The 288,358-nt window shown below is 42.9% G+C and overlaps 6 protein-coding genes across 12 annotated transcripts; 2 read left to right on the top strand and 4 right to left on the bottom strand.

Moving 5' to 3' along the window:
• Positions 1 to 33,397: 33,397 nt before the first annotated feature.
• MRPS31 (mitochondrial ribosomal protein S31) lies at positions 33,398 to 64,592 on the bottom strand. Of its 2 annotated transcripts, none has more exons than XM_050950091.1 (7): positions 64,442 to 64,592; positions 60,795 to 61,094; positions 59,422 to 59,580; positions 50,621 to 50,767; positions 47,326 to 47,402; positions 42,122 to 42,265; positions 33,398 to 34,132 (listed from the first exon to the last, which is right to left on the bottom strand). In XM_050950091.1, exons 1-7 carry the CDS (start codon positions 64,540 to 64,542, stop codon positions 33,867 to 33,869), a joined length of 1,194 nt encoding a protein of 397 aa, XP_050806048.1. In that variant the 5' UTR covers positions 64,543 to 64,592; the 3' UTR covers positions 33,398 to 33,866. The 2 variants fall into 2 exon arrangements, with proteins under 2 accessions (XP_050806048.1, XP_050806058.1); XM_050950101.1 differs by lacking the exon at positions 64,442 to 64,592 and adding an exon at positions 63,965 to 64,159.
• A 16,030-nt stretch (positions 64,593 to 80,622) lies between these two features.
• Positions 80,623 to 98,150, top strand: SLC25A15 (solute carrier family 25 member 15). Of its 3 annotated transcripts, none has more exons than XM_050951095.1 (7): positions 80,623 to 80,710; positions 83,961 to 84,089; positions 85,979 to 86,237; positions 92,549 to 92,686; positions 93,537 to 93,706; positions 95,852 to 96,010; positions 96,933 to 98,150. In XM_050951095.1, exons 2-7 carry the CDS (start codon positions 84,035 to 84,037, stop codon positions 97,055 to 97,057), a joined length of 906 nt encoding a protein of 301 aa, XP_050807052.1. In that variant the 5' UTR covers positions 80,623 to 80,710; positions 83,961 to 84,034; the 3' UTR covers positions 97,058 to 98,150. The 3 variants fall into 3 exon arrangements, with proteins under 3 accessions (XP_050807052.1, XP_050807054.1, XP_050807051.1); XM_050951097.1 differs by lacking the exon at positions 80,623 to 80,710 and adding an exon at positions 80,717 to 81,018; XM_050951094.1 differs by lacking the exon at positions 80,623 to 80,710 and adding an exon at positions 80,717 to 81,494.
• Positions 98,151 to 103,901: 5,751 nt separating this feature from the next.
• On the bottom strand, positions 103,902 to 153,766 carry LOC127049034 (phosphatidylinositol 3,4,5-trisphosphate 3-phosphatase TPTE2-like). 2 transcript variants are annotated; one of them, XM_050949273.1, is made up of 19 exons: positions 153,450 to 153,766; positions 150,034 to 150,108; positions 132,582 to 132,659; positions 130,811 to 130,858; positions 128,230 to 128,391; positions 125,962 to 126,081; positions 121,866 to 121,965; positions 118,608 to 118,671; positions 117,588 to 117,652; positions 116,873 to 116,933; positions 115,690 to 115,771; positions 115,509 to 115,597; positions 113,733 to 113,794; positions 112,261 to 112,341; positions 108,656 to 108,761; positions 107,722 to 107,819; positions 107,150 to 107,245; positions 106,434 to 106,504; positions 103,902 to 104,150 (listed from the first exon to the last, which is right to left on the bottom strand). In XM_050949273.1, the coding sequence occupies exons 2-19, from the start codon at positions 150,084 to 150,086 to the stop codon at positions 104,048 to 104,050; spliced, it is 1,539 nt and encodes a 512-aa protein (XP_050805230.1). In that variant the 5' UTR covers positions 150,087 to 150,108; positions 153,450 to 153,766; the 3' UTR covers positions 103,902 to 104,047. The 2 variants fall into 2 exon arrangements, with proteins under 2 accessions (XP_050805230.1, XP_050805239.1); XM_050949282.1 differs by lacking the exons at positions 150,034 to 150,108; positions 153,450 to 153,766 and adding an exon at positions 138,117 to 138,270.
• A 2,687-nt stretch (positions 153,767 to 156,453) lies between these two features.
• On the top strand, positions 156,454 to 188,765 carry LOC127049601 (fibrinogen-like protein 1). Its single transcript, XM_050950626.1, has 8 exons — positions 156,454 to 156,551; positions 172,472 to 172,556; positions 177,637 to 177,847; positions 178,802 to 178,961; positions 181,927 to 182,024; positions 183,076 to 183,164; positions 187,161 to 187,351; positions 187,956 to 188,765. The coding sequence occupies exons 1-8, from the start codon at positions 156,526 to 156,528 to the stop codon at positions 188,134 to 188,136; spliced, it is 1,041 nt and encodes a 346-aa protein (XP_050806583.1). The 5' UTR covers positions 156,454 to 156,525; the 3' UTR covers positions 188,137 to 188,765.
• A 16,298-nt stretch (positions 188,766 to 205,063) lies between these two features.
• Positions 205,064 to 243,610, bottom strand: THSD1 (thrombospondin type 1 domain containing 1). Of its 2 annotated transcripts, XM_050948202.1 has the most exons (7): positions 243,503 to 243,610; positions 239,545 to 239,860; positions 233,315 to 233,453; positions 232,568 to 232,715; positions 222,297 to 223,176; positions 214,715 to 214,873; positions 205,064 to 209,147 (listed from the first exon to the last, which is right to left on the bottom strand). In XM_050948202.1, the coding sequence occupies exons 4-7, from the start codon at positions 232,613 to 232,615 to the stop codon at positions 207,751 to 207,753; spliced, it is 2,484 nt and encodes an 827-aa protein (XP_050804159.1). In that variant the 5' UTR covers positions 232,616 to 232,715; positions 233,315 to 233,453; positions 239,545 to 239,860; positions 243,503 to 243,610; the 3' UTR covers positions 205,064 to 207,750. The 2 variants fall into 2 exon arrangements, with proteins under 2 accessions (XP_050804159.1, XP_050804148.1); XM_050948191.1 differs by lacking the exon at positions 232,568 to 232,715 and having other exon boundaries at positions 222,297 to 223,259.
• A 14,410-nt stretch (positions 243,611 to 258,020) lies between these two features.
• VPS36 (vacuolar protein sorting 36 homolog) lies at positions 258,021 to 287,535 on the bottom strand. 2 transcript variants are annotated; one of them, XM_050950275.1, is made up of 14 exons: positions 287,340 to 287,535; positions 286,395 to 286,463; positions 278,870 to 278,940; positions 276,295 to 276,409; positions 275,575 to 275,664; positions 273,613 to 273,699; positions 269,627 to 269,659; positions 269,432 to 269,509; positions 268,763 to 268,897; positions 267,642 to 267,671; positions 264,751 to 264,815; positions 263,724 to 263,808; positions 260,542 to 260,618; positions 258,021 to 260,459 (listed from the first exon to the last, which is right to left on the bottom strand). In XM_050950275.1, the coding sequence occupies exons 1-14, from the start codon at positions 287,433 to 287,435 to the stop codon at positions 260,366 to 260,368; spliced, it is 1,125 nt and encodes a 374-aa protein (XP_050806232.1). In that variant the 5' UTR covers positions 287,436 to 287,535; the 3' UTR covers positions 258,021 to 260,365. The 2 variants fall into 2 exon arrangements, with proteins under 2 accessions (XP_050806232.1, XP_050806228.1); XM_050950271.1 differs by having other exon boundaries at positions 267,606 to 267,671; positions 287,340 to 287,534.
• Positions 287,536 to 288,358: the final 823 nt, after the last annotated feature.

Below are 288,358 nucleotides of genomic sequence, written 5' to 3'. Positions count from 1 at the left end.
CAGATAAATAAGGATTATATTCAATGGAAAGCACTGTATACAGTGCATAACTCCTTTTTGTATATGTATTTTAAAAAGAGTTATTTTAATAAAAGACAGAAAATAGAGACAATGCCTGGTATCATAAGTGTTGCGGTGCTACAGAAGGGATTCATTTCTGGAGGAGGGCCAGGTGCATTTTGCACTGCTCTCCCTCTTTTCCCCTCCTCCCCCCCCTGCCCTCAAGTTTCTGTCAGAGAGAGTAGCTTCAGTTTGTGATCAAGGATCTATGGGAGCCTGGGCAGCAGAGATGCGGATTCAATGCTTACCCGTCTGTTTAAATGACCCAGCCAGTGCCATCTACTTTGGCTTCTCCCCTGGCTGACTGAAGACCTCTTAACAGTGCAAGGTTTGCAGATGTCCTCTGTCACTACAACTTCCATTCAGATTACCTTTTCACAGGCGCGGGCCCTGGGTTTTAGTTATACTAGCAGGAGCCAGTGTAATCCAGGGCTGAAATCAGCCCTTTATGTACAATACATGAGCAGAACATCAAAACAAAGCATTTATGTCGCTTAGGAAATGTGTAATACATTATTCCCTTCACCCATCCCCAAGACTGTGAGGTGGCTAGGTATAAGCTATGCTATGTTGTCAGTCTGAGCCAGAGGTGCTGGAACAATTTTCATAGTGGGAGTGCTGAGAACCATTGAACCAAACTGTAACCCTATATATAATGGAATTATGGAAACTACTTCAACCCAAGGGTGCTACAGCATCCCCCGCACCCTTAATTCCAGCACCTATGGCCTCTGAGCCATCAGTGTTGAAGTGGTCTGAACACTGAAGTTTGACTTAAGTGGGAGTATTGTGGAAGTAAAACAAGCAGAGTTTGGCCCATTAAGACTAATATTTGGTTTAATTTTAAAAAATGTGTTTATTATTTACATCAGCACCTAGAAGTCCCAGCTGAGATCAGGTCACTGCATTAGACACTGTACAAATACATAGGAAACAACAGTCCCTGCACCAAAAGGCATGGAACTTAGACATGAAGGACAAAAAATTCTGCTCTCTGTTACACTGGTGTAAATCCAGAATGAATCTGTTAAAGACAGTGACACTACTCTGGATTTACACCAGTATAACTGCAATCTGAATTACCTGGCCCACTGACATTTCCTGAATACTAAATTAGTAGTAGCTGCAGAACGTGCTTGAAATGTTTGGGGACAGGTATCACTATAACCTAGAGCTAGGGAAATAATGCAAAAAAAAAAAAAGTTTGGCAAATATTTGTTGATGAATTCACCTTAGCAATGTTCATAACTTATTTGTATTCCGTTTCTGCAAACAATTCAAACAAGTTTTACAGGCAAAAAAAATTTATGGGAAGAAAATTTCAAAGTTGCACCTTTGAATACCCACAGGAACCAAATGTTAAGCTCACACATATAGGTAGGTATTCATACCAGTCAGAGATGAGAAACAATAACATGACTGATTGTGACTAACACAACTCAGATTTCCACTATACATAAACAATTATTTGAGTAAAAAAACTAAAAGGATATTCATTGAATGAACTCATATGATGAATATATTTGAGGAAATCACAATCTGCTCATATGCATGTAATGAGCAGAAAAAGAAGGTAAATCAACCAAATAAATTGCCATAAATTATTCTCTCAGCTCTACTATAAACCTTTATAATCTGAATTCGGTATCAAACATTTTAAAAATATATGAAAAAAATGCTAAAAATACATAACAATTACATATGTTGTTTACTATGAACCAATAAAATAAACAACAAAAGTAATGCGTGCATGGTTATATCCCTTTTTAATGTGTCATGTGCAATCATTGACTCAGTGTAAAAGCAGGAGGTAAGAGTTTATCAGGTTTCAGTTTTGACAGAATCATACAGTCCACCCATATGCAAAGGCCAATCTGCCCAGAAGTAAACATACTATGAATAGTGTGTGTATTTTCCAGGGTATCATGTTTCTGTTTTGTCGTATATATGAGCCATTATAATATTCTCTCACATATTACATTCAACATTTTAAGTGAATTCATCATTTGTTTTTTCCCTGATACATTGCTGGAGGAAAAATTGACTTGCATCACATGATAGCATTTGTATATTAAATAATTGTATGTTTAAGCAATAAACTAAAAACAGGACATTTGACAGTTACACTATAATCCAGGGGTCCTAGTTACTTTTATCCTGAGGAGACTTCATGATTTAATCCAATGCAGTGCTTGATAATTAGTTTTTACTTTATCTCTTTACTTCATTGAAAAAAACGGTTTTCTTCATATCTGTTTGAAGAAGAATTTTATACCCAAAGTCAACACAGAGGCCTGTGATGTAATACAGGTTCTCTTTTCAAAAATTGACCAGGGTTAGGTTGCCTTAATTACATCACTCAGAGATGTGGATCTTTATAGCTCTAAGCCCTCAGTGATGTAGCTGAGTCAACTTAACTTTTAGTGTGGACCGGCCTTAGTTTTAGCAGTACTCACTCTGCTAGTAGTCCCACTGAATTTGGCCCTTAGGCTTAATTGCTTTCTACTTTCATTCATATGCATTACATCGGGGGATTTTCTTCATATAATTTTGAAATAATGAAATAAATATTAAAAAGAACCCACTGACATGCACAGCAGTATCTGTTTATGATGCCCCGTTTGAAGGAGTCTGTGAAGCAGGGGCAACAGATTTTGCCTAAAAGTGCGGGGACCACAAGGCCTTGCCCCTTTCTGGCCCTGCCCCTATCCCCCCTTCCCTCTGAGACCCTGCCCCCTGCCAAGCTGCAAGCCAGATCCTGGCTGGGGAACCCAGGCCCCTCCATCTCCCCAGGGTGGGGAGGCCCAAGAGCACCCCCAACCTATATCCCTGCCCCCTGGCTCCCCGCCAAGGGCAGGTGGAGTATCTGCAGCCCCCCACAGCTGCCCACACGGCTCTTACTTCGACCTGGCTCCAGCTTCCAGCCTCGCCTGGGGGCAGGACCTTGGGGACCGAAGAGCCTCCTGGACAGCTGTGGGGAGCCACAGACCCTCCATCTGCCCTGGGCGAGGGGCCAGGGGTGGGGTCATGGGCTGGGACTGTTCTGGGGCCCCCCCCTCACCCCAGGCAGGTGGAGGGTCTGCGTCTCCCCACAGCTCCCTGGGCCACTCTTACCTGGGCCAGGCTCCAGGCTCCAGCTCCTGGCCTGGTCAGGGGCGGGGAAGGGCCTCGGGGACGAACAGAAGGGGCAGGGAGGTGGGCTCAGTCAAAAAGTGGACAGGACAGGCCTGTCCACTTTCAAGAAGTGGGAGGGTCATGGCCCCTGGGACCCTCCCTTCTGCTCCCCCCATCTTGGCACCCCTGCTGTGAGGTTAGATTCAGGAGGAAGACCTAGACATTACAACACTGAGCATTGCAGCACCCAACTTTTATGTGTACTACTGCCTAGTGAAATTCACCACCCCAAGTTAGGCATCAGGCTCCCAATACAATGCATGGAGAGAGTTAGGCGCCTAAGAATGGGATTCACAGAAAGCATCATGCTGAGCTGCCTAAGCGAGCCAGTAGCAAATGCTGAGGAGACAGTTGTGGCCTAAGCCTTGTCCTTCAAAGGGAATTAAGCACCTAACTCTGGACTAGAGGGAGGTGCCTCCCTCCACTTAGGGTGACCAGACAGCAAGTGTAAAAATCGGGACAGGGGGTGGAGGGGTAATAGGAGCCTATATAAAAAAAAGACCCAAAAATCGGGCGTGTCCCTATAAAATTGGGACACCTGGTCACCCTACTGCCACTTGGAATTTATAGCCATGGATCCTATCCTAAAGTTAGGCACCTAAAACAGTTCAGCCCTTTCTTAAGAAAAACCAAGGAGGAGGCATGGGCCAGCTTCAACAGGAGAGCTTGAGAGAAACCTGTCCCAGAATAGCCTATAGCCCAGCGTGAGGGAGGAGACCTGGGTTTAAATCCTTGCTCCACATCAGGAAGAATGGGGATTTGACATCAGGTCTCCCACATCCTGGGTGAGTGCTCTTATCACTGAGCTATTGGGCATAAAGGGAGCATACAACTACTCCCTTCCTCAGCTGTGTTCTATGTGAGGCCTGAACTGGTAGGCAGTCTCATAGGCAGCCTGCAGGTGGGATAGGCAAGAAGACACCTAGTTTGTGCATTCTGCCGGGCCTTAGGCATGAGTTAGGCACCAAACTATTCAGTGATGTCAGGATGTAGGCAGATGCATGCATGCTCAGCAGCAGATATTTAGAGAACTTTATCAGTAAAATCTTAGGCACCTGCAGGGTCAGTATCAGGTAGGGTGACCAGATCACAGGGATGAAATATCGGGACGCGGGGGGCGGAGCAAAAAAAAAAAAAAAACAGTTTCACAGGGGCCGCCCCACGGGATCACGCTGCCCTCCCCGCGGAGCCTCCTGCCCCCCGACTGGCTCCTCACCCCTGCCCTCCAGCTGCCCACCCAGGCCCTGCCCACTCCGTGCTGCCCCCGGACTCACTGTGCTGCCCTGCAGGCTGTAGGGCTGGAGCAGCCTCTGCGCTGCACTGCAGCGCTCCCAGCCCCAGCTGGCCATGGCCCGTGTGCCCAGGCTGCTGCACCGGGGCATCTCCTCCCCAGGCCCGGCTTGGGGTCCAATGGGGCAGTGAGGGGACGGGGTGGCGGCGGGGATTTGGGGAGGGATCCAATGGGGGAAGGAGGGGATGGAGTCAGGGCGGAGGGGGCGAGAGCCCCTCTGGGCTCCGCCTGTGAGCTGGAGCGGAGGGCAAAATTGTTTGTCCAATGTCCCGACCGAACATTGGTCAGGACGTGAGACAAACAACCAAATATCGGGACAGTCCTGATAAAATTGGGACGTCTGGTCATCCTAGCAGCTGAGCAGTGGTTTTGTGAATACCAGTGGCACCTAAATGTTGGCCTTAGGTGCCTAAAGAGGTAGTTAGGCACCTACATTTCACTTGTGAATCTGGCCCTGAGTGCCTCTCCACTGACTTACCTGGCAGTAGTGTCCTGACATTAGGCCTGCATCAAGGTTTTCCACTAACTTGCATTAGGAACACATCCCATATAAGGGCCTGTCTACATGGAAACTTAGTGTGTGGCAAGCTGTGGGGGTAAATTATAGCACACTAGCTGGCTGTTTGGACCCTGCTATTGTGCACTAAAATTTCCAGCAGCAGTACATCAGAGTGTGCTACAAAACATTTTGTGCATAGTAGCAGTGTCCACATAGCCACTTAGTGCATGGCAAGCTAGTGTGCTGTAGATTTATATCCCAGCTTGCCATGCACTAAATCTCCATGTAGACAAGCCCTAAGTCTGTGAAAAAAAGAGTAAATGTTTTATGTTTATCAAGAGATTATGACTGGAATTTATCTTTTAAAATTATATTAAAGGAAAATTAACAGCAGCCCTATAAAGAATATATTGACATAAGGTTTTGGGTCTCTCGTGGGATGAAGTAAAAGCAAAAGTGTGGTGGTGTTTCACAGCCTGGAGGAGGGAGGTGGGAATCACCAAACTGGCTTGGGGAGACCTGGGGCAAACGAAGGGATCGGTATTGATGGAGAAAGTTTCAGATCCATTCAACCACACACAGTGCAAAAGTGCTGCTGGATCTGAGATAATGCAGCTGGTCACTCCTTGAAAAACCACCCACCTTCCCTCTCTGTCCCCATGGTGGCCACTAATGGAGCTGTCTGCGAAAGCAGTGCACGTATTCAGACTGAAGGCTCAGGCAGCAGCCAGCCTACTCAAGTTTCTCTTCTGTTCTCCAAGGGCCCTCAGTTCAGCTGTGGGTTGCACTAATGGATTCCCTTCATCTGTAGCTTTCTGCAGAGTGGCAGAATGGGAAGGATCAGAACTAGCAGGGAAGGGGAAACAGGAGAAGGGGTAGGAAGGGGAAAAGTGAGCAAAAAGATAAAGAGGTGGCAAAGGATTAAAAGAATTCACAGACAGGAAAAGATGCCAAAAAGGAGGGAAAAAAGAGCAGACAGAAAAGTGAGAGAGAAAATGGATGGAAAAAAGATGGCTGCAACTATGCCGGAATCTGAGGAGTGCCCATTTGTCAACCCATCCACATTCCAGACCCATGGCAGCTTTTCCACCTTACCTGGGACCTTGGCATGGGCGGCACATGAATCCTCCATTTGGGGAAGCTGTGCACTCCCGGAGTGCAGCCCCACCCCGAGGCCCGCCCCCGCTCAGCCTCCTCCCCCCAAATCCCCACCCATGCTCCACCCCCCACACATTCGGCCTTCTCTCTGAGGTCCCCCGCCCACCACTTGCACCTCTTTGCCCCCTAGCCAGCTGGCCACTCACACGCACCTCTTCACCCTCTTCCACAAGGCCTCCATGTGGGCAGAGTGGAGCTGGGAAGAGGTGGAGCCTCAGGGGGAAGAGGAGGAATGGAAGCGAGGCCTCAGGGCAGAGCACAGACAGGGCCACGGGGCCGGGGCACCCACCCTTTCGGCGGCAGCATGCTCCAAAGGTGGTGGGCCGGCTGTTTGGGGAGGCTTAGCCTCCCTTGGCCTCTTATACCCACTGCTTATGGACCTTGGGAAGACTCCTATGCTGGAGCAATGTGGACAGTGGCAGATTAACATATGTGCCAATGGGGCCCATGCCCAAGGGCCCTAGCCAATTTGGACCTCCCCCACAGAAGCACCAGAACCTGGGTAGAAGTGGAGGGGCCACCAGCATTGGAACTGTGGCCCCACCTCTTCCCCTAGAGCCCCACCCCCTGGCCAGGACAGAAGCCAGAGCTGGGCCATGGTAAGAGCAACCTAGGGAGCTCGGGCCGCTGTGGGGAGCCCTAGACCCTCCACCTGCCCTAGGTGGGGGTCAGGGAGCCTGAGAGCAGCCCCCGGCCATGTCTCCACCCCCCGGGGCACTCCGCTGCCAGTGGGACCCAGGGGCAGGGGCTCTGGTCTGACCTCATGCCCCCTTCTCAGGACCTGCAGACATGCTTTGCAGGGAGAGGTGGCCCTGCCCTGGCCTGGGAGGTGGCAGGGAGCCCTGGGAAGGTCACAGGCAGTGAGGAGCCGGGCAGAGAGGGCTCCTCTAGTGCAGCTCCAACTGCTACTGGCTGGGCCTCAGCTACTGCCGCACTCCACCTGGGCTCGCTCTGTGCCTGAGCCCAGTTCCCACTGCGAGGCTGCCCGTGCCAGGTCCCTCCTGCTCCCAAGGACAGGCTCCCACCGCTGGCACCTGGGCTTGGTGCCCAAGGCAGCAACCACATGCGGCAATGCTCCTCCTGTCACCTCTGGCCCGAGGCTTGCAGTTTGGCAGGGGTAATGCCCCCCCCCAAAAAAACTACACCCATGCTGCTGCCGCTCTGTGCCTGACTGAGGCTATTATGCCCATGTTAAAAAGTGGGCGGGCCTGGTCCTCTCAGTTCTGGCACCCCTGGGCACCCAGGGTGTGCAGGGCCCAAATGGTCTGTGTGCCCAGGGCTCCAATAAATCTTAATCCACCTCTGAATGTGGAGGCAGTGTCCTGCAGGATTCTGGAGTCAGGGCAAGGTTGGGTAGGGCAGTGGACAACCTACTGTTGCCAGTATTGTCTTCTACTGGCTCCATGAATTTCTATGTGGGAGTTGATGCTGCTTTGAGTTGAGCTGCTGCAAAGGAGACCCAGCTAATTGCAGTGCTTTTGCAGGAGCAGCCATGCTAAGGAGGGTGGATGGAGCCAGCAAAGCTACACAAATGACTCATCCTGTATTTCCTTTCTTCTCAAATCCTCAATACCCAAGACTCTTCCCATCTCAGGAGATAATTGCCCTGAAACTGCATCAGTTTAATTTCACAGTGTTTCCTGGCCACTGTCCCCATCGTCCTACTGATTTCTCTGAGGGAGAGGACAATGTAGCATATAACCTATAAGAACTTTGTATATCTGATGATGATGCTGGTGACAAATGAAGGATCCCAGTGGGTGGTAAACCCAGTTGCACTGTGGATTAAAGATTTAAGATGAGCAGCCCTGAAAGAAGCCGTTTACAACAAAAAGAAAAATATTAGAAAATATCATGCAGTCTGGGTCTAATTCATAGAAAGAGATCTTGGGACTTGATCCAAAGTCCACTAAAGTTGATGTGAATCTTTTCATCATCTTTAAAGAGCTATGGCTCAGGTATGTAACAATAAAGCAATATGCTTCAACTGATACAATACACGCAGTATCTATTTCATGGGCCAAAAGCACAGCTGGTGTAACTAGATGCAGTTCCCTATCCTTCAGTGGAGTAGCCAGCTCTAGGATGGCTCAGATTTATAGTCTTCCCATCAGCTGTGACAGCCTCTCTAACACACCTGAGCAGATTAATAAATTATCTGTTCTGGAGTAACCTTCAGTAGTTATTATGCTTCCCCAGAAAGTTTCATTTTGTTTCTGGTTCCTTACTTACCAGTGAAGCAAAGGTCCCAACATTCTAGCCAAAACGGCCTCTGATAATGACACAATTAATGGCTTTGTTTTATATTTACAAATAAAGAATCTGATGCAAAACTACAGATAGAGGAATAATTAAATCACAGTGCACTAGAAAAAATAACAATGCTTAATGCTTTCCGCTTTAACAGCATTTTTCATCCAATGATCTACAAACACATTGTAAACACCAAAGCATAACCATCCTTGTGAGGTACGAAGAGATGATTATATACATTTTATAATTTATATTCTTTTTCATACCTCACAGGGTGTGGGGAGAGGATAGTGTATGAAATGCAGTAACTGTTCAACAGTGCATAGCAATAATATTACCCAACGGTTAGGTACAGGAAGTAAAGAAGAATACCACATACATTTGAAAATGTAAGAGGTAAGTTAGGCAGCCAGGATGTAGTTTTATCTGAGTTGGAATTTGACCCAGTCACTAGGGTTAACATTCTCTTTTGAAAAGTGCCATGGGATCTACAGAGTAGTTTTTAAGTCTATTGCTATTGTGTTCTCTCTTCGTAGGTGAAAGTCCCATTGACATCTATGCCAGTTTCACCCAGGAAGTGAGAGCTAACTATCAGAGCAGAAACCCCTTGTGCTGACATGAGAGAAGAAATCTGTACTCGGTTCACAGCTCCAAATTTCTACTTTTTTGGTGGAACAGAAATGAGAATTGTAACAGCCTTTTAATGCAATTCCTTTAGGGAATGTTATCAGCCCTTTAATGATTCAGATTTGTTTTGATTAGAATTAAAAATATACTATATTTTTTCATAGTCTGTCTTAGCTTAAATATACATCTGCCTTGACTGTTTCTGGATAATTTTGGTATCAATGAGATTTTTTTAAACATCAAATTAAACAAAAAGCAAAATCTGCCTGCTTCAAAATATTGCAAAGATAATTTTTCTAGCATTTTTTTTAAACCAAGTCAATTTTTTTAAACAGGTCATCAAATTTGAGTGGTAACCATTGTGTATTATTTAACCCAATTGCTGAATAACTCTGACCCATTTTTAAGCACCTACTGCAACAATAAAATTGCTACACAAGCTTTAAAAGAATAAACCTCAATCAGCTTGTCATCACATAACTTTCATAACACCTTTAGGGAGCAGAAACAAACGGTTAAATGGAAAGTTAGCTGACTCATTTCATGAGTAGCTGGTGTTAGTACTAGCAGCTTGGAAGTTAACAGATAAAAATGTTATCTAGTAAACTGTAAGATACTTTTAACAATTAGTGTACATAGTTATGTACAAATTAAGTTTAGTTAACTCTATCCTAAATTTGTATGCAATTTGTATTAGATAATACCATTCTGATAGCCTAATTGAGGTAAATTAATACCTAGAAAAAAGAGTGAGAGCGCCTTTTATTTTCATATCTTTTACAGAACAATTTTAGTAAATTCAGAACTCAGTTACTCTTGCCTTCATCAGTGGAGTTACTCCACTGCCATAACACAGAGCAGAATTTCTCCTAGAGAGTCTGGATTCATTTCTTTATTTCTATTCCTGTTAAAAGCAGAGGCCATGCCATTTTATTTTACACGTACAATTCAGTTTCACAGTTAAAAAGGATTCAGGTCTCTTCACATAGATTTCGGTTTGCTCTAACCAGGCAATTCATATGTGTCACCTGAAGTATCAGATTTCAGCGGTTATCCCTCGATTTGTTATTCTTGATTTGTTCGTAGTAAAATCATGTCCGCATTTGTGGGGTTGAAGAATTCTGTCAAATGCCACAAAGGGGAGCCATGGCTTTCCACAGCCAAATTAAAATAAGCAATAAGTCTAGTCACAATGCTACAAAGCCTCTCTAAGGAGAGCCACAGAAACAATTTAAATTAGTCACTGCTCTATACTGCCTAATTATGAGTATCAAAGTGAGAAGCATGTTAACACTTAGTGTGCTAGGTTTTTTGTTGCACCCACAACTTGTGTAACCATTATCCCCAGTGCAGAATGGATATCAAATGCTACAAAAACAGAAAGCTAGCATTTTCCCCACATGATTCCTGTGTAAATCACTACCAAGGTGCAGGACAACAGCAAATCAGGCCGTCTCTCTTCAAAATGTGAATTAGAGAGAAATGCAAGGTGTGAGGGGAAGTGCACCTATACCCGTTTGGTCTTACTTTTGGTGGATCTGGAAATAAAAAAGTCCAGAGGAAAACCATCATGTGAATTTATTTTTTGTATATAGGACTACCCTGTAAGTTTGATTCTGCCTGCAGTTGCCCCAGGGTACACCAGAAATAATTCCAACGATTTAAAGGCATTACACCAGTGTAAAACTGGTGTAAGGAAGGAGATACTCAGGCCCTACATTGTCAGTGAAGCATAACCCCAACCACTATTCTGGCTTTTGCAAAGCCAGATCTTCCCATTGCTATATCAGCCAGTGCACACATGCACAATTGTTGTGACCTTACCTTCACATCTGCGCACTTGCTTTTCATTCATGTTTGTCTGTTGCAGGGGAATGATAGCTCAGTGGTTTGAGCACTGGCCTGCTAAACGCAGGGTTGTGAGACCAATTCCTGAGGGGGCAATTTGGGGATTTAGTTAGAGATTGGTCCTGCTTTGAGCAGGGGGTTAGACTAGATGACTTCCTGAGGTCCCCTCCAACCCTGATAGCCTATGATTCTGCACTGTAAGAAACAATGCAATACAGTCAGGAATTTGTTTTTTCATAACTTAGCATATCATTGTAGAAGCTAATGCAAAGGCACTATCTAGGATTGCCAACTCTCTAATTGCACAAATTGCTCTGCTCCTGTTCACTCCATCCTCCCTCCCTCTGTTGCTCACTCTCCCCCACCCTCACTCACTCACTCATTTTCACCAGGCTGGGGCTGGGCAGGAGGGGGTGAGGGCATCAACTGGGGGTGCAGTCTCTGGGGTGGAGCCAGAGATGAGGCATTTCAGGTGCAGGAGGGGGCTCGGGGTGAGGCTGAGGGGTTCCAAGTGTGGGAGGGGGCTCCATGCTGAGGCAGAAGGTTGGGGTGTGGGAGGCCTACAGGCTCTGGGATGGGGCCAGAAATGGGTTCAGGGTGCAGGAGGATCCAGGCTGTGGTAGGGAGTTGGGGTGCAGGGGGACTGAGGGCTTCAGCTGGGGTGTGGGCTCTGGGAATGAGGGGTTTGGGGTGTATGAGGGGGCTCCAGGCTGGAGCCAAGGGGTTCAGAATGCAGGAGGGGGTTCTGAACTGGGGCAAGGGGTTGGGTGCAGGAGGGGGTTCAGGGTGCAGGCTCTGGGAAGGCATTTGGGTGCAAGAGGGGGCTTGAGGCAAGGGGTTGAGGCACAGGCGTGAGTTCGGGGTGCAGGGTCTGGGAGGGAGTTTGGATGTGGGAGGGGGCTTGGAGCTGGGGCAGGGGTTTGGGACACAGGAGGAGTTTCAGGGTGCAGGCTCCAGGCAGTGCTAACCTCAGAAGGCTCCCCGGACGTGGCGACATGTCCCTCAGCAGCTAGGTGGAGGCACGGCCAGGCAGCTCTGCATACTGCCTCCCCCTGCAGGTGTTTCCTCCGCAGCTCCCATTGGTCACAGTTCCTGGCCAATGGCAGCTGCAGAGCTATCACTCAGGGCAGGGTGGGGACAGCGCACAGAGCCCCCGTGGCCTTTCCTCTACCTAGGAGCCAAGGGACATGTCGCCACTTCTGGGGAGCCATGTGGAGCCAGGTAGGGAGCCTGCCCGCCCCACGCCAACTGGCCTTTTAATGGCCCAATCAGCTGTGCTGATCCGAGCTGCCAGGGTCCCTTTTCGACCAGGTGTTTCAGTTGAAAACTGGACGCCCAGCAACCCTAGCAGTATCTGAATGCGCAAAACTGTCATGAGCCAACCAGAGCCTCATCATGAGCAGACCGTCATGAATCACGTGATGCATGTCTGACAAAGCAGAAGTGGGAGTTTGTACCTAGAACCTACATAACTCTTTTCATCTTCCAAGGCCTGTCTGAGTAATCCTCACATTACACCTGTGAGGTAGAAGTCAACATTCTTATCCCCATTTTAACAGGTGGGGAAGTTGAGGCAGCTCCGCTGCGACCTTCCCAAAGCCATGGAAGGAGTCAACATTAGAACTCAGGAGTTTCTGGCTCCCACTCATGTTCACATCTGTAGATCACACCTTTCTCTCACTGCAGACACAGACTGATGCTAAGTGGTAAATGAAAGAGCATTACCAGTTAGTGATTCCTTGGAAAGCATGCAGTTAATAGAATTTTACAATTAATAGAGATGTGATCAGCATGGCCAGCCCAGTAGCCTATTGTTAGTGCTCTGCACTGATAACTGAGAGAGAAGGTAGGTATGCCTTGTGTTATGCATTGCTCCCCTCCCCACCAGCAATTAGGGAGCAGCACTGATTGGCTTTGAAAGGAGTCCATTCTAATCTTCCTCATCTAGAAGACTCTAGTCTCAGGGGTAGCAGTGATTAAAGCAGGGGGATGTGAGTTCTATCAGGTCTCTGTGAGGAACATAGAGGATCCCAAAGAGCAGGTAGGGATGTTCACATCATGTCTGTGTTTATCATGCTCAGTTATTTATAAGCATAACTCCTTGCCCCTGGGTCAGTTGTCAGCAGCAGCTACTGAAGCTGAAATTTTTGAGTCTATGAGCCTCTCCTGCCTGAGCCAAAAGATCCCTCTCTGTTAGCTGAGGCTGTCAAAAGCTCATCAGCCTCTCTAGGTGCTCCAGCCCCCACTAGAGAGGGACAGAGCATGACACCACATGGGTGCAGTTTACATACATTAAAAAATATAGGCCACAACCTCACAAGCTGTTTGCTACGTGCAGTGAATGTAGTTTTGGAACATGTTGTCAAATGTAATGCTAACATCTGAGACAAAGCAGAAAGGTTCAGTTCCAAGCAGTGAGCTCCATACTTTTCAGTATTCAGAGCCTACGGTTGCCAATCCTCCACGATTAGCCTGGGGTCTCCAGGAATTAAAGATTAATCTTTAATTAAAGATTATGACATGCAAAGAAACCTCCAGGAATATGTCCAACCAAAATTGGCAACCTTATCAGAGCCCCCTAGAGAGGCCAGGTACTTTGCCTACCCAAAGTACCTTGCACTAATGGCTATTGCCCTCTTATTTAGTGTCATTCCTGAAAGTGTTGCTGCCGGCACATCTGGAATTAACATGACAGTGCTGGAGCCAATTAGCCACTGCCCAGAAGGAATGTCACTTTCCCACGGCAGCGCTTCTCTGACAGATATCCTAAAGTCCCCCTTCCTCACCCCAAAGATTCTATGTTTAGAGGTTGTAACTGTAGAATGGATACATGCACATGAAACTAATGCAGACCAGTCAAATTCAACAACCTAGTTCTTTGTTCCACTCACACCCCAGATCAGTCAAATTCATCAGTTTAGGGTTGGTTCTCGTCAGTATATTCTCCTTTTTTGTACACTCAGGCCACGTCCAGACTAGGAATTAAAATCGATTTTAGATACGCAACTTCAGCTACGTGAATAACGTAGCTGAAGTCGAATTTCTAAAATCGAGGTACTCACCAGTCTGGACGGCGCGGCATCGATGTCCGCGGCTCTCCGCGTCGATTCCGGAACTCCGTTCGGATTGATGGAGTTCCGGAATCGATGTAAGCGCGCTCGGGGATCGATACACCGCGTCCAGACTAGACGCGATATATCGATCCCCGAGCAATCGATTTTAACCCGCCGATGCCGCGGGTTAGTCTGGACGAGGGCTCAGTAAATATGACCCATGTGTCATGATGTATTATTAGTTTTAGACCTTCTGCTGGAAGTATTCTTCTCCATTACCCATGTGTCCCCAAATCTGACACCAGCTCTGGGTAGAAGAGACTTTTTTTCCCCCAGAAGACACTTGCCACTAAAAATAAATAACCATGAATAATCAATGTGTGAATTTCCCTTGCTGGTGTGGTTTCCATCAGATGGCTAGCTAATATTCACTGTTCCAAGATCTGACCGCTGGCATCATAGCTCGTATTAGCAGGTATTGACACAGATTTGGGGGGGTAGTTTTGACATTCTCTATTTGGCATACATTAACCCCTCCCCCATCCTCTGGTGTTTGTAATGAAGTGGAAGCCAATATGGCTGCCATTGGCTCCACTCAAAACAGGGTTGGAAGGGAATAGCAACGTTTGCTAAATGGAGAAGCCAAAACTGGCAAGAAAAAAACCCCTCCATTTTCCAAGATGGATTTAGCCTTCTTTACTCACTGGGAGCTTTGCCTGGTCATGAGTGAGACTGGTGTATTGAATATGGCTTTATCAGGAACAATGGAAGTAATAATAATAATAATAATAAAAATCACATTTGACAATGTCCTTTTATAACAGCCAATGGGCCACATTTCTCTCAGTTGCAGCTGGGTAAACCCATTTAATTCAGTTTAGCTCAGTATATTTACAGTATAACCAAGTAAATACCATCCTTACTTACAAACACGAGTACCATGCCTGGGCTGTTTTTATGGTTTCAGTAGACCCCAACATAATTATTCATGGGGACCCCATCTCCTCAACTTCTCCTTTCTTCTCTCCCCACATCCTCTTTGCTCTTCTGATTTTGGTTGTGAAAAAGTGGAAAGTAAATTGTGGTTTTTTCCACCAAGGCTGGAAAAGGAGAGTAGCAGATTTTCCCTTCCCCTTTCTCTCAGGGTAGAGAAGGCTTGGTTAAGAGGTCTCACTATTTTCCCAGAGTTAGACAGTAGAGACAACACTGGTCTTCACTCTGCTAGCTCTGCCAACTGCACCTAACATGAGGCACAGTGAGCTGGGTGTCAAGGCTCTCAAACCCGATTCAGCCAGATACCTAAGTATGTACCTAAGTAAACCCAAGAATAACCCCCTTAACTACTTACCTGCTTCATATTAGGCACATACTTATGTGCCTTTGTCATAACTTATGTCCCAGATTTGGACCTTAGCGTCCAAAATATGGGGGTTAGCATGAAAACCTCCAAGCTTAGTTACCAGCTTGGACCTGGTAAAGCTGCCACCACCCAAAAAATTAGAGTGTTTTGGGGCACTCTGGTCCCCCCAAAAACCTTCCCTGGGGACCCCAAGACCCAAATTCCTTGAGTCTCACAACAAAGGGAAATAAACCATTTCCCTTCCCTTCTCCCTTCCAGGTATTCCCTCCCTGGGTTCCTGGAGAGATAAACAGAAGCAAACTCCGTGAATCTAAACAGAGGGATTCCACCCTCCCCGTTTCCAGCCTTGGAAAACAGAAGTACCGAGAGCTAATCTCTCTTCCCCTCCTCACCCAGAGGGAATGCAAAGTCAGGCTAGTAAATCTAACACACACAGATTTCCCCCTGACTTCTTCCTCCCACCAATTCCCTGGTGAGCACAGATTCAATTCCCTGGAGTTCCCCACTAAAGAAAAACTCCAACAGGTCTTAAAAAGAAAGCTTTATGTAAAAAGAAAGAAAGAATACATAAAAATGGTCTCTCTGTATTAAGGTGACAAATACAGGGTCAATTGCTTAAAAGGAATATGAATAAACAGCCTTATTCAAAAAGAATACAATTCAAAACACTCCAGCAACTATACACATGTAACTACAAAAAAACACACTTATCTTTTTGTACTTACAACTGGGAAACAGAAGATTAGAAAGCAGGAAATAGAGAAATCCTTCCCATAGCCGAGAGGGTGATAGGCACAAGACAAAGGACTCAGACACAAACTTCCCTCCACCCAGATTTGAAAAAGTCTTGTTTCCTGATTGGTCCTCTGGTCAGGTGTTTCAGGTTACTTCTTTCCAGGTGAAAGAGACATTAACCCTTAGCTATCTGTTTATGAAACGCCTCCCAAATTGCAGACAGTGGGGAAGCTCACTGGTGGCGATTTCCTCCAAGAACTTTAAAATAAACAGATTAATATGACACATGCACCTTTACATATACCACTAAGTATATAACTAACAGACTTCTACATTTTAAGAACACTTTTTAACTACTGGATTCTGGGAAACTCTCACGGGAGAGTGCATCCGCTACTTTGTTAGAAGCTCCTGAGATGTGCTGAATTTCAAAATCAAAATCTTGGAGAGCTAAACTCCAACAAAGAAGTTTCTTGTTGTTCCCCTTGGCAGTATGAAGCCACTTTAGTGCAGCATGGTCAGTTTGTAGCTGGATCCGCCGTCCCCAAACATATGGGCGTAGCTTTTCCAGTGCGTACACAATGGCATATCATTCCTTTTCACTGACTGACCAGTGACTTTCCCTCTCAGACAGTTTCTTGCTGAGAAACACGACAGGATGGAAGTTGTGATCCGTTGCTTCCTGCATGAGAACTGCTCCTATACCACGCTCAGATGCATCCGTGGTTACTAGGAATGGCTTGTCAAAATCCGGGGCCCTGAGCACAGGGTCAGACATGAGCATTGCCTTAAGTTGGGTAAAGGCCTTTTGACACTCATCAGTCCACTTAACTGCATTTGGCTGGGTCTTTTTGGTCAAGTCGGTTAGTGGGGCAGCGATTTGGCTGTAGTGTGGTACAAATCACCTGTAGCATCCGGCCAAGCCTAAGAAGGATTGGACCTGCTTCTTGGACCTTGGGACAGGCCACTTTTGGATAGCATCCACCTTGGCCTGTAGGGGGTTTATGGTTCCTCGACCCACCTGGTGTCCCAGGTAAGTCACTCTGTTTTGGCCTATTTGACACTTTTTGGCCTTAACAGTTAGTCCGGCCTGCCTGATGCGCTCAAAGACCTTTTCCAGGTGTAGTAGGTGTTCGGGCCAGGAGTCTGAAAAAATGGCCACATCATCGAGGTAGGCAACTGCATATTCTCCCAGTCCTGCTAGTAGACCATCTACCAGCCTCTGGAAGGTGGCGGGTGCATTTCGAAGCCCGAAAGGAAGGACATTGAATTCATACACCCCCGCATGGGTGACGAATGCTGACCTTTCCTTGGCAGGTTCATCTAGCGGAACTTGCCAGTACCCCTTGGTTAAGTCTATTGTAGAGATGAACTGGGCATGTCCCAACTTCTCCAATAGCTCATCGGTGCGTGGCATTGGATAGTTGTCCGGACGAGTTACCGCATTTAGCTTACGGTATTCCACGCAAAAGCGTATTTCCCCATCTGGTTTGGGTACCAGAACCACTGGAGATGCCCATGCACTGGTAGATGAGCGGATTATACCCATCTGTAGCATGTTCTGGATCTCCCGTTCTATAGCAGCTTGGGCATGAGGAGACACCCGGTAGGGTGGGGTTCTAATGGGGTGAGCATTACCTGTGTCAATGGAGTGGTATGCCCGTTCAGTCCGTCCTGGGGTGGCTGAGAACAATGGGGCGAAGCTAGTGCACAGCTCCTTGATTTGTCGCCGCTGCAGACGTTCCAGGGTGGTTGAGAGGTTCACCTCTTCCACGCCACCATCTTTTTTCTCGTCGTAGTAGACACCGTCAGGCCACTCAGTATCATCTTCCTGGACTGTAAACTGACAAATCTGTAAGTCTCTGGAATAGAAAGGCTTGAGAGAATTAACATGGTACACTCTGGGCTTTAGTGAGGAATTGGGAAATGCTATGAGGTAATTCACAGTTCCCAGGCGCTCTTGGACCGTGAATGGCCCTTCCCATGATGCTTCCATTTTATGGGCCTGTTGCGCCTTCAAGACCATAACCTGGTCTCCTACCTTGAAGGAACGTTCTCTGGCATGTCTGTCATACCAGGCCTTTTGCTCTTCCTGAGCATCCTTTAGGTTTTCTTTAGCAAGGGCTAAAGAGTGTCGGAGGGTACTTTGTAGGCTGCTTACAAAGTCCAGAATGTTAGTTCCTGGAGAAGGCGTAAACCCCTCCCATTGCTGCTTCACCAACTGTAATGGCCCCTTAACCTCGTGGCCATACACAAGCTCAAATGGTGAAAACCCTAAACTGGGATGTGCACAGCCCTGTAGGCAAACAGCAACTGCTGCAACACTAAGTCCCAATTATTGGAGTGTTCGTTGATGAATTTACATATCATGGCCCCCAAAGTTCCATTAAACCTTTCCACTAGGCCATTGGTTTGATGGTGGTATGGGGTGGCAACCAAGTGGTTCACCCCATGAGTTTCCCACAGTTCTTTCATGGTCCCTGCCAGGAAATTAGATCCTGAATCTGTAAGGATGTCGGGGAGGGCCAACCTACCCTGGCAAAAATGTCTGTTAGGGCCAGGCACACAGTGTTAGCCCTGGTGTTGCCTAGAGCTACTGCTTCCGGCCATCGGGTAGCAAAGTCCACGAAAGTCAGTACGTACTGCTTTCCTCTGGGTGTCTTTTTTGGGAAAGGACCCAGAATATCCACAGCTACTCGCTGAAATGGGACCTCAATTATGGGGAGTGGCTGGAGAGGGGCCTTGACCTGGTCTTGAGGCTTTCCCACTCTTTGGCATACCTCACAAGACCGGACATACTTGGCAACGGCCTTGCCCATCCCCTCCCAGTGGAAGGACTTCCCCAACCGGTCCTTGGTTCTGTTAACCCCAGCATGGCCACTGGGATGATCATGGGCTAAGCTTAAGAGCTTCCCCCGGTACTTAGTTGGAACCACCAACTGTTTTTGCGGCAGCCATTCTTCCCGGTGTCCACCAGAAAGAATTTCCTTGTATAAAAGTCCTTGGTCTGTAACAAACTGGGATCGATTAGAAGAGCTGAGAGGCGGTGGGGTGCTCCGTGCCGCCGCCCAAGCTTTCTGAAGGCTGTCATCTGCTTCCTGCTCAGTCTGGAACTGTTCTCTTGAGGCTGGGGTGACCAGTTCTTCCTCAGACTGTGGACTTGGGCTTGGTCCCTCTGGAAGCGATGTAGGTGATGGGGTTGTTTCCGTTGCTGGTGAACCGCTCTCCGCTGGTGCACCTGAGGGTATTTCAGGCTCTGGCTGAGCCTTTTGGGTATGGCTGTATGTTGCTTCTGCCAGTTCTGGCTCGCTGGCGCCCTGTGGCGTTGAGTTTGAAAATGTGGTTGCACTTGCTGGTGCTGGTTGCTGTTCCATTTCCGGGCCTGGGACTGGAGGCGCTGTGGCTGTTTCAGTGGTTGGCATGGAATCCGGGTCCACTACCTCTGTCTGGGTCTCTGGTAACACAGACGGGGCGTCTGTGGACGGCTCAGGAACAGGAATGGGTCTGGAAGCTTGCCTGGTTTGGCTACGTGTAACCATTCCCACTCTCTTGGCCCGCTTCACCTGGTTGGCCAAGTCTTCCCCCAGTAGCATGGGGATGGGATAATTGTCATAGACTGCAAAAGTCCACATTCCTGACCAGCCTTTGTACTGGACAGGCAGTTGAGCTGTAGGCAAGTCTACAGCTTGTGACATGAAGGGGTAAATTGTCACTTGGGCCTTTGGGTTGATGAATTTGGGGTCTACGAAGGATTGGTGGATAGCTGACACTTGTGCCCCTGTGTCTCTCCATGCAGTAACCTTCTTTCCGCCCACTCTCAAATTTTCACTTCGCTCCAAGGGTATTTGAGAGGCATCTGGGCCTGGGGATCTTTTGGGTGATGGCGGTGTAATGAACTGCACTCGGATGGCGTTCTTTGGACAGTTGGCCTTGATATGTCCCAGTTCATTACACTTAAAGCATCTTCCATCTGATGGGTCACTGGGTCGAGGTGAGTTACTGGAGACTGGTGAGGTGGAAGAATAGTGTGTCTGTGGCTTTACTTGGGTTGTAGGTGGGGTTTTTGGCTGCCCTCGGTTGTAGGGTTTATGGTCGGTGTGCCCTCTGGGGTATTCGTTCCCCTTGACAGTAGCTTTCTTGCTTTCTGCCACTTCCATTCATCTGGCTCCAATCTCCCCCGCCTCGGTGAGATTTTTGGGTTTTCCATCTTGTATGTACCGTGTTATGTCCTCAGGAACACCATCCAAGAACTGCTCCATTTGTATGAGGAGGTGCAGTTCTTCCAAGGATTTAACATTGTGTCCTGATATCCAGGCCTCATAATTTTTCCCAACGTAGTAGGCGTGTTTGGGAAATGACACATCTGGTTTCCACTTTTGGGTTCTGAAACGCCGACGGGCATGATCCGGGGTTATCCCCATTCTGTATCTGGCCTTTGTTTGAAAAAGTTTATAGTCGTTCATGTGCTCCTTAGGCATTTCAGCTGCCACCTCTGCTAAAGGTCCACTGAGCTGTGGCCTCAATTCTACCATGTACTGGTCTTCAGAGATGCGGTACCCAAGACAGGCTCTTTCAAAATTTTCCAAGAAGGCCTCGGTGTCATCACCTGCCTTGTAGGTGGGAAATTTCCTGGGATGTGGAACCATAATTGGTGAAGGATTGTTAGGATTGGCTGGAGCCTGTTGCTTAGCCTTTTCTAATTCCATGGCCTGTTGGTGGGCTTCCCTCTGGAGTTCCATCTCTTTTTGTTGTTTTTCCATGTCTCTGCGGTGGGCCACCTCTTCTTCTTCTAGTTTTCTGTGGTGGGCTGCATTTTTGGCTTCTTGTTCTCTTTTATGGGCTGCCTGTTTGATCTGTTCTTCTCTTTCTTTCAGCTCCACCTCTTTTTCTCTTTATTCCAGTTGTCGCCTGTGTTCTGCTTCTTTGCTTTGTTCTTTGGCCTCCATTTTTGCCTTAGAAGTCATGGTTCCTGTTTTCTTGTGTTGGGGTGCCCTCCGGTGTTTATTGTCTGAACTGCAGGCTCTGTTGCCTCCTGGGGTCTGCCTAGCAACAGTGCCTTTTTCCCTTTCTTCCTCTAGCTAATCTTTTAAATGTAAAGTAAACCAGAAAAACCACTTTATTTGCATGTGTATAGTGCTGGTAATTGCCTCCTAATGGGAGTGCTGTTGTGTCACAAAAGACCCTTTTGTCACAGCTTAATGGTTCCTTGCTTAATATGCAAGCCAGAAACTGCAAGACAGAGCAGAGAAAAAAAAAATTCTCTCTGGTTCCCTTTAAAACCAAACTGTTTCTCTCTGCTTAAAAGCCCCTAGCAGAGAAAAGAAAAATATAATATTCCTACTGGCTTCTGGATTCTATCTTTCCCACAAACACTGCCACCATGTCATAACCTATGTCCCAGATTTGGACCTTAGCGTCCAAAATATGGGGGTTAGCATGAAAACCTCCAAGCTTAGTTACCAGCTTGGACCTGGTAAAGCTGTCACCACCCAAAAAAATAGAGTGTTTTGGGACACTCTGGTCCCCCCAAAAACCTTCCCTGGGGACCCCAAGACCCAAATTCCTTGAGTCTCACAACAAAGAGGAATAAACCATCTCCCTTCCCTTCTCCCTTCCAGGTATTCCCTCCCTGGGTTCCTGGAGAGATAAACAGAAGCAAACTCCGTGAATCTAAACAGAGGGATTCCACCCTCCCCGTTTCCAGCCTTGGAAAACAGAAGTATCGAGAGCTAATCTCTCTTCCCCCCCCTCACCCAGAGGGAATGCAAAGTCAGGCTAGTAAATCTAACACACACAGATTTCCCCCTGACTTCTTCCTCCCACCAATTCCCTGGTGAGCACAGACTCAATTCCCTGGAGTTCCCCACTAAAGAAAAACTCCAACAGGTCTTAAAAAGAAAGCTTTATGTAAAAAGAAAGAAAGAATACATAAAAATGGTCTCTCTGTATTAAGGTGACAAATACAGGGTCAATTGCTTAAAAGGAATATGAATAAACAGCCTTATTCAAAAAGAATACAATTCAAAACACTCCAGCAACTATACACATGTAACTACAAAAAAACAAACCTATCTTTTTGTACTTACAACTGGGAAACAGAAGATTAGAAAGCAGGAAATAGAGAAATCCTTCCCATAGCCGAGAGGGAGATAGGCACAAGACAAAGGACTCAGACACAAACTTCCCTCCACCCAGATTTGAAAAAGTCTTGTTTCCTGATTGGTCCTCTGGTCAGGTGTTTCAGGTTACTTCTTTCCAGGTGAAAGAGACATTAACCCTTAGCTATCTGTTTATGACAGCCTTGTTGAATCAGGGCCTCATCGAGAAGCAGATTTCAAAGTCCTATGGTACATTTGGGCTTGTCACAATCACTTCCATATGCTTCCTGGGTTTTGTGGATCACAAAAGCTGGCTTTGCAGCTATTTCATGGAAAACACTGAATTGTGTCTAAACGGGCAGCTCTCGGTTGATATAATTTATTTTCATTCCTATTTTTATTTGCATGAACACTAAACTTTTGTTTCTTTAGAGTTAATCTGCTTCTGGTGTTTATTCCTCACCAGGTGTCATAAATCTCTGTCATCTAATCATTTCCACAGCAACCAATTGGGATGTCACACTGGGGTGTGACTCTCAGAGGAGGACTGAGGAGTAGGAACAAATACACTTAATAAAGAGAAAAACTGCAAGGAGAACTGGAATGGAGAACACCAGATTCAAACAGGGCCCAACTCTGCTCCTATTAAAGTGGTGGGACTTCTATAATTAACTTCAATGGGAGCAGGAGAAGGCCCACAGATTGCTGAAAGAATGTTTGGTGTTTTTTTCCTTAATCAAATTATTTTAAAATACCAAAGCAGTGGTGGTAATGCAGGTCAGAGCTCTGTGCCCACTCCATTTGAACGGAATAATTGAATAAACAGATCTGTTTTGGGGACATATTCGGGGAGAGGGGAAGGAGAAAATGAATTGTTACCAACATAAACTAATTGAGACATGAGAATGAGCACATTTTAAACCCCAGAATAATGTTACGGTCTAATTTAAACTTGAAAAAAAATCTTTATTTTGTTAAAATTCAGGGTCAGGCGTTTAGAAGCCGCAGCAGCTTGAGGAGACTGATGTAACAGTGGAGGCGGACTGAAGCTCTCTGTTTATTCGCAGTGCTGGGAAGCAGGACAGAAAAGCTCAAGGCAAGCTTCCCTACCACATTCCAAAAGCAAACTGCATGCCTGACCTGAAGTGATCAGCCCCTGGGGAACAGGCGGGTAACTGAGACTTAGTGCTCAGTCATTCATGGGCTTCTTTCTGTAAAGCTGCCAGCCAAGTCAAAATTGTATGTGTGTCAATATGTGTGTGTGTGGTTTAATGATGCAGGCTAGTGTTAACTGTGGGCTAAGCTTCACCCATCAAACCCCATTTCATTTGCTCCCCTGTGCCAAATTTAAACATGCCATTCCAGCAGGGAAAGGTCTGCTCACTACAACACAGCACTAGCTAGTCATCCTGCTGGAAAATATTTTGAAGTCTAGCAAGGAATTCAAATTTGTCTTGAACTACTTCTCTGTTCATTTAACAGACAAAAGTTTTTGCTTCTGTCAGTCCTACAGAATCTATGCTACACATAAACGCATTTGCTTTTGCAGCAAAGCTAAACTCATTGGTTTTGGCATTTGAATTTCGTTTGTCCTGAAGATTTCGTTTGTGCTTTCCCTCCTGCCTTCTTACCTTTAATCTTTTGTGTAGGAAATGAAAAAATCAGTCTAGGCATGTACTTAAAAATGCCCAAAACCTTAGAACTTCTCATTTCAGGCTGCCAAAATGTTAATCTAGATATTTGAGCTTCAGTTTTAATAAGTGCTATTATCAGTCACACTGCAGAAAAACTGGCTCAACTGACAGTTATGCTGAAACTGAACCTGCATATTATAATTGCAGAGAAAACTAGTCGCAGTTTGGAAACCAGTATTTCCCTCTTCAACATATTTTCTTGTCAGATCTACAGTTGCACGTTGTCATAGACAAGCAGGCCAAAGCAGATACTATGGGGATGAGCTCCTTAAAAGATGCCATTATTATTATTATTTTGCTTTTTTTTATTGCCAAAGACAAGCTTCACGTTGTACAAGACATGAAAGAAGGCACGGTCCCCTGCATAAAGAATCGTTACAGCCTAAAGGCCCAATCCTGCAATCCTTTACATCTGATTAGGCCTTACTCAAAATGGGATTTCATCCTGGGGCTAACTGCCATCAATGGAAGGTCCCACTGATTTCAGTAATGCAGAAGAACATAAGTCTTTCAGCAGGATTACTCATCTGAGTGAGAATTTGCAGTACGAGGTCCAAGATGCACAGGCCACACACATCAGAGACCCCAGGAAACCAAGAGAGTGGTTTTGGCATGGATCTCTTTTGAAAAAAAAAAAAAAAAAAAGGGGGTGGGTGAAAGCATTTTGATTGCTTCTCTTTTACATCTAAAAAGATATGGCCCTAAAAATCTCAGTATACACAAGACTCAGGCAAGATTTCTCCTAAGTAGGGACAGGTCACCAAAGGGTCTCCCAGTGTAACCCTCGAAGTAGAACCTATATGGAAATTGCTTTTAAACATCCACTGAATTGCTTATTAAAAAGCAGGGCAGGTTTTCAGAGCTGGAAGACATGGAAGTATAAAATTAAACTTGAGTAGGATCACTGCCTTTTATGGAGCTGCAGGAAACCCTTCTCATCTCTGTTACATCCTGGTAAAGTTAACAATTTTTATTGGCTTCAGGAAGGCCCAATTGCATCATACCATAGAACTCACATCTCCAATATTCCATCAACCAGCAAAAAACATGCAATTAGTTTGTTCTAAATTTTGTTGATAATTCTTTTATCTCCTAAAACTATTTGGTTAGTAAATCATGTGTACTGTAATGACAGAAGAACTGATTAAACTGGAGCCCCTGTGCTGCTTAATCCAAACAACCCATTCACGAGTCTGGCAGCACTTTCTGCTTCTGGAGCAATAGGAAGTTCTAAACTAGTTGACACCAGTAGGAGCAGATAGTGCCACAATCAGGGTCTGGATACTTACTGATCCACATCATTGCCAGTCTGATTTAGCAATGCCAGATTTAGGTCTCTAGGTCATATGACTATCCCAAAGCATTCCCTCCCCCCCTTTTTTTAATCTCACGATACCATTTAACAGTGTGGTATCGTCTAATAAAATATCTTACACTCTCTAGATAGGGCAATACCTCTTTTCATTCTTAATAAATGCTTAAAATGTTCATCTTCCTACTTGGAAGCTAATAAGGAAATATCCACTTTAACAGCTGATGGTGAGCAGTTACACGCATCGTCCCATTGACTTCGGTGAGTAACCAAACATATTCCTTAGGTGGTGAGCATTGCAATCTAGCCCTTAAACATAGGATTGTTTTCTTGTTTTTACAAGAAAACACCCCAAACCCTGTTTACTCAGTGGCTAAAGGAAAGCATTAACATAATAATGTTTTACAGTCAAGTGCCCATACAGGATGTCCCTCTGCCCACGGGATCCCAAATGTTGTACTGAGAGACAAGCACATAGATCCAAAAGCAGAATTTGGCCCTTTGCATAAAGTCTCTTTGCAAAATAATAATAATGATGCTGATGAAGCACAACTACCAGTGGGGTGGAACAAGACAGCTGTGTAACAATGCAAAGCAATACTGCATGAGTTTCAGCAAGAAGCAAAGAATACCATCTCCTAGTATTTCAAGCTGTGGTCTGCCAAGCACTTGCCCCAGAGAGCTCTTCTTGGTTGCCCACAGAGTGAACTGATACAAGGAGAAGGATTGACAGGAGATATAGTCCCCGTAAGAGGTTCCCTCTCTTACAAAGTAACCTGTAGGTTTTTGTTTTTGTTTTTTTTAAAGGGGATGGGGGGTGGAGAAGGTTAGAAAACTACAAGGAGAATGGAATTATCCACTTTGGAACTGTCAAGGAAAATGGGGCATCTTTTTATGATGACTGTCCTAAAGTAAGTGCAAGAGCAGTGGTGGTGTAGGAAATAGATTAATGTTCTTATACCTCTTCTCCCCCTGTCTAACACACCACTGTATCTGATACTACTTACAAAAAAAATACATGATTTCCTCCCATCCCCCTTCTTGTGACACACTGGCCTAGAATGTTAACTACATTAAATGAATCATCTTTCTTCTGCTCTCGTTCTCACTGCTTTCGAACACCAAGGTCAGTTACGGACTGCAGCACTGAACATCTCAGTCCACCCACACACTGTAAGGCGCTCAGATCTGTGGTTGACATCTCAGCTCAGCATGGCAGGTGCTGGGGAAACAGCAGAAGAAAAGGGGGTGGGAAAGTACATGTACTTTTTTTCAAATATGGCCGTAAAATATGGGGGGTATGAAATGCTGGAAGGGTAGAGAACTATTTTGCCTCTACCCTACGACACGTAGCTAGATTGCACTGTTCAGATGCAACCCTTCCTCTGCAGAGATGAATCTAAAAGGCATTGTGCCTCAACAAGCCTGCCAGAGCTCCCATGCATGCAGAGGGAAGTGTGCCTACTCCATCACAGAGGATATAGCATGTGTTCCCACCACCAGTGGGCAGTGATGTGTGAACTTGCCTCTTCCCTGCCCATTTAGTGGGGTGCAAGGAAAGAGGTAGGACTCTTGCATCTTCCATCCCACTCCAGCCAGTGACTGGAGACAGCATGGCCCAGAGTTGGAGATGAGGTGAGGGATTTCTATTGCTAGGGAAACTTACTGGGCCAAAGGCTTGGCTACAGCCACAATGCAAAGAGCACAAATCAGTACAAAGTTCCTCTTTGCACTCCCCTGCTCCTGCTCTCTACAGGCCTGACTTCCTGAGTCAAAAGTCACAGGAAATGGAAAATGCCCATAGTGTTCTGCATGGCAAAGGGCTGATCAGAACAGGCCTCTTTTCCTCCAGCCATTTTTTGTTTTCCTGTTGCTATGCTAGTAACAGGGAAGGAGAATGGTCTAAGAGCCCCTAGGCTGGCTCTACAATTTTAAGAATTACCCTCGCACTGGATGATTTTCCCTAGACCTGCTGTAAGGCCAAATTACTCTACCAGCACAATGCAAAGCAGCTGTACCCTATGAGAAGCTGAGATCCAATGTCTTTAAATGATAAGATTGTAGATTTTAATAACAGCTGTACATACCCAGGCATCAGTCTTGCAAACCCTAACTCAGGCAGCAATCTGCAAGATCCACAGGAAGGGGGCCCCTGATTTGGAGGAGGAAGCTCAAACCATAGAAGGGAACTGAGATGTCAGCATAGGTGTTTAGCTTTTGTTTTGTTTTTTCCCTGAACACCCATTCTACTGCAGAATAATCTGACAGTAGCTCTGCATCCACACTGTAAAGTTATTGATAATTCTACTGTATCATAAATGAGTTATCAATGTAAATTTCCAACGTTCCAACTAAAAGACCTTCTGTGGTCCTGATGGGTATGGGAGCTTTGCCTTTTGCTCGCATGGATCTGAATCAAATAATGGGGGAACACCTGATCAGTTTATTTTTCTTCCTTTATTCCCCCACTTTTATTTGGCAGAATGGAAATTCCCAAAATCTTGACCATCATTCCAGCTTGTTCCTAGAGTTCCAAACTGCCAAGCTGTGAAAAAGTGAACAAAAATCCCATGATGTGGTTGGGGTTTCTAGGCACTAGCACAATACAAGACGGGAGCTTCTGTTCTAGGTAGTGTGCAGACATATGGCAACAGATACATTCTTCTGGGCAGGACCTACAATCTCAATCGAGAAGACAGAGCCAGGGTGGGAAAAAGGAAGGCTCATCATCCCTGTTCCACAGATGGGGAATTGTGCCTCAAAGGGATTGTAGTGGGGTGGTCACCACACTCCAGCTCTGAAGCGTTAAAGCAGTCCTGGAGAGCGCCGCTGCTGGGAAAAGGTAGGCTGATGGGGAAAGCAGCCACAGCTGTGGCCAGCTTAATCAGGGCCCAGCTGGCTCTTATAAGAGGGCAGTGGGCCAGAAGCCAAAGACACTAAGTTCATGGAGAGAGAAGGACCTGGCTGCCTGGGAAGCTGAGAAGGGTATCTAGGATGGAGCAGTGCTGGGAATGAGCAGAGAGAGCTGGGTCACTCTGGCCTAGCACAGCCCCAGGCATAGTTAAGGGCCCACAAAAGAGTACCAGGGCTGCAGAAGGGCAGCCCAGATATAGGTAGAGGCAGCTGGTCCAACCCCTGCTTGCCGATGATGAGTGGTTTATAGACCGCAGTCTGGTCCAGGGAGCAGGGGCTATATGATGACTGGCAGTAGCTACTGAGGCAAGGGGACGATAGAGGGTTGGGTGCTCCCCTGCGTGGGAAGACCTAGAGACTGCAGGGGTACTGCAGAGGGCAGAACCCTGAGAGAAAGGGCACCAGGGTCCGGGAGGGACACGGGGGCCAGCGGCAGGTGAGACACGCGCCTGCAGAGGGTATTCTGAGCTTGAAGAGTTAATTCCCAGGACGACCAGCAAGAGGCGCCATGCCAGTAAATTATCACCCTGCCACAGGGATTAAGGGATTTGCTCAAGGAGACCCAGGAAGTCTGAATTAGTGCCAAGACCTGTACTAAGATCTTGCAAGTAAAATATTTTTGACACATCTCTACGATGGATAAAGCTACTATAGTGGGATATCCTATCAGACTGCTTGGTTTTGTTCAGTTTTTTAGCTCTTTCGAGTGCAATATTTTAACATTTTGTTTCAGAGAAGATGGGGATAAATTCATCCCCAATTTCAGCATTAATTGAATTGTATGAGATGCATTTGTCTCGTGTGTTAAAATGTGCCACCAGTTACAAAAAGGATACTGCTCACATTTTAGTGCGTGATTTCAAATCTCTTCCATTATTCCTTTTCTTGATATGCCACTTCTCCACAGGAAATAAATCCCAGAACACAAATCAAAGCCATTGTTTCTCTCTAATAGTTTTTGTTTTAAACTGCAGGGGGAACAATACACCTATCTTACATCTGATAAAATAAATCTACACTGACATCTTGTGGTGAGAGGATTATGAAATTTAAGAGCCCTATAGCCACTTACAACAGCACATCATGTCTTTCCTATGTACCTGCTCACAAAAATCCAACACTTATGGGCGAGGGGATGGGGATGAAAATACTCCAAGGGCCAGATTTTCAGGGATGCTAAGGACCCACAATTCCCGTTGAAGTCAATGGGAGCTGCAGCAACTATGAAAAATCAGGCCTTTAATTCTCATTGAATACCATTTTGTGCCTGAAAGATGTCAGGGAAGAAGTTTTATAATTATAATCAAACCATATAAATCTGGACTTTCTGCTCTGGAATCATCGTTGGAAGTATGTCACAATCCCACATTTGCAAATTTCATGATACTTTAAAGCTTCTAATAATCAAAGAACAAGCTTCAAAAGAAGAGCTATTTTCATACTGGGACTTGATTATCTCTGCAATCAGTGAAGCAAAAGAGATTTCAATAGCACTCCAGAACACCACTAATGTCATCTTCATCTGAAATTGCACGATTTAAAAACAAAAGAAGTTTGCAGTTTGAGAAAGCATTCAACGTTTTTTCCTCCCTGTTTTCTCAATTATTTCAGCTCCTCCTATTGTTCAGAAGGAGTACAACAGGCCACCATCTCTTTTTCCGTGCTTATTTGGAAGCCTGGTGGGAATTCAGCTGAAGACATTGCCTACATCAGAACAACCACCTTTGTAGTTGCATGAGTGCAAGCCCCTGCAGTAGACACAATGCACTCCAGTGCAGCAGGGTATTCTGTTCTATATAGATTCTTATAACATGCTCATCATTGTAGTATCCGAGCACTTACGCTACACTTTGTATAAACTGTGCCTACATTAGGGGTTTGTAGGGGTGCCTGAAAACGCAGTGTAGGAATTGCTCCTCAAGTTCTCTGCTGGTGTCGGCCTGGAGATCAAATGTCTGGTTTCTTAACACGATAGAACAAATCATTTTGTTCAAGTTTGGTTTCAAGTAAACCATCAGTGTTGTAACTGGAGGTCAAATAGGCTTTCAAAATAGAAGGCATCTTCCCACCACCAGCTTTAAGAAACTAAAATAAATGCACTACACTGGCACAGTTCACACACTTGGTATTTACATACTGCTCCTGTTCTACCATGCTGATACAGTAAATAGTTAATCCATCCATGGGATTTTATCACATGTTCTGTCATCCTTTCATTATAACTAGGGATCATTACTGAGAAATCTTTAACATGATATGTCTGAAGTGCCAAAGCAGGCACATGGTCAGATTCAAGGGTGATATTAACGGATACACAACCTTGGAAGCAGGTGTAATTTACACACTAAGTGGGGTGGTGTGAAGAAAGCAACAAATCGGAAGATGTGAGGAGTTTAAGATGAAGCAGAGGGAGGCATGTGAGATCTCAGATTTAGGATTCTCCTCTTGCTGATCAGAATGTTTCGGCTTTTCTGTTACATTTCAAGATGCGATACCAGAAAAAACAAACATGAAAGTTCAGGCAGAAAGTCAAAACTATAAATAGAAGTGAAATAATTCAAATGATTACAATTAATGTCTAATTAAACAGCCCACACTGTGCTAAAACACTCCCAAAGAATGACGTTAAGAGTTTGGGTGTAAACAATTCTTTTGAAGGCAAGCTATCCAAATCTGGTGTTCTGTGCTGATCTGGTGTAGGCCTGGAGAGAATCAGAGGATTTTCTGAAAATGCCATTGCTGAACAGAGCTTTTCACACGTTACTAGATTTCTCAATATCCCCCAGGTAAGCATTAATGGAGCCTATTAATGATTGACTTGGAAAATACAATTACAACTCTGCTCTGTGACTTATGCCATTATCCCTCCATGTATTGCTTTGCAATGGCACAGCCATCCCCACTGGTTTTAAAATATGTCCCCCTCCATTAGATGTCCCATCTTCAGCAGCCCAGGAGGCAAGAATCTCAACCTGGAATTTTTAGATGGCTAAAATCACTGCCATCACTGCTCTAGGTCAGTTTGCTGCATTACTAATGTTTCTGTAAGTGACAAGTGCAGTCTACACACAAAATAGAATTGGCAGATGCACAAGTGCCAGATGGTTCAAAACTCTTATGGTAGCATTAGAGATGACTAAAAAATAGAACATTAGTGATCCATTAACAAGACCTCAGTTTCATACATTAAAAAAAGAAAATTTCACACTATGGCAAATAATTAATGGTATTCTACTTTCCACATAGAGCCTACAGACTTGTGAAATCTATTCAGAAATAAATCTATACACCATTTAATCACTGAAAAAAAAAATCATGACTATCTCTCACCCACAAACTAATACATTGTTTAAAGATTATTGCTGTGATGGGACCAATAGAGTCAATATAAAAAGGTGGTTTTATCCAAGTATGAGGACTAACATTTCAAGCTCTGTATTTTAAGTTGCAAAAGAGTTTTTATGTCTGTAAGTTAAGAATCTGGGAGCATCGATTGTGAACACTCCATTGGGTACGAGAGGTAGCTCCACATACAGACACTCAAAAGCATCACCACTGGCACTATCCTGATTTCCTCTGAACATTCCCAATCAGGCTTACATATACCTAGACCAACACCTTCCAACCTAGTTTCCTACAGTTAGATTACAAAACTGTATTTAAACCTCTTAAATAGCCGCAGCTTGATTTTCAAAGGTGCTGAAACCCTGCAGCTCCCACTGAGAGTTCCTCAAAGTGCTACGCTCCTATTATATCTTTTCTAAGAGACAACATTTGTCTAGTTCCCATAACGTAACACCTGGTGATTAAGTACTCTCATACACAACTGAACCATCTAACCCCTCAGAATTAAAATTGACTATGAAAATTTCCTGCCTTCCATATTAAAATGCAGGTCAAGATAGAAATAATTTCTTCTGGTTTGAGTCTAAGTGAAATAAAAGCTACTGTAGCTGCAGTCACTTTGTCAAGTTTTTTTGGGAAAAATCCAATATGAATTATTTAAGCAGTAATACGTTTTCTTTTTAGCCTCTCTCATAGAACAGCTCCATGCATCACTGGCTAGGTGAAAGTCTGCAAGGTACAGTAGTTGTAAACCTGAAACACACCTGGGCACTGAGCTGAAAATTAAACAAACCTACCACCAAAGATACTTTTGTTATAGCTACCGCTTGGTCTCGCTGCAAGAGCGGGAAGTCTCTGAAGATTTCTGCAGAACTAGAACCTCTCTTCTCTCACTACTCCTATTTAAAAGCCACTTCCCTTCAAAAGAGAGCCAGCATGCAGAAAAAGTAAGAAAAAAAGAAACCAGGCTTACCTATACCCTACAAGATAACAGGATGTCAAATAAAATTCTGATTTCAAAGGCAGATGTGATCAGACTCTTTCATTTGCACTTTTGTGACTGAGTAAAAACAAAAAAGAAGTGATTAGGCACAAGGTAATTTGATTTGCACAATGACAAAGCTGATGTTTTGCCTCCATTGCATGATTTATTGCTTCCTGTATCATGGCTTTCAGGAGTAATAAGTATCTGAAATATCAGCCAACAGACTATATGGAGAACAAGTTAGGACCTCCAGTTCCAACAGCTCCTACAGTGATGTGGGGGAGAGGCGCGAAAGAGTGCATTATCAGACTGTAAATATGCTAGAAAAGCAGACAAATGTAGCCTAGACAGTATCAAATAGAGCCTGGGTTAAAGGCAGAATAAAGGATAATAGAAGGCCACATGAAGGGCAAGAAATACATAAAACATGCTTAACAGATTTGGAGCACTGTGCAAATGTGGATCATCTAAGAGAAAACACGGAACTTATTTCATGAACATCTGAGCACCACAGAATATAGTACAAAAGAGCCGAAGACAGTTATAAAACAAGAAAGTAATAGAACGCTATGCCTCTTGATAGGATCTGAACCTCCCATTTCTAACCCTGCAGTGCAGGAGATAAAGAGAACTTAATCTAGATACTGGAGTAGGATTGAATATTGCCTGCTCTGATCCAGTCTGGGTTGTGGGGATTAAATTACATGTTCCAGGGCATTTCTGTGGCAGGCTGATGAAAAAAAAAATCAGTGAGAGGTGTTTGAAGCTGCTCAGGTTTGGAATTTTAGAAGTAACTGTGATAAAAGGCAGAGTGCAGGAGTGGCTGTTTGACAATGTGTGACATGTACATTACCATTATGTATGTAAAATATTTTAATATAATAAAGTGCTGCAGAGAGCAGAAGGGAGGGAATTCTGGAGAGGAAAGAAGATTAAAAAAACCAAAACCACTTCTTGATGGTAAACCAGGTTAGGCCACGGAACACAGTCTCTCAAGGGAAATAGTGGAATCACCCACCAGCAATTAGCATATTTAAAAATAAACCACACAAAATATTAATATTCAACAGGGAACAATCCTGAATTGGCAGGGAGGTGGAGTCGACGACATTACTGGCCTTTTTTCATCTCTAGATTCTGCGACCGTACAGCAGAAACCAGTAAAATAAAGACCATTCTGAGAAAGCTACTTACTGGTTATTTTGCATAGGCTTAAAATGAATTAAATGGTGAATCAGGGAATTTGTACTGCAGAATTAATTACATTTTTGCTATGTACAGTCTATGAGCTGCAGACCATTCCCTCCATTTTGTGTATACAAACTAACAGAAGAGTGGCAAATTTTAGCTTTTTTTTTTTTTTTTTTTTTTTAAGTTCATACAATTACATCTTTCAAATCAGGTGTTTACAATGTTTTACTATGCACTGACACAATGGGGTTTTTTTTAAATGATCACTTGTTACTTTGACAGACTCTTCTTTTCAAGACTAAGGTCTGTTTCTTTCTCATGATCATCAATCTCCTTAAGAAGTTCCTCCTTTTCCTGGAAGTAATCCCGGAACCATTCAATATGCTCAGCTTTTTGTTTAACACTTAGATATGGGTTCTTGGAAAGCCCGCAGGTCACTAGTTCCATGAAGTGGCGAATAGGTCCTTGCTTGGGAAAATCTTCTAGGTATTTATCCAGAAAGATATGTTCATGAAATTCAACATCATCTTCAATACCTAGAACGTGAATTGCAAAACACTTATATCATCATAATTTCAGTTTGTCTTGTGCGTGTTCATGAAGTTTTGCATGTAAACTCCTTCTAGTTGGTAGAATTAATAGTTCAGTGCTGGACCTCCCCCACCCCCCCAAAAAAAACCCACCCTGCAGTGGAATGGAAGGGAACTGTGGTGAGGTCCAACACACACTTTGACCCCTGTCCTCCCCAAATAAGAGATTTCAGTGCACAGATGTCATGCCAACATCCACAACTCTATTTTCATTTTGTGTTTCTCTTTAAGAGGGCAATTTTTACCTATAATTCATATTTGGTAATGCCATTGACGCCTGACTCTGAAATCCATTTCCTTACCAAAAAACCCTGTTTTCTTCAACTACATGCAAATGCTGGTTTGTTATGGGCTATGAACGCTGGGCCGCTAGCAATATTTTAAGGTAGTACAAACTGAACAAGCCTACCTTTGAAAGTATTTGTTATTTGAATGAGTTCCATGCTTATACACCTTTACCTCGATAGAACACTGTCCTCAGGAGCCAAAAAATCTTACCGCGTTATAGGTGAAATCGCATTATATCAAATTTGCTTTGACCCACCAGAGTGCGCAGCCCAGCCCCGCCCCCACCCCAGCTGAGTGCTGCTTTACCACATTATATCCGAATTCATGTTATATCGGTAGCGTTATATTAAGGTAGAGGTGTATGTTCATTATATTTCATAATTTTAGGTATTTTACTATTAAATTTGAAACAGGGAATGTTTTTAAACACTTCTTTTAACCCATTCTAGACTTTTGCAATCATAAAAATACAAATAGATCGAGGTACACACAATTGTAAGATTTTGCAAGTTTTGTCAGATGTTACCTTTCGCAGTGATGAATGCAAAAATATTACATTAAAAAGCATTTCATCTCACAGCTAGGTGGCATAGTGGTTTGTTACAGACCTTTCACCAAAAATGCCTCAAGATCAATCAAGTAGTGATTTCAGGCCTCTTTCTAGTGGATTTCAATGTTTTTTGCTCTGTATTTTAACACTGGTGTTCAAAGGACACACAAATCAAAGGGTAAGACAGGGGAAGGCAACCTATGGCACGGGTGCCGAAGGCGGCACACGAGCTGATTTTCAGTGGCACTCACACTGCCTGGGTTTGGCCACTGGTCGGGGAGGCTCTGCATTTTAATTTAATTTTAAATGAAGCTTCTTAAACATTTTAAAAACCTTATTTACTTTACATACAACAATGGTTTAGTTATATATTATAGACTTATAGAAAGAGACCTTCTAAAAACATTAAAATGTATTACTGCCACGCGACACCTTAAATTAGAGTGAATAAATGAAGACTCAGCACAGCACTTCTGAAAGGTTGCTGACCCCTAATGTAAAATCTTGAGGTCTACAAACTCAAATATGTATAGAAAAACGGGATTGTCTCAGAAATACCATGAGATTTGGCCATTTTAACAATCCAGAAATCAAGACAGACGAGGGTCTGTGACTGCACAGAGATTTTTTTCCCCTCTTCAGCTGATAAAAGAACCTGTCACTAATTAATGTAATTATTTGATAAGGTATAAAATTAACTACCATGAATGCTGTAATACATTTGTAAAGACTACAGAACAGTAAAATGTTTGTTTCTAGATGAACAAGATAGTTAAAAAAAAAAAAAAAAAAAAAAAGGAAAGTCAAGTTCATTGGTCTTAAGTTAAAGATCTAGTAGATACTTGCCTACATCCCAAACCCAACAATTTGATAAAATTAAGCCCAAAATGTTTATGCCAATGATCACTACCGTAGTAACAGAGACACTGGCAGAGTTATTTGTGGAAGCTTGCATATCACTTATTATGAGTGTTATTAATCCTTCACATAGCTGTGAATAAGCATTACAGTTTCCCACACTATAAGAGAACATTTAAAAGTATTTAAGTGATTCAAATACACCTAACCCTTTTACAAGCCAAACCCCTTAGAACTAGAGTGACCTATCATGAAAAAACATCTCTGTACATTAGCACATTAGTTTGGTGCATGTCATCTTAGTAGAACATAATATTGAAGACTGGAATTTGTACTACTCTTTTTAGGCTTACATTCATTCTCTCTTATATTTGTAGTAAAGAAAACTCTCTTTGCATTATCGGAAAGGATTGACTATATTGCAGGTAAATACTTCCAGGTAATAAAACTGGAATGAATGTACAATTATTTAAATACTAACCAGGATATGACATATTTGGCAATAACCTTAATCATCAAAATGAAAGTGAGATAATAAAGACAGACATATTAGTGCAAGGATTAATGGCATGTCAGCTTCTTCCAAACCTCTAGCAGCCCAGTACTGTAGCATGGAAGTATTTCTCAACTTGTACACCATACTCGCAAAGTTACCATAGTTTCTTTCCTGTTTTTCCTTCAGACACTGCAATTCCTAAAAAAAGCTGGAAAAGGATGTCTATTTTCCCCACACTGCATCATCAGTAATATGTGCAGTGTTTATCAATACCAGCTACCCATCCCCTTTATCTCCCTTGTCCTTGAAAGAGAAACCAGATGTTTCCCTCTTCCCAGAAGCTAACGTTTTCTTCACTGATCATATTGGCTTTAAAAGGCATATTTCCGCTGGGCTTGGAAACTCAAATCCACTTTGTGAATACTAGGAATCCTCCAATTATAACAGCAATGGGTTCCAATTCTCCTTTTCTCCCCCAGTATTTTGTGGTTTCCTGAATCAGGAAATCCTGATAGTTATTGTTCGCGATTCTAGGGTCCCCCTTAAAATATTCTTGTAATCTGTTGGTCATAAAAGTCTAAGAGAAATTGACCGATTTGCTATTAAAAGAATCTGAACAATGCAATAGTGAAATAGGAAGGCAGTGACTATTATTATTTTTATTATGTATTTGTATTATTGTAGTGTCTATAAGCCCTAGTCATGGGAGAGGACCCCACTGTGCTAAGTGCTATATAAACACAAAACTTAGGGTACGTCTACACTACAGGATTATTCCGATTTTACATAAACCGGTTTTGCAAAACAGATTGTACGAAGTTGAGTGCACGCAGCCACACAAAGCACAATAATTCGGCGGTGTGCGTCCATGTACCGAGGCTAGCGTCAATTTCTGGAGCGTTGCACTGTGGGTAGCTATCCCGTAACTATCCCATAGTTCCCGCAGTCTCCCCCGCCCATTGGAATTCTGGGTTGATATCCCAATGCATGATGGTGCAAAAACAGTGTTGCGGGTGATTCTGGGTAAATGTCGTCAGTCATTCCTTCCTGCGTGAAAGCAACGGCAGACAATCATTTCGCGCCCTTTTTCCCTGGATTGCCCTGGCAGACGCCATAGCATGGCAACCATGGAGTCCGTTTTGCCTTTTGTCACTGTATGTGTACTGGATGCTGCTGACAGAGGCAGTACTTTAGTGCTACACAGCAGCATTCATTTGCCTTTGCAAGGTAGCAGAGTCAGTTACCATCCCTATTGTACCATCTGCCATGCCATTATAAATTGGCGATGAGATGACGGTTATCAGTCGTTCTGTACCGTTTGCTGCTGTCATGGGTGCTCCTGGCTGGCCTTTGCTGAGGTCGGCCGGGGGCGCAAAGACAAAAATGGGAATGACTCCCCGGGTCATTCCCTCTTTTATGTTTTATCTAAACAGAGAGTCAGTCCTGCCTAGAATATGGGGCAAGTGTACTAGAGAACCAGTGTACCAGAGAGCACAGCTGCTCCATGTCAGATCCCACAGAAATGATGAGTTGCATGCCATTCTAGGGGGTGCCCCTGCTACAATCTCACCCGTTGCTTCCCTCCTCCCCCAACCCTCCTGGGCTACAGTTGCAATGTCCCCCCATTTGTGTGATGAATTAATAAAGAATGCAGGAATCAGAAACACTGACTTTTTAATGAGATAAAATGAGGGGGAGGCAGCCTCAAGCTGCTATGATAGTCCAGGCAGTACAGAATCTTTTCTTTAGATATGAAAAGGGGGGGAGGGGCTGATTGAGCTCAGCCTCCAGATGCTATGATGAAGACGGTTACCAGCTGTTCTGTACCATCTGCTGGGAATGACCGAGAGTCACTCCTACTTTTACCCAGGCGCCCCCGGCCGACCTCACCGAGGCCAGGCAGGAGCACTCACAGGATGATGAGGACAGCTATCAGTCATTTTGTACTGTACTATCTGCCACCGGGGAGGGGAGGGGAGAGGATGCTGCTGTTCAGTGCCGCAGCACCGTGTCTACCAGCAGCATGCAACAGACATATGGTGACACTGAAAAAAGTAAAGAAATGATTTTTTTCCCTTTTCTTTCACGGGGGGGAATGGGGGGGTTAATTGACGAGATATACCCTGAACCACCCCGGACAATGTGTTTGACCCTACAGGCATTGGGAGCTCAGCCAAGAATGCAAATGCTTTTTGGAGACTGCGGGGATTGTGGGATAACTGGAGTCCTCAGTACCCCCTCCTTCCCTCCATGAGCGTTCATTTGACTCTTTGGCTTTCCGTTACGCTTGTCACACAGCACTGTGCTGTGGCCTCTGTCTATCATAGCCTGGAGATTTTTTCAAATGCTTTGTCATTTTGTCTTCTGTAACAGAGCTGTGATAGAACAGATTTGTCTCCCCATACAGCGATCAGATCCAGTATCTCCCGTACGGTCCATGCTGGAGCTCTTTTTGGATTTGGGACTGCATCGCCAACCATGCTGTTCAGAGCTCCACGCTGGGCAAACAGGAAATGCAATTCAAAAGTTCGCTGGGCTTTTCCTGTCTACTTGGCTAGTGCATCCGAGTTCAGATTGCTTTCCAGAGCCATCATAATGGTGCACTGTGGGATACCACCTGGAGGCCAATATCGTCGATTTGCGGCCACACTAACCCTACTCCGACACGGCAATACCGATTTCAGCGCTACTCCTCTCCTCGGGGAGGAGTACATAAACTAGTTTAAAGAGCCCTTTATATTGATATAAAGGGCCTCGTTGTGTGGACGGGTGCAGGGTTAAATCGGTTTAACGCTGCTAAATTCGGATTAAACATGTAGTGTAGACCAGGCCAAAATGTTCTCATTGTAAGTCCTCTGTGTTCTATACACTAAAAAAGTAGCTTTCTACAGAAGTTTAAGGGTACTTTTGGTAGGGTTATATAGTCACTAGTTCCAAGTATAGATATTAAACCTGATCAGAGTTTTGGAAATGGGCAAATAAGTTTTTCAGATCTTAAAAATGCTGGCCAACATTTTTTGCCCTTTTCTACCTTTTTTTAAATTAAATAATTTCTATATCTCTCTAGTAGTAGTGCTCCTTCCTAACCCCAAAACATGAACTCTTGCAATTTGGGAAGGAAGTAGAAGAAATATGTGATAGCTTCACAGTTTGGCATTTAGTTGAGCCAAAACCATTTAAGAGAATTACTGAAACAGCTAATATATGACTGGTGGAATTTCTGCATATAAAAGCTGCCAGATGCCATTACATGTTTGCAAAGATTTCCTTTAACCCTATCACTACAACAGTGGCAACCCCTGACGCACCAATGATCCAGAAGAATTGGTTCTTCAAAATGAGGCACTTATATATGGGAGAGAACCAAGATGTGTTTTGCCCTATTTACCCAGTGAGTTATTCAGAAGTCATGTGATCAAGGTACGGACGTACAGCTCAAGCCATTTTAAAAAGGGACATGGATGCTTCAGAAGGATGTCTGAAAAAGTAATTGCATACTTTTTCTTTCCTATCTATATTTTATTTAAAAGTTTAAGAACTGGGGTACCACTATAATGCTCCAAGTTAAACATCTGTTCCCACAACAGATACAGTCCTAAGCAAAATTAAAGTGTATAACCACAGGCTTATGATATATAAAAAGAAAACCTCTATTTCTAGGTGATGGAAGGTAATGCTACTGAAGAGACAGGGATACAAAATCTAGAATTAGAACTGGTAATGAGTGCCACTTTTCTGTAATTCTGTTAGAATTACAACAAATTTGGCACAACTTAATGAGTTTCCCCAAGCCTTCTATTTCACTTTGATGAACCTGATGTGATTAATGACCTGTAAACAGAGTTGGCGCTTTGATAGGATGGAATTTAATGGCCTGATTTTTGCACCCCGACCTATGATAAATTTTGGAGCTCTCTGTTGGCATTTTCCACATGACTAATTTTTGTGGACAAATCAATAAAGATTCTTGCTTAACTATATGTGAAGACTCCTTGCTAATTCACTACCCCCAGACAGCAGGGTTCCAGCCACATTACAACACTAGAAATGCCACTGGCTACAGTGATATAAGATTGCAAAAACACGACTTGCATATATTTGGATTAGTGCACAACAGAACGGATCGATTCTCATGGAAGCAATGATTAAATTCTAAGAAACCACCAAAACAGGATGAGAACATTAAGAAACAGCTCAACCACATTATGCAATTTATAACTCTACACAGAATGGCAGATTTTCAAGGAGTATCGCCTCCAGAAACCGACCTGTTATGTGTTATGCCTTTAATGATTTAAGACCACTGCCAAACTTTCTGCAGCTATTAAAACCCTATCTAAAGAATGTTCACACACTTTCCGTATATCTGCATTTCCTCTTCCATGAGGTTCTTTATATGTTTGTTGTTTACTGATACTGTTGTTGATACTTCTATAAAAAAAGGAGAGGGTTACTTATGTACTGTATAATTTATGTCCAGCCAGTAAGACTGTTGGAATAGCTCAATTTTGTGACTTTGATTTTGCTTATGAAATGGACAAGCCTAAGGGAACAATCGGCCTGTAATATTCAGTAAATTGTTGTATGCAGTGTTGCTGTAGCCATGTCAGTTCCAGGATATTAGAGTGACAATGTGGGTGAGGCAATGTATCTTGGTGAGAGAGACAAGCTTTTTGAGCACCAAAGATCTCTTCCTCAGGTCTGGAAGAGGGACTTTAGTGTGTCACAGCTAAATACAAGACTGAACAGATAGTTTAGTGTAAGTATTCAGTACATAATCTAAGGGACCATTCAAGATGAAGTGGCCAGTTTATACCCCTGTAGTAACAGGAGAAGAAGGGGAGTTAGTGGGATACAGATTGTTGTAACAAGCCATGAATCCAGTGCTTTATTAAGACCATGGTTTTTAATGTCTCCTTTGAGGATGAGGACTGGGAGGTGAGATAGAGCGATCGCTTTGTGAAAAATGTTCACCCACAGGTGATAGTGTGTTTTTGTCTTAATATTTTACTATGGAAGTGCATTGGATGATGTACACCGCATGTGTTAGGCATGTGTAGGATCCCTGGATCTTGAAAGCTGTGTTGTGGGAGGTGATGAACATTGTAGCTGTGGAGATATCCATAATTTCACTAGACACTAAAAACCATGATCTTACTAAAGACACTGGCTTTATGGCTTATTATATCAACCTGTAACCCAAATGCCATAGTAAGTAGTAGTATCTTATGTAGCTGGGTGACCTCTTGGGGTTTTCATCTGGGGTAAACACCAATGAAAGCATTTAAACTATATCAAAATGCAAATGATTTGTGGGGTTAGTTTCCTTTTTATATTTGATTTGTTAGCTTTAGAGTGGCTATATAAGTAGCAGAAACTCTCTAGCTACAAAATCCTACTAAGAACCAGTGAGCTTGGTTGGATTTAAGCAATTTCAAGCCACAGCCCTAGACCTGTTCAGTGATCACAATTTCATCATGCTTCTTCCCCCAACTCATTTTAATATTTAAACTGTTTTCCTTAAAGTTTTGATTAGGATCTAATAGCAAAATTTCCAGGATGTCTTCATCTGAGGCTTCACTAATTTAGGACAGCTTAAAGTTGCTTACTTGAGCAAAAACATTAGTAAACTATTGTATGTGGAGGCATACCTGAAATACATTATTAAAACTCTGAAGTATTAGTGTTGGTGCTCTAATTCTCTACAAATATAAAGAGACCACAAAAGCTACAGTACACTTACCCGCCTCATTATTAATAGGGAACTCCCACAGTTTTCCCTCTTTTGTCCACTGGATCATCTCTTCAAACCCATTCCGAGGTGGCTTTTGATTTACTGCTGCAATCTGATTAGCAAGTTCCAGATCCCAGAGTGAAGGTGAAGACTCTAAATAAGAAAAAAAAGATACCCCAGACCTGTAAGTTTGCCAGAGAATTATTGACTTAAGCATATTTTGTTTAAGATTATCAAACTTAATGAAGGCTGGTCCTTTCACACATATATTATTTTAAGTTGTACCAATTAATACCATATTTCATGGTGTGCTTTTGCAATGAAAGCCCACTGAATTCTCAAAGGACTATTAAACTAGCCTACTGATCTGTCAAAATTGCAGCTAAGTTATTTCAACCCCTTTCCCAAATGTTAAGAATAGGAATTAACTTTTTCCATTGTGTGACAGTTGCTGTTTTTGACACTTTTTGGCTGCTTTTTGTTAGTCACAAGTTTTTATATTTAACTCGTCAAATTCTGAACTTGGTCTATGTACTCTTTATTAAAGACAAGAGGACCTTGTTTACTCTAAAGGATTTCCTGGTATTTCATGATTATGCTCTCATTCAGCAAGGCAGCCCACATCTGCAAATGTTCCCAATTGTTTACTATGAACCTCGCCCATCTTGTTTGGTGGCCCAGCTTTTCTACCAGTTGAGATTTTTGGATGCCAGAGGTCAATAATCTAGCATAGAAAACTGAGAAATCCTGACTTCCCATTTATCTCACTACCTTAAATGTTGTCCCCTTTCATAGAATATACCATAAATAATCTCAAAACTCACATCTTTCATTATGCCCACAATAAATGAGACTGTCATCATTAATATTAAATGATAAAAAATATATTAGCTATACTCAAGGACATGCACATGACTGATCTGAGTAACTTCTATCACTATAATGCTCATTCTCCCACACCCTGTCCCCTCCGTGTTCGTCATCCCTCAGTCAGTCATCACATCACGCTATCTAAGATTACATTGTAAACTCTGAGACCGGGACTATGGCCTAAATTTTCAGAAGCGACTAGAGTTTTTGGGTGTCCAACTTGACATGATTTAAAGAGGTCTGACTCTTTCAGATGTCTCATGCTGGACACCCAAAATCACTGGTCACTTTTGAAAAATTAGGCCCACGTCTTTCTACCTCAACAGTGAAGTGCTGTAAAATAGTGTGTGTGTCTGTGTGTGTGTGTGTGTGTGTGTGTGTGTGTGTGTGTGTGTGTGTGTACATATATTTTGAGAGAAAATTTAACACACATACATAAATATATATTAAATACTATATGCAAATTTTATAGATTATATATAAAAATTATAATTTTGCATTTTCTCAGGCACTCTTAAAAGATCAATTTTGAAGCAGTTACTTCTTCAGACAGTTTACTTTGCTTTCATAAGTGCTAAAAAAAACTCCATTCATCTTTTCCATTAAACAATCCTTTCTAAAATATTCTAGTATTCCCTCGATAGCTCACTCAGCCCACCAACATCCTTGGAATTCGGCCAAAGCATTATATGTTATGAGTCCTATTCATTTAGTCATCTCTTGGCTTCATGTCTAACATTTACATAATCTGCAGCAGGCCAATTCAGTGCTCATCTCACCCAGCTTTTTTACTCATTGAGACATTCCTTCTTGCTTAATTTCTTTTCATTCTCAGGCACATAAAACAAGCCATTGCCCATCTACAACAGATGACGGTCCACTACCTGAGAGCGAGAAGATGCATGGTATTTGGAAGCAGAGACCAGGTCAAACTGCCTTACAATAATTTTCTAACCGTGAAGACTTCTTTTTCAAAAAATGTGTCCCAATTTAATAATGGTTTGTCTAATTAACTTTGGTTTCAGTGGAAAAATTATCCCTTTCCATTGAAAAGCCTCCCTTGCGATAAGTTTCCATTTTTATGTTTGTCTTTGCAAGAAAGAAAGCTGGAGTTTCCTAAAATGAAAGCTTAAGTCTTCAGAAGTCACATCGTTTACGGGTCACAGCCATTCTGACAGTTACTATTTCAAACGTTAGTAGTTTAAAACTAATGAACTAATCTTTGGTCTTGTGGACCACATCAACTAATTGAATCCAGTAAACTAACTTCTCTTTCTTTCCCTTGCTACAAAAATGACAGACACACACAGACTTTCACTCTTGAGAACATTTCTATTTTGAGGGTGGTAAATTAGAAAACCCTTGCTCAAATTAATTCATACTTGGCAGAAAAATCCTGCCTCAGCCATACCCATCAGTTAACCATTTTCATGTAAATATTCTTTTGTTTGGAGATGTTAGAAGGATACTCAAAAAAGATGTAATGAAAATCGAGTTACAACATTAATTATAAAGGAATCATTGCTTCTACTTTATCCTTTAAGTAATTATATTCTGATAATTTTCTACTAATTAATCTTCTTTAAAAGAATGACCCAGAGTTTAAGTTTACAAGCATGGTGTGTCTGCTGGATGCAAAACAACCTTATGTTTACCTTTATGGAACAGAAAACAGCAGAGTGTAAAATGCTCCTCTCTCTACAGATTTAACAACCTTCCCTTGATTTTCCACTTAATATTCAGAATTTCAAAATAAATATTCAACACAAAACAAGGAACTTGCATTCATAGTGGGTTTAAACAACATTTTAGTTCAATATCTGCACTAATATGAACTAACAAGAAAACAAGGGGAAATAACTTAAGAAATCAAGTATCTTATTGGTATTTCCTGCTATTAAGGAAAAAAACTTTTGCAATGAGAGTTTTAGTCAGTACAGTTGTATAATATGGCTTCTGGCTTGAAATCTATTGTAGCTTTCCTCAACACTATTGGGAATTAAACAAGGAAATGCTGTTAAAAACTGAAATAGGCATCCTTGTTGATATCTTATGACAAATCCCATAAAGTTCACTTGCTTTCTTCAAGTTTTACTTGTGCTAAGGTCTATTTATAAATTAGGGACTATATAAATAGTATATGGGTCTTTAAATAGTATGAATAACATTTGCAGTTCTGCTTTTTATAGGGCTGTGTACAAGCTAGTTCAAAGGGTTACTTATAAAAACCAACTATAAACACCAGTCATTATGCCTGAACATGCTTGATTCAACCCAAAATTTAGCCATCTGAATCTGTATTTTTGGAAGGGTAATTTAAAAGAATATATATAACTCAGAATGTGCAACATAGTAAAAATGGGCTGATTTTTAAAAACCTAATAATCTAACATATACACTAATTTGATTCCTAAAGAAGATAATTGCAGTATTCTGTTAAACAGTGCTCACGTTCCATCCCAAAGGTGACTGCATTGAGTAAAATCAGCAGCTGCTTGACAATATGGAACACTCTTGGGAAGCCCTATGTCTGAAAAAGATTTGGGGATACTGGTGGATTATCAGCTGAACATAAGCTTCTAGTGTGATGTTGGGGCCAGAAAGAGCTAATACAATCCTGGGGTACATAAACAGTAGAATCTCAAGTAGGAGCAGAGAGGTTATTTTATCTCTGTATTGGACATGGGTGCTGCTGCTTGAATATTGGTGTCCACAATTCAAGAAGAATGTTGATAAATTGGAAGAGGGTTCAGAGAATAGTCACAAGAAGGATTAAAGTATTAGACAACATGCTTTCTAGTGACAGACTAAAGAGTTCAATCTGTCCAGCTGAACAAACAGAAGGTGAAGGAGTGACTAAGTATCTATATGGGGAACAAATATTTAATAATGGACTCTTCAATCTAGCAGAGAAAGGTATAACATGATCCAATGACTGGAAACTGAAACTGGACAAATTCAGACTGAAAATATGGTGTAAACTGTTAGAGTAACTAATCATTTGAACCATTTACCCTGAGTGATGGTGAATCCACCATGATTGACAGTTTTTAAATCAAGACTGGATGTTTTTCTAAATTATCTAGGAATTATTTGGGGGCAGTTCTACATATGGACTGTGATATACATGAGATCAGACTAGATGATCACAGTGGTCCCTTTTGGCCTTAGAATCTATGAAACGGCACTGACATTTTAGTACAAGAAATAAATAAGCTATACAATTGAAACTGCAGGGAGAAATTAATGGAGACAAAATTACCCAAACTAGAAGCTGGCCAAAGCAGTTGAACTAACATTCTTCTTATCAAAAAAAAACAAAACAAAAAAAAAAAAAAACCTAAAAACAAAATCACAAACCCTAAAATGGGCTCTTTACTGATCCACAGAGAAGAATGCCATCTACTGAATCACCAACACTATTTCTACAGCCTCTAGTTTTAATTTTATTATAACACTTCACAATGCAACAGTGCCTTTTTCCCCAAAGGAATTCAGAGTATTTTATAAAAATCAGTTAATTCTAATTCATTGCCTACAAGGCATTACTGTACCCATTTATAGAAAGGGAAACTTAGAGACAACTTTAGTGATTTGACCATAGTCACATAGTATGACAGTGGGGAAAGCCAGGCCTCAGCTTTAACCCCTAAACCATACACCCACTCTGGCTTTCATTTTTTTGAAGGCTATCCCATCCACGCACCAGTCAGGCCTGACCCTGCATAGCTAGTGAGATCTGTTGATGTAATAGAGTGGTACAGCTAAAGGGTTTTCTGTTGTTTTTATTTAAATAAGATTTCTGTATGTGTCTGAAGTTCATGCAAGTGAGGGATTATCTATACCAGGTAAAACTAGGCATAGTTTATCCAGGAAGTCACAGTAAGGTTCTCAGAGTTCTGACAGTACACTTCAATCCTATCCAATTTCCCCTGTGCCTGTAGTCTCAAGCCTCTTCCGAGCAAGATCTAGTGCAATGGTTTTGCAATACGGACAAATGCCCACTAAGAACTAGGGTAAACCAAGTATACATTTCTACTGTGAAAATGTTGGTGTTTCTTCCATGAGCACTAAAAATTTCCCTGCAACAGTGGCAATGGGTCAGCTTTACCACATAACTGTTAGTGTACATTAGTCTTGATACAGGATCAAAAACTATTATCCCATAACACTGTGTAGAAGTCTTGCCTGCCAATGACCAGATTTAGACCACACATTAATTTACGACCAGGTCTGAAACCAGCAAGCTAGTAGGCAACCCCTCTCTTTCACGAAACAGAGAACTACTCTATTTTTTGAAGAATTTCCTCCATTTGGGTTTTTATTGTTGCTTTTCCACTAACCTGCTTCAGGTGTCCCTTCTGTAACAGTGGGAGAAACAGGGAAAATGTTAAGCCTCCTTCCTAGGTGAAGCCCTCTTCTATAAACAAAGATGACAAATGATATTTGATATTTCACAGCACAGCCAGTTTAAAATTAGGTTTACAAAACACAGAATATGCTCATTAAACTCTAGAGCGAAAGTCAACCATCCCCTGGAAACAAAAAATACCAACATATTTACCATTATACTAAATCTTTAGACTTAGTAACCAAAAGATAAATCATTGCATTTGAGTTACTGCTGTATAATGCAATTAATGAAGCACTGGAGCCAGATTCCCACCACACTTTCCAGTGAGGTAATTAGCATAATTGCCATTATTTTACATTTGATTTATTCCTATTTAGAAACCTTCATAAAGTCAAATGCTATGAGTCCATGGTACCTTAGTAACAGATAGTTCTTAGAAAGTGCATTCCTGGGTGTTTTTTATGCTTTTGTTCTACTACACAAAATATTTCACAATTCAGGAAAAAAAGACAGATAAATCAAACTAACCCTGATTTATGAAGTAAACAGCCTTTTTGGAAAATTATGTATCCACCCTTTCCTCTCTGCCACATGACTAACACTCAAACTGTTGTGATAAGCTATAGTCTAAACAGTCTGTCATTTCTGGGCTCTCTTCTGGACAGTAAAATATATTTGGATTTTTTTTGCACAATAGCAACTTCACACTTTATAGGATTCTTTATTTAAAAAAAAGAAAGATATTCAACAAGCAAACATCTTTAATAAGAGCAGACAAACTAATATTTGGAGTATAAATTAAAAACTCAAACAGCTGGTCTTCTCCCCTCAACCAGTCAAAGTGAATTTTCAGATAAATACAAAAACAAACAAGAAAATAAGTTTATTGTAATTTAGAACAAATGATTCCTTTAAACATTTAACCTTTCCTGTTTGGGTACATTTCTAATGAAATTCTAGTGTTCTTCATTTGTGTTATTACATATTCATTGTTGCCCGAGCAACACTTGCCTTTCCTGCCCTTAAATTTCATCCCTCTGCTTTCCAGCAGATTTCTGAAGGCCACAACTACTATGGCAAACCTGATCTTGTCATATTACATATTATTAACGTAGGTACTCTGGATCTATTTCAGAAAGAGACTAATATAATTACACAGTCTCAGAAGAATGTGGAATTTAAACAGATTTGGAATTACATTTTCCTGTCCATTCATAACTTCCAATAATGTTAGTAGCAGATGTAGGCAGGATTTGGAACAAAACACTTAGTATAAAGTTACTAGTTCAAGTTACTATAAAGCAGCATCACCCATTAATTACAGCGTATTTTTGACTGTTAGAATTTTATAGCCCCAGGAAAAAATCTGAACTTTGAGACTGGTAGTTGAAATCTGCATAATGAACAGTTAATATAACTACACCAAGACTTTTACACTAAACATAACCTCATTACCTAAGAGAGTCAGCGAACTCTCATATAATTGGTGACAGGAAGGGAATCTTTTCAAATGCATTGCAAAACACATTTTACTTTCCTTTTATTAAAATATTGTAAGGTGTTTGATCAATTCTATGTCAGCTGTTTTTATTGTCTATATTCTAAGTTGCTTTTTGTTTACATTACTTATTTACCTGTTGCAATAATTTTTTCCAAACAAAGTCAAACACTATGGAGATCCACTCTAGTACCGTCACTGTCACACTGTATCATACTGAAAAGACTTTCAGTCTCTACCAGCCTAGGATGAATTCATATCCTCAGCCTAAAGGTAACAGGCTACTGAACCATTCAAAAATTCACAAAGCATTTAGTTATTCTGCTCCTTACATTGGCATCATTTACAGCTTCCCAAGAACACTGAAAACCTTGGGACAAAAGGTTTCCATACAAGTCAGTGAGGGCTCATTCTCTTCCCTTGTTCAGTTCCCTGTTCTCCAGTCTCAGCCTTGTCTATCCCCTCTCCATGACTTGCTGCATTTGAGGGGTTGAGAAGTGGAGCCATTATGTACTGTTCCCAGCTATGAGAAACTCTGCCTTCAACATACTTTTCTAATGGCTACATAAGACAATTGCTGAAATGTTTCTAAGTAATATTATTTTTTCTGATTTTGGCATTTACAGATATTTCTGATGATATAACCGTGAATATTGCTCCTTTGGGTTTTTACACTATGATCTACATAGCTTAAGAATTCACATGCTCCCGTTTGTTCCTCATTTAAAATCATAATTTTCTGATATACTGAAAAAAATCTGTTTCAGCCAAGGAATGCAAGGATATTGTACAGCTACTGACCCAGGAATGCTTATTTCTCAGTTATGCAAATCCTGCCTTCCAAATTTCCCACATATATGCCAATAAACATGGTTCTCTCAACTTCTAACTCCACTTAAAGTCAGATTTAGTTACTTTTAAAAGGAAATAATCTAATTGGGAATAGAAATGTGGGGAGAATATCCTAAGACAAGTGACTGTGAGGATGCCACGTAGACTGTGTGTTTTAGGGACAGAATACAGGATGAGACACCAGCTAATTACAGTATAACAAAGTAAGGGTGCTCTCTTAACGGCGTAAAAATAACCAGGGTTAATTTAAAAAATAGCAAAAGGTGTTGCCATTTTCAGGGAGAATTCTCAAGTAACCATTTTAAATCATTAGTTCCAATTTTCATGCCTGAGGCGACAGAAAACTCAAGAAATGACTCAGGTGCGAAGTTCCTATTTTCCTTAGCAAGAAGAATAAAAACTCAATTGGTGAAACATTTCTACACAGATCATTTTTCAAAGTTTTCCTTCAAATGACAGTAGCACTTTAAAGTTTTTTCCCCACCCCATCACATGATAGAGAATGAGATGCATAAATATTGTGCATAAGTGCTACATTCAAAAACCACTCAAACAGTGAAGTCAAAAAGTAGATTATATACAAGCATCAAACATTTGCAACAATCAGGTTTAATACTAAAAAACTGCCTTTACTTTGATCAGCTTATTACAATTAACTATGTTCTTACACTAATCTACTTTAATACTATGTTTGGAAAAAACAACTACTTATAAAATAGTGTGTTAGAAACACATTTTATTTTGTTTTCTACAGTATCCTGTATGTAGAGTCAGAGCATTTTTGTGGAAAATACAGAAACTCATGGAGAACTCTTTAGCTTTGAAGCTTTGGAGTATAGTTGGTGTTTCTTTATTACTAGAATTTAAAAACTTAACTGGTCAATATTTTATTGTGGGAAGGAGCACAAAGCAAAAACATGCAAGTAGAGAGTACCTTTTACTTCCAGCAAATTCAGACAGGACACCACTTTGAAACATGTCACCTTGCCCATCATCATCATCAAATGAAATCTGACTGGATGGCCTGGATACACCACGGGTGAGACGGCGTTTCCCAATCTTCATGTCTGCAATAACGTTGCTGACATCAAAAAGACAAGTAGAGCAATGAAAATTCCACAGTATGAAAAGGTAGCAAGCTTAGTTACATGCTTTAATAAGGCAAATTATTCCCAATTGTTTTCATAAGCCTATATTGGACAAACTATATGAAAGAACTAGACAACAGCCCCACAAAACATCCGTTGACATTCTGAAGTCATGGAATATGCAAGTCTTATTTTTTTAGAAAAAAGAAAATCCCACTTACCAGTTATTTTCTAAATTTAACAAAAAATTTCAATTTAGCAAACATATGCCAGTTACTGCACTCCTTGAAGAGAAAATCCAATGATGAACATTCTTTGAATTGCAAATTGAAATATTTTTAGTTCGTTTCATGCTGCCATATACTATGTTCAGAGAACGCATTAGACACTAATGCAAACATGTGCCGCAAACAGGGGAGTTTCAAAGATCATAGCTACAGATCCTGTGCTTGGAGATAAGAGGGATTTAGCGTGAGGAACACTGGTTCACCTTCTATGTGGAAAAGGGGCTGTATAGTTTGGATGGCTTCCATCTCTGCAGCAAGGGAACCAATTTTCTAGGGGAATGGCTGGCCAGAGTAGTCAGAAGGGTATTAAAATAACAAAAAAAGTAGAGAGTGAAAAATGGAAACTAATGAGTAGCCATTTAACAGAATATCAAGATGTTGAGAACAAAGTTAATCAATCAATGCACCAAGGAATGTGAAGAAAAGAAATTATTTAATTGCCTATACACCCAGGATAATAAACAAAAGGAATTGGAATTGTTCATCTATAAGCAAAACTTCCATCTAGTTGGTATTGCTGAAACCTAGTGGATAGATTTGCACTATTGGAATGTTAAAAAAAATCAATGGATAAAACCGATTTAGGAAGGATCGAGTGGGCAAAAGGGATGGAGGAAAGCACTCTATGTCAAAAATGGCATTACCTGTTTCTGAGTCATTGACAGAAGAAAACCATCTTGATCTATTAAGAAATGAAAAACAAGATGGGATACTACTCTGTATCTGCTACAGACCACCAAATCACACCAGAGAACAGGACAACCATCTCCTTACGCTCCTATCTACAATGTGAGGGGAAAAATGCACTATCCTGGGGGAGTTCAATCTGAGCAACTTACACTGGAGGTCTCACGCTTCAACTACTAAAAAGTCCTCAGAATTTCTAAATATTTCAGATGACAATTTCTTAACTCAAGAAGTGTTAAATTGAACACAGGGGCATTCTATATTAGATATCACCTTGACAAACAGGAACTGATAGCAGAACTAAAAACTAGTGGTAGCTTAAGTACAAGTGATCATAACTTTATCATAATTTACGTGCAAACAGAATAAAGTCCGTGCAAGTAACAGTTGGTATATACTTGGTGCTTTAAAAGGGCCAGTTTCAAAAAGCTGAAAATAGCTACGAGCCAAATCAGTTGAGAGGAAGACTTTAAACAGAAAAATGTAAATGGTTATTGGGAATTATTTAAGAACATTTTACTAAGTGTCAAAATAGACACATTCCACAAATGAGAAAAAAGGCCAAACTGGTCCAAAACCAACCTGATTTAGTGAAGAAGTGAAAGTAGCTATAAAAAAATAATAAACAGCTATAACAAATGTAAGAAAGGTGAAATTGATGATCATAAATATGAATCATATGGAAATGGTAGAATTGTCAATGATAATTAAAGTCTATGATTTAGTCACAGGTATTTTTAGTAAAAGTTATGGATAGATCCCAGGCAATAAACAAAAAGTCACGTCCCATGACCTGTCCATGACTTGTACTATAAATACCCTTAACTAAATTTTAGGTGCTGGGGGGCAGGGCGCACACTGGTGAATGCTGCTGCTCTGTGGAGGGTGCTCCAGCGGCCACGGCTGCTGCTCCTGACCTGGGGGCGGGAGGAGAGAGAGACACTCCAGGTGGGGGCCAACCCGGGGCCCCGTCAGTGCTACTGCCGCTCCGGGTGAGGGGCTACCCGAGCAGGTATGGGCAGCCATGGGGTCAGCAGCACCAGCCGCTGCAAAAGCCATGCAGGTCCCGGAAAGTCACGGAATCCGTGACTTCTGGGACCTCCTTGAAAGACTCCCAGCCTTAAAGATAATCCAGAAAAGGCAGAAGTTGTGTATTTGAGAAAAAGGCAGACAATGTAGTTATGTCACGATGACTGAATACTTTCCATTCCAACAGTAGCTATGGCGGATGTGAAACAACAGCTATTAAATGTTAGATATTTTTAGATCAACAGGTTCAAATATTTTAAAATCTCTGATGCAAGTTAACTGACTGAGGAGCTCTCTGGTCTGTTTATGTTAATTTTCCAGTAACTTTTGGAACACTAGGAAAGTTCTAGATAAAGGTAAGGTAACACTGTGCCAGTATTTAAAAAGAGTAAATAGGATGAACCAGGTAATTATAGGTCTGTCAGCCTGAAATAGATCCTCGCCAAAATACTGGAAGGACTGATAATGGACTCGATGAATCTAGAATCATAGGAAGGTAATATAAATAATGCCATTCAACAAGGGTTTATGGAAAATAGATCTTGTCAAATTAACTTGATTTCTCTTTTTTATATGAGATTACAAGTTTGGGTGAAAAAGAAAGTGTCAACAGAATACACTTAGACATCCTCTTGGTACTGCACGTTTTGATTAAGAAACTAGAAGTTTGAAATCCACCCACCTTCCCATGCTAATGGTTAAGATTTGTAAGAGCATCTGAACTTTTAATGAAAGGTTCAGCAAGTAGTAGTTTGCATTGATCACAGATTTGTCTATCGCTTGGAGTTAGGGAGCTCCAGTCAGGTCTTTGGTTTAGGAAGGTCTGGCAGGCCTTGGCCAGATGATGTCCTAATGGAAGGTGGGAAAACTAATGACTGTTCTGGGCTGCTGTTTTCCCCCCTTCAATATTGTCAGGGCGTGAGAGCTAAAGGCAACACCTTATTAATTATTATTTTGATAAAAGTTGGAGAATCTTGGCCATATATGTGTGTCAATTCTCACTGGTTACTACCCTCAACAAGGATTGTAGTTATAGTGACAGAACTCTTTAGATAAAACTCTTTAGATATAAAGTTGGGTCTATGCCTTTAGGGAGAAGGTCTCTTAAAAGCCAAAAGTCATTATAAGATTTTGGGACAGTGCAAGTGAGAAGGATAAAAATCGGTTAAACTACAGGGCATGGGTTTTAAGAGATAAAAGTCTCTTTTCAAGGGAACAGGTGTGGTATTAAAAGAACAGAAACAAATTAGGTCAGAAAGAAAGCTTTGTATACCTAAATGCAATATATATATTCCCACTGTTGCGATGCTTGAAGAGTATCGTAAAGTATATATTTAAATACTCTTTTGGATGTTTTAAATCAGAGGAGTTCTTCAAAATGACTACTTACAACAAAAAGATGCCCTAAAATGTTCAGAATCTTGTTTTTTTTTTTTGAGGTTAATTTTAAATCTGACATTAACAAAAGAAGTTCCTCTGGATCTCTCTTATTTTAGTAATTATTTTCTGTTAATGTTATTCTTGGCATTCATGAGCTAGAGATGATCCAGAGACTTCACAAGTTTTCTGAGGGTCTGACTAGCATCATGCAGTCTGCCCTTGCCAGAAGCAAAGTCATAGACTGCCCAGCCCAACTGTTTTACTTGGCAACCATGCTAAAACGATAGAATGTTGTTATACTACATAGCGATCACACTCCCTCTGATTAGTTCTCTTTGAGGGTCTGCACAACTGGTCAAACTTTCTTCTGGCTATGCTGGGAATCTAATACACACAGTCCACAGTGTCATAATTTTGGATGGCTAGAGTCCTAATGTTGTGTCACTGGTGCGTGAAAAGTGTGCACATACGTTTTCATAATAGTTTTTAAAACAAGTGATTGCATGGTATTATGCCAATCATGTTGTTCATCTTACACATATTTTCTCTAACACATTGAGAAAGAAACAAGAAATTAACCAAAAACAAAACCAGAAAGATATTTAGGGCCTGACTTCTTTCCACAACAAGGAATGTCAGATTTCCAACTGAAACTTCATCCCCCATTCAACCCACTGTGTGTAAGTACTGCCGATATATCTGAACAGGAATGATCTTGTGCACTACATGGGTTAAAAAAGAACAAGAGAAGGAGAATTCAGGATGCATTTTAGCTTTAGTTCGGAATTCCTTTCCTTCTGTTCATTTAATTCTAACGTTCAATATTGCTGAATTTATTTTCCTATGGTGGTGTTGTAATTTCCATTATGCAAAACTTCTTCCGACACTAAAAAAAATAAAATCCTGTATCATTAACTTTTCCCCTCTTCTAGTGAACATGCTGTCCTCAATATGTCTATAAAACAAACTGACGGGAGAAGACTGTACAACAGTGACATCCAGAGGGCAGACTGTATGAAAAGCACAATAAGCGCTCAGACTTCTTGGCTATAATTATCTTTATCATCATTTTATATTGCCTCATAAATCTGAATATTCTGATTTATAGTAATAACGTTATATTGTACAGTTCTTACGCTTGTGCAGGTATTTCAGTTACTTAAATCCATTTCCGAGAGTTTTACATAATATATCTACTGTCTCAGACCAGTGGTCCATTTAGTCCATTATCCTGTCTCAGAAGCGAACAGTACTTGATGCTTCGAAGAATGGTAATCCAGCCATGATGCACCTAGTCAATTGTACAACGGAGAATATGTGGGACAGGGGAGGAAAACCACGTCTTCCCACTCCATAAAGAAAATAATGAGTTCTCTTACACAGTGGCAAGCAGGGCTGAAAAAATCCACTTATGAATGAGTACAGCGCTTTCACTGGCCAGTGTGGGAACCTCAGCTCTCAATTTCTGCAGGATTCAAACTTTCATTTAAAAAAACTGTTTCAAACCCTTTTACTTAGACTGCAAAGTCTCTGAGCCAGAAACTAACTTTTCATCCGGTATATACAGTATCTAGCACATTGAGGCCTGCTCTCTCTAGTTGCCACTGCAAAAGTAGTAATATAAATAATAATAATGATTATTGTGAAGTTAACCTTACAAATGTGAATGAAATGCTCACTAATACAGCAGTGTCTTCCAAATCACAGACTGTTCTGGCGTCTGATAATTCTTAGTTAAACTAAGCAGAAGCAGACTGTAATTAACTAGATTCTAGTTAGTCTTCACTGCTTCTATTCTGAACCTGTAAGAGGGAGTGAAACTGGTAAATTCATGTTGCTGCTGCTACTTGGGAAAGCTATGAGCAGCAGAATAGCAAGCTCTGGAACTATTACTTGGGAACAGCAGGTATTCTAAAAACCCACAGAATGGTACAGTAGAGTAGAACTACTACTCCTCACAGCTCCTGGAAGGAAGAGCAAACACCCTACCCACTTAGGGAAGCCAGAGGGCCTTGAATGAGGAGTAAAGACCAAGTTCCCTCTCCTTTTCACTGGGTGGAGGGTAGTACAGTCTGTATGCTAAACACAGAACCTCCTCACACCCCAAACAGGGACCAAGGAACAAGCATCCTTCCCAGCAGCTTGTAGCAAGGAATGCTGGGCTTCTCACCAGGGCATTGCCCAAAGTCTTACTTGTGGGGCCTCTTTCAAATCTGTCACTGGCTAGCAGGTGTCTGGTAAATTTAATCAATCCCTAGTTGCAAGCAATTAATCCATTCAAATCCAGCCACAAACTTTGCCTCAACATCCAGCAGCAATGAATTCCATGTGTTCACTATACAAAATAGGAAAAAATACTGCGAATATATTATTGCCCTTATAATAAGACTGAGAATATATTATTGCCCTTATATAAATCCATGGTACGCCCACATCTCGATTACTGTGTACAGATGTGGTCTCCTCACCTCAAAAAAGATATTCTAGCACTAGAAAAGGTTCAGAAAAGGGCAACTAAAATGATGAGGGGTTTGGAGAGGATCCCATACGAGGAAAGATTAAAGAGGCTAGGCCTCTTCAGCTTGGAAAAGAAGAGACTAAGGGGGGATATGATAGAGGTATATAAAATCATTAGTGATGTGGAGAAAGTGGATAAGGAAAAGTTATTTACTTATTCCCATAATACAAGAACTAGGGGTCACCAAATGAAATTAATAGGTAGCAGGTTTAAAACAAATAAAAGGAAGTTCTTCTTCACACAGTGCACAGTCAACTTGTCAAACTCCTTACCTGAGGGAGTTGTGAAGGCTGGGACTATAACATTGTTTAAAAGGGAACTGGATAAATTCATGGTGGCTAAGTCCATAAATGGCTATTAGCCAGGAAGGGTAAAGAATGGTGTCCCTAGCCTCTGTTCACCAGAGGATGGAGATGGATGGCAGGAGAGAGATTACTTGATCATTGCCTGTTAGCTTCACTCCCTCTGGGGCACCTGGCATTGGCCACTGTCAATAGACAGATACTGGGCTAGATGGACCTTTGGTCTGACCCGGTACGGCCGTTCTTATGTTCTTATTGCCCTGTTTGTTCATCTTAACGTGGAGTATTTCCTTTAGCCTTTCCTTAAGGCTATACAAGAACTAAATGGAGAAAATGATCTGTTTTTACACAGCTCAGTTAAGTTTCCTCTAACTCTTTCACCTAGATCAATGGTTTTCAAGCTATGGTCCATGGACTCGGGGGGGTCCAGAGACTATGACGAAGATTTCCCAAAGGGTCTGCACCTAAGTTTGCTCTAAGCTGCGCAGCTGCCTATTAAACCCAGCACAGAGGCGCAGGGTTGCACCAGGGAGAGGTGCCTCTCCCCCGACAGAGGCAGCTCTTCCCGCCGGCCCCAGCACGGACCTGCCCCGACTTGCTGCGGTCAGGGGAAAGGTGACCCTCCCGCAGCCCTGGCATGGACCTGCTACAGCTGGAGGAGAGGCATCTCTCCCCACCCCAGCCCAGGTGCTGCTGCAGGGGGTCCTATCACCCCAAACCCTTTATCCCCTGCCTCACCCCAGAGCCCAAACCCCCAGCCAGAGCCCTCAAGCCCCTCACCCCCAAACTCTCTGCCCCAGCACCACCCCGGAGCCCTCAAACCCCCCACCCCGCCCCCGAATCCTCTGCTCCAGCCCTGAGCCCCACTCACACACTCCAAACCCCTCGGCCCCATCCCCACCCCATGAATTTTGTTATATGCATCAATATGGAGGTGATGTCATGCACATAACAAAATTCATTCTGTACATGTGTGGGGAAAAATGAGAGAGAACACTGGTCCACATCTGCATTGGAAATTTTTTAGGGGTCTGCAAATGAAAAAAGGTTGAAAACCACTGACCTAAATAATCCAAAGGGATGCAATACCCACAGCATCTCTAACCACTTCTATCAACCCTCTCTGAATGTTTTATATTTCTGTTGAGAGTAGAAGACTTAAACTGAACATATTACTCCAGGGAAATGTATACCATTGTGCATTATCTAGTGTCTTCTTAGTTTCCACCATCACTTTTTTTAAAAGCACACACGCTTCTAAGCATCTGAAGAGAGAACTTCATTTACCTGTCCACAATAACCCCCTAGCTCTCTTGATTGAGAATTACAAATTCATCCACCTGTATGGGAAGGTTACATAGTTTCTCTCTTTCCCAAAGACACTCTCTCAAGAATATGCATTACCTTATATTTAATGAAGTTAACATTCATCTACCATTTTGCTTCCCACCATTTGGTTTATTTGTAACCATCTAGATTGTCACAATCCTCCTTAGTTTTCGCTGATGGAAATGGCATATACCAGCAGCAAACATTAACAGTGCTGGCTACTTTCTCTGCTACTCATCGGTATATTTACTGAACACAAAAGGCCCTATAACTAATCCTTATAAAACCCCACAAATAACTTCTCATTCGTCTTATAAATCCACATTTCCTATCACTTTACCAGTTAATTCATTATCTGAATTTGCCCCAAATCTAGCTATTTTCATGTGACATATTAAAAATAAATCTATTAGCTACTTGTAGTTTGTTACTGCCAACCTGCATAATCACAGGCTTCTACATTCTCAGTTGCTGAAGATCCAGTTTTCTGCTTTATATTCAGCATTTTCTGAGCTGTTACGTTGAAAGTAGCATAAGTCAGCAGCCTGTCTTTAGTTATCACCAAACAGAAGGGCAGTATACACAATTCAGTTTCTAAATAAGTGCTGTTTGCCTGCCGGAAGCCACATTAGAAAAAAAAAAGAACTGTGCCAAGGGATGAGTTTATTGGGCTGCCTCGAAATTTTTTAAGGGTAGGGTGGAACTTAAAATAGAGGTTGCTTTACTTAGTGCAGCTTTCAAACACAGCCATTAAAATTTACCAGTCCACATAGATGGATTTTCAGACTTTCTATCTCTGTGATGGTTGATGAAGATGCAAAAAATAAATCCAATGATACTTCGACAGACCGACGGACCAACCAAGGGAAAGCAGGCACTAGAATTTTGAAAGGCTGTTCTAGAGGAAGGATGCAAGCTGGATGGCTTGAAAGTTACAGAAGGAATTTAGTACAAAGATTAACCGCACTTCAGTTATTAGCTTTTTAAAGAAGGATAACATACTCAAGCATATCTTTTTAGAGCAGTTTTTCTGATATAAAGTCCTCAATCACCTTACATTTGACAGTGTAATATTAGCGGCTTCAGCACTATTGGGAAATATTCAATCTACAGACCTTATGTTAGTTGTTTCCCCTTTTTTCTGTGCATCAGTGGCTTCTTCATGCTTCCTTAGTTGTGCAAGTAAATCTGATACTGTCTGTTTCCTGTCGAAAGGTAAGGAAGATGCAACAGCAGAAGCAGCTTCCACCAATTCTGGATTGAGAGGCTTGCTCCTGTAAGAGACAACAGAGGTAAAAAACAAAAATCAAGGTCTTATGAGTCACAATTTCACAAGCCATTTTTTATTGTAACTGGTTATTTTATGTCTTAATGAGTTAAAGGTAATAGTTATATACTATCAAAGAAGAGGCCCAAGTTTGTCTCTTGATGCACAAAACTGCCAGAGGTTGGGTGGCACTGCAGAGTTGGTGTTCTTAAATCATGGTAGGGATAACCTAATGTCACTGAACCACCATCGGAAAAAAAAAAAAAACACGCTTTGCTCAATTTCCTAAACAGAGTAGTTATAATGCCGCGGCAGCGCTTTAATGTTGCCAGAGAAGACATGCCTTAAGTCTCTCTCACTCATTCGCATTAAGGCAGGAGATCAGCTCCACCCCCTTAATGTCTCTCCACGGATGCACGCAAGCAGGCCCAGCCTCCCTCTTCCCCTCCCACAGTGATCTGCTGCCAGCTGCTCCCAGCAGACACGCCCAGGCTGCCGTGGAAGGGGCATGTGTTCTTCACAGATTTCTTGGCTCCCCCATTTTTCTACAGGGGAGACAAGAAATCTGCAGAAGGTATGAATTCTGTGCCCCCCGCAGGGTACAGAATTCCCACAAGAGTATATATTTCTGTAAGTAGGCCCTTATTCAGATAAAAGATTTTCTCAGACTGTAACTAAACAACTGAGTTTATCTGCATATTTACATTTTTAATAAGTTAGCTGTATATGATCAATTGTGTACAAAGAGAGGCAATTAAAAAGAGAATTACTTTTTCCTTTTCCCAGATTTTATTTTCTCATAACTGAGTAATGACATTTCAAAGGGAAAATTCCCTCACTCCCCTTAAATTAATTGTCTGTGGACAGCTAGTAATATTTCATTTTGAGGCTTCAATTCCAGGAATACAAGTATGTAGCAAATATCCATGCTTAGTGCAACTATTCCATTTGTTATTGCTTTTTGCAGGGTACAGTTGTGCCATTACCAAAAGGATTGTTCCCACAGAGGATTCTTTTCTATACAAAGAAAAAGACATTTTATGTAACTATTTTGTCCTAAGTGACAAGGAGTCCTGTGGCACCTTACAGACTAACAGACATACTGGAGCATAAGCTTTCGTGGGCAAATACCCACTTTATCAGACGCATGCTAGTATTTTGTCCGAGATTAACAGAGTCCACTTCAAAGAAGAAACACGAACTGTGCATATTGCATTTTACCTCTTAGCTTTACTGTCTGCTGTAGCTTTCTGAAACATGCTACTTGCACTCTCCATACTTTCTGGCTGGTCCTTGGTTTGCTCCTTGGTCTTCAGTGTTTTTAGTATCTGGAACGTCTTCTTTGAACTTAATTCTACTTTCATTTCACTAATAATGTTCAACAAATTCTTCTTTGCATTTCCTGGTGTTGCCTTCTCCTGATTCTCTGAAGCCTTCTCAGCACTACTGTCTGTAGAAGTGGCAGATTCATCTTCCTTGTTGTAGAATCCAGTGCTAGTGCTAAAGCACTTCTGTGTTTTACTAGACAAGATAGGAAGGGAAAAGGTATAAATTACACAGAACTGCTTTGTTAATCATAACTGACTGGGCCTAATTTTGCACAAACTGAACTGGGTAACTTGAATATACAATTGTACTCTGAAGGCAGGTCTAATAAACCATTTATTCTTTATGGTTTCTGCAATATAACGTAAACAGCTTTTCTCCATGAATGAACTGAATCAAAAGGCAACAAGTAACTCTCTGCACTAAACAGTATGCTGAGATGCTGGAATCCCCACAAGAGTTTGATAACTATGACGAACTGTGGGCTTCATTTTGGGCTGAGGTATACACCATGACCTTGTGCCTTTGTTAAAGCTACTGGAAAACCAGGTAACTTCAGAACCTCACCAGAAAAATCAGTGACTAAGGTCTGACACGTAAACACGTTAGAACTCTAGGAAAACAAAAGACGATTACAAATGCCACACATATCTATTAGAATATTTTTCACACTCACTCAACATTTTCAGTCTCAGCATTTTGACATATTAAGCAGAGTAACCACAACAACGGTACAAAGTAAGTCTTCATGGACTGCTTAAAAGCACCTACATATATTCCAAACATTAGTATACTACAAAGAAAATTAAACAGGCATAAACCAACATTATCAGTGAAAAAAAGCATGCTGTGAATAAAAAAAACTATGTAACACTTCACAACCCCGTTAATTAAGGAGGCTGCGGAAAGCCTTCTGACTTACATCAAGCAGACTTTGCTATTATCCACTACAATTCAGTCTCTCCATAATTTTTCCCCAAAAAGCATCTTTTCCCATCAGCTCATTTTACATTACTTATTGGAAGTAATTACTTGCTCCCTGCATGAAGCATTAGGAGCAGTTTAGAAATGAACATGGGAAAGCTGTAGCCACTTACAATAACTACTATATTATATACTTTGCATTACCAGTTCTTCAAAATACCCTCCAAACATTCAGAACTGTACAGAAAGAGGATATCCTTCCATTATTAGGCTACCTTGTTGTGTAGTTTATTCAAGATGGAAAACAGGCAGTTCTGAAGTAAAACAAGATATAGATATAGATATAGATATAGATATAGATATAGATATAGATATAGATATAGATATAGATATAGACACACACACACACACACACACACACAGAGAGAGTATAATTCTTATTGGAAGTGATTAAATGTTTCCAGTGCCCTGTAAAATATACTGGTTTCCAAACCATGCTCATTTTTATCCAATGCTTTGGGCATACGTCTGTACCAACAGACAGCATTGCTTTATTGCTCCCACGCACACACACTTTAAGTGCTAATGAGACCACAACTATATATAGCAGTTTGGAGTTACAAGTTAGAAGAAGAGACATGATACCTTTTTACTTTTGTATATGATAAGCTACATCACAATGGACACCAACGGTGGATGGATGCTAATAATGTGCAGCCCCGTTCTCTGGCAGCACTACCAGCTCATTGAGCAGTCTACTGCCTTGGATGAGAAGACCTACCACAAATGACACTGAGGAGTGGGAAAGAAAATGACATGAAGTGACCAGCTGCCCTTGAAAACACTTCATGACATCTCTACTATCATACTGGTACTTAAGTAGTGTTTTAAATCCTAAACTGCTTCCAGAGCAATAGGGACTAAACCAGAGAGAAGCACTAGGAGAGTCCACTCCAGGACTGATACTGGTATAAATACAGAGGTATAAATTCACAGCTTACCATATACCTGTATAACTTCTGGTTTAGAATAAGCTTTTAGTCTTGCTGTATCTCAGTTCCCCATCTGTAAAAATTAGGATACTAGTACTTTCCCCACCATTGTGAGGACAAATACCTTAAAGATTGTGGGGTTATAGTTGAAAAACAACACTGCACATGAGCTCCCATTGTGATGCTGCAGCAGAAAGAGCCAATATGTTCTTCAGCTGTAGAAAGAGGGAAGCAGCAAGTAGAAGCAGGGAGGTGATTTTACCTCTGTACATGGCATGCTGTTGCTGGAATACTGTGGACAGTTCTGGTGTCCACATTTTAAAAACAATGTGAAAAAAGAGAGGGTGAAGAAAAGAGCCATAGAAGTGATTCACAGGACTTACAGTGAGATACAGAGAGCTCAGTCTGTTCAGCTTATCAAAAAGAAGACTGTGAAGTGACTTGATTACAGTGTTTCAGCACTTTCAGAGGGAGAAAATACTGGGTTCAAGACTCTTTAATCTAATGAAGAAAAGCATTTAAAAAATGGCAGGAAGCTGAAGTCAGGCAAACTCAAATTAGAAATAAAGCAAAATTTTTTGGAAATGGAGGAGGAGGAGGAGTAACCACTGAAACAAACTACTAAGGCGGCGGTAGGCAACCTATGGCACTCACACTGCCCGGGGCCTGGCCACCAGTCGGGGGGGGGGGGGGGGGAAAGAGGGGGCTTTGCATTTTAATTTAATTTTAAATGAAGCTTCTTAAACACTTTTAAAACCTTATTTATTTTACATACAATAGTTTAGTTATATATTTTAGACTTATAGAAAGAGACCTTCTCAACACATTAAAATGTATTACTGCCATATAAAACCTTAAATTATAGTGAATAAATGAAGATTTGGTACACCACTTCTGAAAGGTTGCCAACCCCTGTACTAAGGGAAGGGGCTCATTCAGTCTCTTGGTGTCTCCAAGCTAAGACTGGATGCCTTTCTGGGAGAGATCCTTTAGGCACACATAAGCTGTTGGGATCAAGACAGAGGTAACAATGAAATGTAAAGGCTTATGGTATATAGGCAATCAGACTAGATGATCCAATGGTCCCTTCTGGACTTCACTTGAAACCCAGGTCAGAAAATTAGTTAAAAGTAGCCTCAGAAAACACACCAGCCCGGTTGCTGCTCTGTAAAAAAGCCACACGAAGACCCGCCTACTCCCACTGCATCCCACTGAGGTCAATGGAGTAGGCCTGGGCTAAATGTCAGCGACACTGATGTCACCGCACTAGTCGGGCCACCCCCAGCAAACAGCGGCACATTCCCCGGAGCGCTGGGAGGCCGAACAAGAACATTCTTTGCTGGCGCTTGTTAAAGGCCGCGGGCCAGGCTCTCGGGCGGGGCGTGTCCCTGCACCACTGGCCGCGGCAAATCCCCGCCAATTCAGCCACCCCCCGAAAGGCGCAGCTCGGGGTTCCCGGCCGGGTGCCGCCGGCACAGACCGAACCGCGTTTCAGGCGGGTCCGTCCCACTGGAGCGCGGGCCGGCGGCCTCTCGGGCCCGCTACCGGCAAGTCTCGGCACCCGGAGCGGCCCGACGGACACGCGCTCAGGGACCCGCCCCACGCAGGGCAGCGCGGGGAGCTCACCTGCCTGGTCCCCGGCCCTGGGCGCCCCGGGGGTAGGAAAGGAGGCGGCAGCGGCAGGCGCCGCTTCTGCGGCTCCCGACGGCAGAGACGCGGCTCCACATCTCGGCAGCCCAGAGTCTAGAGAGCGGTCGGCGTGTCCGCTCCTCTAACCGGCCCCCCTCCTGGCATAGGTCCCTTCCTCAACTTTCCGTCTGGAAACAATAGTCAAAGGAACTGGTTCCGAGATCGAGTCCCATAGGGGAGGCCTGGCCTCGTGTTACGCAAGCGGGAGCTAGCTGGTGCCTAGGGCCGGCAGAGTGAAAGGGGCACGTTTCCAGGGGTGTGTATTTAAATAACAGCGCTTTGTGTTGTGGGCCAGAAGCTTCCCCAGGGGGAGGAGAGGTCAGCTGGTCCTGTGGCCAGAGGATTGGGTGTGAGGAGAACTGGATTCAATTCCTGGCACTACCACAGGTTTCCTGTGTGACCTTGGGCAAGTCACTGTTCACAGGCAGTTGGCAAACTGACAACAAGGACACAAGCACTAGCAATGTGCAGATGACACACTGTTCTACCTCGAGAGATTCAAAAATCTTGAAGGGTTGGATTTGGGGGTGGGGGGGCAAGTTAAAGATTAAATTTTGTCTGTGGTTTGCCTTTGGAACTTGTGTGTCAATTACTGTGGGCCCAGGGCAGTGCTGTTCAGATTTGGCCTGGCTGCCTCTCCATCATGTTAGGGCCCAGTAGGGGGTTAGTCTAGCCCTGACTGTGGTGACTTATCTAGATCTTTCTGTGACACGTTGATGAGTCAGCATCCACCCTTTGGGAAACACTGGTATAAAAGATCCCACTTTCAATGATATTCAGTTTATATTTTTTCTTTAATATACCACTACTCCTAATTACAGCTCCTTTTAGTACTCTGAATAGCTTTGTTCCCTTCATTGTGTTTACTTTTTTCTAAATTGCTGTTGATAATTATTATGCCCTCCATTTTAGGCTTCATTTCAAATTATCTACATTGGGTTCTTTTAATCTTTACTCTTAATTCAGTCCTCCAGCCCCGTAATCAATATTGGTATTAGAGATGACAGACCTGGAAAAGTATTTCTCCTGAGCCCTACACTGCCAAGTTTTATCAAAACCAGCCGAATATTATGGTTGCTTGTTCCCCAGGATTCTTCAAAATCAGGATCCTCTCTAAGCAGGGCATTTGCAGGGTCAGCTCCAGGCCGCAGCGCGCCAAGCGTGTGCTTGGGGCGGCATGCCGCGGGGGGCACTCTGCCGGTTGCCGGGAGGGTGGCAAGCGGCTCTGGTCGACCTCCCGCAGGCGTGCCTGCGGAGGGTCTGCTGGTCCCATGGCTCCGGTGGAGCATCTGCAGGCACGCCTGCAGGAGGTCCACTGGAGCGGCAGGAACAGCGGACCCTCCGCAGGGATGCCTGCAGGAGGTCCATCGGAGCTGCGGGACCGGTGAGCAGCAGAGCACCCCCCGTGGCGTGTCGCCGTGCTTGGGGCAGCGAAATGGCTAGAGCCAGCCCTGGGCATTTGCATGGCTGCCCGCACCCCTGCTGGGATGCAGCAAACACAGACAGGTGCCTGCTGCTCAAAGATAAAAATTTTATTACAATCATGTCAAAAAAAAAAAAAGTGACCGGTACAGAGTTTAAGCATAGATGTTTCTGATTATCAGGGAATAACATACAGATTATCAAGGGTGCAAAGTTTGGTTTAAGATCAACCGGCATAAGGAATACATAATCTGTAATATCTCTGATTGGGGGTAAAAGGTTGATGGGTCAAAGTACAGACTTTGAGATATGAGGGTATGAAGTTCATAAAGTGACTATGTTCAGGTGTGGAGTATAATGATTGGATATGATGATGATGATGGATTGACCCTCATTTGGTGAGATGTAATGTTCAGGGAGTTTATGGTTCCAGTTCATATGATCCAACGGAGAAAGTGTCTTGGTTCCTTTCTCCTAGTTACTACCTTATACAGCACCACTTGTGGTGCCACTAGCTGTCGGGAGTAGGAACAGGTTCCAGGGCTTCCACTTCTCCATGTCCCTCTCTCTCTCTTCCCTATTCACTTCTCTCTTTCTTTCCCTGTCTTTCACACACAAGCATATACCATGAAATGAGGGAGCTGGAAAGGATGGGGAACAGTGAAAAGAAAGAGTGAGTAGTAGAAATAATCAATGTGGGTTATGAAATGGATAAGGAAGGAGACTGAGCGAGAGTAAGTAAATGAAGGAACAGATGGAATGAGGACATGTGAGAGAATGCACTCACATAGCCTGATTCTTATCTCATTTACTCCACTTTTACACTGGTGTCCAAAAACTCTCACAGTTCAATTGTGTGTCTCACAACATTTGGTGTTTTTTTGAAAGTCCTGGACCCTTGAGTCATGTGAACACACTAGAATCTCAGCTTTCATTTAAAAAAAATAGTAAGTTTCTAGCCCTCACGGTGGCAAACATAAACTTGAGAACCCTAAAGGCTAAAAAGCCTGAAGGCATATAAAAAAGAACTCCTGATATATTATTTTTAAAATCTCAATTTTTATGACAAATCTTACAGTTTTGTGGGGACCTGACTCCTGATTTGTGGATGCTTGGGATGGGAACTATTATGTGTCTGTTTTCTGCAATGGTGTTACTGGTTTAACAGTGGAATGTAAGAGATTCAGACATTAGGTATTAAATTTAAGCTTGGGAGTTATTCATTCCACACACAGAAAAAAAAATGGAACAAATGTTGCTTATGTCTTGACTGATGTGTTTTGAACGCGCTAAGACCTTTATGAAAATTTAAGCTCTGTATTACACCCCATCTACACCAATAACCTGAACTTTGCTCTTTCCTAGCATCTTCTTTTACACTTTCTAACTGTCATTCTCCTTTTTTCCTGATTTTCAGAATTTGAATATGTGTCTGAAGCTTTTAATAATTAATATCACTAAAACTTAGCTTTACAGTTTTTATTTTTATTGATTTTATTTTATTTTGCATTCACTGCGGCAGGATACAAAGAGTTGAACTTATTAAAAAATCCATTTTTAAAATATTTTCTCTTACAATATTCCCTCCTCAGTCAATGGCAAAACTCCCATTGACTTCAGTAAGAGCAGAGACAAGACCTCAGTTGTAACATTAGTCTCTGATTTCTCATGTCATTTTGTCTTGAACATCAAAACAAAACAAAAACAGTAAGAGGACCCAAAAATTGCCACCATGACTAAACAGCAGATTAAAAGAGGCAGTTAAAGGCAAAAAGACATCTTTTAAAATTTGGAGTTCAAATCCTATTGAGGAAAATAGGCACATAAATTCTGACAAGTCAAGTGTGAAAGTATAATTAGGCAGGCCAAAAAAGAATTGGAAAACCCATTAGCAAACAATACAAAAACTAATAGTAAAACATTTTTTAAGCCTGCCAAACAGTCAGTGGGGCCACTGGAAGATCAGGGTGCTAATGGAGCACTCAAGTAAGACAAGGCTATTGTGGAGATGCTAAATGAATTCTTTGCATCAGTCTTCAATGCAGAGGCTGTGGGGGAAATTCACTCACCTGAGCCATTCTTTTTAGGTGATAAATCTGAGGACCTGTCTCAGACTGAGGCATCATTAGAAGAAGTTTTGGAACAAATTGATAAATTAAACAATAATAAGTCACCGGGACCCACAGGCACTGACTCCGTGGGTGCTCCGTGGCTGGAGCACCCATGGGAAAAAATTGGTGGGTGCAGCAGCCAAGCTCCCCTCCTTGCCACCATGCCCCACCTCACCTCTTCCTCCTCCACCTAGCACACCACATCCCCGCTTCTCCGCCTACCTCCCAGCACTTGCCACTGCAAAATAGCTGTTTTGCGGTGTAACAAGTTCCAGGAGGGAGTAGGGAGGAGCGGGAACGCAGTGCGCTCAAGGGAGGAGGCAGGGAAGAGGCAGGGCTAGGGCGGGGATTTGGGGAAAGGGTTGGAATAGGGGCAAGGAGGGGGTGGAGACTTTGGGGCAGGGGTTGGAATGGGGGCAGGGCTGGGCCAGGGGCAGAAGGGGTCAAGCACTCACTGGCGCCAGCAGAAGTCAGTGCCTATGCCAGAACCAGATGGTATTCACCCAAGAATTCTAAAGGAACTCAAATATGAAATTGCAGAACTACTAACTCTGGTATGTTACTTATCACTTAAAGCTGCCTCTGTCCCAAATGACTGGTGGATAGCTAATGTAATGCCAACTTTTTTAAAAAGCTCCAGAGACAATCCTGGCAATTACAGGCCGGTAAGGCTAACTTCAGTACCAGGCAAATTGGTTGAAACTATAATAAAGAACAGAATTATCAGACACATAGGTGAACACTATTTGTTGGAGAAGAGTCAACATAGCTTTTATAAAGGAAAATCATGCCTCGCCAATCTATTAGAATTCTTCGCAGGGGACAACAAGCATGTGGAGAAGGGTGATCCAGTTTATAAAGTGAATTTGGATTTTCAGAAAGACTAGGACTGTAAGGGGAGAGATACGATAGAGATCTATAAAATCATGGACAGCATGGAAAAAGTCAATAGGGATGTGTTATTTACCCCCCCTTACATAACACAAGAACCTTGGGTTACCTGATGAAATTAATAGGCAGCAGGTTTAAAACAAACGTAAAGAAGTACTTCTTCAGCCAATGCATAATCAACCTGTGGCATTCCAGCAACAGCATTCCCAAGGAATGTTGTGAAGGCCATAACTGGGTTTAATAAAATTAGATAAGCTCATGGAGGCTAGGTCCATTAATGGCTATTAGCCAAGCTGGTCAGGGATGCAACCCCATGGCCTGGTCTGCCCCATGTCCCTAACCCTTTAACTGTCAGAAGCTGGGACAGGACGAAAGGGAATGGATCACTCAATAATTGCCCTGTTCTTTTCATTCCCTCTGAAGTATCTGGCACTGGCCTCTGTCAGAAGACAGGATATGGGACTAGGTAGACTATTGATCTGAACCGATATGGCCATTCTTATGTTTGTATACAAGTGTATGGACTGAGCAAAGCATTATGCACAATAATGCAGCTGTTTCTTAAACTCTGCACTGCATATTTTTCTGATCTTTGGTCTAAATCAAGTCTCAATCAAAAACTGTAAAAAAGTTAAATTACAAGTAAATAAGCCTTTATTTTCTGAATTTTCACACGGTTTCATCATGCCTGCTGGAATTATATCCCATGATGTGCCAATTCGCTCCTGTAAGGTATTTAAGGGCTCTCAATTCCCAAAGCTTTTAATGGAAGTCGAGGGTACTCAACACTCTGAAGGGTAAGCTTCTTTTCTGGTTTCTCCCATATGGCACATATCCCTGAAGAATGTTATTTTAAATATGTATTAATTAAACTCATGTGTCCAGTCAGATGTTTCTCATTATTTCTGTCATCCAATGGCGCCGTTAAAATGAGTCAGTTTTAGAGACATTTCCTGTCACAAGAAGGGGAGGGCACACCTAGGCTGATTTGGTAATAGTTAAACGTACGTTAGTAGCCCACAGTGCTGACTGATGTCTTTGTCAGTTTGAATTTCCAAAACATTGTTTTTGCAGACATTAGTAAATATGGGGGCAAAGTGAAAAGCTTAAAATATCTGGGATTATACCACTGTATACTTTAAAAAGCAACTGGTAGATACTAGCATGCACCAAATAGTTATATTTTTGGAAGAACAATGCAAAATATAATATGAAAACAAATGATTGTGAGAAGCCAGAGAAAGATTATCATTTTTACCATTCCCATTAAGGTACAGACTGATCTGGATTAAACCTAAACAAATTTACTCTCATTCTCATCCCAGTTTTAGACAGGCACTGGAAAAGCAGAACACTTCACCATCCATGGTTTATTGTAATTGAAATAGCGAGATGCTTTCTTAGTTGGCACATAGACTCTGTTATTTCCACAATAAAAAAAATATTCAAAATAGAAATCTGAAAGGGATATAAACCCTCATGTTTCAAGGCATAAATCAATCTAATAAAGAGAGTTAAAAGAAACTTCCACTATGGGCAGATTATTCCATATATACCCACTTCGGATTTCTTGCAGTTTCCTCCAGAGCACGTGGTACTGACTACCCTTGGTATAGGATACGGGGCTAGATGGAGCACTGATCTGATCTAGTATGGCATTTTCTGTGGGGTGTAGAATTGCAGTAAAACCTACCTGCAGTCATACACTATGGAAACACTGTAATTCTTTTGAAGCATAAATTTTACATCCAAGTTTAAATGTTGTTTGGGTTGAGATTCTGTTCTGTACCTCCTAGAAGGGCATCTTGGAAGGTGCAGGGCAAAATAGAGAGCAAAAAGGTGGCTTCAGGTCACCATTGTGCCTTCCGGATGGGTGGCTCCCATATATTGGAGTATTCCATAGCTATTCTAATTTACACCAGTCGCCACACTGTCTCCCAGAGCAGCCCAGAATCCTAAGGATTAATGCACCTTCTCTCCTCTTCCTGGGACTGCATATGGAGTGTGTCACAGCATGTTATACCAATAGAATAAAAACCAGCAGGATCTTATTAAGAGGGGTAAGGCAAAGATGCCATATTTATTGTAAATATAATAATAAAGCAAAAGATAAAAGTAAACAACATAGTTTAACTACTTACTTCTATCACTACTTATTCCCTATACACACACACACACACACACACACACACATTCATTCACACAATCATTTATTTAAATTCTGTATAGGTGTTATAGTTACCAGCCTAGAAGTTGCTCATGCCAAGTTACTGGCCAGGTATCTTAGTCATAAGGATGGACCCGAGTCTGTGTCAGATGCACCTGATGCTCCTGGAGGTTGGCAGCAGAACTAGAGACTCAAAGTCCTCAGTCTTTAGAGTCCATTCTTATAGGAATTAATTCCTATGTTAGTCTATGGGAACTGTTTCATCCTGCTGTTGCCGACTCAATCAGCAGATGGCACATTCCTGGTGGCTCCACACTATCCAAAGTTTGTGTTTTTCATCCTTCCAGGTGTTGGTGTGGATCCCATTTTACCCTCCGGGGGCTGTCTGGTGGTCCACTTGACACATTCTTTGGCCAATGGATACTCTCTTTCTAGGCGGGCTCCTCCCTAACCATTTATGTACATCAAGCATTCATTAACATACATTTCATATCTTAACCATATATTAATTTACTGTCTCCTCCACTTTCGGAGTGTGTGCTAATTTATTTTAGACTCCTGGCCCTTTAATCACAGAGGGTGGGGGTCTGTTCCTAGGAGCCGTTGCTGTTACAATGAAGTGAAAGTCACTTAGGGGCTTATAACATTTTTTTACATTGTATCAATTACAGCTTCAGGCTCACAGCAGGGGTGGTAGCATAGTGTTCACTTCAAGAACAAATAATTAACTTGTTGGTAAGTTTTACATAGTAATAGAGTATCTTTCACAGGACAAAAAGAACGAGTACTTGTGGCACCTTAGAGACTAACAAATTTATTTGAGCATATGGACAGGACAGACACAATGTTCACTTTTGTCACAGAGGGCAGGACAAGAGGCAATGGGTTCAATCATATCAGATTTAGATTAAAGCTCAGGAAAACCTTCCTAATTTGTAAAACCAGTAGGACAATGGAACAGACTGCCTAGGGAAGTTTTTGAAACCTCAGTGAAGGAGATTCCACAAGATGCTGGGTAGCCATCTGTCCTGGATAGTTTTAACACAACAAATCCTGCATTAGGTGGTTAGACTAGATTACCTGTGTGGTCTCTTCTAACCCTGTGGTTCTATGATTCTAAGATATTACTCTTTTAAAGGACAGGCTGGATGGAGTCTAAAGCCTACAGCCTGAGGATAATCAAGGAGTACCGGCCCTACCTGGAGTCTGGGCCATATAACAGAAAATGGAGCAGAGAGAGAGAGAGAGCTCCTTGTTGTAAGGATTCTTGAACTGAAGACTGATTAAAAGGAGATGGTATTTTTGTTAATGTGTGTCAGTTTCTTCTTGCCTCATGACAGTTAAATCTGAAATCTGTTGTTCCACTGGGGGAAAATGAAGATGGGGCATAGCTCTAGTGTCACAAGGGGGGGCATGCAGAGATTGTTCACCCATTCACAGTCTGATGACCCTATTTTTCCTGTAAGACTCTGCGGACAACTAAAGACCTACCAGGTTTACAGCATAGGCAGAGGTGAAAGTGGGCCGGTACACAGCCGACCATACCAGCAGAGGGCAGCTTCCCAAGGCCAGGGATTAAAAGGGCCCAGAGCTCCCCGCAGCAGCCGGAGTCCCAGGCCCTTTAAATCGCTGCCAGAGCCCCACTGCCAGAGCCCTCGGATAGCAGCCAGGAGCACCAAGGCTCCAGTGGTGATTTAAAGGGACTGGGGCTCCCAGCCACCACTACTGCAGTGATTTAAAGGCCTTGCCCCCTGCTGAGGACTCTGGCCCTGCGTATCAGTAAGTCTTTTAAATTACTTTACTCCTGATCATAGGTAACAAAAAAAAATGGAAACTAACTGAGAGGGGAAGCATATTTTTATTCAAAATTGTTGGGAAAAAGCTGTTTTTGTTAAAGATTGATCATTTTCAATTAAGGGCTAAGGCTTTCCATCCACTTCTCTGGACCCTTTCAGGGAGACTTCCACTGAAGACAGAGTTGATATTTTTCAAGTTTTTAAAAAATACAATCCCACGCCTTTTTAATTGTCTAAACCTTTTAGGCATCATACATTATTAAGAAACAAGAAAAGAGCATAAGCTCCATGGTTTTATAGTTTCCAGGTCACCTTTAACATGCGTTATTTGCATCTCAGAGAGGAGAACGCAAATAACGTCATTAGCTACATAGTGGCAGCACTGACGTTACAGTATTGCACTACACAAATACATTAACTAACAGCAAACAATTCACTATTCTGTTTCAAGGACAGTATATTTGATTTCTAAATCTTTTGTACATGGTCCAAGCATCTGCAGAGCACACCTTATGGGCTACTCAAAGAATGTGACCTCTGTGTATTAACATATAATGTATATCCTGCAGTAATCAAGGCATGGTGTTAACATTTGACACAAGACACTCTGTGACTGCAGACAGCCTATAGTTTAATTCTAAGTCACGAGCTTCATGAGCAGCAGAGGCTAGATAATTTTCAGTCAACTCATTTTTCCAACAGCACCACCATCCTTCAGCAAGTCAGAGGGAAACAATCCAAAATAGTTTCTCCTACTTTAAGGACTAAAATCACTTAATTAACAAAGTGTTTAATTGAATTGTTTATATTCTGTTCTGTTTTTCATTAACAGTTTTGATATTTGGAGGAATACTCACATTATTTTAAAGGAATGTTAAGGTAACAATCATATTTAAAATTGTCGATAACTATGTTATCAAAGCCTTAGAATAGATTAACACTGAAGAACAAATAAATGTCTACTTTTCTTTCTGGCATTTATGATGCTTATTTAGTATACTTCACTCTGCTTGGGCAACAAAATTAGCATTGGTCAGTTTTACTTTTTGGACATGATTGTGGCCGTAAGCCACCATATGTGGAGATGTTTGTGCATGCATGAATGCAAGCACACACCTGGGCAGCTTAGGAGGGGCTGCAGGCATGTGGAATCTCCCAGAAGCATTGACCTGTTCAGGTAAAATGGCTCATGATGTATTGTAGAAGTGCAAACTTGTTCGGCTGCTGCTCTTCCATCTCTCTGCAAGGTATAGGATGCCAACGTGATGTGTTCATTCTGAAGCCTAATGATGTCAGTACAGACATCAGTCTTGTTAATTATTTCACTTCTAATTAAAAGAAAGATAATCACATTATGAATTTTTGCACAATCTATTGGGAGTGACATTTGAATTTAATATCTCATAGTGATGTCAAGAGTGTGTGCAGCATAGGTTACAGATAGAACTAGAGTTATGGACAGAGCTTGGGATAGTAATTTCCCCCCACCCCTTTTTTTTCCCTAATCTGACACTTGGTTAGTAGACCCAAAATCTAACAAACAGCTAGAAGAAAACCACTTGATTTTATTTGACTCCATTGCCTCTATAACTGAGGCATAAGACAGCTCCTGATCCACATAGCTTGGTCATTTCAAGGTGACTAAAACAGGGAAAACAAGAGTTACATTTTTTGAATTAAAAAGGCAGAAAAAAATTATTTTTGCTTGACAAAGACCTTTCAGCCCTTCTTTATGCCTCACATACATGCAAAAATGGGCACAAACCCATCCTCCCCCCACACCCCCTTGTTTGGCTTAGTGACCCAGAGAATGTGTTAAATATCATTAGCCCTTATTGAGATAACAAGAGAGCTGCAAGAATAACAAGAGCATGCAGGCAGCAATCCAGCAACAGAGTGGGGGTTATCCAGTTTATTGTACTCACTGAGGATACCTCTCCGGGGGAGGGAACTCAAGTTATTAGGAAGAGACAGGTAATAGTTATGGGGGATTTGATCATTAGAAACATAGATAGCTGGGTTTGCAATGACCGGGAGAACCACATGTTGACTTGCCCGCCTGGTGTGAAGGCTGTAGATCTCTTGAGACATCTAGATAGACTTATGTGTAGTGCTGGGGAGGAGCTGGTGGTCATGGTACATGTAGGTACCAGTGATATAGGGAAGGATAGGAGAAAGGCCAAATTTAGGCTGCTAGGTAAGAGATTGAAGTCCTTGACTTCCATGGTAGCATTCTCTGAAATGCTTCCAGTTCCACGCGCAAGGCCAGTTAAGACAGGCAGAACTGCAGGGTCTCAATGCATGGATGAGACAATGATGTAGGGAGGAGGAGGAGTTTAGATATATTAGGAACTGGGGAAACTTTTAGGAAAGGTGGAGCCTATACAGGAAGAATGGGCTCCACCGAAACCAAAATGGAACGAGATTGCTGGCACTTTAAATGAAAAAGGTTGTAGAGCAGTTTTTAAACTAAAGGCTGGGGGAAAGCCGGTAAGTGCAAAGGAGAACGTGGTTCGGACAGAGACATCCCTTAGGGGAGGATCTAATAATGGAGATTCTCTATGTTCTAGTAAGGATGAAAGTATGGAAGATGATAAAATACAGGTAGGATCTGATCAGAAACAGTCAAATGAAAAAAAGCCCCACTCAATTACATATGTAATGGCAGACAGCTTTAAAAGTGACACGGTACAAAGGATGAATATAAACAAACAAATAACACAGGTATGTAGGGACAAAATTAGAAAGGCCAAGGCATATAACGAGATCAAGCTAGTTAGGGACATAAAAGGAAACAAGAAAACATTCTACAAATACATTAGAAGCAAGAGGAAGACCAAGGACAGAGTAGGCCTGTTACTCAATGAGGAGGGAAAGACAATAACAGAAAATGTGGAAATGGCAGAGGTACTTAATGACTTATTTGTTTCAGTTTTAGCCAAGAAGGTTGGTGGCGATTGGATGTCTAACATAGTAAATGCCAGTGAAAATGAGGTAGTATTAGAGTCTAAAATAGGGAAAGAACAAGTCAAAAATTACTTAGACAAGTTAGATGTCTTCAAACCACCAGGTCTGATGAAATGCATCCTAGAATATTCAAGGAGCTGACTGAGGAGATATCCGAGCCATTATCAATTATCTTTGAAAAGTCACAGAAGACGGGAGACATTCCAGAAGACTGGAAAAGGGCAAATATAGCGCCCATCTATAAAAAGGGAAATAAGGACAATCCAGGGAATTACAGACCAGTCAGCTTAACTTCTGTACCTGGAAAGATAATGGAGCAAATAATTACGCAATCCATTTGCAAATGGGAAATACAACCCAGATGGAGCTACTATAAGTGGGTGCATAATTGGTTGCAAAATAGTTCTCAGAGAGTAGTTATCAGTGGTTCACAGTCATGCTGGAAGGGCATAATGAGTGGGGTCCCGCAGCAGCCCAACACTGTAACATTTAATTTAAAAAATGGGGACTACACAAAAATGAGGAAGTTAGTTAAGCAGAAATTAAAAGGTACAGTGCCAAAAGTGAAATCCCTGCAAGGCACATGGAAACTTTTAAAAGACACCATTATAGAGGCTCAATTTAAATGTATGCCCCACATTAAAAAACATAGTAAGAGATCCAAAAAAGTGCCACCATGGTTAAACAAAGTAAAAGAATCCGTGAGAGACAAAAAAGCATCCTTTAAAAAGTGGAAGTTAAATCCTAGTGAGGAAAATAGAAAGGAGCATAAACTCTGGCAAATGAAGTGTAAAATATAATTAGGAAGGCCAAAAAAGAATGTGGAGAACGGCTAGCCAAAGACTCAAAGTAATAGCAAAAAAAAAAAAGTACATCAGAAGGAGAAACTTGCTAAACAACCAGTGGGGCAACTGGACAATCGATATGCTAAACGAGCACTCAAGGACAATAAGGCCATTGCAGAGAATCTAAATGAATTCTCTGCATCGGTCTTCATGGCTGAGAATGTGAGGGAGATTCTCAAACCTGAGCCATTCTTTTTAGGTGACAAATCTGAGGAATTGTCCCAGATTGAGATGTTATTAAAGGAGGTTTTGGAACAAATTGATAAACTAAACAGTAATAAGTCACCAGGAACAGATGGTACTCACCCCAGAGTTCTGAAGGAACTCAAATTTCAGTGAAATTTCAGAACTACTAACTGTAGTTTGTAACCTATAATTTAAATCAGCGTCTGTACCAAATGACTGGAGAATAGCTAATGTGATGCCAATTTTTAAAAACAGAGGTGATCCTAGCAATTACAGGCCAGTAAACCTGATTTCAGTATCGGGCAAACTGGTTGAAACTATAATAAAGAATAAAATTGTCAGACGCATAGATGAACATAATTTGTTGGGGAAGAGTCAACATGGTTTTTGTAAAGGGAAATCATGCCTCACCAATCTACTAGAATTATTTGATCAACAAGCATGTGGACAAGGCGGATCCAGTGGATATAGTGTACTTAGATTTTCAGAAAGCCTTTGACAAGGTCCCACAACAAAGGCTCTTAAGTAAAGTAAGCTGTCATGGGATAAGGGGGAAGGTCCTCTCATGGATTGGTAACTGGTTAAAAGATAGGAAACAAAGGGTAGGAATAAATGGTCAGTTTTCAGAATGGAGAGAGGTAAATAGTAATGTCCCCCAGGACTCTGTACTGGGACCAGTCCTATTCAACATATTAATAAATGATCTGGAAAAGGAGTAAACAGTGAGGTGGCAAAATCTGCAGATGATACAAAACTACTCAAGATAGTTAAGTCCCAGGCAGACTGCAAAGAGCTACAAAATGATCTCACAAAACCGGGTGACTGGGGCAACAAAATGATAGATGAAATTCATTCTTGATAAATGCAAAGTAATGCATATTGGAAACCATAATCCCAACTATACATATAAAATGATGGGGTTTAAATTAGCTGTTACAACTCAAGAAAAAGATCTTGGAGTCATTGTGGATAGTTCTCTGAAAACATTTACTCAATGTGCAGCGGCAGTCAAAAAAGCAAACAGAATGTTGGGAATCATTAAGAAAGGGATAGATAATAAAACAGAAAATATATTGCCTCTGTATAAATCCATGGTACGTCCACATCTTGAATACTGCGTGCAGATGTGGTCACCCCATTTCCAAAAAGATGTATTGGAATTGGAAAAGGTTCAGAAAAGGGCAACAAAAGTTATTAGGGGTATCGAACGGCTGCCATGTGAGGAGAGATTAATGACTGGGACTTTTCAGGTAGGAAAAGAGACAGCTAAGGGGGATATGATTGAGGTCTAGAACACCATGACTGGTGAGGAGAAAGTAATTAAGGAAGTGTTATTTACTCCTTCTCATAACACAAGAACTAAGGGTCACCACATGAAATTAATAGGCAGCAGGTTTAAAACAAACAAAAGTAAGTATATTTTCACACAACACACAGAGCCCCACTGACTTCAGAGGGTGTCCCTACCGGTATAATTGAAGGATCAGGCTATTGAAGTTCTGTTGTGATCCATCTGTAAGTACATTTGTAATTTATTATCAAAGGGTATGTAATTTTCTGACTAAATGCCTCTATGAAGTAAAACTACATCTCACTGATAGCAGGGGTCCTGAGCCGTGCCCTGCCGGCCCTCCTCCAGCAACAGCAGGGGTCCCAGGCCGCGTACCGCCACCCCGCCCCAGAGCACCTGCAGCACCCCTCAGCCGCCCTCTGCCCTACACCACCCAAGATTTACTCAGGGGCATATAATACAAGTCATGGAGAGGTCACAGGCTGTGATTTTTTGTTTATTGCCCGTAATTTAAGATTCCTTAGCAAGAAAGTGGACTCTGTGCAGAGTACAGGGAACAATTTCCAGATTAGGTAAAACAAGTGCAGGCTTCTTGCCATATGGCAGCAGGGAGATCCTGGCTGCTGTGGTGTTCAGACTGCTTATTTGGTCTACCTCTGTCACCAGTTGCTGCTCTGAGAAAAAGACCATTGCTCCAGTCCTGCTTTTGGATCAGTGCAGGCAGACCCCTGCCCCTGTGCAGAGCTCCACTGACTTTTGGCTCTGGGGATCCAGCCTGTTTGTGACAGCACCTTTGATATTCTCTCATTATTTCCAAGACGCTTGAGTGCTCATAAAAGTGAGCTGACTATAGCAAGTCCTTTGCCCTTTTAACAAGTAAAGAAACATCCCACTAGCCCACTCTCTCTTTCCTCCTATATCCATCACATACATCCCATCCTCCCCACCAAACCCCTCCCTTGCTTCCCTGCAATGCTCTGAACCCTCATGATACATCCATCTCACTTTCCCCATAACATAGCCACCCTGCCTCCATCCCAATACTCCCCCACCATCCCTACAACAGTCACCTACCATCCCCCAACAGCCCTGTGTTCCCCAGGGCCACCCAGAGGATTCAGGGGACCTGAGGCAAAGCAATTTCAGGGGCCCCTTCCATAAAAAAAAGTTGCAATATTATAGAATACTATATTGTCATGGGGGCCCCTGTGGGGCCCAGGGCAAATTGCCCCACTTGCCCCTCCCTCCCAGGCTGCCCTGGTGCCCCCCTCCGTCCCAATAATCCACTGCTCACGCCAATGCCCCATCTATCTCCCGAAAACTCCCTATTCCCCACCAGTGCTCCATCCATTCCCTCAATGCCTCCCACTCCCCAACCCTCACTCTCCCGAAGGCCTAACCTGTCCCAATAATTCCCCACTCTCTCTGCTATGCCCCACTCTCCTCCCCAACAGCTCCTGCTCTCTGCAACACTGCACCCGCCCCTCTGACAGCCCCAACTCTCACCATAATACCCCACCTACCCCAATAGCTCTCTGATCTATCCAACACACCTGTCCCCCAGACAGCCCCCGCTCTTCCAGCAACACCCCACCCATCCTCGAAAGCTCCCCAACTCTTCCCAACCCCCACCCATCCCCCCACAGCCCTCCACTCTCCCCAACCCTCACCCATCCCCTCACAGCCCCCACTCACCCCATCCGTCCCAAAGCCCCAGCTCTCCCCGCCCCCCGACAGTCCCCACACATCCTGCAACACCCCACACCTTCCTGACAGCCCCCCGCCCTCCCCAACCCCCACCCGTCCCCCCAGAGCCCCTGCTCTCCCCAACCTCCTACAAACCCTCGCTCTCCCCAACCCCCACCCATCCCTCCAGATGCCCTGCTCTCCCCAACCTCCTACAAACCCCCGCTCTCCCCAACCCCCACCCGTCCCCCCACAGTCCTTGCTTTCCCCAACCCCGTCCCATCCCCCCACAACCCCCCATTCTCCCCAACCCCCAAAAGCCCCTCACCCGTGCCCCGCTGTCCCCAACCCGGAAACCCCCGCTCTCCCCACAGCCCCACTCTCGGGACACACACACCCCCCCCGCGCGCGGGCGCGCTCCGCCCCTCCGCTTTCTCCCTCCCAGTCACCGCCCCGATGAGTCCCGCTTCCCTGGCCGGGGGCGGGGCCGCGGCGCTCCGAGCCGGGCTGGCCCCCGCCTCCCGCGGCCCGGCCATATAGCGGCGGAGGGGCCGGGCCGGGCGGCTGGGGCCGCGTGCTGGGTGAGTGGCCGGGCCTGGGGAGCGGAGCCGGCTCCTCCTTTGCGCACGGTCTGCTGCGGGGCCGGGGCCTGACTGAGTAACCCCTGTGCGCGTCCCCGGCGGCGCTCAGCGCCCTCCCTGCTGGGGCCCGCGGGCGCCGCACCGCACCGCACAGCGGCGGGCTGGTGCCTGGAGCCGGCGCTGCTCCAGCCTGCGTGAGCCGCACCTGAGCAGCCATCCCGGTGCCGCTGCAGCGCGGAGCCCGAGACGCGGCCCGTCACGCGGTGAGAGAGACGCGAGGAATAACCTTTGCAGCCTTTCTAATGAGCTGCCAGCCCGGGAGCGAGGGTCATGCCACGCCGCCAGGCGCCCGCTCTGCCTGCGAAGCTCCGTCCTAGAAGCGATGTCCCGTACAGGCCATGGCATCGGTGGCAGTGACCTGTGCCAGTGAAGCTGATTCAACCCCGTTAGAGCTGGGCGATTACTTACTGGACAAATTTGGCCCCTTCTGTTTGTGACTTGTCCACAAAACAGCTGGCTTCTCAAAGCAATTCCTTGCTCAGAACTGCCCGGCTCCCACCAGTAGTGCTTGGTCTGTAACTTGCAAGCAGATCGTTGTGTGTATTAGAAATTGGAGGTGTTTCAATTGAGTGTATAGGTCTGAACGCCGACTTTGAGAGTGGCTTGTGCTTCTGATGTAAATAGTGGTGATTACAATTACCTCGTTTGCTTTCAGAGTGTATTCTGCAGCATTTGCTTAGAAATGTGTTCAGGCTACAATCTTCATGGAAGATAGAGATGTGCACACAACTAGCAAAAGCTTGTTTTAAAAAAAAAGCTGCTCTAAGTCCCCATGTAGACAGTGCTAGGTCAATGGAAGAATTCTTCTGTTCACCTAGCTACTGCCTCTTGAGGAGGTGGGTTAACAACGCTGTCTGGAGACCTCCTGTCACTGTAATAAATGTTTACTCTCATGTGCTACAGTGGCACAGCTGACCTGGGTAGCATTTTAAATGGAGACATAGCCTAACATTCTGCCACCTTCCATTGAGACCACAAGCTCTGAAAGTACTTTCCTCCCTTTGTTTTATTAATGTGCGTCAGTTGAATTTTTTTTTAATTAAGGTAGTGTAGGAAAGGTTATCACAGTCTCTGTAAACTAACCTCTTCTACCTAAATTGAAACAGTGAGACAGCTTCGGGTTTACGCTGCTTCTCTTCTCAAAGCTTGCATTCTGACAATGGGAAAAAAAAAGTTCATTCTTATTGGGGTGAAGAATGAGCCACAGCCAAGAAATGGCACCTTTATGGCCCTTGTATTCAAATTCTACTTTGGCCATTGGCCTACTGTGTCCTTGACAAGTCAAAAGTCATGCCCTATCTTCCGGGTCTCTGAAGTGGGGTCTTGTGGCTTAATCATTCAGTATTTGGAGAGTCCTTTGAGACCCTTGGATGGAAGACCCTCAGTTCTAGGCAATAGAATTGTTAAATGTTAATTTCCTGAAGATCTTACCTAGATTTTTCTTTGGATTTGCAGTATGAATGAGTGATTGTTATTGTAACAATCTTTTGGTGATTTTTAGGGCACCAGTCAGTTATTACTGCAAATTCAGAGAAATGTATAAGATTATAAATGGTATCAATAAACCAGGGTGGTCAATTATTTTTTTGTCAGGGCCCAAATTTCTTGATCAAGGTATAGCGAAGGTCCAGACTCCAGAGAAATGTGGGGGGGGGGGGGCGGAGGGGCGGGAGAGTAAAAAGATTTCAGGGTCTGTTCAAAAGTGTCTGGTAGTCTGGATTTGGCCTGCAGTCTGCCTATTGACTACCTCTGCAATAAATGGTGTGTTCGATTTAATTATGTAATGTTAAATCTCACGCTATGGCTGGGTACTTATAACTCTTTTCTTTGAAAAACTCTTCCTTGTTTGCCTTTACTTTCCCAGTTTGTGATAAATCTCATCAGCAGGATGGAATGGAAATGAGCATATATTCAGTTTGTGGCTTGGTATGGTTTCCTTTACATTTAGTTCAGTGTAGCAATAATGCAAGTTCCACTGCAGTGAGAGACTCACTGCTTCATGCTGATTCCCTTCATTCAGAGACTTTTTTTGATTTTTTTTTTTCTTTTGCTCTTCTTCTAGATCAAAGGGACTAGATCACAAAGTGCTTTGAGGACAGTAATGACATTAATTTCAGGATAATTAAGTGCAACAATCTTGGAGCCTTTTTATCTTGAAATAACTAGCTAGTTAACTATGCTAATGAGAATAGTACCTTTCAGATCTTTAAATATAATTCAGAAATACTCTATGTACTTGTAATGGCTGATTTTTTTTTCCATCCAACTATATTCAGCCTAGTACAAGCCAGATCCTTCTAAAATGGAAAGAATCAGCACTTTCATAAGTGTAGATTTCTGTTCGGCACACAATCTGTCAGCTGTCAAAATAATAAACAGGCATGTAGGAACAGACCTTTCAAAATGTTTCTTATAAACCCATGTCTGTCCATCACAGAACTTTAGAAAGGATGCGGTACAACTGTTCTTACACTTCCTTGTCCAAATTTATCCCTCTCTGCACGTTGTTGCTTTCCCCCTCATTTCTTTATCAGCTAGCCCCCACAAAACACTTTGGATGAAATATTTATACAGTCATATTAGGAGTGTTTTAATTCTTCTGTAGATCTCCCTTTTACTTGGAAAAAAAATTAACATAAGGAAGAGAATACTCTGCTAGTACAACTGCTCACTCTCCTTGTATCTCATTTTTAAAAAGTACAATGCTGAATATATGATTGGCAGTATCGCTACCCCTGGATGTAGATCTCTGAATTTCAAACTAGATTACGTCTTTATTTAGTTTTCTAACTTGGTTCTGTTGCCCAAAATAATCTTTTCCCCTCATGAAACAGCCTTTGAATTGACCTGCAGATTTATTTTAATGAGTGGTGTTTTATTTGAAAACATTGCCCTTGTAGGGTATTTATTGTGCCAAACACTTTCCTGAGACACAAACCAAATAAAATCCACATTGGCTAGCATCCTGTAAATTAAATCTGCGGCTTCCATTAAAAAAACTTGTATTGGGAACACAAGGCAACCAAACCTCTTTCCAGATATTTCCTCCGTATTCCTGTCCTTTGTGATACTGATATCTGAGGTATTTATATGGCTTTCACTCTAGTATCTGAGCTCTTCACAATCTTTAGTGCAGTTATCTTAATGCATTTCTCTGAACTAGGAAGGTACCATTCTTATTTGTAAAATAGGGAAGTGAGGCACAGAGGGACTAGGTAATGTGCCCGAGGTCAAGCTGAAAATCTTTTTGGTAGAGCAGGGAATTGAACCTGGGTTTCTAAGTACCAGGCTAGGGCCCTAACCATTGGACCATCCTTTCTCTGCCAGAGCTCTTGATTTAAGAGAAGATGAATAGAAGTGGCTATATGGGCATAGTGGGTGGTCTGCTGAAAGTAGTTAACCTGCATATTTCAGCTAAACAGTAGTTCTAATGTTTTTTCTTTTCCATATTAGGCATACATATCAGGACACCTTACCTCTCACTGGAGATTTCTTATTCCATAGCAACCAATAAGCAAGTGTGAAATATGAGGACAAATCCTGCCATTCAAGCTGCCATCGATCTCACAGCAGGTGCAGCAGGTAATACTGGAGAAAACTCTCAGAAACTTTGAAAATAGAATCTGATACTTTACGAGCACAAGCTTGTTTTTAAGTCTCCTCACAAGTGTGAAGACATAAATCTGATTTAGCAATCAACAGTCATTTAGCAATGATGGTGATTTGTCATATTGGCACTGTTAATAATTGAAAAATCTGTACAAGAGGCACATCTTCCACATTTGAAAAAAGATGCTGAGATGAAGGAGGGAACTAACTGACCTAGCCCAGTGTTGCAAACATCTGATAGGTTAATATCACTCCACTGAAACCAATGCCAACAAGTAAATAGGTAACTTCCTTCAGACTAATGATTTTCTAAGAGTAGGTTTGAGTACATCTAATGTGTATTTTCATGCTCACATGAGTTTCAAAATGTCAGTCACAAGTAAAGTTTTGTAATAAAGGCAAACACCATGTGTAAGCAAAGTGATCGAGATAATGCTTCAGTCCTAGAAACTCTCTCTAACTGAAAGGGGCAGAAAGCTTTCTAAAGGGTTATCTCTTTAATCAACATTCAGAAAGTCTCTTTGGAAGATGAGGAAACATTATGGTATTCTGAACAATGTAACATCAGGTCAGCAGTTCACTCAAGTTGTTCTTCCAGTTAGCCACAAATGAAAATATCCGTTTCTCGTATCACCTCAAACATGGTTGGTAAGGACGAAACATCGGGAGAAATAAATTAACTTTAAGTTGTGTTATACAAAAAGGATGGAAAATACATATCTATGTACAGTGCCTAACAGTGCTGCTGGTGCTCTGCTAATAACAAATTCAGCACATTAGCCATCTAATCCAGGGTTTCTCAAACAGGGGTTGCCACTTGTGTAGGGAAAACCCCTGGCGGGCCAGGCCGCTGTGTTTACCTGCCCCGTCCGCAGGTCCGTCCACCCTCAACTCACAGTTCCTCAGGTTTAGATTCCCAATGCTATTTCCTATTTTCACTTCTCTCCAGGGAAGCCTTCTCCCTGGCCTCTTCCAGCAGTCATCAGCCACGCCACTTCAAGACAACACTCCTGGCTCCCTCTCAGTGAGGAGCCACCCCCAGTTTCTCTCCAGACTCTTCACTGCTCTTTCCCTACCCTCACCCTAGACTGCCTCAAGGGGCTTCAGTAGAGCCCATCACAGGCACCTGCCCCAGCTCTCTCAACAGGGAGCCACATCTGCCCCAGCCAGCTTCTGCTGTCCTTAGTTAATTCCTCCCCTAGTGAGTGCAGGAAGTGTCATGTCCTGCTTCCAAGCCTAGTTAGCTGTGTAGCCTGCAATCACCTTATCTGGGAGGAAAATGAAGCAGTGTGGGAGCTCAGATTGGAGTTCCTCTGGCTCACCCTATGATACAGGAGCAGCAGTAGTGTAATACAAACTGGCTCCACTCAGAGTGTGGGTTAGTACTAATGAGAATCACCCCTTCAAAACAAAATGTACCTTCTCCCTGCCTCAAACAACTAATGGTGCTGGATTCACACATTCTGCTTTAGTTTCTTGCATAGTCTCTTCGCATCATTCAGATCTGCTCATCCTTCATCTGATGAGGTGACTGCCTAACACACAGAGAATGTTATTTCCACTGGTAACTCTTATTTCACCATCTATTCAATATAAGAATTGATGGCCTTCTGTTATGAACGAGTGTCTAAATGTACTAAATCAGGCATTGATCTTTTTTCATTTGGTACTTCTGTAACTTAAAAAAATGTTGCAAGAGCCAATGTCGTGGGTGTCACCAAAGTTGATTGAGTTGAGCCTAATTATGCCAGTGGTGAATTTGTCCCTCTCTGCATATTGCATGGTTTTGTTTTGTATCCCACAAAACAGGCTCTCACATGATCAGTAAGGGGCTGTTGAATGTTGATACTCTATTTCCTCAGGTGGGACTGCGTGTGTGCTAACCGGCCAGCCCTTTGATACAGCTAAGGTGAAGATGCAGACATTTCCCAGCATGTATAAAGGACTCCTTGAATGTATTGTGAAGACATATAAACAAGTTGGATTGCGAGGCTTCTATAAAGGGACCACTCCAGCACTTATAGCTAACATAGCAGAAAACTCAGTTCTGTTCATGTGCTATGGGTTTTGCCAGCAGATTGTGAGGCGAGTTGTTGGAGTAGACAGGAAAGCAAAACTGAGGTTAGTAACAGAAATTGTAATCTCCAGAATATTGTAAATATGAATGTGCTATATTTTAAAATGAAGTGCAGTCTCTTTGCCATTATACAGGGTACCATTTTGCCACTGCAAGTGCAACTTTATTCTACAAGACCTTGTCTTGGCAGTTGTGGTATATTTTTCATAAGAACAGATGACTGGTCTTTATGGGGTCATGTCCATTGACAAAAAACCCAGATTGTGGGAAATGTGTTAGTTCTTTCAAACACCATGAATTGTTTTGGGAGGGAGAAGGGAATTCCGTAAGCATCTTTCTTAAATCCCATGCTGTAGTATTTGTGAAGGAAAGGGGCTGAAACTACTGAAGCATTAGCGGCTGTAACTCACGCATCACTAAGAGAGGCTGCATCTTCATCATCAGTGCACTGCTCCGTGGATAGATATCAATGATGGCTCGGGTGGTTTGTGAGATGACTGAGCACATCCTTCCCTCCAGAGCAATGATTATGCTGAATAGCATTCACTTATTCGCTGTAACTCAGTGTTCCATCTTCACTAATTTGCCATCAGGAAGAGGTAGTGAGAGCTCTTGGTTATGATTCTGCAAACTGTCTCCCCTTTCATACTTACAAGTTCTTGAAAGTAAAATGTGAAAAATCAGTGTTTTATGTGTGGGTAAATGGTACTTTTCTTTCTTGTCAAGTTTTAGGAGATGAACCCTGACACTTGTGGATCAAATTTTGGTTTAAGGATATGAGAACATGCTTAGCTTCAGGCAGTTAAGACAAATTTTATTAGCTGCATTCCACCTGTATATACTTAAAATTACCAGAATGAGAAGATGAAGGAAATTTACTACTTTTTAGCCCCTACTGATATAGTGTATTTAAATATTCTAGTCTTACCCCATATCTCATCTCTGAACACCAGGTCAGTTTTCTCTAGGTAATAGTCAGCATCAGTTTAGTATATAACTAGTCAGATTGGATTTTGACATCACTAAAGAGAACACACTATGAAGAAATTATGGGTTAATTGGAGAATAGATGAATATGTAATATCTGATGGGGCAGGTGACTAGAGCACATGATACTAAAGCCAAGTGCCTCCAACAAAGTGCATTTATCAATCAGCTTTTATTTCCTGGAGTGTTGTACTTAATACAGAATGGTACTATTAACTTTAGTGGTTGTGGCTGGGTATTTTTGAGGGGGAAAGAATGAGATTTTAGTACTGAGCAATATAGTGATACCAAAAAATGGTACAGGTTCAAACTCTCATCAGCCAGACATCTCCTTGAATTTTGCTTTTTTTCACATTTATAAGATGCCCCTATTAGTATTATCTAGTTGCATTTACAGCCCAATCATAATACATTAGTTAATGCGGTCTTTAATAATGTAATCCAAATAATGCACACCTCTGCCTTGCCAAACAAACTCAATTTGATAGCCTCTTGCAAAAAGCCTGGTTAAACGGAGGCCTTGCAGCATGCCCTGCAGATCAGCAAATCTTCTGTTGGACCAATGTGAAGGGATTGAATTCCAGACTTAAGGGCCATCAACCAAGTTTACTTGGCCCCCAGACGTACAATTCAAGAGGCTGTCCGCTTTAGTTTTCCAGCAGTCAATCCATATTTCCCTCTTCAGTCCAAGAGGGAATGAGTAAGAGTAATGAACTGAGGTTAACTTGTGGCTTCTTACCCTCTGATCAGGTTCATATACCCTCCTACACATGTATTTTGTGGTCTGAGTTTCCCAAAATAAACTAATCTGCATCTAATTTAACTTAATTTTTAAAAGTAGCTTTTTACACACAGATGCACTTTAATTTACAGGGCTTATCTAGCCTGTGTGGCTAGATGAGCACCATTTAGCTTTTTGAGACATGGTTATAGTTGGATATCACAGCAGCAAAAGGAAAAATGTTTTTCCAGTTGAAAGTACATGTGCCAAAGAGGTCTGTTTTGGGGTTTGTTAGGAATGGAAGGGGATAAGGATTTTTAGTCTTAAGTATTCCTAAGTCCCCTCAACAAAGTACCTACGTGTCAAATTCCCTCAGTGATAAATGTTTGCTAAATTATGATCCTAAAATATATATTTGATTTAAACTAAAGAATGATTAACTGCAGACTGAAAGTTAGACACACATGCTCCCAATTTCATCTGTTTGCTATACTAACTTACAACTTGCAGAAGAGACTCTTCCTCCAAATGTGTCTCTTGTTTGCACATGTATGTAAATACACTATTTGTTTCCTGACTTTTCCTAATATACCATGTACAATACCTGAAACATTAATTGAAAGGTCCTGTACACTGGGTTCATTGCCTCTGATTCCTATGTAAGTAGCTAGTAAAATACACACCTCTACCTCGATATAATGCTGTCCTTGAGAGCCAAAAAAAATCTTACCGTGTTATAGGTGAAACCGTGTTATATTGAACTTGCTTTGATCCACTGGAGTGCACAGCCCTGTCCACCCAAAGCACTGATTTACTGTGTCATATCCAAATTCGTGTTATATTGAGGTAGCGGTGTACTAAGAAGGACTTCTCTGCATTTGGTATTTTTGCCTCAATATAGCTAGAGCTGTGCTAGCCCTCGCTATTGACAGTGATACAACACAACTTTGCATTATTTCGGACTTGTCGCATCTCCCTTTTTGAAGATCTCGGATCACTTTCCAAACACTAATGCGTTAAGCTTTGCAACCTCTGTGTGAGGTAGGCATTGTCCCTAGTCTGAGATAACAAAACTGAGATGAAGTTATTAGTCCCTTGCTGCAGGAAGTCTTTGGCAGAGCCAACACTAGAAAGATCTGCTGATTCTCGCTCTTCTGCTATGACTATTAAATCACCTTTTCTTTGCAGGAGACATAAACCCTAATGTGATATCTTTTCAAGAGTGAAGTTAGAGTCAGAAAACTGAGTTATGGTTTCCATAGTAAAAGCCACACTGCATATTTAAAGAAAGTCAATCATGCAAAAATTAGGAACTGCTAAATTTTTAAGTTGCTTGTGCAGACTTAATTTAGGTCCTGTGAACCATAAAGCTGAGAGAGTCTTTAATTACATGATTACATACTTCCCAGCCCCCCAGGATGCCTGCCTCATTCAGTGCACAGGAAGTATGATGTTCAGAGTGAGCAGCTATTCATTATTTTGTTTTATCCTCACTGTTCAGTCTATGGCCCACTGCCTTATTTATTGCATCTACTCAAACTCTGCTCTGAAAACAGAAGGTTCTCAGGGACATTTCTATTGTCCTCTACCCAAAATGTTATTGAAGCACTCACATACTGTTTGTTTAATCTTCACAACCCCCTGTGTGGCAAGAGGATAGTGTTATCCTCATGTCACTGGTGGGGAGCTGAGGCACACAGGTATGGTCAAAAATATCATCTAGTTTTGGGTTCCCAGTTTGAATCACCTAGGATGTGATTTTTTTTTCAAAGTATCTAGCATTATAATAATCAGAGCTCAGCTCCTCTTGACCTTGGTTGCAGCTGAGTGCTCAGCACTTCTGGAAGTCAGACCCAGAAAATGAGGAACACACAACTAGTGACCACTTAAGTGTCTTGCCCATCATCACACATACGAACTTAGTGACAGAGCCAAGGATAGAAGCCAGTTCTCCAGAGTCATATTGAACTGCCTTAACCATGAGATCATCCCTTCTCTTCTTGCAATCTCCTGGCTCTTTAACCACACACCTTCCTACTTCTGCAGCAAATGAAGTAGGGGTCCTATATCAAACAGCCTCCTTCACTTGACAGCCCGGAGTCATCTCCAGAATAGGATGATCCTGTGCATTGAATGAGGCAGGAAGCCTCGGGGCGGGGGGTGGGGAGCATGTAATTAGACTCTCATTAAAATTTAAAATTCCTTGATAAAATTGTAAGCCTTTCATTCTATAGGTTGACTGTGGGATGCAAAGCAAGATACTAGGGGTTAAGTCACTATACTCCAAAGCTGGAAAAATCTCTCATTGAAGTGAATTTTGAGCCAAAACTGTTTACTTTTGCAGTGAACTTGCTTCCTTAAATAATTCTCAGTTCTGCCATATACTCCCATCTTAACATTAAATGAAATGATAAATACACTTGAATCTAGCACTTTGGTTTTAAAGAGATTTTTGTAGCATGTTGTTAATGCTCAGTACTAGCCCTAATGGAAACACTTACTTTTCAGAGCCTAGTTTCTTAAACAGATGCCAAAATTAAATGGAAGTAAGACTCCTCAGTATATTTAAAAATCTCATGGTCTATTTAATTTCCCAACAAAGCACTTCTGCTCTCTTCATAGATTCAGAAAAAACTGCATCAATGCATATTTAGAAAACAGAAAAATTCTGCTTAGGCAGCACTCTGATACTTACTACATAATTTAAGATACACTCGATAAGAGCAACATTAATATAGTCAAATTATACTCCCTCTTCCACTTTCCTAGGATCAAATGTTTTTCCATTTCTGGTTAGAGTACAAAGTAACCAATGCTCCAGCTGTGTTCAGTCAACGGGCTCATGGAGTGTCTAATAAAAGCCATAGATGACAAATTATGAAGACACTGGCTTTCACAGTGTTTAAAAGTATTTGTGAAGAACCTAGATATAATGAACAGAGGTCCCAGCCTTTTAAATAGCTTCAAAATTACAATTTGTCATTATGAGACAGATGGATTTAGAGTCAGGGAAAACATGGAACTTTCAGATTTCTAAAGAATGTGTGAGGATTTTGCTATTTTTAAAGATCAAAATAAAATCCTTGCAGTAATGCACAGAAAACAAGAGGTGGTAAACCCCTACTCCAGCACCTTCATGCCAGGTAAAAGGACCAGAATGGCATAAAAGGGCCCCAGAACCAACAGTTGTAATGACAGGAGGATTTCTCCCAGGGCAGGGATTGTGGGAGACAGTTGCAAGATTGCCTTCAGAGGATCCCATTGCAAATCCTTGTGTAGGAGCATGTTGGGGACAGCCAGCCTGTGGAGGTTGCTGTAATTTACAGGCTGCAGGGAATCTGGGATTGTTACTCCAGGGCAGGGGTAGGCAACCTGCGGCACGCAAGCTGATGTTTTTGGTGGCACTCAAGCTATCTGGGTGCTGGCCTCCAGTCCGGGGGCTCTGCTTTTTAATTTAAGTTTTAAATGAAGATTCTTAAACATTTTAAAAACCTTATTTACTTTACATGTCTGACAAAGTGGGTATTCACCCACAAAAGCTTATGCTCCAATACATCTGTTAGTCTTTAAGGTGCCACAGGACTCTTTGTTGCTTTTTACAGATCCAGACTAACACTGCTACCCCTCTGGTACTTGACAACAATAGTTCATGTATTATAGACTTATAAAAAGAGACCTTCTAAAAATGTTTAAATGTATTACTAGCATGTGAAACCTTAAATTAGAGTGAATAAATGAAGACTCGGCACACCAATTCTGAAAGGTTGCCGACCCCTGCTTCAGGGGATTCTCCAGCTCTGGGAGCATCTTAAGATTGGGGGCGGGAGGTGGGGGAGCGGGACATAAAGGTGGCTGAAAGCCATCAAAAGTCTATCCCCCATGCCCACACCCTGTCTGAGTTCTGTACTGCACCCCATTAGAGGCTCAGCCATGGTCTTGAAATTGGGTACAATTTGCTATGTCACTCATCTAAACTCTGGAAGGAGGGAAGAGTACCTTAGATCATCCTGCTCATTTTGCTCCACCACAGAACTTCCACTTGACAACACTGCAGTCTGAGGCTCTGTAGTCACATAATTTTAAACAAAAAAACAGTTACTCACCTTTCCGTGATACTGTTCTTTGCGCTGTGTTGCACATGTCCATTCCACTGCATGTGCTACAATTGTTAGAGCAGGAGCTGTTCTCTGAGCACATGATCCTTTGCTGATCACTAGGACATGTTGGTGCCAGGTATCTTTATAAAGGCACTGGTAAATAAACTGGTAAAGAAGCTGTGGCCTTGTGATACCATGAGTTAACAAAGCCATACAGTCTTGAATGTGAAATTACCAAAATTCACTTCAGGTTTTATTTGTTTCATTTAATTGGTTGTGCTTTTTTGTCAGTGAAATGGGAAAGATGATGATATACTTACATTTATATAGCTGTTGAAGGAGAAGAACTTATTTGAGTTGTACATGAAGATGGCTGGAGCTAGGTGTTAAGTTGGTCACCTTGTAAAAGATTGCTTTTCCTTTTTTGCGCTCTTGTTCAGTTTTTCTTTATTTGATAATGCTTTCAGGAAATAGGTGGGTGCTCTTGCAGCAGGCTACCATGTGACTGAAGAGCAGTGCCCCAGTATCATCTGTAGTTTCTTTGTTACAGTGATCTGCAGAATGCAGCTGCAGGCTCTTTTGCTTCTGCATTTGCTGCCTTGGTCCTATGTCCCACAGAGCTGGTGAAGTGTCGGTTGCAGACCATGCATGAAATGCAGTTATCTGGAAAGATAATACAAGGACACAAGTAAGTATGTAACTTGCTCAACACCACTGAAATCGGTTGATGTTATGCCTATTTTAAAAGTACAAGCTAGACCTTAAGTGTGCTAGGATGGACTGTGCTATTAGTTGCACAAAGGGTGTGCTACTGATTGTCAAAATACCCTAAGTTAGTATTGCCCAGGAATGTATGTCTTCACTGCAGAGTTAACGCAGGCTGTTACTCAAGTGTTTCCCTTAACTCCCCTACTTCCTTCCCTCCCCATGTCCACACAAACAGCCCCCTGACCTGAGTTTAGTGGTGTTTTCTAGCTTATTCATCTGGGTCTGTAGGCTAAAACCCAAGTGAGGCTTTCACTCAGGCTAGTAACCTGCTCGCTTTCCAATGCGGATATGTGCTAAGTCACTTGAGTGGCAATAGTCCTCCACTCCATTCCCGCAATTCCGTGTGTGGTGCTCAGGGGGGACAGAGAAGTTCTCCCACAATTCACTGGGAAAGAATCAGAGCAGCTCAGCTTACTGCAGCACAAAACCATTGGATATGCCCCCAGAAGTACTAGCCCCACAGAATGCAACCAGAACTGCCAGAACCAGGGTAGGGCCTTGTAGTGTGGCTGCTCACACTTGGGTGCCAATCACCTGGGTTAACCCTGTGGTGAAGACATACCCTTAATTGCTATCCCTGCTCCTGTCTGAGGTCTGGAAAAAAACACATGATTGGAGCCAGGAATTCCTCAGTTCTAATTCTTGCCTTGCAATTGATTCATTATTTGGCCTCTATTTCCCCATCTGTAAAATGGAGGCAATGTTTAAGGATGTTGCAGATCAATATGTGCAAAGTTCTAAGTATTGTTGTTTGTTTCAACCCCTCTCAGCACAGTTTGGTCAGTAGTGAAAAGTGTTATTCAAAAGGATGGCCCACTCGGGTTCTACCATGGTCTGTCAAGCACTTTACTTCGGGAAGTCCCAGGTTATTTCTTCTTCTTTGGAGGCTATGAACTGAGTCGGACATTTTTTGCAGCGGAGAGACCAAAAGATCAACTAGGTATGTGCCAGCTTGTGGGTATGTGGAAAAGGTAGTCTCGCACTACAGAAAGTGACATACTGCTACTCTCAAAATCTCTCGTGCGGTGCTTATTATACCTTATGCACTTGCTGTATATCTGCAGCCAAAAAATTGTGGTCCTTTTAGAATAGCAGTGTGGGAGCAAAACCAACACTATTCCTGTTTGAGTGGTAAAGAACTGCTTAAGCCAATCATTTTCAGATTTGACATGCATGATCTTGTTTTTGTACACGTATTTAACTGACGTATGAGTTACCTGATCAGGAGAGGATAATTGTACAAAAACTGTTGAATGTTCAAACACTCCATGGTGCACCACCTAGGGCCACCCAGAGGATTCAGGGAACCTGGGGCAAAGTGGGGGAGCTGCGGTGCTTGTACTCACCCGGCGGCGGTCCAGGTCTTCGGCAATTCGGTGGCGGGGGGCCCTTCAGTCGCTCTCCGTCTTCGGCTGCACTGAAGGGCTCCCCCCCGTTGAAATGTTGCCGAAGACCCAGACTGCCACTGGGACAGGGCTCATGGGGCCCCTGGGGCAAATTGCCCCACTTCTTCCCCCCCATCCCCCCCGGCGGTCCTGGCACCACTGAACTGTTTATTGCAGCCAAGTTGTTCACTAGTTGTGCATCTTTTAAGGGATTTGAAATGCTCCCTTTGCACAGTGTTCAGAGCATGTGTCAGATTTCTCTCTCTCTCTCACACACACCCACCTACACCACTGCATTAAAAGAACATTAATGTTGCAAAGTCAAGCACTCAAAAGTTAGGAAATGACATAATTGTCTGTGCAACAGTACATTTGGTTTCCAGAAAAAAAAATCAGCTTGAGGTAGACACTGGGTATTTAAAACTTTAGCCCAAACAGTTTGGCAAATTATAAGCAACTGAAAACAGAGTTTTATCATGGAAAATGTTGGGCAACCTCAATAATAGGCAGTTCTACCAGTCCTAGTTATAGTATGTAAGGGCCATCTGGTGGTTTAGGATTCAGATGTTAGTATTGCAGAATGTGAAATGTAATTTTTGGTATCATTCCAGTATCAACACAAACTTTTGGAAGTCTTGCATTCCTTGTTTTGGACAAATGCTCTTTCCATGCTCTGAAGTGTCAGCCTCTGTTTGCCAGAAGCTGGGAATGGATGACAGAGGATGGATCACTTGATGATTACCTGTTCTGTTCATTCCCTCTGGGGCACCTGGCACTGGCCACTGTTGGAGGACAGGATACTGAGCTAGTTGGACCTTTGGTCTGACCCAGTATGGCCGTTCTTACGTTTTAACTTTATATGCACTTTCAAAGAGGGATATTGAAGATAGGAAACCATTGGGTGTCTCTGGCTATTAAAATGCAAGATACAGGCCTTTGAAGGGACTTGGCATCAGTAGTTTGCTTTTTTTTAATAGTTAAAAGTGCTTGCTTTTTCTGGCCACTATTGTTATCAAATTTTCATAAAATCTGATCAGGAAAGTAAAATGTGGTTGCATTCTGAAAACTGACTGGGTTTGTAACACTGCAGTCTCACTCAATAGAGACTCCCCTGTGTGTGTTAAGAGTCATAACTGCTGGCTTTACTCAAGAAATTTTTACAACCTTTTCACTTGTGCTAGCGCTGCAGAGCCAATCCAGCAATGGCAGCAGGAGTGAGAGGTTTTGTCTTAAGTATTAATTAAATTCTGACACACTTTTTTTTTTTTTTTTGGTAATGGCCTGAACCAGACATTCCAGGGTGAACTTCAAGGCCTGGCAGGCAAGTTGCACTTCTGAACTAATATTTAAATTTAGAAGGAATTGAGAGAGCATAACGGTATCTCTTTCCCTATGTTACAAAATATTTTACAGAAACCTGCTTTCCTAAGCCAGACTTTGTTGAAGGTTTGTCTGCACAGTAAAAATTTTAAACTCTTATTCTAAATGTGCTTGTGGAAGTAGGAGGCTAGACTCTCTAGAAATCCACAGCCACTTTGATTAATCTTATACCTATGATACAGTGCAAGCTTATCGCACAGAAAAACTGCCACCTCCTCAAACTCTGTGCATTCCTTGTTTTCACATTACTCTAAAATAGAACACCATCAGATTTGGGGGGTAGTCTGCACAGTGTATAAAAGCTCATTTCATGTTTTTAGGGCCTATTCCTTTGATGGTGAGTGGTGGTTTTGGAGGCATCTGCTTGTGGATTGCTGTTTATCCTGTGGACTGTGTCAAATCTAGAATTCAGGTTCTTTCCATGTCTGGAAAACAGGCAGGCTTCATGGGAACTTTCGCAAATATTTTGCGAAATGAAGGTAAGCATGCCCAATACAAACTGAACCTGAAGGCTGATACGTGAAAACTTTTTACTTCAATATGGAAAATCTATTCTGAAACCTAGTCTAAGTTATGGGAAATTAATTACACTACTTACTTTTTTGTAGACCACAAATTACTATTCTTGTGAAATTCTCCCATCGCCACCTTTTAAAGACCCGCAAAATGATGCTACTAAAAAATCTTGATGCTAACAATAATACAGAAACTAGTTTCAGGCTTAATGCATCTACTACACTTAGTTGTACTTCAGAGGGCAATCACTTAGTACTTACTGTAGTATCTTACCTGTTAAAGACAGATGAGTAAATGCACCTACTGTTCTGCAATGGCTAACTTGTAATTTAAACATTGAAACTCCAAGCAGGTACCAGAAATAGATTCACCACAATCTGTTTGAAGAATTTATAGGAAACAGTAACTTATACATTTATAAAAGATGCTCACTTGACTAAGAAAGTAGAAATTGCCCTACTGGATCAGATCCAAGGTCCCGGATAGTATATCTGACAGTGGCTAGCACCAGATGCTTCAGAGGAAGGTATTAGAACCTCGCAGCAGGAAGATGTGGGGCCAGGTGTCCCCCACATTAAGGCTTTTCTGAATCTAATAGTCAGATGGCCTGAAGCCCAAGGTTTAATATCCCTTTCAAAATTTTATTACAACGTCTCTGGATATTTATCCATATAGATGTCCAGTCTCTTCTTGAATCTTGAGTCGTTGACTTCAACAACTTCCTGTCTCAGTGAGTTCTACCCTCTGCTTCCTGATTCTTCTAATTAGTATCATTATTTTAAGTTCCTCTGCATGACTTCTAGAGAGTAGAGCACCAGAACTATTGCCGGTTAGTCTTAAAGTTTAACATGCACATTTCTAATCAGTTCATGTTTCATTTTGTAGGAGTATTTGCCTTGTATTCTGGACTAAAGCCTACTTTGATTCGTGCATTCCCAGCCAATGGTGCACTCTTCCTTGCCTACGAGTACAGTCGCAAGATGATGATGGAACAGGTTGACATGTACTGACATCTTCCAGCGGCAGGTTTAGGCCAACCTTTTTAAAAAGAACTGTAAGACTTGAATGGGTACAAAATAAATAGCATGACATCAGAGGAACTCAATTTAGGATTTTAAAAAAATCTTTTTAAAGTAAATGGGTTTTGTAAACTTTGTGGTTTTTACAGGTTTTTTTTAAGGGAGGATGGAGACATGTTAACGTTCTTTCCACCTATTGTGCTGCTCAAAAGATTTAATTATGTTGCCCTGATGGAAGCGGTACTCAGTGTAAAGGGTAGTGATCTTAGAGTTAATCTCAAATTTTAAAAATCTAGTTCTGGAACAGCCATGGTATAAGAAATCTGAATTTCCCTTTTTCATGGTTAGCAAACACAACTGGCTCAAGGCCACATGGCACTGGTGCATTAGTAAAGTCGTGCTACTCTTCTTATCATCAATTTTAGGGCTTGTCTACACAGGGAGTGACTCTTGAATAGTTTCATCTGTGGATGCTCTTATTCTGGAATAAATCTCATTCCAAATTATTTTAATCCACTTTAGACAGCCTATCAGGAATAGTTAATCTGCTATAAATTCATACCGTATGTTATTTTGGATTCACTTTCATGTGTATGTGAGCCCTTGGAAAGAGTATTCAATGGAAACAGCAAGCTTCTTGCATTTTATAGCTGTTTCACCTCTTTGTAAGAGATTGTTCAAATACTTCAAAAAACAGTAGTCTAATACAAGGGAAGGTAGAAGAGGGAGGTTAAGTTTCCTAAAGTATTTAGTTTAAGCAATGCATGGCTAGTACTTGCACTATTTTAATGTGTTAAAGTTGTACAAATTTGCCATCAATAGTTTCGCCAATAATGTGAAAACATTAAAGTAACTGGAGCAGAATGAGTCTTGCAATCCTAATACCTCATTTCTCTCTTCCCCCACCTCTGCCTTCTTCCCTGCCCCCCCCCCCCCCCAAAAAAACCAAAAAACTTTCCTTTCTGTTTTAACTGCTGTCTCGAGGTAGCCTCCCTTCTATAGGTTTGCAAGCACAGTATGTCTGGTACTAGCTACCATCTTTGGTGCTTTTAGGAAAGGATCTACTTGTAGATGAATCACTATTAGACATGTACCCCCGGAAGACCTCCAGGGGTAATCAGCTCACTTAGATATTTGCCTAGTTTTACAACAGGCTACATAGAAAGCACTAGTGAAGTCAGTACCAACTAAAATTTCATACAGTGACTTGTTTATACTGCTCTATAGACTATACACTGAAATGGAAGTACAATATTTATATTCCAATTGATTTTTTATATTATATGGTAAAAAGGAGAAAGTCAGCAATTTTTCAGTAACAGTGACTGAAATTTTTGTATTTTTATGTCTGATTTTGTAAGCAAGTAGTTTTAAAGAGGTGAAAGGTGGGGAAACACAACAAATCAGACTCCTGAAAGGCGTACAGTAGTCTGGAAAGGTTGAGAGCCACTGGTTTAATATACACATCACCACCCTGCTGGCAACCTATTGGGCCTACATACTGTGGAGTGCAGGAGAGGGTTTAGGGCAGGGGGTTCAGGTTCCAGCCCAGCACTGCTTACCTCGAGTGGCTCTGGGATGGCAGCAGCGTGCAGCGGGGCTAAGGCAGGGTCCCTGCCTTTCCTGGCCCTGCACCACTCCCAGAAGTAGCCAGCAGGTCCAGGAGTGGCTCCTGGGAGTGGGGTGGGGTGGGGCAGGTGGCTCTGCCACACACTGCCTTTGCCTGTGGGTATCACCCCTGAGGCTCCCTTTGGCCTGCTCCATACTTTGATCACAATGATGGTTGGAGGAATGGTAATACTTCAGTCATCATAATCCAAAAGGAGCAAGATTTGGGGCCAGATGCAGTGGGTTAGGGACAGAAGTAGATACCCTTAAATATTTGCTACCATTCTGGAAGTCAGATTCTTTGAGGCTATGGCATTTAAAATAGCTGCCTGGCAGCTTTTGTGTTTACCAAATAGGAATGCTTTAGCTGCCTTGTCATTGGAGCATTTTTAAAATGCTCATGGCCACTCATATTTTCGCTAGAGTGTGGGTAGCTATAGCCCAGGGGTGGGCTAACTACAGCCTGCTGGCCAAATCCAGCCCACAAGCCACTTTAAGCTGGTCTGTGAGCTGTACCACATGGCTTGGCCCTGCTCTGGTCAAGGGGGCCGCCCCACTGTAGCTCCTATGTGCTCCAATGGGAGCTGCAGGGGCTGTGCCTGTGAATGGGCCAGTGTGTGGAGCTGCCTGGCCATGCCTCCTAATAGGAGGCAGAGAAGGGACATGCCACTGCTTCCAGGAGCCATTTGAGGTAAGCACTGCTCAGAGCCTACCCCCCCCGACCTGAGTCTCCCCCGACCTCCTCCTCCTCCTCCAGCCCTGAACTCCCCCCACACACTCTCCAAACCCAATCCCAGCCCAGAGCATCCTCCTTCACCCCAAACCTCTCATCCTGAGAGCCTGCACACCTCCAAACCCCTCAATCCCAACTCAAAGCATCTTCCTACACCCCAAACTCTTCATTCCAAGCCCTACCCCAGAGCCTGCACCCCCTCCCACACCAACCCCAATTTTGTGAGCATTCATGGCCCACCATACAATTTCTATTCCCTGATGTGGCCCTTAGGCTATAACGGGGTGGGCAACCTTTTTAGCCCATCTTGGTGATACTGCTTCTTCTTAGTGGGGGATGTGTTTAGCAGTGCAAGGCATTCCTTCCTCTCAGTTGGTCCTAGTCACAGTTCAGGCAAGTCTTCCCTTTGCACCCTCTCACAGGAAAGAGCACCATGAGAATTAAAAGTGAAGCTTTTTTTTTTTAAAAAACACCATTATGCCCTGCTCTATCAAAAGATAATTCAGGCTATTTGGAGTCACTGTTAATCTCTTGTATAGTACATGTAGGAATAATGGCAAACCATAAAAATGGTATACAGGTTACAAGATTTGACATCTTTTACATCTTAATTTGAAAAAAATAGTAACTAGTGCAAGTCAAGTGCTGAAAGCTGGGTTGGTAGAGCCTAGGTTAGTTGTATAGCAGATGGAAGAGTGAAAATAAGACTTAATTCAGTGTCAGTACGGGCTTATGGCTTGTAGTTTTGCTTTTTTTAAAAGTAGTGCTTCTGTATTAGACCAACTGAAAACATGCTTTGAAATAGCTTAGGGTCAACTTCAGGAAGTTAACTGTAGTAAAAGTTTTTGAAAATCCTGATTCTGCTATAGCCTGGGCTTGATTTACATCAAGTATTGCAAATACAGCTGAAGCAAGGTTTTAAAAACTTACTACAATCAAGTTACTGAAGTTGACTAAGCTATTTCAAAGCATGTTTTCAGTTGGCTTAATACAAAATCAAAGTGTGAACTACTCACTACCAATGACATTTGGCAGTATGAATACTGCAGCAGTTTCAACTGTGTACCTGTATTTATTCATATGTAATTCCTTTGGTCTTCATCTTCCTCAATATTCCCGCAGTAGTGTTGCCAACTATTCCTGAAAATGTTGATTTATTTTACAAATGCTCATACTGGAGACCTGAAGTTACTTATGTAGTCGGTGAAACTAAAATATACTTAGAGCCATGTGTCTAATCCATACAGCTCAAATCAAATTTAGTGACAAATCCTTAGTCTACCTGTGCTGTGGGTTTCTAGTGAATAATTGAGAAAATGTTTTCTAGGATAAATTTAAGTAGAGGCAAAGACTTGTGAATTTTCCTAGCTCTTCTACAATTCAGTTAAGGCAAAAAACCTTAAACTAAGCATGAGCACTGCACAGCAGTTTAATGTGGGTGAACAGGAGAGAATGTACTGGCTGATAAGGACAGTCATACCAAGAAGGTAGTTGTCCCCTTCTTACAAATAGTCCTTGTGCTGCTGGCACTAGGGACAAAGTTTGATCTCCATTGAAAAGTGAATTACAAGTTTGTCAATGGTCAAGCAGAGTTTGAGTTACCATCCATGGATGAACACCACTTACAGTAGGCTTTAAAATATTAAGAGCAGAGATTAGTAAAATATACTGCAGGTAAGGTAAATTTCAGTTACAGCAGTTTCACTTTAAGTGGCCAACAGGTGTTTTAGTTCTATTTAATTGTTTTCAGGAGAAGAACCTATTACAAAAATCAGTTTCTCTTTGCTGGGTAGGAAAGATTCAGAATCAGTTGGCTATTCTGCAGGGTAGTTTAAGCTGTGAGTGAAGCCAGCTTCTGAAGCTTTGGTAAAGTGAATAACTACTCTTTGCTTGTAATAGTGACAGACTGCTACCCTTCCCTCCTCTCCCCCACTACACACACTCCTTTTTCAAAGTATCTCTAACATTAATTGTATAAACATTTTGGGTTTCAGGCATGGATGGGGGGCACTTTAAGTGTGTCTTCCCAGTGGTGGTGATCTTTGACAATAGTTCTTGCTACTTCCATCTTAAGTATTAAAAGCTGCTTTTCAAATTGAAAAAAATATGATCTACTCTTTTGCCCAACAGTAGTTGCCTATCCTAAGTGTTGCTTACCTGGACTCTAGCCAAGCCAGAGTAAATTGTCAAAACATTTAAATAGCCAGTATCCTAAGCTTCCTGTAGCACCCATCACTGCAGCCTGATTTGAGAGCTCATCTAATCCTCAACTTTGAGATTTAACTAGACACAGCATCACTGAGCACTGGGTGCATCCGACTGCCAGGTCAGGTTTGTTCACTTTGCAAGTAAAGGTGGTTTATTGCAACTGCCAGCATTGGTAGTCAGATTGGAAGTCAGGTAGGTTTGTCTCTTGCAGGCTAGCTTTTCCACTTGCCCCTGAGACACTTCAGTGTATTTGTCCAGGCAGAAGGGCTGTGCCCTTCAAATTAAGTGATTGGATCTCTATATGGGTTCTGCAGTGTTACAGGAGTCTGAAAAACACCACTACCATTCACAATGACATGTGAAACTGATTTATTCTAGTCACTGTTTAAAGTAGAACTGCCCTGCAAGACAAACAGACCTACATCCTTAGTACAGATCTGCCACCAACCCACCACCTAGTACATTATGATTTTAACTTCATGACATACTAAGGCCTATGAGGTTTTATAGTTGTTGGTGTTTAGAGACCTTCTGAAAGTGTTTCCCTTTCTCAAAAAAACCTGTCACAATTTAACATGTGGAAGCTACAGCTACCTCATTTCCCACAAAATCCAACTAGTGCCTAAATGTGACTTGAGTTATAAATGTGAATAAAGTGTTTTGAAGTTAATTGCAGTGTGGTGAGTTATTGTTCAAGTGTACAGGAAAGTATTGGAGAACACCAATGATTCTTTTTACTCCTACATGTAGCTAGGACCAATCATTCTGGCTGGCACTATGCCTAGAACAGAGTTTAGCATAGGCTGTAATCACAAAATCAGAATAGATGAGAATCCATTTCCCTGGCTAGTAAATGTCAGACTACCAAGAATCTAAACCACATTAGTTCTAGAGTTTGTTATGAAAGCAGATTTATCCCCTAAATAGCTGTAATGTCCAGTGTTTGTGCACTAAGTATCCCAGTGAAGGCCCCTGCCTTGAACTTGTAGGCCTTCCATAAACCTTGTCTTTCCAACACTTACCAAATGTTTCATCTTCTCCTCCCCTGGGCACTTCAGTGGTTAGGTTGAGAGAAGTGGCCCTTGTTTAGTCTAATTAGCTAGATTTCACACCTCTCCTTCCAAAAGCTCTGCAGCTGGAGTCACATTATCAAAGACTGCTGCCATGCAAAAAGATCAGCAATACCTTTAAGTCTTAACTTCCATTCATGTATTATAAATGGCACATGGTTAAAAAATGCATCACCTACAAGGCCCATATTGCTGTGGCACAACTGAGATACAATAAGCATTGTGAAAACCAGTATTCAGCCTGAAGGCTTATTACCTCAGAGAACATAAAGCTGACACTCAAATGAAGTGAGAACTGATGCAGTAATCTTTGTAGAGGCACACAAGCAGCTCTTGAGCAGGGGAATGAGACTTCATTTAATTAGCTAAAAATGAAAGCAGGGAGTGTCAAACTTGAAAAGGATGGAAACTTTTTGAACCTTTCAAACCCCAAAACCCAAACATCAGAAACAGGTAAGTTACTGTCCAAGAGAGTTTGGACATCCCACCATGTCAGAGGGGAAGTGAGAAGTGTTTAAAAGAGCTTGGTCTCAATAGTTACATTTAACTAGCACAGCCAGAGTTGATTTATTCCTTGTCATATCTAACTTGTCTTTGGCCTGCCAGCTCCAGGGCCTGTGCCAGAAAGACCACCACTCTCTGGGGATTGACTTGGCTTGAGACACTTCAGATTTCATTTTTCCTATCAGCACACATTGCAGTAATTGCTAGCTCATTATTTGGTGGGAAAGAATGAATGTATTTGAGATCCAGTGTCCCCCACTCCGCCTTCAGTTGTGAGGGCCCTTTTGTTCATTTTGTCATGTGTTCTAGTTAAAACCCTAGAGAGATCAGTTCAACAGCTTTGGGTTTTCCTTTATTACAAAGGCTGTTTTCCAGCCAGCTGTAGGGGATAACATTCATGTTTTTGCAGGGTTCCTTAGCTATCAGGATAACACTGAGGGGTGAGGGTGGGTGGGTGTGTGTAAGTAAAAGGCTGGATGATGTTTGTAAAGAAGTAGGCATGCATAGGGTAGTGTATAGTTTGAACTCTGGCTTTTGTTTAACTCAAATGTTGATACTGTAAAAAAGATTGCAAATGTAGAATGTGCTCAGATCAAGAAATTAGTTTTGGTATTATGCATAGTACAAATGTGTTTAACACATTAAATTCTTCAGATAATGCCACACTAAGAAACTATACATGACAGTGCATACAAGAGGTATTTTTCCTTGTTTCAACTTTTAATTGATATACTGTATCTCCATACAAATACACCAAGAATTACATGACAGACTCTCAGAAGATGCCACCATATTGGTGAAGACCAAACATGATTCTTTGAGAGAACACTTTTTAAACAAAAGCTGACATGGTTCTCATCATGGTTCTACAAAGTTCAACTCCACAGCAAATGTCTCCCTGTAGATTTTCCACATCTTGGATTTATGAGGGTTATCCAACTCACTTCTAGGAAGGTAAAGCCTGGAAAATAGAATTGTCATCTGTTTAGTTATTCTACAAACATGCTGCCCTCTTATGTATGGTATGAAAGCAGGCTTGAAAAGGAAGTGAAACATGAGCGCTAAGAATGTGTTCCATGTTTTGAATATTTTTGGTTTACTTCCAACCAACTGAAGAGTTGGCTAACCATTTTGACAACCATGATGAGCTCAAAAACCAAGTTCAGCTATAAAGTGAACTATAGTCACCTTGTTTAAATAGAAATTTTTATATCTGCTTTATGGCTAGTGCTTCATGGGGATAAAGTGGTACCAATTTTAAGTTCAGAGCCAAAAATTTTGCTGCAGTACTTTGCTTTTTAGTGATCACCAAAAAGCAATGAATACAATAAAATTTAACTCCCAACATCAGCTGCAGATACATGATTTATCCCAAATTTGGAAGAGCTCTGTGGGACAGTGACTTTAGGATATTTGAGGATTTGAATCTCATTTAAAAGAGCACAAGTCTCTTACCTCACCCATGCAGTGTTAAATCCAAACTAAGTCTTCAGCTCTGTTTCTGCAGCCATGATGTTTAGCTTTTGATTTAAATCAAGCCATGAAAGGGATTTAAAAATCCTTTTATCATAAGGATGTGTGATCCTGGTTATCAACTCTTTTCATAGCTGATAATCCCTCAAGGACAGAGGCTTCCTTCCCACTGTTGTGTTTCACTAAACACTTTACTGAAGAGTGCCAAACAAGCATTTGTTTAGCTGGACAGCTGACATTACACTGCAAGTGCAATCTACTGCCAGAAATCCCTGATTAGTGACAGCATTAAGATTTAAATCATACACAGGCATTTTCACACTACTGTACTAGAAGGAAAGAGTGTGCCTTCCCCAGCCAAGAGAAAGGTCTTCTGGTAGGTGTCTAAATCATCAAGTACTTCAGGTAGCTCAAGACACAACTGGAGGAGCATACCAACTCCTCAGTGGGTTTTATGGCATCTTCAATGTACAGACAATACAAAGCACAGATTTAGGGCCACTGTCCATGAAATATTTACGTTGTCTTTTCTTACCATTACACATTTCAGCTCACTTCACTCTTGGCAAAAGAGGAGGAAAAAAGGGAGCACCATTATTAAATACTTCAAAATCTGTTAACAGTAATGTATTGCCTATTGAGGGTACTGCCTAGTGCAGCTATTATTCTGAGCATATCTGTCATGTTTAAGAATCACTAGTGCATATGTGGCCCAGATGCAAGTGCTGATGGTCATCAGCTTCCGCATGCAGGGAATGGTGCCAAGACAGTCTTCTCCAAAGCCTTCACTCCCAAGTTTGCAAATGTGGTGGCAAATTGTAAGTTGACCTTATGCCTCTGATTGTGCTCGCTAGAGACCCTGCCTAAGTTTGGAGCCTTAGCATGCTCTTGGCAAATGTTCTATATACTGATGCTATACAAGTATGAAGACAAGGTTCCCACTCTATCACATGAGATGATTAAGCAAAGCACCAACAAAATGAGTTACAATTTAAGTTTTATTTTAGGCAACTAAACATTCAGCTTCAATACTTAGTCATGTGGAATGCTACAAAGATCAGTTTCCTGGATTTGCATGAGACTTAGACTACACTATTTAGGGTAAGGATCTCTTCAGCTCTGTATAATGCATCTTGCATTATGCAAACACATGCAGAGAGTTTGTTCCCAAGTCATGGTTTAAAGCCAAACACTACAAGTTTCCAACTTATCGCATTACTACCTACCAAAGGGTTAAACTCCAAGGCAGCAGTCCCCAGACTTTTGAAGGTCACCCCCCAGCCTTAACCATCTGCAGCCCCTGCCCTCTGGGGCTGGGAGCAGGGCCACAGCTGGGGGAGGGAGGAGGAGAGAAGGGCACATGGCCAAGGGTAAGGGGACTGGGAGCAGGACCAAGGCCAATAGCTGGGCTGCAGTGGGGGCCAATAGTTGGGCCCATGACCAGGTGTGGTTCCACTCTTGCCTCGCCCCTGGACTGGGGACATAGCCACAGCTGAGATTTGGGGACAGCACAGAGCTGGGGACAAGACTGGAGGGTGCTCCTTCCTTGCCTTCTGTGGATGCTGGCCCAGGCCCTGATGTGTTCTCCTTCCTCCACACTCCCTAGGAGGCACACCCCAGTTTGGGATCCTCTGCTTGAAGGTTTTGAAGTAGATGTTGCATTTTTCCAGATGTTTAAGATTCTCTTTAAATCTATTAAGATTTGCTCACACACCGAAAGTTTAGTATTATGGACCTGCCACTCTGGTTGTCCTATTGTAATACATCTTACCTGTTATTTTCTATGAAAGAGGTGTTGAACCAGAAGAAAAATGGGCAGTCATCATAGCCTTTCGGAAGATCCTAAAGATAAACACAATTTTGCTTAAGACATTTCTTATATATTTGCCTCTAAAAAAGTTTAGTACAACACAGATTGTTCCTTCGCAGAACAGGCAGGAACTAATAGTTTAAGAATCACACAACTCTGAAAACTTGATGAGGGGCTGCTGCTGCCCACATCAAAACAGTGTCACATGATTGATGTTAGCTGGATTTTTACAGTAGGGTCAATGAAAGAGGATGCAAGTTTGTGTGTCACCTTCATTACACCAAAGAAGAAAGCAACAAAATGAGACAGCCAAAGTTACAACAACAGGAATTGCCTATGTGCCCCTTGGCCTTGAGTAAAAATTAGGAGCTACAGTACCGTCTGAGGTTACTTTGTCTGAAGTTGCTTTATGTGTCACAGCACAAGGTCATGGAGAGAGAAAAGCGAAGCAGTCATGCAAGTGCTGAACATTTGCACTCAAAACATTTGCAAGTACTTGCTATGAAGTGTCTACCTTCATAAGAGGAAATACTTTTTAATCAAAGCTAAACTTGTCCTACACAGTGGGTTTTCACATGGATGCCAATGATGTAGGATACGTATGCATCTATTGGTATTGTACATCTCAAAGTTGGAAGTGTACCAGAAGAATGCAGTCTTTATTCCACAATACTTACACTTCGTGATTCAAATCGGACTTTCACATCACCGCATATAACAGGACAGTTTTCCAAGCCAATTACTGCAAAGTCATTTTCAGCATCAAAAAATAACTGAAGAAAAACAGAACTGTTTGGAATAACTGTTTTCAAACTGAAAATAAAATGCACACAATCTAGTAGTGCTAATTAAGTGTTCCACTACTAAGTTACAGTGGCTCAGATGACAATACCCAATTACTTATTAAAGGTTCTACAGTGAAAAATAAGGAAAATTATTGACTGTTGCCAAGGTACTCAGTTTTACTAACTGATCTAGAGTTTGACCTTTAGATTCCTGGGAAATCCACATTCCTTTTGTCCTGTGAAAAACTTGAGCTTCAAGTCACATGAAGATGTGCAGGAAATAAGACTGAAGTGTTCTATTCCTTGTATTGATAAATTCCCTTATCAGAAAGGGAGAAATTTCTTACATCCAATATTTTCCCACAAAAACCAACAGATGTAACAATTTAGTAAAATGTGCTCAAGTTCAGTATTGTGAAGACATTTTAGACAGACACCTCTGTTAGAGCCATTAGAGTTCTTACCCTACAGTTTTCTTGAGTGGCACAAACACAATGGAATACAATTTTCTTTTTCACAATTATCTGTACTTTAAGATCACTTCCATTGCCTTTTCCAACTCCTAGAAGGAATCAAAGCTATATTATACCAGGGTTTTCCTCTTTAAATTATAGAGCTGGAACAAAAAAGCAGTTAAATGGAACAGGATACATCAACCTTATGCACTGTTATGATAATAAATGCACTCTTTAGTGTGCAAGTAGTTTATGTGGAACTTTCAGGAAGACAGTAGAAAAAACGCAACCAAAATAAGTCTTCCTTAGTAGGCATAAGAGAATCATGCTTTGAAAAGTATCTAAAATGAATCTGTTGAAGGATCCCCAACAAACAACTCCTCTAGCCACAGAATAGCCATGGAGCAGCAACAGCAGCAATGTAAGGTGCCCCATGGGTGGGCAGCTGAACTTTAGTCCTTGGCTTCTCTGCAAAGACTGTTCAGATATCAGACTCAGAAGCACGCCTGAAAGCATTTGATCCATGCCAGATATATCAGTCACTTATTGTTGAAGAATTCTAGTCCCTGAATGCATGCACCTCACAGTCCCCCTCCCCATTCTAATGCCAGTTGGAGGGAATAAGCCATCACTGAAAAAAGAGTCAGGCAGAAAGAACCCATTTAAAAGGGGGCACAGTCACAGAAGGTGTTCATTTCGCCTGCAACTAAGTTCCAAAGAACTTGAGTTTACATTTATATAGAATTCATTATGTTTTACCTGGCTTCTAAGGAACAGCAAAGTTTGGTTTTTTTAACCTTATTCTAGTAATTCTGACCCCAGTAAGGTGTCAGTAGTGCACTCAATATATAGCTGTATGAATACAGAGTTGAAACAGTGACTTGGAAACATTCCAAAACTAGAAAAAGACTAAAGTGTCCACATAATTTGTATTCCTTCTTACCATTAATAGAGTAGATTTTGATGTTCTTTATTTTGAGCTGTCTCTCCGGTGGGAGTTTCAAGTTATACTTGTTCTTCAGGATCTCATAATACCCAACATACCTACTCTGCAATGCAAAATAAAGCTGCCTATGTTAAATATGGTCCTCATCACATTTGGTGCTGTCATAAACAGATAAGAAAAGTTAATAGCACAGAAGTACTTTATATCTGACTGTAAAGGGTTAACAAGTTCAGTAAGCCTGGCTGTCACCTGACCAGAGGACAGGATACTTTCAAATCTTGAGGGAGGGAAGTTTGTGTGTGCTGTTAGTTTTGGTTGTTCACTCTGGGGGCTCAGAGGGACCAGATGTGCAACCAAGTTTCTCTCCAATCTCCCTGACACAGGTTCTTATAGATTCAGAATAGTGAGTACTAGATAGATAAAGCGAGTTAGGCTTATGGTTGTTTTCTTTATTTGCAAATGTGTGTTTGGTTGGAAGGAGTTCAAATTGGTATTTTGCTAAAGAGATTTTAATTTGTACTTGTATACTTAGGCTGGGAGGGTGTTCCCAGTGTCTATAGCTGAAAGACCCTGTACCTATTCCATCTTAAATTTACAAAGATAAACAAGAAAAGCTTTTAATTAAAGAAGGAAAACGGTAAAAATTAAGAACCTAATTGTTTTTTTATTCTGGTGAGATCCCAGGGGACTGGGTTTGGATTCACTAGGGAATTGGTGGGGAGAAAGGAGGGAAGAGGGAGAGAGAGGCTGATTTCTCTCTGGCAGGATTACTTTCTCTCAGGAAGAAATCGGGAGGGGAACAGAGAAGGAGGGGGGGAGGTGCATTTTCCTCTCTGTTTCAGGATTCAAGGGGTTTGAATCACAGTGATCTTCCAGGGTAACCCAGGGAGGGGAAGTCTGGGAGAGGCAACGATGAAGGAAAGGGTTTACTTTCCTTGTGTCAAGATCCAGAGGGACTGGGTCTTGGGGGTCCCCGGGCAAGGTTTTGGGGGGACCAGAGTGTACCAGGCACTGGAATTCCTGGTTGGTGGCAGCGCTACAGGTTCTAAGCTGATAATTGAGCTTAGAGGAATTCATGCTGGTACCCCATCTTTTGGACGCTAAGGTTCAGAGTGAGGAATTGTACCATGACAGGTGCATATAGACTGTTGCTTTCAGTGACCAATAGTTTGCCACTTCTCACTTGAGCTACCGGACAGAAATTTACACAATTTTAATCCCATTTTTGCCATAGTTTTGCTCTGCGTGGCCTTGGGGAAGTAACAGTCTGTGTCACTTTCCCCGCTACTCCCATCCATAAAATGGGATTAACACTTGTCCAACAGAAGCCTTGTTAAGGAAGTGTTGAGTAGTTGGTGAGCAGTCTTCTGATTGAGAAGAGGGCACTTTCTGAGATCTGAGTTTGAAACAGCAGCTTACTGTCTTGCCCTTCTAGAAGGCCCTTATCAATTTCACCTCACTTTTTGCCTGACTCAAAGCAAATGAAGTTGACAAAGTCCTTCCTTCTAGGTGGGAAGCTGGAAGGCAAAAAACTTCCATTTCCTTTCTTCCAAAATGGTATTTTTCCTTGAAATCTCTTCCTACTTTTTTTTTTTAAAGTGCTGTTTTGACTTTGTTCTGTTCAGCAAAAAATAAAATTCAAGAACAATTTTTGCAGAATGTTGTTTTCCAGCTAGCTCTAGTTCTGAGCATCATTTGTTCAACACATGGTTAACATTAAGTGCTAGGTATTGAACTTTTATTTAAGTCTCTCTCTGCCTCTTCTCTCCCCCTCAACCCGCTGCCAAGCACATATGTTGGAACTACAGAAGGGAAGTTTCCCCAAAGGGGAGGGTCAACTAGTAGAGGGAAATAATTAAATTCCTAAAAAGCACATTATTCAGACATATGGCATAGAAGTTTGAAAGTTCTCAACTGAACTGCATTCTTGTTTCCTTCTGTGGGCCACCTCTTCTTCTTGTTTCCTTCTGTGAGCTGCCTCTTCTTCTTGTTGTTTTCTTTTGTGGGCTGCCTCTTCCTTGGCTAGTTCTGCATTAATTAGTTCTATCCGTTTCTTATGTTCATTTTCTTTGTCTATGGCTTGTTGCCATGCTCGCTCCTGCCTTAGGCTTTCCTTGGAACTCATGTTTTTTGCTTTCTTGTGCTGAGGCGCCCTCTGGTGTTTATTGTTTGAGCTGCAGCTTCTCTGTTGCCTCCTGGGGTCTGCCTAGCAACAATTCCTTTTTCCCTTTCTTCCTCTAGCTAATCTTTTAAATGTAAAGTAAACCAGAAAAACCATTTTATTTGCATGTGTATTGCTGGATACTTGTCACACAATAGCACTCCCATTGTGAGACAAAAGACCTGTAATAGTCCCTTAATGGTTCCTTGCTTAATATGCAAGCCAAAACTGCAAGAGAGCAGAGAAAAAAAAAGTTTCTCTCTGGTTCTTTTTAAAACCAAACCATTCCTCTCTGCTTAAAAGCCCCTAGCAGAGAAAAGAAAAATATAATATTCCTACTGGCTTCTGGATTCTATCTATCTTTCTCACCGCTGCCACCATGTCATAACCTATTCCCAGATTTGGACCTTAGCGTCCAAAATATGGGGGTTAGCATGAAAACCTCCAAGCTTAGTTACCAGTTTGGACCTGGTAAAGCTGCCACCACCCAAAAAATTAGAGTGTTTTGGGGCACTCTGGTCCCCCCAAAACCCTTCCCTGGGGACCCCAAGACCCAAATTCCTTGAGTCTCACAACAAAGGGGAATAAACCATTTCCCTTCCCTTCTCCCTTCCAGGTGTTCCCTCCCTGGGTTCCTGGAGAGATATACAGAAGCAAGCTCCGTGAATCTAAACAGAGAGATTCCACTCTCCCTATTTCCAGTCCTGGAAACACAAGTACTTCCCTCATCACCCAGAGGGTATGCAAAGTCAGGCTAGTAAATCTAACACACAGATTTCCCCCTGACTTCTTCCTCCCACCAATTCCCTGGTGAGCAGACTCAATTCCCTGGAGTTCCCCACTAAAGAAAACTCCAACAGGTCTTAAAAAGAAAGCTTTATGTAAAAAGAAAGAAAAATACATAAAAATGGTCTCTCTGTATTAAGGTGACAAATACAGGGACAATTGCTTAAAAGAAATATGAACAAACAGCCTTATCCACAAAGAATACAATTTAACACATGCCAGCAACTACACACATGTAAATACAAAAAAACCAAACCTATGGTCTATCTTTGTACTTACAACTTGGAAACAGAAGATTAGAAAAGCAGGAGGCAGAAAAATCCTCTCATAGCCGAGAGAGTACAGGCAGAAGACAAAGAACAAAGGACTCCCACACAAACTTCCCTCCACCCAGATTTGAAAAAAAGTCTTGTTTCCTGATTGGTCCTTTGGTCAGGTGTTTCAGATTACTCCTTTTCAGGTAAAAGAACATTAACCCTTAGCTATCTGTTTATGACAATGGCATAGAAGTTTGAAAGTTCTCAACTGAACTGCAGAAAATACTTGAATTCTGGTTCTTCCATCCATTACATTTAAACAATTACAGTGGATTTGTGCATGCTTTTTTGGTCTAACTCACCCTCCACAATCATCTCACCTTTGTTTAGGCTCTTACCTGGGATGGTGTTTCAACTCCTTGAAATTTGGAACTTGTACTTTTATCAGTTCTCCTCTCTCCAAAATAGTCCAAGCTCTCCTACATACAAAGTCAGTTTCAAATGAAGCAACAGGACAAATTTTTCAGCTGGCTCACAGTGAAGGTTGTGCTATTATATAATTATAATGGGAAACTAAAACCAAAAAGTATCCGATGTGAACAGCGGTAAGAGGTTTGAAAGAGTTCAAGCCAATGCTGGAGAGCAGCTGCTTTGGAAGCTAGAGTGAGTCAGTACAGTACTAGAAACACAAGGACTAGTCAATCCCTATTGTGATAGAGAATGCTTCAAGATGGACAAGAATTTGCTAGTCAGAAAAATGACAGTATTTAAGTGGTTTTACTAAAGCACCCATCAGAAGTTTAGAAAACCTAGACCTTGTTAGAAACTCCTTTTTACTCCCAATCTGTCTCCATCACCCTCAAATAAAAACCCTGCACTCCAGAAAAATACCACAGATGTGATTCCAGGGACCAAGATCATTCAGCACACAATTTTGGGAAGAAAAAAATAACACCCCACAATTTGCAAGTATCAGGGGGGAGCTGTGTTAGTCTGTATCCACAAAAACAAGGAGTCCCGTGGCACCTTAAAGACTAACATTTATTTGGGCATAAGCTTTTATGGGTAAAACCCACCATTTCTACCCACGAAAGCTTATGCCCAAATAAATGTGCTAGTCTTTAAGGGGCCACTGGACCCCACAATTTGGGGACATTCAAGCTAATATTGGAGCAAAGTCTGTAAAACTACCAAGTAGAAGAGGAGCTTAACCCAGTACATAAATTGAGGATTCTCATACAGATGCAGGCGATTCATACATATAGCATTTTTGCTATCCAAGCAGTAGGGCTATAAATCCAGCTACGTTGCATTACAGCAGCAGATGACCTGCTTTTAATTATGAGAATTGCCACTCTTAGGAGGTACAGTTCATCTTCAAGAATGGCAAGCTCAAAAGGGAGGTGTGCTTCCACCCTCCACACAAGTGCATGATAATAGGGATACGTGGGTCATTTTAAGATTTGATACTAAACTGAGGAGGTCCTGCTTTAGAGTAAGATAAGCAGCTTAAATTCCTAGTTATTGTTTTAAAGTGAGAGGGTTTTTAAGTCATTTTTTTGACAGCTTAATCAAATGCTTCCATGGCTGGTGGTATCTCAGCATAATCTGGTCAGTCTCTTCCCATTCTTCCTGGCTGCCATTTTCCATCCCATCAAATTATGAACATTTAACTGTATGAACCACCACCACATTTGGCAAAGCCTTTTAAAAGTGGCTTATGCTCTCCATGGAGAATGAGAGATGTGTTTTGTAAAGGGCCTCTCCCTAGTCAATACACATTGTCTACTCGGAGGAGGTCTCATCTTTCTGGGGTCCAACAAGTTTTTAAGTGAATCTCAAATGGCTAATATTGATTTTTTTCTCATACCTTTGCACTCTCAAACTGGTCACTGTCAATGAGCCAAGTACAAACCATTGTTCCAGTCCTGCCTATTAGAAAGGCAAAACAAAAAACATACAGGTATATCACAGTATTTTGAGACATTATACATGAGTCAACATGCAAGATGAAAATTTAAACTCTAAACAGAGGCCACATACATACAGAGTAGAAACTAAAGTACAATCTTAGACAGGATTCAACAACACTTATTTTAATTTAGATGTGCTTTCACAAACCTGTAGAAACTGCTTTGTATTTTCCTAGTTCCTCTAATGATTCCTTTGAGATTGTCCCCCAATAATTCCTCTCTGCAGCTTTACCACAAACTACAGCAAGATGGTCAGTACTTTTCAGACCCGTGTTTAAATCTGAGATGGTGCCAAAAATACCTCAAAACCCCAGGATTACACAGTCATTCTATTGTGTTACTGAAGGTTACTTCTGCACATGGATTTCCTGACAAAGGGAGAACCGCCACATGAAGCAGGCACACATCAAAACATTGAAGCCAACATTTTCAAAAGCAGATGTCAGATTTTCAGAGTGCCAAGCACCCAGGAGCTCACTGATTTCAATGAAAGCTGTTAGGTGCTCAGTTATTTTTGACAAGTTTGGGCAACTAAGAGGTTAAAATTAGGCACATGCTTTTGAACAATTTTAGCCTAAAGTTGTACGAGAGAAATTCAAGTGCAGGATGCCAATAGACAGAGACTTTCAGTATGCAAACTTATTAAAACAGTTGATGTAGGAAGCAAGTGGTTAGCAGCAGACTGGGGACTGATACAGAGGGAAAATCAGAGTTCTATACCTAGTGACTCTAAACTGCAGCAAGCCTCTCTGCTTCACTCATCCCTTCTGAAAGAAGTTTGTGATCATAAGGCTCACAACACAAAGTTTTCCAAAAAAAGTGACTTAAGCAATTAGGGCACTTTTGAAAACAGGATTTGCATGCTGCCACATCTCCTGGCTTGAAGTGGATTCCGTTATATCCAGCATTTACAGTTTGGTTTAATGGCTCTCAGCATCCCCACTATACAAATTATTCCAGCACTCCTGACTGGTAGTAAAGGCATATTTAGGCCTCACAGAAGCCTGCTTTGGATTTTAAGAGCCTGGCCTGAAACAGTTCTGCTTATGCTGCTAAATGTTATGTTTAGCAAACTGCAGAATCATTTGTGAGAAGAAAAGAAAGTAACCAGAAAGCTGGCGGGGGGGGGGGAGGGGGAAATCTAGTGTGAACCAACAAAACCTGTATTGATGAGGGAGGAGTGGTAACATGGAAATGAGAAACTAACACATAGGATAACATAACAAGAGTTATAAGTAAGTTTATGTTACAAAGGCAGGTTGAAGCTGTATTGTCCAGCACTAGAAGTGACTGATGAGAGATTGATTACTTACAAGTGGGAAGCTCATTAGGACAATCACTTGAGTGTTTTGCTTTAATATATTTGTTAGAGGCATCCATTGAGTAAGTGAATCTCAATCCAACATTAAGTACTTTTGAAAACTTCATCCATTGTAAAAGGTTTTAACCACCTCTGATGAAAGGTATATGAAGTGCAAAGTAGTTATTAACATGCCTGTTATTTGACTGGATAGAGATCTGAACTATCCCACGATCAAATTACACTTGCATCAGATTCTGAAATTTTGGCAGGTAAGACATGAATGCATTTTAAAAGTTTAAGTGTCACAGCATTTTAACTATGATAATCCTATATTTTCCAATCCCTTCTTTGGTACATTACTTGTTCTTACCTTTGCCTCCTTTACAGTGAATTGCTATGATATTCTTTTCATCCTTTTTCATCCACTCACGCACATTGGCAGTAAATTTCAGCATGTCCCTAGATAAAAGCATATTAATTACAGCGTGGTCAGAGCTTGTTTTATTCTTAGTATTGTTGTTTGGCTGCAGAACCCCTAGCATATGACTTACTCTAGGCTGGGAACATTGTGGTCATCAATAAAGACTCTCTCCACCCTGTAATGGAAGTACACAGGATCATAACCTTTTTCACCTACAAAAAAACCCAAACGTTTCAGATTAACACTAGTTCAGAGTTTGGTAAATAAAAAAATTGTGCCAATAGAGGTAATTGAAGTCATGATATTTTCTCTGCCTATGTTTTGAAGATGATGTAATCGCAGCTCAGACTATGTGCTCAAGTCTGACAGTGCTACTAAATGAACAGATTCACAATTCAATTTAAGCAGATCTGGATCCAGGGCCACAGAGGATTCAGGGGGCCTGGGACAAAGCAATTTTGGGGGCCCCTTCCATAAAAAAGTTGCAATACTATAGAATACTATATTCTCATGGGACCCCCTGCGGGGTCTGGGGCAAATTGCCCCACTGGGCCACCCTGTCTGGATCAGGCCACCTTTGAAGGCCAGCTTCCTATTTTGTGTCTGCAATTTTGCACCCTCAGTTCATTGTGGGCCCAAAGGATACCCACCAACTGCCATCAGTTGCAACAGTGATTTGTGGAGGTAATAAGTGGGAGGCCAGTTTTCAAAGTCATGACCCTTTGAGCTTGATCTTCTCTATTTTTAAACTGGTTGACTCAATCAATGTTGGTTCTCATGATCTGACTGTCCATAACCCCCCTCTGGCCAAGTGGCTAGCCAATAAGGTTGAGGGTTATTTCCATGAGGGTTTTTTTTAAAATGCAATCCTGTTTATTATGCATTCTTTGCAAAAGTCCTGTTTCCCTGAATACAGGAGGAACAGACAATGGAAGGCAGTTGCCTCTCTCAATTCCAAGCCTGCCATTCTAGCCAGCACTCTGCTCAAAATGCTCACAGCCACCCAACCTGTTTTTTGTTACTGTCTCCTAGTTTCATGCTTTTTGGCTGCTTCTGACTCAGTGCTGTAAACTGAGACAAGCCCTCAGATACATAGCACCAGCAGTTAGTCACCAGCTGCCACTTTCATTGGCAGTCCCTAATGGGATGGTTTTCCATTGCTTTGGCTATCCCTAAATGAAGGGGCATTTAATTGTTCCCTCATTTAGCCTGAATGAAAGACAGCTATTCAGCCAGTCAGCTTCGATGATATCTGTGATGCACTTTGTGAGAAACACCCAAACTCCAGCATAACAATAGCTACACATACTTACTGCAAAGATTATAGATTGTATAGTGGTCTTTATGTTTTGTATCCAAGAATCTTGCAACTTCCTTAAGGAAATAAGACATAAGAAATAACCATTTATTAACTCCTAACATCTGCTCTATTAGTCTTCATTTTCACTGCCACTTAAACATTATACTGCCCTTACTGGAGAAGCTGGCTATATTCACAATAGACCATAAGAAAAGAAGAAATGAGTAGTTCAGGTTCTCATCTAGATACTAAGCCAGTCTACCACCAGTTTTTATACAGTTATAGTTCCTAAAATGATTTAATAAAGTTTAAGTGATCATTTAGTCATTCTGTATTTGACAAAGAAAACGGCCTCTTTTATAAATCATCATCATTTAACACAGCCTGTGCAGCAAAAAAGTGACCTTCCCAGGAAGGCTTTAAATGGATAATGAAAGTGAGGGTAATCTCAGGACATTTATGGAGCAAATCATGCAGCTAGAGGACAACCCCTAGGACAGGATGGACAGACTGCACCCTTGATTTTTATGCTCATGTGATCTAGATGTAAGCCCACTAAGTACTAGCCTCAGACCTCAAGTTGGTTTCCTGGAGGCCATCAGAGGCTAGTTTAGTCACTCTCAATCTGATCCATATTCAACCTAGCAAAAAGGGATTGAAAGTGGAACACAAATTCAGTGCTGTTAAGTTTTGAAGTCACATGCATGAGGGATTTTAGGAGATTTTACCTTTATAGGATTCCTATAGAAAGACTGCTTCCCAGAGGATGGAAATGACATTGCAATAATACGATCTATGGAGGAAACGTTTATATGTTAATCCACAAGAATTGGAAATAATCAGCGGAGGATGAATCTGAAAGTAGTACTATGCACTATTAAAGACAAAAAGCGTAGCTTTGAGAGTGAAAGCACCATTAATTTTATGAACAATTAGTTACAGGCCAACCCACAAACAATAGTCATACTGTGAATCACCAGCAGTAGCCCAGATTTTAAGTTTGAATTTTTAATTACAAAGAAGTACATTTTCTGCCCTTACTTTATGATATTTATCAAACAAACAAACAGCCCTGCAATAATAAATATTCCACCTAGAGGAAATACTAGTTCTCAATCAGCATTCTCTACACAGCAAGACCTGCTTAAGACAGATTAGTTTTGTACCTTTTCCCCCAGAAAGCTGGTACTTACAGGATGTCTTCAAATTAGTTATTTAATTTTGTTTTCTGGCAGTTCAAAAAAATTTTTAAGTTTTGGTTCAAATCAACCAAGTGAGGACATTTCAGCAAAATCAAAGAAATTGGAAAGAACTGTTTGGGCTGGAACAAGATGGTTTGGGCATTTTTAAAACAAAAAAGTATCAGATTAAGGGATAGATTCACACAAACTAAGTGGGGGCAGGATGGTGATTCTGGCTTGTGGTCAGGGCACTCTCCTAGGATGTGGGTGACCCAGGTTCGAGTCCTTGCTCCACAGCAGGTCTCCCACATCCCAGGAGAGCACCCTAGTTATATAAGAGGTGTAAGGGGGGGCACCACAACCACCTCTTCAGTTTTTGTAAAAACAGCACCCAAACCCCTTGTGCATCTAGCCCTAAGAACTGAAGTTTCCATTTTCTTCCCTTCAACCAAAACAAACTTATGAACAGCGTTGCCCCAAATATGCTTTGGGTGAAGAGCCTCAGCTGAAAAATTTCAGGAAGCTCTAACTTTGGAGTAACCAAGAGTTCTCTAAAATTGTACAAACCAGTAACATAAGTAAGGTCCAGGTCAAAGCCATCTTTTGTATAGCGCCTTTTGTTTTCTGAGACCTGTCAGTCAAAAAGACAAACAAATGAGTTAGAAAGGAGAGTCAAGGGAACCATAAAGATTAGTGAGTGTCTAGAAGGGCGAGTACTGAAGTAGTCCAGATGGTTACCGTTTCTCCTTGTAACTAAGTGAGTGGCAGAGCCTCAATCTTCCCCTCTCCACTTCAGGTGGAAGTTTACATAGTTAGGCTATATACACAATGTATAGCAAGGGTTCTCAAACTGGGGGTTGGAACCCCTCAGGGGGTCATGAGATTATTACATGGTGGCGTCACAGGCTGCCAGCCTCCACCCCAAACCCTGCTTTGCCTCCAGCATTTATAATGGTGTATATATAAAGGGGGAGGGGGTTGCACTCAGAAGCTTGCTGAGTGAAAGGGGTCACTAGTACAGTAGTTTGGGAAACACTGCGGTAGAGCTTATGCTGGCTGTCAACATAACTCCCTAGTGTAGAGGCAGCATACATCAACAGGAGTTTCTGCTGGTGTAGGACCACCACCTCTCCAAAGGCCATTAGCTATGCCACCAAAAACATTTCTGTTGGCCTAGTTGTGTCTACACTGGGGATTTTGTCAGTATGTCTATGTCACTAGGGCGTATCCCCACTCCCAGCCCCCGACTAACAGACTACACTAATAAGTATCGAGTGTAGACCAAGCTTAAAACTAGCAAGTGGCTCACACTAGGTAACTCAGCAGCAGCATGAAACTGCCTTTTTGGTCATGTTTTGTACCCAGGAATTATTTCAATACAGTAATCAGTAGCCAGCAATAGCTGTACTGGAACTGACCTTATCAAGGCCTTACTCTAGTTAGAATCTGAATATCAGGCTTGAAAGGGACCTCAGGAGGTCATCTAGTCCAACCCCTTGCTCAAAGCAGGACCTATCCCCAATTTCCGCCCCCCCCCCGATCCCTAAATGGCCTTCAAGGACTGAGCTCACAACCCTGGGTTTAGCAGGCCAATGCTCAAACAACTGAGCTATCCCTAATTAGTGGACAATGTACGACAGGACTTGTCCACATGGATCACAGTTGTAGGCTGCATCATATTGCTGAATTGTTAAAAGTAGCATTTAACCCATGCAGTGATGAGCTGCCAAAACAAAAAACAACCACCACCACCGGTTCCCTCCTCCTCACCTCATGAGGGGGTCATGGCTCCCCCCCATCCCCTGGGACTCCTGCCCCATCCATCCCCCCCCCCATGTTCCTTGATGCCACCTCCCCAGACCCCTGTCCCATTCACCCCCCTTCCCTGTCTCCTGACTGCCCCCTGCTGCCCCATCCAATCCCTCCTCTCATTCCTAATGGCCCCCCAGGACCCCTGCCCCCATTCAATCCCCCTGTTCCCTGCCCTCTGACCACCCTGACCCCTATCCACCCACCCCCAAACTCCCCTGCCCTCTTCCAACACCCCCTCCCTGCTCCCTTACTGTGCTGGAGGCTGCTCCGGCTGGGACCGGGGCACACCGACCAGGACCGAAGCTGGGGCGGGGGCCATAGGTGGGCCACACAGCCGGGGCTGGAGCACATCACTGGAGCCAGGCTGGGACTGAGCAACACCACCTGGCCGGGGCCAGAGCGCGCCGCCGGAGCCAGGCCAGGACTGAGCTGTGCTGCCTGACAGGAGCCAGGGCTGGGGTGCCTGGCCGGAGCTGGGGCGCGCAGCCAGGGCCATAGCTGGGCCACACCACCCAGCTGGGACCGAAGCCGGAGCACACCACTGGAGCTCTCCTCGCTCTCCCCTTCCCCCCCACACACCTGCGCAAAGCTGCCCTTCTCAGCCCTCCCACATATGGGGCGGAGGCAGAGGTGAACTGGGGCTGGAGGCAGGCCAGGGAGCTGCTGGAGTTTTACAGGTTGTTAAATTTAAAAGCCCCTTTGGAACCAGTTGTCTTGCATGTAACAATCGGTTCTGAAAGGGCTTCTTAATTTAAGAACTGGCTCCAGCTCACCACTGCACCCATGATACAATTCTCCACTAGGAGGGGGTGGGTGGGAGAATCAGCTTTTTTGCAGCTTCACTAGTTGCTAAAATCAGGGCTACTCATGTGCAAGTGAGGCCTTCGGGGAGAAACTAGTCCGATCACAAGGGTTACTCTTATCTTATGAAAGGATGCCAGGGAATCCTTTGAACTCCTAGTGGGATGCAATATAGCTCAACTGCATTTTAACATTTTAAGTGAGGTAAGGGACAGATCACACAAACACACACACCCACCCACCCCGGCCTCCTTTAAGGTCCTGCAGTCCCCCCTCCCCCGATTAACAAGTTGATGCCTCAGGGTAAACTCTAGCTATATAAATATCTTGGAAATTTCTCAATTAGTCTACATTTGAGAAGCAGGATGCCAATGGAATATTGATTTTGTTCCCTAAAACCCCAACTTGTGTGCACTTCAAATTGACCCTACATTAATAGTCTGGGGGAGGGGAGAAGAGAAGGAATAGTTTACCAAATACTTTGAATAAAAAGCTATGTCTAAACATGATGAAATGGAGTTTTAATATCAGATGCTACCAGGAAGCTAAAACTTGAAGGCAGTTTCTACTCTGTTTATATCTGCAGAAGATGCATTACAATAAAAGCTTTTGCCTCTGATTTTAGTTGTAGCCATTCATTTCTAGATTCACAGGATACAGCAGATTTTTCTTCTTTCTGAACTGCCATGCAAATTTGCTCAATATAAAATAAAGTCAAGCCAGAAAATGGAGGGACAGAATTGGCTGTTTGCATCAGGTAGTCATGGCATCACAGCAGTGCCACCACACTGCTGCAGTGGGACAATGGTGTTTTAGAAGATGTGACCCTATATTGGGAGTGGAAACACTGCCAGGTGCAGAAATGGTTCTCAACTACCCAACGCCCTAACTCAATACCTGTTCCTAGCAAATCACTAGAACAGATTGCCTTAGTGGAGGAGGCAGAATCCCATTACTAGTCTGCTGGCCTGCAGTTCTGACTGTTTTAGAATGAGAACTGTGCCGTGTTAGGCATGAGGGGAGGGAAATCGGAGTGCAGAATAAACTAAGACAGAAACACATTAAAGGGAGGGAAGCAGAAGGAGATGGGAACAAAGTTAAAATCCTTATTACTACCCTTCACTGATGAAGTCATTTACTGCTTTAAGAATATAAGGAGAGTTTGAAAACTATAATAGCACATTTGGACAAGCTGCTGTGAAGCTAACTTACCATCCTCCTGGTCACCTTTTCTAGTTGTTTCTTTTGTGAGGCCAGGCGAAATATTCTTATCAGAATGATAATTCTCAAAGCTCGAAGGACGATAACCATTCTAGCAAAGAGAGGATGATGTTAGCTTTTGAATGGAATAAATCTGGACAGAAGATGTAAATTATGTTTTGCCAGAAACAGACTGAAATTTTCTTTTGTTCCAAATGAAGATAAAAGCCAACGCTATTTTTGAAAAAAGATTAAAAAATTGTTTTGGGGCAACACATTTTGATTTGATAACTTCAAGGTATTTTGATTTCAACCTTCCTTTCCTTTTAAACAAAAGAATTGGAATTTTCTATTCCAGAAATTGTTAAAACAGGATATTTAAATAGTCAAAATGCTTTTCTGTGCCCCCACCCAGTGAAACTGTCAAAGTACAAAATGTTGCAAAATCATGTTACAACAAAACTGCATTTTTCTGATGGCAAACTGTTTAACTGCAAGTTTTCTGACTGGCCTTACAATGAAGCCAGCCAGGAATTCACCTATGGAGAAAGTTTTCATTGCTTCACTGCTGGTATAGTGATGCCAGCAAGTATAGTCTCACCCTATCTATCCCCATAGCAATAGTAAGATCCACAATATTAGGCAAGCCACAACATTCCAGATCTCCCTGTTTCCCAGTTTGTATACCAGGGTGTACAAGGTCACAGTACTCATTTGAGTATGTTAATGGCTCTTGGTATTGAAAAGACAAAACACCAAATGTGCACCTCTGGCTCCTTACTCCATATATGTGTAATGTTTTATGCAAAAAGTTTAGGAAAGTGGAGCAGTTCTAGAATCCCAAATGTACTCACTCATCCATTTGAGGGAAAGAGGATAATGGACATTCTCAGAAGGAAGTCATAAGAGAATTTTCTGCTGACAAGTGGTTTTAGGAAAGCATGTTACTGTTTAGAAGGCATACTTCAACGTATGCCCACTCTGCAATCATGACAGCCCATGTAGCTGTACCTAAAGCTAGCCTTTATTGAGGAGCTTGCTAAAAAAAACAGCATCTTAGCCACAATAGCATAGGCTAGGCACCCAGGTATGTACCTGGGGTCCCAGGCAGGATTGTAGTCAGGTCCTTAGCCCAGGCCACTGCCTGTACTACAATGCAATTTTTAGTGGGCTAGTTCAGTCAAGGCTAACTTGGGTGTGCTGACATGCTGCAATCACACCTCCCGATTGCTGTGTAGACATACCCTAAATGCCATCCCAGAAAATGCCCTGTCCTACATGTGATGAGATTACCTAGAGCACAATCAAAGTACACAGTTGTGTGAAGGACACAAGACTGCTCTATTAATTTATGATTGTCCAATTACAGTAAGGGATGTGCTCTATTTGACTATATGGAGTAGAGTCAATATGGGCTGTTGGGAAAAACCAGCAGGAAATAAGAGTGGCTAGAGATAAGGGACCTGGAGGAGTGAGAAAGGGAACAGAGAACATTTCAGATTATTAAGAGAAGGACTATTAACTGGAAGAGTCTACCTCTCTTGGCTCCAACCTAGCCAAGACTTTTTTGGCCAGGGCTGGGAGCCTAAAAAACATCAGGACAGCATGGAGCCTTATCTGCAGGAAAAAAGTTTTGCTGGGATAGCTATGTCAGCAAACCCTCTAGAGTAGATGAGGTTGATATCAGGATAGAATGGCTTTTGCTGGAATAGCTTAAGGTCTTCTATGCCAGCATAAGCTACATCTACACTAGGGCTTAGAGTGGCATAGTTATGTCTATTAAAAACCTCATTCTTAACTGACATAGCTATGTCAGAAACACAAGGTGGGTGAGGTACTCTCTTTTACTGGGCCACCTTCTGCTGGCGAGAGCTTTGTGGCTCAAAAGCTTCTCTCACCACCAGAAAGTGGTCCTGTCAAGATATTACCTCACCTACTTTGTCTTGCTCAGATGATGGGACCAACACAGCTATAGCTAACTGACATAGCTATATGAAGTGTAAGTTTTAAGTACTGACCAGCACTAAACAGGTAAAGAGTCTTTCTGGAAGTGGGAGGGTCAGTTGTCAAGGGCTGCTGGGAGAAACAGGTTAACAGAAAGGTTCTGCAGAGAGCCTGAAAATAGGCCTACCTGATTAACATGGGGGATTTGAGGTGGGGGAGGGAGAGAAATAGTAAGCTCTAGGGAGACTGGTACGGATGGTTTTATTGTTTTAAAATCCTTATTCTTACACTATGTGGTGTTCCTACTGCTAAAACAATACCTTGTTTTAGAAAAAGCTGCATGGTCACTCTGTATATACCACTGGTCACAGCTCCCGAAGGTCAGAACTGCAGATAATGAACCTATGTTGGGCCTGCTGAAGTAATCACTGTTAGTACATAGGGGTCTGTAACCCAAGGTCCTGGTCTTAGGTTGTTTACAGTACAGAGCCCATGGTGGTGTAACTATACTAGTATAGCCCCCAGTGGACAAGGAAAAGAACTTCATAGGCTCTGTAGTGTGTAGACATAGCCTATGGCAGAATAGCGCACTCGTGTGGATGCAACATACACCAATGTTTTTTCTGCCACTGCAGGAACATCTCCCCAAAACAATGACATTAGCTATGCCAACAGAAGTATTTTGTCAGCAGTGCTGCATATACACTGGGTTTTCTCCCCCCTCTGGAATAGCTACATGCCTGACTAATGTAGCCATGTTTTAAGTCTAGGGGAAACACTGCAGCTAGCTCTGTAATCATGAGACTTGTTTGGAGACCATAGGTTGAGATTTTCATAGCCATCCAAGGGATTTGGACACCATTTCTCAAAATTAACAGGAAGTAGGCATTCAATTTCCTTAAGGGAAATTTAAGGAGTCGGAAGGTAAACAGTTTACATAGCCTGTGAAAGTTTTTGAAATTTCAGAATTTTTCTTGTTTCACCACATTGCAAAAATTTCGAAAGCACTCAGTTGTCTCAAAGAGACTCCTATTCCATTATAGCCAATGGCCCAATGGTTAGAGCACTCATCTGTGATGTGGGGAACCCATGTTCAAGTCCCTGCTCTGCCTGAGCAGAAGACTTGAATCTGCATTTCCCATATCAGAGGCAAATCCCTTAACTACCAAATTCATTTCTCTGGCCCAATGAGTATTTACTGTATACAAAGCAGAATAGCTCCAACAGGACAGTGAGAAACATTTTCTTCCCCTTTCCCACTGAACCCAAGAAACCTTCCCAACAAATGATTAGTTGAAACTGACCCTCTCACAAGTATGATTTCCACAAATCGTTAGACAACTTTTCAACAAAAATCCCTTGCCAGCTATAGCTGGAAGTGCTGCTTTTTGATGCTGAAGTTTTCAAATCTGCCAGGTATAATCACATCACACATTCTAATGACTCTTAAAAACTAAAGTAAAAAGAAACAGGAGTTAATCCTGCCTCCCATCAGTTATAAACTGGAAACCTTACTTATGTTTACAACACTAGTTCTGATTTCTGCAGTTTACTTTTAAGACAAGTTTTGCTGAGTAAGGCTGTGTCTACACTTACAGTGCCTGTACTTGACACATTGCTGTCTGTGTAGCCACATGCCATGGTGAAAGGCTCCACTGCCTCATCACTACCAGAGCCTTTCACCACTACCGAGCATTTAAAAAAATAGTGTAGACTTGGAAGGCACTGACTGGTTATGTGGAGTATATATCCTGAAGGTCCAGGTATTCAGGGCACTCTACTCACATAAGCTGTGCTTCAGTCTACACTGCTATACACACACACACTGCATGCCCATCCAACGTATGTACTCCACATGCCACTGTAAGGGTAAGTGTAGTGTGTTAAAAATGATTCTCTAGTATTATGCAACACCTGTTATCTCCAAAGCACTGACTCCCAGAAAACAAAGCTTTACAGAATCCACAACAAAATTTCACTGTAAAAAAGCCTGGGAAGAGATCAGATAATTGGTTTATAAAATGTTATACCCATTCAGGTGTTCAGGGTTCTTCCCCAATACTCCCTTCAAAAAGCAGAAGGGCTAGACACTAGCAAGTTTTAGAAGAATTTAGAGAGAAATGTGAACATTCTCTTCTCTAAGCCATTAAATCACACTTCTTACCTTGGGATCTTGTCTGCACCACTGAAGTCAGAGAAGGAATATACCATATTAATTAACAGGGTGCCCACAACAATCACTGCATCTAAAATGTTCAGTTTTGACTTGAAATAATTGCTGAAGCTGAAATACAAAAGAAGGGAAGCAGAGAAAATTAGAGGGCAGGGGGAGAATATCTAAAAGTACTATGAGAAGTGTATTAGAGTGTATATTCCATGTTGCTACAAAGCATTGCTCGTGGATGAGTTGGTCCTCGATAGCCTGTTTGTTACTCTATTAGAAGTAAAATAGACTTAGCAATCCTTTAAAAACCTGACTTCACTTATCAAGTCACACAGACCAGTTTAAAAGGAAGATTGAAGAGAATTCCCTCCTTGATTCAAATCCCAATTTAGAACACTCTTGCTAGGAAGCCTACCAAAACTAGCCAGCCCACATACCATACTGCAGCAGCATACCCAGGCCATGTCTACATCTAAAATTTTGCAGCGCTGGTTGTTACAGCTGTATTAGTACAGCTGTATAGGGCCAGCGCTGCAGAGTGGCCACACTTACAGCAACCAGCGCTGCAAGTGGTGTTAGATGTGGCCACACTGCAGCGCTGTTGGGCGGCTTCAAGGGAGGTTCGGGGAACGCGAGAGCAAACCGCGGCGAAGCTGGTCTCCTTTCCCGGTTTGCTCTCTCGTTCCCCGAACAAGCAGGTCTCCTTCCCTGCGGTTTGCTGGGTGGTTCCGGGAACGCGAGAGCAAACCGGGAAAGGAGACCAGCTTCGCCGCGGTTTGCTCTCGCGTTCCCCGAACAAGCAGGTCTCCTTCCCTGCGGTTTGCAGGGTGGTTCCGGGAACGCGAGAGCAAACCGGGAAAGGAGACCAGCTTCGCCGCGGTTTGCTCTCGCGTTCCCCGAACAAGCAGGTCTCCTTCCCTGCGGTTTGCAGGGTGGTTCCGGGAACGCGAGAGCAAACCGGGAAAGGAGACCAGCTTCGCCGCGGTTTGCTCTCGCGTTCCCCGAACAAGCAGGTCTCCTTCCCTGCGGTTTGCAGGGTGGTTCCGGGAAACGCAAGAGCAAACCGCGGCGAAGCTGGTCTCCTTTCCCGGTTTGCTCTCGCGTTCCCGGAACCACCCAGCAAACCTCAGGGAAGGAGACCTGCTTGCTCGGGGTTCGGGGAACGCGAGAGCAAACCGGGGAAGGAGACCAGCTTGATTACCAGAGGCTTCCTCAGGTATGCTGGGATACCTGCTTATTCCACGAAGGTCAAGAAAAGCGCTGGTAAGTGTCTATATTTGATTACCAGCGCTGGATCCTCTACACCCGAGACAAAACGGGAGTACGGCCAGCGCTGCAAACAGGGAGTTGCAGCGCTGGTGGTGCCCTGCAGATGTGTACACCTCCTAAGTTGCAGCGCTGTAACTCCCTCACCAGCGCTGCAACTTTCTGATGTAGACAAGCCCCCAGTGGTACAAATGCAATACTTTAAATCTCTTCTGGACAGCCACAGCAGTTTGTAAAAGCAGCAAAGAGTCCTGTGGCCCCTTACAGACAGATGTATTGAAGCATGAGCTTTCATGGGTGAATACCCACGCATGTCTACATGCATCCAATGAAGAGGGTATTCACCCACAAAAGCTCATGTTCCAATACATTTGTTAGTCTATAAGGGGCCACAGGACTCTTTGCTGCTTTTACAGATCCAGACTAACAGCTACCCCTCTGATATTTGACTGCAGTTTGTATTTCTGTCCATTTAGGACTATCTTCTGTTATCCTCATGCACAGTTGCACCAGAGTAATGTCTTTACTCTAATGGGCCTATTTAAGAACTCTGGTACTACAGGATTTTGCTCTCTACACAGACTGAATTTATTATTTTACTGCAGTAGCACCTAGAAGACCTAGTCATTGGGTTATGCTCCATTGTGCTACTAACTGTGCAAACAGAACAAGGTCCCAGCCCCAGACAGCTTAAATTCATGCTGAGTATTCATGAACAGTGCTTCCCAGTTACCTGTACAAACCAATTAAGAGTGCTAGTTATTGCACATAATGAATGAATTGCCAGTGTCAGGGACCAGCACCGGGAATGTCACAGGACTGATTCTGGTCTCACACTGAGTCAGGCGTAACTGCACTGGTTGTTACCCCAGTGTAAGTGAATTCAGTGTCAGACCTCACATAGCCACTGCGCAGATTCTTTAGAAGTCAGTGCACATTTTTAAAGTGTCCCTATACAAAGATGTCTTGCTGAACTTTCAGGCCGTTGGGCATTATTCTTACCCCTCCACAAACACTCGCAGGAGAACATCCACGAGAAAGAAGAGCGCTATTGCCAAGGAAATGCCTTCCAGGGTCTCTCTTATGCTCTTTTCCTTGTCACTAATAGCTAGGTCCACAATCACAAGAGTGATGTCCACAAAGATGAGTACAACACCAAATATTCTACAAGACAAAAAAGTCAGCACTCAAGAAAGTACAAAAGTATTATACTCATTGCTTGATGTGCACAAAGTCACAGTTGCTCACAATTTTAAAACTGAAAGCCACTTTTGTAAACATGTCTAGTATTTCCTTATTTTATGCTTGTTCTGAACTCATGTTTCCCAGATTTGTTTTAATAACTTTCCCTCTTAAAAACAAACAGGGATACATGTTCACTAAACCTGTTGGGAATGCAGCACCCTCTGAAAGCTGCACACAAGGCCGGCTCCAGGCACCAGCCAAGCAAGCTCATGCTTAGGGCAGCAGATTCTATGAAGTGACATTCCATCCAATCTTAAGGCAGCACAGCTGCTTTTTTGTTTTGTTTGCAGCTCCAGCCACCCTGTAAGGGGCAGCAGCAGCACAGAGGAGGGGAACGCCCTGCTGGGAGCAGGCTGCGCACTCTGTCTGCCCCAGCTGGTGTCAGGTCTGCAGCAAGCCCAGCAGGGCAGCCTGCGTCCTTCCCTCCCCACTGACCGGAGCAGCATGGAGCCATTCCAGCAGGCAGCGTGGCGGTGAGGCTGCATGGCATGTGCCCCACTGAAGCCCTGGCCACCCTCCTTTCTCTCCCCCCCCACTCCCTTCCCCTCCCTCCCACTAGTTGGGGCACATCTGCAGTGCAGGGAGTCCCCCTGCACCCTGGCTCTGGTTGCCCCGCAGGCTTTTTTCCCCTCCCTGCTTTGCTGCTCCAGCTGCCCCTTTTTTTGCTTGGGGCAGCAGAAAAGCCAGAGCCAGCCCTGGCTGCACAAGCCTTCATTCACACTATAGCTGCCAAGCAGGGCTGGCTTTAGGCACCACGGGGCCCCGATTCGAAGGAGATGCCACTGAAGTCCTGCCGCTGTCTTTGGCAGCAGTTGAGCTGCTGCTGCGGAGGAAAGTCTCTCTGCTGAAATGCCACCGAAGACAGCAGCAACAATTAAGCTGCTGCCAAAGACAGTGGTGGGACTTCCGTGGCAGCTCCTTTGGGACAAGGTGGGGCCCTCTTAGGGACATGGAGCTCGATTCCAGGGAATTGGCTGAATCTCCCTAAAGCCGGCCCTGCTGCCAAGAGCATGGTCAGCCACTCTGTGGCAATTTAACCCATGCCAGGATGTAAGGATAACCTCTGGGACAACTCTAGCCAGTGGTGTTAGGCTAAGAGCCAAGAGAACCACAAGTTCTGTGCACAGCAACTTCAAAGCTGCTTCATATTCATATCAATATGTCAGCTTTAAACATGTATTCTATAAAGACTGCTCAAAAACAGTCATAAAATGCACCACCTTCTCTCCCAACCAGGCTGAGTAATGTCCTTGTAGTAATGACAAGAGTTGCTGTAACAGTATATTTTTCTTACATCAATACAGTTTATCTGCTAGAAACAAGCAGAGCCACTATCATGTGGCTGGCTAGCTCCCCAAGGACCACCTCTAGACCAGGTGATTAATTGGGAGCCTCTGCACCAGGGGTGGGCAAACTTTTTGGCCTGAGGGCCACATTGGGGTTGCAAAACTTTATGGAGGGCTGGGTAGGGAAGGCTGTGCCTCCTGAAACAGTCTATCTGCCCCCCCTCCCACTTCCCACCTCCTTGTTGCCCCCCTCAGAACTCCTGACTCACCTAACCCCCCTGCTCCTTGTCCCCTGAATGTCCCCTCCCAGGACCTCCTGCCCCTAACTGCCCCCTGGGACCTCACCCCCTATCCAACTCCCCCACTCCCTGTCCCCTGACTGCCCCAACCCCTATTCACATCCCCACCCCAACAGGCCCCCTAGGACTCCCATGCCTATCCAATCCCCCCCTTCCAAGATTCCCTGTCCCTTATCCAACCCCCTGGCCCCCTTACCATGCCCTTCAGAGCAGCATGTCTGGCAGCTGTGCTGCTCAGCCAGAGCCAGCCCTGCTGCCCAGAGCACTGCCTGCACAGCAGTATGGCTGCAGGAGAGGGGACAGTGGGGGAGGGCTGGGGGCTAGCCTCCCAAGTCAAGAGATCAAGGGCTGGGCAGGATGGTCTCACGGGCCTGATGTGGCCCACAGGCTGTAGTCTGCCCACCTCTGCTCTACACCATACCAAGACCACAAAATAGAATGTTATTTTGCTTACATTTCAGTCATCTACAGGGATACCTAGAATTGTCTCTACAAATCCCAAAAAGATCTGAAGAAGTTGCTGTGCATTACATTTCCCCTCACAATGCAAAGGGAGTTTGCTCTATAAAAGCTCCTCAATGCATTCTGTAGAGTCAAGTTTGGTTTTTTTTGGTGTTCCTCTGAAGAGGAGATACTTTGGAAGTTACTATTCTATAGCAAACTGACCAGACAGTTTTAAATATGTTCTACTTTATTTATATCTCCTTTCAATATCCATGGCTACATACAGGTTATGTATTTATCCACACATACCTGAATCCAAATGACATCACAAATGGAGAAATCTTTTTCTTAATAGTACTGTTAAAAATGGAACAGAGTCAAAGATCAGTGACTATCAGATGCAGTGGTAGACTTCAGTATTAAGAGTTACATTTATTAAGATTTGTTATTGCAAACTTGCCTGCACCTTTGCTGAATTTTAAGAGCTTCCTGGAGAATGAGTATGAAAATATCTGTACATATGATAGCATAGACTCCTAGATAAACATGTAATCTTTGCATCTGAAAGTGGTGGTTTTTTTTTGTTTTTTTTTTTGTTTTACACACACACACACACACACACACACACACAAACAAGCTTATGCTCAAATAAATCTGTCTTTAAGGTACCACCGGACTCCTCACTTATGAAATATGTCATCTGGTGACAAGTAATGGTGTCAAAGAGGATGACCTCTTGCACCATAAAACTTGAGTGTGTGAACACACTTAGGAATGCAACATCACCCTTCTATTTTTCTTTAACATTCTATATGCTTTCAAGCTAGGTTTTGAAAGATGTATATTACACATTCGTGATTGATATTCAGAATTCCTACAGAATTTTTGATAGAAGCCTTTAATTGCTGATTGTAAAATTACAGATCATAAGTTGTAAATTGAGCTAAAGATGCTACTAAGGTCATCCCATGTACACACTGAGATGAAGAGACAGCAACTGATTTGAATCTAGCCAAACTGCAGCTTAAAAGCAGCATCTTCTACCTTTAGTGCCACTGTACAAAGATAACATGGCATTCAGCTCAACTTATTCAAATGATATATTTATTTGTTTGGAGATGAACATGAGCATGTAACTTAATCTGACTAAAAGAATGTGAAAATTAGTAAGCAATTGTAGTTTTCCTGCCCCCATAACTCAGTAAAACTAAGGTCCTGATTCTCCATTGCATTACTCTGGTTTTATGAACTGACTTACACAGGAAACATCAGACTTGCTACTTCTTCTACAAAGTCACTAAAGAAATGCAGTTTAAATTAATTTGGGATCCATTTATGTCATAATTAAAATAGACTTTTCACTTTCCTGAATTTCCACATTGGACAAAGCTACTAGCTGAATAAGCTTTGCTTTGTTCTTTCCACTGTACACTCTCCAAGACTGAATGCGGAATCTGTCAAGATCAGAGTATTTTATGTTTGCAATACACACTTTTGCAACTCTAGAGTCATTAATATTGTAAATCTCAGACTTGGTTTGTCAGTAGGTATTTGTACTTTGTATTTCAGACCAATTAGTTTGCCAGAAATACTCATATTTCTTTATAAAGGTGAACTGAGCCAGTCAAATTACATGCTTTATAAAAAGCAAGATTGAGAGCAAATACCTAACTAAGTCTTCTGAATCTAGGACATTAGGTTCTCTTGCAAACAGGGCCAGCTCCAGGCACCAGTCCGGCAAGCAGGTGCTTGGGGTGGCCAACGGAGCGAGGTGGCATGTCTGGCTCTTTGGCAGTGGGTCCCTCACTCCCTCTCGGAGCGAAGGACCAGCTGCCAAATTGCCGCCAAAGACTGAAGTGGCAGTGGTAGAGCTGCAGATCACAACCATAGCTTCCCCTCTCCTTTCTTTTTGCTGTTTGGGGCATTAAAAACCCTGGAGCCTGCTCTGCTTACTAAGCAATGACCTACTGAGCTCCTTTTCAACATTTCAGCAAACCATGCTTCCTTCTCAATTTTGGCTTGGGAAACTGCACTGGACAGTTTATTTTGCCCAGCAAAGATTAGAACAACTTTATCTTACCGGGAGCAAGTGTCTGGTTCATTATCCTTAACGCAACCATCATCAATCTTTACACTGGCCTCCCCTGTCTTTTGAAAGCTGTCAAAAAAAAACAAGAAGTCAGACTAGGTCTTAGGATAGTATCAGAGGGTAGCCGTGTTAGTCTGGATCTGTAAAAGCAGATTTGACACCATCAGCTCAGGATTGAACAAAGACTGTGAATGGCTTGCCAATTACAGAACCAGTTTCTCCTCTCTTGGTTTTCACACCTCAACTGCTAGAACAGGGCCTCATCCTCCCTGATTGAACTGACCTCGTTATCTCTAGCTTGCTTGCTAGCACACATATATATACCTGCCCCTGGATATTTCCATTACATGCATCTGAGGAAGTGGGTATTCACCCACGAAAGCTCATGCTCCAAAACCTCTGTTAGTCTATAAGGTGCCACAGGATTCTTTGCTGGTCTTAGGATAGCTGCCCCCTTGAAATAAAGCATGTTCAGCTCCTGTGCGCTAGGAGTGCTCCACTCAGGTCAAGTAAGAAGCTGGGACACCACCAGGGGTTCTTAAACTGGGGGTCATGAGGTTATCACATGGAGGTCATGAGCTGTCAGCCTCCACCCCAAAGCCCTGCTTGCCTCCAGCATTTATAATAGTGTAAAATATTTTTTAAAAAGTTATTTAGGAGGGGGTCACACTCAGGCTTGCTGTGTGAAAGGGGTCACCAACAGAAAGGTTTGAGAACCACTTGGTTAGAGTGTACGCAAGACTCAGCAAGGAAGGGGCAATGCTCCAGAAGCAGGAAGTTTCCTGGGAGATGTTCTGGGTGGAGAGGCAGCCTTTAAAAGTAGTGCTCAGAGAAGGGCTGCCCAGAGGATTCAGGGGGCCTGGGGCAAAGCAGGGGAGTGGACATAAAAAAAGGCACCACTTGCTGCAGCATTTGTACTCACCACTCTGAGTCTTCGGCAGCAGGTCCTTTACTTGCTCCGGGTCTTCGGCAGCACCGAAGAACTTGCCGAACTGCCGAAGACCCGGGAAGGGATTCTCAACTGGGGCCCCTGCAGGGCCCAGGGCAAATTGCCCCACTTTCCCACTCCCTCCCCTGGGCAGCTGTGGCTCAGAGCACAGAAGAATCCTGCCATAAGTCCTGAAGCAGGAACAACTGAGAAAGGCAAAGGGGAAATCCCCTGGGATCGGTAGGCCAGGGAGGGCTGAGGATTTTTTTTTTAATAATACGACTACCTTAAAAACAAAGACCAAGTGTAGCAGTTGGTCTTGTGTGCTGGGACAAGACAGCACCTTACAGACACTTTTTCCCCAAAACAAGGATATTAGCACTACACCTGCTTGAGTGCTGCTCACAGCAACAGATAAAAAGGGGCTGGCATCAGCATTTGGTGAGGCCTTGCCTCTTCACTGAGCATTGCTTCTAGCAAAGGGACTTTACTAGGCTAAGTTAAAAGTTTAGTACATGGGGCTAAGACATTAGAGGCAGAGTTTTTCTACCCTGAAATAGTCTTTCAGATAGAATAGTGAAGGACCCTATGAAACATGCATTAAGAGATCAAAATATTCTCCCTCCTCCCCACTGAATATTTCAATTTTAATCTGGAAGTTTGATGATATGAAGTCTCAGGGAAGGTCACTAGAGACTGAGATGCCATCTAGTAGCCCATTCACTTGGCAGTATTTCAAGTCTATTCCCTAGCATATACATATCATAGGGAAGAACTGAAGGGCTGTGCAGACCAGGCTAACTTATGAACCCTAGAAGTGAGGTCTACTGCTTCTGTTTTGATCTGAGGAATCTTGCACTGTTACTATTGTATAATTTGACCCCACATCTCTGTAATATTAAGTCTACTGTAAAAGCAGCTTCAACTAAAGAGTGCAGGAAACTACTCCATCCAAACTCATTCAGCTGTGCCTACATTTTAATAAGACAAGCCTACATACCTCTACAAGTCACAATGACTTAACGGCATAGACTCTGGCCTTGTCTGCAGGAGAAACTCTTACTGGTTTAACGTTAACTAAACCAATTTAAGAATTGAGGTTAAACCAGTTTGACTCTCAGGTAGGCAAAGCCTTAACCCCGAATTTCCACGTTCCTGTCAGTTTAAGGCTGACCCTTATGTACCATGTGTGTTGCTTTTTATTTTAAGTGCATGAGACAGGTTATATCCTCAGCCCAGGAGTATTACAGAAGCAATCTACTCAACCTGCAGAGGTACATGTTAATATGTTCATTGGAAAGTACCCTCAGAGGAGCAGTGCTATGAAGATTTCCCTGTGTCAGCAGAAAACGGTGACCATGATGCTAGGTCTCAAAAGAGTGTATGGAGTTACTCAAGGATGACAGAATTCTAGTGTACAATCCATGAACATAATTAGGCATCTAAGTCCAGTGGTCAGGTGCCACTGCAATCCCCAGGCACCTAAATTCAATTACTGTCTACATTTTTATAGTAGATATTCACTAGGCATCTAGGTTACTGCTGCTGGGTGACTGCACTGCTGCCTACTGGTAGGCACCTGGATGCCTATCTCCTACATAAGCCCAAGGGCAAATAATGAACTAGGGAAAATAGGTCTCAAATAATGAACTAGGGAAAATATGCTCAGAGGCTGCCTGCTGGATCTGTCCCCTCAGGAAAGTTTACACAAAACAGCTGGGGGGTGAGAGAAGAGAGAAGCCTAGGAGATAAGGTACTCATGTGGGAGGTGGGAGTCCCTCAGTTCAAACCCTTCAATCCCTTTCCCCTTCAGGTGTGGAACAGGATCTGCCATCTCACAGGTGAGTGCCCTAACCACTAGGTCAGAGTAATTCTAGCTTGTGGTCCAGTTAATATTTAAAGTAGAACAACTTCAACAGGAGAGATTGAGACCCACTTCAAAATAGTTTATAGCTTACTGAGTAGGGCACTCACCTGAGAGGTGGCCGATCCCTGTTCCAATCCCTTCTCCCCCTTAAGGGGCTGGGACTTGACCTATGGTCTTCCAGATCCTGGTGAGTACCCTAACCCCTGGACTACAGGTTAAAAGGGAGGACTGATTCCTCCTTCCCTTCCCACCCTGCCCCAGCCCAGCTGTTTTACATGAATTTACTTGAGGTGCTTGATCCTCTACATGGTCTCTGAACACACCTGCCTGAATACAACTTAGGCACCTGAACACCTACATCTCTCTGCTTGTGATTCACAAACCCAGGGTAAGTCTGAGTTGCAAGGAGGCCCTTATCTCTGAGAGGGGCAGGACTTAGGATACAACCTGTCACAGTACTGGCAACAACAAGTGATCAAAAGTCATGAGTCAGACCCCCAAAATCATGAGATTTTAAAAAGATCATAGTGTTTTTTAGGTCAGTCTCTTGATTTTTTAACTCCCTCAGCCCATCCCCAGGGTGTGTGCATGTGACAGTTAGTGGTACCCACTCTCCGACATGTACTGGATAAGGTGATTTTGGCCCCTGCTGCAGGAGCTCTCACCCCCACATATGCCCCTCCCCCACCCACCAGTTAATCTTGTCTCCCAGTCCATTAGTTCTGTCCTCACCCAACCCCCACTCAATTCAGCCCCTGCCAGTGCAGTCCCCCAGTCCCATTTTCCCTCACTGCACTCAATGCACCCTCCCAGCACTCACCCCATCTGCTCAGAATCCACCATCAATACAGCCTCACCACCCCATCAACCCTCACCCCCCTCACTTCAGCCCTCCAGTACCCTTCAGGCCAGCATACAGCACTCCCAGACTCAGGGCCACCCAGGGGTGGGGCAATTTGCTCCAGGCCCTGCAAGCCTTGGCCCAGCAGGTCTTCAGCAGCAGTCCAGGTCTTCAGCAGCATTTTGGCAGCAGGGGGCCCTTCAGTGCTGCCAAAGATGTGGAGCAATCGAAGGCCCCCCCCCCACTGCTCAAATGCTGCCAAAGACCCAGACCACTGCTGGGTGAATACAAGGGCCACAACCCCCCCACTTTGCCCCAGGTCCCCTGAATCCTCTGGGTGGCCCTTCCCAGACTCACCTCTGCTGCTCTTAGGTCTCTAGCTGTCAGCCTGCCATCTGGGCAGCGCGTGGACAGATTACTAAGTAAAATTAAGCCTCACTGATGATCTTGGGATAGAACTCTCAAATGCCATGGCTGGGGAAAAAAGTTTGACATTTGAAAGTTAATTGCAAGATCAAGAGTGAGGCTTAATTTTACTTTGTAACTGTCTGATAAATTTGCATGGAGTTGACCTGCCTCATCTCCCACTGGATAGCTTAGGTGGCTCCCCATCCAGCATGCTGGCTTTGTGAATTGCATTCTCAGGTGCCTCTCTCCCTGCAGCGCTGTGTACAGGAGCTTAGGTGGCTAAATCAAGCTTTGTGGATCCCAATATTCTTCCTGTAATTTTCTAGGTGCCTAAAATGTAGGCATTGCAATATTGAGTGTCATGACACCTAAGTCTCTTTGGGGATCCCACCCCAAGAGAACCACTGTGGGGAGAACAGTGAAGATAGATATTTCCACTTGCAAAGAAAGAGGCATCTACAATACTGAAGGAACCAACTGCGTACACAAGATACAAATAATGCTGACCCAGTACAATGGTAAGAGATACATTGTAGTAAAGATTTCAAACGTCCATCAGCCATGAAACCACTTAAAGTTAAAGTTCTTGTATATCAGTACATGCCAGGGACTAAGGGCCAAGGGTCTTGTAAATCATAACTCCATTGACTACAAAAGAATGAGGAGTTATTTTGGTAACTTCAACTTATTTTATCCTGGTATGTTTCTTTCACAGCCCTCCCCCAAGAAAAGTACATGCTGCCCTGTAATGCCAGACCACACTTTGGTCCACTCCCCTGCTAATCCCAGAGTTGTTCCAAAAGGCCCTAAACAGGAGTTAGGCAGAGAAAACAGAGGGCTCATTCTTATTCAGACTGCTTTATCTTGACCAACTCTGTTCCTCCCCTCCACTGGTCCCCACAAGTGGAGCTGGAGGTGGGAGGAGACTCACTACATGAATAGATCTGTTTTATGTTTATACCATGTCTCTGCAATTTCTTACCCAAAATGCAGGTATAAACCACTATTTGATACAATCTTATTTCTTTTAAAAAGGATTCACACCAGAGTGCCCTCCCAGGCCCCACAAGAGGGGCAGCTAATAAGACTAGAGTTGGTGCAGTAATTTGCTGCAAAGACAACATCTCTACCCTTTTATTTAATTGCTGCCCCAATGCCTAAGGAACAGGCTGCTCTGAAAAGCTTAGAATTGAGTGTTTAGAAGAAATGAGAACTCAGATCAGATCCTGATGTACTAAAATTTCAGCCAGATATTGTGTTTAGACAATGGTAAGTGTCTACAAGTAATTTTGGAACTAAGCATGTTAAAGTGACGGCCAGACCTAGTAAGAAAGTGTTATCAATTTTTTTGGTGAAATTTCACAAGCATTTTCAGCCAGATCCAGAAAGGTCACTACAACATCCAAGATGTTTTCTAACGTATCACTATTTTAATACTTTACATAGAAATTAGTGTTATGGAGCAATTAAGTGATAACTCACCTATACATCATTGCAGCAGCTCATGTTACTTAAAAACACTTGATTATTAATGCCTCACAAAAAAGGGAAGCCACCATTAATCTTCAGAAGAAGCATTCCAAAAACTCCAAAAAGTGAATTCAAATAAATCTATTTTGCTTACTGGAGAATATGTATTTGCAAGCAATCCAGGAACCAGTTTAGAACAGTTTTAGTACTGAGTACATGCTCAGAAAGCGCAGGCACTGCCTGGATACAAAACCATTCCAGCTAGTCAAAATACCTAGTTCTTACTACAGGAAGGAATTGTGGAGAGTGCATGAGCAATTGCATCAGAAAAATTGTAGCACAGAAACGTTTCTGTGCAGAACAGGATACCAAACAGGAAAAGAAGAGACAGGAAGAGCACTAATCAAACATGTGCTAGAGTAGCACTTTTTAACCTTCCTAAAGATTTCTGAATGGTTCATTTTATTACTTTCTTCTGAACAGAAACTTTTAATAAGACAGACACAAAGACAGAATAGCCTTAACATTTAATGTCCAAATCAGGAAATTCAAAGGTTAAGAAATGCATAACTTTGTGCAGAACCCAGTTCTGCCATTGTATAGTAGAATCATGCAATTGTGAATCTGATTAATTCTACATTTTTGTATAGTTAGCTGGCATATCAGAGTGCTTTGTGGCAGCATTGCCTGGAATGCAGCAGTTCAAAATATATTTGCCTCAACACATTGTGTGTTTATACACTACAAATATTAACATGATGGGCTTTTAAGTGTTTGCTATTAATTCATTAGCATTAGGGCACTCAGACTCCTAGACTCTAGGACTGGAAGGGACCTCAAGAGGTCATCGAGTCTAGTCCCCTGCCCTCATGGCAGGACCAAATACTGTCTAGACCATCCCTAAAAGACATTTATCTAACCTACTCTTAAATATCTCCAGAGATGGAGATTCCACAACTTCCCTAGGCAATCTATTCCAGTGTTTAACTACCCTGACAGTTAGAAACTTTTTCCTAATGTCCAACCTAAATCTCCCTTGCTGCAGTTTAAGCCCATTGCTTCTTGTTCTATCATTGGAGGCTAAGGTGAACAAGTTTTCTCCCTCCTCCTGATGACACCCTTTTAGATATCTGAAAACTGCTATCATGTCCCCTCTCAGTCTTCTCTTTTCCAAACTAAACAAACCCAATTCCTTCAGCCTTCCTTCATAGGTCATGTTCTCAAGACCTTTGATCATTCTTGTTCTTATCTGGACCCTCTCCAATTTCTCCACATCTTTCTTGAAATGCTGTGCCCAGAACTGGACACAATACTCCAGTTGAGGCCTAACCAGCGCAGAGTAGAGCAGAAGAATGACTTCTCGTGTCTTGTTTACAACACACCTGTTAATGCATCCCAGAATCACATTTGCTTTTTTTGGCAACAGTATCACACTGTTGACTCATATTAAGCTTGTGGTCTACTATGACCCCTAGATCTCTTTCTGCCATACTCCTTCCTAGACAGTCTCTTCCCATTCTGTATGTGTGAAACTGATTGTTCCTTCCTAAGTGGAGCACTTTGCATTTGTCTTTATTGAACTTCATCCTGTTCACCTCAGACCATTTCTTCAATTTGTCCAGATCATTTTGAATTTTGACCCTGTCCTCCAAAGCAGTTGCAATCCCTCCCAGTTTGGTATCATCCGCAAACATAATAAGCGTACTTTCTATGCCAACATCTAAGTCATTGATGAAGATATTGAACAGAGCCGGTCCCAAAACAGACCCCTGCGGAACCCACTTGTTATACCTTTCCAGCAGGATTGGGAGCCATTAATAACTACTCTGAGTACGGTTATCCAGCCAGTTATGCACCCACCTTATAGTAGCCCCATCTAAATTGTACTTTCCTAGTTTATCTAGGAGAATATCATGCGAGACTGTATCAAATGCCTTACTAAAGTCTAGGTATATCACATCCACCGCTTTTCCCTTATCCACAAGGCTCGTTATCCTATCAAAGAATGCTATCAGATTAGTTTGACACGATTTGTTCTTTACAAATCCATGCTGGCTATTCCCTATCACCTTACCACCTTCCAAGTGTTTGCAGACGATTTCTTTAATTACCTGCTCCATCATCTTCCCTGGCACAGAAGTTAAACTAACTGGTCTGTAGTTTCCTGGGTCGTTTTTATTTCCCTTTTTATAGATGGGCACTATAGTTGCCCTTTTCCAGTCTTCTGGAATCTCCCGTCTCCAATGACTTTCCAAAGATAATAGCTAGAGGCTCAGATACCTCCTCTATTAACTCCTTGAGTATTCTAGGATGCATTTCATCAGGCCCTGGTGACTTGCAGGCATCTAACTTCCCTAAGTGATTTTTTTACTTGCTCTTTTTTTATTTTATCTTCTAAACCTACCCTCTTCCCGTAAGCATTCACTATATTAGACATTCCTTCAGACTTCTCAGTGAAGACCGAAACAAAGAAGTCATTAAGCATCTCTGCCATTTCCAAGTCTCCCGTTACTGTTTCCCCCTCCTCACTGAGCAGTGGGCCTACCCTGCCCTTGGTCTTCCTCTTGCTTCTAATGTATTGATAAAAAAAGTCTTCTTGTTTCCCTTTATTCCCATAGCTAGTTTGAGCTCATTTTGTGCCTTTGCCTTCCTAATCTTGCCTCTGCATTCCTGTGTTATTTGCCTATATTTGTCCTTTAATCCAACAGAGTTTCCATTTTTTATATGATGCCTTTTTATTTTGTAGGTTACGCAAGATCTCGTGGTTAAGCCATGGTGGTCTTTTGCCACATTTTCTATCTTTCCTAACCATCAGAATAGCTTGCTTTTGGGCCCTTAATAGCGTCCCTTTGAAAAACTGCCAACTCTCCTCAGTTGTTTTTCCCCTCAGTCTCGATTCCCATGGGACCTTACCTATCACTACCTTCAACTGACTTGGATCTGGGCCCCCTAGCCAGTAAGGATTATCTGTTTTGTTTAAGCAGTTTTTCCAATGCCCATGATTTTATTACAAGTCTAGCAGTTTCTGGTATTGTTCTCAAAGCCCCAGCTCCTGCATCATGTCATTAAACAATAGTCTCAACATTCATTTTAAGAAGTTTGTAGCCCTCACGGTTGTGAAGACTGAAGACGTGAACCTCAATGATAAAAGGCAAAGGCAAAAAAGACCGATTTATCTAGAAGTTATCATTTAAGTCTTATTTATGATTTTTGAGACAAAGTGGTTCCAATAGATTTTTCACCAACTTCTGTTGGTGAGAGCCTTTGAGCTTACACAGAGCTCTTCAGGTCATGATTGTTGGACTTTTAGTACCTCAACATGAAATGGGAGGATTTGTAGAGAAGGGCAGCTTATAAGCAAGGACGGCAAATATGAGTAGCCCAATGCGCAGCAAAGCACAGGATGGAGTAAGAGCTACAGGGTTAGCAATACTGTTTAAGTTATTGCTATTTTCCCCATTAATAAAATTGCAGTAAAATATACATGAGAGCTGACAATCAGAAGACATTTAATTACAGTCAAAAATGTCTCTGGCTATCATACAATTTAGTATCCAATCAGGAATAGGTAATTTAGTCTTATTGGGGGGAAGGTGTTAAATTGTTTAGAGTTTTCCATTTATGAAAATTTGTGCTGTTAAATTAAAGTTGGTATAGGGGCAGTTTGTACTCTGTTGTAGAAAGTTTGATTCATGTCTTGTGCCTATACACAAGCATATGGCATATGCTTAAATACCACAGCAAACTATGGACAAAATTTTAAAAAATATTGTCTTATACTGTGACAAGATACCTGAGGTAGGCCATTAATCTTGCTACATGCCCTATTTATGTAGGTCCCAAATCAAGTCACTTAAGTATAGGGTTGCCAACTTTCTAATGCCAGAAAACCATATGCCCTTGCCCGGCCAACTGCCTGGTCCTTTCCCCAAAGCCCTGCCTGCCTCATTCTATCCCCTGCTCTCTGCCACCCTTTCCTCTCATGCTCATTTTCACTGCAGGGCTCAAATAGGCATATTTACTGCTTTGACAGATGTATTATGCTAAGTTCAGGTTTTATTTGTTACAGGATGCTAGAGCTGGCAGCAAAATAATCAAAAGGTATACTTTAAGAAAAAAGGAAGTGGGAAGGAAAAGAACAATGAAAAACCTAGTGAAACTTCATTTTTTTAAGCAGCTTCATGTTTTTTGTTCACTAAAGTTATTGTATTTTTGTATGTGGAATCAGGACCACACATCATCACAGCTGCAATGGGTCCATTAAAGGCCCACTCCCAAAGCCCAAATGCAAATTCATACAGCACAACCGTAGAAATGCACCTGTCTGGATACCTATAAAAAAGTCTGTAGAACAGAGGTCAGCAACTTTTGGCATGTGGCCCACCAGGGTAATCTGCTGGTGGGCCATGAGGCATTTTGTTTATGGTGACCATCTGCAGGCACGGCCACCCACAGCTCTCAGTTCACTTCATAACAAGTTTTTAAAAGAGAAGGGAATACACACATTTCATATCAATGTGTGCGCAAGCCAGCAAAAGGAATAAAAGTTAGAGTTAGGCTGCAAATTTTATTCACAGGTATACACACATGCAGCAATACATGCACCTCCCTATACAAAGGTACAGTCTCTTACACGCATACAACGCATGTGTGCACACACTTGAACATAAGAACAGCCGAACTGGGTCAGACCAAAGGTCCATCTAGCCCAGTATCCTGTCTACTGACAGTGGCCAATGACAGGTGCCCCAGAGGGAGTAAACCAATGATCAAGTGATCTCTCTCCTGCCATCCATCTCCATCCTCTGATGAACAGAGGCTAGGGTCACCATTCCTTACCCATCCTGGCTAATAGCCATTTATGGACTTAACCTCCATGAATGTATACAGTTCTCTTTTAAACACTGTTTTAGTCCTAGCCTTCACAACCTCCTCAGGCAAGGAATTCCACAAGTTGACTGTGCTGTGTGAAGAACTTCATTCTATGTGTTTGAAGCCTGCTGCCTATTAGTTTCATTTGGTGACCCCTAGTTCTTGTATTATGGGAATAAGTAAATAACTTTTCCTTATCCACTTTCTCCACATCACTCATGATTTTATATACCTCTATCATATCCCCACTTAGTCTGTTCTTTTCCAAGCTGAAGAGTCCTAGCCTCTTTAATCTCTCCTCATATGGGAGGCGCTCCAAACCCCTAATCATTTTAGTTGCCCTTTTCTGAACCTTTTCCAGTGCCAGTATATCTTTTTTGATATGAGGAACCACATCTGTACACAGTATTCGAGATGTGGGTGTACCATGGATTTATACAAGGGCAATAATATATTCTCAGTCTTATTCTCTATCCCCTTTTTAATGATTCCTAATATCCTGTTTGCTTTTTTGACTGCCTCTGAACATTGCATGGATATCTTCAGAGAACTATCCACGATGACTCCATCATATTGTGTGTATAGTTGGGGTTATTTTTTCCAATGTGCATTACTGTACATTTATCCACATTAAATTTCATTTGCCACAACAATCAGTTGTGACATCTTTTTGAAGTTCTTCACAATCTGCTTTGGTCTTAACTACCTTGAGCAGTTAAGTATCATTTGCAAACTTTGCCACCTCACTGTTTACTCCTTTCTCCACAACATTTATGAATAAATTGAATAGGATTGGTCTGAGGACTGACCCTTGGGGAACACCACTAGTTACCCCTCTCCATTCTGAGAATATACCATTAATTCCTACCCTTTGTTCCCTGTCTTTTAACCAGTTCTCAATTCATGAAAGGACCTTCCCTTTTACCCCATGACAGCTTCATTTACATAAGAGCCTTTGGTGAGGGACCTTGTCAAAGGCTTTCTGGAAATCTAAGTACACTATGTCCACTGGATCCCCTTGTCCACATGTTTGTTGACCCCTTCAAAGAACTCTAATAGATTAGTAAGACACTATTTCCCTTTATAGAAACCATGTTGACTATTGCTCAGTTTGTTTTTCTATGTGTCTGACAATTTTATTCTTAACTATTGTTTCGACTAGTTTGCCCAGTACCGACATTAGACTTACTGGTCTGTAATTGCCGGGATCACCTCTAGAACCCTTTTTAAATATTGGCGTTACTTTAGCTAACTTCCAGTGATTGGGTACCGAAGCCGATTTAAAGGACAGGTTACAAATCTTAGTTAATAGTTCCGCAACTTCACATTTGAGTTCTTTCAGAATTCTTGGGTGAATGCCATCTGGTCCTGGTGACTTGTTAATGTTGAGCTTATCAATTAATTCCAAAACCTCCTCTAGTGACACTTCAATCTATGACAGTTCCTCAGATTTGTCACCTACAAAAGCCGGCTCAGGTTTGGGGATCTCCCTAACATCTTCAGCCGTGAAGACTGAAGCAGAGAATCCATTTTGTTTCTCTGCAATGACTATCATCTTTAAGCGCTCCTTTTGTATCTTGATCATCAAGGGGCCCCACTGGTTGTTTAGCAGGCTTCTTGCTTCTGATGTACTTAAAAAAACATTGTTATTACCTTTGGAGTTTTTGGCTAGCCATTCTTCAAACTCCTCTTCGGCTTTTCTTATTACACTCAATTTGGCAGTGTTTATGCTCCTTTCTATTTGCCTCACTAGGATTTGACTTCCACTTTTTAAAGTAAGTCTTGATCTCTCACTGCTTCTTTTACATGGTTAAGCCAAGCCATAGTGGGTCTTTTTTAGTTTTTACTGTGTTTCTTAACTTGCCAACACAGACACTTTCAGGGGCTGCCTAAATCCTCCCTTCCTGGCTGGGTGAGGGTGGACTGGCGGGGAAAAGTTGGGGGATGGGAAGGGAAAGAGGCCAAGGGCAAGAGCAGGGTGGGACGTGTGGGGGCAGTGAAGCAGAGGAGGGGTGTGGGGGGCAGATGGGGATGCAGGGTGAGGCAGAAGGCTACAAGTGCATGAGGATGTGGGGGAACAGGGGTGTATAGGGACATAATGGGAGTGCAGCAGTGTATGGAGGTGAATGGGATAGGGGGGATAGCAGCTCTGGAAGGTGGAAAGGATGGGTGGGAGAGCACTGCAAGGGGTACAGGGCTGGGATGGGACAGGGAGGTATGTAGTGATGTGGTGCGATGCAATGACAGGGGTAGAGGTGCATCCCCATTCACAGCATTTGGAGATGGGGATATACATACCTCCAACTCCTGGGTACCTGCAATCAGGGCTGGCGCTTGCATTTAGGCAGCCTAGGCAACCACCTAGGGCACCAGGATTATTGGTGGGTGGCATTTTGCTGGAGGGGGCGGCAGGTGGCTCCGGTGGACCTGCCGCAGTCGTGGCTGCAGAGGGTCCGCGGCTCCGGTGGAGCTGCCGTAGTTGTGCCTGCGGACCGTTGGCTGCTCGCACAGCTCCGGTGGACCTCCCGCAGGCACGACTGCAGCAGCTCACCGGAGCTGCGGGGGCAGCAAAATGGCCATGCGCCTAGGGCACTCAAACCCCTAGTGCCAGTCCTGCCTGCAATGGGGCAACAGCCCATGGTTCTCAGCAGGATATGTGCCACAGCTCGAGCCCAGCCACAAGAGGAGAGAGGGCCAGGCAGCAGTGGAGAGGTGCGTGCCACACAACCCCTCCACAGCTGCCTGCTTAGTGCTCACAGTGCCAGTTACTCCCCTGGCCTGACCCAGCCAATGAGCTGCACTCATGGGCAGGGCAGCATGCAGACCTCCCCACTGGTAGCCCCTAAGGCTAGGAGCCAGACATGCCAGCTGCTTCTGGACTCAGGAGCCACACAGCACTAGCAGGGAGCCTGCCAGCCCCGCTGCGGTGCCGCAAACCAGACATTCAACAGCCCAGTCAGCAGTGCTGACCAGAGCTGTCAGAATTCCTTTTTAACCAAAGTATCTGGTTTGACCAGGACATCAAGTCACCCTACTTAAGCATATGCATAGCCCAAGATGCACAAAGGCACTTAGGTGCCTAAGCCCCAGACATAGGCACCTAAATTCAAGTTTTGGATCCACAAAACTCCTGCTGAACCCTGTAGATCCATAAACTTGCACAGCACCTAGTTTTGCAGTAAAAATCCCTCAGGAACCCATGTTTCTGCCTCTGAGCACGTGCCCAGCTGCTCACTCTAGGCATCCAGATGCCCAACTCTCAAACCAACCCAGGAGAATACAGGCATTCACCTGCCTAACTCCTGTGCAGAGCCCAATCTGGTAGGTGTGCTCAGGAGCTTGCATAGACTGGCATGTTTTCCCTGTGATCACCATCTTCACAACATTTCACCAAAGTGAGAAGGAGGCTACATGTGGTCTCTGCCAAAAGCTATTAACACAGGTTGTCATGGTATTGTGGGATGTATGGACAGATGCTATTTCACGAGTTATGTAAAATAGCATGTTCCAGAGCTGATGGAGGTGAAACTAGTCACCTGGGGCAGGGTGGTTCTCAGAGCTAACTCAGTCAAGAGTGAGAACAATTGACATCTTTCCATCCAGCCCAGCCAAGGGTTTAGAGTCTAAATGAGGTGCGGGCTTAGGCCTCTCTTGGGCTCATTTGTGCTTTATAAAGACCTTGAAAGACGGAACCATCAGGATGAACTGAAGGCAATAATCAGGGTGTTTTGTTAGATAAGAGTCGAACTGCATAAATAGATACCATCTTGTACCCTTTTCTCCATTACAAAGACAACATTCTGCCAACGTGAGCATCTCATGAACAGAGTGACCAGATAGCAAGTGTGAAAAATTAGGACACTTTCAGTGTGGGGAAGGAATATAGTTGCTTATATCAGGATGTCTGGTCATCCTACACATGAAAGATGGAATCTAGCTCTCTCGACTGGAGAAGTGCTGTATGGATTGACACTGGGTAAGAAATACCTTATTAGACTGGAAAGGAAGGGACCTGTGAATAAGTATAGGCTCTAGAGTGCATTTTATGTTTGTCTTATCAATCATATGTTTCCAGTCCTTACACTTGCTTCTATTTCAATCTTTATCTTAAGCTTTTTCAGAAACTTCTGTTTAGTTTTACTATAAACACAATTAAGTGCTGCATGCTAAGGACATCATTGAACTGAGGTGATGCTAGTGAATGAGGGGCACTGCTTCCACAGAGGTAGCCAATCTGTGTTCATTGCAAGGGTCCAGAAGTTGAGGGACTGGGCGCTCAAGTGGGATGTAAAAACAGGTTGGAGGGATCTGTGCCTAGAGCCAAAGCAGAACACTGCTGGTTAACTATTGCCATAGAGTCACTCTGCTAGGCCCCAAAGGACTCACTGAAGGAGCTAAGTGCTGGGACACGCAAGTTGCTAGCTTGCAGACGGAAAGAGCAAGCCCTGCAGAGCCCAGAGTGGGGCACTGGTGTTGCTGGCAGCTGGTAGTGTTGAGCAAGTTTCCCCCTGAGGGCACAGCCAAGACTCCTCTGCAGTAAGCAGGAGGTAGCACTTCATCCTGAACCCCATGGGTAGCCCCAAAAAGAGTTAAAGTGCTCTAACCACTGAGCTATGGGATATTCTGATGTGGGAGCCCCACATCTCTCCTGTTGAAGCTCTTCAATAATGGATAAATAATGAAAGTGACTGAGCAGAGGGCCTGGACCCAGGGTCTCCCACATCCCAGGCAGCTGCCCCAACCACTGGATTGAGGAGTCATTGCCACATCCTCCTGCCCAGCAACTATTTCAACATACTAACACCTTCAACAGGAGAGAGGCTGAGGGATCCTCACAGCAGAATATCCCACACATTAGTGGTTAGAGCACAGTCCTGAGAGGTGGGAGACCCCCATTCAAGTCTTCTTCCCCCCTCTGGCAGAGAGGCTGGACTGAACCTGAGTCTCCCACATCCCAGATGGGTGCCCTAAGCACTGGGCTAAAAGTTATAATGTGGACAGTGGCAGCTGCACCTCCTCCCTGCTCCAAATCCACCGTTCTGTGTGCAGCCAGGCAAGAACCCAACTCATTCCCACAAGAAATGCCCTCCAGGGAGTTGGTTCCTGTTCATGGATCCCTAAGCAGAGATAGGCCTCTATCTCAAGAGAGGCAGGGCTTAACACACCCCTCAGCCACATTTCCCCATTGGCTAGCTTAGGCGGCTCCCTGCCTAGCAGGCTAGCTGTTGTGGATCATGTTCTAAGACTATATACACCACATTGTATAAAGCGGGGTGGGCAAACTACAGCCCGCGGGCCACATCTGGCTCATGGGATTGCCACCCCCCCCCCCATGGTGCCACAGGCCTGCACCACTCTCGGAAGCGGCCTGGGGGGGCACACAGAGGGCTCCATGTGCATTGCCCTTTCCTCCAGGCACTGCCCCCCACAGCTCCCATTGGCCGAGAATGGGGAACCTTGGCCAATGGGAGCTTCGGGGGAGGTACCTGGAGGCACAGCAAGGACAGCACACACAGAGCCCTCCACGCCTCCTCCCCCAGAGGCTGCAGCACTTCCTGGAGCAGTGCAGGGACAGGGCAGGCACGCAGGGAACCTGCCACGGCCCCGGTGTGTGCCACTGCCACCTCGGATCCACTTTAGGTAAGCGGCACCAGGCCAGAGCTCAAACCTCTCCCGCCCCCCAACTCCCTTCCCTAAGCCCCCTGCCTGCACCTCACACCCCTCCTGCACCCCAGTGCCCTGCCCTGAGCCCCATCCTGCAGTCTGCACCCTTCCTGTACCTCAACCCCCTTCCCTGAGCCCCCTCATACACCCTGCACCCTGGCTTTGAGCCTCTTCCTACACACTGCACCACCCCCCTACACCCCGAATTCCCTCCTGCACCCCAATCCCCTGCCCCAGTCCTGCATACAATTTCCCCACTCAGATGTGGCCCTTGGCCCAAAAAGTTTGCCCACCCCTGGTATAGGGAGCCTAGGTGCCTAACTCAGCTTTGTGGATTGCAGTGCTGTTCTTGTCCTTTTCTAGGCACCTAAAAGTTGCAACAGTCAAGTCTTTGTGGATCCCATCCAAGCTTAATGCTTTGCTAAAGTCAGGGCTATAGTGCCACAGATACGCACAAGAGCATGTAATCTTGCCATGTCTTCACAAGTGAAGCAGAAGCAACCTTTTCATTGGTTCCACAATGGGCCTTGTTCTAGCCTAGAGCAATTTTTAAAAGTGCAAGTAGAACTGGCTGCTTCTGAAAAGCTGCCTTTCCAGTTTTGTTTGAACTCCATCAGGGATAGGAACATCTTTGGGAATGGAAGGGTAAGGAGCAAGACCATCTCCAACGTACTGAAGCATGGAAATTCAGAGTTAAGCTTGCTGCCCATCCTAATTTACTAGGCAGTAAATTAGAAATTCCAGATCAACTGCTATCATAGCTTTAGTAAATGGCATCAGTGTTACTGGATAAGAGTTTAGTCTTTCATGTACAATAGACTTAATTCCCCTCAAAGGAAGATGTAGTTAATTTCTCTGTAATTTTTTAGTTCAGTAGTCTGACAAATGCAAGAAAGCCATCAAGATGGAATAAGATCACCATGCCTGCCACAGACTAGATATACTATATCCTTCCCAACAGAATCTTAGTATACCTATATGAAGACCCTTCAGTTCTGATTCTTAAATGTTTCTTTATGTACTTATATACCACTTATAATATAGTCCTGCCATGAATACAGGGGACTGGACTAGATGACCTCTCGAAGTCCCTTCCAGTTCTGATTCTACATGTTATATAAAATTGGCAATTTTAAGTATGTTCTCCCTAAACTTGCCACTCTACTCCTCATGAAACACACACTTTGTATAGTAAAATTATATACTGTACATATAATGGCAGCAGCCTCCCTTTAAGTGCAGAGATTTCAACTAAAAACTCATTTCCACTTGGAAGTGCTTACATACTATATTGATGAGCATTAAGGAAATCCTAAAATGGACAGACAAGAGGTTATACACTGTACTTAAGTTCTGTAATTACTACTGGCTAGGTTTCTGATGGACTACTCACCCATCAGCTTCTGGCAGGTCTGACCCTTGTTCATATCTCACAGTTGTCGTCATTTTGCTCTTTCCAGTTCTGTTGCTCTTAAAGAGAATGCATCTAGAAAAAGGAAACAGGTTATTCCTTCAAAACATTTCACATTACTGTATTACTTGCACTAGCATCCATTATAGGAGTTTCACAGACAAGTTTAATCTAAACATTCAGAAAAATCTTCTACTTCATTCCTGAAGTTACATAGATTTATATCCCTAAGTCAGAAAGCACTAAGCATGAGTACTTCTACTGATGTGCTTAGAGAGTTAACCACATGCACAAGTACCTTGCAGAACTGGGGTCTAGTACAGCAGAATAAGGGTCAGCAACCTCTGGCATGCGGCTCGAGCCAGTTTGTTTACCTGCTGCATCCACAGGTAAGACCAATCATGGCTCCAGGCCAATGGGAGCAGCGGCGTGGGCCGAGGGATGTACTGGCCCCATTGGCCTGGAGCAGCGAACTGTGGCCAGTGGGAGTCGCAATCGGCCAAACCTACGGACATGGCAGGTAAACAAACTGGCCCAGCCCACCAGGGAATGGAAGTTTTTCTAACTCTGAAGTGTTTGTAACTGAACATTATGGTTCTTTGAAAAGTTCAAAAGTGAACATTGACTTTGAAACTTTACTATGCAGAAGAAAAATGAAACAAGCACAGGAACAATTTCCTTGCCTTGTCACCTAAAAAAAACTTCCTTTTAGTAGTTTACATTTAACACAGTACTGTAATGTATTTGCTTTTTTGGTTGTCTCTGTGCTGCCTGATTGTGTACTGTACTTTGGGTTCCAAATGAGATGTGGTTGACCAGTCAGTTCATAACTCTGATGTTTGTAACCAAGGTTCTGCTGTATACTAAAGTTAAGTAATTTTTAGAGCTTTCTATCAGGCTTGTATCTATCCCAAATGGCAGATGTTTTATCTATCTTCTCCTTTAAACCATATAATGCGTGGAAAAAAACAGTACAGACTTAAGTGTTTCTCATCTAAAAGTGACCCAGAAATCGTAAAAAATAAGTTCAAATACATTCCAGAAGCACCCAATTTATATTAGAATTTCTGGTTTACTCCTTAAATCCATCATGGACTACCCAAGTACAACTTAAACACGGTCTCTAGTTTTCTTATCATTAATGATGTTAATATCCATGAAGTGTGTAGCTTCTTCAGGGATGTTTAAAGCAATATTAAATTGAGCATTTGTATTTCAAGAGAATAGAGGTGTAGTTTCAAACTGGACCACTGAGGACTTCTGCCCATATCCATAAAGGGACTTAACCATTCTGATGCTGAGCATCATGGCCCCTAGCTTTTAGGTGCCGGGACGGATGACACCAATCACAGGAACAACACTGATCCACAAAGCCTGAGTTAGGCACTTAGTTTCCTATACAATGAATGGGGGGAGAGGTGGCAGAGACTGATCCACAAAGCTAGGTGGGGAGCCACCTAAACTAGCCAATGCAAGACACCAATGAGAGGGGCATGTGTTAAGCCACACCCCTCTCAGAGAGACAGGCGCCAGGGGAAGACACACATGCAGAGCCTGAAACAGCAACAGCAGGACACCTCCCTTATAATCTTGAGCCTAGTGCATAGGGGGACTCACCCACCATATGGGAGACCCCCCTGGTTAAGTTCCCTCTCCTCCTGAGGGGAAGGGATTAGACCAGGCACCTGCCACCTCTCAGGTGACTGCCCAAACTTCTGGGACACAGTCACTCATTTTCACTGGCCTAATGAAATATTGTTCAGTTACTTAATTACAGTGGAACAGCTTCAGCAGGAGAGCTAGTGAGGACCCCATATCAGAATCTCCCATAGTCTGGGTGAGTACCCTATGCACTAGGCCAAAAGTTAAAAAGGAAGGTCCTTCTCCTCCTCTTTCCTCCCACCACCAGCTGTTTTGTGTGAACTTCCTTGAGGGGGCTGATCTGGTAAGTGACCTCTGAGCACACCTACTAGATCAGGCCCTATACATGACTTAGAGGGCTGTACACCTACCTTCCCCAGTTCACAAATCGCTCAAGGATTCAGGCTGGACATCCAGATGCCTATCATTAGGCAGCAGCAGGCATGCTCAGGCAGGAGACAGGTGCCTAAAGCAAGACTGCAGTATACCTAGCCAGAGGTAAAAATATAAGCACCTACACAAGCAGCTGAGTGGGAGTTTTGTGGATCACAGTGGGGCCTAAAAATGGGTTAGGCTCCTAAGCACCTTCCTGGATTGCACCCTTTTGTCACTGACTTCAGACCACACAGCACACTTTTGGCAAATGAGAACAGATGGGGACAGGCAACCTAGTCTTGGAAGAAAAAGGAGTGAGATCCAGGAGTTAATGAGGGCATAGGAACACATGAAGATTAGTAGCTACTTAAACACACCTGGGGCACTTTCTCCCCCCCCCCCCCACCTTCATTGGGCAGACAGAGAAGCTCAATGCAAAAGGGGTGCAGAGCAAATCCAGGTTGGCAAGATCTCCGTATAGAAAGGAGAGTCCATTTTAGGAAGTTTAAGCAGCACCAGGCAACACTGCTAGGATGATTTTAGTCTGCTTGAACTACAGCTCTGTTTAGCTTCTTAAGCAAGTATGTGTGTCCTCTCAGCCCTCCCTTCCACTGACTGCAGTGCAATGTAGTCTCTTTCCTAGACTGTAATGGAAGATCATGACAGTTGGGTAGGCTAACAATGCTGTGTCTTTTACCTGACATTAGCAAGGGAGATGCAGTGTCAACATGAGAGATCCTAGCTGGCTCTTCCCTCATGCAAAGAGCATTCTGATTTGGTTGTCAGCCAGTGAGTCCGCCACATCAGCCATTTATTGAAGTGAGCTTTGTGTTACTTCACAGAACTGGCCCAACCAGGAGCCTAACGCTTGGGTAATGCATCAGCAGAAGCGCGGGGAAGTTAGGCACCCTGGAGGCTGCTTAGGGGTTACTTCTCCGTTCCTCCCACAGGAACGAGAGGGAAGATGTCAACGGAGATTTTAAATGATCAGTATATTCCCCGGATTCTCACTATACCAGGGGCCTACTCCATCCCGAGCAGGACTGAAAGGAGCCCCGAGGCTGCCCTGCACAGCTCCCGACCAGCCTGCAGCCCCAGAGCAGCTGTTTGTGTTTGTTACGCCACAGCTGTTTGCCTGGAACACTAGACAAGCCAAGAGAGCGGAGACTGGAAAAAGTGATGCGCGTTTCGCCACACACACAGATCCCGCGGCAGGCACATCTGCAGAGCTCTAATTCCCGCAGTGGCAGATTGAGTCAGGAACCACCCACGAGGAAATCGCTTTGATTTTCTCCATCAGGCGGCCTCACCCCTCCCCCCAATCCCGCTGGGTGCCAGGTGTAGGGGGCTCGAAGCCCCTCTCCCGCACATCTCCCCCTTACCTAAGCTCTGCACGCGGGGCTCTGCGCTGCTGGCTCCCGGGGTGACTCAGGCGAGAAACCCGACCCCCCACTCCCCCGCAGCCAGAGAGCTGGGAAGTCTCGTGACCGGCTCAAAGTTTAGCTCAGGCACAAGCTCCTCTCCGCGCTCTGCAGACTCAGCAGGGAGGGTTTGTTTTTAAACGTCCTACGCTTTATGTTAAAGAAAAAAAGTCCCTCGCTACAATAGTTCCCGTTCCAGCTCCCTTCGATGCAGCTCAGCAACAGCTGATTCCCGCTCCCGGCTTTATTGCATTACGGCGGGGAGCAGGCGGCGCTGATTGAACCTTGTGCTGCTGGGGGGAAGCCGCCCACTCCAGCTCCACACCTGTTTCGCATCAGCGCTGCTCACGCCGTGCCTGCTGCGGCTCAGCAAACTGCTGGCGGGTTTCAAGCCCAGGCAGGAGCTGAGCGGCCACTCGGGCAGTACTGAAGTCTCCTGTGAAGGGACTACCATGGCCACGTGGCAACAGGCAGGTCCCTCACCACTAATAGCAGAATAAGGAGTGGTTCGTGCATGGCATTTGTCATGCCTGGGTCTCAGAGTGCTTAATACAGTGCCAATGCCTGCGGAGTGTCCCTTCCCATCTTAATGTTGTCACTGTTTATTTATAACAACAATTCCAGGCTCTGGCAGGCCCCTGCTCCTACAAACATTCATGAAACCTTATTTACACAAGTAGCCCTCTGAAGTCTTTTCAATGTAAAGGCTCTTTTTGAAGGATTATAGCCACCTGGATAAAACTGTGTACAGGATATGCATAAACGTTAGCCGGTGAGGGCCTATGTTAAGGGCTAGCAATGGTAAGGGCCCGGAAATGCCAAGCCTGGAATAGGATGACCAGACAGCAAATGTGAAAAATCAGGAAAGGGGGCGAGGGATAATAGGAGTCTATATAAGAAAAAGACTCAAAAGTGGGACATCTGGTCACCCTAGCCTGGAAATCACTATTGCTTAAGGACCTGTTCCAGCTCCTGCTGACCTTAATGAGAGTGAACATGTCAGGAAAACTAAGCACATGGTTGCCTGCAGGATCTTGTCCTAAGTCTGTAATGATTGCAATAAATGCACACCTATCACATTCAGGCTGGGGCCTTCTTCTAAACTATTGGCTTATTATAGGATTAGTTAATTAATATGGCACAGCACTTTGAAAATATACAGTGCTCTATAAGGCCTCAGTCCTGTAATGTGATGTACGCAGGCAGACCCCTCCACCTGCATGAAGTCCTACTGAAGTCAGTGCGGCTTGTGGGCAGACAGGGGTCCACCCACATGCAGAACATTGCAAAATAGGGATCCACGTGCCAAGGATCTAGCTTCTTTTATGGTTCCTGTCACCTTGCCATCTAAGATGATTTTGGATCACTTTGGATGCATTATTACAAGTTATCATCTAAGCCCTTCGTTACTAATACATGTCAGTAAAAATGCTGTAATCTTCTCTCTAATTTGTTTCTGTAAATCTATGCACTGTATAAATCTGCTCTTTGGCCATCCGAGTGCACTTTATGTCCAGTTTGTGGTGTTTTTCTATATAGGCCTCGATCCTGCAAAGCCTTGTGTAGATACTTAGGGGTGGGCTACACTGAAAACTTACATTGACACAGCTATATGAGGGGTGTGAAAAATCTACACCCCGAGAGATGTAGCTATGCCGAGCTATCCCCTGGTGAGCTAAGAGGTGAAAACATTATCTAAAAGTGCTAGGTGACCTTACCGTCTCTTGGTGAGGAGGATTAACTACAGTGATGGAGGAACCCCACCTGTTGCTATAGCAAGTGTCTACACTGAAGTGCTACAGTGTGCTGCTATCATGTCTTAAGCGTAGCTATACCCTTAACTTTCTGTACTGTGAGTGTGAGTCATCCCATTGAAGCCAATGGGATGATTCTTAGTGTGTACATGGGACTGACTGCTCACAATATATAACACGTAGTGTGTAAAGTTAAGCACACACGTACATCTTTGCGGGCCTTGGGCTTTGATTGTAAACTCTGAGAGGCAATGTGTTTTGGGTTATTTAGTGCCTTCAACAGTACCAAGCACTATGTCACCATTTAAGATTAAGATTAATTAACAATATTCTAATTTGAGTAGTTCAATATTTACCTCCTAGTCAAGAAAAACAGCTACTCTTTTGATGATGTAAGGCCTTATCTACATGGGAAAGCTTTACCAGTTATACTGGTAAAAACTCCCATGTGGACACTCTTGCCCCAGTATAGGAGTGCTTTTTTTCAGTTTATCTTAAATCCCTTCCCAAGTAACATAAAATAAACGCCCAAAAAGGGCAATCTTATACCGGAATAGGAGTGGTCACAGGGGTCTTATACAAGTATAACTATATTGGTTTAAATTCACATCTTAGATTATACTGGAAAACATATTTGTGTAGACAAAGCCTTAGCATTTTTAGTCAGATGGGCTTGGGTGATTAGCTTTGTTAATTTGTCACTGCTTATTTTAGTTGGTACCTTTCATTAAAAGAACACCGTTGATTATATTTTTGTAGATTTTTTTTTCACAGACTATAAGGGTGTCTGGCTCAGATCCCCAAAGGTATTTAGGGATCTGGGCCTCTGACACTTGAAACATTTTCTCTACTGATTCAGCCCTTTTCCACTGGGCAACTTCTGCCTAATTTTTAGAGGGAGACTTTCAAAGAGGGAGTTTGGCATCCAATTGTCATTTGAAAATGTCTTTATTACAAAGAGAGCTGAAATTAGCAACACTGTGTGGGTTTTTTCCACAACTGTAACTTTTGCAGTGATTTATCATTTAAAAATAGCCTGCCTTTTGTGTCTCAACATCACTCATCATTTCAGCACAACTCCCAAAGCAGTGTTCACTGCAGCTGCATGGCCCAGCAGAGGGAGCTCACAGTGTGCTTTAGTAAGTCCTGTCCAAGAGGTGGTCACCCTGTTTGAGTTTGTTTGTTTAGTTGTAAATTTCTCAGTGATGAAATGGCAGGAATCATTGTTTTCTAAAAACGAAACAAAGCCCCTTTGATGAATACTCAGAATTTGGAGCACTTTTATGCATGGAACTGAAACAAATGGAAGGTAAGGTATATTTTACACCTGTAACCCGTAATGATATCTTTTAAAATGTGTGTTTTCCCCCTTTCTCGACAGTTTTCCTTTTGCTTAGTCCTAGTAAATGATCTTCATATGAAAACTGGCTCTCTGCATTATAGTTACTATATTGATACCTGATAACATAAATTCCTTAAACTTTTCACAAATTCCAGTACTAAACAAACAACAAAACCTTGATTCTGTTGGGTTTCATTTGGTTTGATACACTGGATTAGGATTGTTGCCGCCACAAGTTAAAGCAGAGAGGTTCCTATGAGGCTGAAGAGGGGAGGGAAACCGACCAAGTCCGGGCTAAGTGTAATGAACATATGGAATACGCCACAATTAAGATCAGTAAGTAGTAAATTGTAACTTATGTAAAGTCAATAAAACAAATGAATTAAATAAATGTGTTGAAGAAACAGCAGGACATTTCTGGAAACTAACAAGATGATGATGAGAACATGAGGAGGAGCTTTTACATTTACCCTTTTGGTGATAAACATTTTTACCTGTGCTAGTTTTTTGTTTTTTTCTAAGGGCTTGATCCTACAGTCCTCGTGGAAACACAATATGGATTCATTTCAGCTGGGACTTATGTGTGTGGAATGTATTTAGGATCAGAAGGAAACTATTTAGAGGAGAGTGTGTGAATGCAGTAGCTTGATTTCCCCTGTTCTGTATTTCTTGTGTAACAAAATAGGAGTGTGATGTTTTGAGATGCATGGCTCAGTTGAGATGCTGACTTTTCCCAACAATCGTTGTGCTCAGAAATACAAGTAGCAAGAGCGAGGGGACAACTTGAAAGGCCTTTGGGTCTGATTCTCTGTTGCCCTTTTGTCATAAACAGATAGCTAAGGGTTAATGTCTCTTTCACCTGAAGCACCTGACCAGAGGACCAATCAGGAAACCGGATTTTTTCAACTTTGGGTGGAGGGAATTGAGTGTCTTAAGTCTTTGTCTGTCTGCCTGCTTTCTCTGAGCTTTGGAGAAGTAGTTCTACTTTCTAATTTTCTGTTTCTAAGTGTAAGGACAAAGAGATCAGATAGTAAGTTCTATGGTTTCTTTTCTTTGGTATTTGCATGAATATAAGTGCTGGAGTGCTTTGATTTGTCTTCTTTTTGAATAAGGCTGTTTATTCAATATTCTTTTAAGCAATTAACCCTGTGTTGTATCATCTTAATACAGAGAGCACATTTGTATGTATTTTTCTTTCTTTTTATATAAAGCTTTCTTTTAAGACCTGTTGAAGTTTTCTTTACTTCAGGGAAATTGAGTCTGTACTCACCAGGGAATTGGTGGGAGGAAGAAATCGGGGAGATCTGTGTGTTGGATTGCTAGCCTAATTTTGCATTCCCTCTGGGGGAATAGGAAAGTACTTTTTGTTTCCAGGATTGGGAACAGAGAGGGGGGAGTCTCTGTGTAGTTTCACAGAGCTTGTGTCTGTGTATCTCTCCAGGAGCACCTGGAGGGGGGAAGGGGAAAAGGATTATTTCCCTTTGTTGTGAGACTCAAGGGATTTGGGTCTTGGGGTCCCCAGGGAAGGTTTTTCAGGGGGACCAGAGTGCCCCAAAACACTCTAATTTTTTGGGTGGTGGCAGCAGGTACCAGGTCCAAGCTGGTAACTAAGCTTGGAGGTTTTCATACTAACCCCCATATTTTGGACGCTAAGGTCCAAATCTGGGACTAAGGTTATGATATGGTGTAGCAGTGGTGGGATATAGACAGAATCAAGAAGCCAGTAGGAATATTATATTTTTCTTTTCTCTGCTAAGGGCTTTTTAGCAGAGAGAGAAACAGTTGGTTTTAAAAGGGAACCAGAGAGAATTTTTTTTTTCTGCTCTCTCTGGCAGTTTGTGGCTTGCATAATAAGCAAGAAGCCATTACCAAACTGTTAAGGGTCTTTTGTCATGCAATAGCCCTCCCATTAGGAGGCAAGTACCAGCACTTATATGCATGCAAATAAAGTGGTTTTTCTGGTTTCCTTTCATTGAACATTAGCTAGAGAGAGAAAAGGAAAAAAGCACTGTTGCTAGGCAGACTTCAGGAGGCAACAGAACCTGCAGTTCAGAAGATAAACACCGGAGGGCACCCCAACACAAGAAAACAGGAACCATGACTTCTAAGGCAAAAATTGAGGCCGAAGAACAAATCAAAAAAGCTGAACACAGGCGACAGATGGAGATGAAAGAAAAGGAAGAAAGCATGAAACTGGCAGCCTTCCAAAGAGAACAGGCAGCCCAAGAGGCAGCACACAAAAGAAAACTAGAAGAAGAAGAGTTGGCCTACCAAAGGAAACAAGCAGAAGAAGAGGCGGCCCACCGCCGAGACATGGAAAAACACCAAAAAGAAATGGAAAAAACAACAAAAAGAGAATGAAGAGAAGGAAAAACAGAGAAAACATGAACTGGAGATGGCAAAAGCTGGGTTGCATGTGCCAGCCAACCCTAACAACCCGGCGCCAAATATTGCTCCACAGCACAGGAAATTTCCCACCTACAAGGCAGGTGATGACACCGAGGCCTTCTTGGAAAATTTTGAAAGACCCTGTCTTGGGTACAACATCCCCGAAGACCAGTACATGGTAGAATTGAGGTCACAGCTCAGTGGACCTTTAGCAGAGGTGGCAGCTGAAATGCCTAAGCTGCAAATGAATGACTATAAACTTTTTCAAACCAAGGCCAGATACCGAATGGGGATAACCCCAGATCATGCCCGTCGGCGCTTCAGAACCCAAAAGTGGAAACCAGAGGTGTCATTTCCCAAACACGCCTACTACATTGCAAAAAACTATGAGGCCTGGATAACAGGAAACAACATTAAAACCTTGGAAGAACTAAACCTCCTCATACAAATGGAGCAGTTCTTGGATGGTGTTCCTGAAGACATCACACGGTACATACAAGATGGAAATCCCAAAGATATCGCTGAGGCGGGGGAGATTGGAGCCAAATGGATGGAACTGGCAGAAAGCAAGAAAGCTACTGTCAAGGGGAACGATTACCCCAGGGGGCACACAGACCATAAACCCTACAACCGAGGACAGCCAAAGACCCCACATACCACCCAAGTAAAGCCACAGATACCCTACCCTTCAACCTCACCAGTCTCCAGTAACTCACCTCGGCCCAGTGACCCATCAGATGGAAGATGCTTTAAGTGTAATGAACTGGGACATATCAAGGCCAACTGTCCCAAGAACACCATGCGAGTGCAATTCTTTACACCACCATCACACCAAAGATCCCCAGGCCCGGATGCCTCTCAAATACCCTTGGAGCGAAGGGAAAATTTGAGAGTGGGTGGAAAGAAGGTTACTGCGTGGAGAGACACGGGGCACAAGTGTCAGCTATCCACCAATCCTTCGTTGACCCCAAATTCATCAACCCAAAGGCCAAAGTTACAATTTACCCCTTCATGTCACAAGCTGTAGACTTGCCTACAGCTCAACTGCCTGTCCAGTACAAAGGCTGGTCAGGAATGTGGACTTTTGCAGTCTATGACAATTATCCTATCCCCATGCTACTGGGGGAAGACTTGGCCAACCAGGTGAGGCGGGCCAAGAGAGTGGGAATGGTTACACGTAGCCAAACCAGGCAAGCTTCCAGACCCATTCCTGTTCCTGAGCCGTCCACAGAGGCCCCGTCTGTGTTACCAGAGACCCAGACAGAGGTAGTGGACCCGGATTCCATGCCAACCACTGAAACAGCCACAGCACCTCCAGTCCCAGGCCCGGAACTGGAACAGCAACCAGCACCAGCAAGTGCAACCCCATCTTCAAACTCAACGCCAGAGGGCACCAGCGAGCCAAAACTGGCAGAAGCAACAGACAGCCATACCCAAAAGGCTCAGCCAGAGCCTGAAATACCCTCAGGTGCACCAGCGGAGAGCGGTTCACCAGCAACGGAAACAACCCCATCACCTACATCGCTTCCAGAGGGACCAAGCCCAAGTCCACAGTCTGAGGAAGAACTGGTGACCCCAGCCTCAAGGGAACAGTTCCAGACTGAGCAGGAAGCAGATGACAGCCTTCAGAAAGCGTGGGCGGCGGCACGGAGCACCCCACCGCCTCTCAGCTCTTCTAATCGATCCCGGTTTGTTATAGACCAAGGACTTTTATACAAGGAAATTCTTTCTGGTGGACACCGGGAAGAATGGCAGCCGCAAAAACAGTTGGTGGTTCCAACTAAGTACCGGGGGAAGCTCTTAAGCTTAGCCCATGATCATCCCAGTGGGCATGCTGGGGTGAACAGAACCAAGGACCGGTTGGGGAAGTCCTTCCACTGGGAGGGGATGGGCAAGGACGTTGCCAAGTATGTCCGGTCTTGTGAGGTATGCCAAAGAGTGGGTAAGCCTCAAGACCAGGTCAAGGCCCCTCTCCAGCCACTCCCCATAATTGAGGTCCCATTTCAGCGAGTAGCTGTGGATATTCTGGGCCCTCTCCCAAAAAAGACGCCCAGAGGAAAGCAGTACGTACTGACTTTAGTGGACTTTGCTACCCGATGGCCGGAAGCAGTAGCTCTAGGTAACACCCGGGCTAACACTGTGTGCCTGGCCTTAACAGACATCTTTGCCAGGGTAGGTTGGCCCTCCGACATCCTTACAGATTCAGGGTCTAATTTCCTGGCAGGGACCATGGAAAAACTGTGGGAAACTCATGGGGTGAATCACTTGGTTGCCACCCCGTACCACCATCAAACCAATGGCCTGGTGGAAAGGTTCAATGGAACTTTGGGGGCCATGATATGAAAATTCATCAACGAATTCTCCAATAATTGGGACCTAGTGTTGCAGCAGTTGCTGTTTGCCTACAGGGCTGTACCACATCCCAGTTTAGGGTTTTCACCGTTTGAACTTGTGTATGGTCACGAGATTAAGGGGCCATTACAGTTGGTGAAGCAGCAATGGGAGGGGTTTACGCCTTCTCCAGGAACTAACATTCTGGACTTTGTAAGCAACCTACAAAGCACCCTCCGACACTCTTTAGCCCTTGCTAGAGAGAACCTAAAGGATGCTCAAGAAGAGCAAAAGGCCTGGTATGACAGACATGCCAGAGAACGTTCCTTCAAGGTAGGAGACCAGGTTATGGTCTTGAAGGCGCAACAGGCCCATAAAATGGAAGCATCATGGGAAGGGCCATTCACGGTCCAAGAGCGCCTGGGAGCTGTAAACTACCTCATAGCATTCCCCAATTCCTCACTAAAGCCTAAAGTGTACCATGTTAATTCTCTCAAGCCTTTCTATTCCAGAGACTTACAGGTTTGTCAGTTTACAGTCCAGGGAGAGGATGCTGAGTGGCCTGACGGTGTCTTCTACGATGGGAAAAAAGACGGTGGCGTGGAAGAGGTGAACCTCTCAACCACCCTGGAACGTCTGCAGCGGCAACAAATCAAGGAGCTGTGCACTAGCTTCGCCCCATTGTTCTCAGCCACCCCAGGACGGACTGAACGGGCATACCACTCCATTGATACAGGTAATGCTCACCCAATCAGAACCCCACCCTACCGAGTGTCTCCTCATGCCCAAGCTGCTATAGAACGGGAGATCCAGAACATGCTACAGATGGGTATAATCCGTTCATCTACCAGTGCATGGGCATCTCCAGTGGTTCTGGTACCCAAACCAGATGGGGAAATACGCTTTTGCGTGGACTACCGTAAGCTAAATGCTGTAACTCGTCCGGACAACTATCCAATGCCACGTACCGATGAGCTATTGGAAAAGTTGGGACGTGCCCAGTTCATCTCTACAATAGACTTAACCAAGGGGTACTGGCAAGTACCGCTTGATGAACCTGCCAAGGAGAGGTCAGCATTCGTCACCCATGCGGGGGTGTATGAATTCAATGTCCTTCCTTTCGGCCTTCGAAATGCACCCGCCACCTTCCAGAGGCTGGTAGATGGTCTACTAGCTGGACTGGGAGAATTTGCAGTTGCCTACCTCGATGATGTGGCCATTTTTTCAGACTCCTGGCCCGAACACCTACTACACCTGGAAAAGGTCTTTGAGCGCATCAGGCAGGCAGGACTAACTGTTAAGGCCAAAAAGTGTCAAATAGGCCAAAACAGAGTGACTTACCTGGGGCACCAGGTGGGTCGAGGAACCATAAACCCCCTACAGGCCAAGGTGGATGCTATCCAAAAGTGGCCTGTCCCAAAGTCAAAGAAGCAGGTCCAATCCTTCTTAGGCTTGGCCGGATACTACAGGCGATTTGTACCACACTACAGCCAAATCGCTGCCCCACTGACCGACCTGACCAAAAAGACCCAGCCAAATGCAGTTAAGTGGACTGATGAGTGTCAAAAGGCCTTTACCCAGCTTAAGGCGATGCTCATGTCTGACCCTGTGCTCAGGGCCCCGGACTTTGACAAGCCATTCCTAGTAACCACAGATGCATCTGAGCGTGGTATAGGAGCAGTGCTCATGCAGGAAGCAACAGATCACAACTTCCATCCTGTCGTGTTTCTCAGTAAGAAACTGTCTGAGAGGGAAAGTCACTGGTCAGTCAGTGAAAAGGAATGCTATGCCATTGTGTACGCCCTGGAAAAGCTACGCCCATATGTTTGGGGACGGCGGTTCCAACTACAAACTGACCATGCTGCACTAAAGTGGCTTCATACTGCCAAGGGGAACAACAAGAAACTTCTTCGTTGGAGTTTAGCTCTCCAAGATTTTGATTTTGAAATTCAACACATCACAGGAGCTTCTAACAAAGTAGCTGATGCACTCTCCCGTGAGAGTTTCCCAGAATTCAGTAGTTAAAAAGTGTTCTTAAAATGTAGAAGTCTGTTAGTTATATACTTAGGAGTATATGTAAAGGTGTATGTGTTGTATTAATCTGTTTATTTTCAAGTTCTAGAAGGAAATCGCCGCCAGTGAGCTTCCCCACTGTCTGCAATTTGGGGGGCGTGTCATAAACAGATAGCTAAGGGTTAATGTCTCTTTCACCTGAAGCACCTGACCAGAGGACCAATCAGGAAACCGGATTTTTTCAACTTTGGGTGGAGGGAATTGAGTGTCTAAGTCTTTGTCTGTCTGCCTGCTTTCTCTGAGCTTTGGAGAAGTAGTTCTACTTTCTAATTTTCTGTTTCTAAGTGTAAGGACAAAGAGATCAGATAGTAAGTTCTATGGTTTCTTTTCTTTGGTATTTGCATGAATATAAGTGCTGGAGTGCTTTGATTTGTCTTCTTTTTGAATAAGGCTGTTTATTCAATATTCTTTTAAGCAATTTACCCTGTGTTGTATCATCTTAATACAGAGAGCACATTTGTATGTATTTTTCTTTCTTTTTATATAAAGCTTTCTTTTAAGACCTGTTGAAGTTTTCTTTACTTCAGGGAAATTGAGTCTGTACTCACCAGGGAATTGGTGGGAGGAAGAAATCGGGGAGATCTGTGTGTTGGATTGCTAGCCTAATTTTGCATTCCCTCTGGGGGAATAGGAAAGTACTTTTTGTTTCCAGGATTGGGAACAGAGAGGGGGGAGTCTCTGTGTAGTTTCACAGAGCTTGTGTCTGTGTATCTCTCCAGGAGCACCTGGAGGGGGGAAGGGGAAAAGGATTATTTCCCTTTGTTGTGAGACTCAAGGGATTTGGGTCTTGGGGTCCCCAGGGAAGGTTTTTCAGGGGGACCAGAGTGCCCCAAAACACTCTAATTTTTTGGGTGGTGGCAGCAGGTACCAGGTCCAAGCTGGTAACTAAGCTTGGAGGTTTTCATACTAACCCCCATATTTTGGACGCTAAGGTCCAAATCTGGGACTAAGGTTATGATACCTTTACACCAGTTCTGCGGGCATAAAGGAGCTATAAACCAGCCAGATATGCTTCCTACATAATAGAAGTGGACTTGAACCAAATTCTGAGATCAGAACATCTCTGACTTTTCATTGTTCAAAATATGTATCCAGGACTGACTTTTGTGGGTTGAGCCTAATTCTAATTATTAGTACTTTTATTATTACTAATTGTACAGCACTGTCTCTGCTTTACCAGTGTTGCCAGCTTTCATGGTTCATCATGAAACTCAAGAGCCTTGGTGTATTTTCTTAAAGCTCCAGCTCCTGGAGGCAAGTGATTATATTAGAATCTTAGCTTTCATTTTTTTAGTACGTATCTAATTTTCACATTTGTGGAGGAAGGCTTAAAACCATGACCCCAATGTATCCTAAAGGGTCAGAAAGTTGAGGGCAAATAAATAGAACCATAAATGTTTAGTTTTGAGGGTTCTAAATGAGATTTTTATGCTGATCTTATTATTTGTGGAGGTCCAGTTTCTCCTGAGGTTGGCAGTACTGCTTACAGCCATTTAAAAAGACATGAGTCTAGTTCTGAACTCAAAGCCATTTTCAGCAGTGTGAATTGACAGTGGTCCATTACTAAACAGAAATGATCATGCAGAAAAGGCAGAAGCGTTCAAGAAATATTTCTGTTCTGTACTTGGGAAAAGTGGGATGATGTATTCATATTATATGATGATGATGGTAAAATACCTTCCACAGGCATAGTTTCACTTCTGTATTTGGGAAGGCAGTTCCAATCAGCTCAATGGAACCATGAGGGAGGAGGGGCAAATTCCGCACCTGCCTGAGGCTTGCAATTTGGGGAGACAGTGACTCCGATTCCCCTGATTTACACTCATGATTCCAACAGTAACTCAGGAGAATGTTAAAAAACAGCTGCTAATGTTCTGCATTTTAAAATCAGCAGGTCAGGATAATTTGTATCTGAGAGTTTTAAAAGAACTGGCCAAGGACCTCACTGTATCATTATTGTTAATTTTCAATGTTTTGAAACAGTGGGAAAGTTCCACAGGACTGGAAGAAAGCTAATGTTGTGCCAGTATATAAAAAGGGTAAATGGGATGACCCAGGTAATTATAGGCATGTCAGTCTGATTTTGACCTCAGGCAAAATGGTTCAACAGCTGATACAAGAACTTGACTATTAAATAAATTAATATAATTAATGTCAATCAACATGGGCTTCTAGAAAATATTTATTAACGAGGAGCTACACCTATCTCATAGAACTGGAAGGGACCTTGAAAGGTTATCAAGTCTAGTCCCCTGCCTTTACTAGCAGAACCAAGTACTGATTTTGCTCTAGATGGTTCCCTCAAGTATTGAGATCACAACCCGGGGGGTTAGCAGGCTAATGCACAAACCACTGAGCTATCCTCACCCTTCTACCCAAAAGAATTTGCCAAACTAATTTAGTATCTTTTTTTCGTGAGCTTACAAATTTGGTTGATAAAGGCAATATGTTGATGTAATATATTTAGATATCGGTAAGGCATTTGTCTTGGTACCACACAACATTTTGATTAAGAAACTAGCAAGATACAAATCAGCCTGGCATGCATTAAATGGATTAGAAGCTGGCTAACTGATAAGTGCAGTGTGTAGCTCCAATGGTGCAAGTGGCACTGTTGTGCCATGGCCCACAAGATTGTGGGGGTATGCTTTACCTGCTGTGATGCCACTCGTTCAATGCCACTCACTCATATTTGGCCCTACCACATCTCCACCAGATGGAGGAGGGCTGAGCCAAACCTGAGCAGTGCTGCGACCCATGTGATAGGTTGCAATATCATTCTCCACTTGAATTTGGCCCATTCCTTGTGTACACAGGATGGGCAATGGGAGCAAGTGGAGCCTCTGGGCAGTGAGGATAAGGCAGAGCCATCTAGCCAGGATGAGAGTGGAGCAGTTAGCTGGGGGGTGCCAGTGAGTGGCCAGGAAGGTCCAGAGGACAGTGGGTGAGGAGCTGAGAGCAAGTTGTTGGTAGGCTATGGGGTGAGTAGGGAGTGTTTGGGGGACTGTGGGGTATGTGGTTGGAGTGAGTGGGGGATGTTGGAGCTGGTGGGGTGAGTTGTGGGGTTTATGAGGAATATTGGGGGGGAGGGTATGTTGGAGCTGGGATGTAGGACATAAGCAAAATTTTTGATTCTGGAATCAGAAAGGGGGCCCTTAACCTATTCTTGCACCAGAGCCCTCTGGGGCCTTGTTACATCACTGGATTGGTCTCAAAATGAAACTGTAAGTGGCAAATCATAGACTCATAGAATATCAGGGTTGGAAGGGACCTCAAATCATCATCAAAGCACTTGTGTTTCCAATGGGGTCCCACAGGGATCAGTTCTTAGCCCTACACTGTTTAACATTTTTATCAGTGGCCTAGAATAAAACATAAAATCATCACTGATAAAGTTTGCAGATGATACGAAGTTTGGGGGAGCGGTAAATAGGGAGCAGAAACTTGATAATCGAGAGCTCTTCAATGTAGACACAAAGGTATAACACAGTCCAATGGTTGTAAGTTGAAGGTAGGTAAATTCAGACTCTACATAAGGTGTACACTTTTAACAGTGAAGGTAGTTAACCATTGGAACAACTTACCAAGGGTCATGGTGGATTCTACATCACTGGGAAGTTTTAAATCAAGGTTGGATGTTTTTTTAAAATATATGTTCTAGTTCCAAGGCCTATGGCCTGGAGGTTAGACTATATGATCACAATGGTCTTTTATAATCTATGAATCTATTATTTCAATGCAGCTACTCCTGATTTTCCCTGATGTAAGTGAGATCAGAACCAGGTCCATGTCCTTGCCCTGAGGTACTTATACTCAAATTAAATTTGTGACAACAACAAATTAGAGTCACATATGCTACATACACAGTAGCTAAACTCTCAGAGTGATCTGTGCTTACTCTTTTGAACGTTATTGAAATATTGTAACCTAGCACCTTTCTCCTACCACTACTTTTCCTTTGTACTTAAATTTTTCTGGCTATTCCTTTTTAGCAAACTAGGGGGCCTCTAATGTATACATTTTGGTTTTTAATAGCTTAAAATCACAGCTTCCAATTTTTACTGATTTTTATTGATTTTATCTTTTTAAAAAAATCCTTGATCATTGGAATCAAGGGCAGAATTAAAAATGGCTTCACCAGGACTTGCTGCTGGAGCTAATTTCTTCGAAGCCTGAAATGGGGTTCTCCAATATATGCCTCAAAGAGCTTTGTGGCTATATACTCCTCTGCAAATTAAGTGAATCGGTCCTAATTGCAGTGTGACACCCTGGCACCCCCTTATTCACCACTGTCATGTAATTAGGATATGCTTTGTACAAAGTGTGCCTTGTGAGGTATCATTGTAAACATCTTGATCTGCTAGACATTAATATCTTGTTGGATTGTATGTGTTACTGTCATATGTGAAGTTACGAGGTTTGGCTATGTATGTGCAACTGAAACATGTTGAGAGGTTGAGAACACCCACAAGCTGCCTTGCAGGTACAACAATAGAAAGGCCAAACAATGATTATGGCTTATTGAGGAAATGCACACAAGCACAAGGATTACTCCAGGAACAGTGTACAATAGAAACCTCTCAGAGATAGCACTACACAATGGGAATTGTTTGACCCAGGTCACAGCAAAAGAACTTTCCCGCAAGTTAGAAGAAGATATAAAAGGGAGAAATGACTTCATGAGGGGATCTCACTCTCCCTACAAGAACACACCTGAAACTATGAGAGGAAAAGGATTGAACTGGGTGTGGGGATGAAGTGCTGGTCCCAGGCTAAAGGGATTTCTAGCCTGTATATGGAAATGTGATAGACTGTTTGTATGATCACTCAGGGTGAGAGACTATGATCCATCCTATCTAATATTGTAGGCTTAGTTTGCAATTGTTTTATTTCTTGTGGTAATCTACTTTGATCCGTTTGCTATCCCTTATAATCGCTTAAAAGCTGTCCTTCTGTAGTTAATAAATCTATTTCATATTTTATCTAAAACACTGTGTGTTGTATGAAGTGCAAAGGGGATAAATCTCAACTCATGAGCAAGAGTTGGTGCATGTCTACTTTCCTTTGTAGAAGTGGCGGACTGGGTAATAAATTCATACTGGCCAGGTTTTGACCAGGGCAGGGTGGTACAGCTCTGGGGTCTTAGGCTGGGGAGCTGGGAGTATTTTGTCTGTAGCTTCTGTATTATGGGTTCATGAGTGGCTGGCCAGAGCATTCATGAACACAGCTGGGTGTGGTCCCTGCCTGTGGATGTTGGTTTGAGTGTAAGCTTGGAGGACTTTGCAGCTTGTCACAATGTCACAGTGCAAGAGGGAACCGGAGTGAGACACAGGGCTCAGCTGTACCTCAGTTCCAGATGGCACCCCGGGGGGGAACCTGTCACATGAAGTTCATGAAAATCCAGTTTACTAGCAACAAATCAAGCATGCAAGATACTGTGGATATATTACAAGTACCAATAATAATACATACCTCCAAAAAACTGTGCAGTGCTTTACGTAGCGCTTTTCAGCCATAGATCTCAAAGCACTTTACTAAAGAGGGCAGTATCATTATCCCCATTTTACAGAGGAGGAAACTGAGGCCCAGAGAAATGAAGTGACTTATCTGTGGTCACCCAGGAGGTCAGTGGCAGAGCTGGGAACACCTGGTTCTTCTGGGTCCCCTGGAAGTGGTGTAAAAATGGGGCAATGTGTAAAACAGTTAATATTTGCAGATAGCATGACTGTAGTGCCGAACATTTTACGAAGAGTGAATCTGACTTAGTTCTAAAAAGCTGAATGGGAATTAATATTGCAGTTCATGTATCTGCCATGCATATTCCTGGAAAAGAAAATGCTTTTGCAAATGTGCTGTCAAGGGATTTCAACAACTGTGAGGAGGTATCATTAGAGAACACGCAATGTTCATATTTACTGAGGATGACTCAATTATTTTAAGTAGAAGCCAAATGGAGCTGTACACAGAGACACTCTTCTGCAACATCTGCTTCAGATGATCTCCACACCACACCAGGTCCTTGCCTAACATCTCTGCTATCCCTAAGGTTTGGTCTAAACTAGGAAAATAAGTCATGTCTGAAAATGTCTAAACAAATATGTTTTAACTAATATGATTATAAACATGATTTGGGCCCAGATCCTCAATGATATTTAGGTGCTTAACTCCCATTGATTTCAATGAGAGAGAGATTCATAAACCCCTTTGAGATTCTGAGCCTTGGCACCTAGTGTAGGCAGGTCAGGTCATGTTTAAAAGCCTATTAGCTGGTCGTGATCAACCATAGACTCCTGCATAGGGAAGAGTTAACATGTTTTCAAACATGACTTATCTACCCAGTCTTGACTAGTCTCATGCTTCTGCATGAGTTTTGCCTCTGTAAGGAGGGGGTTAAAAGTCAACAAGGAGGTCACAATTTGTCCCAGGGCTAATAAATGGCAGCTTTAAAAACCTAATTTAGAGACCAAACCAAGAGTCTGGTGGAAGCACAATAAGATCCTCTGTGGGAGCATCTGATTGTGGGTCCCAAGCCAATTGTCAGGCTAGCAAAGGTGGGAGCCCTGTGCAGACAGGAGAGTAGAGAAGGGGAGAAAGTACAAAGATCAGAGACTTTTGGGTTCTGTGAAGGGTTTGGAGAGTCCTTCAGGAAGGGGTGGGATATGAAACCCTAATCCTGCAAGCACTTATGCACATACTGAACTTTATACACAGGAATAGTTTCATTGGCTCCAAAGGGCCTGTTCACATATGTAGAGTTAAGCATTTGCTTACGTACCTGCAAGATGGTGGCCTTTATTTGTGTGTGTGTTTTTAAAAGGAGCTGGATCATGTGTAACTCTTAAGGTTGTGCTCTCGGTTACACCCAGGCAGCCCCATTGACATCAACAACCGATAGGCAAGAACAGCTATTGTAAGTATTGGCTGACTAGATCTAACTAAAAGAGAGATTATTAACAGATGAAAAGTCAGGAATACTAATAATTCAACATCTGGGAACCGTTAGCTTAGCTTCTTTGACCCAGATTCACAAAGTATTTAGGCACTTAACTCCCACTGATTTCAGTGGAAGTTAGGAGTCTAAATACCTTTGAGGATCTGGGCTTTTTGAAGTCAGTGAGGGCTGGGGAAGGAAGTGAAGCACTCTGCAGAGTAGAACCCAGAAAGAAAAAATGGAGGAAGAGAAGTTTTGTTCATTTAATTTCATAGTTTAAAAAACTGGCTATTAGAACAGGGCTACCTCCAAAGCTGAAGGAAAAGCATTAATTTGATAGTAAATTATATTTGTGGTTGAGAAATGGGTGAAGAGTGCTGATCTCTTAAAGGAGAGAGGGGAACACTATTTTTATTAATAAAATGGTATTATTGCACTTTTGTAATAGAATTGTTTTCAGTAATAATATGGGGGCTATGCAGAAACTGAATGACATGTCATTTGGCATCATTAGCTATTCTCTTGAGTGGCCAAACACTTGCCTTGTAAAATGGAGAATTCTTCCTATTTTCCTGAAAATAAATATTAATTATTTGGCCCTAATGCAGAGGGAGTGGCCTGTCTCTATTATTTTTTGCTCCATTCACCACAAACCTCCTTGTTTTTGTTAACTAGAAAATCCAATCTTCCCATTTTGAGGTTAGTTACACAACCACAACCCTTCTGAGGTTTCAGTGTACTAGAGTCTTGCTTAATATCCTCATTTTCTACTCTCCAGTTCAGATTTCCTGTCCTTTGGCATTCAGATTTCTGTTTTCTATATTTTTAGACATAAACCAGATTAAACAACAATGCAAATAAACACTGAGTCCAAAAGGCTGCATTCATACTTTCTTATGGAATTCATTGTAATTAGCACGGCTGTATTAAATTTATAGGGGAACACCCATGGGGAAAGTTAGCTTCAGTAATTCATTTAAAGGCTTACATAAATCATTCTTCATTGCATTTTACAGTTAAATAATGTGAACAATGATGCCTGGCAATGGAACCCTTCCCTTTTAAAGAACATCATTGATATAAACATGATTTTAGTCTCCTCATACTCAGAAGAAGTAGGATGAGCATTAGGTAACAATCAAGCAAAATGATTAGGTTTTGAGCAACTGTTTAATGCAAGAGATTCCAAATATATTTTTAAGCTTGGCAGAATTTTATTTATATGTTTTTATAATTTCGATGAATAATATTTATGTTTACTTTTAAGCATTTATTTTATTTAAATTTCCACAATTGTGCAAAATTATAGGTGTTAAACATTTTCCCCCAATTTTTATCAATTTAAAATTTCCACAGCTGTGGGAAACTATGGAGTTTAAGATGTTGGGGGAGGGGATAGATTTTTTGTTGTTTTTGCACATTTGCTCTTTTGTTTATACAAAATATTGTTATGCAAAACATTGTGGACAGTTTTGCCATTTGACCCATATTCATCTCCATATACTTGACTTCAATCTGTTTACATTTATTTCAGATGAGACTTTAGTTACCACACTGTCTTGTCTGCTCAGTGTGGTAACTGAATAGCCTTGGCACATTTTGTCAGAGCTGAGGCTTCACCCTGGGTCCCTGCCCAAATGTATCCCTCCCCGCACCGTTCAGTAGGAAGGTGCACCAGTCGCTTGCCTGACTGCTGTCCCCACCTCAGAGCTGGACTGCATTTCATTGGTGGGTGAAGTGTATACGGAATATAAGGCCAAATCTTCCAGTCTTTACTCCAGCAAAAACCACTGAAGTTAATGAAAGTTTTGCCCGACTGCAAGATTTCAGCCAACTAGTTTGTAAGGAACTCTATAAAGAGAGATTACCATTAAAATAACATGCACTGTAAATGGTGCATGTGCCTGTCTGTGGGAGCCAGAGGGGCTTGCTAGAGTGTCATTCATCCCATCAGGGAGGCACTGAGCTAGGAACCCATGGCACTGTGTCTGGACCAGTGAGTCCCAGACCTTTCTAAGATGCATCTTCTTTTCATTTTGTACTCCATGTCATTTCATGTACCTTCTTTAATAAGTCCTGTCGCACTTATAGAGGACTTCATTGTGGTTTGTTTTTGGTGGAGTTAAATACGCACATAGTACAGTAAATTCATTATTCTCCCCAGGCTACATGAAATGATTACAATGAGATCCTGGTTGCTGTTGCTGCTTCTGCTTGTGAGCTTGTGTTCACCTGCACCTAGACTTTCGGTAGGTATCACTTGACTATAGTTTGTGTCATCTCTGTTAGCTGATTACTATTTATTGTTTCCAGGAGCATCCACAGTGTGCTTGGTAGGGCAAAAACACAAAAAAAGACATGGCCCCTCTCCTAAACAACTCACTTCCTAAAAAGATAAATCAGACAGAGGGATGTAGGAGTGGAGGAGGAGGTATCACAGCATGCAGGTAAAACAGTCAGGTGAGAATTGTCTGATCTGGGATAATAAGAGTGTTTACATAATATAGGGGGTTGGGTTTCATTGTGGTTGGTTGGTGTACATGGGGACATTGTACTGTAAGATTTATAGACTATGCCCACAACCGTGCCACAAATCAGTCAGTTAGTTTCTTGTAGGAATCACTAGTGGAAGGTGGTCTTCAGGATGTACACCTCTACTCTGATATAACGCGACCCGATATAACACAAATTCGGATATAACGTGGTAAATCAGTGCCCGGGGGGGGGCGAGGCTGCACACTCCGACAGATCAAAGCAAGTTCGATATAACGCGGTTTCACCTATAACGCAGTAAGATTTTTTGGCTCCTGAGGACAGCGTTATATAGGGGTGGAGGTGTATTTGAAAGCAGAGGGAGGAATAGTTTTGTGGATGAGATCTGCAGATAGCTCTTCTGGGGCCCAGTCATGAGAGGTGCAACTCCCATTTAGGGTATGGCTACACTTACAGTTTTGCAGCGCTGGTAGTTACAGCTGTGTTCGTACAGCTGTGTAGGGCCAGCGCTGCAGTGTGGCCACACTGACAGCTACCAGCGCTGCAGTGTGGCCACATTTGCAGCACTTGCAGCGCTGTTGGGAGTGGTGCATTGTGGGCAGCTATCCCAGCATTCAAGTGGCTGCAACGTGCTTTTCAAAAGAGGGGGGTGGGGTGGAATGTGACAGGGAGCGTGGAGGAGACAGACAGAATGGATTTTTGGAGTTGACACTGTTCTCAGCTCCCTGCCTTACAAGTTCTAAGGACTGTGCCTACCTTCAATCATTTTAAAAGTTCTAACTCCCTTCCCCCACTCCTCTCTCATTCACTAATTGCAAATTATGCACTGCTAAATACCCGTCAGACCAGATCAGCAACTGCTGAACACGGACTTCCCCCTCCCCCTCTGCCGTGTGAGCGTGCTGTTTCTCTCTTCAAGCAAACAGCTGTGAACATTCCAAAGTAATTCCCCTGCCTGCCTCAGCTCGCTCAGCAAACAGGAGCTGTGTTTGTTTTTTAAATAAGCAGTTTGGCTGAACTCCGAGCTCTCCCTTTCTTCCGGTTTGTTGTGGACAGGAATTCTGGGATACCTCCTTATACCCCGGAGGTCAATAAAAGCGCTGGTGGGTGTCCACACTTGCTGACCAGCGCTGGATCACCTGTGCTGGAATCCCTACACCCGAGGCTCGACCGGGTGTACAGCCAGCACTGCAACCAGGGAGTTACAGCGCTGGCCGTGCTTTGCAAGTGTGGCCACATCCTAAGTTGCAGCGCTGTAACCCCCTCACCAGCGCTGCAACTCTCTAGTGTAGCCAAGCCCTTAGTGATTTATCTGTGGTGTTTTTCTCAGAGTGCCAAGCATTCGAATTCCGTAAAGCTAGCTGGAGAGGAAGGATGGCCATAAGGTTACAGAATAGTATTCTCAGATCTGCATTCTCTTCGTGCCTGTGCCCATGGCCAGCTCCAGCATTTTTGCTGCCCAAAGCGGTGGAAAAAGAAAAAAAGCTGCAATCGGCAGCACTTCGGCGGCAGCTCTAATGTCGCCGCTTTACTATTGGGCAGCAATTCGGCGGCGGGTCCTTCCCTCCAAGAGGGACTGAGAGACCCACCACTGAACTGCCACCGAAGAGCCGGACGTGCCGCCCCTTCCCATTGGCCACCCCAAGCACCTGCTTGGTGCACTGGTGCCTGGAGCCAGCCCTGCCTGTGCCGTGCTTGTACTCTCCACGTGACCTCAGGCAAATCACTTCACCTCTTTGTAGCTCAATTTAACTGAGGTCAAAATTGGAATAACAATACCCCCCTACCTTGCAGACAGGTTAGTGAAGGGGACTAGTGAAGCTAACTCTTTGGAAACTGCTTTGAGATGGAAGGTGTTTTGAATGGGAAGCATTATCTGATACCAGAGCATTTCTGCTAACAAAGTGCTCAATCCTTTGAGTTGCCACGACTCCTATTGACTTTGATTTTTCCACAATAAAGACAAATGCATGTTATTTATATGGAATGTACTTTCTCGCCTAGTTTGTTATGATACAAATGTTGGGCCATTGGTATTTTAAATGTGTTTTCTTAGAGGCACCTTTCTTGAGCTAACTTTCTATAACATTTAGGGTCAGATTCAGAATCCCTTACTCAGGCAGAATGGTATTTCATTACATGGCAGCCTCAATGGCCCTGCGTCTGGAGAAAAGTACTATTCAACCTGACTAAAGCTATCAGAACTGATCCTGGAAGGTGCTATGAAGGTGCTCCAGAAAAACATCAGGCCTAGTCCTGCATGCCCTTACTCGCTTCAGTAGTCTTTACACACATAGGGGAAACAAATGCATTTAAAATAATAACTGTCAAAATTGCCATTTTTATGATAATATAAGAGAAAAATCTAAATAAGTAACACATTGTGTCTCTGTCATGCTGCCTTTCCACGTGGACACACTTGGCTCTAACTCATCCTTAAATCCCCATTTTGGAACTGAGGCCTGTTGGAACAGGCACAAGTAACCACAGCTTGTTTTCATAAACTAAGTTGACTTGATAGTACTGAGGATAGTGTGAAAATAGCCTTATGAAGAATAAACAACAGCTCTGCGGTCAGAGAAGAAACAGAGAAAACCAACTGGAGCAAACTGATTACTTCTTTTTTTCCCCCACTGGGGGTAAAAAGGCAGGCGGGGGAAAGCACAGCAACAGGTAGCCCAGGCAGTCTCTGGGTAAATGTAAGGGGCAAGTTACGTTCCTACAGACCACAATAAGGAGTGACTTATTAACCCAATAGCTTTCCTTCCAAATGTAGTATAGGGGCCTTAAGTACTCACAACCTGCTTTCAGTAAACCACAGAAAGGCTGTCCTAGACTAGCACTAAACTCATGACCCCACCTGCATTACATACTTAAGACTGGCACAAACAAACTGCTAGCCGGCAAATTAAAAACTGCTCATGTCCTTTGTCTTCCTAAACTGTTCACTGTTTGGGCCAGGTCCTTTGCCTGCTTCTATTTTTGGATGGCACCTCTCCCCTGGTGGGTGCAACTGCAATGTGAATAATAAGGAAAACAAGAAAGCACCTGAGCGTAGCCGGCCTCTACATTTGACCCTTATGTACAGTAAATTTCCTTACAAAATGGTAAATGTCACCTCACAAGACGGTCCTGGAACAACTTGCTGTCTCTTACTCAAGGCAATGACAACAGGGGGAGCATATTACTCTGTCGTCCAGCCCATAGTCCATATTCACATGCCTGGAATTCTCTAAAAGGACGGTTGGCCAGCAACTGTCGGTTCTTCCCGACACTGACCGGCCACTGGCTTCTCCAGTGGCAGGAGTGAGAATTTACATAGGAAAAAGGAATTGCCAGACTGGATCAGACTCAAGGTCCATCAGGACCCTGTCTCAGATAGTGACCAGCGGCAGATGCTTCAGAGGAAAGTGTAGGAACCCTGCAGCAGGCAGATGTGGGGTGATCTGCCCACCCCCTCACACACATTAGGTCTCATCCTGATCTCAAATTGTTAGAGATTGGCTTACGCCTTGAAGCATGAGGTTTAATATCCCTTCCATTAGCACTAACATGTTATTAGCACTAACACTGAATAGTCTTAACATCCATATCAATGTCCAGTCCCTTTTTGAATCTTGTTAAATTCTTGGGCTCAATGACTTCCTGGGGCAGTGAGTTCTGTAGTCTAATTACAGGAGGAAAACAATTTCCTTTTATCAGTTTTGAATTGGTCATCTTTTAATTTCATTGAAGGTCCCCTTGTTCTTGTGTTATGGGACAAAGAGAGCAGAAGCTCCTGATCTACCTTCTCTAGACCATTAATTTTTTCCATAAACTTTTGTGATATCTAGATGGTACATCAGGAACTTAGTGGGTATTAATATCACTGGAGGCTTAAACCCTCTATTTGTGCACCCAGTGAGTAGGATAAACTTCCGCACTCTGCCTCACCCCTGACTTGGAGCAACCATTTTTGGTAGTGGTAGGAAGGTAGTTCTGTCATCAACAACATCAATAGGTTTCTGTGGTGGTTTCTTGAGTCTGGGTCAAGTTGTTAGCCCACCTAAATCAATGTATGGTTTCAGATGAAATCTAAAGTCTTGGCATAACTTTGAAACCAAACTAGACTCAGCTTCACTTGGAATTTTTGGAGTCATTCAAGTCCACTACTCCATGCAAACTTCAGGCTGTGCAAATCCATGTAATAAGACTCTGTTGCTTAGTCTGCTATGACTTTTTCTTAAGGAATATAGCAATATGAGCTTCTGGTTTGATTCTCATCGAAAATGTTTTTCCTAGTGAGTTTCTGCTTTCGGTGATGCCAGTGTAAATCTCAAGTAACTCTACTGATTTAGATGGAGTTACTGCAGATTTATACCAGAGTAACTGTGAGTGGATTCTGTCCCTTTATCTTTCACTTTTACAATAAGAGGTCTGAGAATTCTGCATCCTTACAGGACCTCTGGGGCTGCAATGTAAGATCCATATTTTGCCACTCAGTATCTTACTCTGTAAATAAGTCCACTGATTTCATTAAAAGATAGCAGAGTTGAGCACCAGTTGTCCAAAGTAACTTTCTGATGGGCCAGTTAGTTAATGCTGCACTGCTGGAATCTCTTTGCCAAAATCAGCACAAAAAACTCTTCCCCATTGGGCTCAATTCATCTGCCATGTAGGCTGTGCTGTAATGATTTAGAGACAAAAACAATAGCCCTCTTTACCCAGTTAGATGTTTTAAATTTGGATCCCCTTGCCTCCTCAAGATAGATGTATGTGTTTGGATCATTAAGAGCTACAGACTTTCTCTCTATTGTTATCACTTTAATTACATCATGCCTCTTTTTTCCCCCTTAGGATAAGGACATCTGCCTGTTAGACAACACTAAATTAAAACAGAGGCTAAAACTGCTCCAAGACTTGCTTCAGTTGTGTGAATTACAGCTGAAGGACATCTTGGGGAACAACTATCATGGAACAAAAAGCAAGATCTTCTCAGCCAGGAGAAGCATACAGCCTGAAATCATTTTACCGACAACTAGTGGAAACTTGATAGTCTACGATCGAGGTAGGATGTTGCAGAAGAATATAATAGACACTGTCACTTCAGCATATCAAAATATTTATTTTTTGCTGCAACGTTCCATTTATAAGCAGATAGGCATATTTATGTCTTATCCACTTCCCTTAACAAAATCCACAGGAAATTTATCTCTTTAAAAATGCTTAATCTAAAATATGTATTATCTATTATATGCATAGGAGGGTAAAGGGTAGATCCATGGCCAAAGGCCTCTGATCTGGTGCATCATCTCGAGCAAGTCACTTTATTTCCCTGTACTTCTCTTCCTCACCTACACTCTGCCTGTCTCATCCACTTAGCTCTTTGGGGGCAAGGACTGTATTTCACTATGTTTTTGTACAGCACCTGGCACAATGGTCCATGGGCACGGTTTCTGTTGGGCAACAGATCAATACTGCAGAAGCACACAATGACAGAATGATATTGCTTTGCAATTGTCACAACATCAAACCTTTTTGCCCTAGGCTAATATTTTCAAAACTAGGGGACCTAAAGTAGAGTCTGAAATCCTGATTTCAACTCTTAAATCAGTGGCCTGATTTCAGGGACTTCAATGGGAGCTGAGGATTTCACAGCACAGAATAGAGGAAGAATCTAAGTTAAAGGTATCTTAGGTTGAGATGATGATGATAAACTCTTCTGAGTCTTCTGCACTACAGCTTCTGCTGCTATTACCATTGGTGAGGCTGCAAAAGATGGGTCCCGAATTTGCTAATCTAGATGCATCCTGGTGGGCCAAACTGTGTTACAATTTTTGCTAGAACCATATTTAAACATTGTTTTACAAATTCAACCCCCAGCCCAGCCAGGGTGGGACCATACAGAAGAGACAGAAATCATTGTCCTAAGACAAACTTCTATGGATGTTTTCTCTTGACTACGGTCAGCTATTTTCTCTTCCACGACCACTGTTTTATGAAGCAATACTATTCTGCTCAGATTGCTCTGCAGTGTTTAACAGCAGAAAAACTGAAAATGGATACTACCGGATTAGGCCCAGAGCAGACCGCGAACCTTTCCTGGTGTACTGTGACATGTCTGATGGAGGGGGATGGACTGTAATACAGCGACGCAGTAATGGCAAAGAGAATTTCGACAGGTATGTGGTGTGGTTAATATTTCAGTGGGGATTTAAATTACTCCATTAAGGATTGCTGTGATTTTTAAATTCCGTCCAACCTTTGATGGCACCTTACTATCAGAAATTGCTATTTTAGGCTCCAATCCTACAAATGTGCAGTCACGTGTATAGTCATTAGTAGATATGAAGGGACAATGAGTTTCTCTGTTCAGAGGCTGAACCAAAAAATCTGAAAAAAAAATCTGGTTCGATTTGAACAAAAAGAAAATTTCATAATTTTTCATCCAATTGAAGAACACAAAAAATATGATTTTGAATTGACTGAAACATTTCAACTCAATTCAGAATTATTGTTTTCCAATTTTTCAATTTGTTTTGAGTCAATCGAAACATTGAGGCTGTCTCCACATTAATTTTTTTCCTAGTTTTTGTTTTGATTCAGCTGTTTCAGGAGCACTTCATCCTTCTTCTTGTGTTATATTTGTTTTCGAAATTGGCCAAATTTGAAATCAAAATGCTGTTTGGACTCTAAAAGTTGAAACAGAACATTTCAATTCATTCAGAAAAAGTCATTTCAATCAAATCTATTTGTCGAATTCAACCCAAATTCAATTAATAGTTTCAGGGACCAAAAATTGCACTTTTGAATGGAAAACCAATTTGTTGAAAAAAATTCACTGAGTTCTAGTCCTTATTGATTAGAAGTATTTGCACAAATAAGGACAACCTATGGGAGTAACCATTTGCTATCAACCGATTAAATGATATATCCTCTCTCATATCATGAAAACTATTAAGGCTCAGTGTACTATTTACTCCCTCTTCCAGAATGTTAACGAAGATGCTAAATAAGACTGGTCTAGATTGTCTTGGCTGAAAGCCACAGGAAGATGGCTCTTACATGGAGATTTACAAAAAGCCTCTTCCTCCCACTTTCAACCTGACAATCTGGTCCATTGACTGATGTTTTGATCAGTCTTATTTAACATCCTCATTCGTGATGTGGAAAAGGAAACAAACAGTAGAGCTAGGGATAACTGAGTTTTTGGTTCAGTGCCTGAACCAAAATATCTGAAAACATTTTCAGTCCGAGTTGACCCAAATTACAATTTTTTGTTTTTTCTTGACAAAACGAAATGAAAAACTAATTTTTGAGGTGGAGAAGAGAGGAGTATGAAAGAATGATTATTTTGTCCTCAAACAAAATATTTTGTTTAGGTTTGGGTTTTTTTTACCCATCCCCTTTTTAAAGATAAATTTAGTTAAATTTCAAATTAAATGTCATTTCAAAATGAAAAATCAGAATGTTTCATATTGATAATGCAGAAATGAAACATTCTGACTTTTTCAGAATTTTTTCCCTCCATTTTTATTCTGCCGAAACTATTCGCCAAATTCAACCCAAAATTGCATTTTGCAGAGAATAAATTATTGGATGAAAAAAAATTGCCCAGCTCTACTAAATAGTATATTAATGAAATCTGAAAAGCATACTAAATTGGAAGGATCTTTGAATACTAATGGGGATATAGAAATAACACAGAGGAATCTAGAGAGAAAAAAACCAGGGGCAGAACGTAACAGAAGAAGAGTCATCTTGGAAAAATGCAGCCTACGTAATCTGATGAAAAATAATTCAAAAGATTTATATTTGAAGGGAGGGACAGGCCAGGCAAGTAGTGATGCTGCAAGACAAATAGGGGTGACAGTGGATCCAAATTACACATGGGTTTGAAATGGGATATAGATACAATACAGGCCAATGTATTCCACCCATACCCCCACCAAAGCAGAGACTTTTGCACTTTGAGGAAAGGAGGTAAAATGAGGCCCAGACAAGGCCACCTTTCCCCCAGCCAGTTCCCCCTCCAGACCAAGAATTGTGGAGGGAGACACCCCATATATTCACACGCTTGGAGTACTAGGATCCAGGCAGTGCTTCCCCTCCTCCTTGTTAAGTGGCCAGAGACTCCCGCTGGTGGGACCAGAAGTAGCCAAAGCTAGGAACAATACTGTGGAATGTACTCCAACTTTCTCTGTCCTATGCTGATTGGTTGTTGGCTCCAACACTCCCCCTTTCCCCTCTGTCTCCTCACCTGCCTCTCTTACCCTCATCTCCCCTTCCCTGTCCCCTTGACTCCCCCATTCCTTTTCTTTCCACTTAGCTGATCCACTCCTAACTCGGCCCATTTACCCCCCCACAAAAATGTGTAAATAACATGAATTTGCCACCATCACACTGACCACCCCATTTGTGTGTTCTACCTCTTCCACTACCCTGTGTCTGTCTTGTCTATCTGGATTATAAACTCTCCAGGGCAGGGCCTGTCTACTACTTTCTTTTTGTATGGTGCCTAGCACAATGGGGACCCAATTTTGGCATAGTGGGGACCCCTGAGGCACTGCCATAATAAATGTGATTAATAGTAATTACTTGAGACATTATCACTACCTTTTGTTTGCAGCTTTTTAGCCAGTTTTCAGTTCATTATTATATTGCATAGTAGTCCTGAGTTTGCAGGGTGCTTAAGAGTGCAAGGCAGAATTCTTGTAACTTGTAAGGAGACAATTTGAATTAATTACTTAATTAAGATTTTGCGAGGTTCATTGTCAGCTGCTTTACTAAAAGACAAATCTAGGACATCTACTGCATTCCATCTGTCCAGTAACTTTTGACCTGCTTCTGCAAGCACTGTACCTGGCAGTGTTAGCAGGATTGAACCCACTGCAAGCGAGTGAGAGAGAGTAATATGTAAAGCAGTCAACATTGTTTAGTATTTATTTGTAATGAGCTGCTATAAATCTGTCTTGTTTCTTATGCTTTGAATAGAATATGTAAGAAAAATGTTTCTATAGAGAAAGCCAAAGATTCACTTGTCAGGAGATTTCACAATAATAGGGTGACTGAGATTGTCAGATACAAACTCCCTAATTTCAGCATTCTACATAGAGGGCTGAAATTGATAGTTGTATCTCACTTCAGGAAATGGGCTGATTACAAACAAGGATTTGGACAGTTTCAGGGCAAGAATGACGAATACTGGCTGGGCAATGAGCACATTTATGATCTGCTGGTTAGAGGTAAGGATATTATTCTATCTGCACAACTTCTTACTAGTTGCATTTTGTTGGGGGGCGTGTCATAAACAGATAGCTAAGGGTTAATGTCTCTTTCACCTGAAGCACCTGACCAGAGGACCAATCAGGAAACCGGATTTTTTTCAACTCTGGGTGGAGGGAAGTTTGTGTCTGAGTCTTTTGTCTGTCTGCCTGCTTTCTCTGAGCTTTGGAGAAGCAGTTTCTACTTTCTAGTCTTCTGTTTCTAAGTGTAAGGACAAAGAGATCAGATAGTAAGTTATATGGTTTCTTTTCTTTGGTATTTGCATGAATATAAGTGCTGGAGTGCTTTGATTTGTATTCTTTTTGAATAAGGCTGTTTATTCAATATTCTTTTAAGCAATTGACCCTGTATTGTATCATCTTAATACAGAGAGACCATTTGTATGTATTTTTCTTTCTTTTTTATATAAAGCTTTCTTTTAAGACCTGTTGAAGTTTTCTTTACTGGGAAATTTCAGGGAAATTGAGTCTGTACTCACCAGGGAATTGGTGGGAGGAAGAAATCAGGGGAGATCTGTGTGTTGGATTTGCTAGCCTGATTTTGCATTCCCTCTGGGGGAATAGGAAAGTACTTTTTGGTTTCCAGGATTGGGAACAGAGAGGGGGAGTCACTCTGTTTGGATTCACAGAGCTTGTGTCTGTGTATCTCTCCAGGAGCATCTGGAGGGGGGAAGGGAAAAAGGATTATTTCCCTTTGTTGTGAGACTCAAGGGATTTGGGTCTTGGGGTCCCCAGGGAAGGTTTTTCAGGGGGACCAGAGTGCCCCAAAACACTCTAATTTTTTGGGTGGTGGCAGCAGGTACCAGGTCCAAGCTGGTAACTAAGCTTGGAGGTTTTCATGCTAACCCCCATATTTTGGACGCTAAGGTCCAAATCTGGGACTAAGGTTATGACAGCAATGAGCACATTTATGATCTGCTGGTTAGAGGTAAGGATATTATTCTATCTGCACAACTTCTTACTAGTTGCATTTTGAAGTACTAATCTAATGAGATTCTGCATTATAATCCAGAGGAAAACTCACTAAAAATTGACCTGATGGACTGGCATGGAGAAAGACGATATGCAATCTATGAAAACTTTCAGATCAAGAGTGAGCAGGTAAGAAATGGAGACAATAGTGATTTGTTTGTTATTGCAGGGAGAGGGTTCTATTTGACTTTTAGTACTTCTGCTTGAGTCCTGCTGAGATCTTAATAATAAAGTTCTGCAAAACTCAACCATTTTGTTCACAGGGATCCGTATCAACTAGAGACAGGACCAAGCCACAAAGAGCCTAAATGTGAACTATTGAAAAGTTCAGTTTCAGTTAGATTCAGTATTTTGGTTTGGCCCATTACAGAGAGAAGGGGCAGCAGAGAAGCTTGATATCAGGTCAGAAAATGAATTTTTCCAGAGGTTGGAGGTATTCAGATGTGGGGCATTGATTCATCTCAATTGTGCATCTTTATTTAAGGTTAATTTCATATAGGTTTGTACCCTGTGAGTTTTGTTTGGGCTTCAGATTTGAATGATTGCAGAAACTCAAAGCAAAATTCAGCCAAAACCACCAAGTTTTCTCTGGTTTGGGGTCAGAATATGAAAACAACATTTTACATGGTTCACACCTGAAAACCTGAAATAGGCCAAAGTTCACTCCAAATTTGGTTCAATTTTGTTGGCGTTTGATGTAGGTTTGCTTGTTACTTGGCCCAAGTTCACCAAAAGTTTTGCCACCCTCACTAGACCTTCTGGAGAAGCTGTCCACATTTCAAGTTTTGTTATGAAAGTTTTGGACAACTCCATTTCAATCAGTGGTAAAGGCAAATGTTATGAAAGAAAAAACCTACAGTTATTACACATCTATTATCAGTCTCGTTCCGGGACTACTGTGTTCATCATTGTAGTATCTGAGCACTTTCCAGTGGTGCAGTATGCGACGTGTCCACACATATATCATGGATTGTTTGTTCTCCCATCCTCCTCCCGGAGGGAGAAGCATGTTCAGTGGAGTGATTTGGTTTGGTAGGATGTGGTTGTTGGGTATTTTGGAGTTCTGTTTATTTTTTTATATAAATATACCTGGTTTTGTGCATTTGTATTAGAGAAGGCAAGATCAAAGAGATGTGCCTGGCAGTTGGAGTGAAATGTGGTGAGGTTTGTGATGCTCCATAGTTCCTGGGGGAGTTCATTCCACAGTGTTGGACTGGCCCACGGAGAAGGCTCTGTCTCTCACACACACAAGCTTCACTCTTATTATTGAGAGTTCTGTTGTGCCAAAGGAGCATAGTTGCAGACCACAGTTTTTGTCCTGGAGCATTATATAATCTTTTAAGTATACTGGGCCCACACCTTGGAGCACTTTGAACATAAGGATCAAGACCCTGAACTTAATTTGAACTCCTGTTAGAAGCCAGGGTAGAGAATGGAGGACAGATTTGCTATGATCTCAGTAGTCGGTGTGCCAAGGAAATGCACTGCAGTGTTCTGAACTAATTTAAGTTTCCAAGTGCTGAAGGCTTCGTGAACAGGTATATTGCATTTCTGTAATTCAGCCAAGAGGTGGTGAAGGTCTGAACAACTGAGGCCAGGTCTTTATCTGCCAGGATGGGATGGAGTTTCTACCCAAGTGGAGATGGTAGAAAGCATTATTAATGGATTTTGCTCGACTCCTATAGACTGAATTGACCAGTTGTGGATGTGTATCCACCAGCATCACCTCTGTCAGCTTCAGCCAACTGTTTTTCATCCAAGAGCTGATCTCATCCAAGCACTGGAGCATCTTGGTGGTGTGGTTGTATGTGGTGAAGGATAGATAGAGCTGTGAGTCATAGGCGTATTGCTGGCACTTGAGTCCATGTTGTATGACTGCATATAGATGTTGAATAGGACTTGAGAGAGAACTGATCCTTGTGGGATTGTACAAGTGAGAGGTCTACTAATGGAGGTGCAGTAAAATGTTGAGCATACTATCAGCATAACACAAATCAATGAAGTGCAGTTTCCCATCACTACTTTTTGGTGTGTTCTCTCAGGAAAGACTCAAAGCATTTTAGCACATTACCCTGAACCCCAGCCACCTCTTGCAGGCAAGTCAGCAGAATCTCATGTGTTGAACGCTGTGCAGAGGTCCAGAAGGATGGGAATAGATATGTGTTCTATCCGTCGACAGCAGGAGATTATCCATCTGTGCCACTAAGATGGTTTTGATTCCAGGTCCTGGCCTGAAACCAGATTGTGCTGGATCTAGAATGTTAGCTTCCATTAGATGAGCTTGTAGTTGGCCTTTTGCTAGCTTAAGAGAATAAGAATAGCCATACTGGATCAGACCAGTGGTCCATCTATCCTATCTTCTGACAGCTGCCAGTGACAGATGCTTCAGAGGGAATGATCAGAACATGGCAATTATTGAGTGCATCAATCCCCTGCCTTCCAGTCCCAGTGTCTGTCAGTCAGTGGTTTAGGAATGCTCGGAGCACCTCTGACCATGTAGGCTAATAGTCATTGATGGACCTATCCTCCATGACATTATCTTATTCTTTTTTGAACCCTTCTCTGTGAGCTTGCTCAGGAATGGGAGCTTTGACACCGGGTGCAGGCTAGGACTGAAGTATCTACGGTGAGTTTCTTCAGTGTTGGTTAGACTATCATGTGTTTGAAGGAGGAAGAGAAGATTCTTTCTCTAAATGAGACACTGACTATTTCATTCAGGAGTGGCACCAGTTGTTCATGATTTTCTTTCACAAGCCAGAAGGGGCCTGGGTCAGATCCACAAGTCTTGGGTCAAGACTACTGTAGGGTGTCCATAACTCCTTCAGGAGAGAATGTACTGAACTCTGGGAACGCAGGAGGGCTGTTGGTTGGTGGGTATAGGCAGAGCAGATTCATACTGTTTAAGATGCCTTCCTGAATGTGCATGATCTTTTCAGAGAAGCAGGATGATAGATTTTTGCTATACTTGGTGCTCTGTTTTGATGCAGGCTATAAGCACTCAGGGCTGACTGACTAAGAGGTTTATCACCCTGGATGACTCCTTGGGGCAGGATTTGGCAGACTCAATGGACACTGATAGGAAGATTCTCTTGGCCTGTTCTTCTTTGCATATGTGTAACGTGCCTCGCGTGACATGTGATCAGGATTCATCACCAAATTTGGTCCGCTGGTTGGATCATTAGCTTCCCTGGACCGGGTACTGATGGGGAGCACAACATGTCTTAGGCTTTGAGGAATTTGTTGTTTCATCCTGTCTGAATCAGCCTTTGTTTTCCATCACTGGCTCTCGAGTTTCTGCCCCTCTTCATCCACTGCAAGACATCAGAAAACCAAGGAGATCTGTGTGGGCAATGGGGAGGAAGGGGCTGCATAGGAGCCAGCGTAACAGTGGCCAAGGCCAGTGTAGAATGGTAATGATTCACCAGGTCCTTGACACCTCATACTGTGGGTGGGGTGCTGTTGTCCTTCAGAAAGCTTTGCAATTTGTTGGAGTCCATGAGTTTTTATGGTCAAATCAGACTCATTGGTCTTTCTTCTTGGCTAGATGCTGGAAGGTTCTCTGGCCACTGCCCTAATGAGGTGATGGGTTGTCCAAAAGAGTGGCTGAGTTATGATGTCCTCTGTCTTGACAGCTAGGCTGCAAATCAGGTCCAGAGCATGACCAGCTGTGAGGCTGGACCAGAGATGATCTGTGAAAGTCCTAGGGAGGCAAGAGAGGAGATGGATTTTTGGACTTTTGCATTTGCAACCTTTGTCAATGTATATGTTGAAATCTTCCAAGATGACAAGTCTGGGGTATTTCACCACCATTGCCCCTCAAATCACTCTTCTAATTTCTAGGTATTCCTGCCAGGATCAGCCAATTTGTATCATGTAGGTGTTGAAAGAGAATAATACTTGTAGCTTTTGTAGCAGGAGAGCAACTTGGCAGTATATTTGGTAGATTAGATGGGGTTTTGGCCCAGGGCTAATATAAAAAAGAATAAGACCAAAATCATTTTTTACTTCAGTGGAGTTATACCAAGGATTAATTTGGCCCACAACATATTGCAGAAAACAATTATGGACTTTAAAAAAGAAATAAAAGTCTGCTTCTAACAGAGTGTTTACATTTAACTCTTGCAGGACAATTACAGGTTATGGGTTGGCACCTATTCTGGTAATGCTGGTGATGCTCTGTCTGGAGGGAGTAACTTTGAAGAACAGTGGTCAGCATCACTCAGTGGGATGCCGTTCTCCACATCAGACAAGGATCATGATAGATTCCTAGCAGGCAACTGTGCACAAGAGAACAAGTGTGGCTGGTGGTTTAACAGGTATGGGAAGAAGTTGACTGTATCCAATACTCAAAGGGTGATGCACATGGGACTAAGGCTGTGGGCGGGTGTGTGGCAACAGTCTGTTTTTTCATTACCATTCAAGGCAGAGAGGTTTAAATAGCTTTCATGATGACTTCCAGAAGAAAAGCATAAGAGGGCACCAAGGGCCTGAAGGAAACAATTCCTAGCCACTAACAGGCTCAACTGGCAGTTAGAGTGTATGTTAAGGGCATTTCTCTAGTTTGAGGTGATTAATTTTTGAGCCTTCTACCACAGTTGGCCATAATTATATTTCTTTTTTGTTATATTTCATTGGTGGGTATTACTGGTATGTTAGCAATTACTGAGTCTGGTCTCACAGGCCCTCTCTGCAGGGAATGCACGCTGAAGTCAATAGTTCTGCATGTGGACAGTTTGCAAAACTAAGCATTTTGTTTCATATTAAGCCCTTATAAGCCAGGTCCTCATCAGGTGTAAACTGGCATAGACCCATTGAATTCAAATGTAGATCGATAAAAATACGTTGTATTTTGCTGTAATGATGCAATGCCTTCTCACTTTAAACGGAGTCTCCTTTTTCCCCCCCTTTCATCCCTACAAGATGCCATGCAGCGAATCTCAATGGACAATATTATAAAACAGGAAACTACACTGGACGCCATGACAATGGAGTGGTTTGGTCAACTTGGCATGGGTTGTGGTACTCCCTGAAATACACAGCCATGAAAATCAGGCTTCCATCTTTTGTCGACGTAGGGAGTGGAAATGGTAAAAGCAGCTAGAACAGCTAGAATCCGCATCATTGGAGACAGAGAGAGTATAGGATAGAAAAAAATTTAGAAATCAAGGGCCAAACCCTCAGCTGGTGTAAATCAGCACAGCTGCACTGTAGTGATTGGCATTTGATCAGTTTATATTAGTTGAAGATCCATTCCCAGGGTAGTAGAATATGCCTATCACATGGTCTAATGGAGGACGTAAGGGTCTCTCATTCTTGTTAAAACCATTGGAAACACCACAAGTTTGTTTTCCAATGATCTTTAGTGGAGATGAGAGTACTCGGAAGTTCACTGGAAACTCTTTGCACCTTGCAGAATCAGGCCCTTATTCCTCTTAGCCATTTGTACCTTATAATGGCCAAATTCTTCTCACCTTGATTTCAATGGTCAGTGAATGTGGTAAGCAATATAAAAACATGGAAATAGAACAAACAAAGGGATAAGGATTTGGCCCTTAAAGCTGTCTGCTAGATCTAGGCCCCAGATTTAGATTTTGTTTTGAAGTGGACTTTGCATAGGGTGACCCAGGGCCGGTGCAAGGATGTTTCACGCCCTAGGCAAAACTTCCACCTTGTGCCCTCCCACCCCCCTCGCACCCCCAAACTGAGGCGCCCCCCCTTCCCCCACAACAGCTCTGCCCCTCCACCCTGAGGCGCCCCTCCCCCCCCACGGCAACTCCTTCCTGAGGCTCCCCCCCCAGCTCACCCCTGCTCTGCGCACGAGCACCCCGAGCACGCCGTCGCTGCTTCACTTCTCCTGCCTCCCAGGCTTGCGGCGCCAATCAGCTTAGATGCTGCAAGCCTGGGAGGTGGGAGAAGTGAAGCAGCCACGGCGTGCTCGGAGAGGAGATGGGGCAGGGGTGAGCTGGGGTGGGGAGTTCCCCTGCATGCCACCCCCCACTTATTTGCTGCAGGCAGCCCTCCCCGTGCCCCCCTGCCCCAGCTTCCTCCTTCTAAATGCCAGCGATGACCGAGGCAGCCAAAGATCCGGTTGCCGCAGTCGCTGCCGAAGAAAATGGCATCTCCCAAATCCTAGTGCCCTAGGTCGCCTAAATGGTTGTACCGGCCCTGAGGGGACCAGACAGCAAGTGTGAAAAATTGGCACAGGGGGTGGGAGTTAATAGGAGCCTATACAAGAAAAAGACCCAAAAATCGGGACTGTCCCTATAAAATTGGGACATCTGGTCACCCTAACTTTGCAAAGCCTAATATGAATGCTAATATTCTGGGAATTTTTTTATTTCAGTTATAATTTGTTTATTTATATGTTCTTGTCATTGTTCTGTACCAGATGACTTTGTGCTAATCAAAGAGAACTAGAAAGTTCTCTTCTAGTTCACTGTTCACTTCCACTTCATTATATTAGCCAAGTGAAATGAGAAAAGTGTACAGCACAAATGAATGAGAATAGAATAACAACAAGAAATGTAATGCCAACAATTAAGTCTCTTCCGATAATTTAAGCTGTTAGTAACAAAAGATTTGGGCTTGACATAGATCCTTTAACAACCATGCTGTAAAATGAGCCTACATTTTGTGTATTATAAATATGCTCTTTTAAATTAGTCGTTCTTTTCAATTTATTTTACTTTTCCTTTAGATTGTAATTTGTATTATATATTCCTACACGTGTGAATTAAAAATCATGGAAATTTACATTGTTTCTGTTCTTAAACAATACTGGGAGATGAACAAAGATTTGGATGGAAAGTCAGAAATGGTTGTGAGAGATGATGCTCCAAGACATTTCACTCACACTTTTATCTCTGGTTCTAGTAACATTTTCAGGGCCTGTAAGGCAAGCTTAATTTTCTTGAATCACGCAACATTGGGAAAGTTGGATGTTCAGTGTGAAATTTTACATGCTCTGCTTCCTGATGGCTCATCTGCCCAGAGACACAAGGTTCAAATCATGCTCTCCATTACACCTCTTTTGAGTGTAGACAACACATTGGTTGAAATGCTGACTGATGTCTTTTGCTCCCATTGTGCCAGTGCACCAGTGGTAGCACATACCTATGAGAACCACACCTATGTCTTTGGAATAATAGTCACACTTGTCACCAAAAGGAGTGGAGTGGAATCCAACACCAGAACTCCCTCTCATCCTACTCACTCTATCTGTACTTCGCACCAGTAAGCCTTACCGCAAGGCCATAATTATTTACCTAAAGCGTTTTGTTAAATGAAAAGTTACCAGAAGAAATCAGTGCTAACCTGGTGGCTCCTACTAACCCTGATTTACCATATAGTACAACCCTATAACAGTGCAGCCCTTGGCACAAAATCCAGTAGCAATAAGGGAACTTCTGTCAATGTATAGGCATGGAGGCTAGTTAAGATGGAACAATTGCTTCCAATCTACTCAGGCTGGTACTGGCACTTCTTATAAACACTATTGCTTTGGCAGCATCCTGCTGGGGACATACTCCAGGACAAAGCTACCGGCAGGTGCTTGCACACACCAAGAAGCTGAAAATCAATTTCAGTGCCAAAAAGCCAGTGCTATTCCTGCCCAGAAAGTCACAGAACATGCAACAGCCACTCTCTGACACTAGAACATTTAAATAAGGGTTTAAAACAATTTAATCAAATAGTATAAAGAAGACATTTGCTTTAGAAGAAGACCTTGCACAGGAGGGGACAGGGGAAGATATACCTGATCACACAGAGAGAGGGAGCTAGATGGAATCCTGCAGTACTTTGTGGAGGGCCCTGAAAAATCTTTTACAAGTCCCAGAATGTGTTTCAGAATATGTCTACACATCAATAAAAAATACCAAACCCAGAGCAGCATGTTTCAGAGCCCAGGTCAACTGAGTTGGGCAGGGCTAAAAATCACAGTATAGACTTTCCCGCTCAGGCTGCAGCCCAAGCTCTGAGACTCTCCTGCTCTCACTGGGTTTCAGAGCCCAGGCTCCAGTCCAACCCACCCTGAACAGCTACATGGCTAGTTTTTAGCTCTGCAGTGTGAGTCTGAGGGTATGTCTACACTACGGGATTATTCCAATTTTACAGAAACCAGTTTTTAAAAACAGATTGTATAAAGTCGAGTGCACGCGGCCACACTAAGCACATTAATTCGGCAGTGTGCGTCCATGTACCGAGGCTAGTGTCGATTTCCGGAGCGTTGCACTGTGGGCAGCTATCCCATAGCTATCCCATAGTTCCTGCAGTCTCCCCCGCCCCCTGAAATTCTGGGTTGAGATCCCAGTGCCTGATGGGGCAAAAAACATTGTCGCAGGTGGTTCTGGGTACAGCCTCACCCCTCCCTCCGTGAAAGCAGCAGACAACCGTTTTGCACCTTTTTTCCTGGGTGAACTGTGCAAACGCCATAGCACGGCAAGCACGGACCCTGCTCAGATCAAGACAGCAACATGGACGTTGTAAACACCTCGCGCATTATCGTGCAGTCTATGCTGAACCAGGACCTGCAAAACCAGGTGAGGAGGAGGCAGCTACGGCAGCACGGCGACAAGAGTGATGAGGACTTGGGCACAGAATTCTCTCAAACTGCGGGCCCCTGCGCTTTGGAGATCCTGATTGTAATGGGGCAGGCTGTAGCCATTGAACACTGATTTTGGACCCGAGAAACAAGCACAGACTGGTCGGACCGCATAGTGTTGCAGGTTTGGGACGATTCCCAGTGGCTGCGAAACTTTCGCATGCGTAAGGGCACTTCCATGGAACTTTGTGACTTGCTTTCCCCTGCCCTGAAACGCCAGAATACCAAGATGAGAGCAGCCCTCACAGTTGAGGAGCGAGTGGCAATAGCCCTCTGGAAGCTTGCAATGCCAGACAGCTACCGGTCAGTTGGGAATCAATTTAGAGTGGGAAAATCTACTGTGGGGGCTGCTGTGGTGCAAATAGCCAAAGCAATCATTAAGCTGCTGCTACGAAAGGTAGTGACTCTGGGAAATGTACAGGTCATAGTGGATGGCTTTGCTGCAATGGGATTCCCTAACTGTGGTGGGGCGATAGATGGAACACATATCCCTATCTTGGCACTGGAGCACCAGGGCACCCAGTACATAAACCGCAAGGGGTACTTTTCAATGGTGCTGCAAGCACTGGTGGATCACAAGGGACGTTTCACCAACATCCACGTGGGATGGCCAGGAAGGATTCATGACGCTTGCATCTTCAGGAACATTACTCTGTTTAAATGGCTGCAGCAAGGGAATTACTTCCCAGATCAGAAAATAACAGTTGGGGATGTTGAAATGCCTATAGTTATCCTGGGGACCCAGGCTACTCCTTGATGCCATGGCTCATGAAGCTATACACAGGCAGCCTGGACAGTAGTCAGGAGTTGTTCAACTATAGGCTGAGCAAGTGCAGGATGGTGGTAGAATGTGCATTTGGCCGTTTAAAGGCACACTGGTGCACATTACTGACTCACTCAGACCTCAGCCAAATCAATGTCCCCTTTGTTATTGCTGCTTGCTGTGTGCTCCACAATCTCAGTGAGAGTAAGGGGGAGACCTTCATGGCGGGGTGGGAAGCTGAGGCAAATCACCTGGCTGCTGATTACGCGCAGCCAGACACCAGGGCGATTAGAAGAGCACACCAGGAAGTGATGCGCATCAGAGAAGCTTTGAAAATGAGTTTCATCACGGGCCAGGGTACGGTCTGACTGCTGTGTTTGTTTCCCCTTGATGAAGCCCCACCGCCCTTGATTGACTCATTCCCTGTAAGCAATCCACCTTCCCACTTTGATTACAGCTTGCTTAAGGAAATAGTCACTATCGTTTAAAAGTCATGTATTCTTTATTAATTCATTATAAAAAGAGGGGAGAACTGACAAGGTAGCCCAGGTGTGGTTTGGGAGGAGGATAGGAGGGAAGGAAAAGGCCACTAAAAAAATTTCAAAGTAATGACAGCCTTTTGGTTGGGCTGTCCACGGAGGTGGAGTGGGCGGGTGCACGGAGCCTCCCCCCACGTGTTCTTACATGTCTGGGTGCAGAGAATATGGAACATGGTGAGGGATGAGGGTGGTTACACAGGGGCTGCGGCGGCACTCTGTGATCCTGCTGCTGTTCCTGAAGCTCCACCAGACGCCGGAACATGTCAGTTTGATCATGCAGCAGCCCCAGCATTGCGTCATGCCTCCTCTGATCTTCCTGCCACCACCTCTCATCTCGAGCGTCCCTCCTGTCCTCACGTTCACTGGCATCTTTCCTGTTATTTGATACCACATCCTTCCACTCATTCAGATGAGCTCTTTCATTGCGGGTCACTTCCATGATTTCCGAGAACATTTCGTCTCGTGTCTTTTTTTCCTCCGCCTTATCTGAAATAGCCTTCAGGATGGAGGAGGGAGGGTTGAAAAATTTGCAGCTGCATGAAAGAGGGAAAAAAGGGAGAGAAGTATTTAAAAAGATACATTTTACAGAACAATGGTTATACTCTTTCACAGTGAACAACACTATTCACCTTACATAGCACATGTGATTTGACAACAAGTTCGCATTTTGCATCTTAATATTGAGTGCCTGCGGCTCTGGTGTTAGAGATCTCACAGACGCAGGTCCGGGCAGCAGAATTCAGCTTGCATGCCTCCATAGTAAGCCATTGTCCTTCATAGACTCATAGACTCATAGACTTTAGGGTCAGAAGGGACCAAAATGATCGTCTAGTCTGACCTCCTGCACAAAGCAGGCCACAGAACCCTACCCATCCACTTCTATAACAAACCCCTAACCTATGTCCAAGTTATTGAAGTCTTCAAATTGTGGTTTGAAGACCTCAAGCTGCAGAGAATCCACCAACAAGTGACCCATGCCCCACGCTGCAGAGGAAGGCGAAAAACCTCCATGGCCTCTGCCAATCTGCCCCGGAGGAAAATTCCTTCCTGACCCCAAATATGGCGATCAGCTAAACCCTGAGCATGTGGGCAAGACTCACCAGCCAGCACTCATGAAAGAATTCTCTGCAGTAACTCAGATCCCATCCCATCCAACATCCCATCACAGACCACTGGGCATACTTACCTGCTGATAATCAAAGATCAATTGCCAAAATTAAGCTATCCCATCATGCCATCCCTTCCATAAACTTATCAAGCTTAGTCTTAAAGCCAGATATGTCTTTTGCCCCCACTATTCCCCTTGGAAGGCTGTTCCAGAACTTCACTCCTCTAATGGTTAGAAACCTTCGTCTAATTTCAAGTCTAAACTTCCTAGTGTCCAGTTTATACCCATTAGTTCTTGTGTCTACATTGGTACTAAGCTTAAATAATTCCTTTCCCTCCCTAATATTAATCCCTCTGATATATTTATAAAGAGCAAGCATATCCTCCCTCAGCCTTCTTTTGGCTAGGCTAAACAAGCCAAGCTCTTTGAGTCTCCTTTCATAAGGCAGGTTTTCCATTCCACGGATCATCCTAGTAGCCCATCTCTGAACCTGTTCCAATTTGAATTCATCCTTCTTAAACATGGGAGACCAAAACTGCACACAGTATTCCAGATGAGGTCTCACCAGTGCCTTATATAACGGTACTAACACCTCGTTATCTTTGCTGGAAATACCTCGCCTGATGCATCCTAAAACTGCATTAGCTTTTTTAACGGCCATATCACATTGGCGGCTCATAGTCATCCTATGATCGACCAATACTCCAAGGTCCTTCTCCTCCTCTGTTGCTTCCAACTGATGCATCCCCAATGTATATCTAAAATTCTTATTATTAATCCCTAAGTGCATGACCTTGCACTTTTCACTATTAAATTTCATCCTATTACTACTACTCTAGTTTACAAGGTCATCCAGATCTTCCTGTATGATATCACAGTCCTTCTCTGTGTTAGCAATACCCCCAGCTTTGTGTCATCCGCAAACTTTATTAGCACATTCCTGCTTTTTGTGCCAAGGTCAGTAATAAAAAGGTTAAATAAGATTGGTCCCAGAACCGATCCTTGAGGAACTCCACTAGTAACCTCCTTCCAGCCTGACAATTCACCCTTCAGTACGACCCGTTGGAGTCTCCCCTTTAACCAGTTCCTTATCCACCTTTCAATTTTCATATTGATCTCCATCTTTTCCAATTTAACTAATAATTCCGCATGTGGAACCGTGTCAAATGCCTTACTGAAATCGAGGTAAATTAGATCTACTGCATTTCCTTTGTCTAAATAGTCAGTTACTTTCTCAAAGAAGGAGATCAGGTTGGTTTGGCACAATCTACCTTTAGCAAAACCATGTTGTAACTTGTCCCAATGACCATTGACCTCAATGTCCTTAACTACTTTCTCCTTCAAAATTCTTTCCAAGACTTTACATACTACAGATGTCAAACTAACACGCCTATAGTTACTCGGATCACGTTTTTTCCCTTTCTTAAAGATAGGAACTATGTTAGCTATTCTCCAGTCGTACAGTACAACCCCTGAGTTTACCGATTCATTAAAAATTCTTGCTAACGGGCTTGCAATTTAATGCGCCAGTTAATATTCTTGGATGAAGATTATCTGGGCCCTCTGATTTTGTCCCATTAAGCTGTTCAAGTTTGGCTTCTACCTCAGATGTGGTAATATCCACCTCCATATCCTCATTCCCGTTTGTCATCCTTCCATTATCCCTAAGCTCCTCATTAGCCTTATTAAAGACTGAGGCAAAGTACTTATTTAGATATTGGGCCATGCCTAGGTTATCCTTAACCTCCATTCCATCCTCAGTGTTTAGCAGTCCCACTTCTTCTTTCTTTGTTTTCTTCTTATTTATATGGCTTTAGAACCTTTTACTATTGGTTTTAATTCCCTTTGCAAGGTCCAACTCTACATGGCTTTTAGCCTTTCTCACTTTATCCCTACATGTTCTGACCTCACTAAGGTAGCTTTCCTTGCTAATCCCTCCCATCTTCCACTCCTTGTAGGCTTTCTGCTTTTTCTTAATCACCTCTCTGAGATGCTTGCTCATCCAGCTTGGTCTACAACTCCTGCTTATGTTTTTTTTCTCCTTTCTTGGGATGCAGGCTTCTGATAGTTTCTGCAGCTGTGACTTAAAGTAATTCCAGGCCTCCTCTGCATTTAGATCCACAAGTTCTTCAGTCCAATCCACTTCCCTTACTAATTTCCTTAATTCTTTAAAGTTAGCCCTTGAGAAGTCAAAAACCCTAGTCCCAGATCTATTTTTGTTTATCCTTCCATCTAGTTTGAACTGAATTAGCTCATGATCACTCGAACCAAGGTTGTCCCCATACAACCATTTCTTCTATGAGGTCCTCACTACTCACCAAAACCAAATCTAAAATGGCATCCCCCTTCTGCAGCCTTCATATATACAGTGCCCTCCTTTCCCAAATACCAAGCAAAGCCCGTTCAGTGCTGCTTCTTTCCTGTTAACATGCAGCAGCAGAAACCACCCCCCCATCCAATTCTCTGGGATGATCGCTTTACCGCTCCCCCCACCGCGTGGCTGGTATCATGGAAGATCACTGCTAGCCAAATGTGAAAAAGCTCAGCGCCAATCACCCCCCCCCTCGCCCCGCTTGGCTACCTGCAAGGAAGGATTTCTTTTAAGCAACAGGCAAACAGCCCAGCAGGAATGGCCGTCTCTGTCCTCTTAATTAAATTCCTGAATTTCAACTAGGTTCCCATGAACAATATCACTCTCCTGAGGATAACACAGCGAGATAAAGAACAGATGTTGCTTGAATGCCAGCAAACACTGGGACTATACGCAGCTAGGCTTTGTCATGCAATGATACGAGATCACTTGCTACATGCATGGCATGGTCAAGTGTCCTACCATGGAGGATGGAATAAGGCTGCCCTGCCCAGAAACCTTCTGCAAAGGCTTTTGGAGTACCTCCAGGAGAGCTTCATGGAAATGTCCCTGGAGGATTTCCGCTCCATCCCTAGACATGTTAACAGACTTTTCCAATAACTGTACTGGCCGCGAATGCATCCCAAGTCCTCAGGGCAAATTAATCATTAAAAAATGCTTGCTTTTAAACCATGTTTTATATTTACAAAGGTACACTCACCAGAGGTCCCTTCCATGGCTTCATTGTGTGGGATAGTGGCTTGGGAGGGCTGGGAGGGTAATTCCGTCAGGGTGAGAAAAAGCTCCTGGCTGTTGGGGAGAACGGAGTGCTGTGTGCTCTCTGCAAGCTCGTCCTCCTCTTCCTCCTCCTCATCTTCCTCGTCCGCAGAATCCTCAGGCATGGCTGAGATTACCACCCCCACCTCGGAATCCACGGACAGGGGTGGGGTAGTGGTAGCGGATCCCCCTAGAATTGCATGCAGCTCAGCGTAGAAGTGGCATGTTTGCGGCCCTGCCCCGGACCTTCCGTTTGCTTCTTTGGTTTTCTGGTAGGCTTGTCTGAACTCCTTAACTTTCACACGGCACTGGACTGAGTCCCTGGTGTGGCCTCTCTGCATCATGGCCTTGGAAATTTTTTCAAATGTTTTTTCATTTCATCTTTTGGAACGGAGTTCTGTTAGCACGGAATCCTCTTCCCATATAGCGATCAGATCCAGTACCTCCTGTGCGGTCCATGCTGGAGCTCTTTTTCAATTCTCCAGAGACTGCATTGTTACCTGTGCTGATGAGCTCTGCGTGGTCACCTGGGTTGGTGAGCTCTCCATGCTGGCCAAACAGGAAATGAAATTCAAAAGTTCGCCGAGCTTTTCCTGTCTACCCGGCCAGTGCATCCGAGTTCAGATGGCTTTCCAGGGCGGTTACAATGGTGCACTGTGGGATACCACCCAGAGGCCAATACCGTCGATTTGCGGCCACACTAACCCTAATCCGACATGGCAATACCAATTTCAGCGCTACTCCTCTCGTCGGGGAGGATTACAGAAACCGGTTTAAAGAGCCCTTTATATCGATATAAAGGGCCTCGCTACTAAATTCAGTTTAAACGCGTAGTGTAGACCAGGCCTGAGTCAGATGACCTAGCCTCTGCAATTCGCTGCTGTGGGGCTTTTTTTGCAGTGTTGCCATACCCTCCAGCACATTTTGCTTAATACATGTTGAAAAGTCTCACTGGCCAGGTACCTATTTGCTCTGAGCTAGACAGCTGGGCTCAGACACTTCCCAAGGTAAGTTATGCAGATTGTTGCTGCAGGGTGTCGGACTGCTGTTCACAGTGGTGCTCTGTTGTATCGCCTGCAGCCTTTTCTCTGGTGCCATAGGAGCACCTGCGTTGGGAGGCTCAATGAGCCAGGTGCAGGCCTTCAAATAGCTCTTGCAGCACTGCAAGCTCTAAAATCCACAGATTGCACCACTGCAGGATGTTACCAGATTTTCCCGTTAGTCTGGGGTACGGTCATTTATTAGGGTTACTCTTCTGGGGGGGGGGAGGTCTGTAATTCTATCAATATACTGCTTGTGTCACTTTTGTTTTCATATGGATCTCTACTTCTCCCTTCTGCAAGTCCCCTCCCAACGGCAGTGTCCTGCAGGACCTAGGTTCCCCAAGGCTGAGTTCCTCTAGCCCCAGAACCAGATACGCGCACACACACACATACTCTCTCTCTCTCCCCCTACCTGAGTGGACCAGGTCAATCAGAACTTTCATTCTGACCCTTATATGTCCCTGGACTCAGCGGGCTGGGTCAAGCCGCACTTTCAAGCTGCCCCATTATGTGCCACAGTAATCACACCGGAATAGAGTCAGTCTGAGCAGGGTGGGTCGAACAGCACTTCCAGGCTGCCACTCTTATGTGCCCCTCGACTGAGCGGACTGGGTTAAGCAGCTCTTTCAAGCTGCCACCCTCATATGTCACAGATTCAGCATGTCCCTATCCCCACTTTCACGATACTTGTACTGGTAGTAACCCACTTGATGAGCAAACCCCACAGTATTTTTGGGCCCTACAGGGATCTTTAGCTTAGGTAAGAGAAGTGTTGCTGTGCAGAACTGATAAATGAAATTGTTTTTAATTGTTCACTTTATTAATGTAACTTCTGTTCACCATTCACTACACTTGCCTATACTGTAACTTCTGTTCCATATTGTAATTCAAACCCCATTTTAAAACACTCACTCCATTTTGTAAAAGCTTCTTCCAACCTTCATTTCTGCAAACCTTGCTGTAATCTTATTAGTTTAGTTTAGATGTGTGAATGAGGTATGTGTGAATGATGGAATCAACCTCCAGCCCCAGCCTGTCCTGATGAGATAAAGTTCAAATACCAACGGCTGAAATCCTAGACAACAGCCCTAAACAAAGTAAGAAGCATCCACCCTAAAAAGAAAAGGACAACAGAACAACAGAAGGAAGATCAAAGCCAGGTCCAAGGCTGAAAGTCATGCCTGCAATTGATGGGTGATCAATCTAAACCCAGAGGCAGCGTGACACAGCAAGACCTATAGACTTTGAATCCAAACTAAAAGCCTATAAAAAAGAAGGGTGAGATGAGAGACTCTGGGTAACATTCTGCTGCCAACATGGAAGATCAGTGCCTGCCCAACAGAGATCCAGCTCGGCCTTGTGCCTGGCTTTCCTGGCCAGTTAGCCGCCACAAGCTACGAACCCAAGCTGCAAAATCAAGCCATGAACTTAAGCTATCTTCAGGACTGGTAACTATGCAGCAGCTGCAGAACACCTGATGAATGTGTGTGTGTGTGTGTGTGTATAGGTATTAGGTATAATGTGAATGTGTGTGTGTGTATAGGTATTAGGTATAATGTGTGTGTGTGTGTGTGTGTGTATAAGAATTAAGATATTAGTTATTAGTCATAAATCAAATTGTTATCATAATAAATGTGGCATCTTTGTCTTGTCCCCTTTAATAAGATCCTGTTGGTTTTTACTGGTCTAATATAATTGGTATAAGAGCTGCACAGTAAATGGGGAAGCTAAAAACACAACAGAGTAAAGCTCAGGGGGGGAGGGAGGGGCAAAGCAACCATCTTAACCATAAAAGTTATTTATTGAATAATTGTGATAACCACACAAGGAGAGCCTAAATAAACATAACAGTTACATTATTAGAGGTTACAAAAGTCATATACAGAAAACTATACCTGCCTAAGGTAGAAAAGAAAACAAAGAGAGAGAGAGAGAGAGAGAGCGCTGGGATCTCACCAATCCATGACGCTTGAACTGGTCGGGGTTCCCAGGTGATGGTGGTAGCTCAGGGTCCTGAGTGCTGGAGACAGGCAGAGCCCCCAGCACGATCAGTCAGGAGAAGATGAAATCCCAGTGGAACTGATGCAGAGTTGGATCCATGCATCAGAACACTTTACTGGAGTGTGAGTAGGGTTTTCCTGTAGGGAAACAACAATGGTTCAAGGGAGAACACTAGATTTGTTTATGGGTAAACTGATGACTCAAAGGTTTTCTTTAGGCTAGACAATAGGGGCTGATCACTCCTAGCTATGGGTGGTGTTCCTTCCAGGGAGCTCACAATGCAATTAGGCTGCTTTAGTATTTTGGATATCAACCAAGGATTCATTACTAGAATTGGTCTGATAACTGCTAAGCTGGATGTGTGCAGGCATAGATTCATTAACATCTGGAGCAGAGATCCCCCAGGCTGCAGTGCTTCCCTGCTTTTATGGTCCCAGAGTTCAGTGTGGTTCTTGCCTTGGAATCTCTGTTCTCCAGTCTGTATGTTAATGGAGATGCCTCCCTGTCCCATCTTTGATTTAGATGAGGCTAGGGGAGTTGCCTTAATCTTGTCACCCTTGTCAGGAGGGGTCTCGGTGTGTCTCCCACCGCCCTTCACTGCTCTCTGATCCGTTTTGGTTCAAGCAGATGCTGGGGAGGGTGTCCTTCATGAGTCAGACAGGCTGGATACTGCACCTGGTTCTCCAAGAACACAGAGCTGATTGGTATCAAGGGACAATGATTTACATTGATACATAACTGGTAAATAGCTGAAGCAGTAAACATGTTAAAAGCCTGATCTTGAGCCCAGTGAAGTCAGTGGAAAGCCTTTCATTATTAATGTTAATGAGCTTTGGATTGGGCCTGAATATTGGGTGTGTTTTAAAACACTTTACAGTCTGTAATCAATCTAGGCTGGCCATTTACAGCGGCGAGTTAATATAAAAACTGGTCCTAACACTATGTTACACAGATTAACTCACCAAAGCCCACTCCTGAACTGGCAGAACATTCACAACACAATGTGGTGGAACAGGCCCAGAGCAACTAGTGACTCACCACCTCCCATAAGTCAGACCTGCCCTCACTGCAGCTGGCTGAGGTAACAGCCAAAAGATGCTATTTGAGTAAGCAGGGAAAGTTTAACCACCTACAACTAAATCCTGAACAACTCCCTCACTATACTATAGCAATGAGCCACACAAGGCTGTGTGTTAGCAGGCTATATGTGCATGCCATGGGTGTGTCTGCCTCATGCCTTTGACAACCCACTGCTCTATTAATGCACACCTGATGTGCCTTACGGGTGCTATCCTTTTAAATTGTTTTCTTTAAAAAAAAAATACCAATGCCTTAAAACATTATGTCTCCTTGCATGCTGAAAAATAGCTCCTAGTAAAAGTCTCAGCTAAACTAGGCTGGAGAAGGATATAAATATAATTTCCCCCTCCTAATTGGAACATACTGCTTGTGAGTTCCTTTTCTCTCACTCTCTGTTTCTCTCTCTCTCTAGCCCTTTTTCAGGCAGATTCTTTGAAGTCTTTGGACCATTGTCCCTCCTCCTGTTCCCCATCCCTGGATACTGGCTGACACTTCCTCAGCAATTTGTTGCCATGCCATGCCATGCCATGTTGCCATAACTCATATTTTAGTGTACAAATGATGGTCCTGATTCTGCAATGCACATAAGAACACAAGAATAGCTGTACTGGGTCTGACCAAAGGTCCATCCAGCCCAGTATCCTGTCTACCGACAGTGGCCAATGCCAGGTGCCCCAGAGGGAGTGAACCTACCAGGTAATGATCAAGTGATCGTTCTCCTGCTGTCCATCAGCACCCTCTGACAAACAGAGGCTAGGGACACTATTCCTTACCCATTCTGGCTAATAGCCATTAATGGACTTAACCTCCATGAATGTATACAGTTCTCTTTTAAACCCTGTTTATAGTCCTAGCCTTCACAACCTCCTCAGGCAAGGAGTTCCACAAATTGACTGTGCGCTGTGTGAAGAAGAACTTTCTTTTATTTGTTTTAAACCTGCTGCTCATTAATTTCATTTGGTGACCCCTAGTTCTTATATTATGGGAACAAGTAAATAACTTTTCCTTATTCACTTTCTCCACATCACTCATGTTTTTATATACCTCTATTATATCCCCCATTAGTCTCCTCTTTTCCAAGCTGAAAAGTCCTAGCCTCTTTAGTCTCTCCTCATATGGGACCCATTCCAAACCCCTAATCATTTTAGTTGCCCTTTTCTGAACTTGTTCTGGTGCCAGTATATCTTTTTTGAGATGAGGCGACCACATCTGTACCCAGTACTCCAGATGTGGCCATACCATGGATTTATATAAGGGCAATAGGATACTCTCCATCTTATTCTCTATCCCCTTTTCAATGATTCCTAACACCTGGTTTGCTTTTTTGACTGCCTCTGCACACTGCGTGGATATCTTCAGAGAACTATCCACGATGACTCCAAGATCTTTTTCCTGATTAGTTGTAGCTAAATTAGCCCCATCATATTGTATGTATAGTTGGGGTTATTTTTCCCAATGTGCATTACTTTACATTTATCCACATTAAATTTCATTTGCCATTTTGTTGCCCAATCACTTAGTTTTGTGAGATCTTTTTGAAGTTCCTCACAGTCTGCTTTGGTCTTAACTATCTTGAGCAGTTTAGTATCATCTGCAAACTTTTCCACCTCACTTTTTACCCCTTTCTCCAGATCATTTAAGAATAAGTTGAATGGGATTGGTCCTAGGACTGACCCTAGGGGAACACCACTAGTTTCCCCTCTCCATTCTGAAAATTTACCATTTATTCCTACCCTCTGTTCCCTATCTTTTAACCAGTTCTCAATCCATGAAAGGCTCTTCCCTCTTATCCCATGATAAATTAATTTACGTAAGAGCCTTTGGTGAGGGACCTTGTCAAAGGCTTTCTGGAAATCTAAGTACACTATATCCACTAGATCCTAATCTAAGTACACTTGTCCATATGTTTGTTGACCCCTTCAAAGAACTCTAATAGATTAGTAAAACATGATTTCCCTTTACAGAAACCATGTTGACTTTTGCCCAACAATTTATGTTCTTCTATGTGTCTGACAATTTTATTCTTTACGATTATTTCAACTAATTTGCCAGGTACTGACATTGCCGAGATCACCTCTAAAACCCTTTTAAAATATTGGTGTTACATTAGCTATCTTCCAGTCATTGTGTACAGAAGCCAATTTAAAGGACAGGTTACAAACCATAGTAGTTCCACAATTTCACATTTGAGTTCTTTCAGAACTCTTGGGTGAATGCCATCTGGTCCCAGTGACTTATTACTGTTAAGTTTATCAATTAATTCAAAAAAAGTGACACCTCAATCTGTGACATTTCCGCAGATTTCTCACCTATAAAAGCTGGCTCAGGTTTGGGAATCTCCCTAACATCCTCAGCCATGAAGACTGAAGCAAAGAATTCAATTAGTTTCTCCGCAATTACTTTATCGTCTTTAAGTGCTTCTTTTGTATCTCGATCGTCCAGGGGCCCCACTGGTTGTTTACAGGCTTCCTGCTTCTGAGGTACTTAAAAAACATTTTGTTATTACCTTTGGCGTTTTTGGCTAGCCGTTCTTCAAACTCCTTTTTCTTATTACATTTTTACACTTCATTTGGCAGTGTTTATGCGCCTTTCTATTTACCTCACTAGGCTCTGACTTCCACTTTTTAAAAGATGCCTTTTTATCTCCCACTGCTTCTTTTACATGCTTGTTAAGCCACAGTGGCTCTTTTTTAGTTCTTTTACTGTGTTTCTTAATTTGGGGTATACATTTAAGTTAGTTTTCTATTATGGTGTCTTTGAAAAGTGTCCATGCAGCTTGTAGGTATTTCACTCTAGTCACTATACCTTTTAAGTTTTGTTTAACTACCCCCCCCTCATTTTTGCATAGTTCCCCTTTCTGAAGTTAAATGCCACAGTGGTGGGCTGTTGAGATGTTCTTCCCACCACAGGAATGTTAAAAGTTATTATATTATGGTCACTATTTCCAAGCAGTCCTGTTAGTATTACCTCTTGAACCAGACCCTGTGCGCCACTCAGGACTAAATTGAGAATTGCCTCTCCACTTGTGGGTTCCCGTACCAGCTGCTCAAGAAGCAGTCATTTAAAGTATTGCAAAATTTTGTCTCTGCATTTCGTCCTGGGGTGACGTTCCCAGTCAATATGGAGATAATTGAAATCTCCCACTATTGTTGAGTTCTTTATTTTCATAGCCTCTCTAATCTCCCTTAGAATGTCATTGTCACTATCGCTGTCCTGTTCAGGTGGTCGATAATAGATCCCTAATGTTATATTCTTATTAGAGCGTGAAATTACTATCCATAGAGATTTTATGGAACATGTGAATTCACTTAAGATTTTTACTTCATTTGATTCTACAAATCCTTTCACATATCGTGCCACTCCCCAGCCCGCACAACCTGTTCTGTCTTTTCGATATATTTTGTACCTCGGAATGATTGTGTCCCATTGATTGTCCTCACTCCACCAGGTTTCTGTGATGCCTGTTATATCAATATCCTCCTTTAACACGAGGCACTCTAGTTCACGCATCTTATTTTTTAGATTTCTAGCATTTGTGTACAAGCACTTTAAAAACTTGTCACTGTTTATTTGTCTGCCCTTTTCTGATGTGTTGGATTCTTTTTTATAGGAATGTTTCTTGTCTGATCTGGCCCCTACTTTATCCTCTTGCATCTCCTCCTGACTAAAACCTAGAGAATCTCTATCAATAGACTCCCCTCTAAGAGAAGTCTCTGTCCGATCCACGTGCTCCTCTGCAGCAGTCGGCTTTCCCTCATCTCTTTGTTTAAAAACTGCTCTGCAACCTTTTTAATGTTAAGTGCCAGCAATTTGGTTCTACTTTGGTTTAGATGGAGCCTATCCCTCCTGTATAGGCTCCGCCTATCCCAAAAGTTTCCCCAGTTCCTAATAAATCTAAATTCCTCCTCTCTACACCATCGTCTCATCCATGCATTGAGACTCTGAAGCTCTGCCTGCCTACCTGGCCCTGCGCATGGAAATGGGAGCATTTCTGAGAATGCCACCATGGAGGTCCTGGATTTCAGTCTCTTCCCCAGCAGCCTAAATTTGGCCTCCAGGACATCTCTCCTACCCTTCCCTATGTCATTGGCACCTACATGTACCACAACCACGAGCTCCTCCCCAGCACTACACATAAGTCTGTCCAGATGCCTCGAGAGATCCGCAACCTTTGCACCAGGCAGGCAAGTCACCATACGATTCTCCCGGTCATCACAAACCCAGCTATCTACGTTTCTAATGATCAAATCTCCCATAACTAACACCAGTGGGGCTCTATGAAGGTGTAGGATCTGCCTGCACATTGTAAATTGCAGGATCTGAGCCTGTATTTGGAATATTGAGCATTTCCAAATTTAGCTTTTCACTGGAATGTGGATTACTGGTTACCAGGGGAGGAGCTGTGAAAGGGAAGCCTGGCACTATGAGGACGGGGTAGTTTCTCTCCTCTACCCCAAACCCTCCCTTCTCAGTCCCCATCTGAGGCTTCTTTTATTTTCTTTGTTTCCTCCATTAATGTATTCCTTCCACCTGTTTTCTCTATACCTCTGAAGAGTCAGTTATTCCAATAAATGGCTGGAGTAAAGAACCTGAGGCAAACTGGCCTGCCTGCCACTCTTTGCATCTCCTTTGTGTGCAGTGACTTTGCTAAAAGCGTTGAACAAGTGCAGCAGTGTCCAATTCCATTTGTTTAATATCCTCTGGTGAAAGAAACGTGCCTATGGAGAAGGTTCTCCAGGAATCAAGAGACATGGAAGAGTTCATTTCCTTTTTCCTTTTGTTTGCAAAGTATATCTTAATTAAATAGGCATTTTGTTCCACTGGTTTTGTTCATAATTTATTTGTATCTTGCTGTATCTTGCTGTCAACTTGTTTAAGCAAAAATAAAAATACAACATTTGATAAAGGGAAAGAGCATTACAATGAAGGAGAGAAGGTAAGAGGTCTTTCACTGGCTTCTATAGGTTGGTAGAATACTGCAATAACAGTTTTAGCAGTACTCAAATTTGTTAATGAATTTTCCTTGACCACACTAGCAGACCTCATCTGTTCATTTTCTACAGTGCTTTTCTGTTCTTTTCCACACAATTGTGCAATCTCAAGCTTTTCTGGCACCAATAGTATCAGAAATCAAATTTTGAAGTCTTGTATGTGACGAATAACAAAAAACAAATTGTAAACAAATATTCACTCCAGAATTGTTCATGCTCTCCTCATCTAATCAGGAAACAGGAAAAGCACCACATGACTTATCTGACCAGTTACAAACAATTAACACAGTTCAATAATGTGATGGGGTGTGTCAATGCTGCACTGGGCAAGCAGGGGTTAACCAGTCACTTTTGGCACAAGAGGCCAGGCCCTCTCACCTCTGCTGCACATGCTCCAGTTGGAGGGAGCAGATAAAAGGGAACAGCTCACTCCAGCCCTGGCTGGCGGAGGAGGAAGACGGACATGGGTTGCCAGCTCCCGCTGAGGTACCACCAGCCTTCCAGATTACAGAAGTGAGTCTCCCTGACTACATGATGAGGGATCCCCATCTATGAAGGCCGATGGAGATGCCAAGCCTCTGCCCGGGAGGACAAGCCCAAAGTGGACTTAGATGTAGGAAGTGACTAAGGGAATATACTGGAAGCTTATACTTGACTCCTAAAGAGGACGATTATAGGCTCCACAGGGCCCTGGGTCGGAACCTGGTAGAGCAGGGTGGGCTCAGCACTGGCAGGTGGCTATTACCGCTGGAGACCCCAGCTATAGACTGGTTACTCTGCCCCACCCAAGGGGCCGAAGCCTTGTTTGTGATTGTTTGCCCCAGCCAGGAAGCTCAGGCGCTATAAACAGTTCGTCTGTTCAGCCCCTCCCTGTGGGCCAGAGTCCCTGATTGTGTTTGTTTGGCCCAGCTGAGAGTCCTGATGACTGTATGGTGGAGTGTATCAACACTGAGCAAGCGGGGAACTCAATGGATGCGCAGAACCCCATGACAAATAGTGAATTTTAAAGATATGCTGAAAACTGTTCACAACCTAGGTTAAAAAAACTGAAACAATTAATTAAACAGTGTTGAACAGATGTTACAGGATATTGTGCTCTGCTAGTGGATGGTCCACAAGAAGAAAAAGAGGCTAAATTGACTGGATTCATGATTCAGTATAAATTATTAATTGAGCACTGCTCTTTTCAGTGCTCTATAGAATAAAATCTGTCTGATTTTCTCTGTGTCACAATATCATTTCCATTTGCTTTCCCAGGGTATGTATGCGTATTAGACAAAACAATTACATCAAAGCCCTTTCTATTAATTAAAAAAAAATGCATGCTCACAAGTCAGGCCATAGGATTTCCCTCCTGCTGCAAACAGCTGGAACCTGGTTTCCATTATTGCTTTTATTATAAACCACAGGTTTTGCAGCTCTTCTCTCACACCCCCACCCTACAGTGTTGCAATGAGTCATTCAGATCACCAGTTTCTCAACACTTAAAGTACTTGTTTCATCATCTTCATTTGAACCAAAATATCCAGGCAGGTCAATCATCCATTGCTCTGATTCTGTTAAGCCAAAAGAATTATTATCGTAAAAGGCAAATTCAGGGTCTGTGGGGAAGCTCTGGCATTTGTCCTTTCTGTACTGGACAGAGCTTAGAGCACTGCCTTGCTGGTAATTATCTTTCAGAGTTGAGATGGGTTCTTTCCTCAAAGCCCCTCGATGGTTTGGTGAAGAGCCCCTCCTGTTTCTGTTTGGCTCTGGTTTGTCAGCTCCTGCTACTTGGCTTGCATGCTGATGGTCACTGATCATTTCCGGCCTCCTCACTGGAGGGCCCCCTTTGTGGCGGTGTTTTGTGCCATAGCTCAGGGGTTCACCAGTTAACAGAGTGCAATGAGACTGGTTGAACTTTTCAGAACTTGGATCAGCATCTTTACAAGTCGGCTGGGACTTGTCTTCCAGTGCCTGACCCCACGTTCTGGTCCTGGCACTATAAAGAGGAATCTGCCGTGAGGTAAGAGTGGACATGCTACGTTCTCTATAGGGCCTGACCTTTTTAGTTTCATGGAAACTGGCTGTTCTTCTGAACTGTTGGTTTCTGTGACAACCTCTCTCTAACGGCTCCCCTTTGTTATCTTGGTTTTTCAGGTGAGCTCGTCTAATGAGGGTCTGACTAGGACTTATTACAGGATTGGCCTGTGACAGTACAGAGTCCATCTTAGAATTAGATTTTTCCCTAGAGAATTTGAGATGACTGACTGGCTGATCCAGAAATGGAGATTTGATCCTGAATTTGTGTGCAGCAGCCTCCTCCTGGTTTTCTGTGCCCAGGGGAAGCACGGTCGTGGCATCAATAATGGTGTCAGTCAGAGGCGTCTGAGATACGTGATACACCTTTGTGGTTTCAGTCAGGCCTTTCTTCTTCATCTCTTTCAGCTGCTGCTGCGCAAGGCGATAGCTGAAAATTGGAGGGATTATTTTTTGAGCATTTGACTGAAAACTGTCACTGACAGAGGTGTCCTCTTCTTGAGCAAACTGAAGGCTCCTCCGGCAGGTCAAAGGTATGTTAACAGGCTCTCCGGCATGCGCTTGAGGCACTTCGCTACCCTCGGAAAAGCTCTCCTGCTGTGTGCCGGCTTGACAGATGTTCTCTTCATCGGAGTTCTTGTGGAAGCTGGGCGAATGGGCAGAGTTACAGCGCACCGAGGTGCTGCACTTCTGAGCTCTGCAGAGCTTCCTCCACAGGCTGATGAGAACAGTGGCTAGGATTATGAACAAGCACAAGGAGATGCCAGTGATGGTGACTATATTATTAGTTTTCTGGTCTTCTTGGTGCTGTACAGAAGGAGGGGTGGTAGGCTTTATAACTGTAACAAAGAGTGAACACATTGTTATCAAAATTGCATTTTGATTGGACATTTGGAGTTTTAGATAAGATATTTTACAATTAAGAAAAAGAAAATCAATTAATAAAATACATTAAATTGTCTGCTTGCCAGCATGTCCTTAGCTCACATTCGTCTTCGTCAGATAAAAGAGGATAAACCTTGATTTGCAGCAGCAAATCCACCTACTTTATATTGAGGCTCCTGCAGACCTGTCTACCTCTTAAACTTCATTTGCTACCTACTTTTGCTAGTCTCACCTCTTTTCATGATGCCAGATCGGGGGAGGTCCCGGAGACTGGAAAAAGACTAATGTAGTGCCCATCTTTAAAAAAGGGAAGAAGGAGGATCCGGGGCACTACAGGCCAGTCAGCCTCACCTCAGTCCCTGGAAAAATCATGGAGCAGGTCCTCAAGGAATCAATTCTGAAGCACTTAGAGGAGAGGAAAGTGATCAGGAACAGTCAGCATGGATTCACCAAGGGCAAGTGATGCCTGACTAACCTAATTGCTTTCTATGAGGAGATAACTGGCTCTATGGATGAGGGGAAAGCAGTGAATGTGTTACTCCTTGACTTTAGCAAAGCTTTTGATACAGTCTCCCACAGTATTCTTGCCAGCAAGTTAAAGAAGAATGGGCTGGATGAATGGACTATAAGGTGGATAGAAAGCTGGCTAGTTCGTCGGGCTCAATGGGTAGTGATCAATGGCTCCATGTCTAGCTGGCAGCTGGTTTCAAGCAGAGTGCCCCAAGGGTCAGTCCTGGGGCTGGTTTTGTTCAATATCTTCATTAGTGATCTGGAGGATGGCGTGGACTGCACTCTCAGCAAGTTTGCAGATGACACTAAACTGGGAGGAGTGGTAGATATGCTAGAGGGTAGGGATAGGATACAGAGGGACCTAGACAAATCAGAGGATTGGGCCAAAAGAAACCTGATGAGGTTCAACAAGGACAAGTGCAGAGTCCTGCACTTAGGATGGAAGAATCCCATTCACTGTTACAGACTAGGGACCGAATGGCTAGGAAGCAGTTCTGCAGAAGAGGACCTAGGAGTTACAGTGGACAAGAAGCTGAATATGAGTTAACAGTGTGCCCTTGTTGCCAAGAAGGCTAACGGCATTTTGGGCTGTATAAGTAGGGGCATTGCCAGCAGATCGAGAGACGTGATCATTCCCCTCTATTCGACATTGGTGAGGCCTCATCTGGAGTACTGTGTCCAGCTTTGGGCCCCACACTACAAGAAGGATGTGGAAAAATTGGAAAGAGTCCAGTGGAGGGCAACAAAAATGATTAGGGGCTGGAGCACATGACTTGTGAGGAGAGGCTGAGGGAACTGGGATTGTTTAGCCTGCAGAAGAGAAGAATGAGGTGGGATTTGATAGTGGCTTTCAACTACCTGAAAGGAGGTTCCAAAGAGGATGGATCTAGACTGTTCTCAGTGGTACTGGATGACAGAACAAGGAGTAATGGTCTCAAGTTGCAGTGGGGGAGATTTAGGTTGGATATTAGGAAAAACTTTTTCACTAGGAGGGTGCTGAAGCACTGGAATGGGTTACCTAGGGAGGTTGTGGAATCTCCCTCCTTAGAGGTTTTTAAGGTCAGGCTTGACAAAGCCCTGGCTGGGATGATTTAGTTGGGAATTGGTCCTGCTTTGAGCAGGGGATTGGATTAGATGACCTCCTGAGGTCCCTTCCAACCCTTATATTCTATGATGCTATGAATATTTTATACACCTGACCCTAATGGCTTTTGGTAGGTTTGAGTTTTGCAAATCCAGTGGGAAGCTTTTTGCAAGAGTTGGTAGGGTTTCTATGAAAAGAGCAAGCACATAGAGGCAGTGTGACCAGATGGAGGGGGTGTCAGGCTCTGCCACTGGTCTTCTAGCTGACCTCGGACAAGTCACGTCACTGCCAGTGCCTCAGTTTCCCCATCCATAAAATAGGGATAAAGATACTTGCCCTTTTTGGAACAGCACTTGGAAATTTACAGATGAAAAGTGCTATCAAGGAGTTAAAAATTTGTTATTGGAATTGATATATTAGGTCAGCCTAGTGGTTAGGTCAACCCATCAATTAAAATATTTTTTAACTGATTTTAGGGTTTGTGAAAGGTATTTGTTCTCCTTGTGCCAGGCAGATCCCTGATGTGAAAGGTAAGTGGCTTGAGAGCCCTGAGGTCTGGAGAGAAAATGGACAGCATAAGCAGTGGCAGCACAAGTTTCCCCACGTTGCCCTGAAAATGTATCTCCAACTCTCACCCAACGTTACACATCTGAGAGTCAGACAACGGAGTATTCTCCATGCCCATTCAGTTCTGGGCTAAGAAGGGGTCTTGGGGTTTTTGGTATTGGTATTTGTTTGTTATGAACTGGAGAGGGACTTTCAAGAGAAATCATGGTAACAATACTTTGCACAGCTATAGTGCATGTTATGAGGATCTCAAAGCATTTTACAAACATTAATTAAGCCTCACAGCACACCAGGACAAGTATCATACCCATGTTACCAAAGAATAAATCAAAGTGCAGAGAGATTGAGTGATTTTGCCCAAGGTCACCAGCAAATCAATCATAGTCATAGAACCCTGAAATCTTGGCTCTGAATCTACTTTTCTAGCCATTAGACAATACTCCTTTTCTAATTTTTATTTATCTTAGCTTTTTATTTAATGTCTGTTACTGTGGTGTCCAAACACTAATTTCTTATAGGCCACTAAACAGTTTTCTGATGGTAGTTATGTTCCATTGCTACTGCCCAGACCTGGATATAAATCAGTGATCTAAAAGTGAAAGGCTCAGGCATCCCTTTACCAGTCCCTCATCCCATCCAGTATCCACTCTACACATTTACATGTATGTTATGGAGTGTCCACCATATACATTCCCAGAATGCTTTTCAGTGTTCCACAATGACTGCTCAGCTAACTGCAGTGTACATGAAGAATTCACAGCTGCAGTCACCAAACCACATGTATACTCCAGAATTCAGGAACAGACTTTTTCCTTCCCACGCCCTTTGTAAAATGCCACCTTGATAATCAGCTTGTTATTTATAACATATTTTTGGCTCAATAGATCCATATGAAATGCAACTGCAGTGTGGCATGTCACTCGTTCAGGAAGTCTGGTAGTTCATTTTAATAGATAACACATACATTCATTTCCAGAGTAATGTTAAAAAAGCTGCACTCAGTTGGTCACTAAGAGGCTCGCTGTCCAAGTAGCACAACAAAATTCTTAGAGTCACACGGTGGGAGTTGTGGGGAAAGATGATGTCATCAGAAGAGAAACAAGACCAGAATTTGGTCAAGTGTGGCTGTGACTGTGATTGAAACCCATGGAGTTAATTCAGATTTATATCAAAGAGATCTGAATGTTTTAGTTATTCATTTTTCCTTCTCTCTTTATTTTCTTTTCTCACTCCTGCTTGTTGATCTTTTTTATTTATTTCTACTTCTCCTCTTCAGCCCTTCCACCAGGGTTCCAACCCTCTGTGCTGGCTTCTGTTACTCAGCCACTTACTCCATCTACTGGACTAAAGAATACAAATATAATAATGTTGAAACAGACTCTCCTAGACCGACCAGAGACACAGCAGAGGATGGTCTGACACTATTATTTACAGCATAAGGTCAGCAGTACTCAGAGCTGGAGCACAATGTGAAAACATTTTTTAAATTCTATACAAGATTAAATAATTCAGGCATAATTCTGTAGTGGCATAAATCTGACTTTGGTGCAGGATGATCAGAAAACAGGTGTAAGGGTAACTGGGCAGGGAGACAGTAAGCCTGTGTAACTTGCACAGCTGAGACATTCTATGGGTATGCAAAATGGGTGCACATTGATTTATACACAGAAGTGAAGAGTGTAGCAGGAACAATGTTTCAGTGTTGATAAATGCAAAGTAATGCACATTGGAAAACATAATCCCAACTATACATATAAAACGATGGGGGCTAAATTAGCTGTTACCACTCAAGAAAGAGATCTTGGAGTCATTGTGGATAGTTCCCTGAAAATATCCACTCAACGTGCAGTGGCAGACAAAAAAGCAAACAGAATGTTGGGAATCATTCAGATAGGGATAGATAATAAGACAGAAAATATCATATTGCCTCTATATAAATCCAGGATACATCCACATCTTGACTATTGCGTGCAGATGCGGTCACCCCATCTCAAAAAAAGATATATTGAAATTGGAAAAGGTTCAAAAAAGGGGCAACAAAAATTATTAGGGGTATGAAATGGCTACCACATGAGGAGAGATTAATAAAACTGAGACTTTCCAGCCTGGAAAAGAGATGACTGAGGGGGAATATGATAGAGGTCTACAAAATCATGACTGGTGTGGAGAAAGTAAATAAGGAAGTGTTATTTACTCCTTCTAATAACACAAGAACTAGGAGTCACCAAATGAAATTAACAGGCAGCAGGTTTAAAACAAACAAAAGGAAGTATTTCTTCACACAACACACAGTCAACCTGTGGAACTCTTTGCCAGAGGATGTTGTGAAGGCCAAGACTATAACAGGGTTAAAAAAAGAACTAGATAAGTTCATGGAGGATAGGTCCATCAATGGCTATTAGCCAGGGTGGACAGGGATGGTGTCCCTAGCCTCTGTTTGCCAGAAGCTGGGAATGGGCAACAGGGGATAGATAAGTTGATGATTATCTGTTCTGTTCATTCCCTCTGGGGCACCTGGCATTGGCCGCTGTTGGAAGACAGGATACTGGGCTAGATGGACCTTTGGTCAGACCCAGTATTATGTTCTAAGGGAAGTGTAGCAGAAGACTGTTACACTTGGGAGAGTGGGAGTCAATAATGTGGGTTTGCAGGCCCAGATAAAAATGCTAAGGGCTGACAGACAGGAAGTACTCAGCATCCGACAGCACCAGACCCCATGTGGCTATACATATGGTTAATATATTCTCAACCTGTTCCACACAAACGTCTAGTTTTATCGTATTTGAAATACATTTTCATTATTGGCAGTATATTTTTCATATATATTTTGAAATACATTAAAAATGTCTCTCTGTTCAGAAGCTAGTGATAAAGCTGGACTGTCTGTGTGACTTTTTACTGGCTTCCTTTGTGTGAGCAACTGTGACAGACTGAGCCAGCCCAGATTCATCCCTATTGTGACCAGTGACCTCTCCCCCAGCCCATCCCCGTACTCCCTTCCTTGCTGGCAAATGTGATACCAACGTGGAATCCACCTCTATGGTATGAGTGTCACTGGACTAGCCATGCTGCCTATATCTCTCTATCCCCAGCAAACACACAGATGGACACTACTGCATGGGTTTCCATCAGCTAGTTGGTGGAATTAACTCCAGGGATCCTGGCCACAATGTAGTCAGTGGGAGTTTTCCATTGACCTGAATGTGGCCAGGATTTCATCCTCAGTGAATAAGAAGTCACAAAGACTGGTTTAAATGCTTTAGTTTCTCAAACCTATTATAATAACATGCATTTTGTTTTCTCCAGAGAAAGCAGACACACGTCAAGGAGAAAAGCTTTAAAGAAAGCAGGACCACATACTAGAACATTCCTCTAGAGAGCACAGCGAAGTCTCTTTTCGTATCCCAACACAGCCTGGTTTTGCTGGCAGTGATGTGAGACATTCTCTGTGTCGCTCACGGATACCATCCCCACAGGTCACACTGCAAGGACTCCAGGGCTGCCACAGACTCCATGTTTCTGTGGATACATGAAATCATAGCAATAAGGAATGCAGCCAGACTCATTTCATCTTACAGCAAAGCTTTCAACTATTCCTCCTTTATATAAAAACTACACCTCTATCCCGATATAAAACAACCTGATATAACACGAATTCGGATAACACGGTAAAGCAGTGCTCTGGGGGGATGGGGCTGTGTGTTCTGGCGGAGCAAAGCAAGTTCGATATAACACGGTTTCACCTATAATGCGGTAAGATTTTTTGGATCTTGAGGACAGTGTTATATCCGGTAGAGTTGTAATCAACCCCAACTCTGCAATTATAACACTGCAAAGCAAATAGCTACTGAGACCTGTGCCTGCTCCCATTGGATCAAGGGCAATGCTTCCATCGCCTCCAATGGCAGCAGGATTGCACTTACAGTCTGTTAACTAAGGCCAGCAGGATATGCCTTGTACAACAGTAAATAGAAATGAATCCACAAGTCCTTCTAATGTCTTAGCAGTTTAGGCATTTATAGGGCCCAATTCCTATCTTGTGTATGCTGGTTTTACATTAGCATTACTATTGATTTCAGTGGGGTTACGCCGATTTATACTGCTGGGAGAGGAGGCTGAGGCCCAAAGAGACTATTGAAAAAGCAGTGTTGGTTTCTCTCCTATTATCTTCATAGCACACAAATTCTGTTATTGAACCACTAGTTTAACAATTTTTTAGAGGTCCTAAACTTTTATTGTTTCCGGGGGCTCTCAATATGGAGTTTTACGATGAAAATTTAAGTTTTTTTTAAAGGGGGCAGGGTTCAATGCATTTTCATTATTTTAAATGCAACAAAAGCAGTTTTTTGTTTGAATTTCAAGAGCCTCTAGCTGTGTTCATAACTCAAACTTTACAGCATTGAGAATCCAGAAGCTGAAAGTTACCATGCCTGCCAACTTTTGAATGCTATAAATAACATTTTGAAAGAAAAATAGAACCACACCCTTAAACTCCATTACCCTTAAAATTCATTAGACCTGGTGTGATTATTTTGGAGAGACAGAACAATGTGTGATAGATATCTTGGAATTGTCCCCATTAAATATTATTAGTTAGCTTATAGGAACTGATTTGAAATGGAGCAGAAACAAAACCATTACACTATTTTCGTTATCTAGGAGGGGTAAAATGCAAAAAGTAAAACCACATAAATGATGAAAAAGTACATTTTTTAAAATTCTCTCTAATAATTATGGTGTTGCTATTACTAATACAGGTCATGAAATTTGTTTTTAATTACATGATTCTTAATCTGATAGTGTCCCTGTGACTTTTGCTTTAACCCCGACTTATGAACTATTTACATAAATCTAAAGAATTAAAGAATGTGGTTGTATGACAGAGATGGAAGTTATGGTACATTAGGTGTGGTATTGTTCATGCTCCGTTATTACTTGAAAAAGACGAAGGGGAAAAAATGCAACTGTATTTAAATATGAGGATTTTAACTGCTTTGGGCCCCAATCCTGCAAATACTTGCAAACATGCCAACACCAGTAAATTTACACAGGTAAGTAGTCCTATTGAACTCATGGGATAACTTTCATGCTTGAAGTTACTCACGTGCAAAATGATTGCAGGATTGGAGCCTTAGGTTATCAGTTAACCATCTCTTATATGCCTCTGTGACAAGTGTGTCACGCATGTGTGTTAGATACACCTTGGTTTTACCCCTGTTAATCTCATTCAGATATAGGATCAGATACTGCAAGGTGCTGAGCTCCCCAGTTGTTGTTCACTTTAGTAGGAGATGAGGGTTCTGGGCAGATCACATGATCAGGCTCAGAGACTAAATAAAATACTCACAATTTAAATAAAAGGTATTTTCTAATCTCAGGCCTGTCCTGTGAGGTACCAATTTGCCTCATCTCTGCAATGACTTCAGTAGGAGTTGAGAGCACACAACTCCTTACAGAAGATACTTGGGTCTGAATCCACAAAAGGACTGAGGTATTGCAATGCTGTACTTCACAACACTCTACTTTTAGGCACCTAGAAAATCATAGGAACCCCAAAGTAATCTGAAAAACCTGAGTTAGGTTCCCAGTACAATGAACTCACAATCCTGGGTTTAACAGGCCAATGCTCAAACCACTGAGCTGTCCCCCTGCTTCTAATATATATATATGAAGAATTTTGATTTTCACATTCCAAGACACCTTGGAATACAATCCACAAAAGCCAGCATGTGAGGCAAGGAGCTGCCTATGGTAGCTAACGGGAAATGCTGACAAGATGAGTGTCTCCTAAACCCCTCACCTCTCATGGAGTTAGATGCCTAATTCCAGGCACCTATTTCTGCTGGCAATTCCCAGCCAGGAAGCCCTCTCCTGAAGTCAGGTGGGTTTGGTATCTAAGCTGCTGCTTGTCAGAATGAGTGAGGTGCCTGCCTCATGCCACACAAGATGGCTTGAGGAGGTGGTGGTACTGGTGCCACCTGCTTTCTGCCCAATGGTGAGCACCCTCACCTGGGATGTGGAAGACACAGGTTCAATTCTTCCTCTGTCTGAGGAGGAGAACACTTTTGAACAGAGACCTTCCTCCATCTCTCAGGAACCTTCTCTAACCACTGAGCTAGGGGCTATCCTGATGTCAGGCCCCCTTCAGTCTCACCTATTGAAGCTCTTCCATTGTATGTAAATGCTTAAACAGGCATTGGGCCAGAGACAATGAGTCTAGAGTCTTGTGGATAGGGAACTCACCTAGGAGGGGGGAACCCGCAACAGCCACACCACCCTCCCTCCAACGACTAATTTATCATTTATCCAAAGTGGAACAGCTTCAACAGGAGAGATTGAGGGATCCTCCCCTCACAGAACTGTCCCACAGCTCAGTGGTTAAAGCACTCTTGTGGGAGACCTCTAGGCAAATCATTTCTTCCCCACAAGCAGAGGGAGGAATTGAACTTCTATCTCTCATAACCAGGCTGAGTGCTCTAATCAGTGGGCTAAAAGTTTCAAGGCGGGGCAGCACTGGCACCACCATCTTTTCCAGCCAGATTTTGAATGGGACCTGTCTACCAGATTGGGTGCTATGAGTGAGAGAGTTGGAGGAATACCTATCTTTCCCCCAACTTATGAATCACTCTGGGGCTTAGACATGAGATATGCGTACACACACCTACAGTGGGGCAGCTGTACACATGAACAGAGGTAGAAATGTAGGCAGTAGGGAACTTTTACAGCAGAAATTTAGGAACCAAGTGAGTTAAGCACCTACAGGTTAGGTAGCAGCCTACTGGGAGCTTCGTGAATTGCAGTGAAGCCTAAAATCAGGGCTTAGGCACCTGAGTCTGGCGTTCAGGCTCCAAAGTACCTTTGTGGCTCTGGGCCTAAGCACCTTGCAGGTTTGGAGCTCATAATAATCAAAAGTCTCTCATGGGAGGAAATTACCCAGCTTCTGTGAAAGGTAACAGTTTAAGCTTCTGAATCTTTCTCTGCAATCTACTAGAATTTAAAAAATAAAAACAGGAAAAAATAAAATAAAGCACAGCTCATTTTTCTCCATGGACACAAAATCATTGAAGACAAATGGATCTAAAGAGCCAGGTGAAAATCTTTACTACAGGTGTAGAAGGCACAGACTGTAAACTAACTGTTACATATGAATTTTTAATGTAAAATTGGGGAGCCTATCAACATGCAGGTGTTTAACTGATGAGCTAGATAATTTGAAACACTGGCAATTCGGGAGTCATGAAAAACAAACACAAGTGAGTGACAGTGTTAACTGTTGATTTGTGTAGCATCTCTATCTAAGTGTGTGTTTCATTTTCACTTTGCAATGGGACATCTTAATATAGCATATTATCCAACAAAACAGTCAACTCAGATTAATTTTTTCCCCCAAAAGAACTCCTCTAAAAATTCCACATCCAGTACTCTTGCAAAGTAATTGAAAGAAGTTAATGGCTGTCCATATTAGTATATCACATCAGATGTATAAAAATGTAACTGGAATATGGAGATTAAGGACCTGCTCCTTCTCTTATTGATGTAAATGGGAGCAGGATTAGGCCCTAAGAGACTTGAAAAGCAGGCATAGTTTGTAATAAGGGAGCATCCTTGCACATAAGATGATCGCTTTTCTAATGCTGTCATATCTGGTTACTTTGAATCTATCTGCAAATTCTATTTTTATCCCAATTAAAACCACATCAGATAAATGTGTCAGATATGGATTCAGGTGTAAAACTACTTGGTTCTCAGATCTTCCTAGGGATTAGAACACTCACAGAATAAGGGGGTCTAACTAATATAATCTTACTTACACAGGGACCTGGTGGAACAAATTTTGACGGAACTTTATCTGTCTCATCCTTTCCCTAGATACTGCTCTTCTGCTCCCTTACCTTGGTAACTACTGCCCCTTCTTATGGTGGCTCTCCCCCTGTTCCCTTTCACCCTTCTTTGGTAGCAGCTGTACTCTCAAGGTGCTACTAACCACCTTCTCCTTACCCCTTTTTATTTCTCACTAAGAACACTAGGAATCAAAATTCAACCCAGATGTAAGAAAGCACAACTCTCATTGGGGTCAAAGGGAATTGCATGCACGCTGAATTTCATCCTCAGGTATATGGAGTGAAATTAAGAACAGTAAAGTCAAGAAAACCTTCCCAATTATGAGTGCTATTGATACTATTTTCGATTATTTTTATTAGAGGAAAGCCAAGAGAGTTTAAATGGGATCAGGACTAGAACATGGGATATTCTCTCCAGCAAATTGGTGCAAGCCTTGTTGCTTGGAACACTTAAAAGAATACTGGACAAAATACAGGAAAACATGGTGAAGAGAACAAACTTGCAGTGACCCAGGTGATGCATACAATGGCCTAACAGGAATTTTGTATCTCACACTTCTATGGTATAGAGCAACACTAGATACATATATTAGCTGCATGATTTTACTAAAATCAGCAGAGAAGCAGTTAACTTTGACATTTAAGCTGCTACCATTAAGCTTCAGAGTTAGCACCCCATTGAGATGAATGGTCAGAGTGGCCACACTGATCTGAGCTATTGTCTCACTGGCCCTCTATCTGCAGGCTTAGAAAACTGCACAGCATTGGTTCACATCTAAAAGGTTTATTTCACAATTTTAGAAAGGATAGACTTTTTTTTGGTAAACAAAAGCTGACATTGTTTAAAAATGGATGGGTCTGAGATGGGAGTACTGGAATGGTATTTCAGTGTGTTCAGGGTTCCCTAGATACCTGTATTTACTACTCAGAGGACGTGTGAGGCACTCTCTCTTCACAGGCATCACTAATGCTCTTGGGTGCCATAGCATAAGAAATGCATCCTGTGCCCTTCCACCCACAATGCAGCACAAGGTGACCTAATCTCCTTGGTATGGGGCCCAGGATCTCAAAGCCAGTTCTGTGCTCAAACTGCCCATTGGGCCAGAATCACAAAAGGATAAGAAGTTAATAGTTTTATTTTGTAAGATGTAAAGGAAGAAATGGAGTAACACATCTGTCTTTACTTCACAAATGCAGTCTGTCATGGGATCAAGGTCTTTAGACACAACACAATTCCAAATTAGGCTGAAGCACAGCTAGATCATTCAGGAGCGAGGCTTCATGACAGAGTTCTGACTTGGAATGCCACTCCAGCTCATGCACAGGCAGCAAAGATTTCCATCTTTGTGCTGTCTTCAGACAGCTGCACCCTTTGCAGAATACTTTGTGCACCTAGAATGCTGCCATGGGCCTTTGAAATCCTGCAGACACAGCCACAAAGTCAGATGTGCTGCAGTCTAATTAATTTGAGGTTGACATTTTATTTACAGTTACACTGTGTAGGGTTGCTTTCATCTGCTCTGTACAAGTAACTTGTCAGTCACTTACATAAATCCTTTCTTCACATGTGTAGCCTGATTCTTTCTGCTGAAGTGCGTAATTACAGTACTATAGTGAAAGCAAAAGATACCAAGCAAATTGCAGGGAGTCATAACTTAAAGTGAATCCCACAAAATAAAACAGAAATAATGGGCACTGGAATGTATCTGTGTCATATTGTAGGTATCTGTCTGACTAGATACTTTACGGACCACAGCACTGTAGCATCCAAGCACCTAGATAGGGTAAAGAAATATAAATAATCTTTCTCCTTCTTCCAGCTATAGAAGAATTGCCTTGAATAATGTATGAATTTCTAGATTTGTAAATGTTTTTTGTGTGTGTGTGTCAGAAAGAGTGTGAAGAGATTAGTGAGGGAAAGTGACGTTAAGGAGATGAGTTTGCCATGCAGTGAGATTAGAAGTAATTTTCAGGCTATACATTGATAACTGAAAAAGTTAGTTGTTTTAAAACCTATAAAACAGAATGAAGTAAAACAGCATAGCATCAGACATTATAGCATTTCCTTATGTGACAAACACTTTACAAAGGACTGAAAATATAAAGCTTGTGTTAATTTTAGAGACTTACAATCTATGAGGAGCTCTAAAATTCTAGTTCTGTCACTTCCATGCACAAGAGAAGACAGAGGAAACATTCTTTCAAGAGACTATTACAATTAGGGATGGGCCAGAATCGGAATTTTGTGGGGAGTGATGGTTGGTGTCACACCCCTGGATTTGAATTTGACCTATGAATTTGGTTCCAGGTCAAGTCCAAAACTAGAAAGAGCTCATTTTCACATTGTGGATTAAGGTAATCAGAAACTGCAGAACAGCTCATGAAAATGGAGTGACGTCTGTCCCTGGGTTATCCTTGAACACAAATCCCACTCAAAACCCAATCCCCATCTAAACACCACCTCCTTAGCCAGTCTCTAGCTACAACCGCCCTCCATGAATCAGTAGTGATTTTGACACTCATCTCTCCTCTCTTCCTGTCCATGATAGATAGAGCAGATAATCTCTGCTACTGTGACCACTACCAAACCTGGGATTCCCATCTGCCGTTCTCAGCTGAAAGACTGCCAAAGAAACCTATGGGCTATGCACACAGGAGAGAATTCTTCCATTATGGCCAAATCCTGATCACATTAGCAAAACTCCCAGTAATTTCAAATGGGCGAGAAATTGGCCTCTGCCCGCTATAGCAGTTTCTCATGTAATTCTTTGTGATTATCAGATTTCAGTTCCTACTGGGACAAGATATCCAGATAATCCACTAGTCATGGCAGGTTTGATCTTGCGGTTAGAGTACCACTAATGTAGTGGTGACATTAAACCACTGCAGTACCACCTTTATCAACCATCCTGGTGTTTCTGATCACACACAAACTAAACTTTATTCCATCAGCAGTTAATCATGACTTATTTTGTCTTGCGCTATGAGACTCAAAAACTGTAACTTCGTCAATCCAAGTTATCATCCTTATTGACAATATAGAAGGATGGTCATTTTCCTACAGAGTTTCTAATTAAAGACAGAAAAATGTCAATACAAACCTATATTCCTTCGGATCACCATACATTCCTTAACTCTTGGCGGTGATTGGCTTTGGCTTGAAATGTCAAAAAATTCAAAGCAATATTTATTTTTCCCCACGTCAAACAAAGTGCAGTTAAATTCTGTTCTGTTGCTCCCTGGGTGTAGGAAGTTTTCATCTAGCCATGTCGTTCTTTCACCAGGATGTCTGAGAGCTTCCTTGTACACAGCAACCTTCCCACTGATGGCAATGCATGGAGGGGAGACAGTAAACACCAGAATGGATGACTTGCACATCACTTCTGGTGCTACCACTAGTTTGTATCCAAATTTGTGGATGAGGTCCATGGGCCCTGTTGAGGCGATGACTGAGTTGGTTTCTAATGATTTCAGTAACACAGTGACATACACTTCTTGGTCAATAGGTGGACAGTCAAACTCCACCCACTGGGATCTAGAGAGAAAGATTCTTTTGCTAGTTCGCATTCCCAATGCCTCATCAGAGCTTAATCTTCCTAGTTCATACAGGCTGTTGGTGAATATCACGTCCAGTGAAACCACAGTCTCATTCATAGCACACAATTGTTTATTAGTGAAAAGTCCAACCTGAAGGGAACTCCTGAGCACCTCAGAGGTCCTGTTCAAGTCAATGTGAAATACAGGCCATTCCACACTTAGGAGGGTGCTCTCACCCCTCCAGTGAATTTCAGTGCCATTATCAATCTCAGAGATCATTCTGAACCAATAGTCCCCAGCACTCTTGAAATAGAAACATTCAAACCCTATTATCCCCCGTGACTGGCTTGGTGGAAGCTGTTTTTTCGCAATGGTCTGGTTGGTGCTGGCATCCAGCAGTAGGATGGATACATTCTTTGCTGTCACATTACCACTGACAAAGTACTGAAAATCAACAGACACCGTGTTGTTACTTAAGGCTACATGACCTGGTCGCTCCAAGAGGAGATAGTCCACTTCACCAAGAACTGAAAAAAAACAGTTTCACAAAATTGTTAATAAGCAAAAAGAAAAGTGAATAATACCCATTTCATGGATATTATGGACAATCAGCTGCTTTCAGAAGTGGTGCCCAACCCTTTCAAAGCAAATGAATCAATTTAGTCAAGTAAGACCTTGGCTCTATAAACTGGCGCTTACCTCTTTCCATTCATGCTGAGCTGGGGTTTGGAGCAAGGCAAGCTCCATCACAGATTACAGTGTGCACAATGGGAAGAGCAGAGAACATCAGTCACACAAGCCTGATGTCCAGCAGCAATTGGAAACCACTGCTTTATAATTAATAACCATTTTATTTATAAAGCTTGTTTACAGGACAACCTTACAGAAAAGATCCCTTAAAAATTCATATCTTAGTTATGAAGGGCTTATGTAGTTCCCAACTTTAAAATCTATCAAGAAAAAGTAATTTGAGGTCTTGCTTCTGAATTATCCTTCTTTATCTTTTACTCAAAATCAAAATCTCTCCCAGCTCCACAATGTCCTGCCGCTGTTCCACTTACTTTTACTATAAGGAAAAAAAATAGAATTGGAGTTTCTTAAAGCAGAAATGTGGAAAATACCACTCAAGTTATACAAATTAACAATACTATATGTAGGGGTGGCTCCAGGCCCCAGCACACCAAGCGCATGCTTGGGGCGCCATGCCACGGGGGAGACGCTCTGCCGGTCCCCGGGAGGGCGGCAGGCGGCTTCAGTGGACCTTCCACAGGCATGCCTGTGGAGGGTCCGCTGGTCCCGTGGCTTCGGTGGAGCGTCCGCAGGCACGCATGCGGCAGGTCCACCGGAGCCGCGGGACCAGCGGACCCTCCGCAGGCACGTCTGCGGGAGGTCCACCAGAACCACTGGACCGACAACCGGCAGTGCGCCCCCCGCGGTGTGCCGCTGTGGTTGGGGCGGCGAAATGACTAGAGCCGCCCCTGACTAGATGATGCTTTTTGAAGCCACCTTTCATACTGCTAGTTTACAAATCTTTCATAGAATCATAGAATCATAGAAGTGTAGCATTGGAAGGGACCTCAAGAGGTCTTCCAGTCCAGTCCCCTAAGAATTATCTAGACCATTCCTGACAGGCGTTTGTCTAACCTGCTCTTAAAAACCTCCAACGACAGAGATTTCACAACCGCCCTAGGCAATTTATTCCAGTGCTTAACTACCCTGACATTTAGGAAGTTTTTAGTTTTAGGAAATTTATTCCAGCCTAAACCTCCCTTGCTGCAATTTAAGCCTCTCACTTCTTGTCCTAGCCTCAGAGGTTAAGAAGAACAATTTTTCTTCCTGCTCCTTGTGAAAAACCTTTCATGTATTTGAAAACTGTTATCATGGCCCCTCTCAATCTTCTCCAGACTAAACAAACCCAGTTTTTTCAATCCTCCCTCATAGGTCATGTTTTCCAGACCTTTAATCATTTGTGTTTTTCTCCTCTGGATTTTCTCTAATTTGTCCACATCTTTCCTGAAATGTGGCACCCTGAACTGGACACAATACTCCAGTTGGATCCTTATCAGTGGAGAGAAGAGTGGAAGAATTACTTCCTGTGTCTTGCTTACAATACTCCTGCTACTGCATCCCAGAATGATGTTTGCTTTTTTTTCAACAGTGTTACACTCTTGACTCATATTTAGCTTGTGATCCACTATAACTCCCAAATCCCTTTCTATAGTACTCCTTCCAAGGCAGTCATTTTGCATGTGTGCAATTGATTGTTCCTTTCTAAGTGGAATACTTTGCATTTGTCCTTATTGAATTTCATCCTATTTACTTCAGACTATTTCTCCAGCTTGTCCAGAACGTTTTGAATTTTATTTCTATCCACCAAAGGTCTTGCAACCCCTCCCAGCTTGGTATTGTTAGCAAACTTTATAAGTGTACTTTCTATGCCATTATCTATATCACTGATGAAAATATTGAGCAGAATCAGACCCAGGACTGATTCGTGCAGGATCCCATTCGATATATCCTTCCAGCTTGACTGTGAACCACTGATAACTATGGTTTTCCAACCAGTTATCCACCCACCTTATAGCAGCCTCATCTAGGTTGTATTTCCCTAGTTTGTTTACGAGAAAGTCAATGTGAGACAGTATCAAAAAACGTACTAAACTCAAGATATACTACATCTACTGCTTCCCCCCATCCACAAGGCTTGCCCCATCCCCATCTTCTAGTCCAGTCTCCTCCACTCAAGGCAGGACTAAGAATTATCTAGACCATCCCTGACAGGTGTTTGTCTAACCTGTCAAAGAAAGCTATTAAGTTGGTTTGACATTATTTGTTCTTGACAAATCCATGCTGTTACTTGTCACCTTATTATTTTCTAGGTGTTTGTAAACTGATTGCTTGATTATTTGCTCCATTAGCTTTCTAATTACTGAAGTTAAACTGACTGGTCTATAATTCCCCGGGTTCTCCTTATTTCCCTTTTTATAGACTGGCACTATATTTGCCCTTTTCCCGTCCTCTGGAATCTCTTCTGTCTTCCCCAAGTTTTCAGAGATAATCGCTAATGGCTCAGATATTTCCTCAGTCAGCTCCTTGAGTATTCTAGGATGTATTTCATCAGACCCTGGTGACATTAAGACATCTAACTTGTCTACGTAATTTTTAACCTGTTCTTTCACTATTTTAGCCTCAGATCCTAACTCATTTTCATAGGCATTCACTAAGTTAGACGTCCAATCGCCACCAACCTTTTTGGTGAAAACTGAAACAAAAAAGTCTGTTAGCACGTCTGCCATTTCCACGTTTTCTGTTATTATTTCCCCACCCCACACCCTGCTTATTGAGTAACAGTTCTACCCTGTCCTTGGTCTTCCTCTTGCTTCTACTGTATTTGTAGAATGTTTTCTTGTTACCCTTTATGTCTCTAGCTAGTAAAATTTCATTTTGTGCCTTGGTCTTTCTAATTCTGTCCCTACATACTTTGTGTTATTTGTTTACATTAAGCCTTTGTTATTTGACCTAGTTTCCACTTTTCGTAGGACTCTCTTTTCAGTTTCAAATCATTGAAGATCTCCTGATAAAGCCAGAGTAGTCTCTTGCCATACTTCCCATCTTTCCTATGCAGTGGTTTGCTCTTGTTCCCTTAATAAGGAAACTCATTTTATTTTACTCATTTGCATCACAGAAATGTTTGAGGAGTGAAAGAGCTGAAAATAAAAGCAATGGTAACTGCAGCCTTTTTTCCTGTCTAATATGTGGTGCAGCATGTTGAAATGACATCATTTCATTATAAACTGAGTGGTTTTACTTTACATCTCATTGTGGCATGACCATGCTTGTGCTGGTTACCAAATTATTCTGAAACATGCTTTGACTGCCAGGGAAAGACAGTATCTAAACCACAGGACCTAGAGAGATTGCAGTTCTAATCCCAGTTCTGCTTTAAATCTCCTGTAAGACCACAGGCAACACACTTAGGAATCTGAGGCACAGAGAAGTTATCTGCAAAATGAGAATGACACTTATCTGCCTCCCTGGGGTGCTGTGCTGTGAGACTTATTTCGCTAATATCTGTAAAATGCTTTGAGATCCTTGGATGAAGGGTGCTATAGAAGTGCAAAGTATTAATTATAAATGAATAATACTTCACACTTTTAAAATCTGCAGTATGTGTTTGTAATTAAGGCTGCAATTTAGCCATGGAGGTCGTGGAAGTCACAAAATCTGTGATTTCCAGTGGGCTCCATGTCTTCAGCCTGCAGTGGTTGGGAGCTGCAGGATCCCCTACCGCCAGCTGGGGCAGGAACCTGTGGGGTACCTCTGCCATCTCTGGCATCCCCTGCAGCTCCCAGCTGCTGCAGGCAGCGGGGGCACCCCATAGCTCCCTGTCACTGGGAGCTCAGGGCTCCTCTGCTGCGCCACTCCTGCAGGGCAGCACAGGGGAACCCCCTGAGCTCTCTGCTATCTGGGACAGAGAGGGACCCCCCAGTTCCTGGTAGGTGGCAATGGGGAACTCTCAGCTCCCTGCCACCAGGGGCGGCGCTGCTGGAAAACCCCAGAGCTCCCCGCTACTAGGGGTGGCAAGGAACCCCTGAGCTTCCAGCCGCTGCGGGCTGCCAGGGAGCTCCGGGCTTCTGCAGAGGAACCTAAGTTCCTGGACCACACAGGTGGCAGGGAACCCCTGAATTCCCAGCCCCTGTTGCAGGTGGTAGAGGTACCTCGCAGCCCCCAGCGACTACAGGCAGCTCCTAGTCCCTGCAGCTGCCCAGCTTGAAGTAGTGTGGGGATCCTATAACAGGATTCATAAAAGAACTAGATAAATTCATGGAGGATAGGTCTATCAATGGCTATTAGCCAGGATGGGCAGGGATGGTGTCCCTAGCCTCTGTTTGCCAGAAGCTGGGAATGGGCGACAAGGGATGGATCACTTGATGATTACCTGTTCTGTTCATTCCCTCTGGGACACCTGGCATTGGCCACTGTCGGTAGACAGGATACTGGGCTAGATAGACATTTGGTCTGACCAAGTATGACTGTTCTTATGATCTGCAGATCCCCAGTTTGTCAGGGATATTTTTAGTAAAAGTTAGGGACAGGTCATGGCTTCTGTTTTGCTCGTGACCTGTCTGTGACTTTTACTAAAAATATCTGTGACAAAATCTTAGCCTTATTTTCTACATTGAAAAACAATGTTGGAAAACATTAAGGTTGCAAAGTCAAGCATTCAAAAGTTAGGAAATGTCTGAAATAAGACTGCCTGTGCAACCTCACTTCAGCTCCATTGTGCATATGCATTATGATTCAATCTTGAATGATATGATTATATACTATTTTCTCCACATGACCATGTTTCACTCTGTGCCCTGGATGGATGGTGCTCACTGAATGGGTAGTTATTGAATATTTCCTTTTATCCCTATCATTCAAAGTGTAGTCCCAGGCCTTATTTACTGTATACCATCCAAACCCTACACTGATCATACAGAATTATTCATTTCCTCATGGGTTTTCCATGGTGCTCTCATCATAGTATCTTAGTGCTTTACAAACATGAATAATAATAAATTATCTTCACAATACCCTAGTGAAGTGAGGTGGTATTATCTCCATTTTACACATAAGGAACTAAGGCACAGATTTAAAAGCAAATATTGTCAAAGGTGTCAGCTAAATGTTGATGTCCAATTTCAGAAGGTTACTGTCTGATTTTTCAGAATAATTAACATTTTATAGACCTTTATATGTCCAGAGCAGAGCTCCCATTGACTCAGTTGCAGTTTGAGCGCTCAGTACTTTGGCAAGTCAGGCACTCCAAACATGAGGAGCAGACACTGGCCACCTGTGAGAATTTTTGCTTATGTGACTTGCCCAGCATCACAAAGAAACTCTGTGAAGAAGCAGGGATAGAATCCACTTCTCCAGGGCACCATTCAACTGCCTTATCCATGAAACTCTCTACTCTCTTCCTGCAGTTCCCTGCGTCACTCACTACACACCTTACAACTTCTGAAACAATGAGGAAGGGGTCCTACAGAAAATTGCCTCATTCACTACACAACCCTGATTCATTCCCAGAGTAGGTCCAACTTGCACACTGAATAAGTCTGAGGTCCTGTGGAAAAAAAGGTATGTGATCATATAATTAAAGACTGTATCATAATTAGGGGGCTACTTAAATTGTGGAGAAACTACATATTTTTCATGAGTTGATCACAGTATAAACAGTAAATTTTGTGGATGTGTTACACATCCATGAAATTTGTTATTCATGCCATGACCAACCCACAAAAAATGTGTGATTTCTCTGCAGAATTTCTCAAATTTGGGGCCCCAGCCCAAAAAGGGATCACAATCATATTAGGGGAGTCACAGTATTGCCACCCTTACTTCTCAACTGCTGCTGCTGCTGCTGGTAGCACTGACTGAAACTGGGTGGCAGGAGAGCAGTGGCTGCTGCCCGAGCACCCAGCTCTGAAGGCAGTGTGGCTGCCAGCAACAGCACAGAAGGAAGAGTAGCATACCATGCCACCATGCCACCCATACTTCTGTGCTGCTGCTGGCCACACTGCTGCCTTTAGAGCTTGGCACCCACTCTGCTTTCAGAGCTGGATGGCCGGACACCATATTTCACAGTTCGTGACACAATTTTCATGGCCACGAATTTCGTAGACCCCAATCACACTGCACAAGAGGGCTACCTTAATTCTGACATTTTCTAATTTCTTTGCAACTATAGTGTTCTTTTAACATAGTTTTATTTTAAAATCTAATTTCTAGAGTTGAGCAGGAAATGGTTTTCCCATCTCATGAAGATTTCTAAGATTTTGAAAACTTTCCCAGGCCTGAATCAGGACAAAAAGTCAAAATTGCAAAAATTTTCACAAACTAAAAATTGAAAAAAAAAATTGGGTTCAGTCACTTCAAACATTTTGTTTTGATCATTTTAAAACATTTTATTTCAATGTTGATCCTTTTAAACTTTTTTACTATAAATTAACATACATTTCAAAATAAAGTCATTTTTAACAAAAAATCAACTTTTCATTTAACCTTTTCACACAAATAAAATTTCCAATTTGATACAATCAACATTTTGCAATGAAAATGTATTTTGTTGAAAAATTCCCAACCAGCTCTAATAATTTCCTAATTTTTTAAATAAATTTAAAAACTGAAAGACAAAAATAATCCATCATATGGAACCATACTGATGCCCAACACAGGTCATCAGCAGGGTGGGGATTTTTAGATCCATAGCATAGTCCTCTATTATTTAAGCTAATGGAGGAACTGGTTGCAATAGTAGGCTGTTATCTTCAACGTGGACCAGCCACTAGACTGGGATCAGACACACATTTTGCCAGTGGGTTTCACAGGTATTTGCTGGACAGCAAAGGAATGGTTAGTGTCAGGAATAAAGAGTCCATTCCAGGTTCTCTAGAAGAGTGTAATATAGTGGTTACAGACCCTTGTACCTTGCTCCTTTCCCCAACTTCTCCTAGTCCCTTTCTGCTCCTATACTTTCTTCTCCCTCTGCTCTTTCCCATTACCCATTCTCCTCAGTTTCTGCCTGTCTCTAGGATTTCCCCTCATCCCCCACCCCTACTCCTATCCTCCCTCATCCTTTGCTCCCATTCCTCTCCCTCTCTCAAATCTGTGTTCCTGCCTCCTCCAGTCTTTTGCCCCCCTCTGCTCACTCTCGGTCTTCCACTCCTGGCTTCTACTCTCAGCTCCAATATTCAATGCCACAATGACCCTTGGAAACCAAGAGGAGCAATTTCAGGGACAGTCCAGCTCTGGAATGGTGCACGTTCAGTCACTCGCTTGTGCAGTCTGATTGATAAATAAGAGTTATGAGAAGCTAAAGCATTCTCAGTACAGGCAGAATCTTTAGAGAATTTAGCTACAAAATTCTAGCAGTCTCTACTTAGCATGGTGATGTGTGATTTTTCAGGTGCTTAGCAATTGGCCAGATTTGGGCAAATATTCACAGGGAACAGCAAAAGGCACATCCCTGACATGAGGGTGTCCTCCTAGCCAAATGTCAGGTTACTGCTCCACAGCACAGACGTGCTAGAGTTTCTCAACAAAAGGGTTGAAAAAATTATTTAACTGGGCCAAACAAACAATCTCATTCTTGAAAAGGGATGAATCATTTTAGCTGAAATGTGAAAAATCAGCCTCAGGCAGACATACAAGATGGAAGATTTCAGCCGAAATGATTTAAGCTTGGCAATGCTATAAGCAACTGAAAATAGGGTCTTATAATGGAAAGTATCGGGCAACCTTAACTATATGCATTGCTACCTGTGTCTCTTATAATACCATCCTGATTCCTATTCCCAGACTGTATAGTACTGTAAGGCCTGGTTTACACTAGGAATTTACATCAGTAAAGCCATGTCTCTCAGGGGTATGAAAAATCCACATCCCTGAGAGATGTAGCTATACCAACGTAACCCCTGCTGTAGACAGCATTAGGTTGATGAAAGAATTCTTCTGTTAACCTACTTGCCACCTCTCAGGGAGGTGGACTACCTATGCATGTGGGGTTTTAGTGACGTACCTGCCATTGACTTCAATGTGAATCGCATGGTAAGTCTTGGAAAGTGGGCATTACGGGGGGCAGCTGTCATTGTGTTGGTGCACTTTGACCAAGACTAGCCCAAGTGCACAGTGTCCTTTCCCTATCTTTGTATAAGAGTAGGAATATTCTGATCATACACTGACAAGAGCAGTCACTTCATGACTTTCGGAAGGGCCAGAATATGGGCAGACAGTTTCCATTGCATATTGCTGCTGCTTTCTGGTATGAATGTGGGTGCATCACTCGCCACAGTTTGGTCACAATAATATGGATAGCCTGCCTTGGGTTGTTTTCAGCCTTTTGTGGGTCCTGGTTGTGATGCCAATGACCTGCCAGTGTGGTTACCGCAAAAATTGGCTGCTATTGTGATCAGAGTTTTTTTTTCCTAAGTGAAAATAATTTTTTTTAAATTATGTTTAAAATCAAACTAGGATTCTCAGCTATCAGTATTTTGCTGGCAGTCAGATTTTTTAAAAGTGTACCTCTTAGTAATGATGATAAGATTTAAGAACAATATTTTATTTTACTGCGAGGTAATCTTCCAGATTATACAGGTATTTTTAGTATGTACTTCTGGTGTAGAGAGATGGGAAGGAAACAGATGGGTGAAAAGATGGGTAAAAACAGATGTGTGTGACAATAAATCAAATGAGTGTATATACAAAATTGCTTGGCACTTATTTTCTGGACCATGGAGTATTCTTTATATTAGAAATATTGTCACTACAAGAGCTAAAATGATAAAAATGCTATCATGAGGATTTAGCATCCCTAGCCTTACCTTGTAATTAGACTGATTGAACAAAGTTCCATTTAGTGTAGGAATCATGGCTTTTATGTTTGTGAGTTAACTAGGTAATGGTTGTCCCCTCAAAAAGTTGTAGACGTAATATTTCATTTCACCCAGACATATATGGATTAATCATTTATCTTCACCCTGTCTCTCATTTAATATTGAATTGTTAAGTTTTCTAGTTAAAGTTGTCTGATTAAAATGACAGGGAGTTGACAGCTACATGCCATCACAAAAAACAAATGTCTCCATTTCTACTGTGAGCTAGATTACATCCCAAATTAGTACAGTTGAAAGACTTGTTAAATGTAGAACTGATCTCTTGTCATAGTGCTGGGAGCAAAGATGTGGGTTTGTGTAACGGGGCAGGTGCAGTATTTAATAACGGTCTGTAATTCAGTTTTTTTCGCACATATTTTGAGAGCAAATAGCTGTAAATGTTGCACCATTTATACCTGGTCTTCATCTTTTTGGCCAGTGTGAAGCTTGTTACCACACCACATCCACAGAAGCAGATTAAATCAGGACTCCAAACTTTTCAAGGCTGTACACGAAGGTTGGGCAATTCATGGTTTAATTTTCTTGCTTGAGCTTGAAAATTTACTGAGAGTCAAAATAGCAGCTTCTCTTAATTTAAATGTTAGGGATAACATTTTCAAAACATCTAAGAGACTTAGGAGCTTAAACCCCATTTTCAAAGTGAGTTAGACACTTAGTAACTCATGTCTCTCTAAAAAGAGAATGTTCTGTATCATCTAGGTGCCTGTTACTTTTGAAAACTGGTATTTAGGCTCCTACAACACTTAGGTGCATTGGAAAAAAAATTTCATTGCTCTACATTCCCCCACTTCCTTATTATGTGATATAGAAGGTTTGCCATATAACTTTGCTCAGTTAGTTACTGATGGCAGCCAGGATTGCATTCTGACACCCACGGAAATCTGTTCAGAATAAGAAACAGAATATACTGAACAAGTCCACAGCTGGAGAAGGTCCTCTTTCTGTTCTGATACAAATACAGCCTTTATTTAAGTCATTTACATGTCTCACAAGTCCAAGACTATATTTCTGGGAACTCCTGAGATGGATTCTGTGTATGTTCCCAATGCACCACTTCATCTGTTTAAAAATGTTAATGTGTAGTGTTGTTAATTACTTTAGTTAAATATCTACAGTACTCCTTTTAGAGTTACAATACTCACCATAATCACAGAGCACAACTAACAATAGATTTGAAAAATCTTTCAACGTCTGTTTCATTCTGATCACTGGGTTCCCAGGTCCTTTTATTCCTCATGTCCTTTTCCACCCTCAAAGCATGCACACTTTTTTCAAGAACACCTGAAAATTAAAACTTCAAAAAATTAGAACTCTTTTTGAATTTGCTTCATAAACGAAAAAAACCCTGAACATTAGTTGAAAAACTTTTGACAAATAATTAATGCATTATTATTTAACAATATCTCCTCTTCTATCCACGTTACAATCAGCTATATATGTCCAGTGCACCTAGACATGCATGGCTACAATTCAGTATATAACAAAGTTCACCTCCCAAATGTCAGTTCCTATATCAGAACAATGAGATTTTCTTATCACTTTACCCTTTTAACCAACCTGTTAAGACCTGGATAGCAATCCCATTGCAATGACTGCTATAGTCAGCTTTTACATAAGAATCTGAATGCGCTAAAGCAGGGGTTCTCAAACTTCATTGCACCGTGACCCTCCTTCTGACAAAAAAACTACTGCATGACCCCAAGAGGGGAGACCAAAGCCTGAGCCTACCCGAGCCCTGCTGCCTCAGGTGAAGGTGGGAGCCAAAGTTGAAGCCCAAGTCCCGCCTCTCTGGGCCAAAGCCCTTGCTCTTCAGCCCCGGGAACAGGGGCTCAGGCGTTGGGCTGCAGCAAGTCTATCATCAGCCCTGGCAACCCCATTAAAATAGGATCACAACTCACTTTGGGGTCCCAACCCACAGTTTCAGAACTGCTGTGCTAAAGCAACATAATTCACATAAAGTACAAATTGGTTAAAATTGAGAATACAACATAGATTCTGATCTCTGCAAACACAGGTATTGAAGGACTATTGCTAGTGTTCATTGAATCATAGGACTGGAAGGGACCTCAAGAGGTCATCTACTCCAGTTCCCTGCAGTCATGGCAGGAGTAAGTATTATCCAGATCAGGGATTGGAAACCTTTGGCACGTGGTAGCCAGCACATCCCTTGGCCCATGCCACTTCCCGCAGCCCCCATTGGCTTGGAACGGCGAACCGCGGCCAGTGGGAGCTGCGGTCAGCCGAACCTACGGACGCTGCAGGTAAACAAATCATCCCGGACTGCCAGCAGATTTCCCTGATGGGCCACGTGCCAAAGGTTGCCGATCCCTGATCTAGACCATCCCTGACAGGTGTTTGTCTAACCTGCTCTTAAAAATCTCCAGTAATGGAGATTCCACAACCTCCCTAGGCAATTTATTCCAGTGCTTGCATATATAAAACCATCAATAACTTCACTTTCTGTTAACTGTTTTGTTTGTGTTTAAGAAAATCTTCATTAGCACAAAAATGAATCAATACAAATCTGTCGTTGATTCTGAAACTGCCCTTTTGGTTCAGGTTTATCAATATATTTAATAATCACTGTTAGAGCTACAATTTGTTTGCAGATCCTTGATATTGATCACAGGAGGAAGGTGCTAAGGTTTGGCATTTTCCTCATCTATTTTATTGGTGATATCAGATATTTTAAGTCTAAATTTTGTCAGTTTCACCTGCAATTGATTGTGCCATAAATTACAGATGCCATTTTTGAAAATTTGTCCTACAATGCACATTTTTTATTTTCGTTCCACTTATATAGCTTAGAGTAATCACAATTTTGTTTTAAAGTGCATCAAGTAAATCTCCATGAAGCTTGTAGTAAAAATAAGTAGAGGACGACTATGATAGCAGCAGCAACAATTTGTTTGGAAAGGGCATTACACTCAATCCATAAGATAAGATCTTCCCAAAAGGCACTATTATCAAAGCAAGGCAATTGTTATTATTTGCATTATAATAGTGTCTTCCCCACTATGCTAGATACTATACAAACACAATGAAGAATGATTTCTGGCTCAATAGAGTTTATAATATAATTTTAAGATGAGAGAAAACAGGTAGATACAACCAATAGATGGGGAAAGAGCACAAAGGTGACAGTTTTAAGTGTCTCAGTCACAATGCAGACCATTCAATTTGTCAGTAATCATAAAAACAGTGAGTTAATTTAATATCGACAAGATTGTTAAAGTCATTGATCTAGAACATAGGAGGAATATCACATAAAAGTTTGTTATTTTCTTGGTTTCGTCTCTTGTGTTCCTCATGTTCATCTTTCCTCCACATTCTCTTACCCAGCAGAGAGACTGATTAATAGTAGCATGCACAGCTTGGCAAAGCAATAAATAAAGGGTAAACTGATAATAAAACCCCACACGTCTGAAGAATGTGATCATCACCGAGTCCAAGACCTTAACAAGATTCTAAAAAGGATCAGACATTGATATAGGTAATGAGAACATCCACAGTTATATTAGAGAGCAGGCAGATTATACAGTGATAATTAAGCCTTATGCCTCAAGGCATAAATCCACTGCTAACTGACAGAGGTTAGAAAATAACTTCTCCTATGGGCAGATTATTCCATCACTGCCTATTATGGGTATTCTTGCACTTCCCTTTGCAACATATAGTATTGGTCCTCATCAGAGACAAGATACCAGATTAGGTGGACTATAGGTCCTGTATGGTAATTCCTTCATTCCTATCATAAGAACATAAGAACGGCCATACTGGGTTAGACCAAAGGTCCATATAGCCCAGTATCCTGTCTTCTGACAGTGGCCAATGCCAGATGCTTCAGAGGGAATGAACAGAACAGGACAATTGGCTGAGAGTGACTCCAGTGTATTGGGGAGAGGGAGGGGGGGTAAGGGTGTGTATCGGAGGTGAGGAGTGGCTGTGAGTGACTCCAGTGTGTGTGTGTGTGTGCGCGCGCGTTTGTCTTGGGCATAGGTGTGGTGATGATGAGTGCCTCAGTTTTCCCATCTGTAAAACGTGGATATTGAGCTCCTGTGCAAAGCGTTTTGAGATCCAATAATGAATATCATTAGATAAGAGGTAGGTATTATTACTATCTCTCTGTGCCTCTGTTTCCCATCCTACCCTTTGCCTCTCTTGTTTATTTAGTTTATAAACCTATCAGGGAAACGATTCTCTCTTACTAAGCATATGCACAGCACCTAGCACAATGAGTGTCCCAAAGTTAGTTGGGGACTTTAGGTGCTACTGTAATGCAAATAATAAATAATAATTGCAACTTTCTCTTCTCTGGCCTTCCCTCTTCATGCCTTTCCCCTTTTCATTATTCAAAATCCCCCCGATAAAATCATCTCCTTAAATCCTTTCCAGTCTTTTGGGACAGTGATTCTCAATAGGAGTATGTGTACCCCTGGGGGTATGCAGAAGTTTTCCAGGGGGTACATCAACTCATCTACATATTTCCCTAGCTTTACAACAGGCTACATAAAAAGTACTAGCGAGGTCAGTGCAAACTAAAATATCATATAGACAATGACTTGTTTATATTTCTCTACATACTATACATTGAAATGTAAATACAATATTTATATTCCAGTGGATTTATTTTATAATTATATGGTAAAAATGAGAAAGTAAGCATTTTTTCAGTAATAATGTGCTGTTACACTTGTATTTTTATGTCTGATTTTTGTAAGCAAGTAGTTTTTCAGTGAGGTGAAACTTGGGGGTATGGAAGATAAATCAAACTCCTGAAAGTGGTACAATAATCTGGAAAGGTTCAGAGCCACTGTTTTAAGCTGTACCTACAACAAGGTTTCTCAAACAGGGGTCACCGCTTGTGTAGGGAAAGCCCCAGGCGGGCCGGGCTGGTGTGTTTACCTGCCCCATCCGCAGGTCCGGCCGATCGCGGCTCCTTTGGCCCGGAGCAGTGATCCGGGCCAATGGGGGCTGCTGGACGCGGCAGCCAGTAAGTCCCTCGGCCCACGCTGCTTCCAGCAGCTCCCATTGGCCCCGAGCAGCGATCCACGGCCAGTGGGAGCCGCGATCGGCCGGACCTGCAGACGGGGCAGGTAAACACACCAGCCCGGCCCGCCAGGGGTTTTCCCTACGCAAGTGGCGACCCCTGTTTGAGAAATCCTGACCTACATGGAGAATTTTAGAAATTCTCCCACCATTGGCCTAGTACCAATGCTGCTCAGCTGGTGGAAACACTAGTATAGATCAAGTGCCAGTGTGCTTGCCACTGATTTGTCTAAATCTGCTCAGAGAAGGCTTCAATACAGTGATAAAAATGTTTGCATGCGATCTATATGAGTGCTCTCACCTTCGCTAGCACTGCTGGAGCATCAGCAGTTGGTGACCAACTGTGAAACAACTGCTGAAAACTCTCAGGCCATGTCTACATCTAAAATTTTGCAGCGCTGGTTGTTACAGCTGTATTAGTACAGCTGTATAGGGCCAGCGCTGCAGAGTGGCCACACTTACAGCAACCAGCGCTGCAAGTGGTGTTAGATGTGGCCACACTGCAGCGCTGTTGGGCGGCTTCAAGGGGTTTTGGGGAAGGCGAGAGCAAACCGGGGAAGGAGACCAGCTTCACCGCGGTTTGCTCTCGCGTTCCGCGAACCACCCTGCAAACCGCAGGGAAGGAGACCTGCTTGCTCGGGGGTTCGGCGAACGCGAGAGCAAACCGGGGAAGGAGACCAGCTTCGCCGCGGTTTGCTCTCGCGTTCCGCGAACCACCCTGCAAACCGCAGGGAAGGAGACCTGCTTGTTCGGGGAACGCGAGAGCAAACCGGGGAAGGAGACCAGCTTCGCCGCGGTTTTCTCTCGCGTTCCGCGAACCACCCTGCAAACCGCAGGGAAGGAGACCTGCTTGCTCGGGGGTTCGGCGAACGCGAGAGCAAACCGGGGAAGGAGACCAGCTTCGCCGCGGTTTGCTCTCGCGTTCCCCGAACAAGCAGGTCTCCTTCCCTGCGGTTTGCAGGGTGGTTCGCGGAACGCGAGAGCAAACCGCGGCGAAGCTGGTCTCCTTTCCCGGTTTGCTCTCGCCTTCCCGGAACCACCCAGCAAACCTCAGGGAAGGAGACCTGCTTGCTCGGGGTTCGCAGAACGCGAGAGCAAACCGCGGCGAAGCTGGTCTCCTTTCCCGGTTTGCTCTCGCGTTCCCGGAACCACCCAGCAAACCTCAGGGAAGGAGACCTGCTTGCTCGGGGTTCGGGGAACGCAAGAGCAAGCCGGGGAAGGAGACCAGCTTGATTACCAGAGGCTTCCTCAGGTATGCTGGGATACCTGCTTATTCCACGGAGGTCAAGAAAAGCGCTGGTAAGTGACTATACTTGATTACCAGCGCTGGATCACCAGCGCTGGATCCTCTACACCCGAGACAAAACGGGAGTACGGCCAGCGCTGCAAACAGGGAGTTGCAGCGCTGGTGGTGCCCTGCAGATGTGTACACCTCCTAAGTTGCAGCGCTGTAACTCCCTCACCAGCGCTGCAACTTTCTGATGTAGACAAGCCCTCAGTGTAGTGAAGAGCTTGTCGTCTCACCCATTTACATCTCTGCTCGCATTTCTTCCTGCTCCCTCTCTGGCTCCATACACATTCCTCAATCCTCTCCCCTTATTGCTAGCTTCATCTTTTTCTCCCCTCTCAGCCTGGTGCAAATATTGACAGACTTGTATATTTAAGTCAAGTGGATTTATGGGACACAGCCTGCTAAATGTACATAGACTGTTTTCACCTATTCAAATGAGTTTTCCCACACACTTAAAATTGCAGGACTCTTGCTTCACAGTAATGCTGCTGACTCTACTGATTTTATACAAAACAGAAAACTCTTTACCACTCAGTGGATTCCTTTAATTTCTGGATCTGTTTTTACAGCAACTGCCAAAGATCCAAGAGCCAGTGTGATGGCACAAATACCTGTTCATTACAAGCTTCTGTAGGTGAATCATTATATTATGCAGCAAATATTCCCTCTTTGTAAACGAACGTAAGGCTTCATATTATATACTACAGATTATATACTGCTCTTCCTTTAATAAAGGGCCTTCAATAATTAACCAGATACTTAATGAACACTACTTGAGGATTTAGTTCAATAAGGTTATAAAATGAACTTGACTTAAAGCTACATCTTTTCACTCTCACAATTCTGACCTACCACAGTGGTGGGGGGGGAAACAGCAGTTTTGGTGGCTCCCACACTTCTCACAAGAGCAAGTGCTTACCCTCCTCCTCCCTCTCAGATCCCCAATCTTCTCTTGCTCCCCTCTATGCACCCTGAGAAGCCTTGAAAACCCACCCCTCCTCTACAATAGACAAAGAGATCCACTCATCTCACCTGAGCTATCAGCCACTTCCCTCCTGCTTCTCTGCTCAGATGCGATGCTGACACTATGCCAGTGCCTCCCTGTCCTCAGCAACTTCTTAGCCTCAGGAGCAGGGTGGGACCAAGAAGCGGGTGGAGGAGTGGCACGTTGGGCAGACAGGGTTGGAGGATGTGTGGGGTTCCGGAGACAGGCAAGTGAATAGAGTCAAGTCTGGACTGGCTCCTCTCAAGACTCATTATTAGGCCTCTCCTCCTCCGCAGCTCTTTCATCCACATAATAGTGCCCCCTAGCAACTCATCAGGAAACTGGCCAGTTTGTACAGGGACGCTGTCAGGAAAAAAATAAAAATGGTCAGTGAAAATAAAGTTTTACAAAATCTAAGACCCACAGAAATGTTGCCAGGATTTTTTTTAAATCCGGTGAAAAACAGTATCCTTAATGTTTGTTCATTAACAAATATACTTCAGCAGTCTTTGCAACCTAAACATTGAAGCATCTTACTACTGCTTGAGAACTTGAGAGTGAAATCAACCAGAAACTCTATATCAGCACAAGTATGAAACTGGCTGGCAAGTTCCTTTATATTGCCCAACATGAAAAGAATGCAAACAGTATAAATAGTGAAAAGAAAATAATATTTTTTAAAGTCTCTTAGTTCTACTTATCTGTATTATCTGTACTTCAGGAAAGATGATTAATAATTTATAACCACTATCTCTTTAACTGCCTTTAGGATTAGCTGATTTCCTAATGGTTAACACCTGCTATGAATTTCAGATCTGATATAATCCCCCAACTCATTATTATAAAGAGTAGTCTAGGTGGCATCATATTTTATCAAAAGCTGATCAGTGTTGGACATATGAGCAAGTCAATTTTGCATTGTTATTGTATGTGGTTTTATTCAAATTAGAAGTCTTATCTTCAGTTGAAGGACACTGATGGCACTAGAAATGCCATGTGTAAGAAAGATATTACTACAAAGATGGTAAAATCTGCTTCCACCATTTGGGGCCTAATCTCACCAAGTGCTGAGTTCTTATTGACATCAGTATGGCTAGGGTGCTCAGCAACCTTCAGCCTCAGGACGTCTACAACTAGTTTAGAGATCATATATATGGATGAGATTTCCTTTGAAGGACTGCTGTGAGGAATGAATGATGAGTTTACTATATATCAAGGGATTTGGAAGAACTTCCAAGCAATAATAAATAATTGTCAAGAATTAAATATACTGTATTGCCTTTGGTGGCATCAGAGATGGAATTCAAACATCCAATCTTTTACCCTTATGAGTTTCTTTTCTTTCCCTTTTAAAATTTTTTCTGCGCTATTTAATTCTTCCTAGACTCCACTCATTAGTGATACTTTTCTGAAATCAATTGAGCTACACTGATTTATACCAACTGAGAATCTGGTCCAGAGTATGAACAATCACAAACCACAAGCATTAGAAACACATAGAGAGAAATGGAAAAAATGATTTAAATCAAGATAGAATGTTTTTCTAAAAGATATGCTGTAGGAATGATCTTGGGGAAGTTCTATGTCTTGTGTTACACAGAAGGTCAGACTAGATGATCACAATGATCACTTAGAATCTATGGATCCATGATTTCTAAGCTTTCTAGTGATTTTATTTTTATATGAATTTTTAGTTATATTGAACTGTACAGGACAGTTTTTTCAATAGTTTTTGAGGTTTCTAAAATTTATTATTCTTTTCTCCCCTTTTTTTAATTCCAAGGCTGTACATTGTAACAAAGGATATTGGAATTTATATTAATTATTTTTATTATTTGTATTACAGTAGCACCTAGGGATTCCAGTCATGGATTGGGGCCTCACTGTTCTGGCCATGTAACAAAAAAGATGGTATCTAAAAGCTTGAAATATAAGACTAGAGACCTCAGATTGGTATAACAAACAGATGGGGGAGAATAAGGAAACACTGACAAATTTTAGTCAAAATAATAAGAAAAATGTAGTACCGATAAAATTAATGTTGAACTAAACAAGATTCTAAACTCCCTTTTAAAAACAAACAACACATGGTGGATATAGAGTTCCGATGAGTACTCTTTCTGGACAACCCCCTTAACTTGGCCCAAATCCATGCCAACAGAGCCTTTCTGCCACTATACACCACCATGTATTCTATAAACATAACAATATGGGGTAGGGTGACCAGACAGTAAATGTGAAAAATCGGGACGGGGGTGATGTGTAATAGGTGCCTATATAAGACAAAGCCCCAAATATTGGGACTGTCCCTATAAAATCGAGACATCTGGTCACCCTAATATGTGGACTTTGCAAATGGATAAGAAAAAACAATGAGATCAAATTTGGGGCTTACTGACCTTCAGAGTGACCCTGTAAGCAGGCAGTCTGAGACTTTGGAGATGGAGGGAAACAGAAAGATCCAGAATTGTCAGTAAATGTAGACAGGCAATATGTCTATAATATCATGTGAGGACATGTTAACTAGTGCTGTGTGTTAACATCTACATATTTATCAATCTAGGTACTTCTATGGTTCCCTTCAATGAAGTATCTGGTCATCTCACAGACATCAATGAAGATATTCACAACACCATGGGAAGTATGTCAGTTTCACGGATGGAGAATTAAAGTACAGAGATTCAGACCAAATCCTCAAAGGTGTTTAGGCTCCTAATTTCTATTGATTCCAATGGAAGTTAGGAGCCTAAGTATTTCTGAGGATCTAGACCTAAGTGATTTGTCCAGGGTTTCATAAGAAGCCTCTGACAGAACTTGAACACAGATCTCCTGAGTCTCAATCCAGTGGTTTAAATGAGAGGTGATGCTCAGTAAAAACAAGAGTCCAACTATAGATGAAATTTTGTTTTGCCTTTGGTGCATTTCCATGTAGGCTGGTTATAAATTTTCAATTAGCAGGGTTATCGAAGCTTCTCAGTGACTAAATATCAGAACACTTCTCATAACACATTTTCAAAGAACATACAAGTGGGTAAAGGATGAAGGATAAAGACTGGTACAAATATTGTATGTATTGAGATTTGGACTAGCTGGGCTAACACTAAATTTCCAGATTATCTTTTCAATCCCGTAACATTAAAATATTTTAACCACAAATAGCTGCAGGTCCCATTGCTTTAAGGAACTTCTGTACATGAGGGCACAGCTGTACATGAGTGAAAAAGAAGTGTTTTGTTTTTGTTTTTTTTACAAAAAAAGTAGGGGGTGGTGGAAAGACTAATTGAGGTTGGAAAAAAGGTGTTAGAGAAATGCAGTGTGTTATATTTTTAACTAGCACAAACATTAGCCAAGGGAATAAAAAAAAAGTCAATATGATTGTTTGCATCAAGATATTGGAAATATTTTCATGTGAATTTTTTTTAAAGACGACTAAAAGTATTTGTTGAATTAAAATTCATTACTATGAAGAAGCAAAGATCTGTAGAAGTGTGCATTATTGACAATTCTCTTGACAGATACACTGCTACTATCCTATAGAAATGAATGAGGTTGCACCGGTGCCGCTGAAGGCAGGATCTGTCCCGCTGTCTGAAAGAAGCAGCCTGGAGCGCCAGGGAAGAGAACCAAGAGGAACCAACCAGCGTTTAGGTAGCTGTTTGCAGGAACCGGGTCCCTTCTGCCTGGGGAAATTGCTGCTCAGTAATGGCAAGTCCCTGTTAGGAGCACGCACTGAGCCAGCCAGCCCACAACTCTGTCAGAAGCCTGGGGGCTGCTGGCCGGCAGGACACGGATCTTTAGGAGGATCTGCCGGAGCGGGGGGGCTGCTGCCACAGCACACCACAGCCGAAGGGCAGGCGGGGGTTCAAGCTGAGCCGGCGCAGGATCCAAGCGAAGGGGAGCAGACGCACCCCGCCCACCCACTGCCCGGGTCAGAGCAATGGTCTGCAAACCCCGCCGGGCGCCCGACAAGAGCCCAAGTCCGGGGCGAGAAGGGGAGCCCCTTACCTGAAGGGAGGGACACCTCTGGCGGCCAGACATCTGCGCGTCTCTCCCGCGGAGCCTGGCTCAGCAGCAGCCGCCCTGTGGGACGCGCCCCGGCGGAGGGGAGCGAGGCCCGAGCTCAGGACGCGCCTCCCCGTGGCTGACTGGCATCGCCCTGTCAACGCCCCCGGGGCGCGGCGCGGCGCAGCGCTCCCCTGGCCGGGCGAAGCAGCTGGCTGGAGACGGGAAGCCCAAGAGGGGCGCCCTGCGCAGGATCTGGCCGAGCGGGGGAGGGAGGTTCCCAGCTCTGCAGCGTTCCCCCAGCAGAGCGGGCGGGGACGGCGAACAGAGCGAGCCCCGAAGAGTTTGCTGGCCCGTGCACCGACCCCCTTGGGACAAGCTGGATCCCACACCCGGCCCCCAAGCGGCCGGGCAGCTTATGAGCCCGACGCTGCCCATTCCAGCACAGCTGGGCCAGGCGGGGCTTGGGGGCAGGGGATGAATTCAGGCAGAGGCAAAATCGTTTAACTCTCGCTCTCCTTATTGACTATAAGAGGGTTCAGAAAGGAACTAGATAAATTCATGGAGGATAGGTCCAGCAATGGCTATTAGCCAGGATGGAGTCCCCAACCTCTGTCTGCCAGAAGCTAGCAGTGGCCAGCAAATGGATCACTTGATGATTACCTGGTCTGTTCATTCCCACTGGGGCACCTGGCATTGGTCACTGTCGGTGGACAGGATAGTGGGTAAGATGGACCTTTGGTCTGACCTAGTGTGGCCGTTCTCCCTGTGTTTCAGACATTCACATTTGCAACCAACGTTCTCAGTACAAACTCAGTACTGAGTCTTCCTCAGTCCAAGCCTCCCACCTTGAGAGTAACCCCTGTTCCAAATGAGGTCAGCCTGGCTAAACTGTTTTAGAGTTATTTTTAGTCCACATGATCCAGGTGGTCCAAGAACTAAAGGTGTGTCTCCAGCATCTACTTCAAAGTAAATGCTCCTCTCCTAGGGGAAAAGCAAACACACAGAAAAGGACAGGCTCGTGGGGGGGCTGGGATCTCAATGCCAAGTGCCACTATTACACACACTCTACCAGCCCTCAGCCAAATGGCCTGGCCCTGTCTTCTCCTGAACTCCTCTGGGTTTTGTACCTTATGCTGGGTCTGGGGGTGTGGAGAATAAGCCGGATACAATACACGTTAGAACCAGGACACAATGACCATTTAAACTGACTCTTCAAAGCATGATGGCCAAAATTTTCAAACCTGCTTGCCAAAAGTTAAGCACTGAAAACATTTTGCTGCCTACATCAGTGGCCTGATTTTCAGAGGCACCATACCACAGCTCCCATTAAAAGCACTGAAAGCCATGAGTGTCAGCACCTCTGAAAAATCAGTCCTCTTCTATTAGGTGCTTATAAATATTGATTTATTTACTTAAGTGCAAGCCCTATGCTTGAATAATGCAGATGTTTTAATTGTTGTCTAAGAGTGGAAAAATCTTCAAAAACCTTCTTAGCATTGAGGTGTAAAATTGAAGACATAGCAATAAAATGCTTCAGTTAAGCCAGAGCAGCAGCCTCTAATATTTGCAGTGTAGGTATGAAGCTGAAGCTACTGCATTTATGAATATTCCTCAGCCTCAAGATTTATAGAGAGCACTTAGATACTATTATGAAGGGCATTTAAGAAATAGATACTTAGTAAAACTACCTTGTTACGGAAAGCCATTGCAAATTCTTCCTTCTGTTTGTGCAATGAACTGACCTCATGTACCTCAGGTCACTGCTAAAACTGGTGTCCTTATTGCTTGGGTTACATCTCTCTCTCAATCTGCTTAAATCTATCAATATCTGTTATATATAAAGAATATTTCTGCTTTCAGGCACTCAGATACTATGGTAATGGGCATATTATAAGAACATGAACATAATTTATTTTGTATTTTTGTCTGAAAATATGCAAAAAAAAGTTTTGGGTTTGGGAAGATAAAGCATCCAAAAACATTGAGTATTTCTTGCCTCACCCAAATATTGAAATCATGCAATTGCTAACTTTCACCTAACTATCCAGCAATTCCTTTGGGTTCCCCCCTTTCCCAGGTTCACTCATTGTGAAAGCCTCTCTATTTTGTTCAACATAAGTTAAAATCTTTTCCACATGCTAGTCTTGGTCCAGGGTGTTTTAAGCTTCAAAGGCAGACTGCCATCTGGAATCCTGTCAGAAACATTCAGAAAGCTAGATAAACACTTGCATAGTAATTTGGACAATTTTTTGGAAAGCAGAGAGTAAAGTGTTGCAGTAATAAAGACCTTTCAAACCCATGTTCATCATCCTGACTTAGATAACCCAAGCATAGATACATGCTACTAACATTGGTCATTTCTTTCCCCCTGGAAACTGATGGACATGTGGTTTCTGTATGCAGCCATGATGACCACCCACGTTTTAGTACCTGTAAAAGTTTTTGTTTGTTTGTTTTGGGGTCTAGTTCTCAAATCTCACTTGATGTTGTGGAGTTCTAACAACACTAAATGGCAAAGCACAAGCAGTAGCCATTCAAGCGGTCTCACACTTCTCCAGGGACAACACTCGGGTGAGATGCCTCAACCCTAATCTAGGAAGGGTTAAAAGATAACTCAAGTCTTTCTTGCCAGCTCAGTCCTTGGCCTTTCTGATCACCCTGGTAACAAAAATCCAAGTTCATGCCAGCATTGGGGGTGGCTGATGTGGTCATGTGCACTGGGAAATGGACTAAGACCACCAGCTCATTCCACAGAGGTCTCTTAAGATACTGGCTACTGTGCTGCCGAGAACAGATGTAACGTAATATCAGAGCACTTTGTGTGAAATGGGTGATAAGCCACACTCAGTTACCCCTTTTCCCTTTCAGTAAAAAAGTTGTAAAATAATGTTAATAATAACTGAGCAGTTGAGACTAGAGGGATTATGTTGTAAAAAAGTATCAGAGGGTAGCCGTGTTAGTCTGGATCTGTAAAAGCAGCAAAGAATCCTGTGGCACCTTATAGACTAACAGACGTTTTGGAGCATGAGCTTTCGTGGGTGAATACCCACTTCCTCAGATGCATGTAATGGAAATATCCAGGGGCAGGTATATATATGTGTGCTAGCAAGCAAGCTAGAGATAACGAGGTCAGTTCAATCAGGGAGGATGAGGCCCTGTTCCAGCAGTTGAGGTGTGAAAACCAAGAGAGGAGAAACTGGTTCTGTAATTGGCAAGCCATTCACAGTCTTTGTTCAATCCTGAGCTGATGGTGTCAAATTTGCAGATGAACTGAAGCTCAGCAGTTTCTCTTTGAAGTCTGGTCCTGAAGTTTTTTTGCTGCAGGATGGCCACCTTAAGGTCTGCTATAGTGTGGCCAGGAAGGTTGAAGTGCTCTCCTACAGGTTTCTGTATATTGCCATTCCTAATGTCTGATTTGTGTCCATTTATCCTTTTCCGTAGAGACTGTCCAGTCTGGCCGATGTACATAGCAGAGGGGCATTGCTGGCATACGATGGCGTATATTACATTGGTGGATGTGCAGGTGAATGAACCAGTGATGGTGTGGCCGATCTGGTTAGGTCCTGTGATGGTGTCGCTGGTGTAGATATGTGGGCAGAGTTGGCATCGAGGTTTGTTGCATGGATTGGTTCCTGAGCTAGAGTTATTATGGTGTGGTGTGCAGTTACTGGTGAGAATATGTTTCAGGTTGGCAGGTTGTCTGTGGGCAAGGATTGGCCTGCCACCCAAGGCCTGTGAAAGTGTGGGATCATTGTCCAGGATGGGTTGTAGATCCTTGATGATGCGTTGGAGGGGTTTTAGCTGGGGGCTGTATGTGATGGCCAGTGGAGTCCTGTAGGTTTCTCTCTTGGGTTTGTCTTGCAGTAGGAGGCTTCTGGGTACACGTCTGGCTCTGTTGATCTGTTTCCTTATTTCTTCGTACGGGTATTGTAGTTTTGAGAATGCTTGGTGGAGATTTTGTAGGTGTTGGTCTCTGTCTGAGGGGTCAGAGCAGATGCGGTTGTACCTCAGTGCTTGGCTGTAGACAATGGATCGTGTGATGTGCCCGGGATGGAAGCTGGAGGCATGAAGGTAGGCATAGCGGTCGGTGGGTTTTCGATATAGGGTGGTGTTAATGTGACCATCACTTATTTGCACCGTGGTGTCAAGAAAGTGGACCTCCCGTGTAGACTGGTCCAGGCTGAGGTTGATGGTGGGGTGGAAGCTGTTGAAATCATGGTGGAATTTTTCCAGAGTCTCCTTCCCATGGGTCCAGATGATGAAGATGTCATCAATGTAGCGTAGATAGAGAAGGGGTGTGAGTGGACGAGAGCTCAGGAAGCGTTGTTCCAGGTCGGCCATGAAGATATTGGCATATTGTGGGGCCATGCGGGTGCCCATAGCAGTGCCACTGATCTGGAGATATATATTGTCATCAAATTTGAAATAGTTGTGTGTAAGTATAAAGGCACAGAGCTCAGCAGCCAGTTGTGCTGTGGCATCATCAGGGATAGTGTTCCTGACAGCTTGTATTCCATCTGTGTGTGGGATGTTAGTGTAGAGAGCCTCTACATCCATGGTGGCTAGGATGGTGTTTTCTGGGAGGTCACCAATGCATTGTAGTTTCCTCAGGAAATCAGTGGTGTCGCGGAGATAGCTGGGAGTGCTGGTGGCATAGGGTCTGAGTAGAGAGTCCATATATCCAGACAGTCCTTCAGTGAGAGTGCCAATGCCCGAGATGATGGGGCGTCCAGGATTTCCGGGTTTGTGGATCTTGGGTAGTAGATAGAATAACCCTGGTCGGGGCTCTAGGGGTATGTTGATTTCTTCCGGTGTTAGTGTAGGGAGTGTCCTGAGTAGATGCTGTAGTTTCTTAGTGTATTCCTCAGTGGGATCTGAGGGAAGTGGCCTGTAGAATTTGGTATTGGAGAGTTGTCTGGCTGCCTCCTTTTGATAGTCAGACCTGTTCATGATGACAACGGCACCTCCTTTATCAGCCTCTTTGATGATAATGTCAGGGTGGTTTCTGAGGCTGTGGATGGCATTGCGTTCTGCACGACTTAGGTTGTGAGGCAAGCGATGTTGTTGTTCCACGATTTCTGCCTGTGCACGCCGGCGGAAGCATTCAATGTATAGGTCCAGGCTGTCATTTCGACCCTCAGGAGGAGTCCATGTGGAGTTCTTTTTCTTGTGCTGTTGGTGGGAGGGCACCCGTGTATCAGTGCACTGTTCAGTGTTGTCCTGGAAGTATTCTTTGAGTCGGAGACGGCGAAAGTAGGCTTCCAGATCGCCACAGAACTGTATCATGTTGGTGGGGGTGGCAGGGCAGAAAGAGAGTCCCCGAGATAGGACAGACTTTTCTTCTGGGCTGAGTGTGTAGTTGGATAGATTGACGATATTGCTGGGTGGGTTAGGGGTACCACTGTTGTGGCCCCATGTGGCAGGTAGGAGTTTAGACAGCTTACAGTCCTTTTTCCTTTGAAGAGAGGTGAAGTGAGTAATGTAGATCTCCTGTCTTATTCTAGTGAAGTCCGTTTGTATAGAAGTTTGGTTGTTAATGAGAGTCTCCAGGTTGGAGAGCTCTTTTTTGATGTTTTCCTGTTTGCTGTATAGGATGCTGATCAGGTGGTTCCTCAGTTTTTTTGATAGAGTATGACATAATCTCTCACTGTGGTCTGTGTAGTATGTAGATAGCAGTGGATTTTTTACCTTTAGTCCATTTGGTATGATGTCCATCCGTTTGCATTTGGAAAGGAAGATGATATCTGTCTGTATTTGTGCAAGTTTCTTCATGAGGTTGATGGATTTCCATTCCATACGGCTAAATGCAGTGCCTTGCATGGTGTCAAGTATCAGAGGGTAGCCGTGTTAGTCTGGATCTGTAAAAGCAGCAAAGAATCCTGTGGCACCTTATAGACTAACAGACGTTTTGGAGCACTAAGAAACTACAGCATCTACTCAGGACACTCCCTACACTAACACCGGAAGAAATCAACATACCCCTAGAGCCCCGACCAGGGTTATTCTATCTACTACCCAAGATCCACAAACCCGGAAATCCTGGACGCCCCATCATCTCGGGCATTGGCACTCTCACTGAAGGACTGTCTGGATATATGGACTCTCTACTCAGACCCTATGCCACCAGCACTCCCAGCTATCTCCGCGACACCACTGATTTCCTGAGGAAACTACAATGCATTGGTGACCTCCCAGAAAACACCATCCTAGCCACCATGGATGTAGAGGCTCTCTACACTAACATCCCACACACAGATGGAATACAAGCTGTCAGGAACACTATCCCTGATGATGCCACAGCACAACTGGCTGCTGAGCTCTGTGCCTTTATACTTACACACAACTATTTCAAATTTGATGACAATATATATCTCCAGATCAGTGGCACTGCTATGGGCACCCGCATGGCCCCACAATATGCCAATATCTTCATGGCCGACCTGGAACAACGCTTCCTGAGCTCTCGTCCACTCACACCCCTTCTCTATCTACGCTACATTGATGACATCTTCATCATCTGGACCCATGGGAAGGAGACTCTGGAAAAATTCCACCATGATTTCAACAGCTTCCACCCCACCATCAACCTCAGCCTGGACCAGTCTACACGGGAGGTCCACTTTCTTGACACCACGGTGCAAATAAGTGATGGTCACATTAACACCACCCTATATCGAAAACCCACCGACCGCTATGCCTACCTTCATGCCTCCAGCTTCCATCCCGGGCACATCACACGATCCATTGTCTACAGCCAAGCACTGAGGTACAACCGCATCTGCTCTGACCCCTCAGACAGAGACCAACACCTACAAAATCTCCACCAAGCATTCTCAAAACTACAATACCCGTACGAAGAAATAAGGAAACAGATCAACAGAGCCAGACGTGTACCCAGAAGCCTCCTACTGCAAGACAAACCCAAGAGAGAAACCTACAGGACTCCACTGGCCATCACATACAGCCCCCAGCTAAAACCCCTCCAACGCATCATCAAGGATCTACAACCCATCCTGGACAATGATCCCACACTTTCACAGGCCTTGGGTGGCAGGCCAATCCTTGCCCACAGACAACCTGCCAACCTGAAACATATTCTCACCAGTAACTGCACACCACACCATAATAACTCTAGCTCAGGAACCAATCCATGCAACAAACCTCGATGCCAACTCTGCCCACATATCTACACCAGCGACACCATCACAGGACCTAACCAGATCAGCCACACCATCACTGGTTCATTCACCTGCACATCCACCAATGTAATATACGCCATCGTATGCCAGCAATGCCCCTCTGCTATGTACATCGGCCAGACTGGACAGTCTCTACGGAAAAGGATAAATGGACACAAATCAGACATTAGGAATGGCAATATACAGAAACCTGTAGGAGAGCACTTCAACCTTCCTGGCCACACTATAGCAGACCTTAAGGTGGCCATCCTGCAGCAAAAAAACTTCAGGACCAGACTTCAAAGAGAAACTGCTGAGCTTCAGTTCATCTGCAAATTTGACACCATCAGCTCAGGATTGAACAAAGACTGTGAATGGCTTGCCAATTACAGAACCAGTTTCTCCTCTCTTGGTTTTCACACCTCAACTGCTGGAACAGGGCCTCATCCTCCCTGATTGAACTGACCTCGTTATCTCTAGCTTGCTTGCTAGCACACATATATATACCTGCCCCTGGATATTTCCATTACATGCATCTGAGGAAGTGGGTATTCACCCACGAAAGCTCATGCTCCAAAACGTCTGTTAGTCTATAAGGTGCCACAGGATTCTTTGCTGCTTTTATGTTGTAAAAAAGTCTTTCTCCACTGGAGGCTCTGTTGAATTCCCAGCACTCAGACCAACACCTCACTCATGCTACCTACGTTTAACATCTGAAAAACCTTATATTAGTGAATGTTTCACCAAGTTTTTCCTCCATGGATAAGACTTTTTTTCTTAATATAGTCACAAGTACCTAGGAAAACATAAATCTAGTTCTTTCATAGTTATTCAAAGGGTCTGGAAGACCTGGCAATATACTTTACCCACAATACTGCGCACTTCTATAGTGCCATTCATCCAGTGATATAAAAATGCTTTAAAAACAGTAAGTAATCTTCAAGGCACCCCATGACAGAGGTTTTATACCCATTTTATAGCTAGGTAAACTGATTCACTGAGAGATTTAGCTGAAGTTACAGACAGAACCAAGAATAGAATCCAACTCTTCTAACCCCCCCCCAAGCCCCTGCTCATGCTTCCTTCATACCAATCTCTCTGCTTATCATCTCCTCTGCCAAAAGTAATATCATCCAAAAGTTTGCAATAAGGAAACAAAATTCTCCCTTTGTGATCATTTGGCTGAAATTGTAAGGTACTCAGATAACAAGAGTGATGAGCGCAGTATGAAAACCTAGATAAGATTATTATTCTGTTAATAGCACCTTGCTTAGGTCTGCACATAACAAACTTGTTGTCATGCTAAGAACTGATGTCTAATTTTGTTAAAGCACTAAATTTTAGCAGGAACTATTTTTTCATAAAACTTATTTGATCAGCACTGATTTTTGAGACAGCTGGCTAGCAGCAGACAAAATGTCTAGTTCATTATCATTAAAGCTGGTTGCCCTTAAATAGTTTACAGTCCCTGATGGAAGCTAGCCCAAGAGAAAGATTATCGCTTTCCCAAAATATTCCTGAAAAACAAAACAAAAAACAGACTGTAGAAAGATCAAAAATAGTAATTATTCAACCATTACTTCTGGTGACGTGGCAAGATTCAAGTTGATGAAATTTCTAGCATATCCAAGCCTACATTTATAAAGGAATAAGGAATGGTCTAGCACAGGGGTCAGCAACCTTTCAGAAGTGGTGTGCCAAGTCTTCATTTATTCACTCTAATTTAAGGTTTTGTGTGCCAGTAATACATTTTAACCTTTTAGGTCTCTTCCTATAAGTCTATAATATATAACTAAACCATTGTTGTAGGTAAAGTAAATAAGGTTTCAAAATGTTTAAGAAGCTTCATTTAAAATTAAATTGAAATGCAGAGCCCCCCGGACCGGTAGCCAGGACCCAGGCAGTGTGAGTGCCACTGAAAATCAGCTCACATGCCATAGGTTGCCTCCACTGGTCTAGCAGATAGTAAGAAGCTCTCAAAATACAAAAGCACAGAGTTGATAATAATAGGTGAAGGGAGGCTAGCTAAAGTGAAAAGGAAAGTGGAAATATTACAGAACCATAATTATATATCCCTTCCCACCACATCATCTTTTATTCATATTGGCTCCAGTTTCCCCTAACTCTCAAGTAACCCTTTGTCTATATTGCACAGGCCAAAACATTTTGTGTTATTTCACCATGTCCTTTAAACAATCCTTTGTTTCTATGGTATCACAACCACTCAATATATTCCTCTTTTTTAAGTGATTAACTCACTGGGGCTTATTATATTAGACAATAGGGCTAATCCAGCACCACTGGGGTGAATGGGAGTTTTGCCAGAAGCTTCAACAAGTGGTGGATCAAGCCTGTTTTAGGCTTGCAGGATTCTAATTCCTAATTCTGCAGTCCTCACTTGGCCCAACAGGGTTTGGCTACACTGGAGAGTTTCAGCGCTGGTGGTGGCTTCACAGCGCTGCAATTCACTCACCGTCCACACTTGCAAGGCACATACAGCGCTGTATCTCCCTGGCTACAGCGCTGGCTGTACTCCACCTCCACCTGGGGAATAACAACTGCAGCACTGGTGATGCAGCGTTGCTCCGCCACTGTGGCCATCAAAAGCGCTGTTATTGGCCTCCAGAGGTATTCGGAGGTATCCCAGAATGCCTGTTCAGCAACTCTGCTCATCAGTTCGAACTCTACTGCCCTGGCCTCAGGTGACCCGCCCTTTAAATGCCCCGGGAATTTTAAAAATCCCCTTCCTGTTTGCTCAGCCAGGTGTGGAGTGCAATCAGTGAATCTTTCCAGGTGACCATGCCTCCACACGCCAAATGAGCCCCAGCATGGAGCAATGGCAAGTTGCTGGACCTCATCAGTGTTTGGGGGGAGGAAGCTGTGCATCCACAGCTGCGCTCCAGCCGTAGGAATTACGATACCTATGGGCAGATATCAAGGGCCACGCTGGAAAGAGGCCATGACCGGGACACGCTACAGTGCAGGGTTAAAGTGAAGGAGCTGTGGAGTGCCTATTGCAAAGCCCGCGAGGGAAACCGCTGCTCCGGTGCTGCCCCCACGACCTGCCGTTTTTACAAAGAGCTGGACGTGATACTTGGGGGTGACCCCACCGCCAATCCGAGGACCACGATGGACACTTCAGAGCGGGGGGACGGAAGAGGAGGGGGGGAGGAGGAAACCGAGAGTGAGGGTACTGGGGTGGGAGAAGACACTCTGGCGTCCCTGGAGGCATGCAGCCAGGAGCTCTTCTCAAGCCAGGAGGAAGGTACCCAGCCGGAGCAGCCGGTACTTGGTGGAGGACAAACAGAGGAGTGGGTTCCCGGTAAGTGGCTTTTATTTTCAGTATGGAAATTTTTCGGGAGAGGAGGGAGGGTTAGGGCTGCATGCATGCCTAGATGTGGAATAGCATGGGCAATGCGCTTGCACAAATTTATTGGGAGAGCCACTGTGGTCCTTGTCCCAGTCAGGCTAACGCGTCCGCGCCACTGTGCCGTGAGGGGTGAGGGGACCATTGCAAGACACAGGCAAGCTGCATAGGGGCCAGGGCGGAATCTGCATTGCTGTAGAAGACCCTCCTGCTCTTCCCAGGTGACCTGCAGCAGTGAGATATCTTGCAGGATCAACTCCTGTAGAAAATGTTGGGCGATTGTTCAGTGTAGGTGCCCCCTGCAGCTGTTTGCTTTCCCCAACACACAGAAACCCCGAGGACAGTATAGCCCTGAAGCAATCAGTCCCCCTTACTCACCATTTCGGGGCTCCTGGGGGTTATGTGAGCTCTCTTTGGTATGGGAAAATTATGCTATTGTGAAGACTGTAAACTCCTTCACTGTGTGGGAATAACTGTCTGATATAAACAATGCTGCCTCTGTTAACTGTTGCCTTTTTTGCCTTTCCACAAGCAACCTTGAGATCTCGGCTGCCCGTGTTAGCAACAGCTCAAAGACTCCAAAACCTCCGGAAGAAGCCGTGAAAAAGCAAAGAAGACATGCTGCAAGCAGTTATGGATCACTCTGTCACAGAGAATCAAAAACTGCAGGACTGGAGGGAAAGGGAAAACAGGATCTGCCAGAAAAACGCAGCGGCCAGGAAGAAAAGCACAAAGCAGCTGATAAGCATCCTGGCGCGCCAAGCGGACTCTATCCAGGCGCTTGCAGCCATGCAGGCAGAACACTACCGCGCCAGCCCCCATCCCGTCCCAAAGCTCTTTCCCTTGTGCCCCAATGTCAGCTCAAAACCCCCTTCCCCAGCATCCAGGTTCTTACCACCACCAGCTGCCTCCAACACCTGTACGTTCACCAACCAGCCCTGAGAACTACGACCCTTACCCTCTGCACTCAACCCCCATCACCATGCAGTATAGGCATCCTGAAGTGCAGCAGTCATTGCACAGCACTCCAGACAGGGCATATTCAAACCTGTGACTGTACAGTTCCCCACCCCACCCCCCTGCCCTTTTAGGTTCCCAAAATGTTGTGTGTCTGTCAATAAAGTTATTTTCTTTTCAATAAATGAATTTTTGGCTTTGAAAAGTCTTTATTATTGCAGAAAGTCAAAGATACCTTAGCCCAGGAAGAAACAGACACTGCAAATCAGCTTAGGAAACAGATTCTTACTAACATTGTAACCACTGCACTTCACTCCCGTGCAAGGCACCAAACATTACTGTTGGTTTTCAGCCTCAAATTCCTCCCTCAAGGCATCCCTAATCCTTGCAGCCCTGTGCTGGGCCTCTCTAGTAGCCCTGCTCTCTGGCTGTGCAAATTCAGCCTCCAGGCGTTGAACCTCAAAGGTCCATGCCTGACTGAATCTTTCACCCTTCCCTTCATAAATATTATGGAGGGTACAGCACACGGATATAACAGCGGGGATGCTGCTTTCCCCCAAGTCTAGCTTCCCATACAGAGATCGCCAGCGCCCCTTTAAATGGCCAAAAGCACACTCCACAGTTATTCGGCACCAGCTCAGCCTGTAGTTGAAAGAGTCCTTGCTCCTGTCAAGCTTCCCTGTATACGGTTTCATGAGCCAAGGCATTAATGGGTAAGCGGGGTCTCCAAGGATCACAACGGGCATTTTGACATCCCCTATGTGATCTTCTGGTCTGGGAAAAAAGTCTCTGCCTGCAGCTTCCTGAACAGGCCAGTGTTCCGAAAGATGCATGCATCATGCACCTTTCCAGGCCAGCCTGTGTTAATGTCAATGAAACGCCCACGGTGATCCACAAGTGCCTGGAGAACCATGGAGAAATATCCCTTCCGATTAACGTACTCGGATGCTAGGTGGAGAGGTGCCAGAATAGGAATGTGTGTCCCATCTATCACCCCTCCACGGTTAGGGAAACCCATTTGTGCAAAGCCATCCACAATGTCCTGCACATTCTCCAGAGTCACAGTTCTTCTTAGCAGGATGCGTTTAATGGCCCTGCAAACTTGCATCAACACGATTCCAGTAGACTTTCCCACTCCAAATTGGTTCCCAACCAATCGGTAGCTGTCTGGAGTTGCCAGCTTCCAGACTGCAATAGCCACCCGCTTCTCCATTGGCAGGGCAGCTCTCAATCTCGTGTCCTTGCGCCGCAGGGTGGGGGTGAGCTCCTCACACAGTCCCATGAAAGTGGCTTTTCTCATCCAAAAGTTCTGCAGCCACTGCTCGTCATCCCAGACTTCCATGACGATGTGATCCCACCACTCAGTGCTTGTTTCCCGAGCCCAAAAGCAGCGTTCCACGGTGCTGAGTATTTCCGTGAATGCCAGAAGCAATTTAGTGTCATACGCACCAGGTGATTCGCTATCATCGTCGGACTCCTCACCACTTTGGATCTTAACGAATAGCTCAACTGCCAAACGTGATGTGCTGGCAAGACTGGTCAGCATACTCCTCAGCAGTTCTGGCTCCATTTCCCACAGAAATTGCGCTGCATAGAATCCGTTGAGTGAAGATGGCGCCAAATGTGGACGGAAAAACAGGGATTGCTGGGATGTGAAGTGATGCATCATGGGGCATTTGGACAGGAAGCAGAATGACCTTCACCCTCCACCCCCTTCCCACAACCCACGGCGCCAAAATGGGACGAGGTGCTCTGTGGGATAGCTGCCCATAATGCACCACTCCCAACACTGCTGCAAATGTGGCCACACTGCAGCGCTGGTAGCTGTCAGTGTGGCCACACTCCAGCGCTTTCCCTACACAGTTGTACGAAGACAGCTTTAACTCCCAGCGGTGCACACCTGCAAGTATAGCCAAACCCTGACATTGTCTTAATTGGTCTAATGAAAAACATTTATCATGGAGGTGGGAGGGGGGGAAATCTAAAGTTGTCATATTTAAACAAGCATCTGAAAAGAACTCTACCTACATAAAGATAATCACTAAACACCTACAATATACAATATAAAACCAAACTGAATATATTCTTATATATGTGACAATCAGCTATGCCCTGATTTTTCATTGCAAATAGTCCGTTTACTTTAAGAGTGCTCATGGAAATAAGAGAACCAAACAGTTTCTCTCTGCAATCTTTTAAAAGAAAATTTTAAGTCCTATCTTGGAATCAGTCCCTTTTCCTGTGGGTATCTGGATTTATAAATCAAAGAACTAGGAGTCTTGGCCATAGGCTCTGAAAGTGCCAGTACCCACAACTCTAGAATATGTTTCTGAGTATGTGTGCTCTTTTATATTATTGGGGTGTAAGTCTACCCAAGCAATCAAAAGCAGCAGACTCTGTGCAGACTCAGGCTGCTAGACAGAGTTCCTTTAACTATTAGAAGAGCTTACTGTTGGGGAATTTGCAGATGATCATTTGCATCCTGCTGCTGTCACTGAAGAGATATTTCCAAACACTTCTTTTTTTAATAGAAAGAATCCTTTATTTGTAACAACAATTATGGCCAAAATCAGACCTGAGGTTCCATGTGCTGAACCCTAAACTATGTACCAGTGTGAAGAGTGGCTACTCAGGGACTAAAAAATAAATGTTTAGAGCTCTGCAGAAGTATACGCTTCCTGATGGAAGTGTGACAAGGCACTTATGCTGAGATGTGTCTAACCACTAAATTCCAGCAAAAGATAGACTCATAGACTTTAAGGTCAGAAGGGACCATTATGATAATCTAGTCTGACGTCCTGCACAATGCAGGCCACAGAATCTCACCCGTCTACTTCAATAACAAACCCCTAACCTATGTCTGAGTTACTGAAGTCCTCAAAGATACATAGTAACTTATCCTTAAGGATACAATCTGAGACAGTGAACATTTAAAAACTTTTCCTACCAAACTGCAAGGCCTCTGACTTGTGGCTTCAAAGTTCCCCAAAGCATTTAGAAAACAGAAATAGACAAATTAAGAAAATCAGTTTATTTTTATTACTTTGTGGCAACAATTTCCTAATATATACAATTAAATTCTAAATAAGCAACATAATTTAACCCAAGGAGTTTTCTCTCCCTATACAAAGAAAAAGACCCTATCTTGAAAAAAGGCCCAAGGAAGTACCATAAGGCTAAAGCTAAGATGTATGTTGTACCATTATTGCTCAACTGAGACAAACTAAGGGCTCTATATGGGTTATTCCTGAGTAGGGGAACAGACATTAAGAGTGTAAATTTGGTATTTCCTTTTTACACTTTCATCATGGTTGTGGAGAGGAAAAGCTGCCCCCTTATGAAGGTTTCAGCCACCTAAACCAGTGGATCTTTTCCTAACATTCATGGCTCTCCAGCAAAACACTGACAGCAAGAACATCCATTTTAGGTGTCCTCTTTGCCTCTCAGTTCTTCAACTCTTTGAGAGCACATTGTCCGCAGTAACCTGTACTGATCTGTCCTGTTGTTTACAGGGGGGAGGTGAAAAAAGAGAATGTGGTGGAGTTCAACTGGTCCCTCCTTCCCCACCCATAAATCTGGATCTCTACAAAGCTGCTGCAGAGAAAGTACAGAGCATTGACAATGCCCTGGTACCAGTTCTTCCCCGTGTAATTCCTTTCCCTGCCCAAACAATGAGTTTTGGCTCCCCTCCACTTGAGGAACTGCAAGGAGAACAGTGCCCTAAGAGAGCACGGCATGAAGGCTAACTAGGGAGATGCACTGGGGGACAGCATGTCTTTGCTCCAGATGAGCATCCTACAAGAGCCTGCAATGAAGGTGTGGGAGAAGAACCAAAGCAAATTTAAAGCAGAGGTACATGGGAAAACAAACAGGTAAACAGTAACTATCAAAAACCTGAGCCTGGGTGGCCCTTCAACCTTGACCAAACTGTGGTGATACTGTAAGATTTCTATAAATATTTTTAGACAATTAAAAGAACCTCTCTCTTTCCTTTAACTTCTATCTGATTATTATTGCCATATCTTTAATTCAAAGCTACATCAATGTGGTCTTCATCCAAACTTTGAACTCAATTCTGCAATAATATATCATATCTGGTTATGTGGGAAGCTTAAGTCATGTGAGCCTCTGACATCACTTATCATCATCTATGTAACTTTAGCTCTTCTAAAACATATAACTAATATACAAATCCACAGGGGTTACAGAAAGTTAGGGCTGTGTAACTGAATTCTGTAAATCCACAGCATAGGTAAAACCAAAGGGTTTATACCTCGACTGATAAACATGAGGGTTTTTCTGTTCTTCCTTTTAATATTAAAACACTGGTTTCTGCAGACTAAGGTTATGCAAGTTAACAAACCATCTCTCCAAGACAGACACATGGTAGGCAGCTTTGATCAATGACTTTTCTTTAGAAGTCTGAAAGGAAAAACAGGTCATTATGCTGTTGGACAGGATGCAGTGACAGAATAATTGATTTCCCTCAACACTAGCTACAGGAGCTGGCAAAAGCGCACACAAACAGCAACATAATGAAGCTTTTTGGGGGAGGGAGAGCAAAGAAAGGAGGACCTCTGCACTCACAATACTTCTTGTTTGTCTATTTAGCATTAGACATGACATATTAAACACTACGTTTTCCAGATTTTCATAACATAGGTTAGTCTCTATTAAGGCAGGTCATTTATATCTATAAAGAATTCACTGGGCTTTGACTCCCAAAATTTGGGATCCTTGCTAGGAAAAATTTTTATAGTTCCTGGGAAAAGGGAGCATTCAATATTGATTTGTTCCTCAGACCTCAACATGCATAAACCATGTAACATTTCTCATCCCTATGGATATATGTCTCTGATTGAACTCACAGACACAAAAAATACATTGAAGCTGGAGAGTACGGAGAGGAAGCTTACTTTGGCATGTACACACTTCTATTTCCTTGCTATCATCTGTATGCAGTAAATGATAGTGTTCTATGTTCTTTCTGCCTTTGCAAAACAGACCACAAAGGATATTTCCTCCACTTTAACTCTTGTGAAATCATCATCTCACATCTCCTGAAGTGAAAAGATAAATGGACTATTGAGTAAAACTTATGCTGACTAAGTGTATATCAGCTTGCCAATTTGAGATCAGATGATTCTGACTCCATGATTCTTGTTACTTTCTGTAACATTCCTCTCCATTCCAAATAGGACCACTCAGCATTTGAAATAGCTGTAAAAGCTTTTTCATCACAATATTCACCATTGTTTTGATTAACAAAGCAAAATCTTAAAATCTGTCATTTGAAGGGCTCCTCCTTCTGCTCGCTTTGTTCAACCATTACACGATAAACATGCATGAACTACAATATCGTTAACTTTGTGTCATAAATAAGTTTGGATAGAATCTCAAGCCTTCCACTGAATCATCTCTGCAAAGATGGCCCATCTTTTCAGCTAGAAGTAGCCTGAAGAAAGAGAAAGAATATTTGTAGTATTTGGTAAGGGCAATATGATAATCAAGGAGTTATTGAAAATTATCATAGTTACCTCTCTTTGGCTAAAAGAACAGACATCCCCACAAGCTTAGCAAACTCTTCAGCTGTAAGAGAACCTTTTTCAGACACCTATCAGAGAGAAAAGCATGGCATTAAAATAGTGTTGATCTTTTCCTTTCTGCTACAGAATGAAATAATTTTCTCCATTATTTTAGTTCAGACTTGGTTCAGAGGGTTAACCGTTACAAATTGGTAACAAATACCTAGTGAAGACTACTGCTTTATCTGCATTTTTGTTTACAAAAAAAAAAAAAAAGGCAATTTCCGTCCAATACACTATTTAGCGTTCCAGAAGTGTGCTAAGATGAAAAAGGAAGAACGCAGAAAGGATAGAAACTAGTCAAACAAATGAAACTGTGTGTCTCTTTTTCATGTGTGTGTATGTGTACGTGTACGTGTAAAGATAACTTGGGAGAAGTGGATGGGGAAAAAAATAGCCCATAAATAGCAACATACTTGTGCAATTAATAGTTATACAGCACAGTTATACTAAGTCTTTCCTAAGTGATTTTGTAAACAATGAAGTTTGGAAAAAGGAAATGAAAGGCACCAAAGTTGGAGGGTCTTCAGTTTAGAAGCTGACATCACCCAGAAGCAGGGTGGGAAATTGGGGTTAATTAATTAAAAAAGCCCACTGCTGGTATTAACTTGTGAAAACCAGCATTCCGTTAGGTTTCAGGAGTTTGGAAGGCCCAGGAGAAGGCGTGTTTTCATGTAAATGAATTGTTCTTATATTTCTCCATTATTGCAGGTTCAAGCAGCCTTCCGCACCCACACATACATGCCTTCTCCTGCGACCCTCATAATTTGAAGGATTTATTCTGCATTATCCATTGTAATTTCTAATTATGTTGGAGTTATCCTTTACAGACTCTCATATCAAAGTAGGCACTATATTTGGATGTCGTAAAGCTAAACCATTGAAACCTAGGGGTGAAACACAGAGCATACTGAGTAGATTGCACAATTTAATATGACCCATGGGTCATTATAATTTTCCTTCCCAACCACCTATCCCAAGTAACTTTAGCTTCTATGTTGTTGACCCCTTTGATTCTCCTACCTCACCTGCCACTCAAACCATTCCACGCCCTTGTTTCAAACTTCACGCTGGCTTCCTCTCATCTTCCCTCCAAAAACAATCTTACTGTATCTTACTGCACTTGGGAAGCTACACACAAGCGTGCTCCTAACTAATTTCCAATATCATTTCTTACTCCTTTCCCCCTTATCATCTTTCTCCCTCCCCCCACTCACACCTCAATCCTGTTCCTTTTGCAACCGTATCCCACTTGTGTCTTCTCCAATGCCTATATCCCTGAGGCTTCCTTTTCTTGGAAGACATCCATCTTTCTTAATTCAAGTCCATTCCTTACAGCATATTTGTCTATGAAGCCTAGTGTTATGTCAAAAAACTACACCACTTTGTGATAAATCCACCTTCTTCGCCGTATGTCTGACCTTATTTATAATGTCCATGTGTCTGCTTAAAGCTGCCTGAAGAAGGGATTGTGTTTTTTTACAATGCTGAGCACACTTGCTGAAGACAACAAATTAATACATCATCACCACAAAATTGACTAAAAACAAAAGGAGAATCAATGAATCTATTTTCTTGAAAGAAATGCAGAAAATTAATAAAAATGCATGAAATGTCCTCAAAGAAATCAGTATTTAAATATTTCAGTCTTAATAATCAAAGGTGTTATTTACATTATAGCTATGGCATTTGTTTTGAGAAAGTATATGATGTTTAAAAGTGTCCCTTTTAATGAAGGAACATTGTTCTGCACATTTGGTTTTATATACATTATTCTGAGGAGTCCATTTCAAGTCTTAAGAGCAAAGGTGAAACTGGTAGCACTAAGTTTTCTAACTTGACAGGACTATTTTCTTTTGGAAACACCAACATGCAGCCTTCTCAGCTTGCGAAAATTAAGAGTGTATGCTATGTTCTATAACATGCAAGGGAGACACAGCAGATGATGCGGCAGTAACAGCATTTCAGGTATCAAAATGGATCAGAACCAGTATCAGCTAACTATACTGTGCTCTACTACTCCTTTTAATGATTCAAAGCTACCTCTATGCAGTACCCTCTAACACAGGCAGTCTCCTCAAAGTAACAAACTCAATGTAAAATATATATTGCACATACTATGTTCTGTTACCATATACAAGCAAAAACAAGCACACATTTCATTCCTACATTTAATATCTGCTTTCAAATATACTTTCAATCAAACCATACACAATCTGAAGTCCAATTTAGTTACTTAATGTATGGGCCAAATACCATGCCATCAAATAAACTCTTTCTACTATGCAAAAGATTTGGGGAAAGACTTTAAGGTAATGAAGTCTGACAAGAGCTCTAAGGCTTGGTCTATGGGGGGGAGGGAGGGAGGAAAATCGATCGATCTAAGATATGCAACTTCAGCTACAAGAATAGCATAGCTGAAGTCGACGTATCTTAGATCGACTTAGAATCACTTACTTCGCATCCTCAGAGCACGGAATCGATGGCCGCTGCTCCCCCATCGACTCCGTTTCCATTTTTCGCCCTGGTGGAGTTCCAGAGTCGACGGGGAGTGCGTTCTAGATGAGACATGATACATCGATCCCCGATAGATCAATCACTACCCACCAATCTGGCGGGTAGTGTCGACATACCCTAAGAGAGATTTATTCCTTGAGGAGTGAACAGTGATCTAGATCAGGTCTATACTACAGCGATACATTGGCGCAGCATGTCTGGTGTAGATATGGTCTGCCGACGGGAGAGCACTCTTCTGTCAACATAATTACTCCACCTTGGCGAGAAGTGGAAGCTATATTAGTGGTAGAGCATCTCCTGCCAACATAGCGCTGGTGTGGACAGCGCAATACTTCTCTGCCTGGCCGGCAGAAGCTGGGGGTGGTGTTTCCACATCCCTAAGTGATGTAAGTTAGAGCGACTTAAGTGGTAGAGTAGACCTGGACCTGCCCTAAGATGAATGTATGTACAGCTCTCTGAAGATGAAAAATGTTATTTAAGTAAAAAATATTGTTTTAGGATTTTGGAAGTGGAAAATTTCAAAAGCTCTAAAGGAAATCCTGTACCTCAAGTTTTACACCTAATGTGTCTCAGTTTCCCTAGCAGACAGATTACTGGAGGAAATGAAGTTCACATACTGTCTCTAAAGCAGAAGCCACCATTTCCTCTTCATTGTGGGACTGGAGCTCAATCACCATTACACCGCTGTCAAATAGACGAAGCCTAAAAATCAAAGGGAAAAGACCAAAAAATCCCAAAGCTGCAAATCAACAACGGAAAAATGTGTGTATTTTAGCAGTTTCTTAGTTTCACACATCTAAAATGATAACATGTCAACCAATCTATTGTAAAAACTAAAAGAAAAAAATTGAAAGAGCAAAACTGAACAACATAAAAATCAACTGCTGAATCTTCAAAATGAAAACAAAATAATTAACTGAACAAAGTGACCAAGATATTAGCGATGCACTAAAGTGGTTTTATTTTTACATCCTGAAAATATATGTTTGGCAGATAAAACCCCAGGAACTTAAATTCAGCCACATTTGTATTTTTTAGGGATCATATAATTTAGTTTTGCATGAAACATAAGTAAATTCTGTTCACGCTGTAAAACAATGGTGGATGTATGTATGTATTAGTGTTATTAACTGCACCTGAAGAAAGACCCTGTGAAACTATTTCTGAGGGTCACATCTGTGGAAAGGAAGGATGGTCCAATGGGTAGGTTGCAACCCTGGGACATGAGAAATCTGGGTTCAATTCCCTCCTCATTACCTGCGTGACCTTGGGCAAATACCTTAGCTTCTCAGTGCCTCAGTTCCTCATTTCTGAAATGGGGGCAATCCTTACCTATCTCACAGGGGTTTTACGAGGATAAACACATATTAAAGAGTGCAAGGTGCTCATAAAGTACAGCAAGAGGGTCCTTGTAAGTTGGATCAATAGACAAGTGATGTTTATGAACTTAAAGGAAATTACATAGGAAATTGAATGAATGCTGACTGACCTCCTAGAAGATTAAGTAACACACAAAAATAGGTTCACATTTTACATTAAAATGGATTTTGGAAGGTAAGGCATTTCACAAGACTGTGTCTGTGCAAGGGACTCACGGGTCCACAGTTGACAGTTTATTTAGAAATGCATATGAAGGACTCTTACCTTAGGGGTAATTTCAGTGCCACTAGCATCTTACAAGCATTTACTAAATCTTCTGGAGAGAGCAACTATTTAAAAAGAAGAACATACTTACTCACATTTTACATGTTAAATACACAGTATCTCACACACGCACAGAAACAAAACAGACAACTACAGATGAAAAAAATAACAGAACAAGCAACGATGTAGTGCACGATTGCATTTTTGCCTTTCATCCCTCTCCCCCTGCAGCCTTCTCTCATCCTTAGGCCTAGTTTACACTACACGTTTATACCGATTTTAGCAGCGTTAAATCGATTTAACGCTGCACCCTTCCACACAATGAGGCCCTTTATATCGATATAAAGGACTCTTTAAACCGGTTTCTGTAATCCTCCCCGACAAGAGGAGTAGCGCTGAAATCGGTATTACCATATCGGATTAGGGTTAGTATGGCCGCAAATCGACGGTATTGGCCTCCGGGCGGTATCCCACAGTGCACCATTGTGCTGTCCAGAGCAGTCAATCCGAACTCGGATGCACTGGCCAGGTAGACAGGAAAAGCCCCGCAAACTTTTGAATTTCATTTCCTGTTTGCCCAGCATGGAGCTCTGCTCAGCCGGGTGGTGATGCAGTCCCAAATCCAAAAAGAGCTCCAGCATGGACTGTACGGGAGATACTGAATCTGATTGCTGTATGGGGACACAAATCTGTTCTATCACAGCTCCGTTACAGAAGACGAAATGAGAAAGCATTTGAAAAAATCTCCAGGCTATGATACAGAGTCCACAGCACAGTGCTGTGTGACAAGCGTAACGGAAAGCCAAAGAATCAAATGGAAGCTCACGGAGGGAGGGAGGGGGTACTGAGGACTCCAGCTATCCCACAGTCCCCGCAGTCTCCGAAAAGCATTTGTATTCTTGGCTGAGCTTCCAATGCCTGTAGGGTAAAACACATTGTCCGGGGTGTTTCAGGGTATATGTTATCAATTTACTCCCCTTCCCCACCCGTGAAAGAAAAGGGAAAAAAAAATCGTTTCTTGACTTTTTTATATGTCACCCTATGTCTACTGCATGCTGCTGGTAGACGCGGTGCTGGGGAAATGAATAGTAGCATCCTCTCTCCTTCCCTCCCCGGTGGCAGATGGTACCGTACAAAAAGGACTGATAGCTGTCCTCGTCATCCTGTGAGTGCTCCTGGCCGGCCTCAGGTGAGGTCGGCCGGGAGCGCCTGGGTAAAAATAGGAATGACTCCTGGTCATTCCCGGTAGATGGTACAGAACGGCTGGTAACCGTCCTCATCATAGCAACTGGGGGCTGAGTTCCATCAGCCCCCCCCCCCACCTTTCATGTCTAAAGAAAAGATTCTGCACTGCCTGGACTACCATAGCAGTGGGATGCTGGGCTCCTCTCCCCCCTACCATTTAATGTCCTGCCTGGACTGGAGGCTGCCTCCCCCTCATTTTATCTCACAAAAACTCAGTGTTTCTTATTCCTGCACTCTTTATTACTTCATCACACAAATGGGGGGACACTGCCATGGTAGCCCAGGAAGGTTGGGGGAGAAGGGAAGCAACGGGTGGGGTTGTTGCAGGGACACCCCCTAGAACGGCATGCAGCTCATCATTTCTGTGGGATCTGACACAGAGCAGCTGTGCTCTCTGGTTCTCTAATACACTGGTTCTCTAGTACACTTGCCCCATATTGTAGGCAGGACTGACTCTATTTTTAGATACAACATAAAGGAGGGAATGACCAGGGGGGTCATTCCCATTTTTGTCTTTGCACCCCCAGCCGACCTCAGTGAAGGTCAGCCAAGAGCACCCATGACAGCAGTAGACGGTACAGAACAACTGATAACCGTCATCTCATTGCCAATTTACAATGGCACAGCAGACAGTACAGAACGACTGGTAACCATCTCTGCTACCTTGCAAAGGCAAATGAATGTTGCTGTGTAGCGCTGCAGTACCACCTCTGTCAGCGGCATCCAGTACACATACGGTGACAGTGACAAAAGGCAAAACGGGCTCCAAGCTTGCCATGATATGGCGTCTGCCAGGGCAATCCAGGGAAAAAGGGCACGAAATGATTGTCTGCCATTGCTTTCACGGAGGAAGGAACGAGTGATGACATTTACCCAGAATCACCCACGACACTGTTTTTGCAGCATCATGCACTGGGATTTCAACCCAGAATTCCAATGGGTTGGGGAGACTGCAGGAACTATGGGATAGCTACGGGACAGCTACCCACAGTGCAATGCTCCACAAATCGATGCTAGCCTTGGTATATGGACGCACACCACCAAATTATGGTGCTTTGTTTGGCCACGTGCACTCGACTTTACACAATCTGTTTTACAAAACCGGTTTATGTAAAATCGGAATAATCCTGTAGTGCAGACGTTCCCTTACACTCCATTTTCTGTTCTCATTCTTTTCCACATTACTCTGTTCATGACTTCTCTCTTCAAGTAATCTATTTGATTACTGGTTCTCTCTCTCTCCCTCACCTTTTATTATTTCTGTGTCTGTCCCTCCTGTTATTTTGCCTGTTTTTGTATGTTTCATTTTCTGATGCTAGCTCTCATCCTCCTTTATTGGTACTACAGGAGTGGCACATCAGAATGACATACTATGGAAAATGGCCAAAGATTAAATATTAGCAGGGAGAGGGAGAAGGGAAGGGAGAACCTCCCCTTCCCTCTCTCCCTCCCAAAGCTCCATTTTCTATTACAAGAACAGCAATTCATCCATCATTTTAAGCAGTTAGACTGCATGTGATGGACAGTTAAAGATTTGTTTAACACTTCTTTCTTTAAAGTACCTTCTCAAGCAGATTTTGTCAAAAAATACCACAGATCCAGTCCCTTACCTCCAATCCCCGAGCCCGGTTTACTAGACAATATACCTCTGTAAGTGACATTATTCCCCCTCGTTCCTGTGGAAACATGAGGCCAATAAGTGAAATAGTATTAACCTAGAACATAGAGCACACTATTTTGCAAATAATAAAACATTTGGATGAATGAAAGTTTTAAGCAACATGTGACATATTAAAGCAGAGAAGATAAACTATGAGCTTGATTTAAAAACCTACACAGACAAGACCAGTAATATCTAAATTATAGGTCAGTGTTCAAACAGTAATTTTCTTTAATAATTTCAAAAATTGCAGAATACCAATTCTAAAATTCAAGAAGTGTGAATTATTTCAAGGTTAAGATACACATTAGAGTAAAAGTACATGGAATTTCATTATATTAAATCTATTAACCATTTAATCGAGCTTCTGTTTTTTGAACTCACAGGGTCATAATGTAAGGTAAAAAAAAAATAATCTAAGAGACATTATGTGAGTTTCACATATATATTGAATGCACACATTCTTTTTCAAAGATGTAAGCTTCAGATATATTAAAAACTGAAATTTTATTGAATTAAACAGAAACACTGAAAATCTGTTTAGTAGCCAGCATTATAGCAGTGATATATATGAAGTTTACATTGAAATGGTTATTCTTAGGTTTCAGAGTTAGCAATCCATTGTGCTTAATGGGGCTGCTCATACTTTTGAGTCAAGGAAGACAACTCTCAATTGGTTTATGCACTATTCATTTATTCAAAGTCAGCATTGCAATCATATAGATCAGAAACATATTTTTTAAAATAATAGCTTAGATTCAGAAGCACAGTTCCGTGGTAAGGGGTGAATTCTGTACCCACAGTCACCAGGGATAGAGACTGCTAATTCAGACCTATGAAGAACTATTACACAAACTCCCTTATGTGAAAGATGAGAAATCATTACTGAAAATATGAATTCCCATAGTTCCTTTTAGATATTTGTGCTGAGAAAGAGAATAAATGTTCTTAAAAGACAAAATGACGACTCCTCTAAAAGCTGAATTTGAGGTTGTATTACTGAAGTCTTAGATCTTGAAAAGAGACATTGTCAAAGTCCATGATACTGAAATGCACTGCATTAAAAACTCATCTACATGCACAAAAAGAGCATCTCAGGTGCTTTACCTCTAGTTGTGACTGTAGTATTCCAGCTAGTTGTTTTGCCAGTTGCATATGGTAATGTGTGCCAGATCCATGCGTTTCCCTGGTAACTGGGTTAGCTATACCCATGCTCAACAGATAAGACTTAAACCTGATAGTCTACGTAAAAAGAAAAGTAAGTTGTGTCAGTCATTTCATAGTTCTATTTAAAAAAAATTTACACTTTTATTTTTATAGTAGACCTCAATGCATTTTTGGGAGATTTGAAAATACACAATGCCAAATATACGTTTATCAAAATGGTGGCAAGCTGTACACAAGTCTTCAGAAATTTATAAGAGACACTGAAATCTCAAAAAAACCCCAGAAAATTGTCATCTTCTCCTAGTTAATGGAACCTGCACTTCTGACCCTTTTAAAGCAAACTAAGTGGGGAAGAGACATGCACATCCTGTAATCACTTCGTTGTAATTATTTTTAAAACAAGGTCTCAAACGGACTGACTGTCTTTTCTCTCCCCACTGCTCGGATATATTGTATAAAGAAAGCTTTTCATTAAATAAAAGTCAAGAAAAAATGGGACATTAATAAAATATTATTTACTTGTATTATGAATATTACCACAATAGCTGTTTACACAGTGATATTTCACAAAATGCTTTTTTGTCAAATCTAGAAAGAAAGCATATTTACCTCATCTTCCGTGATGTCACCTTGTTTTTCTTTAATTTTGTTAGCTATTGATTTGGATAACTCGACCATTTCCTTAGCCTACCAAAACACCCACAAATATGTCAGCTTTCAGCAGTGTATTCAGACATTTTGATTAAAAGTTAGATAACTGGTATAAATATAGACAGATGTGCTGGTAAATGTCACATCCCATACCTTTTCCATTAACTTGCTGAGATCTTCAAAAGCCTAAAATGAAAATTTGACATTATAATATAGTCTGCCTTAAGAAATTAAATGATTTAATGAAGTAATTTTTCCAATGATCTTCCTAAACTCCAAGAATTCTGAACAATATTAGGGCACCTAATGCTTTAGACCAGGACATTATCATTTCAAACTGTTTAGAGTTATAAATTCATGCTTTGGTTTACAAACAGGCACTTTTCCTTCACAGAGAGCTTATAATCAAAATCAGACAAGACAAAGACAACAGAAAGTATACAGGAAAGTAAAACAATTCTATGGTTTCCTGCATGGAAGACACACACTAATTTCTACTTAATACTGATTTACAAAATGTAAATAACAGAGCTGGGAGATAAAGTATTGAGAGTTGAAATAAATTAAATTAATCAAGTTTACCCCTTCTTCCTAAAAACGTTAGGTGTATTTTTTTTATTCATACATATACGCATACACACACAAATAATCTTATTTTGGCCAGTAGAGAGCCTACAATACAACTGTGGAAATGCTCATAGTGACATCACAATTCTGCCTTTTATCAGTAGGCGTTGCTAAAATAGCAGGCAAGTTCACAGATTATTTTGAAATAACAAGGGAGACAGATTGTTAGGTTCATTTCACACCACTCTGAACTGAGAAGACATAAAGCTTTGAAAATTGTGGGGAAAATTTATGCATCTAAATACTTGATTCTCAGAAGCAATTAGGTACATAGATGTCTAACTGAGCTAAATTATGCTGACACAAAACAAGATCTCAATTAAGGCTTGTTTGAAATCAGGCTTATGAGATGGGTTATTAGATAAAAGGTACCTGTGAAAAAATCTGTACTTGCTAGATCTGATAAAAGCAGGGGGAAATTAAAATATTTCTATAGAGTATCAGATTTTTACTACAAAGAACTTTTATGGAACTTTTCCACAAAAACGTGTAAAAATTTGGATTTCCACCACAGGACAGTGATTTATTTCAGGATTTTTAAAATGCAAGTTACTTTAATAAAGATGTAAAGTTCTCAAATATAAAAATTGCTGTATGGAGCACATAACACTAGATAAGCCCTTCACTTTTTCATATTTTATTTCAACAATAAAAAACAAAAATACTCTCAGTGTGTTAACAAGTAAGCAGACTTACAATTACATAACAATGACCACCCAACAGCATAAAAATAATCATACACATGAAAAAAGTGAATTTAGCCTGCCAATATATCAATGCCACAGAAAGGCACTTTTACCCTCTCAGGGACATATCCTCAACCCTCCTTCAAAATCTCTCTAATAAATGGCTTTTGCAATGTGTCCAGGTGGTCATTAATTTAGATTATTTTGGACCAAGTGTGTGTGTGAATGCATGTGGGGAGCCCCAGAACCCTAGAACCATCACAGTTAGTTCCGTGAGGACAGTACTTCCCTTTTATAAAGAGGGCAGCCCAACTAGAACACCTCTACAGACCGCAAATGTAGCCAGTCTATGGTCTCAAGCTATCAACAATGTTATAGTCTAATCTGAAGGTAACAAGAGCATGGCAGAGTTCTGTGTGTAACTCAAAAGCTTGTCTTTTCCACTAACAGAAGTTGGTCCAATAAAAGATATTACCTCACCCAGCTTGTCTCTTGCTAGTCCACATGCAGCTTCCCCTACTCTGCAAACACCAGGGGCAGGGGGCTCAATCCTTGATCCGCCCAAGCCACCTCTTCCCCCCATATCCCCATTCTTAACCTGTCTCTTCTTCCCTCCCCCGCTTTACTCCGCATGCCATGTCCTCGCTACTCCCGCTCCATCCCCTGCCTTCTGCCCATGGAAATCAGCTGGTTTGTGGCATTTGGGAGGCAGGTGAGGGAGGGGGAGCCTGTGCACCGAGTCCTCGTGCCTCCCCCCTCCCTCTTGAATGCCGCAAGCCAGCTGATTGCTGCGGGCAGGAGGCGGCGGAAGGCACTGATCCACAGGGTCTGCTGGTGGACAGGAGGCACTGGGGGGAAGGGAGGGCGTAGGGAAGCTGATAGGGGGGCTGCCAGCTCTGGACAAAGCAGGCAGCCAAACGACGTTATAGCGAAGATTTGCACAACTTTAAATGGAGCATGTTCTGTAACTGAGAAGGGACATAAGATCAAAACAATGTTAAGAGAGATGTTAAGTGGAGAGAGTTACTGTAGTCAAATGACAATCACTCTCCAAATATCTTGGCAAAAATTTAATATGGAGTGTTAAAGAAATTATAATATATTTCCATAGAATAATGAATTACCATTGTCAGAGCACAGATATTTGTGATACAGTGTCTTTTCTTGTAAAAGTATTTGTTGACTTACTTGCTAATTTGCCAAATTCAGTACATTTGTAATGTCTCTCTCAGGCACTAGCATGAATTAAGAAGCTTTTACCACATTGAATTTTGATATCAACAAACAAAAAGTTTTTATATCCAGGCTTTTACTGGTTTAACCCCAATCTCAACAACATGCATGAAAACATTATCCATTAAAAAAAATCCTTGACTTAGCTAAATAAATAGCATGTTGTGTATAGTTCCTCCTCTGACCGATTCACTCAGGGCAGGCCTGGAAACAAAGGGGAATGTGCACACACCTAACAGGAACTTCCTCAGATAAACAAAAGGCTAAGAACTGGATTCTTATCAGCAGCGAACAGCAGATGCAGGAAACCTTTTCGTGGAACCCAGGGCACCACTTTTGAAATTAAGTCATTTATAACATTTAAAGCTGAGGGAAGGCAGGATTTCACAAATCACATTTTTCCTTTGTTCATATAACTCACACAAATGGATTTCTTTTACTCTCTGACAAAGTCAGTGAGGAAAAAATAACAAGACAATACCTTTTGAATTATATACATAAGTAACTTCATTCATTACCTTCTTCATAAATAAGCAGAAAAACAAAAAACCTTTAATGCTAGTAATAATTGAAAGATCACAGTAAAAGTGTTCACAAAACAGGCACAAATTTCCTGTAAACTGGATCTATGAGGTCTTTATTTTTATTTTGCAATGTTATGATACAAACAGTTGCCATATGAATGAATCTGCTATAGTTAATGAGGACTTCTTGATGGTTCAAATCCATCTCTATTACTGTGACAAAACCAGTATAATCTTCTCTTTATTTGTAATCTCGGGATTGTTTCATTAGATATAGTGTCTAAAGCAGTGTTTCTCAGCTACTGGTCTGTGGACCACTGCCAGTCTCTGAGATCTCCCTGACACAGCTGAGGAAGGCAGCAAGCCAGTCCCTGTATCAAAAAGGTTGAGAAACACTGGTCAAAAGGATTTAAGGAGAGGAAGAGAATGAGGTGGGGAGAGGAGAAATAAGCTTCTGTTGTACATGTAATATCTCAAATTCAACTATGGGACTGTTTGTGGGAGAAGCGGTTGTCTTCTCTTTGGCCAATATTTTTGCAGAAATTACTGTGACATCTGATTATTGAACACTTTGCCATACATAATTATAAACTCAAATTAAAATTTAAAAATATGAATTTCTGTTAATTATTACACAGTAAATGTATCTATTTACATATATATAACTCCTTTGAACAATACACCTGGTAAATGAATACCTAATCCTCAACTGATCCATAATTAGACCTGCTAAGACAACAGTCTTATTGGACTGGTCCCTCTCTGTAGAAGGCTCTTTGTTCTGCTTCCCCCGATGAAAGGCCATTGAACTTTGCTTTTCAATTGTATTGAAATCCATAAACACAGAAAGCATTTGGTGCCAATGAATGTCATTCTCAAAAGGGAGCATTTAAATGAAATATTCTTAAACATCTGGGATAAGCTAGTTAAACAGACATAACTGTAAGTTACACACGTGTAATTGGTTCCAAGTTTTAAAACTCTCTACAATGAAACAGTACACCGCTGCATCCAGAAGAAAGTCTGAGAGAATGCAGATGGCTGACCTTGAAACTTGAGCAGTATTTACCTCAGAAATGTTTTTGTCAGTCTCTTTTCTCTTCTCTTCTAATTTCCTCTCAATACCAACAATTCCTACGGCCCTTATTCTTCCTGCCTGCAAAAGAAAATAGTTTAAAGAAAAGAAAAGGAAGGAAATGTTAAGAGTTCTCTCACCTCCCTGGGAAAGAGTTTATATTTACAACAAAGGAAAATGTCCCACAAAGAACTAAGTAAAATGTAATGATTGTCAATGATCTATAATACAGCTAATTTCCTGAATAACATTCCTTAAATCAAGGTCATAGTTTATCTAGAACAACTTTTTACAAATAATAAAAACACACTGAATAGAGATTTGCTACAGAACGCTACATGACAAACATGCTGTTTAAACTGTTAATATAATGATATAGAACATAGCATCTCTTGTATGATACAGAGAGAGTAGAGATAAGCTGGGATGCTCAAACTGATGCTTTCCTAGTCTAACTGGAGCAAGCCTAGAGGTAGAGCATTTTCAGTAAGGATCCTGGACTTAGGAAGTTGTTCTCCCCATTTCTCCATCACAGTCTGAATAGGTTACCCTGAGGGGAGATTTAGAAGGGTACATTTAGAAAGTTGGACATTCATCCCATTTACTGATAGTGCCTCATACAGATAGCATGTGACACATACATACAACATATGGGGTGATATCCTTTTACTAAATTGGAGAGTCATATGAAATTTATCAGCCTCTTCCTGGCCTAGCCTCCAGGTCTCTAAGTCCACCCTCATTCTCCTTGTCCTCCCTATTGATTTTGACACCCAATAGTTCTTTCCTTAAAACCCTCCAAACCCTTGAGTTTCCATTCGCTCCTGGTTCTCTCACCATCTCTCTGCTCATTCTTTTAGATTCTCCAACTCTCTGTGTCTCAGAAGTCTCAGTCCTTGATTCCCTCCTTTTCTTGGTCTACACCTTTTCTTTGGGAAATCTCATCTACGCACGTGGTTTCAACTACCACCTTTACATATATATGCGCAAATCTACCTTTCCATTCCTGACCTATTTCCATCCAATCTGTATTTCAGCCAGTCTCAACATCTTCTTATAGATGTCTCATGGGCAACTTAAACTTAACATTGCCAAATTGAACTCTCTCCGTCTCCTCCTATTCTCTGTCACCATTGACAACAGCACCATCCTCCCTACTGTAACTCATTTATATGATAGCTGTACCCAAAATGTCACCAGCAGTTTCCAAATACAAGGATGATATTCCCAAAGAGTTTATAATTTCAAAATACAGAAACAGATGAAGGAAAGCAATTGAATAGGCACACATCTTGAAGATATTCCCAATAATCGAAACTGTCCATTTAAATCATAGCTACTCACACACATGATGCACACAGGCTTCAAGCAACTATATTAAAGCAATGTCAAGAGTCTAGAACCCACAAAACCAAGAAAGGGTAAAATTAAGGCTGAAACTCCATTCTTCATCTTCCTTGTGTGTCTCATATTGTAGAAGTCTCTACACAGAATGTGATTATTTTACATCATGAGCTTCAATACCTAAGCATAATTAAAAGACTACAAATGGCACATCAAACCAAACACCATATTCACTCATAAATTAGAATTTCCTCGCTTCTGTGCCATTCCAAGAATACCATTAACTCTATGTTGAATATAGTTAACTACATAATCTAAGGGGCAGGTTCCCAATTGTGCCGAAGCTCTTCTCAGATGCAGTGAGGATACCCAACTGCTCCGCCCCAGTATAAAGGAGAACTGCAAGAGAACAGCTCCAGTTTATGCCAGTGGAGAAGCAGCCATGGTGGAATTCCACTCTGCCATGCCCCCTGTCTGACCTCAGAATGCCAGAGGCGAGGGGGAGCTGATATAGGCAATGGCTATGTTGACAGCACAAAATGGACACAATAGACTGCAGATCTGAACCTAAGTCTAACATACAGAAGAGAGTATCAAGGATTTAGTAAGTACCTGTGAACCCCTGTTAATTTGAATGGTCTGAGAAACAGGCATGTTCTCCCATCTCCTCTGTGTCATTTCTTCTGACAACCGTCTATAGAACTGCATATATTTAAAAAAAAAGTCAACTTAAATTTTGTAGAATATTTTTGAGTATTTTTAACATCTCAGTGATTAACAAAACAAATTCCACTGAATATCAAATGCCATAATGTCACATTTATACTGGACTCTTAATTTTTTAGGATAAAAAAAAATGTTACAGACCATGCAATCATATACATTTCAATGGTAGCTGTAACAATTGTTAGTTAAACGGGCATGATTACTTATTTCCATTCTAAACACATTTCCAGACATTCATAACTTTCCGGAACTTTCACTTAATGAGGCTGAAATTTCCAGGCTCAGTATCTGTCCAACGGTGATTTTTTTAAAATAAAATTGAGCAATGCAGTTATGATAGATAATCTCATGATAACAGTTATTTACTGTTATCATGAGATTATGTTAATCCAGCCACGTGGATGAAATTGCACTGGAGTAATTCCAATCATTTAGTCTGGGTTAATGCTAGCTGCTTGTGATGGTTTATTAACTGACAACAGGGCCTCCTACGCACACAGGTCCACAGCAAATACTGTAAGATTAATAGTATCACTAATACTGGGAGAGCAGAAATATTTGTGACAAAACATCCCACCTATATGGTTGCACTGTATGTACACATACCTCAATCTGACCATGTTCTTTGAAAGAAAGTTTGATGTAGGAATATTTGCTGCTCTGGAACGGGCCAGGCTCTTTGTTTGAAGGAGCTGGATGAAGATGAACCACTATTTTGGCACTAAGGAAAGGTGTAGGGAGAGAGCAAGGAGGCAAAAAAAATATATCCCTTATTTATAAAATAATATTTCTTAATTGTGCAAGTCAGGTTTAAAAGCTTAACCTAGTTCTATATTACCTAAGCCCCCAAAAAACTGATCGTTATTTTACATTCAGACCATTTCAGATAATCCTTCAGGACTTTCATAAAAGTCAAGTACATTAAATAATATTAATAATAGAATAATAGAATATAAAAAAGAATATTTTATCTCTATACTAGAATGTCCATATTAAAAATACTATAACTCCTAAAAAAATGTAAAACCTCAATAAAAATAAAACACATGTACAATCAACTCTCAGAAAGGTGATCTAGCATAAATATTAGAAGTTCAAACAAAGATTTCTGAAAAAGAAATGGAACTACAAACTGTCAAGTGGTACCTTTGATTAAGGCTTCCAACCTACAACATAACCCCCAAAGGCTTTACAGTGATTCATAGCTGCTGCCAAAACACACTACCTTTATCATGGAAATAAAAAGGTCTCGATATTACGTTTAACCTATCTCACCATGTGTGCCAGCAGAAGAATTTGCATATGAATTCATCCAAAACCAACATCCTAGGCTAACAGATGCATGAAAGCAACATGGTCTAGAATGACGCCCAAAAGCAAAACAACTCATGAACGAGCACTGTTTCAGCAAATATAATAGCCCCCATTTCACTTCATCACAATAATTCTATTATTCTTGTCCATCTTTAATAATATACACCTCTACCCCAATATAACACGACCCGATAGGACGCGGGTTTGCATACAACACAGTAAAGTTCTGACATGCTGCTCTGAGCAGCGTGTTAAGGATGCCGGGCCAGGCTGGGGCTGCGGGGTTTGACAAGGGGCAGAGGGTCTCGGGGATGGTCTGGGGAGCAGGAGCTGTGGGAGGGCACTTTTGGGGGCCCCGCAGTCCCAGAGTGGCCTGAGGGATTAGCAGAGGGCCAAGAGCAGCCCCTTCTGCTCCCCTCGCCCTGGCCCCAGCTGTGTCGCTTGAGGGAGGGAGCTTGGAGGAAGGGATTCCCCCAGTACTCACCAGCAGTGGCGGAAGCGGAGCAGCCCGGCCCCAGCTTGCTCCACTTCGCCAGCTCCCAGACACAGCGCTCCGCTTCCCGCCGCTGGTGAGGCAGAGGGCGTCCTTTCCCCAACTTCCCCGCACTCACCAACGGCGGGAAGCGGAGCAGCCCAGACCCAGCCAGCTCCACTCCGCCAGCTCCCAGCAGTGGTACTCTGCTTCCCGCCACAGGTGAGTGCAGGACCTTTCCCCAGCCACCCCCCAGTGACACGGCTGGGGCCGGGGCAAGGAAAGCGGAGCGGGCTGGGGCTGCATTGCTCCGCTTCCCACTGCTAGCGAGTGCGGGGGGGAATCCTTTCCCCAACCTCTCCGCACTCACCGACGGCAGGAAGCGGAGCGCCGTGGCTGGGAGCTGGCAGGGTGGAGCAGACTGGGGCTGGGATGCTCTGCTTCCCACCACTGCCGGTGAGTGCCTGTCAGGGGGCGGGGGAGTTGGATAGGGGTCAGAGCAGTCAGGGGCAGGGGGGTTGAGTAGGGGGTGGGATCCTGGGGGTCTCTCAAGGCGGCGGTCTGGGAACAAGGAACGGGGGGGGGGGAAAGCAAGTTTGATATAATGCGGTCTCACCTATAAAGTGGTGAGATTTTTTGTCTCCCGAGGACTGCGTTATATCGGGGTAGAGGGGTATCTATTTTGTCAATACTCTGATTTAGTCAAATCCTCTAGCACAAGATCTCGCCAGCCCCAATGTATGGTTCTACCAACTGGGATAATATCTCCCTGCAGGCTGAAGCAATTTGATCTGCTTACAACATCCATGTCACAGGCATAAGCAGATGTAGACCAGACACACTTCTTCATAAATGCTTTATTTTTCCTTCGGTGTTAACTTCTCTCTTGTTGCATACATATCACACTGCTCTAATTATCTGACAAAAGAGAGGGCCCCAGTTATTGGTCTCTCCTTCAGAATCAGTTAGATGGTGGTGTAAGTTACACCTGCTGAGAACTGAGCAGAATGCCTCTCTGCTGGGTTCCTACCCCCAACCAGCCTTGCAGAGCAAGAGACCTGGTCTGAGACCTAAATTTGTACACAGCCTATCACCACGGCACTGCTGATTAAGTGAGATAAAACCAATTATTCATTGCTACAAAGCAGAAGACTGAATCACAAACTTAATCAGTGATTACAGAGCAATTATTTAGCAAATCAAGTAACACATATACAATTTTTCATATTTGATCCTTGTATCTTATTGTAAGAGAGGAAGAATGGTTTCATGGATTGTGAATCAGGACATCTATGTTACATTCCTGGGCTCTACCACAGACTTCTTGTGTGATCTTGAGTATGGCACATAACCTATGTGCCTAAGCTTCCAAAGTGAAAGAGACACACACCTTACCTTTTTCCTATCCCAGCTGCTTGCTCTTCAATGAAGACAATCTGAGAAAGAGGGATAGCAATGCAGCATTCCTAGAATAAGCAACACAAAGTAACTAGAAATCAAAAGCTATTTTCTTGAATGGTTTGTAGAAAACACATTTTTGTCCTCTTTTAATAAATAACAAAAGTCAACAGCACCAATATTTGTAGGAGGTTCCCCCAAAAGCCATTTCATATAGAAGATGATGCTGGTTGCAATAGAAAATTAGCCTTACACTATTATTTAAAAAATGTAAACTGAAAACTAAAAAGTGAACATGAAGTTATAATTGTTAGATAATCAGACAAGGAAGGGACTTAGGACTGACACAATGTCCTTAACTCAGCCACTGGGTTTCTAGGCATTTTAGGTGGTATACAAATTTATTATTATTTGTAGAGTGGTCAGAAAGAATTAGATGCTTCACACAGAGGTAAGCCAAGGACCCAGCTACAAAGATCTTATACACTGACATCATGCACGCAAAGACAATGACAAAAGGCAACCATTGCTTCTTGTATATATTCCATTTTTTAACTTCCTAAATCCAAAAACAGTTGAACTGACTAGAAGTATAAAGGTACCCTTGCAGGTTACACCCCACTGATAAGATGTTCTGATAAAGAAGCAAAAGGAGGCGATTGACAGACAGACATCTGGCTTAAGCGTACAGTGGGAGTCTGAGATCACAGAACTTATCTGTATTTATTTTCTAATGGCCAACATTCTCATTAACACCAGCTTAGAACAACACAGTTATGCACCAAACTAGGAAGAATTCAGTATTTATTTTGGAAATCACAGCATTTGCCTGTACCGACCAAATACAGATGGTACGTGACCATATAGCATCTATAAAATGCTGCTGCTGTTTGTCAGAGTTTTGTTTTCACAGAAGATGCAATATCTAAAAATAATGATCAGTGGGATATTACTAAAGTAGCCTGACATTTCCCATTATGAGACCCTGTTTTCTGCTTATAACTTTGCCAAACTTTAACCATTTGGCTGAAATGTTCTGTGCTGTCTCCCTCAGGTTGAATTACTTAGGAAAATTTCAGCCAGTTTGGATGTTTCTTAGAACAAGGTTATGGAAAAAATATATTGTTTTGCCCAGATTAAAAAATTCTGGAACCTTTTCTTTAAACAGCTCTAGGAGCCCTATCTTGTGGGGCAGGGACTTGAAATCTGAGTCAGAAATATGCTGTTTGCCATCCTTGTGAAAATCCAGCCACACTCAGTTAAGTTACAAGCTTTTGAAGAATCGCAGTTTGCAGATGCTTAGCAGAGACTGTGGAAAAAATAGAATGTCATCATGTATTTAAAGACTATCATAATACATACCCACAAGGGGGTCAAATTAATATTGCACAGGCAACCTTAATTCTGGCTTTCCTAACCGAGTGCTTGACTTTGTAACCTTAATAATGTTCTTTTGACATAGTTATTTTTGTGGATAATACTTGTATAAATTTTACAAGTAACATTACTTTGATACCACGTGAAAAAGAAACAACAGAGACAGGGCATGAACAGAATTCAGGACTTCATCAGAGCTGTTTAACTTCCATTTCTGTCAGCATTTTGACTAGTTTTAGGGAGTTTTGTTGCTCTATCCCTCATTGTTCTGATGTTTTTTAAGGTGAGAAAAAGGAAATGGGAAAGGAATTTATGGCATAAGACCCCCTTCTCAGTAGTACCCTGCTCTTGGGGAATTTCAAGGCTGTGACCCAAAGCCTTGCAAACTTGTATGGTTTACAACAGAATTCTAGTCACAACACCAAAACAAGTTTTTGGTTTTTTTTTGTTTTTTTTTTTGTGGCCTCAGAACTTCTTGTTATCCTGTCTTCTAGGGCTTTGTTAAAGAAGATACTTCCAGTGACAATGGGTTTTTGGGACAGGGATTTCCATCATGATACTTCTGTTTGATTTTGATCTTTAGGAGTTGTGGATTTTTAGTTACTTGAACAATTGGGGATCAGTCTCAAGGATAACAGTTTCTAGTACACAGCCTTAGATTCTCTCTTGCTCTGTATGCTGGGCAAGAGAATAAATCTTAATACTCATCCTGGCCCTTTTTCAGCCATGTGTGTTGATAGTAGAAAAGCAGAATGTGCTTGAACAATAAGAGAATAGCAGTAGGTATATACTACCTGACCAGAATGGTGATTGTGAAATGCTCCGGGAGAAAACACAATAATAATGAGAGATTTCAACTATCCCCATACTGACTGGGTGGGTATATGGCACCTCAGAAAATGATACAGATATAAAATTTCTAAAAACATTAAATGACTGCATCTTGGAGTAGCTTGTCCTGAAACCCAGAAACAGAAGAAGAAATTCTTGATTTAGTCCTAAGTTGGAATGCAGGATTTGGTCCAAGAGGTGAAGACAGTTGAATCACTCAGTAATAGCAACCATAATATAATTGAATTTAACATTCTTGTAGGGCAAAAAATGCCAAAGAAACCCAACTGCTAAAAGAGGAACTACATAAAAATGAGGAAGCTAGTCAAACAGAAATGAAAAGGAACAGTCACAAGAGGGAAATGCCTGCAACCAGCATGGAGACTATTAAAAACCCCATAATAGAGGCTCAAACTAAATGTACACAGCAAATCAATAAAACAGGAAGAGGACCAAAAAATGCCACCATGGCTAAACATCAGAGTAAAAAAACTGGAAGTCCTTTAACAACTGGAAGTCATATGCTAATGAGGAGAATAGAAAGGAGCATAAACTATGGCAACTCAAGCGTAAAAGTATAATAAAACAGGCCAAGAAAGAATTTGAAGAACAACTAGCTAAGAACACAAAATTAGCAACAAAAATGTTTTAAAGTATATCAGAAGCTGGAAGCCTGTCAAATAATCAGTGAGGCCACTGGATGGTTAAGGTACTAAAGGAGCACTCAAGGAAGCCAAGTCCATTGTGGAGAAGCTAAATTAATTCTTTGCATCGGTCTTCACTGCAGAAAATATGAGGGAGCTCCCCACACCTGAGCCATTCTTTCTAGATGACTAATCTGAGGAACTGTTCCAGACTGGGGTGTCAATAGATGAGGTTTTGAAACATATTGATATTACTGTTTAATCTGGGTCACCAGGACCAGATAGTATTCACCCAAGCGGTCTAAGAAATTCAAATAAAAATTGAAGAAGAACTACGAATTGTGGTGTGTAACCTATTGTTTAAATCAGCCTCTGTACCAGATGACTAGAGGGTAGCTAATGTAACACTGATTTTTGAAAAGGCACCAGAGGTGCTCTTGACAATTACAGGCTGTCAAACTTAACTTGAGTACCAGGCAAATTGGTTGAAACCACAGTAAAGAACTAAATTATCATACACATAGATAAAACACACTATGTTGGAAGAGTCAATACGGCTTTTGCAAAGGGAAATCATGCCTCACCAACCTATTAGAATTCTCTGAGGACATCAACAAGCATGCGGACAAAGGTGATCCAGTCGTATAGTGTATCTGAACTTTCAGGAAGTCTTTGACAAGGTCTCTTACCAAAGGCTCTTAAGCAAAGTAAGGGAGTCACGGGCTAAGAGGGAAGGGCCTCTCATGGATCAATAACTCGTTAAAAAAAACAAACAAAGCTCATGCATAAATGATCAGTTTTCATAATGGAGAGAGGTAAATAGTGGGGTCCTTCAGTATCTGTACTGGGACCTGTGCTATTTTACATATTCACAAGTGATCTGGAAAAGATAACAAAATTTTCAGACAATACAAAATTACTGAAGATAGTTAAGACCAAACCTGACTTCAAAGAGTTACAAAAGGATCTCACTAAACCGGGTGACAAAATGGCAGAGGATATTCAATGTTGATAAGTGCCAAGTAATGCATGTTAGAAAAAATAAACCCAGCTATACATACTAAATGATAGGGTCTAAATTAGCTGTTACCGGTCAAGAAAGAGTTCTTAAGAGTCATCATGGACAGTTCCCTGGAAACATCTGCTCAATGTGCAGCAACAGTCCAAAAAAATCCTAACAGAATGTTGGGAACTATTAGGAAAGGGATAGATAAGACACAAATGATCATAATAGCACAATATAAATCTATGCTATGCCCATACCTTTAGTACTGCGTGCAGTTTTTGTTACCTCATCTCAAAATAGATATATTAGAGTTGGGAAAGATGCAGAAAAGGGCAACAAAAATGATTAAGGGTAAGGAACAGCTTCCATATCAGGAGAGATTAAAAAGACTCAGACCATTCATCTTTAAAAAAGACATAATTAAGGGGATATGATAGAGGTCTATAAAATCATGAATGGTATGGAGAAAGAGCATAAAGAAGTGTTATTTACCCCCTCACATAACAAAAGAACCAGGTGTCACCCAATGAAATTAACAGGCAACAGGTTTAAAACAAACATAAGGAAGTACTTGTTCACACAAGGCACAGTTAACCTGTGGAATGCCATGGGATCTTGTGAAGATCAAAAGTATAACTATGTTCAAAAAAGTATTCAATAAGTTCATGGAGGATAAGTCCATCAGTAGTTATTAGCCATGATGGTCAGGGACACAACCCTATGCTCCAGGTGTCCCTAAACTTCTTACTGCCAGAAGCTGAGATTGGACGACTCGAAATTGCCCTATTCTGTTCATTCCATTTTTGAAGCATTTGGCACTGGCCACTGCTAAAGACAGGATACTGGGATAGGTGGACCATTGGTCTGACCCAGTATGGGTGTTCTTATATAGGTTCTTTTTTGTCTTTTCTATGTTGTTTTTTCGGTCAGTGTGAATGGTTGGGAGAAGAGGGAAAAAGAAATGAGTTACTAAGTGGGCTATGAACACGTTGGTAAATTATCTTAAAATTTCCAACCCCTGTTGATCATACAGTGCAGTCGTATCATACATGCATTTAACTTATAAAAGTTCAATGATATGCGCTCAGCAAAAAAAAAGAAAAATAATTTAAATACAGTAGTGTGGGCGATTCCGCCCACCATTCCACTCAGTGAACGTATGCCCCAGAGTGAGCGTGAGATGGGAGACTGAATCTGCTGTTCCCTCAGTCAGTCTCAGTTCCTGTTCTCATAGTGTGAGCATCTCACCGCGCTGAGTGTGATTCTAGTGTTTAAAGATACGTATTTTTCATACAACATGGCCCCTAAACGCAACCCAACTTCTTCATCTGGTGCTCAACCAAAGAAACAGCAATCTGTTCCAATGCTGGAGGAAAAACTGGCTGTGTCTCCAACATGGCGCGTAAATATGGCCGCAATGTATCTAGCATCTGTGCCATCAAGATTCAAGAGAGAGAAATTCATCAAGCCGTGGCATCAAGTGCTCCAATAACTGCTAAGGTGACGAGCAAGGTGCGTGATAAGACTTTAGTGAAGACTGAAAAGGCATTAAACTTATGGCTGGAAGACATGAACTGTAAACGTGTGTCTACCAATGGCAACACATTGTGAGAAAAAGCTCTTAAGCTCTACGTGCTGTTCAAACCTCCTGCTGAAGAGGGACAGCCTTCTGATGAGAAGGAATTCAAAAGCCAGCTAAGGCTGGCTTAACAGTTTTAGGAACCGCTTCATCCTCAAAAACGTGCAGACTACTGGTGAAGCTGCATCTGCCAATGAAGAGGCACTAAAAGCCTACACCGAACAATTAAAGAAAATCATAGAAGAAAAGGCTATCTTCTGGAACAAGTTTTTAATGCTGACAAGACTAGTCTCTTCTGGAAAAAAAAAGCCCAACCGCACTTACACTTCGAAATCAGAAAGACAAGCCCCTGGCTTCAAAGCAGCTAAAGGCCGTGTGACTGTGTTGTTTCGTGGCAATGCGGCTGGGCATTTAATAAAGCCGGGCTTGCTCTACAGGGCTGCAAGTCCCTGTGCCCTAAAAGGCAAGAACAAAAATCTCCTGCCTGTGTCCTGGCAATCAAATAAAAAGGCTTGGGTGACAGCAGCATTATTTCTGGATTGGTTCCACAAGTGTTTCATTCCGGAGATCAGGCGATACCTTGAAGAAAAAGGATTTGACCTTAAAGCATTGCTGATCATAGACAATGCTCCTTGCCACCCTGAGGCGCTCTGGTTTGTGCATAACAACACTGAAGTTGTCTTTCTCCCCCTAGTACCATCTCCATCCTCCAACCTCTTGACCAAGGCGTAATTCGCTGTTTCAAAGCCACATACATGAGGCTTACATTCTCACGGATACATAGCACTATGGATGTTGATCCCAATATTAATGTGATAGAGTGTTGGAAGTCCTTTAACATTGCCAATTGCATCACTTATATTGAACAGGCAATGGATGCAATCAAGGCTGAAACAGTCAATGCATGTTGGCGAAACCTATGGAAAGAATGTGTGAATGATTTTAAGGGTTTCCCAACCATTGACAAAGAAGTGAAACGCATTGTGCAGGTGGCTAGGCAAGTGGGCGGTGATGGCTTCATCGACATCCTTGAGGAAGAAAATGAAGAATTAATTGAGGGCCATAGAGAAAAAATGACTAACAAAGAGTTAGAGGAACTGATAAAATCATCTACAGAAGACGAAGATGACGACGACAAACAGGAAGAGCCAGCACGTTGGAATCTTCATAAATTTGCTGAAGTGTTCCAATCAGCGAAACACAAGAATGATTTAATTTCTGAATACGACTCCTCTATGGAACAAAGCCTCAAAATCACACATAGTATTATGAACAATTTGAGACATATCAAGAAACATTTGAGCAGCTCAAGAGACAACAGCAGCAGTTGCCAATCACCATGTTTTTCAAGAAAAAACAACCAGCAGCAGATGAGCCTACGCAATCAACTTCTCGAGCTGAACCAAAGCCAACCACTTGGTCTACAACTCACTCTCCATCACCCAAGCTCTCCGTCACCTCCATCTCCTGGATCAACGTCAAGCCCTGACGACCCCCTCCCAATTGTGTTGTCAGGGGAAACGGAAGACTTGTCATCGGAGTCTGTATTGTCATAGTCATTGTATCGCCATTATCATCGTCGTCGTAGACTAGCAAGAATATCCAGGATGAATGGTGAGTGGTTAGGTGTACTGTTTTCCTTTTTTATTCTTTCATTCCTTCATCTCTCTCTCTTTTATGTAATTAAAAATACTATAAAATTATATTTTGCATATGTACTCTTTATTATATGCTGTACATTACTGTATACATTTATACATATTACTGTACAGGGTTGTATACACAAAACCATGTACAGTATACTGTACTTTATGGGCCATTTAAGGGATTTTCAAGGGTAATTTTGACTATACGCAATTTTCGCCAGACGCGCTGACTTTAGAACCTAACCCTCATGTAAGATGCAATTCCCCTGTACTATATTGCCTCTCTATGTTGTGAGCATAAGGCACTTACACAGGGAGGAAAAAAGTTTAGTCTCAGAAAAATTAGTTCTTTCTTGCACAGTTGCATCACTAAAAGTTACCTATGGTTTATTATGGAATTTATAGACAACCCATGTACAAGAACAGATGGGGTACTTACATGATTTTTCAGATCTCTCCACATCAGTCGGTGTGTGCTAAGTAGCAATACCCCAGTATCAAACTTTACCTAGACCAGAAAACACAGATACTAAATTAACAACAAATTTAACAAACAAGCTGGGTAAACATTGATTTTTGAAGCATTCTACGTTGTCATAATATATCACCCTGATTAATCAAATATTTTGAGAACACCCTGTTTTTGCTGGTAGCACAGCGAGCCAAGTTGATGAAGCAACAAAAAGAATTATTACAAAAAGATAATATTGATATGGACAAACTTCCTTTTCAGCTGTTTGAACTTTCCCCCAGGAAACCGGGCAGGATCCTCCCTTCCCTGTGGTACCAACGCCCTAGAATATCATGACGTTCCTAACAAGCTTATTGAAGTTTTTAGATTTTGTTGCCCCGCTGGGAGTGCAGACATGCAGCATGCGACCGAGGACTAGCGCGGGGTCCCTTCCTGCCCTACAGTTCTGTGATTAGGGAAAGGAGTCAAAACCTAAAGCAGCACGTTGGGTGTCCAGTCCGAACCCTTCCCTGACCCACCAGGTGGTTGCACTTCTTCTAGGCGCTTTACAGGCTAAAGGAAGAGGGTGTTTGTTCCTGGTCCAGTGCAAAGCAACCCTCGCGTCGCACCCCCCGGCAGGGCCCAGCTTCCTGCCTGTAAACGCGGGGCAGGTACCGCCAGCTCCATCCACCGGACACCGAGCCGGTTACCGCCGCTGGGGCTGGAAGCGGGGCCGGCGCTGACAGCCCGGCCGGCAGCGAGAGGAGCGGCCAGGGCTGGCTCAGGGCTACGGCGCACTCGGCCCACCCCAGAGGCCCTGCGCAGCCAGACCGGCGGGGGGCTCCTAGGCGGGGTACTGGTGGGGATCGCTGGGCCGGGGGGGTGTCAGGGTCCGGCCGCCGCCGCTAGGCCCGAGCCGGGCGCTGCCTTTACCTTCTCCTCCCCGTCGTAGAGCCGCACCCCGCGCTGCTGGATCACCAGCGTCTCGTTCATCTCCAGCAGGCCGCTGGCCCACGCGAACCGGTCCATGGCGGCGCCTCAGAGCGGCCGGGGACCCCCCGCCACCACCAGGCCACGGCCGCCGCCTCCAGTCCGGCTGCAGCTTCCTGCGGAGCCCTGACCCAGCGCGCTGCGCCCTCTGCTGGCCGCCGCCGCCATCCGCCCCGCCAGGACTCGGCGTGTGGGGCCCCAAATCACCCAGCCCCCCCGCGGCCCAGAGCGGGCGTGTCTGCCAGAGCCGCCCCCGAGAGCGCCGGGCAGCGAGGAGACTGCGGGAGAGATGGGCCCGGGAGCCAAGCCAGGCCCCGCAGCTGGACGGGCACGTCCCTAATGCGGGGAGGGGGAGGGGTCTGAGTCCCCTCAACACACTCTTGAGAGAGGCTGGGTGCTACAATGCCTCTCTGGGTCTGAATGTGCCCCCATTCCAGCACTTGGGATCCAGGGTCCTGGCTCAATTTCTAGTCCAAGAGCGCTAGATATTAATTAGAGATTGGGCCAAACCAGCCCCCTGGAGCCAGAATCTGATATTCTAAAGAAGTTCAGACCCAGATCCAAATTATTCAGCTGGGCATATTCTCCATCACACTCCCTCAACTGTGTAGAAATCAACATACAACTCCAAACTTAGCAGCTGGTGAATGGAATGGACCAACCATTGAAGCAGCTGCTGGACACCCTAAACTCTGGGGAAGATCAAACCTAGGTCCAGGTCTATTTTATAAGAAAATGATATGTATGGGTAGTAATATGAATAACATATAAGATATTAAATAACACCAGCAGATCACAGTGAGTAGTAGGGCATAGGTGTGGAGCATAAAAGGGTGTTTTTTTTCACAAACAACTGTTCATATTGCCCATTTCATCTTCAAGGCATTTTACAATAAATAAATATGATCCAACTGTGACATTGTGATCTGTATATGCAGACTACTGTGCCTATACAGATCTGT

Source organism: Gopherus flavomarginatus, chromosome 1 (genome assembly GCF_025201925.1).
Source record: "Gopherus flavomarginatus isolate rGopFla2 chromosome 1, rGopFla2.mat.asm, whole genome shotgun sequence".
NCBI lineage: Eukaryota > Metazoa > Chordata > Testudines > Testudinidae > Gopherus > Gopherus flavomarginatus.
This window is presented reverse-complemented; position numbering and strand designations above follow the sequence as displayed.

Excerpts from the sequence above, each read along its gene's own strand:
- LOC127049034 (XM_050949273.1), bottom strand. The coding sequence starts at position 150,086 with ATGACGACAACTGTGAGATATGAACAAGGGTCAGACCTGCCAGAAGCT. Across the intron at positions 130,859-132,581 it reads GAACCAGACACTTGCTCCCG|TACTATTAAGAAAAAGATTT; the intron begins GTAAGATAAAGT and ends CATTTTTAACAG. Across the intron at positions 118,672-121,865 it reads AAAAGGTGACCAGGAGGATG|GTCTCAGAAAACAAAAGGCG; the intron begins GTAAGTTAGCTT and ends TTTGACTGACAG.
- MRPS31 (XM_050950091.1), bottom strand. The coding sequence starts at position 64,542 with ATGTGGAGCCGCGTCTCTGCCGTCGGGAGCCGCAGAAGCGGCGCCTGC. Across the intron at positions 61,095-64,441 it reads CAGGGCCGGGGACCAGGCAG|TAAAACACAGAAGTGCTTTA; the intron begins GTGAGCTCCCCG and ends TATCTTGTCTAG. Across the intron at positions 59,581-60,794 it reads GCAGACAGTAAAGCTAAGAG|GAGCAAGCCTCTCAATCCAG; the intron begins GTAAAATGCAAT and ends TGTCTCTTACAG.
- THSD1 (XM_050948191.1), bottom strand. The coding sequence starts at position 233,372 with ATGAAACAGACGTTGAAAGATTTTTCAAATCTATTGTTAGTTGTGCTC. Across the intron at positions 223,260-233,314 it reads AGTTGTGCTCTGTGATTATG|TTCTTGGTGAAGTGGACTAT; the intron begins GTGAGTATTGTA and ends GTTTTTTTTCAG. Across the intron at positions 209,148-214,714 it reads CTCTCTAGAGGAATGTTCTA|TTATAAAGCCTACCACCCCT; the intron begins GTATGTGGTCCT and ends TCTTTGTTACAG.
- SLC25A15 (XM_050951095.1), top strand. The coding sequence starts at position 84,035 with ATGAGGACAAATCCTGCCATTCAAGCTGCCATCGATCTCACAGCAGGT. Across the intron at positions 84,090-85,978 it reads TCTCACAGCAGGTGCAGCAG|GTGGGACTGCGTGTGTGCTA; the intron begins GTAATACTGGAG and ends CTATTTCCTCAG. Across the intron at positions 96,011-96,932 it reads AAATATTTTGCGAAATGAAG|GAGTATTTGCCTTGTATTCT; the intron begins GTAAGCATGCCC and ends TTCATTTTGTAG.
- LOC127049601 (XM_050950626.1), top strand. The coding sequence starts at position 156,526 with ATGCATGGAACTGAAACAAATGGAAG. Across the intron at positions 177,848-178,801 it reads CTTGATAGTCTACGATCGAG|ATTGCTCTGCAGTGTTTAAC; the intron begins GTAGGATGTTGC and ends TATTCTGCTCAG. Across the intron at positions 178,962-181,926 it reads GGCAAAGAGAATTTCGACAG|GAAATGGGCTGATTACAAAC; the intron begins GTATGTGGTGTG and ends ATCTCACTTCAG.
- VPS36 (XM_050950271.1), bottom strand. The coding sequence starts at position 287,435 with ATGGACCGGTTCGCGTGGGCCAGCGGCCTGCTGGAGATGAACGAGACG. Across the intron at positions 269,510-269,626 it reads TCAGCAAGTTAATGGAAAAG|GCTAAGGAAATGGTCGAGTT; the intron begins GTATGGGATGTG and ends GTGTTTTGGTAG. Across the intron at positions 264,816-267,605 it reads ACCGGGCTCGGGGATTGGAG|TTGCTCTCTCCAGAAGATTT; the intron begins GTAAGGGACTGG and ends CTTTTTAAATAG.